The following is a 278,822-nucleotide window of genomic DNA, read 5'->3' on the forward strand; positions in this document are numbered from 1 at the left end:
GGATCGGTCCCTTACGGGCTGATCCAAACATACCTCCTATTCATCCGTAATAAATGTTTTCACCACCACCACCACCATATATCGTTGGACCTCTGAACCGCACCGTAAGGAAAGTGATAAAGGAGGGAGGAAAAGAAGAAAGGAAGAAAGAGGTGCCGTAGTGGAGGGCTCCGATATAATTTCGACTACCTGGGGAAGATTAACATGAGCTGACATTGCACAGCACATGGGCGCCTGAGCGTTTTGCCTCCATAGAAACGCAACCGCCGCGGTCGGGTTCGACCCTGGGAATTCCGATCAGTAGCCGAGAGCCCTAACCCCTGAGCGACCGCGGCGGGTTAATCTTCAACTGCGTAAAAGACCAGTTTGAGTGCTCAAGAGCTTCGGAATGAGACGCTGCGTAGACGACGTGCCGAGTAAACAAAGGTTTCGCAATTCAACTAGGGTTAACCAGAGCTAAACCAAAGCCAAAATTTTGAGCTTCACCTCCATCGAAACGCAACCGTCGCGGTCGGTTTAGAACCAGGGAACTACGGATCAATACTCCGGATCAGTACACGAGCGCATTACCTAATGAGCCACCCCGGCGGATTCCTTCCTTACCTTCGTTATTGAGTGTATCTTTATTTGTAAAATACTATTTAATGCCAAAAAGCATGCTGTCGCCCGAGAAAAAAATGCGCATTTTCGTTCCTCAAATTTCGTCAAAACGAATAATGTCTTCACGAGGTATAGAGCGTAGTTTATTCTAGGGTGCACTATAGCAGAGGCCGTAATAGTGGCCCGCTTGAACTACTTTTCTCGGCAATGCTCCAGCGGCTATGCAGGAACAGAAAGGGTACGGGCACAAAGCCCATTTCCTTCCCTTTCCTTCCAAGCTTAAACCACATTGCGGAAAGAAAAGTTGGGAGTGGCTTAGCTCGGCTATGTCAGGATATACGCAGCGAAAGCTAGGGCTCAGCATGGTTAGTCTTGGTTAATCTTGATTGCAAGTCCAGGTTAGTCTGGTTGTCTAGCTATGTTGTCGCATTAAAGACGACACAACTGTGGTTGTGGACCACGCGAGCTCGCGAGCTCTCCTTTTCAACCCTCCGACATGTTAACAGGCATGCGACGAAGCTGGTGAAGCGAGATTGATTGTAAAACATTTTATTCGCCGGGAAGAGCTTGGCAAGAGGTCGCGTTAAGTGGTCGAGAGTACATAGCCCTCGACGACTTTGTCAGCCCACTCCACCGCCAAAACTTGCGTTCTGGGGTCAGAGAGGAGGCGAGCGCAACGACGAGGAACGCGGTGTGACGTCATACCGAACGGCAGTGGCGGCGAGCCGCGCAGTGTTACATCATGCCAGAAGGCGCGGCGAGCACACAATGCATAGTAGCCGTCTCACATAGCTCAGTGGACACTCGAACCGCGCTGTAAATAAAGGAATAAAGAAGTGAGGGAACGAAGAAAACGCGGTTCGAGTGTCCACAGAAATATGTGAGGCGCGCGTTTTGACGTGTAGTGCTTCCTCGGAGGGCGGAAACAGCGAAATGCCCAAGTTCACAGCGAGTAAAGCTTTCGCTCTAAGAAAAAAAATTGTCTCCGGCAGTTTCGCTTCTTCCTTCGTACATCCACAGCAAATCGGCATTCTACAGCACCCCCCCCCCCCACACACACACAGAGAAAGCCCGAGCGTTGCACAGCCTTTGTAGACGCATGGGGGGGGGGCACATTCTTTACATACAAGCGATTAAGCGAATTGAGGGAAGAGCCACATCGTGCTGCGAAGCGTTTCGCAAGCTTTCATTTCAAATGCGTTTTGAACTGCCGACAAAAATAATAATAATAATAATTGTTTTTTTGGGGAAAGTAAATGGCGCAGTATCTGTCTCGTATATCGTTAGACACTTGAACCACGCCGTTAGGGAAGGGATAAGGGAGGGAGTGAAAGAAGAAAGGAAGAAGGAGGTGCCGTAGTGGAGGGCTCCGGAATAATTTCGACCACCTGGTGATCTTTAACGGGCACTGACATCGCACAGCACACGGGCGCCTTAGCGTTTTTCCTCCATAAAAACGCAACCGCCGCGGTCGGGTTCGAACCCCGTAACTCCGGATTAGTAGTCGAGAGCCTAAACACTGAGCCACCGCGGCGGGTCCGACGAAAAGGCTTGAAATCGCTTTTGGTTGTCGGCAAACATTAAAAAGTGTTATATATACGCTTTATCTTGTCACTTGTTCTCATATTTCAAACATTAAAAAGTGTAATAAATACACATTAGCTACCCACCCCGATGGCTCAGTGGATAGGGCGCGCGGCTACTAATTGGTGCTCCCGGGTTCGAACTCGACCCCTGTGGCTGCGTTTTTATCTAGGCAAAGCGTTAAGGCGCCCGTTTGCTGTGCGATGTCAGTGCACGTTAAAGAACCCCAGATGGTCAAAATTATTACCGAGCCCTCCACTACGGCGCATCTGCCTTTCTTCTTTCACCCTCTCCTTTAACACTTCTCTTACGACGTGGTTCAGGGGTCCGCCGATATATGAGACAGATACTGCGCCATTCCCTTTCCCCAAAGATTAATATTATTATTAATATTATTATTATTATTATTATTAATATTATTATTATTATTATTATTATTTATACACATTATACTGTCACCTATTCTCATATTACATCACAAAAAATATACGTCTTGCTTTTTAAGTATTTTATATTTCTTAAAGATATAAGAATAAAAATAATGCCTATATATACTCTTTTTAAAGATTGTAGAACCCAAGAAACCGGTTCAAGCACTTATATTTTGCCACCAACATTGCCAACGTAAAGGCGGCCGTGTGCCGGGAAATGTCAGTGCAAGTTAAAGATCCTCTGGTGGTCGAAATTATGTCAGAGACCTCCACTACAGCACCTCTCTCTTCGCTTCACCGTTTTCTTTATGCTTTACCTTATAACGGCGCGCTTCAGGTATCCACCGAGAATTTTGAGGCACTTAAAGCGGCATTTTCTTTCCTCAAAAACAATCAATTTTCATTTTTTTCAATTTAAGCTTTGAACACCAATTTATGAATAATTGGTCTTTTCTGGGGGGAAAGGAAATGGCGCAGTATCTGTCTCATATATCGTTGGACACCTGAACCGCGCCGTAAGGGAAGGGATAAGAGAGGGAGTGAAAGAAGAAAGGAAGAATTAGGTACCGTAGGGGAGGGCTCCGGAATAATTTCGACCACCTGGGGATCTTTAACGTGCACTGACATCGCACAGCACACGGGCGCCTTAGCGTTTTTCCTCCATAAAAACGCAGCCGCCGCGGTCGGGTTCGAACCCGGGAACTCCGGATCAGTAGTCGAGCGCCCTAACCACTGAGCCACCGCGGCGGGTTCTACAATTTATGATAATTTCATTTTTAAAACAAAATTTCTTACATGCGGCTTACAAACGCAGGTACTGTGGCAACGCGGGGCTAATTCGGAAGCGGTGCTGCCACGGCGAAGTATTTCCAATCTGGAGAGGCTGTATGATCTGTGGCGGCGGGAATAAATTGGCTGTTGGGGAAAGGAAAGCGGGCAGTATCTCACACCTCGGCTGAAACTTTAAGCGCGGCGAAAGGGAAGGGATAAAGGAGAGGCTGAGAGAAGAGAGGCAGAAATAGGGGCCGTAGGGGAGGGCTCCGGAATATATAATTTCTAACACCTGGTGACTTTAGCGGCATTTACATAGCAGACCGCACGGGCGCCTTTGCGTTTCCCCTCCATCAAAACGCGGCCGCCACGATATTGCGATATTTATTTTTTGACAACCAGGAGGAAGTGACGTCGACCAAACAGGCCGGAAGAAATCCTGAGCCATGAAATATAAAAACACCAGCACTGTGGTCTTTGGCGATATCAGAAGCGTTTGTTGAGGGGTTCTGAGAGGAGTGCGCAAAACTTGCTTCACTCGCCTTGCGCGTCTCAGGACGGTTGTGCATTCTCGGGGTCGCCTTTCACGTGTGTAACAGTCAGCCACTGTTGGACCGTCGGCGAGGTGTTCGGAAAGCCAGAGCCTGTCAACACCTCCTAGGTAATACGAACGCTGACCGTGCAGAGCGGGCAGCAGTTTTGCGTTTGTCGTCCGCTAGCGCCGTTACCCTCGCTGACTGCTCTGGGTATCCTGACAGTTGCAAAGGGACGCATTCTTTGAAGATTGATCCAGGCTGAGCACTAACGAGGTGTTGCGAAAGCCACAGCCCGTCGGCACCTACGAGGTAAGACGAACGCTGACTGTTCAAAGCGGGCAGCAGTTTTGGTTTTAGTCAGCCGCTAGCCTCGTGACGTTCCCTGACTGCTCTGTGTCTCCTGTCAGTTGCAGAAGCACGCTTCAACCTGTCGATCGGGACAGATAGTTTAAAGAGTTATCCAGTCTGTTTGAGCACTAACGAGGTGCTGCGAAAGCCACAGCCCGTCGGCACTTACGAGGTAAGACGAACGCTGATCGTTCAAAGCGAGCAGCAGTTTTGGTTTAAGTCAGCCGCTAGCACCGTGACGTTCCCTGACTGCCCTGTGTCTCCTGTCAGTTGCAGAGGGACGCTTAAACCTGTTGATCGGGACAGATAGTTTGAAGAGTTATCCCCTCTTTTCGACCATCAGCGAGGTGTTCGAAAAGCCACAGCGCGTCTTCTCCTCCGAGGTATGACGAACGCTGACCGTTCAATGCGAGCAGCAGTTTTGGTTTCAGTCAGCCGTTAGCCCCGTGACGTTCCCTGACTGCTCTGTGTCTCCTGTCAGTTGCAGAGGGACGCCTCAAACTGCCGTTCCTGCAGGACGCACTGTTTGAAGAGTGATCCAATCTGTTTGAGCACTAACGAGGTGTTGCGAAAGCCACAGCCCGTCGGCACTTAGAGGTAAGACGAACGCTTACCGTTCAAAGCGAGCAGCAGTTTTGGTTTAAGTCAGCCGCTAGCCCCGTGACATTCGCTGACTGCTCTGTGTTTCCTGTCAGTTGCAGAAGCACGCTTCAACCTGTCGATAGGGACAAATAGTTTGAAGAGTTATCCATTTTGTTTGACCATCAACGAGGTGTTCGAAAAGCCACAGCGCGTCTTCTCCTCCGAGGTAAGACGAACGCTGACTGTTCAAAGCGAGCAGCAGTTTTGGTTTAAGTAAACCGCTAGCCCCGTGACGTTCCCTGACTGCTCTGTGTCTCCTGTCAGTTGCAGAGGGGCGCCTCAAACTGCCGTTCAGGACGCATTGTTTGAAGAGTGATCCAATCTGTTTGAGCACAAACGAGGTGTCGCGAAAGCCACAGCCCGTCGGCACCTACGAGGTAAGACGAACGCTGACCGTTCAAAGCGAGTTGCAGTTTTGGTTTAGGTCAGCCGCTAGCCCCGTGACGTTCCATGACTGCCCTGTGTCTCCTGTCAGTTGCAGAGGGACGCTTCAACCTGTTGATCGGGACAGATAGTTTGAAGAGTTATCCACTCTGCATGACCATCAGCGAGGTGTTCGAAAAGCAACAGCGCGTCTTCTCCTCCGAGGTAAGACGAACGCTGACCGTTCAAAGCGAGCAGCAGTATTGGTTTAAGTCAGCCGCTAGCCCCGTGACGTTCGCTGACTGCTCTGTGCCTCCTGTCAGTTGCAGAAGCACGCTTCAACCTGTCGATCGGGACAGATATTTTGAAGAGTTATCCATTCTGTTTGACCATCAACGAGGTGTTCGAAAAGCCACAGCGCGTCTTCTCCTCCGAGGTAACACGAATGCTGACAGTTCAAAGCGAGCAGTAGTTTTGGTTTAAGTCAGCCGCTAGCCCCGTGACGTTCCCTGACTGCTCTGTCTCCTGTCAGTTGCACAGGGACGCCTCAAACTGCGTTCAGGACGCATTGTTTGAAGAGTGATCCAGTCTGTTTGAGCACTAACGAGGTGTGGCGAAAGCCACATCCCATCGGCAACTACGAGGTAAGACGAACGCTGACCGTTCAAAGCGAGCAGCAGTTTTGGTTTAAGTCAGCCGCTAGCTTCGTGACGTTCGCTGACTGCTCTTGGTCTCCTGACAGTTGCAGAAGGACGCTTCAAGCTGTCGATCAGGACAGATAGTTTGAAGAGTTATCCACTCTGTATGACCATCAGCGAGGTGTTCGAAAAGCCACAGCGCGTCTTCTCCTCCGAGGTAAGACGAACGCTGACCGTTCAAAGCGAGCAGCAGTTTTGGTTTATGTCAGCCGCTAGCCCCGTGATGTTCGCTGACTGCTCTGCGTCTCCCGGCAGTTGCAGAGGGATGCTTCATCCTGTCGACAAGAACAGACTGTTTGAAGAGTGATCCAGTCTCCTGAGCGCCCCTGTGCAAACCTGAAGTGAAAACATGGCGGTGATGACCAACGCAGCCGACCTCGAGGGAGACGTCAGCTATGGTAGCCGACTCACTTCTGCCATGCAGGAAGAAGTGTCTGAAGCGCTGAAGCCGGGCCCACCGGAACAGGTTCTGGTCGAGGCCTTCTCTATGGCTGTCACTCGACATGACATAGCCACGCTAGGAGAAGGCAAGGGACTTAATGACAATATTGTGAACTTTTACCTGGCCATGATTGCGCAACGCTCCAAAAGGCGAGGCGGTCCGGCTGTGTACGCGTTCAGTACTTTTTTCTTCACCAAGCTGCATAGCTGTGGACCTGACGGCGTGAAACGCTGGACGCAAGGCGAAGACCTCTTCGCTTACGACATTCTACTGGTGCCCGTGCACTCTGAGGACCCGTCCCACTGGTGTCTCGCCGTGGTAAATTTCTGCACGCTTGAGATGGTCATCTATGACAGCCTGGGTCCGCGCGATGAGCATGCCAACATCATCGATGATTTGGCGGACTACCTGGAAAAGGTGAGCCACTGGCGTGACTGCGACCTGGACTGGAGCGGCTGGTATTTTTACCCATCCAATGTGCCACTCCAGAAGGACACCTTCGACTGCGGCGTCTTCCTGTGTCAGTACGCTGAGTGTCTCACCCGGGATGCACCGATTTTGTTCAAGGAGAAGCACATGCCGTACTTCCGCGGCCGTATTGTGTACGAGATTTTACACCGCCGGCTCCTCTCATGTTGAAGCCTACTTAAAACATGCCTTGGTTCAAGCGTCCGTGCACCCAGAATATATTTTCAGTTTGATTGTACTTATGTAGCTTAAGTGCGGTTTTTATGTGATTTGGTGTAATTGCTGTTATTGAGGTTTGCGCCATTGTTGATTTTTTTTTCATATCTACTGTATTCTGTATATTGCAGTGCGTGAGTAGCTACTTCCAGGTTTACTAGCGTTCGTCCTTTTTGCTTTTTATGTCGATAGTGTCGATTGCTTTTGCTTTTTCATGCCGATTGCTGAGTGTGCATTGCGTCATGGTAGAAATGTTATTGGAAGAGACGGAACAGGTGAGGGCGAAAAGGATGCAGCGGAGTTCTCAGACATAATTTCGGCCACCTGGTGTTCAACTTCCTCTGATAGCGCACACTACGCGAAACATTTTCTATTGCTGTCGAAAATACCCGGTTCACAATCTTGTAAAGATTTTATCATCGTCTGTTCGAAGATTATGTTCAGATTTTTTTATGCCTCTTGCTAATTTGTAATAATTTCTTCATTGATTTGCGACCACGCTGATCAGAGTTCAGTTCTACGTTTTTCAACGTTTTGTGTGTTGACAGTGCTTATGCATATTTATTGTGATTGATTGTTAGATCTGTTTTTGTGTGAAAAATTGGCTATTGTATTCTTCGCGATACGTACCAAATGACACCCAAGTAAAGCTCCAGTTTGGTTATAGAATTCTTGGTCACCCCTCGGAGTTTGCCTTTATTCGAATGTGTACAAACCTCTTCGGTCGTTGAGGTTCGGTTGCTTGCTATTGTCTGATAATATTTGATTCCGCAGCTTATTTGTTTTCCAATAAGATTTAACTTTACAGTTTTCATAACTTTTTACAATTTTCCTGTCGCCTGTCAGTGCAAATCCGGCGGAGATTCCATCTTTTGCATATGCGAGGATGTGCAATCAAGATGAGCTGGCCAGCTTTTTTTCAAATATTTCTATACAGCCCGATTTAAACTGTTTAGCGCTCTTTTAAGAATTTTAAGCACTAGAAACATTTGTGGCATTGGTTCATTATATTTATTTCGCATAGGAATCAACCACAAAGTTTATATGTTTTCGACGTATTGATTTGGTGGGACCGTATTTCTATTTGCGAAGCGTTTTCCCTATTTCTATAATGTAAGGAGGAGGTGATGGAGAAAGACGAGGTGCGGTAACTGTCTCGCCATAAGTGTAGACTTGAGCTTTAAGGAACTCTCTTAAATTATGAAAAAAGGTAAGTGCGTGGCCCTGGTGATGATGACATGGATTCGCCAAGATTCATATTTTGAAAAGATTGTTGCCAGCGTCACATTTTCACACGCCTACCACTTGCTGTCGCGGCATGTGACGCCGCGACTTAAATCCGCTGCTAAAGAAAATATAAACTGTACAGAGAACCCAAGCAGCACAGGTCATCGGCCCAGTATTGCAAGAGGATGGTGCCATCCTGGTCCTTTGTAGGGCCAACTTTGCCTATACAGTTCCAATGTTGGGCCAATTGTGCTGCTTGGGAAACCTGAGGAGCAAGGTACCTGAATCACAGCAAAAAGCCATCCGCCTGGCGGAAGTAGCCGCGAGCAATCAACGCCTCTTTGCCTGCTTCAAACCGCGGAGGTCCCAGCCCCCGTCACCCAGGCCTGGGTGCCGGGTACGGGGAGTAGGCGGCCTCCTTATCTGGTTGATATAAACTTGGTATTATCAACCTCATCATCTCAATCGTCCTCCGCAGCTCAGTTTTCTCACTGCCGCATGGATGGAGGACCAACCGATGGAAAGGAAGCGAAATAATTGTAGAAAGAAGCGCATAAAATGCGGCCCTTTTTCGTTAAGAATGAAAGAAAAAAATAATTGGTTTCTTGGGGGAAAGGAAATGGCGCAGTATCTGCCTAAAGCAAATTTGGTTTTTGAGGGAATAAAATGGTGCCGTAATTGTCTCAAAAATGCCAGTGGACAACGGAACCGTTTCGTAAGGGGAGGGGGAAGGTGAGAGTTAAAGATAGAGAGAAAAAGGTGCCGTAGTGAAGGGCTCCGGGATGCTTTCGACCACCTGGGGTTCTTTAGCGTGCACTAACATCGCACAGCCCAAGGGCGCCGTCGCGTTCGCCTCAGCCTCCATACGAAACGCGGCCGCTGCGGTCTGGTTCGAACGCGGGCGAAGGGCGCCGTCGCGTTCGCCTCAGCCTCCATACGAAACGCGGCCGCTGCGGTCTGGTTCGAACCCGGGCACTCCGGCTCAGTAGACGAGCGCCTTAACCACTGAGCCACCGCGGCGGTAGGTTTTTGTCGGCATAGTGGAAAGCATACCCTCGAAGGCACTGAGATACAGCAATCAGCAACTAATCATAAAAGGCTCTCACAGGCGCAGGCGTCTTATGCTGCGTAAAGCAGCCACCATAAGCGCACGCTTTCTTCGCGCGCTTTGGTTGTGTACTCTTTCAGAAGCAAAACGCATAGCTTGTTGTATAGTGCCGCATTGAACATGAATGAGCAAGAACAGTGTGCGGCGAAGTATGCACTCCGTTGCGCTCAATATGACCATAGACCGTATGGCCACCTGGTACTGGGAGCACGAATCGCCTTTCTTTTGTTGACAGCGCTTAAACAACACGGGCAGAAGACATAGAAGACGACGTCACAGTCGTCTTCTGTGTCCACTGTGCGTGTTTTTTAAGCGCTGTCAACAAAAGAATGGATCACCACCAACTAGTCCGACAACTTGTCTAATCAATCAAGCGCCTGCAAGAGTGCACTGAGGGCGGCCGCAGAACGTCAGCATGTGCGCGTTTCTCGCTTGCTCAGTGGCATGCGTTAATCCTTTTGCTTCCTAAGGACAAGAAAAATTCTCGCATTAATAGCCGACCGATACTCAGCAGCACCAGCTGCGGTGGCTGAATGGTGAGGGCACTCGGGTACTGTACCGGAGTACCCCGGTTGGAATCCGACCGCGGCGGCCGCGTTTTGATGGAGGCGAAACTTAAAGGCGCGCTTTTGCCGTGCGATATCTGTGCGCGATAAATATCCCTATGCGGTCGAAATTATTTTGGGGTCCTCCACTACGACACCTCTTTCTTCATTTCTTCTCTTAGTCCCTACTTGTCCCTTCCCATTAGGCGTGGTCCAGGGGACAGCCGAAACGTGAGACAGATACTGCGCCATTTCCTTTCACAAAAAGTAATTTTCTATGAATCATTTGTCGACTTTTACAAACGTTTTGAAAGGCTTGCACCATGCGTTGGAGGTATTCACTTTCCCTCTATTTTTTCTGTCCTCTTCTCTAGTTCTCTTCAGGGAAGCTGATTGGGAAGGAAGGACCTTATAAATCATGCAATTAAATTTTGTTCTCTATTCAGTCTGTGCAATGCGCCAAAATGGCTGGTGAAATGCCACGTGGCTTCCAGAAGACCTGGGCGGATGGGGGAACGGGGGGGGGGGGGTGCTCGCCAAAAAGGAAGAACTGGCGGAAGTGACGCCATCCGCGGAAGTCGACCGGTCGTCCGGCTTTGTTCGCTTGCTAAGTTCCATCCCATGCTTTGGTGAACGAAGGATCAGCGCAATGTTATCCCGGTGCCGCTTGTTTCCTCCAGTTTGGTTGTTCTGTGAGAGAAACTTGCGGTATGCAGCATACCTTTAATCTGCCTACACAGATTACGTAATTCCATTATTATTTCTCTTTTGGTCATTTCATTTTCTGACCGCTTGTAAACTTTTTCCCTTTTACAGTTAGTTCACATCCACGCCGCGCAACAGCCATTTCCAGCACTGTTTTATATCTGTTTTATAATGGCAGTCTAACCACGGTCCGCCGTTGTCACACAGCTTGCCACAGTTCTCGGTTACGGAAACCAACGGCCCCTGCGTTCTACGAACGAAGTAACGTGGTGGTCAGCGGAGTAAAGCTTCATTTGAAAATATCTTAGTTATTTGCAATGCACTGCATGTACAATGCCGAGTGCCGTCCCACGGCGCCGTCCGGTGGTAGAATTGCCTCCACCGCCGCGCCGCCCGCAAACCGTCCGCATTATGTTGCTTCTAATGCGCGCAAAAGGCAATCGGTGTGAAACCTGTGATGATAGGCCGCTCCTCGCTTGCTGTGTGCTGGCTTTTTCTTGCTGCAAGGTAGATGCGCGGCGAGAAATATCGCTTATGCCGTTCATGACAGCCGAAATTGAAATTTGCGTTAGTTAGCGCCGTACAAGATCGATTTACTTCGCGCCCCCTGAAATGCGCACTCGCATTCTCAGGTTGATTACGTTTGTTATTTTAATCTTGGTGTTACAACCAGTCTGGACCAAGAATACTTTTCATTGAGAGTTGTGCATCGCTTGTTACGTGCAGATGCTCGCTCGGCTTTCGTCGTGCTGACTATGAGCTGGGATGAGGGATTTACACGGGATGCAACGAAAAAGAGAACGTCTTTAAAGACGGCCCAGAACTGCAGAAAACAATAAAGCTTTCCCCTCTTGCTCCTGAAACCCAAGTTTTTTTCTCAGTGGCTCTTTCTTTCTAAACACCCTTCTTCTCTTCAAGGTCTGATAGTTACGCCTGTACATACGCCCCTAAGCTACCCATATTTTTGTTCTCGAGGCGGGTGGCTCTTTTTACAACAGGCGCAGGTAGCACTCTTTCTTTCAGCATGGTTGTCGTTGCAGCGGCGACGAGAAGGGCTTTTTCGTGAAATGTAAAAACTGATATGAATTTTGCTTACGGTAGGCTTCAAACCTCTGAGCACAACAAGGAGCCGAAAACTATTACCTAAAAGTTACTTATCTGGTATTAGTTAACCAGACAGCTAGATAACTGCCTCAGCTGTGTTCCAATGCAGCTCAATGCTCAATGCTGGCGATGGCTTGCTTGGCCGGGTCCTCAGAGCCCAGTAGGGTCCCTAAAGCCTCCCCAGTGGTAAGGTGCTCTAGGCCCCGCGGGGGAGGATTCGCCGGGCAGAGGAAAGGGATATGATCGAGACTGGCTTTGGGGTGGTGGCAGAGGGTACAGGAGGGGTTTGTGCGAACTTGGTGACGGCGCAAGCATATATAATGGGAAGGTAAGGTGCGTGTTTGGAGCCGCCTCCAAACTGTTTTATGATAATTGTCGAGGGAGGGATGGGGTGGTGGCACAGTTGACGCTCGGCTTTGCAGGCCTGCGTCAGCTCACTGAACGAATGCATGCGCTACCGTGAGAACCCCAGATCGGAGGCCGCCGGTGCCCGGTTGAGAGAACCTCGGGCTAAAACGTTGGCAGCCTCGTTTCCGGGATTCCCGAAGTGAGCAGGCACCCATATGAGCTCCATGTGGCGGGGCGGATGTGCGGCGAGGGAGTTCAATATGCGAAATGCAGGGACGTGAAGAGGATCCATGCGCTGAGATGGCAGAATTAAATTAAATTTGTTCTGGAGGAAAGGAAATGGCGGAGTTTCTGTCTCGCATATGGACCGGCAACGCATCCGCGCCGAAACTGAAGGGATAAAGAAGAGAATTAGAGAAGAAAGGGAGAAAGAGGCGGCGAAATGGAGGGCTCCAAAATAACTTCGACCGCCTGGGGATCTTTAACCTGCACTGAGATCGCACGGCTCACGGGCGCCTATGCGTTTCGCCTCCATCGAAACGCGGCCGCCGTGACATTGTGATATTAAAGCGAACGCTTTACTGGCCGTGAACCTACCAATTCGCCGCGGTGGTACTACGAGGCGGCACATCACGTCACAACGCGCGCCTCGCCGTGGATATTTCGCTCTCGCTCTATAGTCGCTATTCACATGCGCCACTAGTAGCACCGACCCACAGGTGTTCCGCCGCTGCACCGCTTTGCGCCTTTCCTCAGAATCCAACTTTCAATTTTCAGTTTTCTCTTTCTTCTTTCTCTATGTCCTTAATCCCTTCCTTTATGACGTGGTTCGGGTGTCCACCGAGATATGTGGGACGGTTACTGTGTCATATTTCTTTTTCTAAAAACCAAACAAAACAGGAGCCGACGGCGCCCATACAGTTCTTAGGTGTTGAAAACTTTGCAAAGGCTGTTCATTTTGACGAAAGAAAAGGCGCACAACCGGCTCAGTGGGTCAATGAAAATAACAATAATAATTGTTTTTTTTTTCAGAAAGGAAATGGCGCAGTATCTGTTTCATTTATCGTTGGACACCTGAACCGCGCTCGGGTTCAAACCCGACCGCGGCTGCTGTATTTTTATGGAGGAAAAACGCTAAGGCGCCCGTGTGCTGTGCGATGTCAGCGCACGTTAAAGATCCCCAGGTGGTCGAAATTATTCCGGAGCCCTCCACTACGGCACCTCTCCCTTTCTTCTTTCACACCCTCCTTTATCCCTTACCTTACGGCGCGGTTCAGGTGTCCAACGATAAATGAGACAGATACTGAGACATTTCCTTTCCCCAAAAAGCAACTATTATTATTATTATTAAGCGCGCCGCAAGGGAAGGGAAAAAGGTGGGAGTGAAAGAAGAATGGAAGAAAGAGGTGCCGTAGTGGAGGGCTCCAGAATAAATTCGACCACCTGGGGACCATTAATTTCAACCTTCCTGGGCTCCTCCACCACGGCGGAGTTGATGGGGATCTGGCTCGGGCTGGACCTGCTGCTCACCCTCGGCCCTCCGCCGCCCAGGAGTGCTCTGCTGTGCGACTCCCGCGCCGCCCTCAGCCGCCTGCAATCTAACGGCCGCGGTACCCCACTAGTGCGGGAAATTCACTCGCGCATCGAGCGCCTCGCGCAGAGAGGTTGTGCCGTGCGTGCGCAGTGGGTGCCCGGTCACTGCGGCATCGCCGGCAACGAAGAAGCTGACGACCTCGCGACCGCTGCACACCAACTACCTGCCAGCGATCTGCCCCTTGCGCTGGAGGACGTGCGTGCGGCCATTCACGACCATCTCCGAAAGCAGCACCCCGACCCACGATTGCGGGAGGTGAGCGCATCGACAGTGTCACCGGCTGTCGTGCACTTACACGGTCGCAACGTGCAATGATCCTCCGCGCGCGCATTGGCTGCGTGTGGCCCGGGGAACGACGGGTGCAGCACGAAATCGCGATGAGTGATGTGTGTGACGGATGCGGTGCAGTGGAAACACTAGAACATCTGCTCCTTCGCTGCTCCGCGTTCGCCGATGCTCGTCGCGATATGCTCGCGGCCTATAGGGCGCAGGGCATACTACCAGACTCCATCAAGACGCTATTGTGGCCGCAGGGCAGTGCGCGCACTCGTGAGCAAACTTTGGTGAGCCTCTGTGCATTTCTCGAACACACGGGCTTGACGTCCCGTCTGTTCTCCGTCAGGTAGTTACACGCAGTGACCGAACGCTCCGCGAGTTCTACCTTGAACGATTAATAACTGGACGCCCCACTCCAGTTGTAACCTACACAGTGCTGTGCGCGTGTGTGATTTAATTCCTCTAAACAGAACTAATCACGCGCACAACCTGGACACATTACTTATTGTGTACATAGTTTGTACATATTACTTCTCCCCCTGTCCTCTATTCCTGTCCCCTCACCTCTTTCATTTCATTTCTCCATTCTGCCTGCTGTCCTTTATTTCCGCTGCCCCAGCTCAGGTGCTTCAGTATCGATGGCAGATGCCGGGGCTAGCAAAAATCTTTTCCTTCCTTTTTACTATTATTTTTAACAAAACCACTACCACCACCACCATTAATGTGCGCTGACATCGCAAAGAACGCAAGAGACTGAGCGTTTTGTCTTCATAAAAACGCAGCCGCCCAAGTCGCGTTCGAACCCAGCAACTCCGGACCAGTGGCCGAGCGCCCTAACCACTGAGCCACCAACTGCAAAAGCCTGCTTTGATTGCGTTCCACACACTGGATAGGCATCGCACCCTCCCTGCCCCCCTTGGAGGTGGTATGCAGTTAATGATTGATCGCAAGAGATTCATCATCAAATGACCACTGTGGCCCAGCTATTGCTGAAGTGCCGTATGTCAGCCTCAACGCTGTCATTGCTAATATATTCAGGTCACACATCTCTCTCACCACCGCCACATGTTATCAAAGCGCCAATGAGGCGTCCTCATGTCCAGGGAGCCAGTTGTGCACGGCTCCTTTCCTCAAAGCCATCGCCGTCTAGAATATTGTCAACGCCAACGACAATCAACACAATGAACGCCGACATCCTCCGCTTTGTATTACCTTGGATTACCTGAGCTCATCCTTATTAATATTTTTTTGACATGTGGGACGAAGTGATGTCGTATAGTAAAGCCGGAACACACCCGGAGCAGTGATCTGTAGAAACGCTGGCATTGTCGTATTTGGTGATATCAGAAGAGTTTGTTGAGGATTCATGAGATGTGCGCAAGACTAGCTTCACTCGCCTTGCGCGTCTAAGGACGGTTGTGCCTTCTTAGAGTCGTCTTGCACGCGTTCCTCCGTTGGCCACTGTTCGACCATAGGCGAGGTGTTCGGAAAGCCACAGCCCGTCTGCACCTCTGAGGTAAGACGAACGCTTACCGTGAAGAGCGAGCAGCAGACGCTAGCACGGTGACGTTCGTTTACTGCTCTGGGTCTCACGGCAGTTGCAGAGGGACGCTTCAAACTGGCATTCAAGACGGATTGTTTGAAGAGTGATCCAGTCTCTTCAGCGCCCCTGTGGAAACCTGCAGTGACAAAATGGAGGCGATAACCGCCGTAGTCGACATCGAGGGAGCCACCAAACGTTGTAGCCGACTCACTTCTGCCATGCAGGAAGAAGTGTCTGAAGTGTTGAAGCGGGACCCGCCGGAGCAGGTTCTGGTCGAGGCCTTCTCTATGGCTGTCACTCGATGTGACATAGCCATGCTAAGAGAAGGCAATGTGGCTTTATGACAATATCGTGAACTTTTACCTGGCCATGATCGCGGAACGCTCGGAGAGGCGAGACGGTCCGCGCGTATACGCGTTCAGCACATTTTTCTTCACCAAACTGTATCGCTGTGGACCTGGCGACAGAAAACGCTGGACGCAAGGCGCTGACCTCTTCTCTTACGGCAAGATATCTACTGGTGCCCATGCACTCTCAAGACACCTCTCACTGGGTGCTCGCCGTGGTGGATTTCCGGACGCCCGAGATGGTCATATACGACAGCCTGGGCCAGCGCGAGGAGCATGCTGAAAGCATCGACGCATTGGCGCAGTACCCGGAAGAGGTGAGCCACTTGCGTGACTGTGAACTGGACTGGAGGGGCTGGCATTTGTACACACGTATAGTGCCGCTCCAGAAGAACACCAGAGACTCGGCTGTCTTTATGAGTCGCTACGCCCAGTACCTGACCCGGGACGCACAGACTTTGTTCGAGCAGAAACACATACCACACTTCCGCAATCTTACTGTGTACGAGATTTTACATCACAGGCTCCTTCCATGTTGAAGCCTACTTGTAACAACATGCCTCGGTTCAAGCGTCTGCGTATCCAGTATATGTGATTTTGTGTAATTGTTCTTATTGGGGTTCGCACCATTGTTGATTTTTTTTCATATATACTGCCCCTGGGTATTCATTCTGTATATTTCAGGGCCTGTGCAACCGCTTGTCGGCACACTAGCGTTCGTGTTTGTAGTTTTTTCATCTCGCAATTAGTTTTTCATGTCGATTGTGTGCAAATTGTTTTTATTACTGCCGATTGTTTAATGTAGATTGGGTGATGGTAGAAACGTTATTGGAAGAGACGGAACTCGTGGGGGCGAAGACTGTGCAGCAGAGGGCTCGGACATAATTTCGACCGCCTGGTGTTCAACTTCCGCAGACAGCGCACACAACGCGAAAATTTTTCTATTGCCGTGGTGAATATCCGAGCCTCATTCAAACAAATATTTTATCATCGGCTGTTTCAAGATTACGTAAAGATTTTGTATGCTACTTGCTAATTTGTAATAATTTCTTCATTGATTTGCGACCGCGCTGTCAGAGTTCAGTTCCACGTTTTGCATACAATTTTATTGCATTGAAAGTGCATATCTAAATTTATTTGGATTGATTGTTGGATCTGTTTTGCTGCGAAAAATTGACTATTTTATTATTCGCAATACTATTATTTGACACCCAAATAAAGCTCCATTTGCGTTACATATTTTGCGGAAATTCTTGCTCACTCCAAGGAGTTTGCGTATATTCGAATGTGGACAAAACTCCTCTTTCGTTGAGGTTCAGTTGCTTGCTAATGGCTGATAATATTTGATTTTGTAGCTTATTTATTTTACAATTTATTTTACATTTTACAGTTTTCATAATTAAATATTTTTTACAATTGTTATGTAGCCTGACAGTACAGATCCGGTCGAGATTCCATCTTTTGCACACGCGAGGTTGTGAAATCAAGATGAGCTCTCCAGCTTTTTTGCAAGTCTTTTTCTGCAGCCGGATTTAAATTGGTTAGCGCTATTCTGACATTTTTAAGCATTACAAACATTTGTGGCATTGATTCATCGCATTTAATCTGCATATGAATCAAGCGGCATAGTTTATTGTCAGCCTATCGATTAGGCGGGACCGTTTATTTATTTGCCTAGCCTTCTTCCCTATTACTATAGTGTAATGAGGAGGTGATGGAGAAGGCCGAGGTGCGGAAACTGTCTCGCCATAAGTGCAGACCTGAGCTGTAAGAAACTCTCTAAAACTGTGAAGAAAGATAAGTGCGCAGCCCTGGTGGTCACCAAATGGATTCGCCAAGAGTAATACTTTGAAAAGCTTGTTTGCCATCGTCACACTTTTGCACCTCTACCATTAGTTTTCACGACTTGTGAAGTCACAACTTAAATCCGCAGCTAAAGAAAATATAAATTGTAGAGAAACTGGGAAGCTCTGCTCGTGATCAAGGTCCCGGAATCACGGCAAGAAGCCATCCGCCTGGCGGAAGTAGGCGCGAGGAGTCAAGACATCTTTGGCTGCTTCTAATCGCGGAGGACCCGGCACCCGTCAACCAAGCCTACGTGCCGGCGGGCGCAGTAGAGGACCTCCTTATCTGGTGAAAATAAACTTCATCATCATCATCGTCGTCATCCGCAGCTCAGTTTACTCACTGCCGCATGGAAGGAGGACCAACCGACGGTAAGGAAGCGAAATGATTTCGGAGAAAAGCACCTAAAAATGCAGCCCTTTATCGTCAAGAGTGAAAGAAAAGGTGGTGGTGGTATTTGTTTTTTTATTAAAATAATAGTAAAAAGGAAGAAAAAGATTTTCGCTAGACCCGGCATCTGCCATCGAAACTGTAGCATCTGAGCTGGGGCAGCGGAAATAAAGCCATCGCCTTTACCCTAGCCCATGTAAGGGCTCAAGAAGGCAGATGAGCGGCTCCTTCTCCGCCTCTTCACCAATACATTGCTGTGCCCTGCAGCCCTAAAACATTTCGACCCCTCCTTTAGCGGCAACTGCCCGCAATGTAGCGCGGTGTCTTCGGACACCTATCACATGGTGTGGGCCTGCCCCTCCAACCCGGTCATTCCCCCCATCCCCAACTCAACCCGGGAGGACTGGAAGGCGACCCTGCTCGGCTGCCACGACTTACAGGCCCAACAAGCCTTAGTCGGGCGCGCCCGGGCGGCGGCTACCGCCACTGGGTTCCCAAACTAGGGACCTCCACCTAGTGTTTGTAAGGATCGGTCCCTTACGGGCTGATCCAAACACCTTCTGTCCGTTCTGAATAAATGTTTTCACCACCACCACCATCGACACTGAGGCATCTGAGCTGGGGCAGCGGAAATAGAGCATAGCAGGCAGAACGGAGAAATTAAATGAAAGAGGTGAGGAAGCAGGAAGAGAGGATAGAGGGAGAAGTAATATGTTCAAACTTTTTACACAGTAAGAAAAGGCTGCAAAATTGGTTTTTGAGGGAAGCAAATGGAGCCGTAATTGTCTCACTTATATGCTTGTGGACACCGGAACCGCGTAGTAAGAGAAACGTAAAAGAGGGATTGAAAGCTAGAAAGAGGTACCGTAGTGAAGAGCTCGGGAATACTTTCGACCACCTGGCGATCATTACAGTGCACTAAAATCGCACAGCACACGGGCCCCATTGCGTTTCGCATTCGCCTCCATCGAAACGGGGCCGCTGCGGTCGGGTTCGAACCTAGGTACTCCGGCTCAGTAGGACAGCGCCCTAAGCACTGAGCCTCCGCAGCGGTACGTTTTTGTCAGCAAAGTGGAAAACATACCATGGAAGGCACTGGGGGTAGTGGTAGTGGTTTTATATTAAAATATTAGTAAAAAGGAAGGAAAAAATTTTTGCTAACCCCAGTATCTGCCATTGATTCTGAAGCTCCTGAGCAGGGGCAGCGAAAATAAAGGATAGCAGGCAGAATGGAGAAATGAAATGAAAGAGGTGAGGGGACAGGAAGAGAGGATAGTGGGAGAGGTAAAATATGCACAAACTATTTACACAATAAGAAATGCGTCTAGGTAGTGCGTGTGATTAGTTTATTTTAGAGGAATGAAATCACAATCGCGCACAGCAATATGTTGGCTACAACTGGGGTGGGGCGCCCAGCTTTTAATAGTTCAAGGTAGAACTCGCGGAGCGTTCAGTCACAGCGTGTAACTACCTGATGGAGAACAGACGGGACGTCAAGCCCGTGTGTTCGAAGAATGCACAGAGGCTCACCAAAATTCGCTCACGAGTGCGTGCACTGCCCTGCGGCCACAATAGCGTCTTGATGGAGTCCGGTAGTATGCCATGCGCCTTATAGGCCGCGAGCATATCGCGACGAGCATCGGCGAACGGGGCACAGTGAAGGAGCAAGTGTTTTAGTGTTTCTACTGCACCGCATCCGTCACACACATCACTCGTCACTATTCCGTGACGGACCCGTCGTTCCCTGAGCCACATGCAGCCAATGCGCGCGCGGAGGATCATTGCGCGTTGTGACCGTGTAAGTGCGTGACAGCCGGTGATACTGTCGATGCACTCACCTCCTGCGATGCGTGGGCCGGGGTGCTGCTTCCGGAGATGGTCGTGGATGACCGCACGCACGTCCTCCAGCGCAAGGGGCAGATCGCTGGCAGGTAGTTGGTGTGTAGCGATCGCGAGGTCGTCAGCGTCTTCGTTGCCGGCGATGCCGCAGTGACCGGGCACCCACTGTGCACGCACGGCACATCCTCTCTGCGCGAGGCGCTCGATGCACGAGCGAATTTCCCGCACTAGTGGGGTACCGCGGCCTCTAGATAGCAGGCGGCTGAGGGCGGCGCGGGAGTCGCACACCAGAGCACTCCTGGGCGGCGGAGGGCCGCGGGTGAGCAGCAGGTCTAGCCCGAGCCGGATCCCCATAACTCCGCCGTGGTGGAGGAGCCCAGGAAGGTTGCGTGTTGCTGGCTGTGCAGTCGCAGGGCGGGGATTGTAGCCGCCGCTGCACGGGAGCAACTCTCGCGGGCCACTGAGAAGTCGGTGTACACGAGATGTTCGTGGAGCTCCTCGTGTATGGCCTTTCATTCCCTTTCCTGTGCACAATAGTCGGATGCACCTAAATAACCGAGCAGCTTTCCCCTGGTGGAGGGACTACCTTCGGGCCCATGGTGTCGGCCGATTCTTATGACCCTGCTTGTTTGACACAGCAGGTAGTGGTAGTTGAAAGGAGGTAATCTTGGTCCTCTTTGGTAGAGGAATAGACACATTTCTCCTTTGTGATACCCATTCTCTGCACCGGCATGAGAACAGGCCGGTACCTCTGAATGAAGAGGGTGCGATGAAAAAAAAACTGAAAATTTGTTTTGAGGAAAGGAATTGACCAAGCAACTGTCTCCATATCTAGGTGGACACCCTATCCGCGCCAATGGGGGAGGGATAAAGGAGGGAGTGAAAGAAGCAAGGATCAAAGTGGTGCCGCACTGGAGGTGAGTGAGTAATAACTTGTGTGCAGCAATAATAATAATAATAATAGTGCCCAGCAGGGCTTAGCCCGACCGGGCATAGGCCTCCCACTAGGGGACATCGAGAGGGCCTGCTGGATGGACCAGAGTTGGTCATTGAGGCTGGTGCTACGAAGAGCGGCGGACCACCACGACGAGAGGGTTTCGGGATTAACTTTGGTTAGATGTGCCTTTCACTCCAAGAGTATGTGCTCAAGTATGGCTACGTCTGTCTTGCTGACCTTGCACGGCTAGAATTGAAGCGGATTCGGGTACGTTTTTGTAATTGCCTCCAGACGACTGCCTGAACTCTGCATATCTTGTTGCTGTCAGCCTGTCAGCCTCTATCTCACCCCGTCTTCGCCATGGCTCTCTCTGGAATGGATTTCGAGCCCTTGTGCGGCGGAGTGAGTGCCTCGCTGAAGTTGGTGAGGTACGCAAAGACGTGTCCCATGTGGGGGGAACCCAACTAGCTCGGCCTTGTTGTCCGGTGAGCGCTTAAGGTTCCTGTTTTTTCGGCAAGTTTCCACGGATATCTTCCGCTTGGCGCAATTCTTTATGGGTGTGCGCTATTCACTAACAGCGACCCCGCAATCGTGATCAGATATGGCAAGTGCAATTACTAATTCCTCCGCCACTTCGACGTGTCGGGAGCTTAAGCTGGCGGAGTGGATAAGCGTTCCGCCAGTGTCGACGACCGCAACGACGTATCGTCCATCCTCTTGATCTTCGGCGCCGTTCCCGAAACGCGCTTCCCTCGCTCTTCCGTAGACTCCTAGCGGGGCCGCCTCTCTGGCCGGTCTTCTGGCTTGATTATACGCCGGGTGTACGATTAGCGGGACTGGAGCGACTTAGATGCCATCCGTGACGTTACGCAGGATTATTTCCTTGTCGCCATGTTGACGGTGCTAGCCGATGACGAGCGGCTCCAGTATGCGTTGTCCGCAGTGGAGGTGTCCAGAATAGTTTCGTGCACCTAGGCGAACGTGCTCTGACACCGCAATGCACACGCGCGCCTTTTGCTGCGGAAGCAAACCTGGCGCCGCCGTCGACGTCGCTGCCGTTGCCGCTCGCTCCTCCAGATGTGCTGTGCTGCTGTTGAGGGAGAGAAGGGGTCGCTTGGCGGTTGTGTGTATATATATATATATATATATATATATATATATATATATATATATATATATATATATATATATATATATATATATATATATATAAAATCACCAAAAATTGATGAAACATAACAGGATTTAATTCACGACGTTTCGGCTGGAGGACCAGCCTTTTTCGAGTGTAGTACAGCGTTTGAAACACGCCGTTTTTATAGAGAATGCGCGAGGTACAAAGTTTAGAAGTTTACAGCATAGCACGAGTTCAGAACACATGGGGGGGAGGGAAGAGATCAGGAAGAACATTTTTTTCTTTTTTTTTAACAAAGGAAGAGAGAGAATTGGTGCAGGTGTTCCGGAGAGGCCGATTTTTTTTTTAATAACAAAACAACAATAAGATTAAGATAATAAAAAAATAAAAAGGGAGATTCTTTCCCACCACCTTACGGCTGCCTTAAAAACGCCCTCGAGGTGTCGCTCCTCTCAGGATTTTGGTGACAAGCGTGAAGGGCTCCACCCGTGTACAAGGAGGAAGCTACATTGCAAAGAAACTGGTAAGGGGGGGGAAGGAGGGGGAGTATAGAGGAATGCAAACGAGGCCTCTAATAAAGAAAAAAAGACGAAAAAAAGAAAAAGGAAAGTAGTGAAAAAAGGAAAGAAGAGCCATTGTTCAAAGCTTGGTAATATGCATTCAGAGAAGGGTGGTGGCAACACGAGAGAATACAAAATAGGACATTAAAAAATTAGAAAAAAGATAAAAAGAAAAAAAAGAAAAAAAGGAGATTCTTTTCCACCACTTCAGGGCTGCTTTGGAAAAGGGGTGAAGGGCGTATTTTGGTGACAAGCGTGAAGGGCTTGTCCCCTGTACATGCAGAAGACAACATTCCAGAGGTACTGGTAGGGGGAAGGGAGGGGGTAAAGAGGAATGCCAACGAGGCCGCTTAGAAAAGACGAGAAAAAAGGAACAAAAACACAAAGACAAAAAGAATAAGAAAAAGAAAGAAAATTTGGGGAAAAAACTAAAGAAGAGCCATTGTACAAGACTTGGAATTATCCATTCAGACAAAAGTTGTGGCAACACGAGAGAAATGAAATAATACAAGTTCCTAATCAATCCTTAGAAGGGCACTCCGTACACACGCATACAGATACAGACAAAAGACAAGGCTAACAATAAATCCAACACCAGAAGCGAAATGCAATGAGTCGGAAGTACAATCTACCGCAAGACAAATGACCATTCAGAGTAAACAATTCATCAATGTAAGAAGCGAAGACCGACATGACCGCAAAAAAATGAGGGGGATAACAGTAAATGGGTGACAATATAATAAAATGCGCGAGAATACAAGATTAGAATAATAATAAAAAGGGGAAACAAAATAGCAGTAATTGTGGGACAATGCAACCTCTGTTTCAGATATAAGAACCAGTTCACCCAATTCAGGCGCATGTCAATCAACTTTTAAAGTCACCAAATCTACACCAAACAATGTTGTTAATTTCTCGTCAGTAACTTTGTCACACGATGAGTGCATGGTGCTGTCCAAGGGCCTCAATGTTTGCCCCACTAGCGGTATAATAATGAACTTCAACTATACAAAGATCTGGATAATTTCTCCCGAAACCTTAGACTGAGAGAATACTACCACGGTCACCTCAAACATTAGATCCTGGTCCAAAACTTCGATCTATTACTCATTGGACACCACCTCCGCAGCGCGATAAGTGTCTAGATTGATACATAAAGGCAGTGCAAAAGGATATCCTTTCGGAATTTCAAAAACGACGCTCTTATCGCCCTAATCTCACAATGCTTGAACGCAATGCGTTGCAGAATCTAAACAGCCGATCTGACATCGTAATAAAACCAGCGGATAAAGGTGGCGCCATCGTAGTTATGAATGAAAAGGATTACCTTGATGAGGCCCAAAGACAGTTAAGTGATTCCTCATTTTACAAGGCTCTCCCTACTGATCCTACGCCAGAGTATAATAAGAAAGTTTTAGAATCTATTTTAGGTTCGGCAAAAAAGAAGAAAATTGAGGACAAGATCGCAAAAGCTCTAATTCCGTTACATTCAAGTCCAGGACGTTTTTATCTTCTTCCAAAGATACATAAAGAAAATAATCCGGGAAGACCAATTGTCTCTGGAATTGGAACCGTTACTGAAAACATCTCGAGTTATGTCGACAGCCTCATCAGGGATATCTCTTCCTTATATATTTCCTATGTTAAGGAGACCGCACATTTTTTGAGTGAAATTCTCGACTTAGTCATTCCAGATGATTCCTTACTAGTGACCCTGGATGTCGCTTCGCTGTACACCAATATACCGCATGCTGATGGCATCAACGCAGTCGTCTAGAAGACGGCGATTAGTGGGCCGGCTGTCTGACATCGGTCCGTAATTTTCGGCCTTATTTTCTCACTTCAGAGGTTTTCCAGTCTTTTTGGCGTGTGTCCTCGACGTGCGACGACCTGGGGGTCCCTGGCCGCCGGCAAAAGCACGTCAAGCGACCTCCTCGGCGCTGTGCGCCGTATCAACGCCGACACGGAACATCACCGCCAGCTGAGCTCCAAGCTGCACTGGTGGCAGCAGCGCCAGCGGCGGGTCCAGCGGCCCCTGTAGTTGCGGCTGCAGACCAGGCCCCGCCAAACAAGAGACTGCGCGACGACCAAGCCAGCAACGAGCCTCTGACCGACCATCCAGAGGACATGGACCAAGCATCATTTACAGTTGTATCCTACAAGAAAAAGAGAGCTACCGGTGTTCCTGTAGTTTTCAGGCCCTTTGAGGAAGGAGGAAGCCTATGGAAAGCCAACCCCAACATTGTGGCTTCGGCGGTTGTAGCATCGGCTCAAGAAAAATCCTCAGCCATCGCATTCACAAGGATGGGAGCCGGATGGTTACAGTATCGACGCTGCCCGCCGCCAACCGTCTGCTCACGGTAACTAAGCTGGCTGGAGTGGCTGTAGAGGCCCGAGTCCCATACTCTTACATGGCAAGCTATGGCAAAATACAAGATGTACCTGTCACCTACACAGACGAAGATCTGCAGGAATATCTACGCGACCAAGGTGTCCTCTCAGCAAGGAGGCTAACCGCCTACACTCCTGAGGATGGTGGAAAGATAAAAGAGGTACGCCGTCGCACAGTTATATTGGAATTCGCAAAAGATGCGCCGCTACCAAAACGAGTAACGCTGGGGTTCTGTAGTTACCCTGTAACTGAATACGTCGGCGCAGCAACTCAGTGCTATAAATGTCAGAGGCATGGCCACATATCAAGACACTGTAACGGCCCCGTGCGCTGCAAAGTGTGTGGTGGCCCCCACTCGCAAAAAGAATGCACTTCGAGAGCGCAACCTAAATGCGCTAACTGCGGTGGCCCACACCCTGCTTCCTATGGAGGGTGTTATAAAAAGAAAGCAGCCACAGTTGCTCGCACGGCAGAGCAAACACAAGGGAAACCCCCTAAGCGCCATGAACCACCACCTAACCACGACGTGGTTTTCACGACTACGGCAGCTCTTTCCGAGAATCAGTCAGCACAGCGTGACAGAGCAGCTGACAAGACCTACGCAGATGCGGTAAAAAAGAAGCGTGGGAAGTCCGTTGGTTCTTCTCCATCAAAGCTACTGCAACGCACTACACAAGACCCGACAAACAGCGTCGCTCGCTCTGACCCTAGGGCGCCACAACATGACAAGAAGATCAGCGGCAGGCAGCAAACCGGAAGCTCTGAACAAGATGTCACATGCCTACTGATTCCGATGCTGTTTGCAGCCATCAAGGTTATTATCCGTGCAAACCCCTCGTCAGGAGGACTCCCAGAAGTAGAAGCTGTCCTTGCAATGGAGCCGTTGGTGTCGGTCTCCTATGCTGCGCAGGGGCGTAATACCACACTTCAGTAATCATGGCTTCCACAGCGAGAACTTCACCGCAGCTGAAAATCCACAACATCTTTCGTACATGCACCATTTTCCAGTGGAACGCTCGCGGGCTACGTTCTAAACTCAGATTTCCAACAGCTCGTGCGAGCGTACCGCTCCCCCTTCATAGTCATCTGTGAATCACGCGTCGAGGAAACTTTCCGACTCAATGGATACTATTTCCATCATTCACAACGACCAGATAACGTCAGCAGATTGCTGATTGGCTTTCGCAAGGATATCCCGTCCTCACCGGTTGATGTCCCGCCTCACAGCGACAATGAATACGTATGCGCTGTCTCAGTTATTGCCGGACAACAGTACACTCTGATTGGAGTATATCTTGAGCCAGGCACGCCATTTGATGCTTTGAGACTTGAAGACTTGATAGCAAGGACGCCCTCTCCTCATATTATTTGGGGAGACTTAATGCTCATAATGAAATTTGGGGCAGCTCACATACATGTGCCCGAGGTGCCAAGCTTGCAAAACTTCTCTCTAAGCATTCAGTTCAGCCATTAAATGACGGCAGCATCACCTACCTCCGAGGCCCGACGACTACCAGCAGCATCGACGTGACATTTGTCACAAGTTCATTCGCCCACATCTTTCGCTGGTGCACTGATTTGGAGACACGTGGAAGCGACCATTACCCAACCCTGATATCGGCTTTCCATGTGCAGAGGAACCCAAAGAAATTCCTTATAAAATCTACAGACTGGGACGCATGCAAGGACGCTGTAAGCAGAGGAGTTACTGCGGCAGCTCGCATTGAGGAATTAGCATCGACAATTGCGTATTGTCTGAGGGCGAGTACAAAAATTACAGCTAAAAATGATAACCTACCTTCAAATGATGACACATTCCAAAGGCTTTGCGCTATACGCAGGCGAGCTGAAAGGAAAACTCTGCGCACAAAAAGCCTCGGTGACCTACGTGCATGCCGACGGGCACAGCGTCACATTCGACGCTACAAGGATAAACTCAGTCGGCAAAAGTGGCGTGACTTTTGTTCTACGCTGGATGTGCGCAAACCAGTAACCAATATTTGGCGGATAGTTAGAGGTATGCGCATGCCACTTCAACAACTCCCCCCCTTCGCTGCACTTTCCCTTCACGAACAAAAATCTATGTCTCAGAAGAATACTGCAAGCTGCGGTAGGCAGGGTCAGGGCATTCCACACTCTCCGCAGATGGTCAAACAGGCATCCCATAGGCGGCAGTGCCAGCGTTAGACCTGCCTTTCACTATGGAAGAACTATCCACAGCTATCGCGGAGAGAAACAGGCACACGTCTCCGGGTCATGATGAGGTGACCTATGACGCCATTGAAAAGCTACCCCACACCTCCCGTCTTCGACTCCTGGAGTATTACAATTCTTCCTGGATGGCTGGTGAGGTCCCCACGGAATGGAAGCTGGCAAAAATCGTGCCCGTTTTGAAACCCTGTAAGCAGCCAACAAGCTACGCATCATTCCGGCCCATTTCCCTACTGAGCTGCGTAGGTAAGCTCATGGAGCGCATGATCTGCAAGCGCATAACTTGGTTCCTAGAAAGCCGAAATGAGTTCCCCCAAGACATGAACGGGTTCCGTCAAAACAGGTCTGCGACTGACAATATCATCGCCCTCGTCTCATCAATTGAGGAGTACCTTCATGCTGGGTACATCCCAACAGCCGTTTTCCTAGACATCAAGGCCGCTTTTGACTCCGTCTTTCATCATTCAATTCTCGCAGCCTTTGGCAGTCTTGGCCTTGTTGGAAGGCTATACAAGTGGATTGGGCATTATTTAAAAGAACGACAAATTTTTATTACCACTCCAAACGGTCCAACACGCTTTCACGCAGTGGAGAGGGGCGTACCACAGGGAGCGGTGCTCAGCCCTCTCCTGTTCAATATTGTCCTTATTCACATAAGAAGACACCTTCCGCGAGGGGTCCGCATAACAATTTATGCTGATGATATCTGCATCTGGACCGCGTCACGTTCGCGCTATATTACCCAGCAACGTCTTCAGAGAGCACTATTGCACATTTCGATGTACCTGGCTTCAGAGGTCTTCGTCTCTCGCCAGAAAAGAGTGTTGCAATGGCGTTTACAAGAAAAACGATGACCCGATATCCGCTGCTCCTAGGCGGACGATCGCTGCCATATGTACGATCTCAGCGATTCCTGGGTGTTGTAATCGACTATAATCTGTCATGGTCACTTCAGATCAAAAACCTCCGTGCGAGGATTACTGCAGCATCGCAAGTATTCAGGTTCATGGCGGGAACAAGGTGGGGTAGCAACTGCCGATCAATGCTTCTGCTTGAAAAAGCCTACGTTGAAGGAACCTTGCGCTACTGTCTACCAGTGCTTCAAAGATTATCTACATCAAGCAATAAGACTCTTAATGCCGCTCGGAACAACTGCCTGCGAATATGTCTTGGCCTCCCAAAGGGTTCCTCTGCAACAGGAACAGTAGCGGAGGCAGGATGTCTCCCACTAGAGGTAATTGCCGCCCAGGAAACTGTGCGTGCCCATCTCCGCCATGTCCTACAAGGGAAGAAGCACTTCCTACACCGTGTCCACCTAACTCACAGCAACTCTAGCTTTGGCCAGGCAGTGCAGCTCCTGCCCCTTCCTACTATTAATCAGCCACAGAAACTACTCCCTCTGGCCTTTCCTCCATGGACACTCTCTCCTCTAAAGGTGAATAAGTCTGTTCCAGGTGTGAATGCAAAGAGCCGCATGCCACAGGCAGCACTTCTGCGAGCTACTCTCGCCTACTTAATCGAAGAATATACGCAGCACACTCATATCTTCACCGATGGTTCAACTACTAAAGAAACTTCTTGTGGCCTTTATGTGCCCTCAACAGGCCATGCCCTTTCTTACCGGCTGCAGCGGAGGACCACCTCTATTACAGCTGAGCTTCACGACATTAAGGAAGCTGTTTCTTACATCCTGCGCCGATCCGCCGGCCGTTGGGTTACCGTCACCGATTCAAAAGCATCTCTGCAGATCCTGGCCAACCTGCCGAAGAAAACGAATCACCAGCCAGTTTCCCTGGACATTAGGTATATCCATCATTTAGCTATTGCCGCAGGCCACTGCGTAACATTTCAGTGGGTACCTGCTCACTGTGGCAATATGGCTAATGAAAAAGCAGATGAAGCGGCCCGTAAGGACCATCAACATCAGAGATACACTCGAAGTTTTCTCACGAAATCTGAAGCGTCCCAAATGGCTTAAAGTTTTGCGTACGAAAAAACGCATCGGCTTTGGAGTTTGCCGACACATCAGCACCAATTTATTCACTCAATCGACCCACATCGTAGATCAAAACACTCAAACAGAATTCCTCGTCAACTCGAAACACTTTATCACCGACTTCGTCTGAATGCTGCATATACAAACGGCCTGCGATACCGTTTTGGACAAATGAACAGTCCGCATTGTGACAACTGTGCCTCGATAGAAACTGTGGAACATATCCTGCTTGAATGCCCTGCGTATGCTAACGAGCGTGCGTACTATGAACATTGCATGCAGAAGCTCTGCCCAGTGCCCCTAACAATGGGCAAAGTTTTAGGCCCCTTAGCCTGCTTCAGGCAACAGAGACTTGCAATGAGCTTTCCTTTAACATATTTAAAAGACATTGGACATCTCGATAAGCTCTAAATTCACTTGCAGGTTATCTTCATGCATTCTTCTTGCAGTGAACTTCGTCAGCCCATTTGTCGGACTATGCACTCCATCATTCCATAGGTTACATCAATACTCGCCACTGCATCCTTAGTACCCATTTCATGGCTGCATTTTATCTTCTTTTTTTCCCCTTCCACCTCTTCACGCTGCTCTCCTTCAGTCTTTATCTCCCAAATTCCCCTCCCTACGCAGAGTAGCATGCCAGCGATATTGAAACGCCGGCTAAATTTTCTGTTTTTTCAATAAAGAGTCTCTCTCTCTCTCTCAGTCGTCTATGCTTATGAGCGCTTAGAATCTAAACAACTGGTTGACGGCAGCACACTTGCAGAGATGTTAAAACTGATACTTGAGTTAAATAACTTCGAGTTTAATGGCCAGCACTACGTGCAAATAAGTGGAACGTCAATGGGAACCCAAATTGAACCAAATTACGCTAATATATTCATGGCTGTGCTTGAGACGAAATTCCTGGACAATTTTTCCTTTAAACCAATATTTTACAGAAGATTCATCGATGACATATTTATGGTCTGGACACATGGTGAAGAAAAACTCACTAAGTTTATTTCAGACTTCAACAGCACTCATCCTAACATCTCGTTTTCGTCGTCGCCTTCATACTCGACAATGAATTTTCTTGACGTCCAGGTGACCATCACGAATAACAAACTTGAGACAACAGTCTACAGAAAACCCACCGACCGTCACCAGTATCTGCACTACCAGAGCAGTCACACTCGCCATTGTAAAACATCCATCGCTTACAGTCAGTTCCTCCGTTTCCGTAGGATTTGCTTTAAAGAAGGCGACTTTGAATCAAACTGCGAGCAACTCCGTGTGGACCTAGCACGACAGAGGCACCCATTGTCAGTCATCGACGATTTAGTCAAGAAAGCTTCAAAGCATGGCCGGCGCGAACTCATAAATGGCAAAAAGCAGCCACGCCCGGACTATCAATTCAATCTGGTCCTTACCCATTCGGCTTCAATGCTCAATGTTAGCGCAATTCTTAGAAAACACCACAACATCCTTCAACAGAGTGAAAAGATGAAAGAAGTTATCCCTGATCCCCCACATGTTGTGTATAGGCGCGCAAGGAACATCCGGGATATGATAACATCGTCTACAATCGGCAACCGTAGCTTCAGAGGATCCGCGCCATGCCATAAAACTAGGTGCAAACTCTGTCCGATGATGACAACAACAACCAGTGCTAAAAGCACAGCGTCATCCTTCTCATTTAAGATAAAAGGTAACTTTTCATGCGACAGCGCTGTTGTCTACCTCCTGGAATGTGGCACCTGTAAAGCTCAGTACGTAGGGCAGACAGTTACACCATTTAGAATTCGCATCAACAACCACAGATCACATGGCGGACACAGCCAAATCTCCCACTTTCAAAACACATCAACAACCTTGGGCACCCATTCGATAACTTTACAGCTATTGTACTCCAATCGGGGTTCAAAACAAATTATGACCGCGAGAGCTGTGAATCGTACCTGATTCACAAATTTAACACAGACTCGCGCGGCATTAAGAAACAGTAGGCCGGCTATCATGCTTACACACTCAATAGATGTAACAAATAGTTATCCCAGACTCCTGGAATAATAATTATCCCAGACTATCAAAAATAATTATCCCAGACTCATAGAACGGGCGGCAGCATGCATAACAAGCATAGCTTCCGACGTGTTTTCCTTTTTTCACTTGCATTGTCCCATATTTACTGCTATTTTCTTTCCCCTTTTTATTATTATTCTAATCTTGTATTGTCGCGCATTGTATTATATTGTCACCCATTTACTGTTATCCCCCTCATTTTTTTGCTGTCATGTCGGTCTTCGCATCATACATTGATGAATTGTTTACTCTGAATGGTCATTTGTCTTGCGGCAGATTGTACTTCCGACTCATTGCAGTTCGCTTCTGGTGTTGGATTTATTGTTGGCCTTGTGTTTTGTCTGTATCTGTATGCGTGTGTATGGAGTGCCCTTCTAAGGATTGATTAGGAACTTGTATTATTTGATTTCTCCCGTTTTGCCACAACCCTTGTGTGAATGGATATTTCCATGTCTTGTACAATGGCTCTTCTTTCCTTTTTTCCCCTAATTTTCTTTCTTTTTCTTATTCTTTTTGTATTTCTGTTCTTGCTTCTTTTTTCTCTTCTTTTTTTAGAGGAATCTTTGGCATTCCTCTTTACCCCCTGCTTTCCCCCCTACCAGTTCCTCTGGAATGTTGCCTTCTGCATGTACAGGGGTCAAGCCCTTCATGCTTGTCACCAAAATGCGCCCTTCACCCCTTTCCAAAGCAGCCCTAAGGTGGTGCAAAAGAATCTCCCCCTTTTTTCTTTTTTTTCTTTTTTTCATTTTTAATGTCCTATTTTGTATTCTCTCGTGTTGCCACCACCCTTCTCTGAATGCATATTACCAAGCCTTGTACAATGGCTCTTCTTTCCTTTTTTCACTACTTTCCTTTTTTTCTTTTTTCTTTTTTTCGTCTTTTTTTCTTTATTAGAGGCCACGTTTGCATTCCTCTATACTCCCCCTCCTTCCCCCCTACCAGTTTCTCTGGAATGTAGCTTCCTCCTTGTACATGGGTGGAGCCCTTCACGCTTGTCACCAAAATCCTGAGAGGAGCGACACCTCGAGGGCCTTTTCAAGGCAGGCCTGAGGAGGTGGGAAAGAATCTCCCTTTTGATATTTTTATTATCTTAATCTTAATCTTATTGTTCTTTTGTTATTAAAAAAAATCGGCCTCTCCAGAACACCTGCACCAATTCTCTCTCTTCCTTTGTTAAAAAAAATGTTCTTCCTGGTGTCTTCCCTCCCCCCCAAGTGTTCTGAACTAGTGCTATGCTGTAAACTTCTAAACGTTGTACCTCGCGGATTCTCTATAAAAACTGCGTGTTTCAAACACTGTACTACACTCGAAAAAGGCTGGTCCTCCAGCCGAAACGTCGTCAAATAAATCCTGTTATGTTTCTTCAATTTTGGTGATTTTATATTATATTTACCAAATCAGCTGCCAGAAATCACCTTGGTATATATATATATATATATATATATATATATATATATATATATATATATATATATATATATATATATATATATATATATATATATATATATATATATATATATGCGTATCGCCTCATAACCTAATAATATCTGCTGGGGTCCTTGGACCCAATATATTAAACATATTTTTGGAACATGGCGCAGTGCTTCTCTTGAAGCACCCTGGCACGAACTGCCCGGTATTCGCTGCATCCGGGATCGGCCCGGGGCAAATTAGCGGGTGCCTTTTCTTTCTATCTTTGCTCTCCTATCCTTTAACTCTCCTACTTTCAGCACGGGGTAGCGAGCATGGCCAGTCTTCAGCCAGTAGGCCGGCCCGTGCACTTTCCTTTCCTTCCCAGCAGAACAGCAGCTTCAGTGTATTGCAGTCGTTATGGAGAGCACGAAAGACACGCAACAACGACAGAACGAAGCTAGGAACAGAGAACGTGCTCAAGAGACGTCAGAAGAGTAGCGTTGTAACGAAGATGCGGCTAGAAGACGTCATGCCACGTCCCGGAATGACTGTTCAACTGGTTGGTTGGATTTATGGAAAATAAAATTGCGCAGTATCTGTCCCATATATCGTTGGACCTCTGAACCGCACCGTAAGGAAAGTGATAAAGGAGGGAGTGAAAGAAGGATTGAAGAAAGAGGTGCCGTAGTGGAGGGCTCCGGTATTATTTCGACTACCTGGGGAAGAATAACATGAGCTGACATCGCACAGCACACGGGCGCCTTAGCGTTTTGCCTCCATAGAAACGCAACCGCCGCGGTCGGGTTCGACCCTGGGAATTCCGATCAGTAGCCGAGAGCCCTAACCACTGAGCGACCGCGGCGGGTTAATCTTCAAATGCGTAAAAGACCAGTTTGAGTGCTCAGGAGCTTCGGAATGAGACGCTGCGTAGACGACGTGCCGAGTAAACAAAGGTTTCGCAATTCAACTAGGGTTAACCAGAGCTAAACCAAAGCCAAAATTTTGAGCTTCACCTACATCGAAACGCATCCGTCGCGGTCGGTTTCGAACCCGGGAACTACGGATCAATACTCCGGATCAGGACACGAGCGCATTACCTAATGAGCCACCCCGGCGGATTCCTTCCTTACCTTCGTTATTGAGTGTATCTTTATTCGTAAAATACTATTTTATGCCAAAAAGCATGCTGTCGCCCGAGAAAAAAATGCGCATTTTCGTTCCTCAAATTTCGTCAAAACGAATAATGTCTTCACGAGGTATAGAGCGCAGTTTATTCTAGGGTGCACTATAGCAGAGGCCATAATAGTGGCCCGCTTGAACTACTTTTCTCGGCAATGCTCCAGCGGCTATGTAGGAACAGAAAGGGTACGGGCACAAAGCCCATTTCCTTCCCTTTCCTTCCAAGCTTAAACCACATTGCCGAAAGAAAAGCTGGGAGTGGCTTAGCTCGGCTACGACAGGATATACGCAGCGAAAGCTAGGGCTCAGCATGGTTAGTCTTGGTTAATCTTGATTGCAAGCCCAGGTTAGTCTGGTTGTCTAGCTATGTTGTTGCATTAAAGACGACACAACTGTGGTTGTGGACCACGCGAGCTCGCGAGCTCTCCTTTTCAACCCTCCGACATGTTAAGAGGCATGCGACGAAGCTGGTGAAGCGAGAGGAGGCGAGCGCAACGACGAGGAACGCGGTGTGACGTCATACCGAACGGCAGCGGCGGCGAGCCGCGCAGTGTTACATCATGCCAGAAGGCGCGGCGAGCACACAAAGCATAGTAGCCGTCTCACATAGCTCAGTGGACACTCGAACCGCGCTGTAAATAAAGGAATAAAGAAGTGAGGGAACGAAGAAAACGCGGTTCGAGTGTCCACAGAAATATGTGAGGCGCGCGTTTTGACGTGATGTGCTTTCTTGGAGGGCGGAAACGGCGAAATGCCCAAGTTCACAGCCAGTGAAGCTTTCGCTTTAGGAAAAAAAATTGTCTCCGGCAGTTTCGCTTCTTCCTTCGTACATCCACAGCAAATCGGCATTCTACAGCACCCCCCACACACACACACAGAGAAAGCCCGAGCGTTGCACAGCCTTTGTAGACGCATGGGGGGGCCACATTCTTTACATGCAAACGATTAAGCGAATTGAGGGAAGAGCCACATCGTGCTGCGAAGCGTTTCGCAAGCTTTCATTTCAAATGCGTTTTGAACTGCCGACAAAAATAATAAAAATAATTCGTTTTTTGGGGAAAGTAAATGGCGCAGTATCTGTCTCATATATCGTTAGACACTTGAACCGCGCCGTTAGGGAAGGGATAAGGGAGGGAGTGAAAGAAGAAAGGAAGAAGGAGGTGCCGTAGTGGAGGGCTCCGGAATAATTTCGACCACCTGGGGATCTTTAACGGGCACTGACATCGCACAGCACACGGGCGCCTTAGCGTATTTCCTCCATAAAAACGCAACCGTCGCGGTCGGGTTCGAACCCCGGAACTCCGGATTAGTAGTCGAGCGCCCTAAACACTGAGCCACCGCGGCGGGTCCGACAAAAAGGCTTGAAATCGCTTTTGGTTGTCGGCAAACATTAAAAAGTGTTATATATACGCTTTATCTTGTCACTTGTTCTCATATTTCAAACATTAAAAAGTGTAATAAATACACATTAGCTACCCACCCCGATGGCTCAGTGGATAGGGCGCGCGGCTACTGATTGGTGCTCACGGGTTCGAACTCGACCCCTGTGGCTGCGTTTTTATCTAGGCAAAGCTTTAAGCCGCCCGTTTGCATTGCGATGTCAGTGCACGTTAAAGAACCCCAGATGGTCAAAATTATTACCGAGCCCTCCACTACGGCGCATCTACCTTTCTTCTTTCACCCTCTCCTTTAACACTTCTCTTACGACGTGGTTCAGGGGTCCGCCGATATATGAGACAGATACTGCGCCATTTCCTTTCCCCAAAGAATATTATTATTATTATTATTATTATTATTATTATTATTATTATTATTATTATTATTATTATTATTATTATTATTATTATTATTATTATTATTTATACACATTATACTGTCACTTATTCTCATATTACATTACAAAAAATATACGTCTTGCTTTTTAAGTATTTTATATTTCTTAAAGATATAAGAATAAAAATAATGCCTATATATACTCTTTTTAAATATTGTAGAACACAAGAAACCGGTTCAAGCACTTATATTTTGCCACCAACATTGCCAACGTAAAGGCGGCCGTGTGCCGGGAAATGTCAGTGCAAGTTAAAGGTCCTCTGGTGGTCGAAATTATGTCAGAGACCTCCACTACAGCACCTCTCTCTTCGCTTCACCGTCTTCTTTATGCTTTACCTTATAACGGCGCGCTTCAGGTATCCACAGAGAATTTTGAGGCACTTACAGCGGCATTTTCTTTCCTCAAAAACAATCACTTTTCATTTTTTTCAATTTAAGCTTTGAACACCAATTTATGATAATTTCATTTTTAAAACAAAATTTCTTACATGCGGCTTACAAACGCAGGTACTGTGGCAACGCGGGGCTGTCTAATTCAGAAGCGGTGCTGCCACCGCGAAGTATTTCCAATCTGGAGACGCTGTATGATCTGTGGCGGCGGGAATAAATTGGCTGTTGGGGAAAGGAAAGCGGGCAGTATCTCACACCTCGGCTGAAACTTTAAGCGCGGCGAAAGGGAAGGGATAAAGGAGAGGCTGAGAGAAGAGAGACAGAAATAGGGGCCGTAGGGGAGGGCTCCGGAATATATAATTTCTAACACCTGGTGACTTTAGCGGCATTTACATAGCAGACCGCACGGGCGCCTTTGCGTTTCCCCTCCATCAAAACGCGGCCGCCACGATATTGCGATATTTATTTTTTGACAACCAGGAGGAAGTGACGTCGACCAAACAGGCCGGAAGAAATCCTGAGCCATGAAATATAAAAACACCAGCACTGTGGTCTTTGGCGATATCAGAAGCGTTTGTTGAGGGGTTCTGAGAGGAGTGCGCAAAACTTGCTTCACTCGCCTTGCGCGTCTCAGGACGGTTGTGCCTTCTCGGGGTCGCCTTTCACGTGTGTAACAGTCGGCCACTGTTGGACCATCGGCGAGGTGTTCGGAAAGCCAGAGCCTGTCAACACCTCCTAGGTAATACGAACGCTGACCGTGCAGAGCGGGCAGCAGTTTTGCGTTTGTCGTCCGCTAGCGCCGTTACCCTCGCTGACTGCTCTGGGTCTCCTGACAGTTGCAAAGGGACGCCTCAAACTGCCGTTCAGGACGCATTCTTTGAAGATTGATCCAGTCTGAGCACTAACGAGGTGTTGCGAAAGCCACAGCCCGTCGGCACCTACGAGGTAAGACGAACGCTGACTGTTCAAAGCGGGCAGCAGTTTTTGTTTTAGTCAGCCGCTAGCCTCGTGACGTTCCCTGACTGCTCTGTGTCTCCTGTCAGTTGCAGAATCACGCTTCAACCTGTCGATCGGGACAGATAGTTTAAAGAGTTATCCAGTCTGTTTGAGCACTAACGAGGTGCTGCGAAAGCCACAGCCCGTCGGCACCTACGAGGTAAGACGAACGCTGACCGTTCAAAGCGAGCAGCAGTTTTGGTTTAAGTCAGCCGCTAGCTCCGTGACGTTTCCTGACTGCCCTGTGTCTCCTCTCAGTTGCAGAGGGACGCTTAAACCTGTTGATCGGGACAGATAGTTTGAAGAGTTATCCCCTCTGTTCGACCATCAGCGAGGTGTTCGAAAAGCCACAGCGCGTCTTCTCCTCCGAGGTATGACGAACGCTGACCGTTCAAAGCGAGCAGCAGTTTTGGTTTGTCAGCCGCTAGCCCCGTGACGTTCCCTGACTGCTCTGTGTCTCCTGTCAGTTGCAGAGGGACGCCTCAAACTGCCGTTCCTGCAGGACGCACTGTTTGAAGAGTGATCCAATCTGTTTGAGCACTAACGAGGTGTTGCGAAAGCCACAGCCCGTCGGCACTTACGAGGTAAGACGAACGCTCACCGTTCAAAGCGAGCAGCAGTTTTGGTTTAAGTCAGCCGCTAGCCCCGTGACGTTCGCTGACTGCTCTGTGTCTCCTGTCAGTTGCAGAAGCACGCTTCAACCTGTTGATAGGGACAGATAGTTTGAAGAGTTATCCATTTTGTTTGACCATCAACGAGGTGTTCGAAAAGCCACAGCGCGTCTTCTCCTCCGAGGTAAGACGAAAGCTGACCGTTCAAAGCGAGCAGCAGTTTTGGTTTAAGTAAGCGGCTAGCCCCGTGACATTCCCTGACTGCTCTGTGTCTCCTGTCAGTTGCAGAGGGGCGCCTCAAACTGCCGTTCAGGACGCATTGTTTGAAGAGTGATCCAATCTGTTTGAGCACTAACGAGGTGTCGTGAAAGCCACAGCTCGTCGGCACCTACGAGCTAAGACGAACGCAGACCGTTCAAAGCGAGCAGCAGTTTTGGTTTAGGTCAGCCGCTAGCCGCGTGACGTTCCATGACTGCCCTGTGTCTCCTGTCAGTTGCAGAGGGACGCTTCCACCTGTTGATCGGGACAGATAGTTTGAAGAGTTATCTATTCTGTTTGACCATCAACGAGGTGTTCGAAAAGCAACAGCGCGTCTTCTCCTCCGAGGTAAGACGAACGCTGACCGTTCAAAGCGAGCAGCAGTTTTGGTCTAAGTCAGCCGCTAGCCCCGTGACGTTCGCTGACTGCTCTGTGCCTCCTGTCAGTTGCAGAGGGATGCTTCAACCTATCGACAAGAACAGATTGTTTGAAGAGTGATCCTGTCTCCTGAGCGCCCCTGTGCAAACCTGAAGTGAAAACATGGCGGCGATGACCGTCGCAGCCGACCTCGAGGGAGACGTCAGCTATAGTAGCCGACTCACTTCTGCCATGCAGGGAGAAGTGTCTGAAGCGCTGAAGCCGGGCCCACCGGAACAGGTTCTGGTCGAGGCCTTCTCTATGGCTATCACTCGACATGACATAGCCACGCTAGGAGAAGGCAAGGGTCTTAATGACAATATTGTGAACTTTTACCTGGCCATGATTGCGCAACGCTCCAAGAGGCAAGGCGGTCCGGCTGTGTACGCGTTCAGTACTTTTTTCTTCACCAAGCTGCATAGCTTTGGACCTGACGGCGTGAAACGCTGGACGCAAGGCGAAGACCTCTTCGCTTACGACATTCTAATGGTGCCCGTGCACTCTGAGGACCCGTCCCACTGGTGTCTCGCCGTGGTGGATTTCTGCACGCCCGAGATGGTCATCTATGACAGCCTGGGTCCGCGCGATGAGCATGCCAACATCATCGATGATTTGGCGGACTACCTGGAAAAGGTGAGCCACTGGCGTGACTGCGACCTGGACTGGAGCGGCTGGTATTTTTACCCATCCAATGTGCCACTCCAGAAGGACACCTTCGACTGCGGCGTCTTCCTGTGTCAGTACGCTGAGTGTCTCACCCGGGATGCACCGATTTTGTTCAAGGAGAAGCACATGCCGTACTTCCGCGGCCGTATTGTGTACGAGATTTTACACCGCCGGCTCCTCTCATGGTGAAGCCTACTTACAACATGCCTCGGTTCAAGCGTCCGTGCACCCAGAATATATTTTCAGTTTGATTGTACTTATGTAGCTTAAGTGCGGTTTTTATGTGATTTGGTGTAATTGCTGTTATTGAGGTTTGCGCCATTGTTGATTTTTTTTCATATCTACTGCCCCTAGTTATTCATTCTGTATATTGCAGTGCGTGAGTAGCTACTTCCCGGTTTACTAGCGTTCGTCTTTTTGCTTTTTTATGTCGATAGTGTCGATTGCTTTTGCTTTTTCATGTCGATTGCTGAGTGTGCATTGCGTGATGGTAGAAATGTTATTGGAAGAGACGGAACTGGTGAGGGCGAAGACGATGCAGTGGAGGTCTCAGACATAATTTCGGCCGCCTGGTGTTCAACTTCCTCTGATAGCGCACACTACGCGAAACTTTTTCTATTGCCGTCGAAAATACCCGGTTCACAATCTTGTAAATATTTTATCATCGTCTGATCGAAGATTATGCTCAGATTTTTTTATGCCTCTTGCTAATTTGTCATAATTTCTTCATTGATTTGCGACCACGCTGATCAGAGTTCAGTTCTACGTTTTTCAACGTTTTGTGTGTTGACAGTGCTTATGCATATTTATTGTGATTGATTGTTAGATCTGTTTTTGTGTGAAAAATTGGATATTGTATTCTTCGCGATACGTACCAATTGACACCCAAGTAAAGCTCCAGTTTGGTTATAGAATTCTTGGTCACCCCTCGGAGTTTGCCTTTATTCGAATGTGTACAAACCTCTTCGGTCGTTGAGGTTCGGTTGCTTGCTATTGTCTGATAATATTTGATTCCGTAGCTTATTTGTTTTCCAATAAGATTTAACTTTACAGTTTTCATAATTACCTTTTTACAATTTTCCTGTCGCCTGTTAGTGCAAATCCGGCGGAGATTCCATCTTTTGCATATGCGAGGATGTGCAATCAAGATGAGCTGGCCAGCTTTTTTTCAAATGTTTCTCTACAGCCCGATTTAAACTGTTTAGCGCTCTTTTAAGAAGTTTAAGCCCTAGAGACATTTGTGGCATTGGTTCATTACATTTATTTCGCATAGGAATTAACCACATAGTTTATATGTTCTCGACGTATTGATTTGGTGGGACCGTATTTCTATTTGCGAAGCGTTTTCCCTATTTCTATACTGTAAGGAGGAGGTGATGGAGAAAGACGAGGTGCGGTAACTGTCTCGCCATAAGTGTAGACTTGAGCTTTAAGGAACTCTCTTAAATTGTGAAAAAAGGTAAGTGCGCGGCCCTGGTGGTGATGACATGGATTCGCCAAGATTCATATTTTGAAAAGATTGTTGCCAGCGTCACATTTTCACACGCCTGCCACTTTCTGTCGCGACATGTGACGCCGCGACTTAAATCCGCTGCTAAAAAAAATATAAACTGTACAGAGAACCCAAGCAGCACAGGTCATCGGCCCAGTATTGCAAGAGGATGGTGCCATCCTGGTCCTTTGTAGGGCCAACTTTGCCTATACAGTTCCAATGTTGGGCCAATTGTGCTGCTTGGGAAACCTGAGGAGCAAGGTACCTGAATCACAGCAAAAAGCCATCCGCCTGGCGGAAGTAGCCACGAGCAATCAACGCCTCTTTGCCTGCTTCAAACCGCGGATGTCCCAGCCCCCGTCACCCAGGCCTGCGTGCCGGTGACGGGGAGTAGGCGGCCTCCTTATCTGGTTGATATAAACTTGGTATTATCAACCTCATCATCTCAATCGTCCTCCGCAGCTCAGTTCGCTCACTGCCGCATGGATGGAGGACCAACCGATGGAAAGGAAGCGAAATAATTGTAGAAACAAGCGCATAAAATGCGGCCCTTTTTCGTTTAGAATGAAAGAAAAAATAATAATTGGTTTCTTGGGGGAAAGGAAATGGCGCAGTATCTGCCTCAAACAAATTTGGTTTTTGAGGGAAGAAAATGGTGCCGTAATTGTCTCAAAAATGCCAGTGGACAACGGAACCGTTTCGTAAGGGGAGGGGGAAGGTGAGAGTTAAAGATAGAGAGAAAAAGGTGCCGTAGTGAAGGGCTCCGGGATGCTTTCGACCACCTGGGGCTCTTTAGCGTGCACTAACATCGCACAGCCCAAGGGCGCCGTCGCGTTCGCCTCAGCGTCCATACGAAACGCGGCCGCTGCGGTCTGGTTCGAACCCGGGCGAAGGGCGCCGTCGCGTTCGCCTCAGCCTCCTTACGAAACGCGGCCGCTGCGGTCTGGTTCGAACCCGGGCACTCCGGCTCAGTAGACGAGCGCCTTAACCACTGAGCCACCGCGGCGGTAGGTTTTTGTCGGCATAGTGGAAAGCATACCCTCGAAGGCACTGAGATACAGCAATCAGCAACTAATCATAAAAGGCTCTCACAGGCGCAGGCGTCTTATGCTGCGTAAAGCAGCCACCGTAAGCGCACGCTTTCTTCGCGCGCTTTGGTTGTGTACTCTTTCAGAAGCAAAACGCATAGCTTGTTGTATAGTGCCGCATTGAACATGAATGAGCAAGAACAGTGTGCGGCGAAGTATGCACTCCGTTGCGCTCAATATGACCATAGACCGTATGGCCACCTGGTACTGGGAGCACGAATCGCCTTTCTTTTGTTGACAGCGCTTAAACAACACGGGCAGAAGACATAGAAGACGACGTCACAGTCGTCTTCTGTGTCCACTGTGCGTGTTTTTTAAGCGCTGTCAACAAAAGAATGGATCACCACCAACTAGTCCGACAACTTGTCTAATCAATGAAGCGCCTGCAAGAGTGCACTGAGGGCGGCCGCAGAACGTCAGCATGTGCGCGTTTCTCGCTTGCTCAGTGGCATGCGGAAATCCTTTTGCTTCCTAAGGACAAGAAAAATTGTCGCATTAATAGCCGACCGATACTCAGCAGCACCAGCCGCGGTGGCTGAATGGTGAGGGCACTCGGGTACTGTACCGGAGTACCCCGGTTGGAATCCGACCGCGGCGGCCGCGTTTTGATGGAGGCGAAACTTAAAGGCGCGCTTTTGCTGTGTGATATCTGTGCACGATAAATATCCCTATACGGTCGAAATTATTCTGGGGTCCTCCACTACGACACCTCTTTCTTCATTTCTTCTCTTAGTCCCTACTTATCCCTTCCCATAAGGCGTGGTCCAGGTGACAGCCGAAACGTGAGACAGATACTGCGCCATTTCCATTCACAAAAAGTAATTTTCTATGAATCATTTGTCGACTTTTACAAACGTTTTGAAAGGCTTGCACCATGCGTTGGAGGTATTCACTTTCCCTCTATTTTTTTCTGTCCTCTTCTCTAGTTCTCTTCAGGGAAGCTGATTGGGAAGGAAGGACCTTATAAATCATGCAAATAAATTTTGTTCTCTATTCAGTCTGTGCAATGCGCCAAAATGGCTGGTGAAATGCCACGTGGCTTCCAGAAGACCTGGGCGGATGGGGGAACGGAGGGGGGGGGGTGCTCTCCAAAAAGGAAGAACTGGCGGAAGTGACGCCATCCGCGGAAGTCGACCGGTCGTCCGGCTTTGTTCGCTTGCTAAGTTCCATCCCATGCTTTGGTGAACGAAGGATCAGCGCAATGTTCTCCCGGTGCCGCTTGTTTCCTCCAGTTTGGTTGTTCTGTGAGACAAACTTGCGGTATGCAGCATACCTTTAATCTTCCTACACAGATTCCGTAATTCCATTAATATTTCTCTTTTGGTCATTTCGTTTTCTGATCGCTTGCAAACTTTTTCTCTTTTACAGTTAGTTCACATCCACGCCGCGCTACAGCCATTTACAGCACTGTTTTATATCTGTTTTATACTGGCAGTCTAACCACGGTCCGCCGTTGTCACACAGCTTCCCACAGTTCTCGGTTACGGAAACCAACGGCCCCTGCGTTCTACGAACGAAGTAACGTGGTGGTCAGCGGAGTAAAGCTTCATTTGAAAATATCTTAGTTATTTGCAATGCAGTGCATGTACAACGCCGAGTGCCGTCCCACGGCGCCGTCCAGTGGTAGAATTGCCTCCACCGCCGCGCCGCCCGCAAACCGTCCGCATTATGTTGCTTCTAATGCGCGCAAAAGGCAATCGGTGTGAAACCTGTGATGATAGGCCGCTCCTCGCTTGCTGTGTGCTGGCTTTTTCTCGCTGCAAGGTAGATGCGCGGCGAGAAATATCGCTTATGCCGTTCATGACAGCCGAAATGGAAATTTGCGTTAGTTAGCGCCGTACAAGATCGATTTACTTCGCGCCCCCTGAAATGCGCACTCGCATTCTCAGGTTGATTACGTTTGTTATTTTAATATTGGTGTTACAGCCAGTCTGGACCACGGAATACTTTTCATTGAGAGTTGTGCATCGCTTGTTACGTGCAGATGCTCGCTCGGCTTTCGTCGTGCTGACTATGAGCTGGGATGAGGGATTTACACGGGATGCAACGAAAAAGAGAACGTCTTTAAAGACGGCCCAGAACTGCAGAAAACAATAAAGCTTTCCCCTCCTGCTCCTGAAACCCAAATTTTTTTCTCAGTGGCTCTTTCTTTCTAAACACCCTTCTTCTCTTCAAGGTTGATAGTTACACCTGTACATACGCCCCTAAGCTACCCATATTTTTGTTCTCGAGGCGGGTGGCTCTTTTTACAACAGGCGCAGGTAGCACTCTTTCTTTCAGCATGGTTGTCGTTGCAGCGGCGACGAGAAGGGCTTTTTCGTGAAATGTAAAAACTGATATGAATTTTGCTTACGGTAGGCTTCAAACCTCTGAGCACAACAAGGAGCCGAAAACTATTACCTAAAAGTTACTTATTTGGTATTAGTTAACCAGACAGCTAGATAACTGCCTCAGCTGTGTTCCAATGCAGCTCAATGCTCACGAAACTGTTCCCAAGAAAGCGCTCATCTAGTTCAAAAAACCCATTTTACCTGGAAACATTGCCTATTGTGTAAAAAGTTTGAGTATATTACTTCTCCCCTATACTCTCTCCATGTCGTTTCACCGCCTTAATTCGATTTCTCCATTCTGCCTGCTACCCATAATTTTCGCTGTCCGAGATCAAGTGCTTTGGTATTGATGGCAGATGCTGGGACTAGCAAAAATCTTATCCTTCCTTTTTATTATTCATTGAAAAAGCACTACTACTACAAACTGTGCAACGATATCTATTGCTGGCTGCAAAACTGTCGAATAACCTTAAGCTTCTGACACACACATACTAATTTTGTTGCCTGTATTGCGTGGTTTCCAACCATAGTGTAGAGAATTAGCTGCAGCATAGCCTCAAAAGAGGTCAGCATGCTCTGCCCGCAGGCGTTGATCTCGCAGCAGAGATCTGTATCCTTAGTAAGGCTACTAAAGCGCCGAGAGTTTTCTGCCTGCCTCATGAGCTGGTCACAATCAACATGTGCGAGTCGCCCTTCCAATTAGTGCTATCAAAGTGACGCAAATGAAAGGCCTTGAAGCTTCAAGTTTTCCAGAATTTATTTGTCTTCTAAGAATGGAACCGGCATATAGTGGTGTATGTAATTTGTCGCAGTGCCTTGTAATTCTTTCACTTTCGTGCAATTCGCTCCGCAAGTGGTCCTGTTCAAGTATGCAGATTGGATTGACAGCAAATTTTCTTCTCATGTTGGTTTATGGTTTGATGATTTTTTAACGTCTCAAAGCGACTCAGGCTATGAGGGACGCCGTAGTGAAGGGCTCCGCAAATTTCGGCCACCTGGAGTACATTAACGTGCACTGGTATGCACAGTACACGCGGCTTTACAATTGCTCCTCCATCAGGATTCGACCGCCATGGCCGGGATCGAAACCGAGTCTTTCGGGACAGCAGCCGAGCGCCATCACCACTCAACCACTGCGTGCTGCTCAGTATAATAATAATAATAATAATTGGTTTTTGGAGAAAAGAAATGGCGCAGTATCTGTCTCATATCTTTGGACACCTGAACCACGCCGTAAGGGAAGGAATAAAGGAGGGAGTGAAAGAAGAAAGGAACAAATAGGTCCGTAGTGGAGGGCTCCGGAATAATTTCGACCACCTGGGGATCTTTAACGTGCACTGACATCGCACAGCATACGGGCACCTTAGCGTTTTTCCTCCATAAAAACTCTGCCGCCGCGGTCGGGTTCGAACCCGGGAACTCGGGATCAGTAGCCGAGCGCCCTAACCAGTGAGCCACCGCGGCGAGTCGCTGCTCAGTTTTCGACAACATATTCCCGTGGCGTTTCATTCCCTCTCCTGTCTGTGTGGTCTACACAATAGCCGGATACACCTAAAAAACGAAGCAGCTGTCCCTTGGTGAAGGGACTCCCTTTGGGCCCACGGTGTCGGCCGATTCTTGTGACCCTGCTAGTGTGACAAAGCAGGTAGTGGTTGTTGAAATGAGATAATCTCTTTCCTCTTTGGTAGAGGAACAAACACTTTTCTCTATTGTGATATACCCATTCTCTGCTAGCAAATGAGAACCGCCCGATACCACTGAATGGAAGAGGGTGCGTTAAATAAATTTAGAATTTATTTTGAGGAAAGGAAATGACAAAAACTGTCTCCATATCTATGTGGATGCCCTATCCGCGCCATTAGGGCAGGGATAAAGGAGGGAGCGAAAAAAAAGGAAGAAAGTGGTGACGCATTGGAGGTGAGTGAATAATAACTTGTGTCTAGCAATTATAATAAGTGTAAACCAGGCTTTTGTCCGACCGAGCCTAGGACTCCCACGTGGGGTCGTCGAGATCTTGTCGCTTCGCCGCCTCGAGGGAGTGCTGGACAGCCTAGAGTTGGTCATTTAGACTGGTGCTACGAAGAGCGGCGGACCACCTGGACGAGAGGGTTTGGGGATCAACATTGGTTAGCTGTGCCTTACACTCCCAGAGTATGTGTTCAATTACGGCTACATCTGTCTTGCAGACCTTGCACGTTGGGGTGTTATATATTTGGGGTAGATCCTCCTCTTTATTTCAGCGGATTCGGGTACGTGTTTTTAATTGCCTCCAGGCGACTGCCTGAGCTCTGAATAGTTTTTTGCTAAGCGGAGGAAGGGCCCGGCGGGCCAGGTAGAAACCTTTGGTTATTCATTGAAGCCTGTCAGCCTATATCTCACCACGTCTTCGCCATGGCTCTTTTCGGAACGGTTTCTGAGACCTCGTGCGGCGGAGTGAGCGGCCTCGATGAGGTTGGTGAGGTGCGGAGAAACATCCCCCATGTTTGGGTGGAACCAAACAAGTTCGACCTTGTTGTCCGGTGAGCGTTTCAGGTTCTTGATTATTCGCCAAGCTGCCGCGGATATTCTCCGCTTGGCGCATTTTTTTTATCGGTGTGTGCTAGCCACTAACAACGACCCCGCAACCGTGATCAGATATGGCAAGTGCGATGGCTAATTCATCGGCCTCTTCGGCGTGTCGGGAGCTTAAGCTGGCGGAGTAGATAAGCGTTCCGCCAGTGTCGACGACCGCAACGACGTATCGTCGATCCTCTTGATCTTCGGCACCGTTCCCGAAACGCGCTTCCCTCGCTCTTCCGTAGACTCCCTGCGGGGCCGTCTCTCTGGCCGGTCTTCTGGCTTGATTATACACCGGGTGTACGATTAGCGGGACTGGAGCGAGTTAGATGCCGTCCGTGACATTACGCGGGATTACTTCCTTGTCGCCATAATGGCGGTGGTAGCCGATGACAACCCGCTCGAGTACGCGTCGTCCGCAGCGAAGGTTTCCACAAAATTTTTACTACCTAGTCACATCGCACAGCACACGCGTGCCTTTTGCCGCAAGCTCCACCAGATGTGCTGCGCGGCGGTAGAGGAGGTGGCGCTTTGCGGCGATATATATATATATATGCGCTTCACCTCATACCTGATTTTTTGGAGATCGGCCCCGGTGATATTAGCGCGGCGCATTTTTTCTTTCACTCTTTACTCTGCTATCCTTTACCCCCTCCTACGTTCTGCGCGCGGCAGCGAACGTGGCTCGGCTTGAGCAAGTAGGCAGGCCCGGGCACGTTCCTTTTCCTTCTTCCTCTCAGCAACATCAGACATATTACCTCATTTAATATCTGCTGCGGGTCCTTGGACCCAATATATTAAACATATTTTTGGAATATGGCGAAGCACCCTGGCACTGGCCGGCCCGGTACTGCACTGCCTCCGGGATCGGCCCGTGGAATATTCAGCACGCGGCAGCGAGCGTGGCTCGTCTTGAGCCAGTAGACAGGCCCGGGCACGTTCCTTTTCCTTCTTCCTCTCAGCAACATCAGACATATTACCTCATTTAATATCTGCTGCGGGTCCTTGGACCCAAGATATTAAACATATTTTTGGAATATGGCGAAGCACCCTGGCACTGGCCGGCCCGGTACTGCACTGCCTCCGGGATCGGCCCGTGGAATATTCAGCACGCGGCAGCGAGCGTGGCTCGGCTTGAGCCAGTAGACAGGCCCGGGCACGTTCCTTTTCCTTCTTCCTCTCAGCAACATCAGACATATTACCTCATTTAATATCTGCTGCGGGTCCTTGGACCCAAGATATTAAACATATTTTTGGAATATGGCGAAGCACCCTGGCACTGGCCGGCCCGGTACTGCACTGCCTCCGGGATCGGCCCGTGGAATATTCAGCACGCGGCAGCGAGCGTGGCTCGTCTTGAGCCAGTAGACAGGCCCGGGCACGTTCCTTTTCCTTCTTCCTCTCAGCAACATCAGACATATTACCTCATTTAATATCTGCTGCGGGTCCTTGGACCCAAGATATTAAACATATTTTTGGAATATGGCGAAGCACCCTGGCACTGGCCGGTCCGGTACTGCACTGCCTCCGGGATCGGCCCGGGGAATATTCAGCACGCGGCAGCGAGCGTGGCGCGTCTTGAGCCAGTAGGCAGGCCCGTGCACTTTCCTTGTCTTCCTATCGGCAACAGCAACGTCACTGTATTATAGTCGTTATGGAAAGCGGAAAGGAGACTCAACAACGACAGAACCAAGCAAGGAAAAAAGAACGCACTCAAGAGACTCCAGAAGAAAGCACCACACAACTCGAGAAGCGTCGTAACGAAGATACGGTTAGAGGTCGTGCCACGTCCCAGAGTGACTCTTCAACTGGCTGGTTGGTTTTATTGGGAGAGGAAATGGCGCACTTCCCTTCCTATATATCGTTGGACACCTGAACCGCGCCGTAGGGGAAGGAATAAAGGAGGGAGTGAAAGAAGAAAGGAAGATAGAGGTGCCGTAGTGGAAGGCTCCGGAATAATTTCGCCCACCTGGGGATCATTAACGTGTCCTGACATCGCACAGCACATGGGCGCCTTAACATTTTGCCTCCATAGAAACGCCGCCGAAGCGGTCGGGTTCGAACCCGCGGACTGCGGATGAGTAGCCGAGTGCCCTATGCACTGAGCCAGCGCGGCGGGTTAATCTCGAACTGCGGAAGAGACCAGTTATAGTTCTCGAGAGCGTCGCATTGATACGCTGGGTAAACAACTAGGGTTAACCGGAGCTAAACCACAGCCATTTTTTTTGCGTTTTGCCCGCATCGAAACACAGCCGCCGCGGTCGGGTTAGAACCCAAGCACTCCAGATCAGTAGACGAGCGCCTTAACCACTGAGCCACCGCGGCGGATTCCTTCGTTATTGAGTGTATCTTTATTTGTAAATTACAATTTTATGCCATAAAGCATGCTGTCAGACGGGGAAAATAATGCGCCTTTTCGTTCCCCAAAATTCTGTCACAACGAATAATCTCTTCCCGAGGTATAGTGCGTAGTTCATTCTAGGGTGCACTATATCCGACGCCGTGATAGTGGCTTGCTTCAATTACTTTTCTCGGCAATGCTGCAGCGGCTATGCAGGAACAGGAAGGAGGCGGGGTCAAAAGCCCTTTTCCTTCCCTTTTCAGCCAAGCCTAAAGCCCAGTTCCAAAAGAAAACTGGCAGTGGCTTAGCTCGGCTATGCCAGGATAAACGTAGCGAAAGCTAAGGCATAGCATGGTTAGCCTTGGTTAACCTTGATTGCAAATTCAGGTTAGTCTGGTTGTCTAGCTATGTAGTCGCAGTAAAGACGACACAATTGTAGTTGCGGAGCACGCGGCCTCTCCTTTCAAATCCTCCGACATGTTATCAGACTTGCGGCACAGCTGGCGAAGCTAGAGGAGGCGATCGCAAACGACGCGAAACGTGATGTGACGTCATACCAAACGGCGGCGGCGGCAAGCCGCGCAGTGTAACTTCATGCCAGATGGCGCGGCGAGCACGCAAAGCATAGTAGGTGGTGTTAGTGGTTTTTATTAAAAGAATGGCAAAAAGGAAGAAAAAGATTTTTGCTAGCCCCGGCATCTGACATCGATATTGATGCACCTGAGCTGATAGGATAGCAAGCATAGTAACTGTCTCACACATCTCGGTAGAAAACCGAACCGCACCGTAAAGTAAGGAATAAAGGAGGGAGGGAAAGAGGAAAACGCGACTCGGGTGTCCACCGAGATATGTGAGGTGCGCGTTGTGAGATGATGATCTTCCTCAGAGTGCGGTCAAGGCGAAATGTGCAAGTTCGCGGCCAGTATAGTTTTCGCTTTAAAACAGAAAATGTTTTGGGCAGTTTCTCTTCTTTCTTCGTATATCTACAGGAAATCGGCATTCTACAGCCCCCCTTTTTTTTCTTCCGCTGGCGCTCGAAGCGAGCGGACGTGTTTTTAGCTCTCCGCTCCTTCGTACACTGGGCCTAAGGCTTCGCGGCGCTGCGGGGTCTCTCCATGGAGGCCACAGACACCATGAACGAGCGACGGCCTGCGTTCGGCGGTGACACTGAGCAACGCAGGGCAGGCCGCTCACGCTCACGATCATAGAGACGAACGCCATCCAGAGCAAGGTCGTCCTGCACCATACGGCGAATGCAGGCCGAGATCACTGATCAGCGGGACACGGTGAGGTGCCTGACGGCAGAGCTCATCACCACCTCGGAGAACCTCGAGTCCATCATCGGGACCTTAGACATGTCGCCGGCGGACCCACGCGTTCTAGCCCTGAGGGAGGCCATGGCGCTCATTCACCAGGCGCAGGACTCCATGGTGGCTCCCTCCCCACCCTTTCTGGCCACCCCTGCGCTTTCTTCCGCCATTGCTACTCCCGGGGAACCGGCTGTGATGCCCTTTCCGCCTGATGCTGCTGCTGCGGTCTCACCGCGGACATCTGCAGCCGAGGAGAGCATGTGCACCCTGATGGACGAGTCTGTTCTCAGGAAACGGCTACGCTCAACGGGGTCCGAGGAGGAGAGGGACGCGGAAACCAACAGGGACATCGCGGTGGCCAAACGGGCAGCGCTTAAGCCCCCCACCGTCACTGTTTCCTCTTCCTCCATACTCTAAGCAGCAGGGCATGCCCAGCACGAGCCCCATGGAGGTCACCTCCAGGCTGCTGCCGATCCTGCTGTTGTTGCTGCTGGGGGACGGCGTCCGGAGGGAAACCGGGTGCGACCTCACCAAATCCCGCCGCATGAGACCAGGCTGCGGCTGGGTCTTCGCCTGCTGGCAGCGACCGCGCCCAATTCCGCGGCGCTCTGCAGCAATGCGCCGCAGACAGCGGCGATGATGATGCAGGGACCAGCGTGGTCCCGTGGCGCACCATCACTACCAAGGCGCAGCGGCGTCGGAGAGCTGCCCTGGAGCGAGCCGCGGCTGTCATGGAGTTCTCGTCCAGCCTGGTGGCGAAGGTGCTGTTCGGCTGGCGAACCGGGGCACCGCCTTTTCCAGGGAACAGGGCTGGGAGTTGGCCGAGGAGATCGGTCCGGGCGTCCTCGCCGTCCCGTGAAACAAGTGGCGCACTGTAGTGGCAGTGGATGCGGGCAGCAGCGATGTTTTGCAGGCCCTACTAGCCACAACCGTCATCCGCGGCGTGCCGGTCTTCGCCAAGGAGCCTCCTCCTCGGAACCAAAGCTCCGGCCTAGTCTTCTGTGTGGACGGGCGCAGGACGGCGGAGCAGCAGCTAGCGGCGGCGGAGTCAATGGTGCCGATGGTATCGGCGTCTCTGACGGGCAGCACATTCGCTCTCCGTTTTTAGGCGCCGACACCACCAGCGTTCATCTTCATATTCAAGCGCAGGCTGGCGGTCTGCCCCTGCCATTCCCGGCCGCTACACTGTGCCAAGTGCGCCAGCCTGGGACATGCCACTGAGATGTGTCGTGCTCCTGCCCGATGCATGCGATGCGGCGATCCGCACGAGCCTGGCACCTGCGCGAGCAAGCCCCGCTGCATTAAATTCGGGGGGGGGGGGGGGGGCGGCACGCAGCCATTGACCCATCGTGCCCGCACTGGAAGCGATAGCTTCACGCGGTCTCTTTAGTGGCTACATCCATGGCACCGATGTCCAAGCGGGTTGTCCGAGCCGTCGTCCAGGCTGAAACAGTGGCCCCAGCCCAGCAACATCAGCAGGCGCCGCGCGCGTTTTCTTATGCGGACGCCGTCAGCGGAGCACCCCAGCAGCAGCAGCCACCGAAGTAACGGCAGCACTAACAGCGGCGGCGGCCATCCGGTTGCCCGGCGTCACGTACAGCGCGGCCCGAGCCTGCGGCCCCTTCTCATGGTCAGCCCCCTGACGCACGGCACACGGAGATCGCGTGCCTAAAGCTGGCATTGCGCGCCCTCAGCGCACTTTTCCCGGAGGGCACCGATGTACACCGGGCTTGCTTCGAAGCAGAGGGTGCTCCCGCACAGATAAGCCAGCATGACGGCTAGCCGCCGGACTCCCTCCTGCATACCATCCATCCTGCAGTGGAACGTGCGCTCACTTACAGCGCGGTACGCCGAAATGCCAGTTCGCATAGCACAGGATTCGCCGGAAGTTATCGCGCTGCAGGATACGTACATACGTTCACATGACGGGGAGCCCCAGATGCGGCTACCGGGTTACATTGGCTACCACTCAGCCACCACGTGCGAGGAACCCACCTGTACCGCAGTGCGCTCTTGTGGCACATCTCATCGATCCGGGAAATCAAGGTGCGCGATATATGTGCGGCAGGACGTCCAGCACACCCACGTCGGATCGGCGGCGGCCACATCTGACGCCCAGGAGTGCGTCGTGGTGACAGTGCGCGTCGGTGGTGTTGATACGTCGGTGGCAAGTGTTTATGTGCGTCCAGCTGTCGTGTGGAACGCGCTGTGTTTTCGTGCTGTGTCTTCGTGCTGTGCCCCGAGCCAAATCATCTGTGGTGATTTTAATGCCCACCATAGTGCGTGGGGCAGTGTGCGCCACTCCGCGCGTGGAGACGACCTGCACGACGCAGCAACGCAGCTGGGACTCACCCCCTTGAACACCGGTGAGCCCACCTTTCGACGACGCCGAACAACCGGCTCCTGCATCGACGCTGCCTTCGCATCAAGAGGCATTGAGGCGACATGGCGCCGAACACCATCCCTCTTTGGCTCGGATCATTACTCCATCCTAATCAAACCCACTGCGTTGGAGGCGCGCCGCAAACGTGCCTACTCCATTACCAACTGGAGTGCGTTCAGGCGGGCGGTCGACGAGGCGGCGGCCACTGGCGCAGATTTCTTTTCAAGTCTAGTCTGAAGCGCTGTCGCAGCCACCCAACGAGCAGAGGAATTGTCGGGGCAGCTCACACCTGATATGAAGCTGCTCAATATGCGCGAGAAGAGAGATCGCGCAGAGCGACGGGCGCGACGGACTGACACAGCCGCCGACTGAACTGTCTAGAACCACTTCGACGCCGAAGCGCCCGCCACGCCAACAAGCTATACCGCCGGCAGTGGGCTTCACTGTGCCAAAGGATGGAGGAAGATGTCAGCTCGAGGAGGTGGTTTGACACCCTGCGGCGCATCACCGAACCACAGGAAAACCGTCAACCGCTGGCCGCCCTCGCACTCTCCAGCGGGCTCAGCTTTGTAGAATTGGCGGAGCGTTTTTCCGATCGATTCGCGCCGCCCAGCCGCGCAAAGGCAGCTAACATAGCTGCTCCTGAGAGCCCCAGAAGCGACGCCAGTCCCTCGCCCGTCGCCTCGGAAGGTCCATGTGATGCGCCGTTCCCCGCGGCGGAACTGAACAATGCGCTGCAGCGCTGCCGCCGCAGCTCGGCGCCCGGACCGGACGGGGTGACATACCAGATGCTGCGAAACCTGGATGCGCAGTAACGACAGACCCTCCTGCAGCAGATCAACCTGGTGTGGGAATGCGGGGAGCTACCGGAGAATTGGCAAACTGCTGTCGTTTGTCCCATCCGAAAGGCAGGGCGCCCACCTACGGAGCTGAGCGGATACCGGGGAGTGGCATTAACATCGGCGGCAGGTAAGCTCATAGAGCATATGAAGTTGCAGCGCCTGAACGAGCGGGCTGCGGAGGCTGATATGTTTTACGAGCGGCAGACGGGTTTCCGTGGGATGCGGTGCACGGCTGATTCTATATCGGACGTTGTTACAGCGCTGGAGCATGCCTGGGCGGCAGGCCAGGTTGCGCTGCTGCTACTACTGGACGGAACGGGCGCTTTTGACAACGTTCACCGCGCACGAATTCTCGCGGGGCTTGAGGGGGCTGGCATGAGCGGGCGCCTTTTGCGATACGTTGATGGCTTCCTGAGCGGGTGAACCATGCGCGTGCGAGTAGGGGGTGAGCTATCCAAGCCTCGCCCGGTGAACATGGGCGTGCCGCAGGGCTCTGTCCTATCACCATTTCTGTTTAATGTGGCCATGTCGGTGGTGCCGGCCTACCTCCCCACGAGCGGCCGACACCATGTGTACATGTCCATATATGCAGACAACATAGCTCTGTGGTGCCGGGACCACCGGGCGAGGCGTTCCGCGTGCGGGGGTGCCTTCAGGGAGCCCTGACCGCAATCGACGCCAGCTTGCGCGGCCTTGGTCTCTCGCTGAGCGCACAAATCGGTGGCCATGGCCTGCGTTTAGCGCTCGCGTGCGCACCTTGCTCCACTGTCACTGGACGGGACTCCGATTCCTTGGCGTAAATCGGTGCGGCACCTTAGCCTGGACATCGACTGGCGCCTTTCCTTCCGCCCCACGGCGACCAAGGCCTGTCTGCAGATGAAGAGGATCACCGCCGCCGTGCACAAGCTCAGCGCTCGAGGCCAGGGCATCTCCCATCAAGCCGCGCTGCGGCTATAAAATGCTGCAGCTTTGGGGGCGATGCTCTATACGCTGTCGCTCGTCACGGTGCGCAAGCCGAGCTGGAAGAAACTCGAGCTTCAGCACCGCAAGTCCCTGCACGTGTGCCTAGGCCTGCCCAAAAACTCGCATTGCGCCGCAACGCTGGCCTAGGCAGGAGCGTGGCCGCTTGAGCTCCAAGCAGCGCGCAGGGCATTGAATCACATCGACCGGCTTCACCCCGCACCGGACGGCGGCTCGCTGCTGCAGCGTATGCGCTCGCACCCGCGCTCACGAATGGGTGCGGCGCTGCTCGAGTGTTAGCAATTGACACAAGGCCGACCCCCCTACGGCTCCTGCGCGCCCTAGCCTGCTGCCTCTGAGGTACAGCGAGAGATCGTCGGCATTGCGGGAAAGCGGAGCACACCCCTCTGTGCTGTGCAGCAACTGGCCAGAGCCATCATACACGAGGAGCTCCAGGACCATCTCCTCGTGTACACCGACGGCTCAGTGGCCCGCGACAGCTTCTCCCTTGCTGCGGCGGCCACCATCTCCGCCTTGCGACTGCACAGCCAGCAACACGCAACCTCCCTGGGCTCCTCCACCACTGCGGAGTTGATGGGGTTCATGCTCGGGCTGGACCTGCTGCTCACCCTCGGCCCTCCGCTGCCCAGGAGTGTTCTGCTGTGCGACTCCCGCGCCGCCCTCAACCGCCTGCAATCAAACGGCCGCGGTACCCCACTAGTGCAGGAAATTCGCTCGCGCATCGAGTGCCTCGCGCAGAGAGGTTGTGCCGTGCGTGCACAGTGGGTTCCCGGTCACTGCGGCATCGCAGGCAACGAAGAAGCTGACGACCTCGCGACCGCTGCACACCAACTACTGCCAGCGATCTGCCCCTTGCGCTGGAGGACGTGCGTGCGGCCATCCATGACCATCTTCGAGAGTAGCACCCCAACCCATGCTTTGCGGGAGGTGAGCGCATCGAGAGTGTCACCGGCTGTCGCGCACTTACACGGTCACTACGTGCAACGATCCTCTGCGCGCGCATTGTCTGCGTGTGGCCCGGGGAACGACGGGTGCCTTACGGAATCGCGACGAGTGATGAGTGACGGGTGTGGTGCAGTGGAAACACTAGAACACCTGCTCCTTCACTGTGCCGCGTTCGCCGATGCTCGTCGCGATATGCTCGCGGCCTATAGGGCGCAGGTTCATACTACCAGACTCGATCAAGACGCTATTGTAGCCGCAGGGCAGTGGGCGCACTCGTTAGCGAACTTTGGTGAGCCTCTCTGTATTCCTCGAACACACGGGCTTGACGTCCCGTCTGTTCTCCGTCAGGTAGTTATACTCAGTGACCGAACGCTCCGCGAGTTCTACCTTGAACGATTAATAACTGGACGCCCCACTCCAGTTGTAACCAACACAGTGCTGTGCGCGTGTGTGATTTAATTCCTCTAAAATGAACTAATCACGCGCACAACCTGGACACATTTCTTATTGTGTAAAGATTTTGTACATATTACTTCTCCCCCTATCTTCTCTTCCTGTCCACTCACCTCTTTCATTTAATTTCTCCATTCTGCCTTCTATCCTACGTTTCCGCTGCCCCAGCTCAGGTGCTTCAGTATCGATGGCAGATGCCGGGGCTAGCAAAAATCTTTTCCTTCATTCTTGCTATTATTTTTAATAAAACCACTACCACCACCACCACCGCCGCCGCCGCGCAGGCCTGTGAGACGGGGATTTGCGCGTCGTCGGTTAGAGGTTGGTTGGGAGTCGTTGACTGGTAGAGGCCTCTTCCACCAGATGGATGGTGTTGCGCTGGAGCTCAGGTTCCGGGCTTCTTAGCAGGGTCTACACTTCTTCTCTACTGTCAATATTTTTGCCCACCCTGGGAGAATTTGGGCACTCCCAAATTATGCGGTCGAGGGTCCCTCTCGCCCCATCGATGCCCTACAATGTGGGCGTCGATCATGCGACCTCAGCTCTGATGTCACGTGATAAGCCCATACGTGGTTAATAAATGCATTGGTTTGTAGCCGCCTCCGCGGGACAGCTTCTCTATTGTTTAGTTTTGGGTCTGGGGGGTACCAGCCTATGTCCTAATTTGTAATGGTTAACAACTTTCCTGCAGTAGGCAGCGCTCCGTCGTGACGTCACGTCAGTGTTGGTGGAAAGTGGTGGTGGGAGGCCTGGAGGTGCCCAGGGTCGAGGAAATGTGGATCCTAGGCATGTTTATCAAAAAGAAAGGAAACAACACCAATACCATAAAGAAATTAGCCACATATGCAGACCAAGTGGTAGGCATATTCAGGACGGTAGCGGTAAAAGGGCGAGGACTAAAAGAAAGGAATCTCCTGAGAATGTCGCAGGCGTACGTAATAAGTCGGATCTGCTACGCGACGCCGTACCTAAACATGAACAAGGCAGAAATAGAGAAGGTAGTCAGAATATTGATGAAATGCGCCAAGCGAGCTCTGGGACTCCCGACATCTACGTCGACGGAGCGGCTTGAAAAAATGGGGGTACACAACAGATGCGTTGAGCTGGCAGAGAGGGTGAGAATATCCCAATTAGAACGGCTCGGCCAGTCTGAAACGGGCAGGACAATACTCGAATGGGTAGGAATCCGGCCAGAAAGTAGCACGCACAAGATGGTAAACATCCCGGCAGGAATCAGGGCCAAGATATGCGTCCCACCTATGCCGCGGAACATGCACCCCGTGTATAACAAGGAAAGGCGAGAACATAGGGCTAAGGCCTACGAGAGGAAGCTGAAGGAGCGACCGGCAGACCAGGTGGCGTACGTAGACGCGGCGTGCGGACAGCACGGGGCGGCTGTATCCGCTGTGGTCGACGGGGCAGGAGTACCAACGGTAGCGGCTTCGAGCCGCACAAGAGATGCCAATGCGGCGGAAGAGTTGGCGATAGCGCTCTCTTGCGTCGGTACCAAGGCCACGACGATTTTAATTGACAGCAAAACTGCAGTAAGAAACTTCGCGAAAGGAAGAATCTCGGAAGAGGCCAAACACGTCCTCGAGGCGAGGCCGATAGAACGTAACATAGAGATAATATGGATCCCAGCGCATGAATCTATTGCAGTAAATGAGGCTGCACACGAGCTTGCCCGAGCTCACTATCACCAGGCGGCCGCAGAGCAGCCCTCTCGCATAGACATGAAAGATGGCCTAATTTCATACCACGAGATCACGGAACATTATAAGCTGAGCAGGAGGGTCTATCCGCCGCCCGACCGTTCCCTCGCAACAGAGGAGGCAATTGCGTGGAGAGGATTGCAAGGGGGGAATCATATAAGCCCCTTCTGGGTATACATCACAATCTCCAAAGAGGAGAAAGACCAATATTGTATAACGTGCGGGGAGAGGGGCACTCTCGACCATGTCTAATGGGAATGTGCTGGAAGCCTGGGCGCCGAGCAAAAGATAGAAGATAGAGAAGCCTGGGAGACCTTGCTGCGGAGCGAGGACCCCGCTAAGCAGCTACAAGCCATCCGCCTGGCGGCTGAGGCCGTGAAGCGACAATGTGTCTTCACCAGACCTTAGTTGCGAGGCTCCTAAGTAGGGCTCCCTTAGGCCTGCGTGCCGGGGGGTCCAAAAAGGAGATTCATTTCGATGGAAATAAACGTTTTGATGATGATGATGATGATGATGATGAAGGTGCAAAGCACACGGGCGCCTTTGCGTTCAGAATCCATCGAAACGCTGCCGCCGCGGTCGGGTTCGAACCCGAGTACTCCAGCTCAGTAGCCGAGCGCCCTAACCATTGAGCCACCGCGGCGTGGGAGTGGGTCAGTGGACAAAAATTTGTTTTGTGGAAAAGGAAGTGGCGCAGTATCTCACACATCGGTGGACACCTGAATCACGCCATAAGAGAAGGAATAAAGAGAGGCTGATAATAATAATAATAATAATAATATTAATAATAATAATAATAATAATAATAAGGGACGCCCTCAATCGCGCTTTGAGGTACGTGGCGGTGGTGTGAGAGAGAAGTTGGCTGCAGGCATTAGCGTTGGCTGTCGCGGCGACCGTAACTGTGGCCGTAGCTGCCTTGAGCACGTTGTCTTGGATTTGACCAGAACTGGACCCCAGTTTGTATATATTACTTCTCCCCTTTCCTCTCTTCCGGTCCCCTCGCCTCTTTCATTTCAGTTCACCATTCTGCCTGTTATCCTTTATTTCCGCTACCCCAGCTCAGGTGCTTCAGTATCGATGGCAGATGCTGGGGCTAGCAAAAATCTTTGCCTTCCTTTTTACTATTATTTTAATCAAAAAACACTATTACCATCACCAGTCGATAACTGCGCGAGGGCATTTTCGAGGGCGGTGAAACGCACGTCAGAGCAATGGGGTGTCGGGTCCGCCGGCACTTGCATCCGTTCCGGGGGTAACTAGGCAGTTGAGTTGAGTGGTTGTAAACTACCGGTGGGATAAGCCTTGCAGTTTCTGCCGGCAATTGCTCCACCGTAGCGACACTTAAATAGAAATCACAGAAACACTGTCCGCAAAAACCCAAATAGACACTCCTGAGGTCACCATGTGGAGGCCAAATCCGTGTCCTGCAGGTAAAGTAGAAGAAGGCGAGAAGCATCCCTTCTACTCGACTGGCTCCCGCGCGGGAAAACAATGTCCTGAAGAGAACTGTGAGGAACTCCTGCCTCTTTGAGGGATCCGAATAACACAGCCCGTTCCGCGTTGTACAAAGTAAAGCACAAGAGGTAATGTTCTATGTCACCACACACACCACACGTTGAACACAATGGTGACAACGCTAGGCCAGTCTTATACATCCACGCCGGCGTACGAGCAGAATTCGTGCGAACGCGGTGCAGCAAGGTGGCTTGGTACCTTTTGAGACCCTTGGTCACACATGGCTGATGAGGCGAGCCCCACAAAGAACTGAAGTGGCACAACCCCACATCTCTGAACATTTCCTTGACTTCATGAGGGACTCCATGTACTGGAATCCCGGAGAGAGCTGTATGGGCAAGTTGTCTGCTATCTCGTTGCCTAAGACACCTATGTGCAAGGGCACCCATTGAAAGCGTATAGAGAAGCCTTTGCTATGTAGATTCTGCACCAAACGTAGAGATCTAAGACTCAAGGCATCAGTGGGGAACCCGTACTCTAACCTTTGAAGGGCAGATTTTGAATCCGTAATTATGACAGTAGGTTGAGGCGTACAACACCGTAGCTTCTTTAGAGCTGCCTCAATGGCAACGCTTTCGGCCATTGTGGAGGACATTACTTTAGTAAAACGAACATACCAATCATAATTCAAAGAAGGAATATGGAAAGCAGCTCCACTAGATCATCTGACCTTGTCCACAGAGCCGTCTGTAAAAATTTGAAGATGACTGGCATATTCGCTCTCAAGATGTTCCAGTACGTGCAAACGCATTGCCGCTAAAGGAGAATTCCGCTTAGCGCGAACGTGGGGAATTGTCAAGGAACAATCGAGGCTCGGAAAGGACCAAGGTGGCTTCAACGTCTTAGGTCGATCTCGAAGGTCGAGACCCAGAGAACGAAGAGTATTTAAAGCCAAGTACGCCCGGGACTCAGATCTCTTTCGAAGGCGCTGTAAAAGCGCTCTCCCGGCAACGGTCTCTCTGAGGCGGCCAATTTGCAGCAAAAGTCTTTGTGAAGCGGCTGGCAGAAGAGGTTTCGATTGAGACTCATACAGTACTGCATTGTTTGGAGCAGCCTGCGGAACGCCGAGAGCCCTCCTTAGTCCCATTCTGTGCAAAACCTCAAGGCGTTCCAGCTGCGATACCGAGGGGGAGATTAAAGGGAGCTGGTACATTATGCGACTTGTCATCAGGGCATCGTGAAGCCTGATCATTGCAGCAGGATGGTTTCCCCATTGCTCACTAGCAACTCTACGAAGCACATTGAGACGCGAAGATAGTGAAGACACAATCGAGTCCACAGCTCGTCGCCACTGTAGACGTGAGTCAATAGTGACGCCCAAAAAACGTGTGTGGTTAACCTGACGAAGGCAAGACTGATCAAGGTCTATGCTCAGCCGCGCATACCGTCGTCCCCTACCTGGAAACAGGACGAAGCCAGATTTTTCCACCGAGAGAGTCAACTCAACACCTTGAAGGTAACTTTTAACTGAAAGCACGGCCTGTCGCGCTAATAGAGCTAAGCGTTTATGTTGATATCCGGTTAACCAAAGACAAATGTCGTCTGCATATATCGTCATACGGACATGCCTACAATGTTGTTGCACGTTTGCGGGAAGACCAGCCATGACAACATTAAAGAGCGTTGGGGACAGGACACTACCCTGAGGTACCCCTCGCGATACCGCCCTTTCGGAGCTCATTGTACTGCCTAACCGCACTCTAAATTTACGATCATTGAAAAATGAGTGAATGAATCGCAGAAGATAGCCCTGTACGCCTATGACCTGCAGACTATTCAGTATTGAGCTCTGGAGGACGCTATCATAAACCTTGGATACGTTTAGGAAAATGGCTAGTGTTGAAAGTCCAAAAGCACTCTGATGTTCAATGTGGCTTATCAAGTCCAGGACGCTATCTTGCGCGCTTAAACCTGTGCGGAATCCAGTCATGCATGTTGGTAGTGCCCTTCTATCCTCAAGCTACCAAGACAAACGCTTACGTGCCATCTTCTCCATGAGCTTAGCCACACACGACGTCAGCGATACAGGACGATACGAGGCCGCGTCTGTCAACTCTTTGCTGGCCTTCAGCAGTTGGACTACACAAGCCACCTTCCATGAAGGGGGAACGTCACCAGTCTCCCACACTCGGTTGAGATAGGTTAAGAGCATCTTCCGGTGTTCCAGAGGCAGGTTCTGTAACATTTGATTGGTAATGCCGTCAGGACCTGGTGCACAGCGACGCCGCAGGCTGCGGAGCGCTGTCTGTAGTTCTCGAAGTGTGAACGGGGCGTCCATAACAGACGGAGACGTAGCAGGCAGAGCGCAGGGATGAATGCCTGGTCTGGAATTTACAAATGCATTCGCAAATTCCTCTGCCAAGCACACGAGATGTTTCTGCGTGCGCAATGCAAGCGCCTCGAAAGGTTTACTCGGACGAGAGCCACCAGCAAGACTGCCAACGACACGCCAAATTCTCGTTATCGGTAAGAAAACAGTCAAACTAGCGCAAAAGGATGCCCACTGGGACCTACAGAGCTTGTTCGCATGACGTCTAATGGCAGAGTTGAGCCTGTTGAAAGTTGTCTTCAAGGCTCTATCGTCCTTCTTCCGCAACAGTTGTCGCTCCGCCCTTCTGCGCGCTGCGTGGAGGTTCCTGAGTTTTAAATCCGGAGTCGGAAAATGATCAGGTAGCTTGAGCGCCGTGGTAGCAGCCATCTTAGCATAAATCATTTTGTCTGTCACATCACCGGAAACACAGGCTAAGTGCTCCCTGTATTTGTCCCAATTAACAACATGGCAAATTTTAGGACCACGCAGATGGAAGTCGGCAGTAAACACAAATATCGGGTAGTGATCACTTCCCATTCGGCCAGCTCTAGTTGACCACTGCACACGGCCGTCAGGTGAATATAAGGTTAGGTCTATAGATTTGGGTGAGGTTGGAGGCCGAAAAAAAGTGGGACATCCGTCATTGGCGACGCACAGGGCCAAACTGTCGATGACTTCCACAAGTTGGCGTCCGCGAGGATCTGTGTTCCTGTCACCCCAGGCAGGGTTGTGGGCGTTGAAGTCACCGCAGATGACTCTGGGTGCTGGGCAGCGGTCACAAAGTTGCTGGAGGAACAAAGCCATATCGACCTTCTTCCGCGGGGACACGTATACTGATGCAATGGACAGAGTTCGGAAGGCGAGCCGAATCCTCACAGCCACTACCTCAATACTGTCGGTGCAAAGATCGGTGACGTTCAAAGCCACATGAGGAATCTCCCTTCGTATGTAAAGGGCGGCACTTCCTGCGGGAAAAAACTTTATGCTGCAATTTTTGTGGGCGACGTATCCAGGCAAAGACCTCCCGCTTGGCAAGCCAGCCTCCGAGAGGGCCAGTACTGGAACACAGGTCTCTCAAGAACAATTTTAGTTCATCTAATCGACTTATAATCCCAGCGCACTTCCATTGCATGATAAACGGCACTTTTCTAGGGTTTTTAGTTGCAACAGGTTGAAGAAAACTAGCCATCTAGGAGTTGAAGTTCTCTGCGAAGGCGGTGATCAAGGTCTCAATGGAAAGCACCAGCTGCATAAAGTTCTTCAAAGTGCCAGGCTGCATCGCTTGGCTATATGAACGCAGGACATCAAACAAAACGCATAGAAGGTCGGAGAGATTTCGGCTTTTGAGCTCCTTATTTTACTGCACGCACTGGCGCTCCACTTCGACAAAAGACGGGGACTGGGACCCACTCTTGGCCACGGTAGCTGGTGTCTGCATCTCTTTTAAGGCAAGGGGATGTCCTCCATGTTGACGAGTCTTGCTGTGATCTGGTCGCTGAGGAACATGGACACTTTTTGCAGAAGCAGATCGAACAGCCAGCTCACCCTCAGAGGCCGTTGCCGACTTGGTCGGATCAGGTCCGGCAGCGACGTCGCTTGCTACCACGTCCCGAGCTTCCGACTCGAGCGCAGGGAACTCTTCACTTCCATGTATCGGCTTCACAGTAGGTTGTGGTTTGGGGCCTCTAATGAAGGACTTGCGACGGTGTAAGGCGCTTACACGGAATGTGCAGCCACTGAAACTCGCTGGATTGTCACCTCCACAATTAGCGCAAGCAAAATCTGCCTTGCAATCTTTGTAATCATGGCCACCACCACACCGCTTGCAACGTTGATCTTTGTTGCAAACTCTCGCTACATGTCCAAAGCTTTGGCACCTGAAGCACCGGGGAGGAGTTTCAACAAACTCGTGGACTGCATGTTTGGTGAAACCAAGGTCAATTATTCCAGGGCGCTCAATGTTGGGAGCAAACGTTAGCACAATAGAGTTTGTAGGCTTCACTGCCCATTGTTGTTACCAGGCTCCACCCGGCGCATTAACCGTCGCACGTGCAGAACTCCTTGCAGTTTCAAGTAGTCAAGAAGGGCACTTTCCGAATACCACACTGGTACTCCCCTTATAACACATGTGTTAGTCATGTAGGAGTGTGGCAACCGGGCTTGAACTCGTATGCCACCGATCTGAGAGCACCGCAGAAGAATGTCTACTTGCTCTTCCGTTGAGATATCTAGATGAAGAGCCCCTTGCGTTGTGAAGCGACTGCGAATCGGAGCAGATCCCAGTAGTACTTTAATATCATCGAACAGCCTGATAGGGTTCCACTCTCTGAAGTCGACATCTTTCTCTTTTGGCTGAACTATCACTGGGATGCCGACTGTCCGGTGCTTCCGATGACTCACCACTTTGAAGCCATCGTTGTCTATTTCCGCCATGTCAGTCACTTCCTCGTAAGAGGCGACGATAGTTGAGTCGTCCCCACTGAGCGATGATGACGCACTGCACTGCTGGACGTCCCTGATGACTGGCAGATCCCCGCCATGTGATGCCATGGCCGCCTCCGCCCCACTGGGCTTATTCGGATGGCGCTGTCCCTTTAAGGATACCGGCGCCGGAGCTGCCGTACCCTTCCCGTAGAGACAGTACCGCCTTAAAGACGCGGCCGTCTTCCAAGGATGGAAATAACCTAGTTAATAACAAGAAAACAAGGCAAAATTACTGAGTTGTTGTTGTTGTTGACCTCACACAATGGCACATACCCACAAGGGGGATTGGTCATAACCAGGCGGTGACTATTTAAATGACCAGTTGCATGTGGCAAGCATGGGATGACCTACCAAAATTTGGATCGCACAGTTTCCGTAGCCGAGGTGGTTGCAGGAGGTTAGGGGGGTCATACAGACTAAAATTTAGGCAAAGAAGGGGTAGGGATTACAATAAGTGGTTGTAAAAACCGAAATACAGAAGCTGATAATTAGATGGGCAGGACGAAAGCTCATGATGGTAGTCGTTTTGATTCTAGGAGATAATTTTGAACGGCAGAGCAAACATTCCCATTGGTATGGCCAAGCATAGAAGCGCCAAGAGACAGAACAACCGCAGAAGACAGGCGCAAGCTGAGATTCTGTATTGGAACTTCGAATAGTCGCCTCCTAATCGATGAGTAGCGACGGCAAAAAAAGAAGAAAGTGCTCTATTGTTTCCGGCTCCGCACAATACGGACACAATGGGGAGATCGCCAGACCAGGCCTGTAGAGGTAAAAATTTAGTTGCGGCACCCGGCAACAAAGCCTCGTGAAGGAAACTTCTAGATTGCGCGATCGCCAGACTGAGCTTCTCCAAGGGAACAGTAGGTGCTGGAAGTCGTCCAAGGAAGTTAGCGCTGATGCGCCCAATTCGTTCATTACAGTGTACCGTCGAAAGCGTGCCGCCGTGATGAAAGCAGTTGCTGGAAGCGGGTCAACAATCGGTCCACTCAGGGCTGCCTTCGCCAAAGCATCAGCTGATTCATTTATTAGAAGACCCCTCTGCCCAGGAACCCAAAGAAATCGAATTGATGTGATGTGTGGAGGGATCAGAAATTTTAGTATCCGAAAGAGCTGCGATTCAGTGGACGCCGAGAGGGAAGTTCATAAAGATAACGAGTCCGTAATTATTATTACTGCTGATAAAGAAATTGGTACCTTGCGCAGAGCGAGAACCACTGCTAGAAACTCAGCCAGATAGATAGGAGTGACATCTTGGAGACGGAGAGAAAGAGACCAGTCAAGGGACTGGGAGTAAATACCTACACTTGCCTTTTCTGCACACACCGAGCCATCAGTCGCAATTGCAACATTTGAGCTGAAGGTCGACAAATAACCCTGCAACATACCATTTAACCATGAGAAAGGCAGTAATTTTGCATTACATGGATAAATGTCATCGTAGATGATAGACACAGTTGCGGGGATGGACAGCACCGGAACAATTTCAGGTATTCGCACGTTGAGTGGGCCCAGCAAAGATTCAACGAAACAGATTTGGGGAGTTTGAAGGCGAGACTATTCGACACCCAAAAACTCCGCTCGCTGCCCAAGGAAGATCAACTCGGATGCATGCTGCTCAGAGTCACAAAACTTTAAAAACCTTTGTACTGTCAAAAGGCGAAACCTTGCAGTAAGAGACGGCACCCGTGCTTCCAGATACAAAACATTGTTTGCCACGTATTTAGGGAGACCCAAAGACAGGCGCAGAGCTTCTCGCTCTAAGAGCAGAAGTGGGCGCAGTTTGTATGCAGCTGCTTCAGAAAACAAAACGCAACCGAATTCCAAGATTGGCCGGATATACATTTTGTAAATCAGCAGAAGAGCATGTCTGCGCATACCGCGGCGAGGGCTACTCATCCTTCGCAGGAGGCCTACCGCCCGAATCCCTTTCGCAGCAACCTGATCTATATGTGACCGCCAAGAGAGAGAGGAGTCATAAGTTACCCCGAGATACTTTAGGGAACATACCTGAGGAATGACACGATGACGATAAGACAATGAAATGTGTACCTGTTGTGTAACCGGAAAAGGTAACAAAGCGCACTTGTTTACATTAAGACTTAAGTGTAATTCAGATAACCATCGGTCAAGGGAATTTAGATATGACTGTAAAACCATATACACAGAATGTAAATCACTCGCAGCCGCAAAGAAAGCTATATCGTCTGCATACACGTACGTAGTCACGACAGGGGAAGTTGGAATCGAACTGAGTAAGAGGTTGAATAGAACAGTGGAGAGAACGGCACCTTGAGGCACACCCCTAGATTGATGAAATTTCCTTGTAGAAACTCCGCGTTGACAACAATAAAATTCTCTGTCAGCCAGGAAAGCTGACACCCATTCCACAAAATAACTTGGCGAGCCCAGAGCCCGTAGTCTGTACATCAGAGGCCCATGTTCGACACTGTCATATGATTTCGAGATGTCTAGAGTTACCAGCGCAGCATACTGTCGACGCTGAGGTGTTAACAGATCGAGCAGCGTCGTCTTCCTCTTCCTCCCAAACGGCAACTAGGCAGTGGGCGGGGAGCACCGAGCCGTTTATAGCGCCTGAATTTTGGCGTGCAGTTGAAGACTTTGTGCCCGGTGGGGAGCTGGCCGACACCTTTCACATGGTTTGGGCATGCAGGCAAAATCCTTCTCTCCCCTCATCACCCCTTCCCCTACCTGAGAGGTGTCTGGGAATCCACTCTGCTCGGCTGCCTGGAACTATCGGCCCAACAGGCCTGGTTCGGCGGACCTGCGCAGCAGTCAGGACCAACGGGGTCCCGGAATGAGGGACTCCGCCTTCTATTGTAAGGGGCGTGACCCATTAGGGGCCTCTCCCCGTCCACCTCTCTCTATATATAGATAAATTCTTTTCACCACCAGCACATAATAGATTGTTCCGCAAAACACAAGAACCTTATACACGACGCCTTTTTTGCTGCTGATTCATTTTTCTGCGTGTGGCACTGTGCACTGCCGAAAATCTTTTCTGGAAGAGTCTGCCTCCAGCTTCCTGTGAACTGCGGCGCATATCTTCCCAACTCTATGTTCGCCGGAGAACTCCACCTACACATTCTGCCGCGCAGCGATCTTCTTGAGACGATGTGAGACACCGTGTGGATACGGGATGCGCACGCCCTTCTTTCGTGCCTCTTCCTGCGGCCCAGGAGGGTGAGGTGCCGCCTTTACCTTCAGCTTGCACAAAATTCGTTCTGTTAACCATGCAAGGACCCGTCGCGGTGGCTCAGTGGTTAGGGCACTCGGCTACTGATCCGGAGTTCCCGGTTTTGAACCCGACCGCGGCGGCTGCATTTTTATGGAGGCGAAACGCTAAGGCGCCCGTGTGCTCTGCGATGTGAGTGCATGTTAAAGATCCCCAGCTGATCGAACTTATTCCGGAGCCCTCCACTACGGCACCTCTTTCTTCCTTTCTTCTTCCACTCCCTCCTTTATCCCTTCCTTTACGGCGCGTTTTAGGTATCCAACGAAAGTTGAGACATATACTGCGCCATTTCATTTCCCCAAAAACCAATTATTGTTAACTGTGCAAGGTTCTTTTCTTGATAGCCTATTTCACGAAGTCTGGCCACCTGCCCAAGGAAACCTTCCTTTGCATCGCTTCCAGAATTTTTCCCTGGAAAGCCTCTACCTTGATCTCTAGAATGCTATACGGCACTCCACAGTAGGTAGCTAGGCCAGCACGGTGCCGACCGGCCGCCGCGAAACGCTGGTCAGGCCGGAGGAGCCCAAAGCATAATCATCCTGCTCAGCTGGCTCAGATTCGGGCATGGGCTCTGAGTGGCCCGTCCTGTTTTGTCTCTAGTTGTTGAATTTTACTGGCTAGGATCTCATTTTAATGCCTAAGTTAGAATCGGAGCTGAAGGGAGAGTTCGGTTGGAGAAGAGGAAGGGGCGGCAGCTACATTAACCCAACTGCTCACACGCCGGGCATTGCACTAAGCTATGGGCGAGGGTGAAGGTACGGTAGTTGTAGAGGGTGGAGAAGGGGTTGGTGGTAGCAAGGCTTAATGTAAGTGGATGGTACAGTTTGTGCCTGGAGGCAACACCTTAGTGTTTGGTGGCAGTTGTCAAGGCATAAGAGGTAACTTTCGACACATTTCGCAGATACAGTTCACGGCTTTTACTCAACATCGTTTCTCCATCTAATCATAACCCTTACCTGTATATATAGCAGCGGTGGACCGCGAATAGAGCCGCTGTAATTAGCCTCCTCTGACAAACGTGTCTATATACAAGGGAAGAAAAAGCACAAGGTTAGAGAAGAAACTTAGACATGGCCATTGCGAAAATATTTCACCACCTCTTCGGCATTCAATTCCAAAGTTCCTCCCGACGCGTCCCATGAAATCTTTAGTCGAACAAAAGTGAATAGAATATGTGTGAGGCATAAAAAATAATTAGCTACGGTGGAAACACTTCTGAACCCAGTTAGAGATCGAAAGCTCTGGTGTGTGGGGGCAAGTAGTCACGGCTTGCCGTCTGTAACGAGCGCGTTTCACACACTGGAAAGGCAGCGCTCCCGGCCTGCGCCGTGGCAGGTGGCAGATATATTAATGGTTAATTGCGAGAGGTCGGTCACCCAACGAACGCTGCGGCCTTGTCTACCTTCCTCTACCGGCGAATATAAAGGTCAAAGGTCAACGTCAAAGGTCAAGAATCAAAGGTCAAGTGATGCGACAAAATAGTGGAGAACATATGGTAAGACCTATAGCCACACTTGACCTCTGGCTCACTTGAAGGTCAACCGGCAACGCGCGGCGAAATCAGCTTTACTTAACGTAGTGAAGCTTTCGCTTCAGAAATATAAACGTTGTTTTTGTGGATCCGAATGGTGGAGTACTTCCAAAGTACATGCACAAAAATTTGATTGATGCAGAGAAGATTAGCATGGCCCCTGCGAGAATGAGATCTAAAAAATTATTTTCTTTTCAGTGCCCTGAGTTCAGTCACACTGCACACGGGTGAAACACAAAAAGCACCTGTGTGCTGTGCGAAGTCAGTGCACGTTAAACATCCCAACGTGGTCTAAATTCTGAAGACATCCACCACAGAAACTGGTGGTGGTAGCGGATGTCTACTCAAATAATAGTAAAAGAAAGGACAAAATTTTTGCTAGCCCCGGCATCTGCCATCGATAATAATAATTGGCTTTTGGGGAAAGGAAATGGCGCAGTATCTGTCTCATATATCTTTGGACACCTGAATCGCGCCGTAAGAGAAGGGATAAAGGATGGAGTGAAAGAAGAAAGGAAGAATAGGTGCCGTAGTGGAGGGCTCCTGAATAATTTTGATCACCTGGGGATCTTTAACCTCCAGTGACATCGCACAGCAAACGGGCACCTTAGCGTTTTTTCTCCATAAAAACGCAGCCGCCCCGGTTGGGTTCGAACCCGGGAACTTCGGATCAGTAGTCGAGCGCCCTAACCACAGAGCCACCGCGGCGGGGCTGCCATCGATTGATACTGAAGCACCTGAGCTGGGGCAGCGGAAATAAAGGATAGCAGGCAGAATGGAGAAATGAAATGAAAGAGGTGTGGGGACAGGAAGAGAGGATAGGGGAGAAGTAATATGTACAAACTATTTACACAATTGGCAATGTGTCCAGGTTGTGCGCGTGATTAGTTCATTTTAGAGCAATTAAATCTCACACACGGACAGCACTGTGTTAGCTAAAACTGGAGTGGGGCGTGCAGTTATTAATCGTTCAAGGCAGAACTCGCGGAGCGTTCGGTCACTCCGTGTAGCTACCTGACGGAGAACAGACGGCACGTTAAGCCCGTGTGTTCGAGGAATGCACAGAGGCTCACCAAAGTTCGCTCACGAGTGCGCGCACTGCCCTGCGGCAACAATAACGTCTTGAAGGAGTCTTGTAGAGTGCCCTGCGCCCTATAGGCCGCTAGCATATTGCGACGAGCATCGGCGAACGGTGCACAATGAAGGAGCAGGTGTTCTAGTGCTTCCACTGCACCGCATCCGTAACACACATCACTCGTTGCGATTCCGTGACGCACCCGTCGTTCCCCGGGCCACACGCAGCCAATGCGCGCGCGGAGGATCATTGCACGTTGTGACCGTGTAAGTGCGCGACAGGCGGTGATACTGTGGATGCGCTCACCTCCTGCGATGCGTGGGTCGGGGTGCTGCTTTCGGAGATGGTCGTGGATGGCCGCACGCACGTCCTTCAGCGCAAGGGGCAGATCGCTGGCAGGTAGTTGGTGTGCAGCGGTTGCGAGGTCGTAAGCATCTTCGTTGCCGGCGATGCCGCAGTGACCGGGCACTCACTGTGCACGCACAGCCCATCCTCACTGCGGGATGCACTCGATGCGCGAGCGAATTTCCTGCAAAAGTTGGGTGCCGCGGCCGTTTGATTGCAGGCGGTTGAGGGCGGCGCGGGAGTCGCACAGCAGAGCACTCCTGGGCGGCGGAAGGCCGAGGGTGAGCAGCAGGTCCAGCCCGAGCATGATCCCCATAAACTCCGCAGTGGTGGAGGAGCCCAGGAAGGTTGCTTGTTTCTGGCTGTGCAGTTGCAGGGCGGGGATGGTAGCCGCCGCGGCAAGGGAGAAGCCGTCGCGGCCCACTGAGCCGTCGGTGTACACGAGGAGATGGTCCTGGAGCTCCTCGTGTATGATGGCTCTGGCCAGCTGCTGCACAGCACAGAAGGGTGGGCTCCGCTTTCCCGCAATGCCGACGATCTCTAGCTGTACCTCAGAGGCAGCAGGAAAGGGCGCGCAGGAGCTGTGGGGGGGGGGGGGGGGGGCTTGTGTCAATTGCTCATACTCGAGCAGCGCCACGCCCATTCGTGAGCGCGGGCGTGAGCGCATACGCTGCAGCAGCGAACCACCGTCCGGTGCGCGGTGAAGCCGGTCGATGTGGTTCAGTGCCCAGCGCGCTGCTTGGAGCTCAAGTGGCCACGCTCCTGCCTCGGCCAACGTTGCGGCGCACTGCGCGTTTTTGGGCAGGCCTAGGCACACGCGCAGGGACTTTCGGTGCTGGAGCTCGAGTTTCTACCAGCACGGCTTGCGCGCCGTGACGAGCCGCAGCGCAAAGAGCACCGCACCTAAAGCTGCGGCAATGTATAGCCGCAGCGCGGCTTGCTGGAAGATGCCCTGGCCTTAGGCGGTGAGCATGTGCACGGCGGCGGTGATCCTCTTTATCTGCAGACAGGCCTTGGTCGCCGCGGGGCGGAAGGAAAGGCGCCAGTCGATGTCCAGGCGAAGGTACCGCACCGATTTACCCCAAGGAATCGGGGTCCCGTCCAGTGACAGTGGCGCAAGGTGCGCGCGCGAGCGCGAAACGCAGGCCATGGCCACCGATTTGTCCGCGCTCAGCGACAGACCAAGGCTGCGCAAGCTGGCGTCGATTGCGGTCAGGGCTCCCTGAAGGCACCCCCGCACGCGGAACGCCTCGCCCGGTGGTCGCCGGCACCACAGAGCTATGTTGTCTGCATATATGGACATGTACACGTGGTGACGGCCGCTTGCGGGGAGAGAGGTCGGCACAACCGACATGGCCACATTAAACTGAAATGGTGATAAGACAGAGCCCTGCGGCACGCACACGTCCACCGGGCGAGACTTGGAGAGCTTACGCCCTACTCGTACGCGCATGGTGCGCCCGCTCAGGAAGCCATGAACGTATCGAAAAAGGCGCCCGCTCACACCAGCCCCCTCAAGCACCGTGAGAATTGGTGCGCGGTGACGTTGTCAAAAGCGCCCGAGACGTCCAGTAGTAGCAGCAACGCAACCTGGCCTGTCGCCCTGGCATGCTCCAGCGCTGTAACAACGTCCGACATAGAATCAGCCGTGCACCGCATCCCGCGGAAACCCATCTGTTGCTCGTCAAACAAATCAGCCTCCGCAGCCCGCTCGTTCAGACGCTTCAACGCCATATGCTCCATGAGCTTACCTGCCGCCAATGTTAATGCCACAGGCCGGTATCCGCTCAGCCCCATAGGTGGGCGCCCTGCCTTTCGGATGGGACAAACGACCGCGGTTCGCCAATCCTCCGGTAGCTCCCCACTTTCGCACACAAGGTTGATCTGCTGCAGGAGGATCTGTCGTTGCTGCGCATCCAGGTTTGGCAGCATCTGGTATGTCACCCCGTCCTGTCCGGGCGTCGAGCAACAGCGGCGGCAGCGCTGCAGCGCATTGTTCAGTTCCGCCGCAGTGAACGGCGCATCACATGGACTTTCCGAGGCGACGGGCGAGGGACTGGCGTCGATTCTGGGGCTCTCAAGAACAGCTATGTTAGATGCGTTTGCGGGGCTGGGCCGCACGAATCGATCGGCACACCGCTCTGCCAACTCTACAAAGCTGAGCCAGCTGGAGACTGCGAGGGCGGCCAGCTGTTGACGGTTTGCCTCTGGTTCGGTGATGTGCTGCAGGGTGTCAAACAGCCTCCGCGAGCTGACATCTTCCTCAATACTTTGGCATTGTGAAGTCCACTGCCGGCGGTATAGCTTGTTTGCGTGGCGGGCGCTTCGGCGTCGAAGCGGTTCTAGACAGTTCAGTCGGCGGCTCTGTCAGTCCGTCGCGCCCGTCGCTCTGCGCGATCTCTCTTCTCGCGCAGATTGAGCAGCTTCATATCAGGTGTGGGCTGCCCTGCCATTTCCTCTGCTCGTTTGGTGGCTGCGACAGCGATTCGGACTAGACATGTAAAGAAATCTGCGCCAGTGGCCGCCGCCTCGTCGACCGCCCGCTGGAACGCACTCCAGTTGGTAATGGAGTAGGCACGTTTGGGGCGCGCCTCCAACGCAGTGGGTTCGATTAGGATGGAGTAATGATCCGAGCCAAGGAGAGATGGTGATCGGCGCCATGTCGCCTCAATGCCTCTTGATGCGAAGGCAGCGTCGATGCAGGAGCCGGTTGTTCGGCGTCGTCGAAAGGTGGGCTGGCCGGTGTTCAATGGGGTGAGTCCCAGCTGTGTTCCTGCGTCGTGCAGGTCGTCTCCACGCGGGGAGTGGCACGCACTGCCCCACGCACTATGGTGGGCATTAAAATCACCACAGATGATTTGGCTCGGGGCTCAGCACGAAGACACAGCACGAAAACACAGCGCGTTCCACGCGACAGCTGTACGCACATAGACACTGGCCACCGACGTGTCAACACCACCGACGCGCACTGACACCACCACGCACTTCTGGGCGTCAAATGTCGCCACCGCCGAGCCGACAACGTTGTGCTGGACGTCCTGCTGCGCATATATCGCGCACCTTGATTTCCCGGGGCGATGAGATGTGACACAACAGGGCACTGCGGCACAGGTGGGTACCTCGCACGTGGTGGCGGAGTGGTAGTCAATGTAGCCAGGTAGCCGCATCTTGGGCTCCCCGTCATGTGAACGTAAGTATACGTCTCCTGCAGCGCGATAACTTTCGGCGAATCCTGTGCGATGCGAACTCGCATATCGGCGTACCGCGCCGCAAGTGAGCGCACGTTCCAGTGCAGAATGGATGGTATGCAGGAGGGAGTCCGGCGGCTAGCCGTCATGCTGGCTTATCTGTGCGGCTTATCTGCTTCGAAGCAAGCCCGGTGTCCATCGGTGCCCTGCGGGAAAAGTGCGCTGAGGGCGCGCAAAGCCAGCTTTAGGCATGCGATCTCCGTGTCTTGTGCGTCAGGGGGCTGACCATGAGAAGCGGCCGCAGGCTCGGGCCGCGCTCTACGGGACGCCTGGCAACCGGATCGCCGCTGCCGCTGGCGGCGCTTTCGTTGCTTCCGTGGCTGCTGCTGCTGAGGTGTTCCCCTGACAACCTGCGCATAAGAAAGCGCGCGCGGCGTCTGCTGATGTTTCTGGGCTGGAGCCGCTATTTCAGCCTGGACGACGGTCGGACAACCCGACTGGACATCGGTGCCAAAGATTTGGTCATTAAAGTGGCCACGTGAAGCTCTCGCTGCCAGTGCGGGCACGCTGGGGCAATGGCTGCGTGCCGTCCCCCGCAGTTAATGCAGCGGGGCTTGCTCGCGCACCCGCCGCGGTGGCTCAGTGGTTAGGGCGCTCGACTACTGATCCGGAGTTCCCGGGTTCGAACCCGACCGCGACGGCTGCGTTTTATGGAGGAAAACCGCTAAGGCGCCCGTGTGCTGTGCGATGTTAGTGCACGTTAAAGATCCCCAGGTGGTCGAAATTATTCCGGAGCCCTCCACTACGGCACCTCTTCTTCCTTTCTTCTTTCACTCCCTCCTTTATCCCTTCCTTGACGGCGCGGTTCTGGTGTCCAACGATATATGAGACAGATACTGCGCCATTTCCTTTCCCCCCAAAAACCAATTATTATTATTATTATTATTGCTCGCGCAGGTACCTGGCTCGTGCGGACCGCCGCAGCGCGTGTATCGGGCTGGAGCACGACACACCTCAGTGGCATGCCCCGGGCTGGCGCTCTTGGCACATTGAAGCGGCCGGGGATGGCAGGGGCGGACCGCGAGCCTACGCTTGAATGTGGTGATGAGCGCCGGGGGTGTCGGCGCCGCAAAACGGAGAGCGAGTGTGCTGCCTGACAGAGACGCCGACACCATCGGCACTGTTGACTCCGCCGCCGCTAGCAGCTCCTCCGCCGTCCTGTGCCCGTCCACACCGAAGACCAGGCCGGATTTTTGGTTCCGAGGAGGAGGCTCCTTGGCGTAGACAGGCACGCCGTGGATGATGGCTGTGGCTAGCAGAGCCTGGAGAGCACCGCTGCTGCCCGCGTCCACTGCTACAACATTCCGCCGCATATTTGCTCGGACGGCGAGGACGCCCGGGCGGGATCTGATCTCCTCGGCCAACTCCCAGCCCTGTTCCCTGGTGAAGGCGATGCCCCCGTTCGCCGGCGCATTGTTGCGCCGCGCCGCGGTGTTGGGTGCGCTCGCTGCCAGTAGACGAGGCCCGAGCCGCAGCGTGATCTCGTGCGGCGGGATTTGGTGAGGTCGCACTTGGTTTTCTTCCAGACGCCGTCGCCTGAGCAGCAACAGCAGCAGCATCAGCAGCAGGCCGGAGGTGGTCTCCATGGGGCTTGTGCTGGGCAGGCCCTGCTCATTCGAGTGTGGAGGGAAAGGGAACAGTGACGGTGAAGAGGGGAGGGGGGGCGTGGAGCTTCCCGCTTGGCCGTCGCAATGTCCCTTTTGGTTTCCGAGTCCCTCTCCTCCTCGGACCCCGTTGAGCGTCGCCGTTTCCTGAGAACAGGCACGTCCATCAGTGTGCACATGCTCCCTCGGCTGCAGGTGTCCGCGGTGAGCCCGCAGCAGCAGCATCAGGGGGAGAGGGCATCACAGCCGGTTTCCCAGGTGTAGCATAGGCGGCAGAAAGCGCAGGGGTGGCCAGAAATGGCGGGAAGGGAGCCGCCATGGAGTTCTGCGTCTGGTGAGCGAGCGCCATGGCGTCCCTCAAAGCTAGAACGCGTAGGTCCGCCGGCGGCACGTCCAAGGTCCCGATGACGGACTCGAGGTTCTCCGAGGTGGTGATGAGCGCCGCCGTCAGGCACCTCACCGTGTCCCGCAGGTCAGCAATCTCGGCCTGCATTCGCCGAATGGTGCTGGACGACCTTGCTCTGGATGGCGTTCCTCTCCGTGATCGTGAGCGTGAGCCGCCTGCCCTTCGTTGCTCATTGTCACCGCCGAACACAGGCCTTCGCTAGTTCACGGTGTCTGTGGACTCCATGGGGAGACCCCGCAGCGCCGCGAAGCCTTAGACCCAGCGTCCGAAGGAGCAGAGAGCTAAAAAAACCCACAGAAACTGAAACTTGGTTTTTGAGGAAGGAAATGGCGCAGTATCGGTCTCACATCTCGGTGTACAGACGAAAAGCGCCATAAGAATTGGATGAAGAAGGAAGTGATAGAATAAAGGAAGCAATGCATGCAGTAGTGGAGGCAACGGGATTAATTTCTGCCACCGGGGGATCTTTTTACAGCGAAGCTGTATACCTCTATCATCGAAGGAAATTTTCGTGTCGTCGGCGCCGTAAGCAAAAAACGCCAGGCTAAAAGTTGAATGCTACTCCGAGTGGAAAAGCACTCAACAGCGTAGAAATCGTATGTCATACTGATCATAAAGCAGTCGTAATATAAAACATAAAAAGATAGATACAAAAAATAAAAAGAATTATATATACCAGAAATAAAAATAATATATTTATAGTTAATATAAAAATTTAAAAAATAAAATATAAATAAAGGGTATGTCTCCTTTAAAATCAGGATTAGACATACCGCTCAGTACTCGTTTTCATTAGGAAAAAACACGAAACAAGCATCAAAGCCACATGATGGATTATAAAGCGCATGTGACAATAGGAACACCCTCCGACGCCTTCCGGTAAACAGGTTTGCAGCTGCTTCGAAAGGGGTTGACGTCATTCGAAGCCCTCGTTTGAAGTGCAAACCGCATAACGCATGATAACGGCGCCTGCATACAATGCGAAGCACGTTCTTTTTCCCCTGTCTGTTTCGCGATAAAGATAAAATAAATTGTTTTTTTTGGGGGGGAAGGAAATGGCGCAGTATTTTTCTCACATATCAGCGGACACCTGAACAGCGCCGTAAGAGAAGGGATGAATGAGGGAGTGAAAGAAGAAAGGAAGAGGTGCCAGAGTGGCGGGCTCCGAAATAATTCCAACCACCTGGGTATCTTTAACGTCCACTGATATCGCACAGAACACGGGCGCATTTGCGTTTCGCCTCCATCGATAGGCTGCCGCCGCGGTCGGATTCGATTACGGTTGAGTTTTCGTGTGGAGGTCGTAAGCAAAAATTGCTGATGGCCTAGATCTGTTGGGCCAGGATACATGTAGCGAAAGCGCGGAGACTTCAGCATCGGAAGAGTTTATTCACTAGATGCGCCTTTATTCAAGGTTAAAGCTTGAGTCGACGTGGCGGAGTGAAGAGGAAGAGGAAGCCTTTCTGACCGGCTGTGTGTGGAAATGCTGAGAAGTGAAGTGGGGTGAAGAAGAAGAAGTGATCGAGACAGCGAAGCGAATGAATGCTTTCTTAGCTTCGAAGACGAAGAGAACGACGCCAGTGTTGTAGGTGCTGACGTGTTCTTGCTCGCCGCTGCTGTTTTCTGCATCTTCTCGTGGTTCCGGCTTGTTCATCCTTGGTGAGCCCGTTTTACGTTGGGGGGTTTTGGCCAAGGCGTAGTTTAAGACGCAGTTCATGTGAACCTGAGAGCGCGTTTTGCTGAGAGATGTCGTCGACCTCCCCAGGTGGAGGATCGGCAGCTTGGTTTGCCAGCTTGCCAGCCCAAAGCCTGCCACTTGAGTCCTTCCACAAAAATGGCATTGATGCGGTTCCCGTGGCTATCGTCAAAATCGGTTAGGGTGCGATCAAAATGAAACCGCCAAAACTAGTTCAACAGCAGCTAAGATCATTGACTGCCCAATACCTGCAGATCTCTGAAGTGCGTCCCTTTGGCCTTCGAGGAACTGTGTGCAAGTCCTCGGATATCGCTTGTGTTGTAGTCTTGCTTAAGTGCACAATTTTCAGCTCGCTGCCGGTGAAAGCATTCATTCCCGAACAGCTTGCATGTGTCAAGGCTATCGTAAGAGGTGTCGACCCAGCATCGTCCCCGCAAGAAATTCTACAGGAATTTCAGGATGCAGGCGTTGGGGTCCTTTCAGTCTACCGCTGCAGTAGAGAGGTAAACGGCTCGCGCGTTGCTACTGAGTCTGTAATAACAACTTTTGCTGGCTCTTCCTGCCCTGCTGAACTAAAAATCTGGCCGATTGTATACCGTGTGGACCCTCTTGAACCTCGCCCTCTTCAATGCACCAACTGTTGGCGTTTCGGGCATAGCGGCAAAGCATGCAAGTCGGAGACCCGCTGCCGTTTATGTGGACAAGGTCATTCTGCTGATAACTGCACCTCAGAGCAGCCTCATTGTTGCCTCTGCAGCAACAACCACTAAGCTGATGGTGTCAACTGCGCAAAACGTAGGGAAGAGTGTAGCTTGTTGGACATTATCGAAGAGAAGCGGTGCTCAAGAGCCGATGCTTACGCTGTTCTTAACAGGAAAAAAATATTCATATGCTAGTCGTGTGCGCGCTTCTGTTTGGGGACATTGAGTTCAACTTGGCTGCCTCAATTGTGACCACAGTAGAAAAAGCTCTTAATAATCTGGTTTAGCGAATGCTAAACACTTTCTCTGAGGCGTTGGCTCAGTTTGTTGCAGTTCAGTCTGCGTCACCATCAACACCCGTCCTGGCAGCAACGTCTGCATCTGTTTCAGCTTCTGCAGCTAGCGCTAGCCGCTCTACATCACCTTCTGATGCTCCCCAGGTCACACATAACATCTCTGTTCCTAGCACTGAATGTCGCAGTGACATCTGCACAAGAGATGTCGAAATGTCGTGCCCTACGCAGAAGCGCCGTGCTTCCTCATCACCATCTAATTCTAGTTCTCCACAGATGAAAGCTAAAAAAGAACCACCCAAACTTCATCCCTTTGTTGATATCCTTAAAGAGGCGGTTTCGGCCTCTTCAACTGGTCAATAATCATGGCAGGTATCAAAGTGTTACAATGGAATTGCCGTTCCGTCTTGTCTTCTCTTCCAGATCTAGACATTGTTATTCACAAGCATAAGCCTGATATTGTACTTTTACAAGAAACGTGGTTATCAACGTATAAATCATTTTCAATGAGAAACTTTCGAGTTTTCAGATCAGATTGAAATGTTTGGCAGGGGAGGTGGACTGGTAACCATGCTATATAAAAATTTATGTCATCACGCATCTATCCCTAAGAAAATTCCCTCTGACAGTGAGCTTTTAGCGATCAAACTTTCATTTCCGCATTGTGCTGATATTACAAGTGCTAATGTCTATTTTCCTTTAGGTGTACAGAGGACAGACTGTTTAGACAGCTTGGCGACTTGCACAAACAGTGCAGTCATCGCAGGAGATTTTAATTCTCACCATAGTGACTGGGAAAGTCGCACTGATTCCTGCGGAAGGCTTCTCTGGTCGTGCCTGTCTGCAAATGCTGTACGCTGCGGCAATTCTAGAGAAATAACCTTTATGCGAGGGGTTGCTCGCTCAGCCATTGACTTAACATTATCAGCAGGTAGGCTAGATGTGACTGATTGGTCGACAGAGGATTCGGGTACGTCTAGTGATCACTTTCCTATAACTTTCACTATCCGGTTATTTCCTCTTAAAACTAGTTGTGTAACCCATAAATTTGTCAACTACAAAATTTATAAAAATCTGATGTCCGCCTCACTTGCCTCTATAGTTAATACAAGCCGGGATGACAGAGCTCAGCAGACGGTTTCATTTTTGCAAAATGCAATAGACCACTCAATATTCGCTGTGCCCGCAGCAGCCTCTAATAAACAGCCGTCTCCTTGGTGGACAGAAGAATGTGAGAAGGCCTATTGTCGCAGAAAAGCGGCCTGGAAGAGGCTGTCCTTTAACCAGAGTCCGGCTAATTGGTTCAATTACAAATTCTTCTCTGCATCTTTCAAAAGAACACTTGCAAAAGCCAAGGAGAAGCAAAACGAAAATTTAAACACATAGCTTTCTAATCCTCGTCATCGGAAAACCCTGTATAGATTCATGGAACGTAACAAGAATATTGCCGTCCCTCTTCTCACCAGTTCAAGAGTGTTATCACCACAAAAGGCTCAGGAGAGCCTGGAGTGTATTGCGAAGGGATTGGCGTTACGCTTCCAGACGCAGAGATACGTCCCTTTGTGCACAATTTCACCCTCTTCGGATTACACAGAGGTTGACACATCAGAGCTCCTCTCAGTCCTGCCAATGATGCATCCTGCAGCTCTTGTACCAGATGGTGTCACTGTTGGTATGATTAAAATTTTAGCCGAGGAGTTTACACGCGCCCTCTTAGATATGGTCAATGCTTCTCTGGAAAATGCATGGATTCCAAGCATTTTGAAGACGGCGGAAATTATTTTATTAATGAAATATGTCGGAAAAGGATACGTCTTAGATAATATTCGACCAATTGCGCTGACTTCAAATTTAGTCAAATTATTAGAAAGAATATTTCACAGTCGCCTCACCAAACATGTTCATGACATCAACGGTCTCAGCTCCGCTCAGATTGGCTTTCGTCGTGTATGGTCTATATGGTCCGCGCATGTGGATCTAGAGAGCAGAATCCGGCTCTCGCTACGCAGAAGAGAAGTTTCAGCTTTGGTCACTCTTGATGTAGCAAAGGCTTATGACAGTGTAGAGCATAATATTTTACTTAACAGACTTGCTCAATTACATCCTCCAACCTACATTTATGCGTGGATATCTGAATTTCTCAAGGATAGCTTCTTTTACTGCGCCGAGGGAACACTATGTTCAAATACATATTATCAATCAAGAGGTGTGCCGCAAGGATCGGTGCTATCCCCTCTGCTTTTTAATATTTTGGTCAGTGGCATCCCCATTCTTCCTGATATAACAGTTTTTATGTATGCAGATGACATAGCTTTTTCGCCTCGGCCAGGGATATCCACTCCCTTTACCGCATTCTGCAGGGATATTTGGATGCTATTGGAGTATGGTTGCAGGGTAATAATTTATCCCTGAATGTAGACAAATGCGGAGTTTTGGTATTTCCTCCAGACAGGCTTTTGCACATTTCATTAGTCCATCGATCTCTCCAGATTCCACAAGTGGAATCCATAAAATATCTGGGTGTTACATATCACCTAGTATTAGACTAGAGCCTTCATATAAAGAAAAATGCGTTTCAAGGAGAACGCGCTCTAGGCAAGCTGACAAGAATCGCAAATAAAAAGTTTGAGATGGCCCGCGAGACGTTATTGTTACTGTACAAAGCCTACGTAAGACCTATACTTGAGTTTGGTTGCATTCTGTTCTCTGGTAGCGCAAGCTAAAAGATTCAACCCTTAATCTTACAGGAAAGGTGCGCTCTCCACCTCTGCCTCTGAATTAGGTCATATCTAATGTCACGTGTTTGTGACGTCATGCTCTGGCCGTTGCATGGCTGGAGCTGGGTTTGCTCACCCTGCTAAAGAAGTAAAGCTTTCGGCTTAAAAATACCCTATGCTCTTCTGTTTCTTATATATAACAAGCCCATCATTGCCCTTCCCTTGTCTGCTTAATTTCTTAACGAGGGCATCGGTTTGGGAGCCTTGATTCCACAGAATCCGTATCTAAATGATATATGTGACAGAAGCCGAGGAGAATAGGGGATTTTGTTTAATTTGTGATGTCGATAAGTGATTAGTGAATATTTTATCTCTTACGGGTAACTGACGAGAAAATCAGAAGAAAAACAACCGCAAGCTGTCGGCGGGAACCGAACCCACGACCTCTGAATTACGCGCCCAGTATTCTACGAACTGAGCTATGGAAACGGCTGTCACGCCTATTGCCTTCCGGAGTATTGAAGTTTACGTGTGACCTACCCTTGAGAGTCTTCACCAGCGCCACCCTCGTTCAAAAGTGGCGAACCTAGTACGTCCTGTATTACCGCTGGTGCGACGTGGAACGTCTTTGAACGGCGAGAGTGGAAGCTATGCGAGGACCTTCTTATGCATCCTATGGCATCAAGGCTACCAGAACCGAGGCCGTAGTTAAGCAATTAAGCAGACAAGAGTAGTGTAAATGAGGTTCTCGTTATTCATATGACAGAAGCCAACAGCCAAAGAAACCAAAGAGCATATGATATTAAAGCGAATGCTTTCCTCGCCGCGAACATGCGATTTCGCCGGGTGGTGCTCCGAGGAGGCACATGACGTCAAAACGCGCAATTCGCCGCGGATATTTCTCTCGCTCGCTCAATAGTCACTACTGCGCATGCGCCACTAGCAGCACCGAGTCACAGGTGTTCCACCACTGCGCAGCGCCGTGGCTTTCCTGAAAATCCAACTTGCAATTTTCTGTTTTCTCTTTCTTCATTCTCTCCCTTCTTTATTCCTTCCTTTACGAAGCGTTTCGGGGGTCCACCGAGATATGTCTGACAGTCGCTGTGCCATTTTTTTCTCAAAAACCAAACAAAACAACTGAGTCGACGGCGTTCGTAGAGTTCATTGGCGTGGACAACTTTGCAAAGACCTTTCATTTTCACGAAAGGAAAGACGAACAACCAGCTCCGTGGGTCAGTGGAGACCTCAATATCGCTTTTATGTTCGTGGCGTTAGTGTCCAACTACAAAGCCTGCTATGATTGTGTTTCGCAAACAGGAGGGGCAGCGCATCCTTCCTGCCACCCTGGGAGGTGGCATAGTTAATGGTTGATTGCGAGAGATTGATAACCAAATGAACGCCTTGGCGTAGTTGTTGCTGCAATGCCACATGTCAGCCACAACGCTGTAATGCATTCAAGCTACATCTCTCTCTCACCACTGCCACACGTATCACAGCACGACTGAGGCATCCGCAGATCCAGTGAGCCACTTACGTGCCCTTTCTTTCCTCCAAGCCATCGCCATCTAGAACATTGTCAACGCCAATGCCAATGAACACAGTGAACGCCGACATCTTTCGCTTTGCATATCCTGGAGTAGCTGAGCTAATCCACATTAATTTTTTTAATTTGTGGTGTCGATCAGTGAAGATTATTAGTAATTATTTTTTAGCTTAAATGTAATTGATTAGAAACGCAAAAGAAAAAAAAACGCCACACTCTTGAAGACGTTGAACTAATGAGCGTTAGCTGTTTGGTTTACTAGAATTGATATGAATGAGATTAAAGAGAGGTTTCAGCGGCCCGGCGTACGCAGAAGTATCCGAGTATGTCTGATCACTTGAAGTTATTTCCCAGATCTTCTTCGGCCACGGCATAACATGTCGATGGTTTGGGATCATCCATGTCTTTCTTCAAACATACTGTGGTAGTGAACGTGTGGGTAAAAAGAGCGCATCTGAGAGGAGCAAATTAGGGAGACGCCTCATTTCGGATGAATGGAAGGAATATAAGAGCATCCCCTTTAAAACGGGGTGGACTGCCACCACGCTTGGCTACGCATACACGCACGCCGCCTAGCGGTCCGATTAGGGTGCCTCAATGCCAGCGCTGGCACCCTAGGTCCGATCGACTTCTAGTGCCATCTATCGGATAAATAACGATGCAAAGAGTTGGGAGGGCAAAACCAATTGTAATGGCCGCAGTCTAGAATTCTAGATTCTGAAACTATGCCGCTATTTTGTCCCCTGACGTCATACTCACGGTGTTTCACATCTGGCCACCATACTGGGCCGTTACAGCATCATTTTCACGTGGTAGGTGGTTGTTTCTACTATGCTATTGTAGATGGCGCTACAAGTCTCAATGCGACTTGTTTTTTTCTAGTTGCTGCAACAGATGGCACTGTGATCTCGTGGCGGTAGCAGACCTAACGAAATCTAGAAACAGGAGTAATTGCTGCCACAGATGGCGCTATGATCTAAGGGCAGTAGCAGACCCCACGAAATCTCGGAACGTGATGAGTCAGAGCTAAGGCTCTTAAAAAGAACCACATGCCCCTGGTGGGAACGGAACCCAAGACCTCCGAGTTACGCGTCCGGTGCTTTACCAACTGAGCTACCGACAGCAAACTGAGGACAAATGCAAATGAAGACAAACTGATTGTCATCTTGGTGCTTCTGTTCTTATTTTTTCTGCATACATGTATATACTTCATAGATCCTTTCTGTGTAATCTGTAAAATATCTGTATAATTTCTGTATAGCCTCTGTACAATTTTTTCATGTTTGCGCATGCTCACATAAAAGTAGCATAAGGCTGTAATCTTTTCTTCTTGATGTGTTTATGCTTTCCGCTGCCACTGTATTTGGGTTCCAGGGACCCCTCAAGCCATCGTAGAACGGCTTTTACCATGGCCTCCCGTACACTCCGGTGTATGAATAAAAATATGGATGAATGAATGATTATACCAACTCTATATATTGCTCTAAAAATATATTATTGTTACCGCTGTAATCTCACTACCGACGCGTATTGGCCGAAAATTTGACCACCAAGGCTTCAAGGAACCACGCTCGGCACTGTTCAGAGATTTGCTAATCCTCCGGCGCAGTCGTGAGTCACTGGCGGGAGAAGAACCAATCTGGTGCGTGAGCAAACAAAGCCCCGAAGCACGGACATCTTGGTTACATCAGACGATATTCATGTGAAACAGCAAAACCACAGGTTGCGAAGAACATTTGATGGCCCACAATTCTACCCTACCCTGGAGCATTGACGCCAGGCAATGCGAAGCCAAAATGAGTTTCTTGGTGCAGTTGAAAGAGAGAGGCGCCACCTTAGCGTCGAAGGTATTGGAAGCGCGGTTGGGGCATGAATCAATGACGTACATTACAAAAAGGGGGGGGGCACACTGCTATCCCCGGATGCGCAAAACACATCTCGAGCTCCTCTAAAAGTTCAGACGGAAGGAAACCGTCGGCGCAGAGTTCTCCAGAGCAACAGTCGACAGTTGCGCCAATCATTAACAAAAAGTTAGTACCTAGGATAACATCACGCATGCATCTCGGAAGCACTGCAAGCTCCGCAGTAAAAACTGTTTCGCCGATGTACAGCACAGTACTGCATATCCCCATTGGGCACAACTCACAGCACGCGCCACTGAGGTTCACATTGTTGTCCTAAAGAAACATAATTTTGCAGTCTTAGCAGGCTCTTCAGCGACAAACGTATAATAGAGACAGCTGCACTCGTATCCACTAAGGCCAATGGGGGCACACTATCCAAAGCACATGAACCGTGTTCAACAAAACTGGTGGAGGAATTCTTGCAGACAGCCCACAGTCTCAAAGGCCTCACCTCCAGCGGCTATGCTGACTAGTTTCCCGACGAAGGCCATGGGGAACGTCGCCATGGTGACGAAGAACGGCGCGCAGGAGAGGAAGGCGTGATGAGAAACTTCGGTCGAAAACGGGAGAGTGGCTGCGTTGTCCGTCGGGCAGAGAATAATCGCTCGAGGTCGAGTGCCACTGCCAAGGAGAGTCGTAAGAACGTTATATGGCGGAGCAGGATGGACGGGACGCTCGTACCGAGGCAAATGGACAGCGTTGGTAGTAGCGAGAGATGTGCCTTCTATGCCGCAGCGGTGGCACAGGGAATCAGGGCGAACAAGACCTTGTTCCCTTGAAGACTCCGACGAGTCAGAAAGCACTGAGTAACCACACGCGTCTTCAGGCCTTCTCGATGGGCGCCTGAAAGAGTGGGAATATGGACGTGAACGAAGTTCGTAATCCGTATCGTAGTGCAATTCCAAGCCAGCCGACCGTGAGTAGCATGAGAGGAACGACCAGGGCCACCGAACCTAGGGGTTAGGCCATCGAGGCAGGCACCAAGGTGTGCATTATTTACTCAAATTATACCGGGCGTCGAGGGGACAACGGAGGGAGGGAGACCCTTGAGAAACAGAAGCGCATAAGATGGCACGGATGGTGGACACCGTGCGTGGGGCTCGAATCGCAGAAGCTCCTTGCGATCGATCTGTCTGGTCGTCGATGAAAGATCAACGCTCTCCACATGACCCTTGCCAGCCGCCCATATTTTGGCGTAATACGATGAGTCTTCAATGCCTCGAATGTACGAAACTGCCGAATTACATCTGAAACGGCTTTCAAGTTATCTTTCGTGATCAGAAAATTGTAAAAGTCTTCTGCAAAGCCGTTCGTCATTGTCATTAAGATGAGGACATCCAATATATAGGTTGTGCAAGCTTCTCCCAGTAACTGAACCCTTTGTTCAAACGTTTGTTCGGCCCGCTTCCGACGCCAAAACGCTGTCGCAATCCGGTAATGAAGCGTTCTCAGGCGGTAAGGGAGTCGTTGAGTGGGCACAGCGCACTGTACTTAGGCATGTTGCCTTATGCCTTCCTCTTCTGCTTTGCACAGGTTTCTCTGCTCCGTCCGTCCAAACTGAATCTTCAGCAGAATACCGCTACATTCGACGCATGCCTTCCAGATTATCTGACACCGGATGCGGGAGATGTTTCCTGGTGGAATGATTATCTTCTTGAAACACCGCCACCGTTTATTGGAACCTGCCCGGATCTTCTTTCAAAAGACCGACAGCCAGGCTTCAGTTTCAATGGGCAGAGCGGAATATACTTAGGCATGTTGCCTTCCACCTCGCTCTTCTGCTTTGCACAGCTTGGTTGTTATTCTACAACAACTGGAAGCGACTGCCGCGGTCCTGCTGTACCCACAGCGCTGTGTTGTCATTGCCGAAAACGCGTTTTGTGTTTGCGCACTGTTTTTATGTGGTGACGTTGAATCTACCCTGGACTTAATAATTCCAATGAAGACAGTTCAGAACTATTAAAGCAGTTGGTTGCAGCTCATTCCATGTTAACAGCTGGGATTGTAGCCCTCAGAACACGAATGGGGAATCTGGAAACAACAGTATCTGAATTAAGCGCACGCTTTGTGGACTTCGAAATACAAGCAAAGTGTACTGATAACTTGAAACGCACAATTCGCGCTTTGCAATCAAAATTGGTCTCTATAGAACATTACAGTAGATGTTCCAACTTACTCGTTTTTGGTGTAAGCAAAGAACCAGATGAGATAGAATCTGATCTTAAACGGAAGACACTAAGTGAAATCTTCCCAGAAACACTGCCTATTGTACTTCTGTCGGCATAATTCATCGTTTAGGGAATAACACTGTCAGCAAACCTGTGGTAATATCCTTCAAAGGTTACAATGAAAAGCAAAAATGCCTTAAAACCGCACATAAGCCGAAAGGAAAAATATATATTCCGAGTGCCTACTCGAAGGAAACGCTCAGGCAAAGGAAACGATTATGCAATAGCGGTAAAACTGAAAAAGAAATGGAAGGTGACCATAATCAAAGATAAGTTGCTCGTTGCTGGCAAATTGTTTTCGTGAGATGTTATCACTAGCATAAGGCTGAAACTGCCTCCCCAGAGCACACGAAAGATTGAATGGCGTTGTGCACGGAGTATGAAGGAATTAAGATTTATAAACATAAATGCGCGGAGCATAATCAACACAAGCGAACAGCTTGTGGCCCTTATTGGCTGCAATCCACGTGTCGTCATCATCACTGAGCCGTGGCTCGACGACAAAAAATATTGCCGCGAATATTTGCAGTGTTTGTTCTTTTTTCAAATCTGCCGCCACACCACTTTATCGCTTTGTTTGCGACGCAAGACGCGACTAGATTTATCTCGATTGATTGCAGCCAGGCAGAGCTGATTCTACGTTGTTCCGGAATGTTCTAGTAATTGACTTTGCGCTCTTTATCTCGAATGTTCGCTATCAGCTTTAAATTGAGCACGGCCGACAGCGGCGGGCATTCTGTTCGACGACCGCCGAGCACGCTTGTCGCTTCGCCGCCGCCGAGTGATTCAGTCCATTTTGGGCGCAAGTCAGCCCAATAAACAGTTTTCTTTTAGAAGACCCTTTCGTCCGTCTTCATGGCTGCTTCGACTGCCGTCACCACTACGTGACATCTGGTGGAGGTGCTGGGCAGCCTTCCATGTTCCGGACACTCCATTCAAGTCGTGAATCCAGCCCTAAGCGCTTCACACCCGAGGACGAACCAGCAGCTCAGCGAGCCAGCCGACGTCTCCAGGGAGAGGAGCCTGAGATCGGGAAACTGCCGGACCGCACCAGACAGCGAAAAGACGCTGCTACGAGCGCCGCAACCTCGCCGAAGATGTCGACACCGATCATACTGCAGCAGCTGCGGTTGCCGCCAACTTTCAATGGATCCCTAGGCGAAGACCCTGAAGAATGGTTGGACCAATTTGAGCGCGTGGCGTCATTCAACAAGTGGGATGATGCGGCAAAGATTGGACACGTGTTTTTCTCATTGGATGGCTCCGCACGCACGTGGTACGAAAACTACGAGTCGTCCCTTACGACATGGGAGTTATTCAAGAGAGAACTATTGAAGGTATTTACCAGTGTCGTGAGGAAAGAAAGAGCCGAACGACTCCTCGAGTCCAGGATCCAGCTTCCTAATGAGCCGGTCCGCAGTTACGTCGAGGAGATGAAGCGCCTATTTCGCCGCGCCGATCCCGGGATGACAGAGGCAAAAACTAATCAAGGGAGCCGGGGGTAAAAGCCTAAACCTGCTTTTCTTCACACACCGCGGCATGAGTCGTAATCGAAACGTGAGCGGAAGTTCATCAACTAGTCTTGAAACATGTTTAACAATGAGAAGGGCAGTAATTTGGCATTTCGTGGATAAATATGCTCTAAGATGATGTCCACAAATGAGGGGATGGACCGCACCGGAACAATTTTAGGTATTCGCTTATTTAGTCGGCCAAAAAGATTTCAACCAAAGATTTGGAGCGTCTGAACCCGGGATCATCTGACACCAAGAACTCCGCTGGCTGACTAAGAAAGATCAACTTGCACACATGCTGCTCCGAAACGCAAAACTTTAGGAACGCTTGCAACGTCAGCAGGCGAAACTTTGCAGCAAGATGCGGCAAGATACAAAACATTGTTGCCCATTTAGGGTTACCCAAACAAAGGCGCAATGCTTCATGCTCAAAGAGCAGAAGAGGGCGCAGTTTATATGCAGCCGCTCCACAAAGCATAACGCAGCCAAACTCCAAGATAAGCATAGTCGATCAGTCCAAAAACACCTCTACTTCCTCCTCTTCCTTAAGCCCGTAGCAGTACATATATGCAAAGGCGGCAAACCCTTTATTTAGGTAGGGATGCCAACGCCTAAGAAGAGGAGCAAGATTTGTGACACTTCAGTCTTCAAAAAGGAGAGGCTCAAGCCTGGTCCGCATACTTCGTCTTTGGATACAGAGCAACCTCCGTGTTACCCACACCATCCAGACTCTCAAAACCACCGCAAACATGATACCTTGCATGATCAGCCGCATTACTAAGCATCGCCAAGAAATGCGAGAAGACACTCTTCGGCTGGTGCTAGCACTGGTGTTTAGCCGAATCACATACGGACTACCCTTTCACACGCTAACAAAAAGACAGGAGCAGCAAGTTGACACCATCATAAGGGTGTATACAAGACAGCCCTTAACCTTACTAAAAACACTCCAACGGACGGAGTGTCTGACCACACTAGGAAGCCTCAACACCTTTGCGGAACTACCAGAAGCCATCCGTGCATCTCAAACACGCATCTCAGACCTCCCAAGCTGGACGAGCTATCCTGCGCAGACTAGGCTCAGTTGCGGACATCCGCGCACTAGATGCTCAATCTTCGCTAGAGAAACAGTAAGGAAATGCATCAGCGTGTTCCCGATACCGAAGCATATAATTAAAGACGTTCACAACGGCAGACGACGAGGGCGAGTATCCTACCTACGCGGACGCCTAGCCAATTGCCCGAACGTGGTTAATGTTGACGCCGCAGTATACCCGGACCATGACAAATACGCAGTGGCGGCAGTGTATCACCGCTTCTCCATTCTATTTACTGCTTCTGTGAGAGCCGAACACCAGCGGCCGCGGAGACCACCGCCGAGGCCATTGCCATTAGACATTGCGAGTCCCAAGGCCAAATCGCTCATGTGATCAGAGACTCGCATCACGCGTGTCGAAACTTCCTGAGAGGCTCCGTTCCCAAGCACATCAGGCGGACCATGAGCACTACACCCCTCACCAAGCACCACCAAATCACATGGACCCCAGGCCACGAGGGGCTGGAGGAAAATGAGAGGGCACATGCTCTAGCTCGAGGCATCATCAACCGAGTGGGGCCACAAACCGTGCCCGCTTTTACCCCTATTCCTTCTAGGTATAGCGAACGCCTCCAGTTTCAGCGTCTTCAAAGGAGACACATCCCTCCACCTGATAAGAAATTAGACAATCCAGATGCGGTCTCTCGGCGGCAGATACAGACGAACTGATTTCCAAACCAACACAGACTACATCTCATATAGCCAACATCATACTCTGACACCTGTCTCTGGCACCAGGCCCGCCCTACACTCTTCCAGATTTCGTCAGGATATGGGGCCAAATCACTCTACAGACGGAAAACACGTCTTTTAAGCAGTGGGCGGCGCTGCTGACCAGCGAGAACGTGGTAGACCAACGGGCCCTCGTACAACAGGTCCCCAGGGCAGCTAAAGCCAGTGGACACTTGGAAAAAGGGCCCCACCCATAAGCTCGGCCAACTCCCCTTCACTTTATTAAAGTTTTTCCTCCTCTTCTTCTTCAAAATAAAGCATAGTGCTCTTGCAACGTGGCCTTTGACGTTCATCCGTTCGCGCTGTCGTGGCTTCCAAACCCAGTTGCGGCAATATTTTTTCTCCATACGCTGTTGGAATTCTATGTTTCGACAAGGTAATCTTCATGTCGAAGCTTCATACAAACTCGGTTAGCTCGCTTGACTTCGTGAAGGAGTGTTTTCGTAATAAATATTCTTGCTGGAGCATAATTAATAACCGGAGTTGTTTAACACTTTAGGCATACCGCAACGTTAACACATCAACCGCGTAAACAACATTTGGTTATTGTTAGTCATTGTGGATGGCTAAATCTGTTTTGAGTATCGCAGTATACATAAATAGCTACATGTGACGCAAATCAGTCCCCTTGGACCCGAAACAATCTTATAAGGTGCGTTTGACAGTACAAGCTGGGAAGACAGCGGGACTTTCAAACAGCAGCTGCACTAGCCGCCGACGTAGTAGAGTTAATAAGGGTAGAAATCAAGAGTAATCACGTTCAAATTAACTGACACAGGATAAATAGAACGGAGAAAGCGAACATATAAGCCTGGGTTCACGGAGGTGACATGAAAATCCACACGTGCGCTGTGCTATGTCAGTGGACGTTAAAGATTCCCAGGCGTCCGAAATTATTCCGGTGCTCTCCGCTAGGGCACCTTTTTCTCTTCTTCTTCTTCTTTCACTCCCGCCTTCGTCCCTTCTCTCGCGGCGCGGCTCACGTTCACACCGAGATGTGAGACAGTTACAGCGCCATTTCCTTACCTCAAAAATCCAATTTTCAATTTCAACATATAAACAATTTCAAGAGTGGTGCCCGTTCTCGCACTAATCGTGATTTATGTAGCAAGGATCCAACTCACACTGGACGACCCCGCTAACCCTCCAATCTCACTCACTCTAGAAAATCACCCTATTCTCTTGGTCTCCAAGATTGACATCTTGGGCCTCGTCCTTCAATCCCATGGTGCGCATGCCAATGCCATCCAAACTCTCCAGACCCAAGCTCAGCAAGCAACCCGTCTCGTTCAGCGCGTGGCGAACCAGCGCGCGGGTCTGCGAGAGCGGAACACTCTCCGCCTCAGCCATGCTTACATCACGAGCCGCACGGAGTACTCATTCCCGTACGTTCCCCTAAAGCAGAAGGAGCGGGACTGCATCAACGCGCTTTTCAGGAGTTGCATGAAGGTTGCGCTCCGCCTACCCCCCAGCACCTCTATTATTTATTTTATTTAACAAATACCGCAGGCCCTAAGAGGGCCCTGGCAGGAGGGGCGAAAAAATACAGCATTTTGAATATCAATTCATCGCACGAAACATAAGTAAGTAAAATACAATGAGACATATTTAACTCTTACAATAAAACATGCACAAACACGAAACACGACTACGAGGTAGACGACAATTTGTCAATGGAACCTATGAACATGTTTACATCAGAAGGCAACTTGTTCCATTCCTCGATAGCGCATGCATAAAAAGAATATTTAAAGGCATTAATTTTAGATTGATACGGCGTTAAAGAATGTGCATAATGTCTTGTGGGACGAGTTGCAAGGGGTGCAATGTTAACATCGGAACTCATGGCGAGTTTGTTGTTTTTCAGCGGAAATAACAATTTTAGTCTCTGAATTTTTTTACGTATTTGCAGTAGTGGGAGGGCATTTTGTTTTCATTAAAATGTAAAGAGAGTCAGATGTGCGATATTTAGAAAAGATGAAGCGCACGGCTTTCCGCTGTACAGCCTCCAATGCTCAATATTCTTTTTGGTATAAGGGTCCCAGACTGTGCAAGCATACTCTAGTTTAGATCTTATGAGGCAGTAGTATGGTAACTGCTTTATCCGGGAGGGAACGTTTTTAAGTTTGTGGCGAAGAAGTCTAAGTTTTCTGTAGGAGGATGAGCATGTTATGGCAATATGACTGTTCCAACTTAGATTACTAGTTATGGTAACACTGAGGTATTTATATTCCTTTAACTTCTATAAGAGGATTTGATAAGAGGGCGGAAGGAAATGACCGGCTCCTCAACCTCAGTACCCACAACACGTTTGAGGAGCTGGCAGAAGCCACCCTAACAGCACAGCTGACTCGCCTGTCGAGTACCGCGGCAGGCCGCACTCTACTCTGTCAGCTAGGCATCACCTCGATCACCCATACTACCGAGGGGGTTGCCATACCTCCAGACCTACGCTTCCAACTCATCATCCTTCCAATACTTAAGAACATGCACCCAGAGCACGACGGAGAACGCAGAACAGCCCGCGCCAAAGCACTGCACAAGCTCTATGGCAACAGTTTCGAGGTAGCTTAGGTTCACGCGGCAGCGTACTCGTCGGGCTCCCGCATGGTTCTCGCCGTCGCTACTTCTCAGGCCCGCCTAATCGCATCAGGATCCGTCACCACAGACTCATCGGAAATTGCAGAGGAAGCGGCCATTGCACTCGCCTTTACCTCCACCTCTGCCACCAAAACTATCTCCGACTCAAAATCCACCCTATCAAATTTCGCCAAAGGCCTGATATCCCGCACCGCGGCTCAGCTTCTACGCTTCTGGCACCCCACCCAACCCGTGACTGTTATCTGGACCCCGCACACGCATTCCTCCCAGGTAACTAGGAGGTCCACTTCTTCGCCCAACGTCTCACTTTCCGGGTCGGAGTTGGACCTCCTCCACCATCACGGCAGCAGCTGCTTGCGTTCAAAGATATCTTGCCTACTGTCTTCTGCGGTTGTTTTACCTCTTGGTGCTTCTATGCTTGGATATAACAATGGAAACGTTTGCTCTGCTGTTCAAAATTTTCTATAAAGAAAACGCCTGCCAGCATAAGCTTTCGTACTGCCCTTTAACCCTTATTTGGTTATTTCCTTTCTGCTATTCCTACATGTTTTTTCTCCTTCTTTCTTGTAGTCATTCACTTGCACAAATTTTATCTTGTTAGGCCCCCAAATCACCCTCATCCACCTCTGTCTCGAAAACATAGTTGCAAAGATTTCAGGTCATCATATGTTTTCCGCATGCAATTTGCAATACAAGCAGTCTGTGCTTGGTTATGGCCAACCCCCTTTGGGACGATGTGCCATTTTGTGAGGCAAAGAACAACGACGACCCGGCTTCCCGCTCGCCGATTGTCCCTAGAATTTTGAACCGGCTAGAACGTCTCGGCTGTGCGATTACACTTCGGACAACGTCCGCAGGAAATCGACGAGTACCTGCGTCGAGAAGAGTACACGCCGAACCGCTTTTCGCGCTGACCATTGCCGTCAACCTCGCGCTCTGCGTCGCCACGCCGCAGCTACGCAGCCGCGGTACGAGGAAGGTCTCCCAGCCCCCCGTAGGGGAAACAAAAGGCAGCAACCTCTGGAGGTGAGGTTGCTCACGAGCTAAACGCCGAAGATCCTCCACCGACCACGCCCCATGAAGACGCTGCACCCGCGATGCCGCATGAAGAACCGACACTCGCTGCACCGACGCCGCACACAATGAGAACCTCGACCACGACGCAAGCTACCTTCAAATCGACGCCGCCACCCAGAGGAGCTTCGACCACACGCCCAACCCGTGATTCGCATACGCGACGAAGCCGTGACCCGACGCCGAGAGCGACATGCAATGCAAGAGCCAGGACCGCCGACCTAGAAGTGACTATCGACGGCCGAAAAGTTACCGCTCTAGTCGACACAGGAGCCGATTACTCCGTGATGAATGGAACATTCGCTGCGCATCTGAAAAGTCACAACGGCTTGGGACGGCCCACAAATTCGCACCGCAGGGGGCCACCTCATTACGCCATCAGGACGATGTACAGCGCGAGTGACTGTCAAAGGACATACCTATCCTGCGACCTTTGTTGTGCTACCGCAATGCTCCCGCGAAGTGATCTTAGGTATGGATTTCCTTGATGAGAATCAAGCGATCATCGACCTGCGATCCAAGCTGATCACGCTTTCGACGGACGAAGCCATCGCTTCGGTGAAAACTCGAGAAAATCACGTTGCCCTGAGTGTCCTGGAGGAAGAAGTGAGCGTCCCACCCCGATCAAGCGTTATCGTGACCGTAGGCGCCACGAAAGCCATTAACGCTGAAGCCATCATCGAGGGCAACATGCAGTTGCTCCTAGACCGAGGAATCAGCATCGCAAGAGGCATCGCACATTTGCGCAATGGCCAGGCCGAAGTACTGCTGACTAACTTCAGCGAAGAATACCGGCATGTTAACAGAGGAACGACGATTGCTTTCTTCGACGAAATATCCAACGTACAAGACTCCTTCGCCCTCTCCGATCCCACCGCAGAAGATTCGCCTGATCAAGAAAACTCGCCCACTTTCGACATCAAGCCAGCCCTGCACTAGAACAGACGAGATGAGATCCGCAATCTGCTTCAAAGCTACAGTGAGTGGTTTTCGACATCGCCGAAGGTGCGACAGACGCCAATTGCCAAGCATCGCATTATAACGGATCAACACGTCCGACCTTTCCGTCAAAGCCCCAACCGTGTGTCTCCGCGAGAACGACAAGCCATCCGGGAACAAGTCGAAGAAATGCTTCGCGACGACGTCATCCAGCCTTCAAACAGCCCATGGGCGGCACCGGTTGTTCTAGTGAGAAAGAAAGACGGCGCACTTCGATTCTGCGTGGATTACCGCCGCTTCAACAACATAACAAAGAAGGATGTCTACCCCCTCCCCCGCATCGACGACACACTGGACCGCCTCTGCAACACGAAATATTTCTCATCGATGGACCTCAAGAGCGGCTACTGGCAAATTGAGGTCGACGAAAGAGATCGCGAGAAGACTGCATTCATAACTACGGATGGGCTGTTTGAGTTCAAGGTGATGCCAGTTGGTCTCTGTTCTGCACCGGCGACGTTTCAGCGAGTAATGGATACAGTGCTGGCAGGCCTGAAGTGCAAATTTGTCTGGTATATTTAGATGGCGTTGTTGTCTTTACCTCGAACTTTGAAGAGCACCTCAAAAGACTTCGAACAGTACTAGACGCCATCAAGTCGTCTGGCCTAACCTTGAAGGCAGAGAAGTGCCACTTTGCCTACGAAGAGCTACTGTTTCTAGGCCACATCGTTAGCAAGGTGGGAGTACGCCCGGACCCGCAGAAAACAGCTGCTATTGAACAGTTTCCACCGCCAGCCGATAAGAAAGCAGTGGGCAGATTTCTCCGACTGTGCGCATATTACCGACGATTTGTGAAAAACTTTTCGCGCATCACCGAGCCCCTGACCCAACTGACTAAAACAGACGTGCCATTTAAATGGGAAGCGCCGCAAGCAGAAGCCTAGGTGCGTGGGCCTAGGTGCCGTTCTCGTTGAAAAAAGTGACGGGCTGGAGAAAGTCATCGCATACGCTAGCCGTTCCTTTTCCAAGCCCGAGGCTAACTATTCGACAACTGAGAAGGAGAGCCTTGCCATCATCTGGGCTACGTCGAAATTCCGCCCCTACCTCTACGGACGGCCGTTCAAGGTGGTCAGCGACCACCACGCGCTCTGATGGCTTGCCAATTTGAAGGATCCCTCTGGCCGACTCGCTCGATGGAGTCAGCATCCCCAGGAGTTTGACGTCACCGTCATTTACAAGTCCGGACGCAATCACTCTGACGCCGATTGCCTCTCACGAGCCCCTGTAGATGCACCGCCGCCGGACGACGATGAGGACGCCTTCCTGGGACCCATCAGCGCAAGCTCTTGTGCTCAGCAGCAACGCTCGGACCCCAACCTAAATGGCCTCATCGAGTACCTGGAAGGCAAGGTTTCTTCACCCCCCGCTTCATTCAAGCGAGGACTGTCTTCCTTCTGTGTTCAGAATGAGGTCCTTGTGAAGAAGATTTTTACAGCGAACAAAACAGCCTACCTCCTTGTTGTACCTATTGTCTCCGAGAAGACGTTCTACAGGCTTCACACGACGAGCCGACAGCTGGACATCTCGGGTTTACTCGCACCCTCCACAGCATTCAAGACAAGTATTACTGGCCCCGACTGTCTGCCGATGTCGCGCACTATGTGAAAACCTGCCGAGATTGTCAGCGACAAAAGACTCCTCCCACACGACCAGCAGGATTTCTGATCCCCATTGAACCTCCCTCAAGGCGCTTTCAGCAGATTGTCATGGACTTGCTTGGCCCTTTTCCAACGTCAACATCTGGAAATAAGTGGATCATCATAGCGACCGACTACCTAACGCGCTACGCCGAGGCGAAAGCCCTACCGAACGGAACAGCATCAGAAGTCTCCAAATTTTTCGTGGAGTGCATTCTTCTTCGTAACGGCGCCCCCGATGTGCTCATCACGGACAGAGGAGCAGCATTTATGGCGGAACTAACGCAAGCCATCCTGCGCTACAACCAAACCAGCCACCGGAGGACAACTGCATACCATCCGCAGACCAACGAACTGACCGAGCGCCTGAACAAAACCATCGCCGATATGCTCGCTATGTAGGTCGATGCCGAACATAAAACCTGGGATGTCATCCTGCCTTACGTCGTCTTCGCCTACAACACCGGAGTGCAGGAGACCACCCAAATGACGCCTTTTAGGCTCGTCCATGGCAGGGATGCTACGACCACGCTAGGCGCCATGCTGCCCAACGTTACAGAAGAAGAGAGCGTCGACGTTGCCGCCTACCTTCAACGCGCAGAAGCTCGAAGGCTTGTCCGATTACGGATCAAAGATCGGCAGCGGTCCGACGAAAGACGCTACAACCTACGAAGACGCAACGCGGAATACAAGCCAGGTGACCAAGTCTAGGTGTGGACGCCCATTCGCCGCCGTGGATTGAGTGAAAAGCTTTTGCGCCGCTATTTCGGCCCGTACAAGGTTCTTCGTCGGCTTGGTGAACTGGATTATGAAGTCATCCCTGACGCAATGACTGCATCCCAGCGACGCCGCATACGACCAGAAGTTGTCCATGTAGTCCGTCTGAAGCCGTATTATGCGCGCTAAGGCCCCTGCATTTCCATGCTCTATTTTCGCAAGATCCGTTTTTTCCCTTACTAGTCGCAATATTTGTTTCAATGCATCGGGTCGATGCTTCTTTGAGAGGGGAGTAATGCCGCGAATATTTGCAGTGTTTGTTCGTTTTTCAAGTCTGCCGCCACACCACTTTATCGTTTTGTTTGCGACGCAAGACGCGACTAGATTTATCTCGATTGATCGCAGCCAGGCAAAGCTGATTCTACGTTGTTCCGGAATGTTCTAGTAACTTTGCGCTCTTTATCTCGAATGTTCGCTATCAGCTTTAAATAGAGCACGCCCGACAGCGGCGGGCATTCTGTTCGACGACCGCCGAGCACGCTTGTCGCTTCGCCGCCGCCGAGTGATTCAGTCCATTTTGGGCGCAAGTCGGCCCAATAAACAGTTTTCTTTTAGAAGACCCTTTCGTCCGTCTTCATCGCTGCTTCGACTGCCGTCACCACTACGTGACAATATAATGAACACGTTTTTCCTCCAACTTATCAAGTCTATCGACGTGACAGATTATCAAAAGGTGGTGAAGTGGCGGCAATGGTTAAAACAATATTCATGCGACTTTAACTTGTCAAATCGATGATCATGAAATCATCTTTTTTAAACTATATTTTAGGGTCCGTTCCATTTTTCTATTCCCTGTTTACCGAGCTCCAGATTTCCCTCTTATGTTTCCACGTGATTTGTCGGGACGCATGTTACTATTCAAACACAACAACGTGTTTCTTCTCGGTGATTTTAACTTACCTGGCTTAATTAGGATTTGGCCTCATCTAAATCACAACATTGCACAAATGCCAAACATTTATCTGATATTATGCTTATCATAGTTTTAAACAGGCAGTGGGACAAGCTACACGTATTCATGGCTCGTCTGCCTCCGTTCTTGGCTTGTTTTTTTGTGAGCCGTTCCCTTGAAATGTTTTCTGTTTCAATCCATGAGGTATTGGGTGATCATGATTTGGTGTATTTCGGTTCTGATTTCGTTGCTGATAAATGTGTCGTACAGTCCAAATCCGTGCTTAAAAATATTTCTCGCGGGTAAGGGATGAGTGTGCATTAGATTGTTTACATCTGTGTCTCAGCAGCTTTGACGGAACTTACACGTCTCAACTCTGGTTTAAGTTTAAAGTCATGTGCACACATTTTATCAGCCAGTTTATTCGAACAGGCAGAAGGAACTTCCAAATCTAATCCTTGGATTACGCTAGGAATCTTACATCTCAAAAGAAAACTTCCACGCTTAAGAAGCGGAGCACCATTCGAAATTAGCAGGCTTGTTTGACAAAAGCTGTTGCAGATGCTAAGCGATATTACTTTCAAAACGGTGCGCCAAATTTGATTCGTAACGCCCCCCAGACATTTTGGATTTTTTAAGGAAACAAAAAAAATCCCTGCCTGCGATGATGCATGAGGGCACGTTGCTCATCAACAAATATGATATTGTTGACAAGTACAATTCATATTTTCACAGTGTGTTTTCCCAACCTACAAATAATTTTAGAACTCGTAATTCTTGTTCCCAGTCTGTGCATGATCTTCATTCACAAACTGGTATTTTTGCTATGCTATTGAATATCAAAACAAAAGCAACTTCTGTGCCTGACGAAATACCTAATTCATTTTACATCATTATGCTGAATAGGTTTCGCTCTCTTGCCATCATTTTTCGTGTTTCTGTTTTGTCTTCAAGTCTACCACCCCATTGGAGGGTAGCCCGTGTCGTTCGCATACACAAAGCAGGTGGTGCCGCATTGTTTAATAATTGCCGTCTCATATCGCTCACCTCTTCATGCTTAAAACTTCTTCAACATCTCATGGCCAATTACATTAAAACATTTCTTGATGACAACAACAAATTACCAGCATATATTTTGCAAAGGCTTTTCTACGCTCACCCAACTCCTATTCTTAATTCCCAATTTCGCTCAGTTCTTGACAATTGCGACCAAATAGACGTCATATTTCAACATGTTAAGACAACTTATGATTTAGTTCCGCTCATTAAACTAACCCATAAACTGGAAGCTAGTGGTCTTCCTTCTTTTATTGTTAACTTGGTTTCTGCTTATTTATCTAACCAATTTCAATATGCTATACGATCGATGGTCACTGTTCTAAACAGACTTCCAGTCACTTCTGGTGTCAGACAGGAAGTCGAGGCCAAGCATGACGTCATGAGGGCACTGGTCCAGAACAGAGAATAGAACGGATGTATGGTGGCCGGATATGGTCACACGGGCTGTGCATAGTCCAACCACAGGAGGCGTTCCGCCGTCGGCAACTCGGAGAACGGCTGTGGGTGCAGGGGTCAGTACATTTCTGAGGCGGCGTCGTAGGTTGGAACTCATGACGGACACGTGCGCGCCAGTGTCGATCAGGGCTCTCACATGGACTCCATCGACATGAATAGCGAGCAAATGTTGGTGTGCGCGAAGGGCTAAGCGAGGATTTTGGGACTGGGGCTGTACTGCAGCGTCACCTCCAGACACTGCAGCGTCTAGTTTTCCGCTTGCGAGCGTCCGTAGGGGCCAGGAGAGGAGCGACGGCGTAGGGGCGAACGACACTGCCGACTCAGGGGGGACGGGGAGCGGCTGGAGCGGGAAATCTGGCCGTCAACGGTAGCACTCTGCTGGGCTGGAGGGGGCGTGAAGTGGCGGGGCTGGTCATCGTTGCGGTGAGAGCTTAGATGACTGTATGTGCTACGACGAGACCAATAATTGCGACAGTGACGGGAGATGCGGCCAATACGGTGGCAGAGGAAACAAATGGGTCTGTCGTCGGGTGTCCGCCAGTCGTTAGGATTACGGCGACGTGGAGCGAAGTAGGAAGGTCGTTCATGAGCAATCGCAGTGATGTCGAGTTGTGATGAAGGACGCACAGAGCTGACGGGCTGGAGACCAAGGTTTGCAAGCTCTTGACGGACGACAGCTTGTACCATCGAGATGGTGGGCAAGTGGTTGTCGCCATCACGAAGAGGCAGGGAGGCAGGGGACATAGCTTCGAGTTCGCGTCGAATGATGCGGGTCACATTTTCTGGAGGCGCAGGAGTTTGCCGGTGCAGCAGGTCATCACATGAGGAAGTCGCAGCCGTGTTCGGGAGGCGTGTGTACGGCTGACTAATACGTCTGCTTTTAGCTTCCTCGAAGCGGCGACATTCCTTAATAATGCCGTCGACTGTACTGCACTTCTTGCAGACGAGCAGGTTGAAGGCGTCGTCGGCGATCCCCTTCAACACGTCACCCACTTTGTCAGATTCGGGCATGTTATTGTAAACTTTATGGCAGAGGGCCAACACGTCCTGAATGTAGGAAGCAGGATTCCGTAGACGTTTGAGCTCTAGACGCAAGCTCCCTCTTAGCGGCGAGTGTTCGGCCGAGCGGCCGTCCAAACAGCTCGCGCAGTTTCTGCTTGCAGACGTCCCAGCTGGTCAAATCATCTTCGTGAGTCTCGTACCAGACGCGGGCGGTGTCTTTTAGATAGAAGATGACATTCGCGAGCATAAGAGTCGGATCCCAGCGGTTGTACGTACTCACGCGTTCATACATGTTGATACAGTCGTCCACGTCAACGTTGTCGGTGCCAGAAAATGTCCCAGGGTCACGAGGGGAAGAAAGAACGAGCAATGGCATCGCCAATTGTGATGTTTGCTTGGAGGCGTCTTGGGTCATGGTGAGCGAAGTCAGCTGGCGGCCGCTGCGGAGCTCCGTCTTCGGTAGGCGTAGAGGAAAACCGCACCTCCACCAAATATTTTGCGGGAAAGAATATATTTACAGTTATTTACAAAAACGAATGAACAGCTACGGGCGGCACTCAGAACACAGCCAGAGATGAGTTCTCGTCTTCTTCCTCGTCCGCTCGTTCACTCGCTCAATGTCGTCGTCGTCGTCGTCTACCCGCTGCAATAGCATTGTAGAAATACAGTCGTCCACGTCAACGTTGTCGGTGCCAGAAAATGTCCCAGGGTCACGAGGGGAAGAAAGAACGAGCAATGGCATCGCCAATTGTGATGTTTGCTTGGAGGCGTCTTGGGTCATGGTGAGCGAAGTCAGCTGGCGGCCGCTGCGGAGCTCCGTCTTCGGTAGGCGTAGAGGAAAACCGCACCTCCACCAAATATTTTGCGGGAAAGAATATATTTACAGTTATTTACAAAAACGAATGAACAGCTACGGGCGGCACTCAGAACACAGCCAGAGATGAGTTCTCGTCTTCTTCCTCGTCCGCTCGTTCACTCGCTCAATGTCGTCGTCGTCGTCGTCTACCCGCTGCAATAGCATTGTAGAAACAACCACCTACCCCGTGAAAATGATGTAACGGCCCAGTATGGTGGCCAGAAGTGAAACCCCGTGAGTATGACGTCAGGGGACAAAATAGCGGCATAATAATAATAATAATAATAATAAAAATTGGTTTTTGGGGAAAGGAAATGGCGCAGTATCTGTCTCATATATCTTTGGACACCTGAACCGCGCCGTAAGGGAAGGGATAAAGGAGGGAGTGAACGAAGAAAGGAAGAATAGGTGCCGTAGTGGAGGGCTTCGGAATAGTTTCGACCACCTGGGGATCTTTACCGTGTACTGACATCGCACAGCACACGGGCGCCTTAGCGTTTTTCCTCCATAAAAACGCAGCCGCCGCGGTCGGGTTCCAACCCGGGAACTCCGGATCAGTAGTCGAGCGCCCTAACCACTGAGCCACCGCGGCGGGGTGCGGCATAGTTTCAGAATCTAGAATTCAAGACGGCGGCCATTACAATTGGTTGTGCCCTCCCAACTTTTTGCATCGTTATTTATCCGATAGATGGCGCTAGAAGTCGTTCGGACCTAGGGTGCCGGCGCTGGCATTGGGGCACCCTAATCGGACCGCTAGGCGGCGTGCGTGTATGCGTAGCCAAGAGTGGTGGCAGTCCACCCCTTTTTAAAGGGGACGCTCTTATATTCCTTCTATTCATCCGAAATGAGGTGTCTGCCTCGGGAGCTCCTCTCAGATGCGCTCTTTTTACCCACACGTTCACTACCACAATATGTTTGAAGAAAGACATGGATGATCCCAAACCATCGACATGTTACGCCGTGGCCGAACAAGATCTGGGAAATAACTCCAAGAGATCAGACATACTCGGATACTACCGCGAACCCCGCGCCGCTGAAACCTCTCTTTAATCTCATTCATATCAATTCTAGTAAACCAAACAGCTAACGCTCATTACTTCAACGTCTTCAAGAGTGTGGCGTTTTTTTTCTTTTGCGTTTCTAATCAATTACCTTTAAGCTATAAAATAATTACTAATAATCTCTGTTGATCGACACCACAGATTAAAAAATAATGTGGATTAGCTCAGCTACACCAGGATATGCAAAGCGAAAGACGTCGGCGTTCACTGTGTTCATTGGCATTGGCGTTGACAATGGTCTAGATGGCGATGGCTTGGAGGAAAGAAAGGGCGCGTAAGTGGCTCCCTGGATCTGCGGATGCCTCATTCGTGCTTTGATACATGTGGCAGTGGTGAGAGAGAGATGTAGCTTGAATGCATTACAGCGTTGTGGCTGACATGTGGCGTGGCAGCAACAGCTACGCCACGGCGTTCATTTGGTTATCAATCTCTCTCAATCAACCATTAACTAAGCCACCTCCCAGGGTGGCAGGAAGGATGCGCTGCCTTTCCTGTTTGCGAAACACAATCATAGCAGGGTTTTGCAGTTGGACACTAACGCCACGAACATAAAAGCGATATTGAGGTCTCCACTGACCCACGGAGCCGGTTGTTCGTCTTTCCTTTAGTGAAAATGAACGGCCTTTGCATAGCTGTCAACGCCAATGAACTCTACGAACGCCGTCGACTCAGTTGTTTTGTTTGGTTTTTGAGCAAAAAAGGCACAGTGGCTGTCTCACATATCTCGGTGGACCCCCGAAACTCGCCGTAAAGGAAGGGATAAAGGAGGAAGAGAAAGAAGAAAGGGAAAACGAAAAATTGCAAGTTGGATTTTCAGTGAGGGAACACCTGTGATTCGGTGCTGCTACTGGCGCATGCGCAGTAGTGACTATTGAGCGAGAGAAATATCCGCGGCGAATTGCGCGTTGTGACGTCATGTGCCTGCTAAGAGCACCGCCCGGCAAAATTGCATGTTCGCGGCGAGTAAAGCATTCGCTTTATTATCATATGCTCTTTGGTTCCTTTGGCTGTTGGCTTCTGTCATATGAATAACAAGAACCTCATTTACACAACTCTTCTGTGCTTAATTGCTTAACGAGGGCCTCGGTTCTGGTAGCCTTGATGCCATAGGATGCATAAGAAGGTCCTCGCATAGCTTCCACTCTCGCCGTTCAAAGACGTTCCACGTCGCACCAGCGATAATACAGGACGTACTAGGTTCGCCACTTTTGAACGAGGGTGGCGCTGGTGAAGACTCTCATGGTTAGGTCACACGTAAACTTCAATACTCTGGAAAGCAATAGGCGTGACAGCCGTTGCCATAGCTCAGTTAGTAGAGCACTGGGCGCGTAATTCAGGGGTCGTGGGTTCGGTTCCCGCCGACAGCATGCGGTTGTTTTTCTTCTGATTTTCTCGTCAGTTACCCGTAAGAGATAAAATATTCACTAATCACTTATCGACATCACAAATTAAACAAAATCCCCTATTCTCCTCGGTTTCTGTCCAATATATGAGGTAGATACGTATTCTGTGGAATCAAGGCTCCCAAACCGATGCCCTCGTTAAGAAATTAAGCAGACAAGGGAAGGCCAATGATGGGCTTGTTATATATAAGAAACCGGAGAGCATAGGGTATTTTTAAGCCGAAAGTTTTACTTCCCTAGCAGGGCGAGCAAACCCAGCTCCAGCCATGCAACGGCGAGAGCGTGACGTCACAAACACGTGACATTAGATATGACCCAATTCAGCTACGCCGGAAGTCGGAGCGGCCGCACCACCGAGCCGCCAAACAGGCCAGCCACCCGGCAATGGCTCGTTCACCCCCTATGCTGGCGTTCCTCTATATATGTACCATATGAAAACGAGTGTATGCCGAGACTGGCGCCACATGGGGTCGCCATTGGTGAGAAAACTGTAGGCCATCAGTTTGACGCAGAGGGTTTGGTGGGATGTCAAACAAATTGGTGCAATTCGGCGCACAACGTTGTTAGTCGACTTCATGCCCGGCTCATGTGAGGAATTCGAACCGACGTCCTTTGGTTCTAAAAACCTTAATGAGGGGGACCTTCGGAGGGCCGTGACTGCCTAACAGGGGGTAGCAGAAGGATGCGGGTGGTACCAAATTAGTCATCGTTTCGTTATGTACCCGTTGGTATCCGAATTCTTCGAAAGCATAGGAGAAAACTTGGTTAACGTTGTTTGTGGGATTTCCCATTCGCGAAGAATCATTTTAGAACTTTATCGATGGGCACCCAGCCGCCGGTTTCGACTGTGTATTGGCGGCGCCAGGCCTAGTCTGACTTTCCCAATTATATTCCTGACCATTCAGGGTTTATGGCAAAGGAAAGCGAACGCCTCACCAAGTAAAATTACAGCCAAACATAGCTTTCTCTTTGGAGCTTTCGCTCGTGTACTGGAGCTAAACCACAATGAATTTTTGTATTTATAGAATTAATCAATGGAGATTATTCTTAATAAATTTATCGATTGAAGGTACCTGGACAGGATGCCCACCTCTTAGAGGGCAGGTAAGCAGCCTGCGACAAAACTGAATTAAAAAAACGGACGAACGGACGGACGGACGGACAGAGAGACAGACAGATAGAGAGACAGAGAGAGACAGGCAGACAGGCAGAAACCGGCTAAATGCGAGGAATGGCCGCTATGTATTACATGCATTGTTCGAGGATGGAAGTTTCGGAAAGCGATAATGGGCTGATGTTCATATAATCAAAATTGGTCATTCCCATCATTTATATATTAATCGGAGCGTGCCTACCACTCCAGGCACATAGATGCAGTGGTGCAGAGCTCGAGCAATGCGCTGCTCCCCTTCTAACGCAGGTGCTGCCATCGGTCAGACATGGGTTGCGAACCAGGTTGCTCTTCCCGGGCAGCCCCTCATAAAAAATTGAGCTGCCGCTTCACGCGGTGGGAGGTTACTGCTCCTTACCAGCCCAACGAAAATGCGGGGCAGGTTGCCCACCACCCGGCGGGCAGTTAAGCAGCCGGTCATCAAAGCTTTCTTCAGAGAGACAATCAGACAAACACACATCGGCTAAATGTGGGGAATGGCCAGTATAAGAGCTAGCAAAAAATTCATGAACTTCCGCTCAGCGTCAGTGTTAAGCAAAATGTTTCTCGCAAAGAGCAGGTCGGGGACTATAGTAACAAATTATGGTTGCGGCGTTCGGTGAGCCTGTCCCTGCACGATGAGGGTACGCGGTCCGGTTTTCTTGCGCTATAGCGACGCGTTCAACTTTCCTACATTACATTACCACCTTGCCGTGCGGCCGCATGACAATAATACTAAGTGGTTTTGGGGGAAAGGAAATGGCGCAGTATCTGTCTCATATACCGTTGGACACCTGAACCTGGCCGTAAGGGAAGGAATATGGGAGGGAGTGGAAGAAAGGGGTGCCATAGTGGAGGGCTCAGGAATAGTTTCGACCACCTCGGTATCTTTATTGTGCAATTAAATCGCACAGCACACGGGCGCCTTAGTGTTTTGCCCCCATAAAAACGCAGCCGCCCCGGTTGCGTTCGAACCCGGGAACTCCGGAGCAGTAGCCGAGCGCCATAACAACTGAGCCACCGCGGCGGGTCCCGCATGACACTGCCGTGAGAGGCGACAGCTTCTTGCCGCGTTGCTAACGGGTCCATGAATACCATCGCCCGTTTGGCGCGACGCCTGGCCCCTTGGACAGTTTGAGGAAATGTCGACGCCTGTCTCACATATCTCGGTGGACACCCGAACAGAGCCGCTACATGTCGGCAGGCGCCTGAAACGCGCTGTAATGGAAGGGATAAAGAAGGTAGTGAAAGAAGAAAGGGAGAAAGAGGTGCTGTAGTGGAGGGCTCTGGAATAATTTCGACCACCTTTAGATCTTTAACGTGCACTGTCATGGCACACCCCACGAGCATATTTCGCCACCATCGAAACGCTGCCGCCGTGGTCAGGTTCAAACCATCGCATTGCCACAGAAAGCTGTCCCCGAGTTCTAGTACCAGACATCCCCCCCCGCCCCAATCACAAAAACGATTTCCATCGCATAGCCATAGAAAGCTGTCTCCGAGTTCTAGTACCTCTACCCTCGGAGAATTGTATTGGTAGCGTCCAAGCTTTTCGCAAGCAAATCCCCACGTGCAAGCGCGTCCTTTTCAACTCTTCCTCGCGGGCGACGCGTTTCCGTGTTAAGCAGTTCGACGAGCGTTCGCCTAGAAGTCCGTCATCCTCCCCCCCCCCCCCCCAAAGAATCGTGTTGGTAGCGCCCAAGCTCCTCGCAAGCCAACGTCTCATTCTCGCGGGCGAGGCATTTCGGGATTAAGTTCGAGGAATCGGCGTTCGCCTGGAAATCCGACTTTCACCGCATGCGGTGCAATGCTTCACGACTAGCGTGACAAAGAAGCTGCTGCTGTCAGTGAACCGTGACGCTGAGAAGTCAGCGCGAGCGCTAATCGCGGGCCATAAGTATTATTTTTTGGAGGACGAGGTGGTGTAGTGTGTCGCGAAGTTTCGCTTCGTGTGTGGATTTCCTGCCATTCTTGTTCCTTGAGATGAACGCTGACTAAACATTAGAGCGCAAGCCTCCGGACATAACAGAACAAACCTGGCACGCACTCTCGGTGCACGTGCGCCTCTCGAACCTCGAGAAGCATTGCGCTCCAACGGCAACAATTGGTAAGTCTGCGCCTGTTCTACTAGTTCTTTCTGTGCGTTAGTTGTTCAATAGCACTGCTCACGGCTACAAGAAGGCGTGATTGTATAACTGCCTTGCAGGAAGCCATGCATATAATTGCGCGCTGGCTCGACCTTGTACGCCATTTTTTATTGGAACCTAGGTGAACAGATCCGCGTGAGTCATCCTCCAAGCAAAAGCTTATAGTTGGGTTGTTGCAGATTAGCGGCACCAAATTGCGACACATAAGAGTTCTGTGGATAGCAAAAAAAGAGCGTTTCTATTGTGCACTCTCCCTTTAGGCAGACTAGGCAGACTTCCTCGCTATCTTAAGCGGAGGGAAAATTTTGAAATTAATGTTTGGTTGAAATACAACCAGTGCTCATCTCTGAAGCAACAACTGTGAGCGCTAGCCATTTTTGCACACTGTTTTCTTTTTCTCGCGTTTGTGAAATGCTGAATAGGTTTTATTGCATCACCTTTGCGTGATACAACCTTGGGATATTCACGCACTTCCCAACTATGCTTCGTGTCAAGTGCCAACGGGCCTATAGAATTTCGCCTCCAACGGAATGAGACATGAAATGGTAGGGGCCGTAGTGTCCGATGTCAGAGCACGTTAAAGACCCCAGGGGGTCGAAATTTCCAGAGCCCTTCACTACAGCGTCCCTCATAGCCCGAGTTGCTTTGGGACATTAACCCCGCATAAACAAAAACGGAACCAACTCCGAAGTCTTGTCGTGCCTGTTTCCCAATGGCATCGAGCTGTGTTTTGCTCGCGTTTAACGCTGCAAGCCAAGAACGCTGTAAAGCACGTCCTGTTAACGAACCCTCTTCGCCGTCGCAGAGATGCCAACCTCTGCGCATTGCTTATGCGCATCATCTCTAGCTGACATACCCACACGGGGCCCTTGCTCCTGAACCACGGCAGTGCTCTCATCGCGAATGTCGAGGCACTCTGTGTCTGGATTAGATTGTGTGTCTCTAAGCGCTGCTGCGCTGTTCACTGCGCGTTGCTTCACGTCCGTAATTGCCCATTCACACATGTGACGCGCATTAATTCCCGCTAAAGTCAGTTGCAAGTCCGCTGTCTAAAAAATGGTTTTTGGAGAAAGGAAATGGCGCAGCATCTGTCTCACATCTCGGCGGACACCTGAATTGCGCTGCAAGGCAAGGAATAAACGAGGGAGTGAAAGCAGAAAAGAAGAATAAGGTGTCGTAGTGGAGGGCTCCGGAATAGTTTCCACCACCTGGGGATCTTTAACCTGCACTGACAAAAGAAAATGGGTTTTCTGGGGAAGGAAAAGACGCAGTATGTGTCTCATATCTTGGTGGACACTTGAAACTAACTGTAAGGGAAGGAATAAAGGAGGGAGTGAAGGAAGAAGGGAAGAAAGAGGCGCCGTAGTGAAGCTCACCTGTGGTCTCAGTGCAAGATCCCCAGGTGGTCAAAATTATTCCAGAGCCCTCCACTACTTGTCTCTCTCACCGCGGCATGTAAAAGTGGAGGAGGAGCGAGCCCCAGCGAACGAAAGCACAGGGGAGGGAAACATGAGGGAGGGTGAAGGGCAGAAAGCGGCTGTTTCCGAAAGGGCATGACGCCCGCTTGACCTTACAGATCACTGACAAGAGGGAACGCGTCGACGCTACTGGTAATTTTGCTCTTTAGTTTTGTGTGGTGTGGCTTCGTTTATTTGGTTTAACGTCCCAAAACGACTCAAGCTATGAGGGACGCTGTAGTGAAGGGCTCCAGAAATTTTGACCACCTGGGGTGTTTTAACGAGCGGTGACGTCGCACAGTACAGGGACCTGTAGAATATGGCCTCCATCGAAATTTCTTAGTTAATCCTGACATTGGACCCGGAAGGAACTCATATCGATGCCATATCCCGTGGCCCCGTCACTATCACTTTATTTTCGATACATTCTGGCGATTACCCAGTCTGTTTCATTTGCGGTATATATATAGGGCTCCAAGTCAAAACTCTGCAAGCTGTGTTTTTGATTGTATTTATTTATGGACAGTGTGTTGTGAAATACTATGCCTTGGGAAACCACGCCAGGCAGTAAACACTAGTAAAAAAACTTATTTGTGTTCACGGCGGGTGCGCGCGAACAGGAAATATGATGATTACAGATATGGTCATGCAGATAAGTGCTAGCTTGTCAGCTTTTTGCTTTTGAACTTGCTGCAGCTCATTTTATTGGTGCTGTCTGGCATGATTGCGTGGCGTTTGCTTTATCGCTGTGGTGGAGTTACGAGCGTTTTGTAGTGTGAAAAATGCAGCGTAATGAACTTGAAGCCATTATCGTGCGTTGCCTTTATCACGAGCGCCCTCGTCGAGAGAAGGAGAGACTTAGAAGAGCTCTATTGAGGCGCTGGTGAGGTGTCCGCTTGCTCTGATCTAGCCCACAACTAACAGTGCCATTAGGATGCGCTATATCGAATGCCCCTCAAATGATTCCTTGATGCTCCGGCAGGTTAGTGTTGCACAAAGCAGGCCGCTGCGGTGGCTAAGTGGTTAGTGTGCTCGGCTACTGATCCAGAGCTCCAGAGTTCGAACCCGACCGCTGCGGCTGCATATCGAGGGGGCGAAACGCTAAGGCGCCTGTGTGCTGTGCGATGTCAGTACATGTTAAAGATACCAAAGTGGTTGAAACTATTCCGGAAGCCGCCATTACGGCACCTCTTCCTTTTTCCTTTAACTTCCTCCTTTATTGCTTCCCTTGCGGTGCGGCTCAGGTGTGTGCCGGGATGCGAGACAGATACTGCGCCATTTTCTTTCCCCCAAAAAACAAGTTTCATTTGCCAGTGCATTTTAATGATACCCAGGTGGTCGAAACTCTCCCGGATCCATCCATTATTCGGTTCTTCTTTCACTCCCTGCTTTAAACTTTCCCTCACGGCGTGGTTCAGGCGTCAGCCGATATGTGAGACAGATACTGCACAATTTCCTTTCCTCGAAAACCAATTATCATTTTCCAATAGCTTTTGGCATTTGCACTACTCGCTGCGCGTTTGAAGGCCGAACCACAAGGCAGCGCTTCTGTAGGGAGAGCTGCACTAGGCTACCAGTCGAGCATATCTCGGTACATGGGAGAGGAAATTTGTGCGCATGCGCCGTTACAATGGCAAACAAGAGAAAAGTGCGGCGTGCGCTTCACCGTTGCCGCTGCCACGCGCCGGTTCCACTGCCAGTTCCAGTTCCAGTTCCAAAAACTTTTATTTCCATCAGAAACGGAGGCCCTCTACTCCCTACCCCTGGCGCGCAGGCCTAGGGGCAGAGGTCAGGGCCTCCGCGACTAGACGCAGGCAAAGAGTTGTTGGCTCTTCGCTGCCTCTGCCACCAGATGGATGGCTTTCTTCTGGGTCGCGGGGTCCGCGCTTTGCAGAAGGGTTTCCCAGGCTTCTCTACTATCTATTCCTTCCCTCGCCCCTTGGGAGTGTACACACTGCCAAATTATATGGTCGAGGGTCCCCCTCTCTCCACATTGTTAACATTTATCTTCTATGTCCTCGTCTTGTAGGACGTGTGACGCCCATACCGTGTTTATGAAATTTCCGGCCTATAGCCTTCTCCAGGTTATTGCCTCCCTGTTCCCGAGCTCCTTGTCCGGAGGAGGGACAGTTCTTTTCTGCAGTCTGTAATTCTCTATGATTTCTGTGCATGTTTGTAGTCTCTCGTCTAGTTCCTTGCAATCTGGCGGTTCCGCTTCTGCTCAGAAGTAGAGATCTCGAGCTAGAAGGTGCGCCGATTCATTGCCTGGTACTGACGTATGAGCTGGTGCCCATATTAGGCTAATTTTTCTATTCATCTTTTTCCCCGTTAGAATCCGCACCGCTTCTGATGCGACTCTACTTCTTCCATAATTGTAGATGGCTGTTTTACTGTCACTTATTATATAGTTTGCCTCTGTTCCCACGCAAGCAAGCGCTTTTGCTACCTCTTCTGCTACTTCCGAATTGCGGCTGCGTATCGTAGCTGCTATATATTGTTTTACCCTTGCCATCCCCCACTGAAGCTACAGCTGCTCCCAGTCTACCGCTCGCCGCATCCGTGTATGCTACCGTCTCCTTATTCATTTCGTTAAGCGTCTCATGAGGGCTTCGGCTCTCTTTTCTCTCCTCTCACTGTTGAAGGTGGGGCGCATGTTTCTCGGAAGTGGGTCTATTCTGAGATGTTTCCTGACCTCCTTCCGGATGTCTTGTTTTTGCTGCATGCCTCTGTCTGCCTGTAATCCTACCATGCCTAAAATGGCTCTGCCTGTATATGTCTGGCTAAGTCTTTCCTGCTGAGCTGTTCTGACCGCCTCGGCCGTTTCCTTCCACGTGTTGTGTACCCCATAGCTAGGAGTCTTTCCGTTGAGGTGCTTATGGGTATTCCTAACGCTCGTTTGTAGCACCTCCTATTTACTGAGTGCAACTTACCTCTTTCTGGGGCCCGGATGTTAAGGTATGGTGTAGCGTAGCTGAGTCGACTGATTATGTATGCTTGCACCAATTTTATTAGGCTCCTTTCTTTGAGTCCTCTCCCTTTGAGCGCTATTCTTCTGAATATTCCAGTTACTTGTGGTGCAGATCCTTCCAGTTTCTTTATTGTTTCATCATTGTATCCATTTTCCTGAATAAAAAGGCCTAAAATTCTTATCTTGTCACCCTAGGCACCGGTTTGCTTCCTACCATGATGCTAAGATTGCTATCCCTTTTTAATCTGAAAGATTTCGGGTTGTATATTAACAGTTCTGACTTCTCTGCCGAGCAGACTAGCCCCCTTACTGCCGCGTACTCCACTACTGTGTCTGCCGCAGTTTGAAGTGTGTTTTCTATCTTTGCATCGCTGCCTTTGTTTATCCAGACATTTATGTCGTCCGCATACATGCTAAAGTGTAAGTTCTCGATTCCTCCCAGTTTCGCTGGGAGGCCTCTTATGGCTAGGCTGAAGAGGAGCGGAGATAGGACCGATCCTTGTGGTGTACCTCTGTTGCCTAGCTCTATTTCTTCTGACTCCAGGTCCTGGTATCTAATTTTGGCTGTCCTATTTGACAGGAAGTCTTTAATGTAGTTGTATATCTTGCCGCCTACACTGATCTTCTGAAGTTCCGATAGGACTGCCTCATGTTTTACATTGTCGAAAGCTTTCTTAAGATCTAATCCCAAGATTGCCTTTGTGTCCTTAGTCCGAGAGTCTATGATGTCATTTTGTAATCTCAACATAACTTCTTGAGTACTTAGGCCTGGCTTAAATCCGACCATCTCGTTTGGCCATAATTTCTTGTCCTCCATGTACCTGGTTAGCCTCGTTTGGATTACATGCTCCATCAACTTCCATACGCATGAGGTGAGGGATATTGGTCTGAGGTTCTCCAATTTTAAGGGCTTTCCAGGTTTGGGAATAAGAGTGATGCTTGCCTCTTTCCATTGTTTTGGTAGCTTCCCCTTTTCCCACACCTGCTGCATGTATTTACTTATAGCAGTGATCGACTCATCATCCAGGTTTCTTAGCATTTTGTTGGTTATTGCGTCCGGGCCTGGAGCCGATTAAGTTTTGAGCTTGATTATCTCCGCTCTCACTTCTGCCTCCGTTATGGGCGTGTCCAGTTCTTCATTGCCCGGTCCCTCATAATCTGGCTGGATAGTGCGTGCTATGTTCCTTATGTATGCTTGTTTGATATCCTCCATGAAGCTATCATCTGTTCCCTCATATTTGTGCCGTGTTTTGGCCAATCTAATGTTCCTCTGTGACTTTGACTGGGTTGGGTCAAGCAGCTGTCTCAGGATGTTCCAGGTTTTCGCTAGGCTCATTCCCTTCTCCATGTCATCGCATTTACTGCACCAGTTTTGTTCGCACAACTGTATTTCGTACTTTTCGATCTCTCGGTTTAGCCTAGCTATTCGTCTCTTCAGCGTCCGATTCCATCTCTGTTTTTAAGTCGGTTCTCTAAGCCTCTTTTTGCCTACCACATATGCAGAAGTTTACTATCTGCCACTAACGGAGCTTCTTGGCCTTCTAGAGTTGCCATCGCTTCGGTGGCATGTCGTTTAAGTGTATTTGTCCACTCCTCTAGGTCCGTGATTGTAGTAGCGGCGGCCTCTTTCCTTCGCTTCCTGAATTTGTCCCATTCTGCAACTTTTGGTTGCTTCAGCCGTTTTTCCTTGATACCTTTGGTCGTTGTTGTAGCTATTATATACTGGTAACTACCTAGGTCTTGCCCCGTATTTTCCCAGGACACCGCCTTGGTGTTCTTCGAATGTGTTAGGTCAGGTGTGGTGTCTGCAGTGACACTGTTCCCTTTCATCGTCGCGGTTCCTGGATCAGTGTGTAGTGTCAGACTCAGTTCTTGTATATCCTCCTAAAGCTGTCTTCCCTTACTATCTTTTCTATTGTATCCCCACTCATGCATTGCGTTTATATCCCCTACTATGAAGAGGTGGTTTCTTCCTGCTGCTTTCAGGGCTTTCCTGAATATGGCCCTGAACCTTACCTTTTTTTGTTTGGGACTTGAGTAGATGTTAAGTAGGAAGAGGCTAGGCTCTTCTTTCCTACCCGTGAGCATTTCAACCAAGACTCCTTCTATGTCCCTGGATTGAATCTCATGTTCGATCATCGCTATGTTTTTCTTTACTAGAGTCGTTACTCTCGATTTCTCTCCCCTGTCGCTGTGGAATGCCTGATATTCTAGCAGGGATGCTGGTTTCCCGGTGTCTTGTATCGCTATCGCTAGCGGCTTCTCTTCTAACGTATCCACGTAATTTTGCAATAACGCTCGCTTGCGTTGGAACTCTCAGCAATTCCATTGCCAAATAATGGACTTATTTCGTGCGTTTCTGGCCATATTGAATTTGGGTAAAAGCGTCCTCCAAGTTTTTCTGTCGTTCCGCTAGGGCAACCAGCTCAGTTCTCTGCGTTTGCAATTCAGCTCTTTGCGCCTGTAATTCTGCCGTCATGCTCTCAAATCTCTGATTCATGTTCTCTTGCCAATTCGAAGCGTGACGTCACGCAGATGAGCAGTTGTGCGCATGCGCCGAAACCATGGTAACCCTAGAGACACCACCGCTGCGCCGCGCTCTTCATCGCCGCACGCCCCTCGATCACGCGATCTCCGCGTCGCATGCACAGGTTTGCGTATAAAAGGCGAAGATATAGTGGGCGTCCGTAGCTCAACGTTTGACATGCATGCATAGGATTTTTCTTGTCCTTTCCGGGTACGCGATGAATCACATCAATATCAGAGCTGGATATTGGAACACCGCGCGTTTTACCAAACTGCATTAAGGCGTCAGCAAGTTTTTCGTCAGTTCTGAGGGGTAGTCCTTTGATTTCGATCTTCTGTTGTCTTGAATGCTGCTTTAACTCTACTGCACTCTCTAGGGCTGCTCTAAGATCGTTGCTTTCTGTTTTCAGTGTCTGTTGTTCCCGCTTCATGTCTTCTACGGTGGACTTGAATTCTTCAAATTTTTCATTTATGAACGACAGCGACTGTTTGATGTCTTGCAGTTCTGACACAACGTTAGCTTTGTGGTCGTCAAACTTTGTGGAAAGTTATGAGAGCATCTTTGCTACTTCTTTAATAGTTGATGGCTGTTTATCACCCATCTCAAGGCAAAAAAAAAACACACCGCAGGGCAGCTCAGGAACGCGCTCGGGAAAAACTCAGGAAAAGAACGTACCTGCGCAAAGAAATCAATTCGGTCAACGAAGTAAGGTGCCGAGGCGAGTGTGCCTGAGCTGCCCGCAGTTGTGATGAGGTCCGGAAACGCAGCTTGCTTATGAAGGCTTGCCCCGGAAGTTCACGCCCGCTTGTTTTGACGTGGTTCCGTCCTGTTCCGGTGTTGTGATTGCAGCTTCCACCCCGCCAAGTTGATAATGGATCCAGCTCAAGGTGACGAAGTTATCGCACAGCCATGAAGATGGAATTTTCACCGATCGATGAGCAGCGATCTGCGCAAAGAAATCAATTCGGTCAACGACGTAAGGTGCCGAGGCGCGTGTGCCTGAGCTGCCCGCAGTTGTTGATTGCTTCACCGAGGAAGCTTTGGGATGGTGTGGTAAATTTCAAAACAAGGAATCACCCATAACGGTTTCGCAGCTCTTGCACCAAAACCGTGTTTCCTTCCTAATTTTCAGGCCCTTGTCGCAGCTCTTGCACCAAAACCGTGATTCCTTCCTAATTTTCAGGCCCTTGTCTCACCACATCACACCCATATCTCCTCCTCAATCACTGGCACCCATTTTTTGATGCGGGAGTGCTCACACGGATGGCAGCTATTCACATTCTCACGAGCATTGCGGTTTGTTTCTTCTACTACCATTGAAATGAGATCATCACCGAAGAAACGCTAAATATATTCAAGCAAATCATCAAACGAGCTTATAGTGAACGTCTTACCGGGAACTGCCAGAAAAGGAAACCGAACAGATTGCGTACGGATGTTATTGACGTCGATCTTCATCCACTGTCGTGCGCTCGCAAAGTTCGCTTCTGAGCTGTCCTCTTCATCATCGGAAGAACTGCTCAGCACAATGCCATCACTGTCGTCCTCGCTCCCTGAAACAACGTAGATTTGGGTGTCTGAATGAGCACCATCTGAAGATGACGACGATGAAAAGCGTCTTTTCCGAGAAGACGGACCAGCAATACACGCGTCGGCTCTGCCCGTTGCCATTTTTAAAACCGAATTTGCCACACGAAAAAAATGTTTGTGGGGAAGAGGAAAACGAAATTAAGAGGTCAGTGCTGCCATTTGAAGAGCAAAATGCCAACCAAGCCGCACACGAGCGCAGCTCGTCCGAAGCGCTTCAAGGAAGAACCTATTCAGTGAGGACGAGTTACAGTCGTCCAGAACGGTTTGGGGACGGCTTGGCAAGGACGAGGGCAGCTCGTCCAAAAGGGTTCAGAGGTTAAAGACGACACAGCTGTGGTTGCGTCGGACGCGAGCTCTCTTTTTTAATCCTATGATATGTTACCAGGCATGCGACGCCGCTGGCGAAGTGAGTGGAGGCGAGCTCAACTGCGAGGAGCGCGGTGAGACGTCATACCAAACGGCGGCGGCGGCGAGCCACACGTTGTGACGCCATTCCAGATGGCGCGGCGAGCGCGCGAAGCATAACAACCCTTGATGTTGAAAGTAGCGCATTTGTGTGAACTTTGCCGCCATACCGCGAACTCTTGCACATCCTCCTCGCCCGGCTCTCTGCTCAGCGCTTTTCTGAACGATGATTGGCCCTACGGTCCTTCGCCCAGGTAACGCGCGGGAAAGGGTTGTTTTCTTGTGTTTTCTTCCCTCGGCGCCATGTACAGGCCATCTGCCTTTGCTGCGGGTCCAGCGTCGTTGACTTACGCGCTGACAATTCTAGCTCTACTTTTAATGCCGCGTTATGTCCGATTGCGGTGCATTTCAGTGCACAAGGCGAACTGAAAATGGCATTGTGCTGTTCGCGATTGCTCGAGGAAAAATTTGCATCGGCCGAATAACAAAGGGGACCCGCAACAACGCCCTTAGGGACTTTGTTCTGTCAAAGCACACCGTCCTCGGCGAAGTCCTGTGGTACCTACCCTAATGAGCATACTTGAAACCTTTTGCAAGATAATCAGGAAGCTGACAATATTGCTTCATTCGCTGCTCATTGTGCGTCATTTCACATGCTCGTCTTTCCATTTGATGGCATTGCTCTGTGTGTTCTAATCGCATCTCTTGGCGTTAGGATGACGCCTCTTATAGTCACTTTAATTTCTGAATCTCAGTGTGGGTTTCCTTGAAAAAAGTTTGAATCATCGAGATTCATTTTTTTTCCTAGTAAATACGTGGGCTGCTGACCTTGTGCAGAATAGAAAACATGTTGATTTTCGTAACATGTATGGCAGTCTTCTTCCCTTGTGTCCCAGAGCTCTAGCTTGGTAGCTTTAGCAGCGTTATACCAACGTATGTCTGAGGGATGCAGCGATGGCGTAGAGGTAGAGCATCCGCCTCACGTGAAAGAGGACCGGGGTTCGAATCCTTGTGCCGCGCAATTCTGCACCGGGTTTCAAAAAAACCGCGTCATTGCAATTGCATAACCTGGCTTGAAGTGCAGCCTGATCTCGGTGGCCAGAACCGACAACGCACTCTCTCAGGAGGAAGACTTTGGCCACCCTAGTGTAGTACTTGGCCACAACCTTCTATGATCAAACCAATTAAGCCTCGGCCCTCAGTCCCCAGCGGCTGCGGAGCAACTGACCACGGCGGCGGTCAGACCTGTGACGCAGCGGAGGGTGCTAAGAATCTCTGTCTCCGTACAGGCCGCCTGTGGAATCTGCACCTGGCAACGTTTAACGCTAGAACTTTATCTTTTGTGGCTAGCCTAGCCGTGTTGTTCGAGGAACTAGCGGGAATTAAAAATAGGATGTGATAGGGCTTAGTGAAGTTAGGAGGACAGGTGAGGCGTATACAGTACTAAAGGACGCACACATACTTTGCTATCGTGGATTAGAGGATAGACGAGAACTAGGTGGGGATTTCTCAATAATAAGGATCTATAGCTGGCAACACACAGGAGCTCTATAGTATTAACGAGAGGCTAGCAGCTATAGTAATTAGGCTGAAGAGGAGGTGCAAGCTGAAAGTGGTGCAGGCCTACGCACCCACATCCAGCCATGATGACCAGACTGTTGAAAGTTTTTATGAGGACGTAGAATCCGCAATGAATAAAGTAAAATCGCAGTACACTGTACTGATGGGCGACTTCAATGCGACTGTGTGCAAGAAGCAGGCTGACGACCACGCGGTACGTGACTATAGGATAGGCTCTAGAAATAGCAGGGGAGAGTTATTTGTCGAATTCGCGGATAGAAATAATTTACGGATCATGAATACCTCCACCCGCAAACTAGAAAACAGGAAGTTGACCTGCAAGAGCCCCAATAGTGAAACTAGAAATGAAATCGACTTCATATATGCGCTACACCTAGCATCATTCAGGTTGTGGCCGTCCTCGGAAAGGTGCGTTGTAGCGACCACAGAATGATAAGGTCTAGAATTAACTTAAACTTGAAGAGGAAACGGAAGAAGCTTGTGAAGAGGAAGACCATTAACAAGTTAGCCGTAAGAAGGAAAGCACAGGAGTTTAGGATAGCGCTGAAAAACAGGTATTCGGCTTTAACTGAGGAAGACGATCTTGATGTTCATACTCCACAATAATCTGACATCAATAATTGCGGAGTGCCCATGCCCATTTATTTCTCTTGATTTCGACTAGGATGCCATTAACCCGTGTTTGTTCCGTCACCCATTCTGCCCGCTTCCGGTCTCTTAACATTACACCTATCATTTTTCTTTCCATGGCTCGGTGCGTTATCCTTAACTTAAGCTGAACTCTTTTCGTTAGCCTCCACGTTTCTGCCCCGTAGGTGAGTACCGGTAAGATAAAGCTGTTGTAAACTTTCTTCTTGATAGAAGTCGGTAAACTGCAACTCAAGTATTGCGAGAATTTGCCATATGCGCTCCACCCCATTCTTATCCTTCTAGTTATCTCCTTCTCATGATCCGGATCAGCTGTCACTACCTGCCCTAAGTAGATGTGTCCCGTCACAACTTCTAGGCTCTCGCTGCCAATTGTAAACTGTTGTTCCCTTGCTAGGGTGTTGAACATTACCTTGGTTCTCTGCATGTTAATTTTTGGACCCATCGATCTGCTCTGCCTGTCTAACTCATTGATCATGATTTGCAGTTAACCTCCTGAGTGACTCAGCAAGGCAATGTCATCAGCAAATCGCAGATTATTTAGGTATTCTCCATTATTCTTATTCCCAACTGTCCCGAATTCAGGCCTCAAAATACCTCCTGTAAACATGCGGTGAACAGCATTGGCGAGATCGTGTCTCCTTGCCTGACGCCCTTCCTTATTGGAATTTTATTGCTGACTTTATGGAGGACAATAGTAGCTGCGCAGTTGCTATATATATCTTCCAGTATTTGGACATAAGTCTGCCTGATCATTTGGTTGATTAAAGTCTAACGTTGCCCTGACTCTATTAGCGATTACCTTAGTAAATACTTTGTAGGCAACGGATAGTAAGCTGATCGGCCTGTAATTTTTCAAGTCCTTGGCGTCTCCCTTCTTATGAATTAAGATAATGTTTGCATTCTTCCAAGCTTCTGGTACAGTCGAGGTCATAAGGCATTGCGTATACAGGGTGGCTAGTTTTTCAAGCACGATGTCCCCTCCGTCCTTCAACAGATCTGCTGTTACCTGATATTCCCCAGCTGCTTTTCCCCTTTTCATTGCTTGTAAGGCTTTCTTTACTTCATCTTTCGTTACTGGCGGGATGACGCATTGCTGTGCACTGCTGTCTTTCTCATTAGTGCTCTGATACATTGGCTACTGTACAGGTATGTGTAGAACTCTTCGGCTACGTTAACTATCTTATCCATATTGTTAATGACATTGCCCTGCTTGTCTCTTAATGCATACATCTGGTTCTTACCTATGCCTAGTTTCCTCTTCACTTTTTTTAGGCTACCTCCGTTCTTTATAGCATGCTCGATTCTCTCCATATTAAACTTCCTTATGTCGGCTACCTTGCGCTTATTTATTAAATTTGATATCTCCATAAGTTCCATTCTATCGGTAGGGTTAGATGCCCTCATGTTTTGGCGCTTCTTAATCAGATCTTTCATCACCTGAGATAGCTTCCCGGTATCCTTTCGAACTGTCCTACCGCCTACTTCTACTGCGCACTCCGTAATTATTGATGTCAGATTATCGTGCATTGAATGAACATCAAAATCATCTTCCTCAGTTAAAGCCGAATATCGGTTTTGCAGCGCTATTCTAAACTCCTGCGCTTTCCCTCTTACGGCTAACTCGTTAATGGTCTTCCTCTTCACTAGCTTCTTCCGTTCCCTCTTCAAGTCTAAGCTAATTCTAGACCTTACCATTCTGTGGTCGCTACAACGCACCTTTCCGAGGACGGCCACATCCTGAATGTTGCCAGGTTTAGCGCATAGTATGAAGTCGATTTCATTTTTAATCTCACCATTGGGGCTCTTCCAGGTCCATTTCCTGTTTTCTCGTTTGTGGAAGAAGGTATTCATGATCCGTAAATTATTTGTATCCGCGAATTCGACTAAAAACTCTCCCCTGCTATTTCTAGAGCCTATCCCATTGTCACCTACCGCGTGGTCGTCAGCATGCTTCTTGCCCACCTTCGCATTGAAGTCGCCCATCAGTACAGTGTAATGCGATTTTACTTTATTCATTGCCGATTCTACGTCCTAATAGAAACTTTCATCGGTCTGGTCATCATGGCTGGATGTGGGTGCGTAGGCCTGCACCGCTTTTAGCTTGTACCCCCTATTCAGCCTAATTACTATAGCTGCTACCCTCTCGTTATACTGTAGAGCTCCTCTAAGTTGCCAGCTATATCCTTATTAAAGACGAATCCCACACCTAGTTCTCGTCTATCCTCTAACCCGCGATAGCACAGTATGTGTCCGTCCTTTAGTACTGTATTCGCCTCACCTGTCCTCCTAACTTCGATAAGCCCTATCACATCCCATTTAATTCCCGCTAGTTCCTCAAACAGCACTGCTAGGCTGGCCTCACTAGCTAAAGTTCTAGCGTTAAACGTTGCCAGGTTCAGATTCCAATGGCGGCCTGTCCGGAGCCAGAGATTCTTAGCACCCTCCGCTGCGTCACAGGTCTGACCGCCGCCGTGGTCAGTTGCTCTGCAGCCGCTGGGGACTGAGGGCCGAGGGTTAATTGGTTTGATCATAGAAGGTTGTGGCCAAGTACTACACCAGGGTGGCCAAGTCCTGCTCTGGTGAGAGAGTGCGTTGTCGGTTCTGGTCACCGAGATCAGGCCGCACTCCAGGCCTGGTTATGAAATTCCATCGACACGCGGATTTTTTTTTCAACCCGGTGGAGAATTGCGCGGCACCAGGATTTGAACCCCGGTCCTCTTGCACGCGAGGCGGATGTTCTACCTCTGCGCCATCGCTGCAATCTGCGCCAGTGGTAGGCCCGGATGAAGGTTATGGAGGGAGCCGGCGGTGCGTAAACGCGGCGGATGTCTCTGTAGTCGGCAAGAATATCTTTGAACGTAAGCAGACGCTCCCGGGATGGCGCAGGAGGTCCTACTCCGGCCCGGAAAGTGAGAACTCGGGCGAGGGAGTGGACCTCCTCGTTACCCGGGAGGCCTGCGTGTGCGCGTGTCCAGATAAGGGTTACGGGGTGGGTGGGGTGCCAGAAGCGTAGAAGCCGAGCCGCGGTGCGGGATATCAGGCCTTTGGACAAATTGGATAGGGCGGATTTGGAGTCGGAGATAATTTTGGTGGCAGAGGTGGAGGCAAGAGCGAGTGCAATGGCCGCTTCTTCTGCAATTTTCGATGAGTCTGTGGTGACGGATCATGATGCGATTAGCCGGGCCTGAGAATTAGTGACCCCGAGAGCCATGTGGGAGCCCGACGAGTACACTGCCGCGTCCACGTAGGCTACCTCGGAACTGTTGCCTTAGAGCTTGTGCAGGGCTTTGGCGCGGGCTGTCCTGCGTTCTCTGTCGTGCTCGGGGTGCATGTTCTTAGGGATTGGAAGAATGATGACATGGGAGCGTAGGTCTGGAGGTAGGGGAACCTCCTCGGTAGGATGGGTGATCGGGGTGACGCCTAGCTGAGAGAGTAGAGTGCGGCCTGCCGCGGTACTTGACAGGCGAGTCAGCTGTGCTGTTAGGGTGGCACCTGCCAGGTCCTCAAACGTGTTGTTGGTACCGAGGTTGAGGAGCCGGGTAGTACAAGTGCTGGAGGGTAGGCGGACTGCAACCATCGTGCAGCTCCTGAAGAGCGCGTTGATGCGGTCACGCTCCTTCTGCTTTAGGGGGAGGTAGGGGAATAAGTACGCCGTGCGGCTCGTGGTGTAAACATGGGTGAGGCGGAGAGTGTTCCGCTCTCGCAGATCCGTGCGCCGGTTCGCCACGCGCCAAATGAGACGGGTGGCTTGTTGGGCTTGGGTCTGGAGAGTTTGGATGGCGTTGCCATGCGTGCCGTGGGAGTGAAGGACGAGGCCCACGATGCGAATCTTGGAGACCAGGGGAATGGTGTGGTTTCCTAGAGTGAGTGAGTTGGGAGGGTTGGCGGGGTCGTGCGGCCTGGGGCGGTAGAAGAGTTCTGATTTAGAAGGGGAGCAGGCTAGGCCGCGCGCGCGAGCGTATGAGTCGATGTTGAGGGCCGACTGTAGGTTTTGTTCTATGTCGGCATCACTGGCTCGATTAGCCCAGATAGTGATGTCGTCAGCATAGAGACTGAAATGCATGTCGGGTATTAGGGCGAGTTGGTGGGGGAGTTGGAGAAGGCCTATATTAAAGAGGATAGGAGACAGTACAGCACCCTGTGGGGTTCCCGTTGCTTCAGGGAGACACCGGACAGCCGGTGGTCGCCCATGGTGAGAGTGGCTGTTCGTTGGGACAGGAAATCGTGGACGTAATTTTACATCCGCGGGCCTACGCCCAGGGCGTGGAAGCTCTCTTGGATGGCTGCGTGGGTAACGTTATCGAAAGATTTTGTTAGGGCGACGCCGAGGATAGCCTTGGTGTCGCCCGCGGGGGAGTCAAGGATATGGTGCTTGAGCTGTAGAAAGACGTCCTGAGTGAAAAAAACAGGGCGGAAACCAAACATGGACGAACGCATAAGGTTGTTCTCCAAATACCGGCGGAGCCGGGTCTGGAGAACGCGCTCCATGAGCTTGCGCACACACGACGTAAGAGAGATGGGACGGAGGTTAGCGGGTAGAAGTGGTTTGCCGGATTTGGGAATAAAAACTACTTTGGCGTCTTTCGACTGAGGTGAGAGGGCACTGCGCAGCCAGCATTCGTTGAAGCAGTCGGTTAGGGCTTTGAAGGAGGGGGAATCGAGGTTGCGGAGTGCCTTGTTTTGCACTCCGTCGGGGCCAGGTACTGAGGACGCGTTGAGGCGCTGAAGTTCTGCCCTCACTTCCGCCTCGGTGATCGGTTGGTCGAGAAGGTCGTTGGGGAGGGTGTGTAGTCAGGGTGGTCTGCAGAGAGATATGCCGGGAAGTAGAGATCACGAAGCTCCTCGAGAAGATCCTGCGGGGAGGCCTCGAATTTGTGTATGAGCTTTATGAGGTTTTGTCTCTGGTGTGTCTTGGACTGAGTCGAATCAATGAGATAGCAGAATAGGTTCCAGGTCTGGGGAGGCTCATGTTGCCGTCCAGCTTGTTACAGAGAGATTCCCAATTTTGGCGAAACAGAGTTGCATCATGCGTCTCAATCTCCTTGTTGAGCCGGGCCAGTCGGCGTCTGAGTGTTCTATTCCAGCGCAGACGCCGCCACCTCTGTTCGAGATTCGCCTTCGCGCCCCATAGGTGCAGGAGATGGAAATCCATCGCGTCTGCAGGGCAGTCCTCTGGGAGTTGGCGACTCAAGGCGCGGACGTCATGCTGGAGTTGGTCGCACCAAGTGGCTATGTCTGAGATGGGGTGTAGAGTGCGGGCTGCTCGGGAGGTGCGGAACGAGTCCCAGTTCGTGATGGTAGCATCACGAGAGGGTCCACGTGTTGGGCCTGCTTGTAGGAGGATCTCGATAATGTAGTGATCACTATCCAAATTCTCCTGGGTGTTACACCACGCAGAGTGAGGGAGACGGTGCGTAAAGGTGAGGTCAGGAGTAGTGTCTGCGCAGACGCTTTTCCCGGTGCGAGTATGGGTGGTGGGGTCTGTGAGAAGAGCCAAGCCGGCTTCCTGAGCTGCGAGCCATACCCTGCACCCCTTGGAGTGTCGGCTGTGTAGGCCCAGGCCGTGTGCGGTGCGTTGAAGTCCCCTACAATCAGAAGAGGGCATTTGTGTGCGGCTTGCTTAGCAAGCGTGAATAGTCGGTCGAAGTCGTGCCGCAGGCACTTCGGGTGGCTGTATACAATGAGGATGAAGAGAGTAGTATCCCGAGCGGACTGCGGCACGTGTTCGATGAGGAGATGACCTATTTTGGGGACGTCTAAGGGGTGGGAGATAGTAGTGAGCGCCCGGCTTACTAGAAATGCAATCCGAGGGATGTAGGAGAAAAGGGGACGGTGGGCACGTAGAGGGGTAGCGTGAGGGGATTTGAGGACTCTTGCAGAGCGAGCGTGTCGGAGCCGTCTGCCCGAGCTAAGAACTGGGGAAGCAGCCCCCGCTTGGAACCAAAGCCTCCACAGTTCCACTGCCAGATGGTTAGGCTGGTGCGTGGTCTCGCCTTCACTGAAGCTTTCGTTTGCAGTGTAGGAGTTGGAGACGGTGTGGAGCCGAGCTTTCTTTTTAGGCAGCACGGCAGCACAGGCTTTTGCGTGGCGAGTCTTTTGCTCCTTAAATCGCTCGTCAATCTGGCGAGAAAATTCGTCTAGACGGGTAGTGAGGTTCGCGAATTGATCTGTGAAGGCCTGGATGGCCGTCTGCACCGCGGCTTGAATTCTCGCCTCTATGAGTTCTTCGAAATTAGAAGGCAAGGCTGGCGCTCCCTAAGTCGAGGTTGGTGTGGTCAGGGAGGTAGTGGGTGTTGCGGCCCGCTTTTTGGCCGGCTGTTCGTGAGTAGAGAGAGGTAGTGGTGGAAGAGTGGGGAAGGAGCGGCCGGGACCGCTGGTGCCGGGGTAGGGGATTGGGTCTGCTGGCGGGCATGCAGCTGTGCCTGTAGGCGGTGGTTGGTGGTTTGGAGGGAGGCGAGCTGCGCGCGGACACGCAGCCGCTCTTCATAGAGGGGGTTGGTGGAGCCCTGGGAAACTACGCCTGGCCAGCTCACCTCTTTGGTGCTGCGGATGGGTGCCTGGTCAGGTGGTCTCGGTGGGACTGGAGGTGGTGGTGGCCTGGTTTCAGTCCAGGAGAGGGACCGGGCCTTGAGCTTGTGAGGGGTGGACGGCTGTTTTGGTGCGGCAGGCTGCAGTACCGGAAAGGACTTCGATGTGAGCTGCGGGGCCTAGGGCTTGCGGGTCGTGGAGGAGCTGGGGTGTTGGGGTGGAGCCTGACTGATGGGAGTCTGGCTGGCGTTTGCCCCGGCGGCTCGCTTCTCATCCCTGTACCTCTTTTTGACGAGGTAAGGCTTGCGGAAGCGCCCCTTGTACGTTTTGTATGTCGTCAAGTGTGATTTTCCGCACACCTTGCGTTGCGGCGTGCAGAAGTGGTCCTCCGGGGTTCGACTTGGTCGCAGCCGGAGCAGCTGCGTTGCTTGGGAGCCGGGCAAACATCCACACGGTGGCCGAGTGCACCGCAGTTACGGCAGTGCTCGATCTTCTTTTTGAAGAGGTAGCACCTATAGAGTACAGAGGAGTAGTAGATGTGCTTCGGCACCCAGACTTGCTCGAAGAGGATGATGATGGACTCTGTCGAGCTCATGCGTCTAAAGTCGAGGATGGGAGGGTTCCGCTCGTGACTGAAACGGTCCTTGATGTTTTCATATGAGTGGTCAAGAGAGACCCCGTGGACCACGCCGTGGGCGCAGTCCTCCGGTGCCGCTTGGTTGGAGTATATGTCGCAGGTGGTGTTTTGATCATTATGGACTTGATGTCGAGGTAGCGGAATCTGCGCTGCGGGTCGCGAGTGTTAATGAGGATAGATGGAGGGTGTTGACGATGACGGTGTCGGGCTTGGCCTGTTGAGGTTTGAGGCGGGCTGCTTGCAGAATGGCATAGCGAAGCACAACGCCGTTCACGGTCGGAAGGTTAAGGCCGCCACGGGGATGGAGGATGATCTTGTGGTCGTCGATGGGGAGCTTGGAGTGGCGTAGGGAAGACAGTTGGGGCGGCCGGGGCCGGCGCCCGGCCGGGGCTTGAGGCAGATTCGGAGTAACGGTGTGAGGGGATTTGCGATTAGAGCTTCGCTTGTCGTGCGCTGATTGCCAGCCGTTAGTAGAGGTAAGTTCCGAGGGTGATATGTCTTCTCCATCTACTACAATGGGCTCCATGCCGCCGTCGAGGCTCCGACGTGCCGGTGCTCCGAGCTGCGTCTCTAACGGCGTTCGGTATCGGCGGCTGCTGCGCCGCGAGGCTTAGCCTCAGCGCAGCGGGGTGATGAAAAGATATGGACTTGCCTCTTAATGTGGTGGTCCAAATCGAGAAAAGTTGGTATCGGCAGGTTCCTGACAAGAAGCGGAGGCTGATGACACTAGTTTCACACGGCTGGGATGAGTAAATCCCGTCGGTAAAACAACGTTTGCGGATCGCATGTGAAGCGCGTCCACTCGCCTGGCCTCCGAACGCCGTTCCGAAGAATACACCGAGCTGGTCCTGGAACGTCGTAATTTTCAACAATAACCTGGTTGGCGTCAGTCATCCTTCTACTAAATTGAATTTCCCAACCAGACAGACTTCAGTCAAATGCTTTCTTTTGAATTTTTTTGAATGAATTCATCATTTCCAGTCGCGCTTTACAGTGCTGAATATTTATTCACTATTGTTATCTTATGTAAATAGTGTATATATCATCACTCCCCCTATCCTTTCTTACTGTCCCCTCACCTATTTCATTTCACTTCTTTAAGTGCCTGCTATCCTTTATTTCCGCTTCCCCAGCTCAGGTGCCACCACCGCAGTAATAGCAGATGCCGGGGTTAGCAAAAATTTTTTATTTTATTTTCCCTTTTTTATTTTTGAATTAAACACTAAAAACTACTACTACACGGGCATCTGAAGCATTCGTTTAATGGATTTGAGGGATTAGCATATATGAGTCATCAACAGAATACCATACCTATCCGTGACTTAATAAAATCTTCTGTTGGCACCAGCAATCACCTCAAAATTTTAAGCCAAACCCTTGGCCAGGCGCGCTTCTGCAGTAGTTAATGAAGTTAACAGACAACTATGAAATAAAGTGCTCTTTGAAGCAGCCGTGAAATTTGTAATGAAGGCAATAAAGCCGCGGCGTGTGCAATACTCCGACGAGCCAAGCTTCCTAGCGCGCATTAAAGAAAATTTACCAGCATTTTCGCAGCCACTCACTCACTTGTCAAACGACTTCGTTACCTAAATTACCGAATCTTTACCTCGTTCGATTGCAGGCTAACAACGTCATAAACAGTATTTCTGCAAAAATGTAGACCTAGGTTCAATCTTCATTTAGCGTAGCGTCAGTGAGCTAAAATATTGAATAAAAATCTGAAGCCAATAAATACTGCCTTGTTGTAGAGCACGGAGTGCGGTTTGATTGCTCATGTCGCAAGCGCTCACGTTAAGGACTTTTCCTGCTCGAACCGGAAAGTGATAAAAGGGATTCGTTGCAAAGACGCATGTCGCATCAGTTTGTGCGGTTGTGTTAAATATTAGAGCGTCAAAAGAAGCGCAAACTTCGGCGCGCTCATGTGGGCCAGCGAACACATCGGGCAGGCGAGCGTGCGATGGCCTGTTGTTGTTGTTGTTGTTGTTGAAAACTTTTATTGTCCAACAGAGAAAGACCACACCGCCTGGGCCGCTCTGTATCACCCCCCTTTACAGGGGAGTGGACTAAGGAGCGGCCCAGCCGCACGGGATGGTCGCATTCGATGCTGGCCGGGTTGGTTTCGCCGGCGGCCTCTTCTGCCAGTTGGACGGCGGTGATTTGGAGCTGAGGGTCCGAGCTCCGCAACAAGGTTTCCCAGGCTTCCCTACTGCTAATGTTTTGCGCCCTGCCTGGGGAGTAAGCGCACTCCCAAATTATATGGTCGAGGGTTCCTCTCGCCACACACTTTTTACATTTATCGTCCTCGCAGTCCGATCGGATATGTTTTTTTAGTACTGAGTTTTGGTATACTCCAGTCTGCAGGCGTCTCCACGCCGTCGCCTGACTCCTATTTAACGCCGTGTTTGGTGGGGGAAAACACCTCCGGCATTGCTTGTAGTGTTCTGTAATCTCTTGATACGAGATTGATCGCCCTTTTCAATCATGTTCGGCCTGAGCCGACCCATCCTGTACAGCACGGAGGTAGAGATCTCGAGCTGCACTGTGGGCCGCCTCGTTACCGCTGACAGATTTGTGCGCCGGGGTCCAGATGATGTTGATCGTCCTATCAATCACGGTTTGTGTTAAAAATTTGGTGGTGAGGGGGTTTATCCTCCCTCTGCTGAAATTTTGGATTGCAGTCTTACTGTCGCTAATAATATATCTAGCTTTGGAGCCAGCGCAAGCGATCGCTATCGCGGCTTCCTCCGCTATCTCGGTTTCTTTCCCTAGTATGGTGGCCGCCGTGATGAGGGTGCCCTCCCCATCTACCGCCACTATGGTCATGTATCGACTGTGTCTGTCCCCTGCCGCATATACGTAGGCGACTTCATTTCGGGGTTTACCCCGATATATTCTTTCTATCGCTTCCGCCCTTTTCTGTCTCCTTTCCTTATTAAACTCAGGGTGCATATTCTTGGGTAGGGGAGGGATTCTTAGGTGCGCCCTGATTTCCCTGTCAATGTCGACCCTTTTCTTTTGCCCCCTGTCTGTGGCCATTCGAAGATTACTAAGCGTAGCTCTTCCCACTCGCGTCGTGCTGAGTCTTTCAAGTTGTGAGGTTTTAACCGCTTCCGCGATTTCTGCAATCGTATTATGCAGTCCTAGGGCCAGTAGCTTCTCCGTCGATGTACAGATTGGGAGCCCTAGGGTCTTTTTTACGCATTTCCTGATGAGCGCGTCTATCTTGCTCCTCTCATCTGCCTTTAGGTTCAGATATGGCGTGGCGTAGCCCACTCTACTAATGATGAAGGCCTGTACCAATCTTAGGAGGTTTTTTCCTTGAGGCCGCCTCCCTTACGTGAGACCCTCCTGATGAGGTTTAATGTCTGGGTCGCGTGGTTTTCTAATTTGTTAATTGTGATCGTGTTCCTCCCATGTGTTTGTAAGTGGAGGCCCAATATTTGTAATGTCTCTACCTTTGGTATTTCCCTTCCTTCAACGTACACCTGTGGGTCAGAGGGAGGTTTGTTCCTGAGTGCCTTGTCATTATACATGAAGATTTCTGATTTTTCAGGCGAACATTTAGGTCCTCTGTCCTCCGCGTACTTTCAGATGACGTCTGCTGCCGCCTGCAGCGTTTGATTGATCTCTGCGTCGCTCCCTCTGTTGATCCAGAGATTGATGTCATCCGCGTACAGGCTGTAGGTTAAGTTGTAGTTCTCAATTTTTCGCAATTCCTTCGGGAGCCCTCTCATGGCCATGTTGAAAAGAGTGGGTGACAGTACCGATCCCTGAGGTGTCCCCCTGTTACCCAGCCTGATCACGCCGGATTGTATTTCCTGGAAAGTTATAACCGCCGTGCGGTCCGTTAAAAAATTTCGGATATAATGATAAATTTTTAGCCCTATTCCTGCCTGCTGGAGCCCCTCCAGAATGGCTTCGTGCTTAACGTTGTCGAAGGCCTTTTTTAGGTCTAGCCCCATAATGACTTTGGCGTCTTTGGTTCTGGAATGAATTATGTCGTGCTGCAGCCGCAGCATGACGTCCTGTGTGCTCAGATGGGGCCTGAAGCCATACATCTCGTCTGGCCATTTCTCTGTTTCCTCCATATAATTTGAAATTCTGGTCTGAATGATGTGTTCCATTAACTTTCCGACACATGACGTGAGTGATATAGGCCGAAGGTTTTCCAGCTGCGGTTGCTTCCCGGGTTTTGGAATCAGGATCACAGTAGCCTCTTTCCACAGCGGTGGGATCTCCCCTTTTTTCCAGCAATCCTGCATGTAGCTGGTAAGGGCCTCTATCGAGTTGTCATCTAAGTTCATGAGCATCTTATTCGTGACTACATCTGGCCCTGGAGCCGACTTGGTTTTGAGTTTCGCTATCTCCGCCCTTACTTCAGCTGTCGTGATGGGCGCGTCTAACTTCTCATTTGGAATCCCGTGGTAGTCGGGTAGCACTTTAATTTCCGTGTCGCCTATGTATGTCTCGACGAGTTTTTTCATGAATATGTCATCGTCCTGTTCTTCGCATGCGTGTCTAACTTTAGCCATTTTGACTCGTGCTTGTGTTTTGGACGTGTCAGGGTCTAATAAATGTTTTAGGATATTCCACGTCTGTGGGAGATTCATATTCCTTTCCATGTCACTACAATTGTTAGTCCAATTTTGTTCACACAGCTTAAAGGCGTAATCTTCTATTTCTTTGTTATGACGCGCCAACCTTCTTCTGAGGTTTTGGTTGTTTCTGCCTTGGCTTTTAAGTCGACGTTCCATGCCCTGTTTGGCCTCCCACATGTGTAAGAGTCGGGCATCCGCTATTTCCGGAACTTTTTCTCCTTCTAGCGTCTTAGTTGTTTTCCTGGTGTCTTTACCGCTTCGCACCAGTCCTCTATATTTCCTTTCTTTGTTATGCCTCTGCTCCCCCTAATCTCTCTAAATCGTGCCCAGTCTGTGATTTTCGTCCGGAAACACTTTTTTCCTTTTACTTTACTCCTGATTTCAACCGTGGTTTCCACTATTGAGTGGTCGCTCCCCAGATTGAGTTCCGTAATTATCCATTGCGTCGTTTCTACATTTTTAATCAGGGTCAGGTCCGGTGAGGTATCGGCGGTAATGCTGTTCCCCGCCCGCGTGGGGTGTAACGGGTCAGTCAGCAATGTTGTCCTCAGGTTATGCGTGTCCTCCCACAACTGTCTCCCCTTTGCGTCTTCCTTAGTGTACCCCCACTCCGGGTGATGGGCGTTAAAATCCCCTACTATAATTAGCGGCTGGCTCCCGGCTATTTTAAGTGCCTTGTTCATTATCGCCCTGAAGCGGACCTTCCGTTGTCGCGGTGGGCTGTAAATATTGAGTAGGAAAGTGTTTGATTCCTCCTTTTTACCTGTTAGAATTTCTACAAAGACGTTTTTTATGACGTTGTCTTCTAATTCGTGTTCGATCGTTGATACGTTTCTCTGCACCAGTGTTGTAACTCTCGATTTGTCCCCTTTCCCACTGTGGAAGGCGCGATACACTTGTAATTTGGCCGGGCTACCGGTTTCCTGCAACGCTATAGCAAGCGGGGCTGATTCGCGGAGCGACCGCGTGGTCTGCAATACCGGTCGCTTGCGCCGATACCCGCGACAGTTCCATTGCCGAATTTGGATGTTATTGGGCGGTCTGTCCATTATTCAACTTTGTCATGTTCTCCTCAAGTAGAGTCAATCTCGCATTTAGGTTGGCGGTTTCCCCGTTTAATTGCTGGAGCGCCTCCGTCATGAGGTGAAAGTGATTTTGCATCTGTATCTGCATTTGTTGAAGCTGATTGGCTAAGTCCTCAAGTTTACTGTCTCTTTCCTTAGCAAAATTCTTCAGACTTCTCTCCAGTTTCGCATTTAATTTCTCTAGCTTTTCATCTACTGTCAGGTCTGAGTAGTTTTCCTCCCTGACTTTGCGTTTAAATGGGGGTGGAGAGGTACCCTCGACCATCATATTAATCTCCGCACCTTTGCTGTCGGCTTGAGCGCTAAGAGGGTCGCCTTCGATTTTGTTGGGCGCCGCTATTTTAGATCCGCCTGCTTTTGTTTGAGATTAAGTCTTCACTGTATTGCGCTCTGTTTTTAAATTTTATATGTCCTTTAAACTAAGGATTGTTGCATTCATGCTCTTAATAAAGTTTGTCAATTTTTCTATTTCCTCGCCTTTTTTCTCCTTAATATTTCCGCCCTGGGTAGCCGTGGTTGCGAAGCTCACGCCTTTGCTCTCACCATTATGGGTTGTTGATGCGCCTCGGGCTCGACTGGGGGTCCTGGCTCTCGAGCTCGACAGTCCCCTGCGATGGCCTGCGAAGCGTGCCTTGCGCAGCGCGCACAGCCAGCGGGCGAGGATAATCGAGGAAGGGAACGCGGGAGTGGAGGGGAGTGTCGCTATTGTCATTATCAAGAGGCTTTAGCAAAGTACAGTAACCGTCTCACATATCTCGGTGGACACTAGAACCGCGTCGTAAAAGAAAGAGAAAAAAGAAGGAAGGAAATAAGGGTGAGAAAACTGAAAATTGAAAGTTGCATTTTGAGGAAAGGCGCGGCGCTGCACAGCGGCGGAACACCTGTGGCTTGGTGCTATTAGTGGCACATGCGCAGTTTTGACTAGGGAGTGAGAGAAAGAGAGAGAGAGAAATATTCGCGGCGAGGCGCGCGCTGTGACATCATGTGCCTCCTCGGAGTGCGGTAACGACGAAATCCCAAGTTCGCGACCAGTAAAGCTTCCGATTTAAAAGAGGCGCCGCGGGCCCTTCAGAATAAATTCGTCCACCTGTGAGACAGGCCGCATTTCCTTTCCTCAAAACCAAGTTTATTTTTCCTTCACTTAAGGGCGAAAGTCTGTTCTCCACTATGATAAGTGAGACAGACATAATGTCCTTTCTTTTACACCTATTTTCATTTCATTTTCCTTCCCTTACGGGTGCGGTTCGGGTGTCCACCGAAATATGTGAGACAGACGTCATTTCTCATGGTTTAACCTCTACTTACATTCAAGGTGAAATTTGAGGAAAACTCTCTTCTAGCTGCATTCAAGGTGAAACTCGAAAAGCTGGAGTAGTGAAGCTTTTCACTTCAAAAGGCGATCGTGTACTGTGCGCTGTCAGTGCACGTTAAAAATCCCCATGTGGTCATATATATTGTGGAGACCTCCAAAAAGCGCCCCTGTTTTCCTTTCTTCTCTCAGTCCCTCCTTTAATCCTTCCCTTACGGCGTGGTTCAGGTGTCCGCCGAGATGTGAGGAAGATACTGCGCTGTTTCCTTTCCCCCAAAACCAATTTTCCTTTGCTGAAAGCCAATTTTCATTTCCCTTCCCTTACGGCGCGGTTCGGAGGAACGCGGCCGCCGCGCGTCTCGAGCGGACGCGCCTCATTTGGGCTCCAGCAATTATTGTCCGGATTAAAGAAAAGATCACTACGACCGCGAATATTTTGCCTCTGATAGACGGATAAGATCTCGAGGCAACCGAAGATACCGCCATCGACCAGGTGAGCCAATTTTTGGGCCTTTTAGGCCCATTTATGTCTTCACTCTGCGGGAGCTCTAGCTAGGCCTAAAGACAAGTAGCTGGTCTCCAGCTTTCATTGCGGATGCCATGGCGGCCTTCGCTCGCTAAGGGTACGATCCCGAAACGATGGCATAAACAGAAGTCGTGCAGGCGCCTTGTCCCCGCCTGACACTCCAACTGCGACGCAGGAGATAGTAGACGAAGGTCGTTTCCCGTCGGTGGCACTTCGTAAACGCCAGCAACGCCTGAACACCTCAGCGGTCAACGGACTCTCCGTGAGTGCCGCTGTACCTGTGCATCCAAATACTGCCAGCTCCAACCCTCAGCTCTCTCAAACAGTGTTATTGAAGAAATGGCGGCCCACTGCTATGCCTTGACTTCGCAAAGAAGATTTTACGATCATCATCAAGCCCAGAGTAACGATCTCCCTGTAGACGGTCCTGCAGATCGGTGAGCTTGGTGCTTTACTCTCTGCGTATATAAATGCATCATCTGTAGACATGCTTAGTATCTGGCCCATCTAGGACCAGAATATCACCATCGCCACCACTCAAGACATCAATCCTGCGAACGCTCTTGCTCGCGAATTTGCCCTTAAAGGTTTGGAGACACCAAAGTTTTGGTGGGCGTGTTCTTTATTCAAAACGTTGCTTGTTGTCAAAGGACTCGTGATACACGCTGCGTAATTCATATATTTGCGGTAAATAATTTATTATTGTATTCTTTATACTGAGCAATTTTTGTTTCGGTTCTGTGCGCCGTGGTGTGCTACGACGTCACTATCATGAAAGAGCAGCATGAAGAGCAGCAACCCTCGTCACCTAGGCCCCAAGAGCAGTGGCGCACAGATGGTTGCGTCGTCTGCTCTCGTACACATGTTGTGCATAGCAGCGCCTGTGGAAATCAGGGCCGGTATTACGCATCGCTCTCAAAAACTCTCTCAATTTTTTAGATCGTGACGTCAAAATGACGACACCGCGAGATGCCGACCGCGGAATCGGCCAATGAGGAACAAGGTTGCGGTGGTTGATAGCAGGGCTCCGCCCCGGAACCATTTATTCGCACGACAGGAGACCGCAGACTAATGTTTTGCCGTTTTTGCTGTAAAAACGCAGTGAATAAAACAAGTAATGTTTTATTTTGCTAGGAAACAGTATTTCAAACTCAACCACATCAAGCTAAAGAAGCAGCGTTTTCATTTTTTCAATTAAATTTGCTGCTCAGTCACTTTGTTGCCGCGAAGGTGTGCTGTCAGCACTAAAGCGTGAACAAGTTAGTCTAAAAATAAACATAAACGCAATGAAGAAAACAAGTATTGTTTTATTTTTGTAATAAACTGCGTTGTAAGTGTAATAACAAGAAGTAAAGTTAGAAGCGTTCTAAATTTTTTCAAATAAATTTGCTGTAGGGTAACTTCTTCCGCTGTGAGGACGCGCTGGCAGTGGTATCGCGTGAACATGGCAGCCTGCAAGAAAACAGCTGATTCTATGGCTAGTTCCCGCCCCGTCGCGGTGGCTCAGTGGTTAGGGCGCTCGACTACTGATCCGGAGTTCCCGGGTTCGAACCCGACAGCGGCGGCTGCGTTTTTATGGAGGAAAAACGCTAAGGCGCCCGTGTGCTGTGCGATGTCAGTGCACGTTAAAGATCCCCGGGTGGTCGAAATTATTCCGGAGCCCTCCACTACGGGACCTCATTCTTCCTTTCTTCTTTCACTCCCTCCTTTATCCATTCCCTTTTAGCGCGGTTCAAGTGTCCTACGATATATGAGACAGATACTGCGCCATTTCTTTTCCCCCAAAAACCAATTATTATTATTATTATTACGGCTAGTTCCTGTTTGTTTGCGTGCCGTCTAAAATCATGGTACTTTGCGGATGTCTTCAGGGCGCAGAAACATCTGATTGAAGGCAGTGAATGCTACTTGCCTGCCGACATCGACTTACAAGCAGCGCTGGGCTCGAAAATTGATGACGACAACTTCAGTCGGTGTTCTCGGTCGGCGCCTATCGATGACCGAGTGACGTGTCGTTCTGTTTACTTTCTTTACAAAATACCAGAAAACTATGAATCATCGCATAGAAGCGACAGCCGACAGACGGGAGCAGGAAGTTGCAACTGCTGGTAGCTTGCAATATCTGTGCGGGAAAAGAGAGCCGACACGGCCTGCCTCTGTGGCAGCACTCTTCTGCCGTGTAACCAAGTGATGCCGCCCACATCGGGCTAAGAAATTGAGGTTCCGTTGGTATTTTTGTAGCTCCGTTCGGTTTATGTTCAGTTGTTGCGGTAGTTTCTTTTTTTGTGTGCAAGATGCAGAAATTGTGATGTTAATTCTCCACTTTCGTTTAGAGAAAAAGGAAGCACTTGATTTGATAACTTTGCTATTGTCACCGAAGAGAGAAATAGCTTGTTCCATTAACGTTGTTTGCTGATCTTGTAGTAGATCCAGAGCCAACCAGGAAAGAAGTGGTTTGCTTATATGGCTTGTGTAGAGGCTAATTGCAACTGGGCAGAAAGTTGAGCAAGTTTGTTCATGTTCGCTGGTACACAGCGCTTGAATTACATATGATCTAGAGCAGTGAGGTAGGTAGGACAGGGAACTGATATGTAACCTGTTACTGTATTTTGCTCAGCAGGCGGACTGATGTTGGTATAGCTGGGTTTGATGAGGGCAGTGTTTGAAGGTCTTTAAATATTTTGCATAGTTTCTAACATGCACTTCCTTTCAGGTCGGAAGAGCACTTAGGTTTTCTTTTTTTAAATTATGGTCCATCTTATCTGAGGCACCCTATATACAGGCTGCTCCAGTTAGAAAGGAAACAACCAGTTGAAAATGACTAGGGTATTAGACACCCAGAGGAAAAGTAGCTTGAAAGCAGTTGCCCTTGTCACACATAATATGCAATAGCATAAGGAGCTTGTCCAGCAATTCGGCATTGCCACTGTCTCGTGTCATCATGGACTGGACTTCGTAGACTTGTGTTACGCAAACCAAGCTAGGTGTCAGTTATGGGGCAATAACCGAGTGCTCAAAATTTCCCACTATGAAGCTGCTATATATGTTCTTAGAGCTGTAGAGCATTTCCAGTAATGGTGTTGCGTAATTTGTGATTGTAAACTAACCACTACTCACACACCATCTCCTTGATGATGTGTCTGTGATGTTTACGCATCTTTGTCTATCAGTGCAGATGTTCTAGACATTCAACAGTTTCATCTAAGACATTTCTCTGCATGTAAACTCTGTTGAAACTCTGCATGAGTGTCAAACCGCTGCTTGCCACAGGGTGGCGTGACCTCGTCAGGCACTTTTCCGCCTTTTGTCACATCCCCCAAGACAATAGTCTTGTATTATTGTCTTGAATAAAAAATGATTGATTGATTGATTGATTGATTGTAGCCACTGCACCTTACAATATTATATATGCATTGTTGTACAGCTTTTACCACAGAGTGAAACCCCTATCCACATACCATTTAGCAAAAAGCTTAGCTTTGGTATTTACACAACTTATATGTGCCAAAATGTTTTCTAGTCCTGAAAAAGGATTATGTGCACTGTAACATGCAGTATTTATTGTACAGGTAGCCTCTATGAAAGAAAACAGGCATTTTGAATTAATGTTTCAAATTTTTTTCTGAACTGCACTCTAAAGTGTCATATGGTAATTGTACATCAAGGTAAATTATTCTTATATGTACAGTGCCTTTTCTGCAATAGAAACTCTTGTGTCAAATTCTACGCCAACAAAAATAAACGCGCTTACTGAATGTATGATGCACTAAAAATCAGCTTTGGTGTTGATTTTTGATTCCAACAAGGATCACAAATATTTCGTGCCTTATTCCAGCACTACACTTTTGGTTCATGCATGTTCGTCACACAGGTAATAACCACAGAAACACCACCAAGCTGCAAGGAGATAGCAGAGAAGGGGCAGGTGGGCTTGGCATTGACAAAAAGAGAGTTCAAGATGACGCTTTTCACAAATTGGGCGACCTGCTTCAACACTTTTTCCGCCTTCACGAAGAGACTGTGCAACACGCTGCTGAGGAACTGGGAGGTATACTGGCAAACACACTGAAAACGAAGTGGCAGCCGGTGAGGGCACTTGTTTGTCACTGCAGGCTTCTGGCCGCACTTAGCTTGGCCAAGGGCACAACCACATCACAGTTGCTCACACACTTGCAGATGTGTGTTGTGCACTGACATGGGGCAATAAGAGTGGAAACAGGAACAGTGGCTGATACAACTCTCCACGCCAGCATGTTGAGTCGTCTCTGGGCGCTAGATTTTCTACCGCAACTGCTGATTAGGTTATGTTATGCCACAAAACTGGCGCAAGCAGCCATAGAGGAAGTAGACATAGTCTTCTGCATAAAAAAGTGGCGGAGCTAAGCATGTCCTTTCTCAGTGATCTCAACAGCCTTACGGGACGCTCTGCTATACAGTAGAAGACTCATGTCAAGTAGCCCACATCTAGGTTTTGCTGAATATGACATTCAAGAGCATACAGACATGCAATATTCAGATGTATAAGTGAGCACTGCTGTAAGGTCAGTCTTTTTCCACCATATTGACATAAATTATGCGCTATGCTACCTACACAACACAAGCGCTGTCAGGTGCATCTTGCCTTAATTTCTTCGACAGGAAACGCTATGTATTTCAACAATGTAACATGTGTCCTGTGTTTCTGCTGCAATTATAATTAACAAAAGGGTAGAAATACACTGTATCATACTGTAACGTGTCTGCATTGGTGTAACTAGCGAGACTTATTCTTGTAGCTTTAGCAGATCCGGACAAATGCATAGTGCTGGAGCTCAATGTATGCTACTGAGTTCGCCCGACGGGTGACACGGCTCTTTTACTGCTTATCCAGAAAAAAAAATCACCGTCGTCTAGCAGGCTTTCCTCCGCCTTGGAGTCGCCAGACGAACGCGTCGCTGAAGGATGCGGGTCAGCGCCTGTCCACGGCCAGGATGCGCATGTTCGCGCCAGAGATCTGAGAAAAAACACGCACAGCTCGTATTCACTCTGCCCCGCCGCGGTGGCTCAGTGGTTAGGGCGCTCGACTACTGATCCGGAGTTCCCGGGTTCGAACCCGACCGCGGCGGCTGCGTTTTTATGGAGGAAAAACGCTAAGACGCCCGTGTGCTGTGCGATGTCAGTGCACGTTAAAGAACCCCACGTGGTCGAAATTATTCCGGAGCCCTCCACTACGGCACCTCTTCTTCCTTTCTTCTTTCACTCCCTCCTTTATCCCCTCCCTTACGGCGCGGTTCAGGTGTCCAACGATATATGAGACAGATACTGCTCCATTTCTTTTCCCAAGAAACAATTATTATTATTATTATTATTATTATTATTATTATTAATATTATTATTATTATTATTATTCACTCTCACTGCCGAGGCCCGCACTTGTAGCTGATCTCATGCGGTCAAAACAGCTGCCGAGGTATACTCACTCTCGCGTTCGCAGCGTAGAACCTCTTGCTGCTCGTTCGCAGCACTGCCCCCCGACTCCTTGATAGTGATGAGTGCCCAATCGACACACCCGAGGATGCCGGAGACGCTGCCGCGGCGAAACTTTAGGCAAAGAAAGCCCACCTCCGCCGCCTTCTCTTCGGGTTTCCTCTGAAAGCGAACACACCCCTTCTGCGATCCAACGTTGACATTGGTATCCGCTACCCGCCGCAAAGACTTCCATGTATTCCATGTATTCGCTAAATGAATGCTTCCAGACAATTGTACAGGAGTCAGCATTTACCGCACGGGTACGTAACTCCACCAGGAAGGTGTTTATGATGACTACTGCATCTCGGCGCTACTTTACATATCTGTATCTGTATACAGGCAGCAATTGCGCGTTAGTTCGGCATGAATTAGCAAGCTACGGTTTGTTTAGGTTAAACGATTTCTTCTCTTTTGCGACGGTTGTGCGTTTACTTGTTTGCGCAGAGCGATAACATTGGAAGAATCTTCGAAGAATGAGAGCGCCAGCCCGGGGATCAAACGCATCATAGCCAGACACCGCATATAGGTCCGACGTTTCTCACTAGTAACTGCTTTGTTGCTTTTTCCGCTGCATCCAGTACTTGAATTTAAATTGTTTTATCTAAATATATAGGTTCGACGCCCGTTTGAGATAAATAAAATGGCTAAATTAGCTGTCCTCAAGCGACGACGACGACTGTAGCTGCCGCAAAGGGCGTCTGCAGCATTAACCGACAGACAGGGTCACACCGCCTAGCAGCGGCGCTTACCGCTTGTATTTTCGCCCTAAGAACTCAGCAGTCCTTCATTTCAGGTCACTGTGGTCCAAACTACGCTCGATGACCATTTGTATTTGCTAAAACTTGTGAACTCGCTCTCCACAATCGCCGATATCGCACAGATGGACCCGGCGGACTTGCTAGGCCTATTCCTACCGCAGAGTCGGAAGGTAAGCATATGAAATGTAGTCGCTCGTTTCGCTTATTCGTATGACGGAGAAGGTGCAAACGAGAACAACTATGGTCATCGTCTCATCGACAGGAAGGTTTCGTTCGTCCGCCGATATAAGGTGCCGGCTCGTGCGTCAGCAACGGCATATTGCCGGTCAGCACACCGACCTCTGAGTCGCCGACGCAGCGCCTCGCTGATGTCGCGCGTCGCCGTTAATAGTACGTCACGTTACTGTGCCGTGATGTCAATACTATTCACTTATATGGTTCCAGAGTTCTGCGTCAGCAACTATAGAGCTAGCGATGGGTCTGCATCGTGAGAAAGGGATTTAGAGACTCTTTGGAGATGGAATAAAATATATTTTTATGCGCTTGTTGCTTGTTCTCTTTTGTTCATCGGTAACTGGAACTGTTACCAATGTTTTGGTACGCATAGTCTCTGCGCCGTTTGCGTTCCTGATGGCTGTCAAAGGCGCCCTGTGTATACCTGAGCTGTGTTGGGATGGTAATGTTGTATCCTCTGCTCTCGCTCCGTTCGGCGCCTTTCGAGCCCTGGCGTTCTACGTGGTTTGCTGCTGACGATTGTTCTTGCAGCGAGTGCCTTGTCAGAAAAGCTGGCGCCGCTTGGCTTATGCAGAGCTGATATTCTGTCTGCGTGTGTATCTTGTACAACTGCGACAGTATCCGAGCGTCGTCTTTTTGCGGTTTATTTACGTTTTGGTTGTTGTAGTCATTTCTGTAATGCATAGTCACGTTCCGTCAGTTTGCATAGAGATACGGAGGATGGATTCGATGCCTCAGTACGAAAATTTGAATAATTCTAAAGCCGAGTTTTGTGTTCAAACAAGCCTTTAACAAATTTATCGCGAATGTGTCTCGAGATCGATATTTCCCTACAGTGGCCACAGCTGTTTTGCAACTGTTTCACAACGTTTTGCAGCAACCTGTGCGTAAGGACGTGCAACTTGGCGTCACTTGTGTGGAGGGTTTGTGTTCTAGCTGTTTTCATGTGGATCTGTATTGTATAAACGCCGCAGCTTTCTTGCAATTCGTCAGATTGCCTCAAGAGGAACAGCAGTTCTATTTGTTTACCTCCTGTCAGGCTTGCATCAGTGTATCGCTGCACGGTTTTCGTGTGAGACATCGGAAAGTGTTAATACTTCTCTGAGGATCTGATGGGAAAAATTAGTTGGCCTCTAAAGCGAAAACTTTACTGGCCGCGAACTTGCCTTTGCGCCGTGGCGATGCTCCGAGGAGGCACATGACGTCGCATTGAGTGACTCGCCGCGAATATTAAAGCGACTGCGCTACGGGCCCAGTGTCGTAGAAAATGAGGTGTCGTCGGCGTCAGCAGCGCTTGCCGTGAGTGAAAAATGGCGCAGTATATGTCACATCTCGGTGGACAGGGAAAGGATTTTCCTTCCCCTACGGCGCGGTACAGGTGTCCAGCGAGAACTGATATTGAGGCGTCATTTCCTTTCTTTAAAACCAATTTTCATTTCACTTTCCTTCCCTTACGGCCCGGTTCGAGTGTCAACCGATATATGTGGGACAGGCGTCCTTTCCTTAAAATGTCCAATGGGCAGCGCGTCGCGCTGAACGGGCGATGGCATTCCGTGGATCCCTTGGCAATGCCGCAACACGCTGTCGCGTCTCACTCTTAAAAGACGAAGCTTAAGCGTCCTCCAAATTTTTTTTTCTCTCTCTCTCGTTCCCTAGTCACAGTTGTAAGACTGGCGTCATTTCCTTCCCTTAAAACCAATTTTCATTTAATTTCGAAGTTTTGAAGTTTATTTCATTTCAGTAAGAAATGAGGGACTCGAGACAAAAAGTGAACGTTAACTTGGCGGCGCTCGGGCTCCATTATCTGGCAAAACAGCAAGGTGTCTGTATTAACACTTGGTGCACTTTGGTGCACATTTGGTGCACTTAGCTATTACTACGCATACTTCAGTTTTTTTGTTGTTAAAGGTAATGACACAATATAAATGACACACATGATCAGCGAATAATAGCACTTGTACAAAGCAACAAACCCCCCAAAAATCCAAACGACACCGCAGAAATACACCTAACGAAAAGCAGAAAAATTACATTTGCGAGAGAAAGAACGAATGTGTTCTTTTTTATTTACATTTTCAATATAAACTTTATTTTGACGATAAGAGTTTAACAGAGTGGGCAGAGTATGTGCAGGCCTTTGCTGGCCAAACGTCGTTCTTACGAAAGGCACCGCCCAGTTATGACCAGAACGCGAAAGACATGTTCGTGTAAGTGTTGTGAGATTGGCGGTCGAAAGAATTGTACTCTTGGAGGTAGTTACGTGCTGTTTGTAGCGAACTGCTAAGTAATACGAGTAGAAATACTGACATCACTATAAAATTCTGAAAAAGCGGCGCAGTATTAGTGTCGTAGTCTGTTCCGGCTATATGGCGAATAGCCTTTTTTGTAGCGCATATATTCGATTTAAATTTGTTTGTGTAGTTGTATCCTATACAAGAAAAATATAGTTTAGTAAGACAATAATAATGAGCGGTAAGAAGAAATTGAGCTTTGCTAACATACCTACTGTTTTTGACAGGCGTGAAGTTATTTCATTTGTTTGTCTATCCAGGACATATTTTAGTTGAAATGAACACCAAGGGTTTTATTTTTTAAAGAACTTCAGTAGGAGCATGGTCAAAAATTAGATTATTATTTGAGGGCATGAAAGGCATCGGCGACTGCATTGTGAAAAAAAACGGCTTTTGTTTTGGTTACATTTATCTCCAATGAATTAAGTTTGCCAGTATCCCAATTTTCTTACGTCCCGCTTCGGGTGTCCACCGAGATATGTGACGCAGGCGTCATTTCCTTAAATTCTTCAAAGGGCCACACGCCGCACAGAACTGGCGATGGCGTTCAGTGGCCCCTTTAAAAACGGTGCAACATGCTGTCGCGTCTCTTAAAGACGAAGCTTGAGCGTCCTTCAAATTTTTTATCTCTATCTCGCTTCCTGGTCACTACTGCCCATGCGCCACTAGTAGCACCGAGCCACAGGTACCCCGCCACTGCGCAGCGCCGCGCCTTTCCTCAAAATGCAACCTTCAATTTTCAGTTTTATCTTTTTTCTTTTTCTCGAGTTTTCTCTTTCTTCTTTTTCTCGCCCCTTTATCCCTTCGTTTAAGGCGTGGTTCGGGTGTCCACCGAGAAATCTGAGACTATTACGGTGCCATTTCCTTTCCTCAGAAACCAAACAAAACAAGTGGGCTTTCGGGTTGCATACAGTTCATTGGCGTCGACAACGTTGCAAAGGCTGTTCATTTTCACGAAAGGAAAGGCGCACGAACTCCGTGGGCCAGTGGAGACCTCAATCTCGCTTTCATGTACCTGGCGTTGGTGTCCAACTGCAAAAGCCTGGTTTGATTGCGTTCCACACACTGGACAGGCAGGGCACCTCCCTGACACACTGGGAGGTGGCATGCATTTATTGGTTGATCGCGAGAGATTGATCACCAAATGAACTCTACGACCTAGCTATTGCTGCAGTGCCGCAAGTCAGTCACAATGCTATGAGCGCAAATGCATTCAGGCCACCATCTCTCGCCCGCCGCGGTGGCTCAGCGGTTAGGGCGCTCGACTACTGATCCGGAGTTCCCGGGTTCGAACCCGACCGCGGCGGCTGCGTTTTTATGGAGGAAAAACGCTAAGGCGCCCGTGTGCTGTGCGATGTCAGTGCACGTTAAAGATCCCCAGGTGGTCGAAATTATTCCGGATCCCTCCACAACGGCACCTCTCTCTTCCTTCCTTCTTTCACTCCCTCCTTTACCCTTCCCTTACGGCGCGGTTCAGGTGTCCAACGATATATGAGACAGATACTGCGCCATTTCCTTTCCCCCCAAAACCAATTATTATTATTATTGACCATCTCTCTCTCGCCAACCGCCACATGAATCAAATCACGAATGAGGCGTCCACAGATCGAGGGAGCTAATTATGCGCCCTTCTTTTCCTCGAAGCCATCGCCGTCTAGAAGGTTGTCAACGCCAACGCCAATGAACACAGTGAACGCCGGCACCTTGAGCTTTGTATATCGTGAGATTAGCTGAGCTAATCCGCAATAATGTTTTCATTGTAGCTATTACACTGTTGATGTAGTCTTATAAGCAGGTGCCAAGAAAGAGTATAAAAATATTTTGCAGGGAAGCAGACGACATGCATAATTTTTGCAATGGACATTGTATCCCAGGCAGGGTATCAAAACATGGTTGTACTTTTGATTAGTGTTGCCAACAACTTTCTCACATCTAATATGTGCTGATGTCCTTTTCCAGAGTAAGAAAAACTGATCAAGTATGGCACCAAAAAGACTGGACTTTTGGGGCAGGAAAGTGGATCATCAGCGTTTAGGACTACGCTCATACATTGGTGCCAATGATCACATGCTCCAGGAGCTGTACCGTGCGTTTCTGCCATCACAGAAACCTGATTTCTACCGTTCTAATCATGGAGGCATTTTCAACTTATCTTTCGGCCCAGAAGGGTATGTCACTTTTTTTCTTTTTTTACACCTGCAGCTTTTGAAAACATAGCTCGGAGAGGCTGCCTTTGTTTGTGTGCTTGTAGACACCTGTAATGATTAGAAATATTTAATTATTACATTTTTGAATCAATTGTTTAAAATTTAGGCTTATCCCGTTGCATGTTTTCGAGATTTGCAAATGGTGGCACTATAAATGTTTTCACCGTTTATTGGTGGTGCCCTCCAGCTCTCCATTATTCATTTTGTAAGCAAGCCTGACCAGTTATTGAGCTACCACAATTATACTTCCTGACCTAAAAATTTTGTAGGAAGAGCCCGTCCGAATTCTGAACTAAGAAGCCTGATAAATTTCACCCCTGTTGTCTGTAATGAGTATATTTGTGGTGGCTGAGTACATAGCATTATAACATTGGACATGTTAGAGATGCTTTGTGGCATTATTGGTGTCAGTGTTCAATTACATTGTAAAATTATATGACAGTAGAGGCCACCAATTACAAGCCTACGCCATGATAACATACATCCACTTGCATCCACCACATATGGCGGACACAGTGGAAAATTACTGTAGAACGTTCAGTTGGGCAAGTTGGTACAGATGCATTTTATTAAATTAGTGCGAAAGACGTCAGACAAGAACAAAGAAGACACGGGACAGCGCTCGTCCCGTGTCCTTTTTCTTTTCCGATGCTGTTCGCGTTGTTTTACAAAAGATGAAAATTATTGTAGAAGAAAAGGTTTAGATGTTTCTTAGTTGAAAAGTACGGGAGTTGTGGAAACTTACCATCGATGCTCTGAAAGGTGCACCAAAGAGGAATATGAACACGTATATTTACTGCGAAAACTCGGTCTATATGTCCCGAGCTTTCTTAAAAAATTCTAAGTATTGCCCTGTACAGCCGATTTCCGTACCCTAACTCGGATTAAACGTAACAGCTCCCGCTTTTTTGAACTCAACGCTGAAGGTCGGAGAAGCCATCGTATGCGTGCAGTGGTTTTCAGCTAGTCCCATGGCGGCTTCGCATTCACCTTTGTCTTGATTTTTTAGGTTTCTGTGAATAAATAAATCCAGTCGTTGACAAAGTAGCCGCAAATTATGCCCACGTAACTAAAAATACGCGTAGACTCTGCTTTATGTATCGCTCCGCCGATGGCAGAGCGGCAAGCCGCCACAGGACTGACTGAAAGGGACTCCAAGCGCTGGTTGGCTCTTCTTATCTTCAGCGTTGACATAAAAAAAGGCGGGAGCTGGGACTGGTGATCTGATTTAAATGAAGGAAATCGGCCACACAAGACCATAATTTGAAGTTTCTAAGAATGCGAGGAACGTGTAAATTGAGTTCCCGTGTTAAATGACGCGTTCAGATTCCTCTTGAGTGCACCCTTAAAGAAGTCCGTGGTCTCTTCGGTGTTTGGTAGTGAGCCATCTTTGCACCCACAAACGCCCTGCCGATCAATGTGGGAAGCGTGACCCCAGACAGCACATGAAAGATAATGACACAGCTACCATCTGTCTTTTTTGTGTCACTTTATGTTGCTTCATGTTAGGGTTTCTTTGGTACCTATCATTGTATTGCTACTATGTCTGTTAGGTTGCATAAAAAAGCAACATTCACTTTTCAAGAGTTATCAGCTCTGAGGGCATTACTATTCTGAACACTGGTCACTGTTTGGCGAACTATAGTTAATGTTGCGGCAGCTTTCGTTTACCAGGTGCTGCAGCATTGCCAGGAGACAAATATTTTTCACACCCGAGTGTCGTAGTCAAGTTACTGTTTGTTTGGATTTGTGACCATGCGAACACATACAACACCATCACCGCAATCTGATGAACTCCTCAAAGTATTTCGGAGTGATTGTAGTTGTTGTGGAAGTAGTTTAAGAAAGTCTGTTGATGGGCACATACTGTAAACAAATGTTTTATTCGCACTTTTGCTTTCAATCAAACTCTCAGCTTCATACTCATCCATGTGCTCTAAAATGTGTTTTCTTCAGTGCCAGTTGCGATCAGCCACATAAATTCCATCTTGGGACAAAGACCTCTGTCTGTACACATACATATTTTTGTAGCGGCTCGAGGTTAATAATAAATAAACGAAAATTGAACAAGTAATTATATGAGACATTAACTACAAGCGTGCTGTGCTGGTATTGGCCATTTTCTTCTGGGAAACTTAACCGCACCGCTTTAAATTTGACCCAGTGCTGTCCTTGACTACATTACTGTTGTCTTCATATTTGTTCTCTCACTCTAAGAGATCTTCAAGCAGTTATCTCTTTTGTAGATTACATGTCTGGCCCAAGTCCGTTGCCTTCTCATGGTTTCAGCTAAAAAGTTCTTAACTTGCGCCTTTTGGTCCCCTAAGCTGTTTTTCTGCCTTAGAGAGAGAAAAATAACACTTATCATTTCTTTTTCTATTGCTTGCTATGCTACCCTTAGTGTCATTTCAAGCTTTTGTTGTTAGCTTGCTAAGTTTTGGCAGCACAGGTGTATTTCCAGCCAGTATCTTGAAATTGACATGAAGAGCAGCAGCCGTGCACTTGTTCAAACTGTCGCCATTGCTGTCGCTTGTTTCTTCAGTTAACATATGGGTTTTGTTGGTCGGGGATGTTTCTTCCGTTCTTGCATTGCCCTCGGCACAACTGTACTGTCGAAGCTGACAGCGGACGATGAGCATTTGGAATTTGTTAGTGAGTACAACAAGTGTTGCACTTCGACCTCATTATTTAATTCATTCATTATTGATTATATTCATCACTCAAATAAGTCAACAGTCCGTACACAAACTGGTTTTATTAATCACTCAACTAAGTCAGCAATCTGTACACATGGTCATATTTGTAGCTGCTCTACTTTATTATTAAATAAACTAAAATTGAACAAGTAAATATATTAGATATTATTAAGTGTTCCTATCTCGCCTTTGTTTTCTGGCATGACACGAGGTACGGTACTCGGCCCGTGGCCTTTTCTTACTTTGATGGCTTGCCAGCTCAGATTTCCTTGTACATGCAATTATTTACGGGCCTTTGTAATGTACCACTTTCACTGCTAGCACTAAGATCATATTTGTAAAACAACTTGCATCATTGTTAAGCAGGCGGCTGATCTAGCTTAACAATATTAAAACGTCACCAATTGCATTTTCACTTCAGGCTATCATAACCTGGTCATCACCTAAGTAATTTTCTCTGTGTCTGAAATATATTTCTACGGTTGTGCTTGTGCTTGGAACGCTCGTGCTTGGTGCGCTCGCGCTTGGAACGCGAAGAGGACGAAGTGCGTTTCTGCGGCTGGGCTTCGCGTGCCCGGTTGTTCGGCTGCGTGGCTGTAAGCTGTTTCCCTGTAAATATATTTTTCCCTTTTGGTGTGCACATCTTCACGTTACATTATTGGTGTGAGGTGCGGGGTACAGCCACAGCAAGCACGGAACTCCGCAGCGGTCGTCAGCTCGCCGGCTCTTCAACCATGACCAGCGAAGGGGCCGCTCCGTCGGCGTCCGCCAACCCGGCGTTCATCATTGCCCATCCGAGAGATCCTGGGACCTTCAACGGAACGGACGGCGTCGACGTGGAGGACTGGCTCGCAATGTACGAGCGCGTGAGCACACACAACAGGTGGGACCCGACCCTAAAGTTGGCCAACGTCATCTTCTACCTGACGGGCACTGCCAGGGTATGGTTCGAGACCCACGAGGATGAACTCACCAGCTGGGATCTCTGCAAGCGCAAGCTTTGTGACCTATTTGGTAAGCCATTCGGGCGTCAGCTCGCTGCGAAGAAGGAGCTCGCATGCCGTGCACAAACGTCCACAGAGTCCTATGTATCATACATTCAGGACATATTAGCTCTCTGCATGAAAGTCGACGCCACTATGTCAGAGTGCGACAAAGTAGGTCACGTGCTCAAAGGCATCGCAGATGACGCCTTTAACCTTCTTGTATACAAGGACTGCGGAACGGTTGACGCAATCATCAAGGAATGCCGCCGGTTCGAACAAGCGAAGAGCCGCCGAATTTCTCCGCAGTTCACGCGGTTGCCGAATACGACTGCGACGTCGTCCTGTGTAGACTCACCGAGCTTTCTGCCGACATCTGAGAGCCTGACACGACTTGTGCGCCAAGAAGTAGAGGCAATGTCCCCCGTTGCGTTTCATCCACCCGCAACAGACAGTACTCCAGCAGTATCCCTTATACAGGCTGTCGTTCGCAAAGAATTTGCCAATCTTGGGATTCAACCTGTTTGCTCAGTTAGTGCCCCATATGCTCGCCGCATGTCCCCGGAGCTCGGTTCTGAACGTGCATACTACCCTCGACGCAGCCGCAATCCAGATGAATGGAGAACACCTGATGACAGGCCCATCTGCTTTAACTGCTCCCGAGTTGGCCACATATCTCGACACTGCCGAAGCCGTCCGTCCTCGACCTACAGCCGCTACCCGCCGGGTTCTGCATATTCCCGCCGCTCTCCCTCGCCCTCGGAAACGACCTCTTCTGGCCACCACGCTCAGACCCCGCTTACCAACCGTTCGTCGTCACCTCAGCGCCGTCGATCTCCATCGCCCCGACCTCGCCGCCCTTCGTCGCCGGCCCCATATGCCCGCTCCCGGTCGGAAAACTGATGGCTGCAGCGTCTGGGGGTGATGCTGCTCTGACGACCCGACCAGAAAACCCTCCTTTAACTCTTCATGCTCATCGGAACATCCTTAACGTCGACGTGGACGGGGTCCCTGTTACCGCTCTGATCGACACTGGAGCGCACGTCTCAGTCATGAATGCTCGTCTTCGCCGTCGCCTAAGGAAAGTGCTCACTCCTGCCCCCTCAACTGTGGTCCGTGTTGCAGATGGCGGTATGTCTATTGTCGTCGGAATGTGTACTGCTCGTGTTTCAATAGCCGGCCGCCATACTTCTGTGCTCTTCACTGTCCTCGAACACTGCCCTCATGACATCATTCTCGGCCTTGACTTTCTCACCGACCATTCCGCCCTTATAGATTGCGCCACAAGCATCGTTCAACTCGCTCTACCTGTTCCTTCAGAGCCACCGGATCCAATTGTTCACCGACTGTGCACCGCCGACTTTGTCCGCCTGGACCCCGATGCCGCCACTTATGTCCGTTTCTCCTCTGTCCGCCAGTTCCCGATGGTGACTACATCATTACTCCGGTTCCTGATGTGCCCTTTACACGCAGTGTTGCCCTTGCGCATACAGTTGTCACCATGTCGGCAAATCAAGCGTCCCTTCCGGTTCTCAACTTTGTCTCTTACGTTCAGCCGCTCCCACAAGGTATGTCGCTCGCCACGCTGTGCCCTGCTGCCGAATGCGTCGTATCGGCGGTGAGAAGCGTCCCACCCTCGTCGAACTGCCGCGACTCTGACGTCTCACCACCTGATGAATATGCAAAAATGATTGCTGCTGACCTCTTACCAGGGCAAGCTCACGACCTTCGGTATCTTCTGTCGTCTTTTCGCGACATCTTTGACTTCGATGACCGCCCTTTGGCTCGAACATCTGTGGTCACGCATCGCATCAACACCGGTGACGCAGCTCCTATTCACAGACGACCCTACAGAGTGTCCAGTACAGAACGCACCATCATACAGCAAGAGGTGGACAAGATGCTCAGTAAAGACATCATAGAGCCCTCGTCGAGCCCTTGGGCCTCACCAGTTGTGCTGGTTAAAAAGAAGGACGGCAGCTGGCGCTTTTGTGTTGATTACCGGCACCTAAACAACATAACAAAAAAAGACGTCTATCCACTCCCAAGAATAGACGATGCTTTGGACTGCCTTCACGGAGCCAAATTTTTCTCTTCAATTGACCTTCGGTCCGGGTATTGGCAAATCTCTGTTGATGACAATGACCGCGAAAAGACGGCATTCGTCACACCGGACGGCTTATATCAGTTTAAAGTTATGCCATTCGGTCTCTGTAATGCGCCAGCTACCTTCGAAAGAATGATGGACTCCTTGCTTCGCGGCTTTAAATGGTCCACATGTCTATGTTACCTCGACGATGTTGTGGTTTTTTCGCCCACGTTTACCACGCACCTCGAAAGACTGGCGAGCATTCTTTCTGTCTTCCGTAGACCCGGGCTACAGCTCAATTCGTCGAAGTGTCAATTCGGTCGCCGCCAACTCACCATTCTCGGACATCTAGTCGACGCTTCTGGTGTCCGCCCGGATCCTGTTAAAGTTAAAGCCGTCAAGGACTTCCCTATTCCCCAGTCGTCTACGGATGTGCGCAGCTTCGTCGGCCTCTGCTCGTACTTCCGCCGTTTCATCAAAAATTTTGCCGGCACCGCTCGCCCCCTGACCGACCTTCTAAAGAAAGACACCCCTTTTACCTGGGGCCCTGCCCAAGAGGAGGCCTTTTCTTCGCTAGTCGACTTACTCACCTCCCCACCTATTCTGGCCCATTTTGATCCGTCGGCTCCGACTGAAGTTCGCACAGACGCCTGCGGTTATGGGATTGGCGCCGTGCTAGCCCAACGTCACCAAGGGCAAGAACGCGTTATTGCAAATGCCAGCCGCCTCCTTTCTACAGCTGAGCGAAATTACTCAATTACAGAGCGCGAGTGTCTAGCTCTTGTTTGGGCTGTAGCTAAGTTCCGACCGTACCTGTTTGGCCGTCCATTCTCCGTAGTGACCGATCACCACGCCCTTTGTTGGCTGTCTTCACTGAAAGACCCCACAGGCCGGCTCGGACGTTGGACGTTGCGCCTCCAAGAGTATTCTTACACTGTTCATTACAAGTCAAGGCGTCTCCATCAAGACGCCGACTGCCTGTCTCGGCACCCTGTAGAGCCGCCTGATCCTGGAGACAACGACCTCGGCCCGTGCCTCTTCGCTATCTCCGATCTGGTTAACATCGCGGACGAGCAGCGACAAGACTCTTCCTTGCGTATTCTCATTGATCGCCTCAACTGTGCCAGCCGAGATCCTTCATTGCAACTGTTCGTCATTCAGGATGGCGTCCTATACCGCCGCAACCTTCGTCCTGACGGACCTCCGCTCCTGCTAGTCGTTCCCCACCGTCTCCGTTCATCTGTCCTAGCGGAACTACACGACCTACCGACCGCAGGCCACCTCGGCGTCTCCCGCACATACGATCGGGTCCGACGCCGCTTCTTTTGGCCTGGTCTGTACCGCTCTGTTCGGCGTTACGTTGCCTCCTGCGACCTCTGTCAACGCAGGAAGAGACCATCAACGTTGCCTGCTGGCCTTCTACAGCCTATTGACGTACCTCTCGAACCATTCTACCGTGTTGGACTCGACCTTCTCGGACCTTTTCCGACGTCCTGCTCCGGCAACCGTTGGATTGCTGTCGCGACCGACTATGCGACCCGGTACGCTATCACGCGTGCGTTACCAACAAGTTGCGCAACCGATGTCGCCGACTTCCTATTGCAGAACGTAATCCTTCACCACGGCGCTCCACACCAATTGCTGACGGACCGCGGCCGCTACTTTTTGTCCCGAGTAGTTGACGATATCCTCCGGTCCTGTGGCACGCAGCATAAGCTCACTACAGCTTACCATCCCCAGACGAACGGGCTTACCGAGCGCCTCAACAGGACTCTGACCGATATGCTATCCATGTATGTCTCGCCCGACCACCGCGATTGGGACGTTGCCTTGCCTTATGTAACATTTGCTTATAATTCGTCGCGGCATGATACCACCGGCTATTCTCCTTTCTACCTTCTGTTTGGTCGGCATCCTGCGCTGCCATTGGACACATTACTACCGAGTTCTACTGCCTCGACCTCAGAGTATGCACGTGACGCCATCTCCCGAGCAACTATGGCCCGTGAAATCGCCCGAGACCGGCTCACCGCATCTCAGACCTACCAGAAGTCAGTTTACGACCGCCGGCATCGCCCAGTACACTATCCGCCGGGCTCACTCGTCCTCCTTTGGTCTCCTTCTCGCCGTGTAGGTCTCATTGAGAAACTTCTACGTCAGTACAGTGGCCCTTATCGAGTTCTCCGTCAGGTGACCGACGTGACCTACGAGATTACACCTCTTCATGCTCCGACGTCCACTAGCCCTTTGACTGACGTCGTTCATGTAGTCCGTCTCAAACCGTACCACACGCCTGCTACATCATCCACTTAGCACCGGGACGGTGCTTTTGCCGCCGGGAGTTATGCTACGGTTGTGCTTGTGCTTGGAACGCTCGTGCTTGGTGCGCTCGCGCTTGGAACGCGAAGAGGACGAAGTGCGTTTCTGCAGCTGGGCTTCGCGTGCCCGGTTGTTCGGCTGCGTGGCTATAAGGTAGGTAGGTAGGTAAACTCTTTTATTGCGCCCAAAAACAGGGGACCAGTCAAAGGACCGGTTGCGCTGACTTAGAGGAGGTCGGCGGGGATCCTTTGGGATGCCGCGGCCTCCACCGCGCGCTGGATAAGCCAGCGTTGGTCTGCTGGCTTGGAAGTACACAGGAGAGACTCCCACGTCTCTGGGGTGTTTGCGTTGTCTCTGTTGTAATGTGGACATGTCCACACCATGTGTATGAGTGTGGCCGGAGTTGAGCAGTGTTTACACATGGGGGCTATCTGTTCCGGAAATATCTTGCTGTATAAGAGGGGGTGTGGGAAGCTGCCAGTTTGTAGTTTGCGCCATTGGACGGCCTCGCGCCTTGTTAGATCGCGGTGTGCGGGAGGATATGTGCACCTTTGGAGTCTGTAGTGCTGGAGTATGTCCGAGTAAGTGGTGAGTAGAGATAGTGAAGCGCGTGGGATATTAGTGTCAGCGGAAGCAGGGTGGCTGATCACACTCTCGGCTCGGCAGCTGAGATCTCGAGCGAGTGTGTGTGCCTGGGCGTTTCCGCTGAGCGATTCGTGGGCTGGAGCCCAAAGAAGTAAGCGAGATGTGGAAGAGGGTGCTGTAGAACGTAGAATGTGTAACGCCTGGCAAGAGATACGGCCAGCATCGTAATTGCGAATAGCCTGTTGAGAGTCACTGATGACGACTTTGGTATTAGGGTCGGCTAGCGCGAGCGCAATGGCAACCTCCTCAGCTGCGGTGACTGTTTCTGTATTGCGAATGCTGCAGGCTGTGTACCAGCTGCGGTGAGGGGCGAGAGCTACCGCCACCATCGCTGGCCTCGATGGATGGTAAGAGGCGTCCGTATACGTGACGTCCGGACGTCCGCTGAAGCGTTTCTCGAACTGACGAGCCCGGTCGGCCCGTCTCTCGGCGTGGTGTTCCGGGTGCATCCGTTTGGGAATGGGAGGAATGCGGAGATTTAGGCGATATTCCGATGGAAGTTCAGCGTAACTTGGGGCCGATCTCGGCGGGGAGATCCCAACTTGCTGCAGTACCGCTCGGCCAGCGTGTGTGAGTGAGAGCCGCTCATACTGGGCGGTGAGGGTTGCTTCGATCAGTTCGCTCACGGTATTGGAGATTCCGAGAGCCATGAGCTTATGGGTAGCTGTGGACATGGGAAGTCCTAGGGCCGTCTTGTATGCTTTTCGAAGTGACGCGTCTAGCCGTTCGCTTTCGGCACGAGTGAGACGTAAGTAGGGTCCAGAGTAAGTAATGCGGGAGCAGACGAAAGCTTGAACGAGGCGCAGGAGGTTGGACTCTTGCATGCCATGATGCTTGTTGGAGATTCGCTTAAGGAGGCGTCCGATCTGCACAACCGACTGGTCGATGCGTTGGATCGTGATGTTGTTGCTGCCGTTGGACTGTAGATGCAAGCCCAGGATCCTGATGTTGTCTGTTCGAGGAATCGGGTTTCCTTGCACCTGGAGGTTGATGTCCGGAAGTATCTTTGAAGGGCGTCGTCCCGGGGAAGGAATGATGATATACTCGGACTTTGTCGCCGAGCACGTGAGGCCAACTGTACTTAGATAATCTCCGATCCGTTCGATCGCGGTCTGTAAAGTCTCTTCAATCTGGCCGTCACTGCCGCGCGTGATCCAAAGTGTGAGGTCGTCAGCATAAATGCTGTGATGCAGGTGGGGGATGTCGGCCAGTAGCTTCGGCAGGCCTATCAGTGCGACGTTAAAAAGCATCGGCGAAAGTACGGCGCCTTGCGGCGTGCCACGGTTTCCCGGAGAGATGATGGAAGGATCTCCCGTGCCGGCTTTAAGTTGCACTGTGCGGTCGGTGAGAAAGTTTCGGATGTACGCATACATGCGATGTCCGACACCGAGAGCTTGAAGTTGTTGAAGAATCGCTTCATGGAGGACGTTGTCGAATGCCTTGGCAACATCGAGGCCGACGATGACTTTTGTGTCTAGTGTACGTCTCATGACTACCTGATGATGGAGAAGAAGCATAATGTCCGGGGCTGCTAAATGAGGGCGGAAGCCGAACATAGTGTCTGGTAGAAGATGGTTGTCTTCAAGGTATCGTGAGAGTCTGGTCTGGATAACGTGTTCCATCAGCTTCCCAACGCAGGACGTGAGAGAGATGGGACGGAGGTTGGCCAAGGTTGGTGGTTTGCCTGGCTTGGGGATGAGGACTAGATTGGCGCATTTCCACTCTTGAGGGATGGTACCGGTGGCCCAACATTCTTGAAAATAGTCGGTAAGAGCATGAATGGATGCGTCGTCTAGATTCCTAAGCATTTTATTTGAAATGCGGTCAGGACCGGCCGCCGAAGTCGTCTTGAGGCGATTGAGTTCTGCTCGGACCTCCGCTAAAGTGATCGGAGCGTCTAGACAGAGATTTTCCGCGCCCTGATAGAAAGGGAGGTTGGTTGTTGGTTCAGGGCGGATGTAAGTATTTATAAGCTCTTGTTTAAGCTCGTCAGACGTGCCAGGATACTGGTGGAAGATTCGCTCGAGCTGTTGGCGTGTTTGGAGCTTGCCTCCTTCTGGGTCGAGTAAATGTCGAAGGAGGTTCCACGTCTTACGAGCGTTTGGAGTGTTGTTCATCTGGTCACATATGTTGTGCCAGCTCTGTCGAGTGAGTTCTATTGCATATTTCTCGATATTCGTATGTGCGCGCGCCAGTCTACGTCGGATATTGCGGTCCCATTTCCGAGTGGCAAGTAGAGCTTCGAGCGACTTCTTGCGCTCCCACAGATGGGCGTAGTAGCGGTCGCAGTGTGGGATACTGTCCTCTAACTCGACGGTGTGAGTGGCGTCGGCCACTTGTTTGACAATTTCGGTTGTCCACGCCTTGATATCAGTTATAGCGGGAGGTATGTCCTGCTGGTTCCTGTGCTTCCGGAAGGAGTCCCAGTCAATCACCTGAGCTGGCCGCGTACATTGCCTGGTGGGCTCGTGTATTACGATTTCGAGTATGAAGTGATCACTCCCAAAGTTTTCGTGAGTGTGACACCAAGTCGCTTTAACTCCGGAGGTCGTAAAGGCCAGATCCGGCGTTGTATCACGATGTAGGCCTGTACCGTGTCTAGTGGGGTAGGACACGTCCGTGATAAGAGTCAGCTGGTTCATATGCCAGTCATTCCAAAGGCGTCGACCTTTAGCGGAGTCATAGTGGTAGCCCCAAGCGCGGTGATGCGCATTAAAGTCACCGAGAATGAGGAGGGGTTGCCCCTGCGCCAGCTGCTGGGCTTTGAGGAAAAGCGGACCGAAAATATCCTTATGAGCTCGGGGAGGGCTGTAGACATTAATTATAAACAGACTAGTGCAACGTTTACGCGAGGGTCGGGGTAATATTTCTAAGAAAACGTATTCGGGGAAAGTTGGATCTAAATTGTGTTGGAGGACAGTGAGGTTACGTTTGACGAGAGTAGCTATTCGAGGTTTTACTCGTTCCGATAGGTATGTACTGTAACCGGCAAGTTTCGTGTTCTTGTCGCATTCCTGGAGAGCTATTTGTTCGGGGCGATCACTCGCGGCGAGGAACTGCTGGAGGACCGGACGCTTACGCGCGAACCCACGACAGTTCCACTGCCAGATGGTGGTGTTACCCGAGCTGCTCGCCATGATTAGGCGGGGATAGTTGTGGGGTTTGAACGGGTGTCGGCGCAGGGGCCGCGGGTACCACGGCAGCGAGGAGTTTGCCCTGTGCTTCTATAGCTTTTTTCAGCAGGTCAAATTGTTGCGTGACTTGTGAGCCGATTGTGTGGAGTGAGCGTTCGATGTGTGCTTCTAAAGCTTTGATGCGAGTTTGACTGAGGTTGCAGCTTTCCTCAACTTTGGCAAAACGCGCCTGCCAACCCTCCGCGGGTGAGTCGGTGTCGGACGTTGCTTTGCGTTTTTGTGCGGATCGGTTGGGAGGAGCGATATCCATAGGTACTGATTCATATGATCCCTGCGGATGCGGGGGAGACGAAGGGAGTGTGGCCATTGGCTTTTCGAGAGCCTCTACTCTGAGTATAAGTTGGTGGATGACTGCTGTCAGTTCCATAATCGCTTTGTGTGTGTCTAGAGTAGTGGGAGTCCCTTCCTGCGTACTCACCGGTTCTTGACGTTCTCGTAGATCGGGTAGAGATGGTAGTGGCCCAGGTGGCTGCTGCAAAGGATGAGGAGAGTCCCCTGTCTGCTGGACGACTGCAGGTGGCCCGGGATTGGTCCAGGAGGGCCCCTGAGAACCCATCCGTGGAGCGGGAGACTTGAGCGGTGGAAAAGAGCTCGAGCGGTCTCGGAGCTGCCGCTGCTGGCTATCGGAGCGTTGCCGGTCCCATCGGCTGGTGCGCTGGAGTGTGATCCGCTTGGCGGTCTCTTGGGTCTTGAGTTTCTCTGCCTCAGCATTTCGAATTTTCTCCCACTTCCTGCGCTTGACTTCGTAAGGAATCCTGAAGATTTCCCTGCAGCGACTATCGCCCGTGAAATGTTCTTTACCGCACAGGCGGCAGATTGGTTTGCACGTGTGGTCGGTGGTAGGATTGGATAGTCCGCAACCTCTACACTTAGTAGTTGGGCTTGCACAAACATCGGCTCGATGACCGAGCTGTTTCCCTGTAAATATATTTTTCCCTTTTGGTGTGCACATCTTCACGTTACAATATATTAGTCACTCTTATGCTTTTTTTTAAATTTTGCTGTGGCCAATGTTAGCCTGTGTGTTTCTGTGTGTGTTTCTGGTTAATCAGTTCCAATCCTTGAGCTAACAGCTCAAAACGAACTGCTAGTTCTATCTCTTGTTTGGTTCTGCCTGTGTGGTGTCGTGTGGCATTTATAAGGTTCTTAGCTTTTTCGGGGGAGCTTACGAGAGTCCCGCCCAGCTATTATACTTTCTTCCTCAACTGCATATTTTACGATACATGACAATTTAGGTCAAATCAATCGCTGCCTCAACATTGTTCTCATTTTCCTTGGTCAAATTGGAGAGCCTGAACTCCAACATTATTTATTTTTCTGCTGTCAGTTTATTACTTTTTTGCTGCTTAGTCGCTTATTTTTTCAAATCTGCGCAAATCCTATACTTATTGATTCTCCGGTCATTACATTTCACGTTTTCCTTGGTATCTTGGTATGCAGTGGCACAGTTCGCGCACAATATGCAGTCCAAGTTTTGCATAGGAAGGTGTTCTTTATTCATACATTATTTTTCTCTAAATTTTGCCGGTAATCCCCTCCTGCTATTCCTGGAGGCTGTGTCTATGTTTTCTACTATGTGTTCGTGTTATTGCATGATGCTTCCCTGCTTTTGCATTGAAGCCACCTTACAGTATAGATACGTATTCTGTGTTTTTACTTTTCAATGCGAGAAATGCGAAAGTCAAAGACTCGATGGTGACGCCTCTGTGCGAGGCCGCCATTGCAGCAGTTTTAGCGCGGCTGAACTGAACTAGCACACATGCTGCCGTTCTGCTGGAGGAGTGTGAGGAGAAGGCGCAGAAGGTAGAACAAATCGGATTGGCTTATTGGATAACACCATAAATGTTGTACACCAGCTCAGCGCCTCGTGTGTCGCGCTGCGCACAGTTGTGTTCGAGCTTGTGTTTGTGATGGGCCCCGCTGGGGGGCGTCAGCAGCTTGCAGACGTTGGTAAGTGGCGACGCCAATGGTTCCCGAGCATCCGCAGAGAGATCCCTTCCAGGGGGTGATGGTGAACAGTGCATCACCACGGACACGAGTGCCCGCGCCTAGCCGTGCGTGGCATCGCCGTGTCTAGAGAAATGGGGATCCTGGTGGTTCTGCCGATGCGGAGTGCTTGGACCTTTACGAACCCTCGGCGGAGGCAACACCCCACTTCGGCTTTACCTTCCTGTAGACGGCACCTCCGGCCTGACCCGACCGGCGGAAATCAGCAGTCGTCTTTTCCTATCCTCCCCTCCATCTTTCACTTTCCTATCTCCATTTATACAACTGTCCTATATCCTACTTACTTCTTCGTTTTTCCTTTTTGCTGGCGACGAGGGTTAACCGTCTGTGACACACTACCCTGAGTTGCGTCATACGTGGTTATAGTTGGGGTGTGCAGTTGGCGTGGGCAGGAATTGGTTTCCAGTTCCTTTCGCGTCCCCTTGTTGGACTCCGTGGTAGGTGGCTGGCAACATGACCAAAAAACGAATTTTTTTTACGGCTCCCCTCTATTCCAAACCCGATCGCTCTCTTTAAAAAGGGCGGAACGAAGCAACAGTCTTTTTCTTCATAAAGAAAGAAACTTCCGAAAGATTTATGTCATACATAGTGCAGTAGAAAGAAAGCAGGCAAGAATCCCATCCCCTTTTCTGGAACCAAAGTGCCTAAAACATGCCTTGGACCCCAAATATAAGCTATCGAAAATGTGCAGTGCCGAGTTATTATTAGAAATTTGTGATCAGGGGCTAGATTACGCAACTGTGACAAATTCTGTCACATGTTATTGACAGTGACGTCAAAATGACGTCACGATGAGACGCCACCGCGTGACGCAACGTGGAATCAGCCAATTACAGCAGGGCAGCCCCCGAGAGCATTTGAGGGGCCGTCTGCTTATTTTTTGTAAAACAAGATAAGAAAGAAGCAACGATGAAAATAATTAATATTTTATTTAGTCAAAACATTCCGTTTCAATTTCAAAAATATTAAGCAAAATAAAATGCGTTCGAAGTTGTATTAATTTGACTGGTGGGTAGCTGTCGGTGCCGCGGAGGTGTGCTGACGGCAGTAAAAAGGCCGCTTTGCACAGAAGCAGCTGTTCCACGCCGTGTTAATGTTTTTTTTGCGCGGCGTCTGGAATCGAGCTACTGTGCGGTTAACCTATGTGCACAGAAAAATTTCAACGAATGCAGTGAAGGCTACCTGACTACCGAGAGAACTTGCAACAAGCGCTTGGTACGAAATCGACGAAGACAACTTGTTGAAATCTGTGCTGTTCGGCTCCTTCGATCGATGACAAAAATGCCAAAAGGTGAGGCGTTGCAGTATGTGGCGAGTGGTTGTTTGTTTCTTTCCCCTTGGGAAACAGAAGAAGACCACGAAGTGCCATTTGCTGGGAAATATAAAGTGCTTTGCCAGCTTATAAGCGTGTCTTACTTATATGTAGCTGTGTGACAAAGAGGTGACGACGGAACCCACCCCTTCAGCGCACTAACTTTACAAATTGCCGCCAATACCTGCCGCACGCATTTGCTCACCGTCGCTTGTGCGATGCTGACGTGCGCCTCGCTACCAACGGCAGCCTGAAAGCCGCCCGTGGCAAAGAACCGTAATGCACACAGCACCTGCCGCCGCACCGACAGCGCACTCTCACGCAAACCTCCCAGTTTATCGGCGAGTTCGTCGCACAAACACTCCACAGTCTGCTTCTCCAGTCGAAAAAGGCGCCAAAAAAGCTCGTCCGGCAAGTCAAACGCGTCTTCGCGCGCCCTCCTTCGTCGTTGATCGCGCCAGTGCATCCGCCTCAGTCGTATCGCTGCGTACATCGCCGCCATTTCCTGTCAGAAACTCAACGGTCAAATTGACAGCCTCAAAATTGTGACAAAAATTGTCAATAACCGCCTGCATAAATAGGCGTGCAACGTCATCACTTCTGTCATATCCGTGACGTCATCAGCAGCCACCCATGACGCAAAAAAGCAATATGGCCGCTGGCTACAACCGACCAATAGTAGCGAGGCTTATTGACACCTTTGTGACAAGTTTTGACAGTTTTCCTAATTGACAGTTACGTAATCTAGCCCCATATCCAAAACACTAAAATCTCAGACATTCTATCTTTTGGAGGCATTCCAGTCTCCATAACAGCACACAGATCCCTCAACACCGTCCGTGGTGTGATCTCGGAAAACGATTTCATACATATATCCTAAAATAAAATGCTAGAAAGTCTCAGTGACCAAAATGTCACAGATGTGTACCTAATTAAAACCCTCAAGAAAAACAAAGAAATATACACTAAACACCTGGTTCTCACATTCAGCACAAGCACAATACGCGAAACCATCGAAGTCGGTTACCTTAAGGTAAATGTCGGTCACTACATTCCGAACCCACGCGCTTGAATCGTCAGAGATTCTGGCGCGTCTCACCGAGTTGCCGCGGCCGCAAAAATTGTGCGAAATGCGCTTCCAAGGACCATCGTTCCGAAAAATGTGATACAAAACTAAGCTGCGCAGACTGCGAAGGAGAGCACGCTGCGTACTGCAGGGCGTGTCCTTCCTGGATACAAGCAAAAGAGGCAATCACCATAAAGACCAAGGAGAACAGTTCATTCAAAGAAGCGAGGAAGCGTTTCGCGCTTACCAACACATTCTCTTTCACAACAAAGCCTAATTTCGCTGATGTGGTGCGCAAGGGCGTAGCTCCACACAGCACTCCGGCACCTACCGAGGCCACTTCCACCGAGCCTATGGCAGGGCCTTCCATGCCAGAGGCAGGGTCAGCGAAAGCTGCCTTCCTATTTCCAAAGAAGGCAGTTTCGTTCCGTGGGTCGGCATTCCGCAGGACTTATCCCTTTCGGGGGAAGCCTGAATCTGAGACAACCGCGGCAACGCGGTCCTCCAGCACTTCTGGCGAGGTGATGGATATAACTTTCAGTCCGCCAGCTTGGCAGCGGCGGAACAGCCCTCTTGAACGAAAAAAGGGCGTTCTGACCCCCCAAAATTAAACATGGCTGTTTTAGCTGGGTGGAACTCTAGAGGACTGTTCAGGAATTACAGTGAGATAACATCTATATTAAGGTCAGTGTTGCCCGTAGCTTTGTCTTCCGGAAAACAATCTTGGTCCACAACATAAGAATATCCTGATACATAATAAAATTTTTAGACGCGATCGCGAGAAGACAGATAGGCTTTTGGGAGGTGTCACGATTTGCATTCAAAGCGGCGTCGCTACTCATGAAATCAACATCAAATCAAAATTTGAAGCTTTTGCGGTCAGCATCGTCAGCTATAAAACAATTACTATCTGTTCTGTATACATTCGACCACATTTTACATTAATAGTTCATGATCTGCAAGAGCTCATTGATGAACTTCCAGAACCGTATTTAGTACTTGAGGATTTTAACACTCATTTTTAGGGTAAGCGAGCGCTGTGACCCAAGGGGCCAAATAAACGAAAGTTTTATCCTCACAAATAATGTATGTGTGTTATATACGGAAAAAAATATACTACTTTCCTACATCTGGGAAAATTACCTGTTTAAATTTGTCATTTACTTCGCCTTCTGATTTTACCAATTTTTTATGTGATGCTATTGACAACCGATATGGTAGCGATCACCTCATTGTATTACTCATTTTAACATCTCCACCCGAAATAATCCCCACAAAACCGCGACGCTGGAAGCTGCATCTAGCAGACTAAGAACTTTGTAGAGCAAGAACCTCTTTACAAAATATGGACTTAGAATGCCTGAGCATCGTTCAAATAAATGAAAAGGTCGTAAATTGTGTCGTAACTGCTGCACAATTAGCTATTCCGCTGTTTTCTGGAGTAGCGCGACCAAATCACAAAGGGTGGTGGACAATAGAGTGAAATAAAAAGAAAAAACAAAATAGAGCTCGATGTAACTTTCTCAGCTATCCGACACACGAAAATCTCGTAAATTTTAAAAAGGTAAGAGCTAAAGCTCGGTACGTTCATCTCATTGCCGAGAAAGCGTAATGGCAGAGTTATGTTTCATCTATAAAGAGTGAAATCACATGTAAAAACGTGGGACCAGGTGCCAAAATTAAACGGCAACTTCTCACCTCTCACAATTCTTCTGCTGACATCACTTGGCACAGAAAAAAGCATAAGGAAGTAGGCAGACATCTTGGGTGAACATTTTTCTGCAGTTTCTATTTCATCGCAATGTACGCAGTCATTCATTAAACACAAAAATATAACCAAAAACAAAAACCACCAATAAGTGGGTGTAGAAAAGAACAGTACAACAACTTATTCACTCTCCAAGTACTGTCTATCAAAAATAAACTAAAGCGGCTGTTTGGGCTTGTTGGTCAGTGAACATGGTAAAAGAATGCAGCGCGAAAAAAACAAGGACGAACAGAAGTGGACAGGACAGGGCGCTGACTACCAACACATTTATTCAGAAAGATGAGCAGCTTATATAACGCAGTCCAACACCCACGTGACCAAGTAAATAGCAAACGCGCTCAACTATCTAATATAAAAAAACAAAACGAAGTACACAATATAAAAGTGATACATATCTGGGTAACGCAAAGTCAGCCAAGAACCGATAAAACCGAGAGGACCACGACGAACCACAAGGTGCACGCATGGAAAATGAACAGTCAGCGACCTTTGCCGCCAATGCAGCACGAGGCAAAACGAAGACGACAATAACAAAATAGTCACCGAACAATAAGTAAAAGTCGAAGCTAAAAGCAGGGTCGGGGCCAAACGCATAACAAAACAATACAAAACGCAACGCAAAAGCTGAGTCAACCGTTCACAGTCAAACTGAGTCAAAAAAGTTGAAAGTTCTCTAGAACAAGAATTAAAAGCAGACGTGAATAAAAAAGACGTGTTTATAGTGGGCCTAGAAAACTGGACTCCTTGTCTGTAAGTAAAATTGAAGGCGTGCTGACGCACTTGTCTCCAGCTTTGGCTATCATCCTTGCCTCAATGATGACCCTTTCATTTTCTGTCTGCGCCCGTGCTCTGACAACCGTGCGCGTGTAACATGGTTCGCAGCCTTTGCAAGACTTGCAATGGTCGTCCAGGTGCCCGCCGCTTTTGTTACGGACCCTACGGCGGTGTTCAAACAATCTCTCGTTGAGACACCTGCCGGTTTGCCCAATATACACGCGACCACACTTCAAGGGAATCTCGTAAATGACACAGGTTGCACAATGTGTGAGTGGTTCTACATGTCTAATAGGGCAAACCTTTTTCTTTTGCTTTGTCAGCAGTGTACACACTCGTGACAATTTGCACGGGGCTGAGAAGACAAGGTTTACGTTGTTTCTTTTTGCAACCTTCTTTAAATTGTGAGACAACTTGTGAAGATACGGGATGACGGCCAAAGGAGGTCGTTCGGCCTGTTCTAGTTTGCCTGCGTCTTTGCCTTGCACTTTCAATTTCTGGAGAAGAGTCTCTGAAACGCTACTCACTAGTGTTGGTGAGTAGCCAGCACTGTACAGACGTTGGACTTGGTTGTTAACACTGCTCTGCATCGTATGGGGACAGCTTTTTGTGAGCGCTGCCTGGATGGCAGAAGAAACAATGCCTCGCTTGATCAATTTCGAGTGAGCGCTGTCATGCGGAAGAAGACCTTTCTTAGAGCGAGGGTTGTACGTCCAACAGAGGTGGGTTTGTTCAAAACTAAAAAGTACGTCCAAAAACTGAACATCCTTGCCTCTCGGCGGTTCACAGGTAAAGTTCAGACCCCCAAAATGGGACTTGAAAAGGGCGACAATTTCAAGAATGACACGCTCCAACGAACCAGGTGGGCAACTTCTGAGGACGATCATAAAATCATCCACATACCGGAAGACCGAATGGACCACTTCACCCGGGAGAACCTGGCTAATGCGCTTATCGGCTGCCGCCAGGTAGATATCACACAGGACTGGCGCGATTGATGACCCGATGCATACGCCATTCTTTTGCACGAAGTACTGACCGCTGTACTGAACAACAGTAGATTCAACGTAGAACTGAAGAAGGCGAAGGAAATTGTCGCTGCTCACACCCGAGCTGTTCTGGAAACGCACTTCACCCGACTGTTGGATCACGTCCCGCACCGCTGCGTATAGACCACCGTGCGGAACGGAATAAAACAAGTCTTCAACGTCAATTGTAAAGCCAGTCGTAGCGTCTGAACTGCTTTTGAATCGCTGTAACACCTCTGACGAGTTCCTTACCAGAAAAGGGTCATCTAAAGGTAGGCCATTCAAGTGGCGTTGTAGGTAGGCACCAACTTCAGCCTGCCACGTACCTTTTTCCGAGATGATGGTCCTCAGAGGGCAGTCAGGCTTATGGGTTTTGCCTGTGAAGAAGACTTCCAAGAAGCAGTCTCGGGCCTTTTCCGCCAATGATCTTATTCTGTCGAGCTGGAAACTTGTCAGCAGCTTCAAAGCCAAAGTTTTCTGTCTGCTGGGGCGGAATTGAACCTTCTTGAAATTCTTTTCGAGCGCTACCTCAGCCTTCTCCTTGTACAAGTGGTCAGGGAGGATGACAAATCCGCCTTCTTTGTCGCTTTGCAGAGCCTTAAGGTTACCCTCCTTGAGGCATTTAGCGATGGACACGATGGGAGGCTTAGCATGCGTGAGCGAGGCCCCACAGCGACGTAGAACATCGACGCCATCCCCAATGACTCGTGCCTTGTCTTGCTCTGGTACTCGTTGTGCCAACTGCCGCACTATAGCCAGGAGCTGGTACTTGTTTGAAGGTGGTTGAAAGCTGAATTTGGGACCCTTCTGTAGGACCTTCAAGTCCTGAGACGAGATGCAAGCACCTCCGAGAACGGTGACGTTGGTCGTAGACGACTTCACTTCCTTCTTCCTTACTGGAAGGCGCAGACGGTACTGGTGCCATAGGAATTCAGCCGATTGTGCAGCGAGCTTTTTGTACTCATAATATCTGCAGCTCACCCCCGTCGAATGTGGCCTCTGGGGCGCGAACACACCTAGCCAGTCTTAAAAAAGACGCACTTGTCTCCAGAGTTCTGACTTCAGAATCTTGCACATACGCCGAACATGCCCCCAAGACGGCTCCACAGGGCCGAACAACACTCGCACTTCGAACGGCACAATTTTCTTTTTGATATGGAACGAGAGGATCCTGGCCTTGCAAGTGGAAATAGCGATGAGGTTCACGCAGGTTATGGCTGCATTTTGCTTGCTCATGGATGAAAGAAAAGAGCCTAATGTAGAAGAAATCTGATGAACCAAAGCGGCTGTTTGGGCTTGTTGGTCAGTGAACATGGTAAAAGAATGCAGCGCGAAAAAAACAAGGACGAACAGAAGTGGACAGGACAGGGCGCTGACTACCAACACATTTATTCAGAAAGATGAGCAGCTTATATAACGCAGTCCAACACCCACGTGACCAAGTATTCAACTTTTTTGACTTTCTTGTTCTAGAGAACTTTCAACTTTTTTGACTCAGTTTGACTGTGAACGGTTGACTCAGCTCTTGCGTTGCGTTTTGTATTGTTTTGTTATGCGTTTGGCCCCGACCCTGCTTTTAGCTTCGACTTTTACTTATTGTTTGGTGACTATTTTGTTATTGTCGTCTTCGTTTTGCCTCGTGCTGCATTGGCGGCAAAGGTCGCTGACTGTTCATTTTCCATGCGTGCACCTTATGGTTTGTCGTGGTCCTCTCGGTTTTATCGGTTCTTGGCTGACTTTGCGTTACCCAGATATGTATCACTTTGATATTGTGTACTTCGTTTTGTTTTTTTTTGTATTAGATAGTTGAACGCGTTTGCTATTTACTTGGTCACGTGGGTGTTGGACTGCGTTATATAAGCTGCTCATCTTTCTGAATAAATGTGTTGGTAGTCAGCGCCCTGTCCTGTCCACTTCTGTTCGTCCTTGTTTTTTTCGCGCTGCATTCTTTTAACATGTTCACTGACCAACAAGCCCAAACAGCCGCTTTAGTTCATCAGATTTCTTCTACATTGGGCTCTTTTGTTTCATCCATGAGCAAGCAAAATGCAGCCATAACCTGCGTGAACCTCATCGCTATTTCCACTTGCAAGGCCAGGATCCTCTCGTTACATATCAAAAAGAAAATTGTGCCGTTCGAAGTGCGAGTGTTGTTCGGCCCTGTGGAGCCGTCTTGGGGGCATGTTCGGCGTATATGCAAGATTCTGAAGTCAGAACTCTGGAGACAAGTGCGTCTTTTCCAAGACTGGCTAGGTGTGTTCGCGCCCGAGAGGCCACATTCGACGGGGGTGACCTGCAGATATTATGAGTACAAAAAGCTCGCTGCACAATCGGCTGAATTCCTATGGCACCAGTACCGTCTGCGCCTTCCAGTAAGGAAGAAGGAAGTGAAGTCGTCTACGACCAACGTCACCGTTATCGGAGGTGCTTGCATCTCGTCTCAGGACTTCAAGGTCCTACAGAAGGGTCCCAAATTCAGCTTTCAACCACCTTCAAACAAGTACCAGCTCCTGGCTATGGTGCGGCAGTTGGCACAACGAGTACCAGAGCAAGACAAGGCACGAGTCATTGGGGATGGCGTCGATGTTCTACGTCGCTGTGGGGCCTCGCTCACGCATGCTAAGCCTCCCATCGTGTCCATCGCTAAACGCCTCAAGGAGGGTAACCTTATGGCTCTGCAAAGCGACAAAGAAGACGGATTTGTCATCCTCCCTGACCACTTGTACAAGGAGAAGGCTGAGGTAGCGCTCGAAAAGAATTTCAAAAAGGTTCAATTCCGCCCCAGCAGACAGATAACTTTGGCTTTGAAGCTGCTGACAAGTTTCCAGCTCGACAGAATAAGATCATCGGCGGAAAAAGCCCGAGACTGCTTCTTGGAAGTCTTCTTCACAGGCAAAACCCATAAGCCTGACTGCCCTCTGAGGACCATCATCTCGGAAAAAGGTACGTGGCAGGCTGAAGTTGGTGCCTACCTACAACGCCACTTGAATGGCCTACCTTTAGATGACCCTTTTCTGGTAAGGAACTCGTCAGAGGTGTTACAGCGATTCAAAGGCAGTTCAGACGCTACGACTGGCTTTACAATAGACGTCGAAGACTTGTTTTATTCCGTTCCGCACGGTGGTCTATACGCAGCGGTGCGCGACGTGATCCAACAGTCGGGTGAAGTGCGTTTCCAGAACAGCTCGGGTGTGAGCAGCGACAATTTCCTTCGCCTTCTTCAGTTCTACGTTGAATCTACTGTTGTTCAGTACAGCGGTCAGTACTTCGTGCAAAAGAATGGCGTATGCATCGGGTCATCAATCGCGCCAGTCCTGTGTGATATATACCTGGCGGCAGCCGATAAGCGCATTAGCCAGGTTCTCCCGGGTGAAGTGGTCCATTCGGTCTTCCGGTATGTGGATGATTTTATGATCGTCCTCAGAAGTTGCCCACCTGGTTCGTTGGAGCGTGTCATTCTTGAAATTGTCGCCCTTTTCAAGTCCCATTTTGGGGGTCTGAACTTTACCTGTTAACCGCCGAGAGGCAAGGATGTTCAGTTTTTGGACGTACTTTTTAGTTTTGAACAAACCCACCTCTGTTGGACGTACAACCCTCGCTCTAAGAAAGGTCTTCTTCCGCATGACAGCGCTCACTCGAAATTGATCAAGCGAGGCATTGTTTCTTCTGCCATCCAGGCAGCGCTCACAAAAAGCTGTCCCCATACGATGCAGAGCAGTGTTAACAACCAAGTCCAACGTCTGTACAGTTCTGGCTACTCACCAACACTAGTGAGTAGCGTTTCAGAGACTCTTCTCCAGAAATTGAAAGTGCAAGGCAAAGACGCAGGCAAACTAGAACAGGCCAAACGACCTCCTTTGGCCGTCATCCCGTATCTTCACAAGTTGTCTCACAATTTAAAGAAGGTTGCAAAAAGAAACAACGTCAACCTTGTCTTCTCAGCCCCGTGCAAATTGTCACGAGTGTGTACACTGATGACAAAGCAAAAGAAAAAGGTTTGCCCTATTAGACATGTAGAACCACTCACACATTGTGCAACCTGTGTCATTTACGAGATTCCCTTGAAGTGTGGTCGCGTGTATATTGGGCAAACCGGCAGGTGTCTCAACGAGAGATTGTTTGAACACCGCCGTAGGGTCCGTAACAAAAGCGGCGGGCACCTGGACGACCATTGCAAGTCTTGCAAAGGCTGCGAACCATGTTACACGCGCACGGTTGTCAGAGCACGGGCGCAGACAGAAAATGAAAGGGTCATCATTGAGGCAAGGATGATAGCCAAAGCTGGAGACAAGTGCGTCAGCACGCCTTCAATTTTACTTACAGACAAGGAGTCCAGTTTTCTAGGCCCACTATAAACACGTCTTTTTTATTCACGTCTGCTTTTAATTCTTGTTCTAGAGAACTTTCAACTTTTTTGACTCAGTTTGACTGTGAACGGTTGACTCAGCTTTTGCGTTGCGTTTTGTATTGTTTTGTTATGCGTTTGGCCCCGACCCTGCTTTTAGCTTCGACTTTTACTTATTGTTCGGTGACTATTTTGTTATTGTCGTCTTCGTTTTGCCTCGTGCTGCATTGGCGGCAAAGGTCGCTGACTGTTCATTTTCCATGCGTGCACCTTATGGTTCGTCGTGGTCCTCTTGGTTTTATCGGTTCTTGGCTGACTTTGCGTTACCCAGATATGTATCACTTTGATATTGTGTACTTCGTTTTGTTTTTTTGTATTAGATAGTTGAACGCGTTTGCTATTTACTTGGTCACGTGGGTGTTGGACTGCGTTATATAAGCTGCTCATCTTTCTGAATAAATGTGTTGGTAGTCAGCGCCCTGTCCTGTCCACTTCTGTTCGTCCTTGTTTTTTTCGCGCTGCATTCTTTTACCATATCAAAAATAAACTGCTCCAGGACTCAAGCAATTACACTATGAAATGCTTGCCCATCTTTCTCAGCCTGCCGTAGAAGCACATTTAAGATTATTTAACATAGTTTGGATATCAAGGAAAATACCGGAAACCTAGAAAAAGTTATTATTGTACCATTTCTTTCCCCTAATAAACTCCCAACCTCTCCTTGCAGTCATAGACGCATAGCCGTTACGAGTTGCCTCGCCTGATCCTTTGCAAATGTACTGACTATAAGAATAACTTTTGTCCTTCAATGCTGGGAAGTTCTTGATATACATATATATGTTTTTAAAACGAATGCCCTTTAAGGGATCACCTAATCCGTCTAGAAAATACCGTCAGAGAAGCTGTTATCTACAAAAAAAAACATTGCCTTGAAGTCTTTTTTGATTATAAAAAGCATATGATACAACCTGGAGGTTCGGTATTATTCAGTACTTAACTGAGCTCGGCATCCGTGGCAGAATGCTTAATTTCATTAATGACTTTTTTGCCTAACGATTCATTTATTATCCGCCTAGGCTCAACCCGTTCGAAGATTTTTATTGAAGCAAATGAAGTACCTCAAGGGTATATTTTAAGCACTACTCTTTTTATAGTGAAAATAAATACTCTTAGCAAAGTAATGCTGAGATCTTTTATGTAATCACTTTATGTAGTCGGCCTCCAGATAGCTTGCACTTCCTCCAACATATCGAGATGCGAAAGGCAATCAAAATAACAATAAACAAAACAAACTGTCCTCATGGGCAGGGAGAAATGGCTTCCGGTTTTCTGAACAGAAAACAGTAGCCATTTTTGCTCACTCAAACGAGTGTTACACGCCGATCCGACCCTATATATGCAAGAAACCGAGTTGCCTGTAAAAAATAGAACACAAATTTTTAGGTATAACATTTGACAAAAAACTCACTTTCAGGCTTCATAATAATGAGTTAAAAAAGAAAACTTCCCGATCAAACAACATACTCAATGTCCTTTCGCATAAATCCTGGGGTTCTGACAGGGCAAGCCTTCTAAAAATTTACTGCTTTGTTGTGCGATCCTGCTTAGAATATGGTAGTATAATATATCGCTCAGCAAGGCCATCGTACTGGAAACGACTCTTCCCAGCGCATTATTTATGTTTACGTCTTTCAACTGGTGGTTACAGGACGTCACTTATAAACAGAGCTAATGTTGAAACCAACCAACCGTCACTTACAGACAGAAGCACCATGCTCACACGCTCATACACATTAAAAATTCGTTCGATGCCCAAACACTTATGTTACCCCATAGTCACAAAATGCCCATCCAAAATTCTGTTTAACAACAAACCGCTAGCGATTAGGCCAGTCCTCCTGCGCTTTGAAGCGATGTGCCAAAACCTCGGTGTACTGGATACATTACCTGGCATTGCTCGAAGTCGAGGTCTACTGCTTCCATGCTACAATTTTCCTGCAATCTGTGACCTCACTCTTAACTCCACTGCTACGTATAATACAAGAATTCCTTGGTTTCGAAGAAAAATACAGAAGTTTTACAGGGTTTTATACCGATTAATCAAAAACAGATAGTTACGCAGGAAGCGCAGTAGTGCGAGAGAATTCGGAGCAAATTGTACGACTACCACAGTGTTCCTCCATCTTCACCGCGGAGTGCTCCGCAGTGTATGCGGTCATATAAAAAATACTAAGCAACAACCACAACAAAATGCTCTTACTTACTCAAACTTTTAAATGTACTTACAGCTCTCCATTCTAATACTGCAAGCACCACTCTTTTTGGTTACATCACAGACCACATAGGAACTGCCACAGCTCAAACACAAAATATAAAACTGCGCTGGGACCCTAGTCATGTAGGAATAAAAGGCAATGAGAGAGCAGATTTGTGTGCTGCTAATGCTCATGACAAGAAAATAAAATAGAAATATGCCGTTTAATGATTGCATGAAATTAGTAGAATGTAATCTAAAGTATAAATGGCAGTCAGCTTGGAACAGTGAAGTAAATAATAGACTGACTTGGTAAAAGCAGATTTAGGTGAATTTAATTCGTGTGTGCATCAGGAACGTATCAAAGAAGTAATCTTATGCCGTCTCCGAATAGGCCACACGCACCTTAGGCACAACTTCCTTCTAACAAAACAAGACAAGCATCTTTGCCAAGAATGCCGAGATGAACTCATGGTTAGCTACATTTTAATATCTTGTGTGAAACTGGAAAAACTAAGAAAAAAGTACTTTAATCAATTTTAAAATTAATGCATTCCATTTCACCCAGCACTGCTCCTAGATAATCCCATTGTGAACATACCTTCTATTTTTAGCTTTTTAAAAAAAGCAGGAATATTTTAAAAATCTGTAAATTTTTAACGACTAGCTCGCATTGGTTCATGATACCTCTAAGCCAATTTCGCATTCCTAAAAAGAAGGCTGAGGATTTTAATTGATTGGCTGGGAGCCTCAGGAACTTTGCTCAGGCAAGGATAGCTGCTGAGGCTACCTCACCTTTTTTAAGGCTTTTACATTTAGGCATTTTCAAATTTCTTCTCTGTTATTACTAGACAGTACAATCTTTTAGGCCATCTACACCACTGATAATATTTCACATTTTTAAACATTCTACAGAAAACTTGTTCTATACCTTGGGTTTGCCGTATGATGGCCTTAGGTTCCTATGTGCCATAAAACCCAATACAGCACGTTTGTAACGAATGCTCCCGGGCACTTGATTAGCAAAGATGTTGATAGAGCCTAGCGTGCTCAGTGTGTCGAATTGCGGCAGCTAAGGCGTAAGTGGCAGCGGGATCGAAAAGCAAGATAACAGGACTCTGCAGTGCGAGTGGCCAAAGTGGAAGTGAAGTGGCTGAAACGCGAAAATCTCTCAACGTAAGCAGCCAAATGTAACCAATGCGTAGACAATGTGGAGCAGAGGCGAGCAGTTCACATCCCGCTGATGAAAATTTGATGCAGTACATTGTGTAATCAGCATCCCCATAGAACATTCAGACCCCATCATGACTGGTCGTTGGTGTATAGGCCTATATGACAATGTTTGACCCTTTTTTTGGTTTCATTGTAATGACTGCCATCCTCTCATCCATGCAGACAAGTTGACCAATGTTCCTTGCAGCAGTAGATTATGAGAGACATGGATCTCACGAGGTCGCAAAAATCTTCGTATTGTCCGAAATTTGTATAATCCAAAATGATAAAAATCCTTGTGCAGAAGCATGAGAGGTGCGTGCACGCAGGGTTGTTTATGGCTGACAAGATTTAGTCACCACCGTGTGCCCTTGCACAGGGCTCGTGGTGTGTACCGTGCGATAGATGATCGCGCGTTGGAGATGTGTGGGTGGCGCTTAGTGCTTGACGGCGCGGTTGCGGCTCTCACGTTCGTACCAACCATGAGTGTTTGAGAGGTTGTTTGGGGCACGCCAGATCCTACGCATTATACTGAGATGTGATCCGTTCATTGAAATATATCAGTTCATATCATCCTAAAATATATATCAACTGTGATCGTTCCATTGAGATTTTACTGTTTTTCTTCATGAATCAAGAATTATACTGCATATTTTGAGAGATCATGCCCAGGTACCAGAATGTGTGTTCAACCATTAACACTGTACGCCACCAGGCACCAAAAAGACTAGAGATAAACCACTCAAAGAAGCAATTTTCAACCGCAAAATTTATTTGACTTGTCACTAAGCAGTGGTAATTTTTTTGTATCTTTCATCTTGCTGATGGGCTCTTATTTTGATCATTACATCCACTAACTTGCATAGGAGTTTTTCATTTTAAACCTTTTGCTTTTAACAGATGCTCACACTCTTTGCTGCATGGGCATATGTCACTGTATATGATAATATCTCAAGACTCTAAAATCCTTAGGTGGTTGCAATTTCCAGAGCCCTTCCCTACGGCCTTGCTCACAGCATGAGTCGCTTTGGGATGTTAAACCCCCATAAACCACAAACCAATCACCAGTGGCACAGAGCTGTACTGCTAGGTTCCACACGTCACTCATATTCCATCATCATTAATATTAGTGCTCTTTAATAATAAAATAACAAACGAAGGAAAAGGCGTCGCTAGCGGCGGCATCTGCCATTGAAACCTGAAGCACCTGATCTGCGGCTAACGTGACAGAAAAGACAGGGAGAGGAACAAAAGTGGGGAGCGATAGTAGAGACGATCATACTTGCCTTCCTGAAAATCCGTTGCTTATTTCATAACAGGCCGCGGTTGTTAGTCTTTTTTCACTGCTTTGTGCTCTGACTTCACAGTATGTGTTCTTGTGGATGTGTTAGTGATTCTCTTTCTCATTATCTTGGTCACTCTTCCTTAACTGCTAGCCAAATCTGTCGCATCCTGTCCATGTATACTGGTACAAATGCTTTGCAACTCCTAATTCACTGGCATGCACCCTTATTAACCAAATTAGTGCAGTTGTGAGTGGCGCACTGCCCATATGTCATCGTATTGTCATACATCGGGATGGCATAGAGGATTTGTTTTCTTTTCTGCAATCTCTATCTTGATCATTTTTCGAAATCACCGCTCTGTAAGTCTATTGTTATTACGCTGCAATACCCACGAACCAAGGTGCGAGGGCACTACACCCGCTTTTCTATGTTGCCGAATGTTTCAATGCATATCTCTTGCAGCTAATCTTGTTTCGTTTGTTTCTTTCGTCATTCGACCTACTTCTTTGGCTTTTTGCACTCAGTTTTAATTGTCTCTATGAAGAGTAATCCCATTTTGTTTTCTTTTCCCTCTTGTCCATCGCTTACTCCTCGCCTTTCCGCTCACTGTCTATTTATTTCAGCTATTCTTGCTTTATATTCTTTTTTCGTTTCTTTTCCTACTTCCTTTGCTTTCTGCACTCAGTTTTTTTGTCTTTATGCAGAGTAGTTTCATTTTGTTTTCTTTCCACCTTGTCCTTCGTTTGGCCTTTACATTCCTGCTCACTGCGTATCTCTTTCAGCTATTCTTGCCTTCGTTTTTTCGTCTCTCTTCCTACTTCCTCTGCTTTCTGCATCCAGTTTTGTTTGCTTTTATGCAGAGTAATCTCATTTTGTTTTCTTTGCCCCTTTGTCCTGCCCTCACTCCTTGCCTTCCTGCTAACTGCCTATCTCTTTCAGCTATTCTTGCTTTCGTTTCTTTTTTCGACTTTCTTCCTGCTTCTTTTGCTTTCTGCACGCACTTTTTGTCTTTAGGCAGAGTAATCTCATTTTGTATTCTTTGCCCTCTTGTCGTTCGTTCACTCCTTGCCTTCCTGCTCACCTTCTATCTCTTTCAGGTCTTCTTGCTTTCGTTCCTTTTTTCGGCTTTCTTCCTATTTCCTTTGCTTTCTACAGCCAGTTTTGCTTGTCTTTAAGAAGAGTAGTCTCATTTTGTTTTCTTTGCCCACTTGTTCTTTGCTTTGTCTTTACCTTCGTGCTCACTGGTATCTCTTTCAGCTATGCTTGTTTTCGTTGCTTTTATCATCCTTCTTCCTACTTCATTTCCTTTCTTGCATCAAGTTTTGTGTCTCTTTATGCTGAGTAATCTCACTTTTTCCCCCTTGTCCTTCGTTTACGTTTCTTTCTGCGCACTGCCTATCTCTTTCAGCTATTCTTGCTTTCGTTTCTTTTTTCGTCTTTCTTCCTACTTCCTTTGCTTTCTGCACCCAGTCTTGTTCATCTTTATGCAGAGTAATCTAATTTTGTTTTCTTTGCCCCTTGCCTTTCGTCTAGTCCTGACCTTCCTGCTCACTGCCAATCTCTTTCAACTATTCCTGCTTTCTTTGCTTTTTTCGTACTTCTTTCTACTTCCTTTGCTTTCTGCAACCAGTTTTGTTTGTTTTTATGCAGAGTAATGTCATTTCGTTTTCTTTGCCACCTTGTCCTTCATTCACCCCTTGCCTTCCTGCTCACTGCCTATCTCTTTAAGCTATTCTTGCTTTTGTTTCTTTTTTTAAACTTTCTTCCTACTTCCTTTGCTTTCTGCACGCAGATTTTTTTTGTCTTTATGCAGAGTAATCTCATTTTGTGTTCTTGGCCCCCAGTTTTTCGTTTCATCCTTACCTTCCTGCTCACTGCCTATCTCCTTCAGCTGTTTTTGCTTTCGTTCCTTTTTTTCGTCTTTTTCCTATTTCCTTTGCTTTGTGCACTCATTTTTGTTTTGCCTTTATGCAGAGTAATCCTATCTTGTTTTCTTTTTCCCTTTTACTTCGTTTACTCGTTGCCTTCCTGCTGACCGCCTATCTCTTTCAGCTATTCTTGATTTCGTTTCTTTTTCGTCTTTCTTCATACTGCATTTGCTTTCTGCACTCAGATTTGATTGTCTTTAATCAGAGTAATCTCTTTTGGTTTTCTTTGCCCCCTTGTCCAATGTTTAATCCTTGACTTTCTGCTATTTTTGCTTTCGTTTCTTTTTTCGTCTTTCTTCCTGCTTCCTTTGCTACCTGAATTGGGTTCTGTTTGTCTTTATGCAGAGGAATCTCATTTTGTTTTATTTGCCCCTTGTCGTTCGTAGCTGCTTGTATTCCTGCTCACTCGCTATCTCTTTCAGCTATTTTTGCTTTCGTTTCTTTTTTCGTCTTTCTGTCGGCTGCATTTTTATGGACGAAAAACGCTAATGCGCCCGTGTGCTGTGCGATGTCAGTGCACGTTAAGGATCCCCAAGTGGTTGAAATTATTCCGGAGTCCTCTTTTATTGCACCTCTTCTTCCTTTCTGCTTTCAATCCCTCCTTAATCCCTTCCCTCACGTCGCAGTTCAGGTGTTCAACGATGTATGAGACAGATACTGCGCCATTTTCTCCCCCCCAAAAGAAACCAATTATTATTAATTCTACTTCCTTTGCTTGCTGGACGACACAGCTTGGTTTGTCTTTATTCAGATTAATCGCATTTTGTTTTCTTTGCCCTCTTTTTCTTCGTTTACTCTGTCTTCCTGCTCACTGCCCATCTCTTTAGGCTATTCTTGCATTCAATTCTTTTTCTCGACTTTCTTCCTACTTCCCTTGCTTTCCGCACCCAGATTTTGTCTTTATTCAGAGTAATGACATTCTTTCTCTTTTCTCTTTGTCCTTCGTTTGCTCCTTACCAACTTGTCCCTCGTTCACTCCTTGCCTTCCTCCTCACTGCCTATGTCTTTCAGCTGTTTTTGCCTTTGTTCTTTTTAGTCTTTCTTCCTACTTCCTTTGCTTTCTACGGCCAGTTTTGTTTATCTTTAAGCAAAGTAATCTTATTTTGTTTTCTTTTCTGTCTTGCACTTCGTTTACTCCTTGCCTTCTTACTTGCTTTGTTTGCTGCACTCAGATTTGTTTGTATTTTTGCACACTAATCTCATTTTGTGTTCTTGGCCCCCTTGTCTTTCGTTCGCTCTTTGCCTTCCAGCTCACTGTCTCTCTCTTCCTGCTATTCTTGCTATCGTTTCTTTTTTTTTCGACTTTCTTCCTACTTCCTTTGCTTTCTGCACGCTGTTTTTTGTATTAATGCAGAGTAATCTCATTTTGTGTTCTTTGCCCCCTTGTCGTTCGTTTACTCCTTGCCTTCCTGCTGACTGCCTATCACTTTCAGCTATTCTTGCTTCGTTTCTTTTTTTTCGTCTTCCTACTTCCTTTGCTTTCTGATCTCAGTTTTGTTTGTCTTTAAGCAGAGTAATCTCAGTTTGTTTTCTTTTCCCCCTGGTCCTTTGTTTACTCCTTGCCTTTCTGCCCACTGTCTATTTCTTTCCACTGTTCTTGCTATCGTTGTTTCGTCATTCTTCTTACTTCCTTGGCTTTCTGCACCCAGTTGTGTTTGTCGTTATAAAGAGTAGTCTCATTTTGTTTTCTTTGCCCCCTTTTCCTTTGTTTAGTCCTTACCTTCGTGCTCACTGCCTATCTCTTTCAGCTATGCTTGTTTTCGTTGCTTTTGTTCATCTTTCTTTCCATTTCTTTAGCTTTCTACAGCCCGTCTTGTTTTTTTTATGCAAAGTAATTTCATTTTGTATTATCTTCTCCTTCGTCCTTCGTTTACTCATTGCCTTCCTGCTGACTGCCTAACTCTTTCAGCTAATCCTGCTTTCGTTTCTTTTTTCGTCTTTCTTCCTACTTCCTTTGCTTTCTGCACTCAGTTTTGTTTGTCTTTATGCAGAGGAATCTCATTTTGTTTTCGTTGCCCCTTGTCTTTCGTTCACTCCTTGCCTTCCTGCTCACTGCCCAACTCTTTAGGATATTCTTGCTTTCGTTTATTTTTTTCGACTTCTGCCTACTTCTTTTGCTTTCTGCACCCAGTTTTTTTTCTTTACGCAGAATAGTGTTATTATCTGTTTTTTGCCCCTAGTTTTTCGTTTAATCTTGCCTCTTTGTCCTTCGAAAACTTCTTGCATTCCTGCTCACTGTCTATTTCTTTCAGCTGTTTTGCTTTCGTTCTTTTTCGTCTTTCTTCCTACTTCCTTTGCTTTATACAGCCAGTTGTGTTTATCATTATGCAAATTAATCTCATTTTGTTTTCTTTTCTCTCCTGTCCTTCGTTCGCTCCTTGCCTTCTTACCCACTGCCTATCTCTTTCAGCTATTCTTGCTATGTTTCTTTTTTCGTCTTCCTACTTCCTCGGCTTTTTGCACCCAGTTTTGTTTGTACTTATGCTGAGTAATATAATTTTATTTCCTCTGCCCCCTTGTCCTTCGTTTACTCCTTGCCTTCCTGCTCACTGCGTATCTCATTCAGCTATTCTTGCTTTCGTTTCTTTTTTCGTCTTTCTTCTTACTTCCTTTGCTTTCTTCACCCAGTTTTGTTTTTCCTTATGCAGAGTAATGTCTATTTGTTTTCTTTGCCCTCTTTTCCTTCGTTTACTCCTCGCCTTTCTGCTCACTGTCTATCTCTTTCAGCTTTTCTTGCTTTCGTTTTTTTCCGTCTTTCTTATTACTTCCTTTCCTTTCTGCACACAGTTTTGTTTGTCTTTATTCAGAGTAATCTCATTTTGATTTCCTTGCCCCCTTGTCCTTCGTTTACTCTTTGCCTTTCTGCACACTGCCTTTTTCTTTCACTTATTATTGCTTTCGTTTGTTTTTTTCGTCATTCGTCCTACTTCGTTGGCTTTTTGCACCCAGATATGTTTGTCTTTACGAACAGTAATCTCATTTTGTTTTCTTTTCCTTCTTGTCCATCACTTACTCTTTGCCTCTCTGCTCACTGCCAATCTCTTTCAGCTATTCTTGGTTTGGTTTCTTTTTTCGTCTCTCTTCTTTCTTCCTTTGCTTTATGCACTCAGTTTTGTTTGCCTTTATCTAGTGCAGTTTCATTTTCTTTTCTTTGCCCCATGTCCTTCGTTTAATTTTTGCCTTCCTGCTCACTGTCTATCTCTTTCAGTTTTTCTAGCTTTCGTTATTTTTTAAACTTTCTTCCTACTTCCTTTGCTTTGTGAACCCAGTTTTTTTGTCTTTATGCAGAGTAATCTTATTTTGTGTTCTTTTCCCCATTGTCCTTTTTTTCCTTGCGTTTTGCTCCCTGCCTATTTCTTTCGGCTTTTCTTGCTTTCGTTTCGTTTTTCGCCATTCCTGTGTCCTTGGCTTTCTGCACTCAGTTCTGTTTGTCTTTGTGGCGAGTAATCTCATCATGTTTTCTTTGTTCTTGTACTTCATATACCCCTTGCCTTCCTGCTCACTGCCTATCTCTCTAAGCTATTTTGCTTTCGTTTCTTTTTTCGTCTTCACAATTCCTTCGCTTGCTACACGCAGTTTTGTTTGTCTTTATGCCGAGTACTGTCATTTTGTTTTCTTCGCCCCCTTGTCCTTCATATACTCTTTTGTTCCTACTCACTGGCTATCTCTTTTAGCTATTCCTGCTTTCGTTCGTTTTTCGTCTTCCTAATTCCTTTGTTTTCTACAGCCAATTTTGTTTGTCTTTATGCAGAGTAGTCATTTTCTTTTTTTTTTGCCCCCTTGTCCTTTGTTTACTCCTTGCCTTCCTGTTCACTGCCTATCCCTTTCAGCTTTCTTGCTTTCGTTTCTATTTTTCGTCTTGCAACTTCCTTTGCTTTCTGAACTAGATTTTGTTTGTCTTTATGCAGAAAAATCTCCTTTTGTATTATTTGCCCCTTGTCCTTCGCTTGCTGCTTGCCTTCCTGCTCACTGCCTATCTCTTTCAGCTATTTTTGCTTTCGTTTCTTTTTTTGCCTTCTGGCGGCTGCATTTATGGACGAACAACACTAATGCGCCCGTGTGCTGTGCGATGTCAGTGCACGGTAAGGATCCCCAGGTGGTCGATATTATTCCGGAGCCCTCTAACACGGCACCTCTCCTTCCTTTCTTCTTTCAATCCCTCTTTTATTTCTTCTCTTACGTCGCGGCTCAGGTGTTCAACGATATATGGGACAGATACTGCGCCATTTCCTTCCCACCTCCCCAAAAAATGAATTATTATTATTCCTACTTCCTTTAGTTGCTGCACCCAGTTTTGGTTGTCTTTATTCAGAGTAACCTGACTTTTTCTTTGCCCCTTTGTCTTTCGTTCATTCCTTCCCTTCCTGCTGACCGCCCATCTCATTCAGCTATTCCTTTCGTTTCTTTTTCTCGACTTTCTTCCTACTTCCATTGCTTTCTGCACCCAGATTTTTGTCTATTCAGAGTAATGTCCTTCTTTCTTTTTGCCCCTTGTCCTTCGTTTACTCCTTGCCCCCTTGTCCTTCGTTAACTCTCTGCCTTCCTCCTCACTGCCTATTTCTTTCAGCGGTTTTTGCTTTCGTTTTTTTTCGTCTTCCTACTTCCTTTGCTTTCTACAGCCGGATTTGTTTATCTTTATGCAAAGTAATCTCTTTTTGTTTTCTTTTCTTCCTTGTCCTTCGTTTACTCCTTGCCTTCGTACTTGCTTTGCTTGCTGCACTCAGTTTTGTTTGTGTTTTTGCACAGTAATCTCAATTTATCTTCTTTACCCCCTTGTCCTTCATTGGCTCCTTGTCTTTCTGCTCACTGTCTATCTCTTTCAGATATTGCTTTCGTTTCTTTTTCTCGACTTTCTTCCTACTTCCCTTGCTTTCTGCACCAAGATTTTTGTCTTTATGCACAGTAATGTCATTCTCTCTTTTTGCCCCTAGTTCTTTGTTTACTCCTTGCCCCCTTGTCCTTCGTTCACTCTTTGCCTTCCTGCTCACTGTCTATTTCTTTCAGCTCTTTTTGCTTTCGTTCTTTTTCGTCTTTCTTCAAACTTCCTTTGATATCTACAACCAGATTTGTTTATCTTTATGCAAAGTAATCTCATTTTGTTTTCTTTTCCCCTTGTCCTTCGTTCGCTCCTTGCCTTGCTGCTCACTGCCTATCTTTTCCAGCTATTTTTGCTTTCGTTTCTTTTATCGTCTTCCTACTTCCTTTGCTTGCTGCACTCAGTTTTGTTTGTCTTTATAACGAGTAATGTCTTTTTCTTTTCTTTGCACCTTTTACTTTGTTTACTCCTTGCCTTCCGGCTCACTGCCTATCTGTTTCAGCTATTCTTGCTTTCGTTTCTTTTTTCGTCTTTTCTCGTAATTCCTTTGTTTGCTGCACTCAGTTTTGTTTGTGTTTATTCAGAGTAATCTCATTTTTTTCCTTTGCCCCCTTGTCCTTCGTTTACTCATGCCATTCTGGTCACTGCCTATTTCATTCAGCTAATCTCGTTTTCCTTTCTTTTTTCGTCTTTCTTCCTACTTCCTTTGCTTTCTGCACCCAGTTTTGTTTGTCTTTATTCAGAGCAATCTCAATTTGTTTTCTCTGCCCATATGTCCTCCGTTTCCTCCTTGCGTTCCTGCTCACTGCATATCTCTTTCAACTATTTTTGCTTTCGTTTCTTTTTTGATCTTTCTTCCAACTTTATTTGGTTTCTGCAGTCAGTTTTGTTTGTCTTTATGCAGAGTAATCTCATTTTGATTTCTTTGCCTCCTTGTCCTTCGTTTACTCTGTCTTCCTGCTCACTGTCTATCTCTTTCACTTATTCTTGCTTTCGTTTCTTTTTTTAAACTTTCTTCCTACGTCGTTTGCTTTCTGCACCCAGTTTTTTTGTCTTTATGCAAAAAAATCTTAATTTGTGTTCTTTTCCCTCTTGTCGTTCGTTTATCCTCGCGTATTGCTCACTGTCTATTTCTTTCAGCTATTCTTGGTTTCGTTTCCTTTTTCGTCTTAATGCCTATTTACCTGGCGCTCTGCATTCAGTGTTGTTTGTCTTTATGCAGATTAGTCTCATTTTGTTTTCTTTGCCCCTTTCACTTCGTTTACTCCTTGCCTTCCTGCTCACTGCCTCTATCAGCTATTTTTGTTTTCGATTCCTTGTTCGTCTTTCTTCATAAATCCTTTGCTTGATGCACCCAGTTTTGTTTGTACTTATGCTGAGTAATCTCATTTTATTTCCTCTGCCCCCTTGTCCTTCGTTTACTCCTTGCTTCCTGCTCACTGCCTATCTCATTCAGCAATTCTTGCTTTCGTTTCTTTTTTTGTCTTTCTTCTTACTTCATTTGCTTTCTTCATCCAGTTTTGTTTTTCCTTATGCAGAGTAATGTCATTTTGTTTTCTTTACCTTCTTTTCCTTCGTTTACTCCTCGCCTTTCTGCTCACTGTCTATTTCTTTCAGCTAGTCTTGCTTTGATTTGTTTTTCGTCATTCATCCTACTTCCTTGGCTTTTTGCACCCAGTTTTGTTTGCCTTTATGAAGAGTAATCTCATTTTATTTTCTCTGCCCCCTTTGTCCTTCGTTTACTTCTTGCCTTCCTGCTCACTGCCCATTTCATTCAGCTATTCTTGCTTTCGTTTCTTTTTTTCGTCATTCGTCCTACTTCCTTGGCTCTTTGCACCCAGTTTTGTTTGTCTTTATGAAGAATAATCTCATTTTGTTTTCTTAGTTCTTGTACTTTCACTCCTTTCTGTCCTGCTCACAGCCTATCTCAGCGATTTTTGCATGGGTTTCTTTTCTTTCATCTTTCTTCATAATTCCTTTGCTTGCTGCACTAAGAATTGTTTGTCTTCATGCAGAGTAATCTCATTTTGTTTTCTTCGCCCCCTTGTCCTTCATTTACTCCTTGTCTTCCTGCTCACTGCATATCCCTTTTTGCTATCCTTGCTTTCGTTTCTTTTTTTCGTCTTTCTTCCTACTTCCTTTGCTTTATGCACAAAGTATTGCTTGTCTTTGCGCAGAGTAATCTCATTTTTTGTTCTTTGCCTCCTTGTCGTTCTTTTACTCCTTGCGTTCCTGCTCACTTGCTATCTCTTTCAGCTAATCTTGCTTGCGTTCCTTTTTTCGTCATTTTCCTTATTTCTTTATTTTTTACGGCCAGTTTTGTTTGTCTTTATGCAGAGTACTGCCACATTGTTTTCTTAGCCTTTTTGTTCTTCGTTTACTCCTTGCCTTTATGCTCACTGTCTCTCTCTTTCACCTATTCTTGCTTTCGTTTCTTCCTACTTCCTTTGCTTTCTGCACTCAGTTTTTTTTGTCTTTATGCAGAGTAATCTCATTTTGTTTTCTTTGCCCTTGTCCTTCGTTTACTCTTTGCCTTCCAGCTCACTGACTATATATTTCAACTAATTTTATTTTCGTTTCTTTTTTTCGTCTTTTTTTCTACTTGCTTTGTGTGCTGCACTCAGTTTTGTTTGTCTTTATGCAGAGTAATCTCATTTTGTTTTCATTGCCCTCTTGTCATTCGTTTACTTCTTGCGTTTCTGCTTACTGCTATATGTTTCAGCTATTCTGGCTTTCGTTTCTTTTTTTCGTCTTTCTTTCTACTTCTTTTGATTTCTGCACCAAGTTTTGTTTCTCTTTATGCAGAGTAATCTGATTTTCTTTTCCCCCTTGACCTTCGTTTACTCCTTGCCTTCCTGCTCACTGTCTATCTCCTTCAGTTATTCATGCTTTCATTTCATTTTTTTCGTCTTTCTTGCTACATCTTTTGCTTTCTGCACCCATTTTTCTTTGTCTTTATGCAGAGTAATCTCATTTGTTTTCTTTTCACTCTTGTCGATCGTTTATTCTTTGCCTTCCTGCTCACTGCCCATTTCTGTCAGCTAGTATTGCTTTCGTTTCTTTTTTTCCGTCTTACTGCTTCGCTTGCTTTCTGCACCCAGTTGTGCTTGTCTTTATGCAGAGTAATCTTATTTTGTTTTCCTTGGCACCTGTCCTTCGTTTACTCCTTCCCTTCCTTCAGCAGGCCTATTTTGTTTTGTGTTTGTTTTTTAACATAGTTTCTTGGTGATGTAGCTTTTTGACAACATAATCATTGTTTTTCTTTTCTTTAAAGGTTTCTGGCACTTTATGGTATTATCTTTTATTGTTGTACCTGTGGCTTCGTTTTCATCTTTTCTGGCAACAGTCAACGTCTTTTGTGTGTCCTTCGGCCCTAGGCTTTTCATTTTACTAGAGGTGTACCGTGCCACTTTTTCTTTCCTAACTGAAGTTTGATTTTAAATTACCTTTCCTGTGTTTTTTCAGCACTGTTCTTTGATTTTTATTAGTTTAGGCCTGTGGTATCTCTGTTGTTGCAGGCATTTCTTCACTTTTTTTTCTTTGGCTTTATTGCTTTTCATACTCTAAAATGAAGCTTAGAGTGCAGATGTGTGACTGTTGCGTCCACACAGTCACATACTCTTTTAACAGACGTAGACGAGTGCTGGGAAATAATTCAGAATATTCAAGCAGTCTGAAAAGCGAACTCGTATGGTAACCCTATGGGGTTCACAGCCGGTTCTGTAAACCTGCCTGCATGGTTAGGTGTCTGAACTTTTGGAGCCTGAAAATTTATTTTGTGATTTTACCTGAATTAGAATATTGCAGCATTTTCAGAACATTTTGATCAAATAAAACAAATATACTTCTTTATTTGACTTATTTGATGATATTCTTGTTTCAGTAGTGCCATCCTTCTGGCCCTCTGTTTGGGCCCACTTAGATTTGCTATTCAACTAGGTGACTATTTAAAACCTCTCGTCGAGTCCTACTGCATTGGCAAGTTTAGCGAAGCGTGCCACAATAAAAGGAAAAAATGTCCTCGTGGCATCTCAACCCATTTGCTTGACCTTGTGCATTAGGTTTTTGCACATGCCTTCTTATTATATCTGTTTTGTCGCTGGTGGCCTGAACGTTGCAAGAATATCTGTTTGCATGTGTTCTTTTGTGCATTTTAATTCGGTATGAGCCTCTGTACTGGCTGGGCACCGAAAATTCCGCATTTGTCACAGAGCTTTATTTCTGTTTTCAGTTCAATATTGGTTGCAGCTACACAAGGCAAGAGCATCCTAATATTTGACCCGCTCAACCACAAGCTGATTAGGGAAGTCAGGCATGCACACAGTGACTGTGTCAACTATGCCAGGTATGTGTCACTCAGGGACGTGGGGTCTGAGGACCCCCCCAACCCAGCAGTGTTCTTGTTAGACATGGGCCCTAACACCTCCCCCCCCCCCGGGCGAATGCCTCGGGCCCTTCCCGGAAAAATATTTCTGGCTATGTGCCTGGTGTCACTTATACATTTGAACCCAGTTATATAACAAAATCTCATAGGAATGAAGTTTTCAGTATGTTAAGATTTTATTCGCTCGGCGGATGTTTATAAAAGCTATTTCATTTTGCGTCTACGCAGTAAAGCATCTTCACTGCTCCATGCAACAATAATGCGGCCCTCCGAAATAGTAGTTTGCAAGTTGTCTTGAGACGTGGGCCTGATGAAGAACTTAAAGGACTCGAAAAATGATTATTTTTTTATAAGTTGCAAATCGATGGGTTGCATGCGATTTCATGGGTGCTATGGCCGTGTCTGTAGCATATCTTTAACTGTGCAGGCTGAAGTAGGTGGCGGTTAGTTGATTAGAAAAATTCGCAGGCTTTCGCCGCGCTTCGGATCTAAAACGTTGCAGCCAATTTGACATCGATGCAACATACGTACACACTTGAACCCAGTTATGACACAGTCATATGATGGCCGCGAGAGTCGAATTTCGATGGAAGCAAAATTCTAGAGGCCGCTATATTGTATGATGTCAGTGCACGTTAATAAACCCCAGGTGGTCGAAATTTCTGGAGCCTTTCACTACGGCATCTCTCATAGTCTGAGTCGCTTTGGGATGTTAAACTCCCATAAACCAAATCAAACGAAGGAATCCCATGAGGATTACATTCTCAGGATGAAATGGTTTTATTAACGCAGGTTGCCTTTTAGGGTTCATTTAATTTCTTCTCTGAATAGTAGAGAGGCTTTACCATGCCATACAGCTGTAATGATTAAATTAACAGAAAGTTGTGCTTGTTGGTATCTCATATACTAAGTCATCACCATTAGCAATAGCGGCATCAGCAGAAGGCTCACTACCCCCGCAGCAGGAAAAAGGCATTCCCAATATCTCACCAATAAACTCTGTACTGTGCCAGCTGCGGCCACCCTGTAATCGGAAACTCCTTAATCTCATCCGCCCACCTTACTTTCTTGCACCTCCTGCTACGCTTCTCTTCTCTTGGAATCCAGTCTTACCCTTAAGGATGATCATTTATCTTACCTTTGCATTAGATTCTATGCCCAAGCCTATATCTTCCTCTTAATATTGACTAGCATGGCATTAACCTGTATTTGATCCCTGGCCCACTCTGCCCTCTTCTTGTCGCTTAACGTTACACTTGTTATTTTTCTTTTTTTAGCTCATTGCGCTCACCATAACTTAAGTTCCACCCTTTTCTTTAGCCTCCACGTTTCTGCCGATTAGTTGAGTACCGGCAAGATACAGCGGCTCTTTACTTTTCTCTTGAGGAATATTGGTAAACTGCCTTTGATGATCTGGGAGAACCTGCCGTCATCCTTGTCTTGCTTTACTTGTATAGGCAATAATGCCGCTTTGTGATATAGTAGTCCACAAGTTCTCTATGCCTGAACATGTTAAAAACCCCAAATGCCTTGAAATGGGCCTAACTTTGATAGATGCATACATAATCCGAGAATTATGGCAGCACCTTAGTGCATTATGTATTGTAAAGAGATGCTAGTAGCGGTAATGACTGAGCTGCTATCTGCGGCTGAAAATATAATTTTGACAACAGAAGGCATTCAAAGAGGATATAATTTGATAGACTAGTTAGGGGATTGCCGGCATGGTTCTGCAAGTACCGACTGCTGCAAAAGTAGTGTTCTACTTGCAACATGTCGAAACAGCTACGTTAATTGTTTGCTGCACATTGAAATTGATCACTATGGTCTCTCCTACCTGCGATCAATGTCTTGCCATACGGCCTCAAACTGCCTGTACTCACAGGAGTTTTGGCCAGCATGCTTTTGCAACAGGTGGTGTTCCTGTCAGTGGCATGTAGTGTTGCATTTTAGGAATAATAAAAAGTCGTGCTGCCTGTGTGGCTTTCTTTTTGCGAGTTTCAAATGTAGTGGAGAGGCAAATATCTCAAAGTGGAAAATTTCTCAGGTTTATTGACTCCAGGACATTTGCCACATGCTCGGATGACACGACAGTGGCATTGTGGGATTTGCGAAACTTGAAGCGGAAGATACGTTCTCTCGTTGGCCACTCTGACTGGGTCAGAAACATTGAATATGCATCGGCAGAGAGATTACTAGTAACCTCTGGATTTGGTGGAAGCATATATACCTGGGACATCAATAAGTGAGTCTGTTATGCTCTCTTCTTGCAATTTACGATGAAACTTCATTGTGATTATATATATTCATGTAAGCTAAGGCCAGCTTAATGTTAAGCTTTCTCATTGTCTCGTGCAGGCGCGGTGGCGGATTTTTTATTCACCACTTTTGTATGACAAATAGCATAGATACCACCAATAATTATGAAAAGAAGGCCAGGATTGCAGCTTTTTCAGACAGGCAGCCTTTATAACGGTACAGTAGTCTTCGTGTTAATACAGCTTCATAGGATGACGGTGGTTATACTTGGTAGGCACCGGGCTAAGTTGTGGAATCTCTGAGGAAGTAGTCTAGTGGTTTCATTCCTGTGTCGATTAAGGTAGATATCATTACTTGGGAAACAACCACAAAGGCTGGCTTTGTGACTGACACTATGTGACTGGCCGTGCAAATTGGTACTTCAAGTGTGGCTATTCATGTACGGTTTTTTGAGGACAGGGTAGGTTACAACGAAAAAAATCAACTTTCGGCTTACCAAAATATTCAGTCACTGACTTTTTTGTCTGCCCTTTAGTAGAGCCAGAACAGCTGGTGCATTGAAGCCAAGTGATGAGCAGGCAAGCCGAAATCTCCTTGGAGTGTGCACTTGCTCACAATTTTGGCTAAAAAAATTGTAAAAAAAGTGGGAATTTTCCTAAGCCCAGCTGTATCTTTAAAAGCTGTCTGGTAAAGCACGAAAGGTGCATTGTTCGTTTCATTGAACTCTGGAACGTTTTTCTCCGCTCATTTGTTACCTCATAAAAGACGCCCAGTTTATTCACTACTGTATGGTTCGAAACTTTTCTTTTGATTTTAGCTAGGTTGTTTTCGACCGTGTATTGCCACATGCTATCAGTAGAGACAGCTGTCATATGCTCTATTTGAAAGACTGACAATGAGTGTGCAGGCAAAAGCCAAATCAGGAACGAGCCTTTTTGCTTGATACTAGCCCGAATCAACCCTTGAAACCATAATGTCCGTTTTGCAGCAGCCAGCACAGAGAGGGCTTCTCAGAAAGTGTCTCCTTATGCAAACTCAAAATTACAACAAGCCGCTTAACCATTAACCCTAGTGTGGGGGAGCACCAAAGAATGCTTTCCTTGAAATGCAGATCTTGAAATTGCCATTCTAGATGCTGTGCTCACATTCGGTGATGGCAGTGCGGCTGTAGTTAACGTTTTGTGATATTCTAGGTGACATCACAAGATATTTAGGATATCACTACGGTGCTACATTGTGGCATGGTTGTGTGAGGGGGACCGTTATCAAAAGTGCTTCACTCAGAGAGCTGCCAAACAGATAACAAAGTAGGCTAGAGAAGCAAGCTAACTAGCTAAGATGCATAAGATTGTCAATGGTAAAGAGTACATGGCGAGTAGCTATTAAGGCGAAAACCTTTAATGGATGATACTTGGCGTCAGGTGTAACGCTGTCTTCCACGTATAAGGCGGCAACTAATCAGGATAGCATAAATCGAATGGTAGAATCAGAGGGGAGAAAATTTAACCCCCACGCCAAGTTCGATGACAGTAGATTGATTAGTAAATAATTAGAGCCACCTATAGCGAACAAAACAAAGAAAACAGCCAAATGCGTCCATATAGCGCGGACGTTGATATAGCGACGGGAGAGGGTCACGTTGCACCCGAGGTCGTCCTAGAACAATATACACCACGTAGTTGGGTTCCGCTTTATTTCAGTAGGTTTGCATCTCTCTGTATGTAGATAAATGTGGAAAAACGTTAATCCTGCTATCTTTTCTCATTACTTTAGCAATGAGTCAAATGTAGGGGGACCGTTATCAAAAGTGCTTCACTCGGAGAGGTGCCATACAGATCACAAAGAAGGTTACAGAAGCAAGCTGACTAGCAAAGAAGAGTAAGATTGCCAATGGCACCGTGTACATGGCGAGTAGCTATTAAGGCGAAAGCCTTTAGTGGCTCGCACTCGCGTCCGGTGTAACGCTGTCTTTCATGAATAACGCGGCAGCTGATCAGGATAGCAGAACTCGAATGATGGCATCAGATAGAATGGTCAAAATGTAACACGCACGCTAAGTTTGATGACTGTAGAGTGATTAGTTGATTACATATAGCCAATTATGGCGAAACAAAAACAATGAAATCAACCAAATGCGTTGATATAGCATGTGGATTCCTAGATGTGCATTCCAAGTAAGGCATTCCTTGGTGCGCACCCCCATCTGGGGCTGAATGGTTAAATGGCTTGTTGGAACTTTGAGATTGCATATGGAGACACTCTGAAAAACTATCTCTGCTGGCTGCTGTAGAACAGACAATATGATGGTCAAGGGAGGATTCCGGCTAGTATCATGCACCATTAACAGAGAAGCCAGAGAAGAAGAGGAGAAGAAGAATAAAGAGAAGGCCATGGCACCAACAACATCGTCTAGATCGAAATTGTGCCAAGGTAAAAGCAATTGGGAGTGCCACTGGTATGGGAACCTGCGAAGCTAGAATCGCAGTCGGCAAGTCCAAAGGCTTTCAGTCTGCCGCACTTTAGATTGGCATAGTGCTTCCAAAATTTTTGTATAGATGTTCGAGTTCACATTGTTTCAGCCAAAAAAATTGAAGTAAATATATTTTTGTTTTTGACCTTGAATATATCAAAGTATTATTTTTGCAACATTTGACTCATTGCTAGAACAATGAGAAAAAATAGCAGGTTTAACTTTTTCCAGCTTTATCCACATATAGAGAGAAGCAAACCTACTGAACTAAAGCGGTACGCATCTACGTGGTGTATCTTTTTCTAGGACAGTTTTAGAAAAAAACCTATGCTTTGAGAACAATTCTGAGGAAAATATTGCTTACAGAACAACAGCTTTAGTTCGGTTAAATCAAAAGGGAGTAGAGAATAGGCTAAAAAAACAGAGTTGCTGATGAAACAAGTCTTAAATATGCTTCAAGATACACAAGAAGCATAGGTCTTACCCTGCTTCCTTAAAGAGGCACTGAGGACAACTCTATCCATTTATCGGTCTTATCAAAAATTTAATGCCTGGCTTGTTCTAGCTGTCTTGACATTCTGGGCAACGCTACTCCTTTTTTTTTCTCTGCCCACAGTGATATATACCTTGACGTTTCTTCGACTGCAAAAGTCATATTTATTGTTCACAAAATTGGAGTTAAATATCCTTCCATCTGTGGATTCAAACTTGTATCCTCCGTAATGAGCACGAAAGGTTGCCACCATTTTAATGTGATTAGTGATGTAGTGTAGTCTCTGGTATCTGCGCCAAAAAATCGGTGTCAATTCATGCATTTTACTTGCAAAATAGGCCTATGATGATGGCACCTAGATTTTGTTTTCATGTCATTATTTAGCTTTTAAAACTTTTCTAGATACGTTCCCTTTGTAATTAGAACCCTATCAATACAGGCCAGCTCCTTTTTATCCTCAGTGTGCCTTTAACCACCGCATTCCATATTTCTCATCACATATTGAGTGTCCCGGCATAACCACATAATTTTTTGTTATGAGTTTTGGAGTAAGTAATAAGGAGAAAGTAGGTAGTGCATATATGGTAGGAAAGGAGCTAGAGATTAATATTTTGGGCAGTTGTCCAGTAACCTCACAGCACACTTCAAGGCCATGGCCCTAGCACAGTCGTTCAAGTTTTGTCGCTTAGCTTTCTTCGATTGCATGATACGAACTTGAGAACTTCCGTGTTTAGCAGAAACACCAAGTAAATGGAACTCTGTCCCTCTGGCACTCTGAAAAATTATTGCTGTGGAGTGGGCTAATAGATTGAACTTTGGGGGCTACCAAGCAGCTCACTCTGTGATACTCCTGATCTCTATCAAGTTTGTTAATCGCTTTGCAGTCTTGTTACCTTGCCTGTTCTGGCGTTTAATTGATTTCTGGGTACTTATGTCGGGCAGTAATACCGCAGTGTGCATTTTTTAATTATTTTCATTGTTCAGATTTTCAGAGAATGGGGCTGAGTTCCAAAGAATCTTATGCACAAAGGAACTGATCAGGATGCGACTATCTCCAGACAACAAGAAAATGGTGATCTGCACTAAAGGGGGCTACATGGTCGTAATTCATGACCTGGACTTGCATGCACTGGCATATGATCTACGTGGATTTAAGGTATGTGCCATTGAGTGAACTCTCTTTTGCTAGCACTGAATATGAGGCTCTGATTTGGTGTTTTCTTGCTATTCCTGAAAGAAACCAGCTAATGTTTTCGATTGTTTCGAATCTTGTCCTGAAGAAGCTCAACCATGATTGAAATTTTAGATTAGCATAGCTGATATACAACACAGCCAATAGTTACCTCTTATTTCTTTGCATGGGAAGTTTTTTCTCCCACTAGCACGTTTATTACTGTAACAAATTTTTTTGAGGTGCCCAAACTTTTTGTCAATGAATACCTTGACATATATGGTTGGGAGTGCACTTTCTGGTCACAAAGCACCTAGCCTCGTTTTTTAGTGCAGAAAAATAATTTATTACTTCCACTTTGTGCAGTGCATGTTCATTGCTGCTCCATTCATGCAGAATGCTTGTGGGTAGATGGCCAGAGGAGTCATACTCAGCCTGAGCCAGGTACAGGAGACAAGTGCACCTAGGCAGTAGAATAAACGAAAGGCTAGGAAAACTGAAGAGATAGATTGAACAAATAAGGACCCTAACTAAAGAAAAGATGTCAAATCAGACAGTTTTGGTAGCTGGCGGAATCGGGATGTATTGTGTCTTGGGGGGGGGGAGAATTGTGAAGAGTGATGGATAATCAAGTGTACATCACTTCGGGCATCTGTATTGCATGCAACTTTTATTTTCACCTGACTTCAGTTTCGGTTGCGCCAGTGGCGGTATGATTGCTATAATATTGTAAGTGCAGTTGTATTTCAGCTGCTTTCTTTGAAGTTATTGGTGTTGTGTGTGCTTTTGGGAAGGGGGTATTTTGGTTTCAAAGGGGTTGGCAGGAACATTGTTTCGTTTACTGAAATGTAGTAGAACCACAGTGTATTGGGGAAGTTGCGAGCACTGCAAGCAAATTTCATTATATCAGTAAACTCACCATATCTGTTGGCAGCTTCTTTTGCCTTTATGTTCATGGAATTATTTTGAATTGTGTATGTTTTGTTTTGAATAGAACCCACACAAGTGGTATTCACCTTCCCTGACAGTCCTGTACTATGTGTGAATGTAAAGACATCGAGAGCCAAGGCAAGCTCTGCGTTTTTGGGACTTCAGTCACTTTGTCAGCGTTTATTTGGTCCTTCAGCACCGGTGCCTTTTCGATCCAAAATATCCTTTCATACTTTAATATCCCTGAGCATGCCTAACCATCGCGACCTAGTCACCACATTCTACTCATTTTTGAAAAGTGCATATGTACTCCAGCTTTCACAAATCACCCCCGGCTCCTGTACCTCGATAAAATTGATGATGCCAGTGTTGCTGGCAGGTGGGCTCTCGCTGGTTGGTCATTCTACGCATAATGAGGCGCACCAATTTCTTCATATTTTAGATATGAGTGAAAATTTTCATATAGGTAAAACATGTCCAATAAGAAGTATAGAGGCCTTCTTTTGAGGAAGAAAAAATATTTTCTCCAAATATTATTCTCCAAAGTGCCAGAAACTGCCTTATTGTTGGCCATTTTAGGCAATTATTGTTCAGGAACTGTCCCTTGCTGCAAAAATTTGTCTCGGCATGTAGACAGCTATTGAAATGCCCTATCATGACCCAAAAGGTATACTGTGCTTGCCGCCATTTTGCTTCAAAATAAAAGCGCTGAACACGAGAAACATTTTAATGTTTCCGCATTTTTTTATGTAAATTTTGAGTCTAATGTTTGGCAAAGTACGTTTTGTGTAGTGTTTTCTAAAACATTATCAATAGTTTTGTTTGCTTTAGAGTTAAGAACTGCCCTTGCGTTGTTCTTTTTTATTGCAGGGATCTCTATTTTTGCGAAAATAGCCGTATCGATGGTCAAGAAATGTCATGTGGGCAACGGTTCTGACAAAACAAAAAAGCTAATTGCTCAAACGAGTTTATTATTTTCACATATCAGAATTTTGAAATAATAGTTTTGTTGATAGTGAGAAACGTTTTAAAAATGAGTTGCATTGGTGTGGAGACTGGGTAACTACCCTGCTGGGAAAGCGGGGCGGCGTCTGCTGTGACCGATTGCATCAGACTTTTGATGGCATTTGGTTAGCAGACGATGCCTACTAGTATACTGGTATTCGAAGAGGACATCGTCTTCCACATGAGTTTGAAAAGGCAGGTGCTGCTTTAGCAGCCTGGGATGTCTAATCATTCCGGTAGGAAGAAGAATAACTCTCCTAAGCAGTTGGAATTTAAATGTTTCATTAATTTTCATCGCTTTTCTGGTCATAAATTAAACAATGTATGGTGGAACGTTGTATTATGTCTTTTGGATTATATATTCAACTAAAAGAAAATGACCTTACCGTACAGGCATTTTTTCCTCTCTTTATTATGTCCGATATGTCTGCAGAACGACATGCTGTCGCTATACAGGGCGTTTCATTTAATTAAATACAAATTATTTATTAACCGTTGTGTTCACTATGCATCACAGCTTTGGAAGTTGATTCATTTGGTCAAGCCGATTTTTTTGTGAAGCTTAATGTAAATCATAAATTCTTATTTATCTAACAGGTTTGGACTGCCTTTTTAAATCCTTCTTTTGGTCAAAACTATAGTGAATTACATAAGGTTCCCAGTAGACCGCAAGCATTCCACCCTAACCTATTCGTTAAGATTTATTGAAATCGTGAAACCGCTTTATAAGTTGTCTTTTCACAAAATGTTCAAAGATGATGACAGCTACTAATGCAATGACTAAGACCAGAAATAGAAGCGGTGTTTTACCTGACTGTAGCAGATGCTGGCACCACATTGATGTGAATCCGTTTAGAAATGATTTATTGGCAGCAGCAAAAGTACTTTTTCAATTTTTTTTCTATGTGAAACTAAATACGGCATTTGCGCGATTGTATGTTGACTCGAGTGTAAGTCGACCACACCTCCCCCATTTCATTTCTGAAAAAAAGCTTGAAAAATAATACATTGCGACAGCACTATACTGCGGCCTTCACGTATCGCCAGCCGCTATCGGCTGTATCGCGAGAGAGCACCCGTGGGCACAATCCAAACGAAAATTTATTACTCACTGGACCCACCGCGGTAGCTCAGGGGTTAGTGCGCTCGGCTACTGATCCAGAGTTCTCTGGCTCGAATCCGATTGTGGCGGCTGCGTTTTTATGGAGGAAAAACGCTAAGGCGCCCGTGTGCTGTGCGATGTCAGTGCACGTTAAAGATCCCCATGTGGTCAAAATTATTTCCGAACCTTCTACTACGGGCACCTCTTTCTTCCTTTGTTCTTTCACTCCCTCCATTAACCCCTCCCTTAAAGCGCGGTACAGGTGTCCAACGATATATGAGACAGATACGGCGCCAGTTCTTTACCCCAAAATCATATTACTAATATGATTATTAGGCACTGGTCTACTCGTCCTCACTAGCGCTGCCGCCCTGATCGCTGCAGCGGTTTAACCGCTGGAAGTTCTAACATCGTTGTGCAGTGAAATACCGTACTTCGCAAAAAAGCCACATCACAACATCGCGTGGAAAGGCTGAAAATTTTGCCTCGCTGCAGCTGCCACACTAGTATCAACCATTGCAAAACATAGAACTTGCGGCCCGGCACGCAGATGTTCGTTTCTTCGGCGCAAATAATGACCGCCATCCTAAAAGTAGCCGTGAACGAGCGCTGGTCACTTATCGGACCAAGAGCACAAATGACAAATGACTAAGTTCTACATTAAAACCTTGTGAAACGTGGCTGGCAGTAGTCGAATGCGCCAGAGCTAAAGAGAAACCGCATGAGCGACGTCGACCTTTCTGTTCGCTGCGGAGACTCCCCGGCTCCGGTTCCGGAAGGGCGAGGGGTGCCGCCGTAATTAGAACAGCGGCCCTTCCATCAACTATCGATGCTTCGTTGAGCGCTGAGTGCGCGGTTGAAATTGAACAAAAAAAACTTGTGCGACACCTAATAAGAGTAGAAAGCGAATGCGCTATCGGGCCGCCGTAGCTTTAAGCAGACGCAATCTGCGGCCACGTGTGGGGAGGAGGAGAGACCTTAATGAAACAGCAGAGGTCTGTCTGGTTTTCGGCCAGGCATGCTACTCCAGGAAGGGGTGAAAGAAGAGATTAGAGAGGATGCTGCTGAAAAAAAGAGAATAGAAAAAAAGGGTGAATGGTGATATGAAGCACACACACACACGCGCACACACAGGCACGCACACACACATCAAATAATATCCACCAAACTCGTGTCTCTTGATAACGCTAAAAAAAATGCTCTTGTCCCACGCACACCTGAAGCCGCGTCCCTCCAGGGTCCAAGGATATTCTCCAGGTGCACGGGGCTAATGTGTGGGGAGTGGGCTGGTGCCGGTTTTCTGCTTATTGACAGGCACCATCGGCCGCCTCGCGCTGTGTGGGCATGCCAGTTCTGCCCGTTGACATAGTAGCTGCTCAAGGCCAGCACCGAGAGCAATGCGACGGTGCCGCGCCGCAAAAAATGCAACCACGCTTTATGTAGCATGCTTCATATCTCGTTTGTCTCGCCTTTATTTATGGAGGGATGCTTTGGTTTCAATTTTACATCCACCCCCACTTCGGATTTCAAATCTTGAAGAATAGTTCAACTTAAAATCATTTAGATAGGGCAGATGAGTAGTCCCTTTTGTTATTCTTGTTTTGCTGAGCCATAGTGCACGTGCCGTTTCTTAGCCCTCAATGTCGCTAACAGAATTCGAGATATTTGCACTTACTTATCTACACGATTGTGAGTCGACATAAGTTTTTAAATTTGAAAGTCCGAAATGGGGGTGACTTACATTCGAAATCAAAGCATGGCACCATAAATAAAGGACAGCAAAACGAGATATCGGCAATGCTACAGCGTGGTTGCATTTTTGCTGCGCGGCTCCGTCGCATCTCTCTTGCTGCTGGCCTTGAACAGCTGCTATGCCAATGTGCGGAAACGGCACTCGTTCCCACACTCCGCAGATGATGGTGGCTGCTGATAAGCAGGAAACTGGCACCTCCCCCACCTCACTTCCCCACATGTCGCTGCAGATTGCGGCTGCTAATATGCCGGAGGGGAGAGGGCTGATAACACTATCGCTTTTTACTCCTAAAGGAGAAGCTTAAGTGTCCTACAGTTTTTTTCTTTCAACTGTGCACTGGCCGCACAAGGAAGTGTCAATAGTTGATGGATGCGCCACTGTTCCAATTGCGGCGGCACCGCCACTCGGAACGGCGGCGGTGCCGGTGAGTGTCGGTAGCTAACGGAAGTGCTGACGCCACTCATACATAGTTTATCTTTTGCTCTGACGCATTTGACAGCCGGCCGCGTTGTACAAGTTTTTAATGTAGTGCTTCGCCAGTCTTCATTTGTGCTCAGAGTCCGGTAAGCATCCGGCGCTTGTTCACGGCTACTTTCTAGATGGCTGTCGTTCTTTATGATGAAGAAACGAACTGCGCGCGAGGGCTCAAGTTCGACGTTCGCAACGGGTGTTGCAGCCTCAGGGAGGCAAAAGTTTCAACTGTTCCACGTGATATCATAGTGTAGCTGTTTGAGACGTGCGGGATTTCGCTGCACGACGATGACAGAACCACGTGCTGTGGGAGTACAGCAGCGATCACAACGGCAGCGCTAGTGAGGATGATGACCCATGTGTAGATGAGTAATACAGTGACTAGTACATTTTCTATTTTGTAACGCGCTCACGGGCGCCTCCACATGTGGCAGCTGATAACAGCTGACAATAGGCGGCGGAGGCCGGATGAGGTAGTCGCGCTCTACGGTTAAACACCAAAGTTAAGCGACCTCCAAGTTTTTTTTTCTGACTTGCGATATGTGGGCGTCGACTTACAATCGTGTAAATACTTTAATTTAAACAACAATGCGAGGGCAATTTTTAGATTTAAAGCAAACAATGCTGTTACAAAGTTTAGGAAAACACCGCAAGGAATTTCTGTCCCAAAATTTAGACTCCACCTTTTTTGCAAAAATGCAAAATTCTAAATTTTTTTAAATGGCATCATCCCCGGTAGGGCGGTGACGGCGTTCATGAAGTTCGCATGGCGTCGCGGAAATGGCTACATAGAGCCATGTACAGGTAGTATTGTAAGCTGTGTGTATAGGTTTACATCACGTCGCAGTGTGTATAGTAGAACGTGTACAGCAGAGCTGCAGCAGCTACTTCGTACAGCCATGTAGAGGTAGAGCGTTGCCGCCTACGTGGCAATGCGATACCCTCTGCCCATCACGCCACAGCGCGCGGTGACTGTGCTCACGAAGTGAGTGAGCGGGCTTTTACCTTCTCACAAGTAAGCAGCCTTAAGTGTCTCTGCCGACTTTTGCGGCAAGGAACGGTTCCTGAACAATATTGTTCTGAAGATACCCATATTAAGGCATTTTATGACACTTTGGAACATGACATTTCGACGAAACAATTACTTTTTCTTCAAAAGAAGGCTTCTACGCTCCTATTTGGACTTTTCAACCAAATCTAACATGTCATGAAATTGGCGCCTCTGCTTCCACATGGAATGACTATAGTCAAAAATCTGCTTTTGAACAGTACATAGGCATTAGTTAGATGAAAAACAGCTTCCAGAATGTGGCTGTATCATGTATGGCTTTCTAAAGGTTGACTAGGATCTATGTGCCTTGTAATCTGAGAGTAGTGAATTGTATATTTTTTCGAAGCTATATTTAATTTCGAGAATGGTTAGAAACTATAGAAATGGACGAGGACCGACAGCAGGTAAAGAAAACAAATGCGAAACTACGGGTTCAGTGGGGCCGCATTTTTTTACTTCCTGTCCTCGTCCTTTTGCGCCCTTTCTAGCCCTCCTCGAAAATGAACCAACTAGCCCAGAAGAACGTTCTACTAAAGTATATTTGTTTCTTTACTATATACATCTTCACTTTAATAGGGAAAATACATGCATGTCTGTGGGAATTTCATTAGGACCGAGGTATTTCTTCACTTACTTCGTAACATCACTTCTTGGCGGTTTACTATATCATGTATCTATAATATATGCCCTGTATGTTTATTTAAGTTTATCTTATTTCTACGGATGGGAGAGAGAAATTGCCCAAAGAAGGAATTGTAGCGTGTTGGTTCTATCTGAAAGTTTTCATTTAGTTGGCAGGTTGATTTGGTTGAATGCTAGTTTTACGTAGTCTCCCAAATATAGAAAACCTTGAGCAATTGTTGAGAGCAGTAACATTGTTGCGAAGATGAACTTGTTTGCTTAACGTGACTGTTTCATGGCACGTCGTTTATCGTGGTCTTATTCATTTTCTTTTGATGTGAAGCTCCCACAGATGTACCGTTGGCGGGCCTCTGAGAAAGCAGCCTACCACATAGGGGACTGCAGTGCACATAACTTCACTTCACAGCGCAACAGGGTGGAGCTCATCTTTGACTTCCCGAATGATAATGATGTGATCATCTCATCCCTTGAGGTGCATCCACATGGCTGGTGTGTACTGTCTCGTAACACAAGCAAGAACGAAAACTCAGAGGTGGGTGCATTTGGGCAACAATGTGTTCGTTGCGGAGACTTGCAAGGAAAAAATGCCTGCCTCCATTTGCAGCCAGTTTACTTTAGGTGCAAAGTGTCATGTAGAGGTGATAGCTCCGACGAGTGGCTGTATTTGCAACTAGATTCTAGCTAACAGGAAGATCTTTGTGCAGGAAAAGTAGCATGTGGTATGTGGTGTTTAACGTCCCAAAGTACTACGTGGGTTATGAAAGGTGCCGTAGCTGGGAGTTCAAGATGAATTTTGCTCACCTGAAGTTCTTTAAAATGCTCTAAAATTGCAAACTACAGGGCGAGCTACCTTCTGCATTGCCCTTGCATCGAAATGTTGCCACTGCCGCCAGGATTCAATCCCACACTCTTGCACTCAGCAGCCAAACACCACACCCACTAAGCCACTGTGGTGGGTGTGCAGGGCAGTACTCTTGAGTTTACAGCATGCACGGCCTCTGCAAGTAGCTTACCGTATTTACACAACTGTAAGTCGACCTATTTTTCAAAATTTGAAAATCCGAAGTGGGGGAGGGGCTGACTTAGAATCGAAACCAAAGCATCGCACCATAAATAAAGGCGAAACGAATAAGCTATCAGGCATGATACATACAACGTGGTTGTATTTTTGCTGCGCGGCTCTGTCGCATCACTCTTTGTGCTCGCCTTGACAGCGGTTATGTCAATGGGCAGAACTGGCATCCCTACTTCACCCAAGGTGGTCAGTGGTGGCTGTCGATGAGCAGCAAAACGGCACCAGCCCACTCCCCACACGAGGCCGCAGATTGTGTCTGCTGATAAGTGGCGGCGGCCCGATAACGCATTCGCGTTCTACTCTTAATAGGCGTCATCCAAGTTTTTTGGTTTTTTTTTCAATCGCGCACTTGGTGCTCAAAGAAGCGTCGATATTTGATGGAAGGGCCGCTATTTCAATTGCGGCGGCACCCCCTCCCTCCCCCCCCCCCCCCCCCCCGGAACCGCAGCGGAGCCGGTAAGTGTCCGTAGCCGATGGAACAGCCAACGCCGCTCACGCGGTTTCTCTGTGGCTCTGACGCATTCGACTACTGCCAGCCACGTTTCACAAGTTTTAATTGTAGGCCTTCGTTATTTGTGCTCCGGGTCCGGTAAGTGACCAGCGCTCGTTCACGGCTACATTCAAGGTGGCTGTCATTCTTCAGGCCGAAGAAACTAACTGGGCGATACAGGTGTGGCAGCTGCAGCGAGGCAAAATTTCCACCTTTTCCACGCGATGTCGTGATGTGGCTATTAGTGAAGTGCGGGATTTCGCGTAACGGCCATGTTAGAACGACGAGATGTGAGACCGTAGCAGCGATCATAAAGGCAGCACTAGTGAGTACGATGGCGCACGTGTGGATGAGTAGTCCAGTGGCCAATACATTTCCTTTTGGAATGTGCCCATGGGTGCTGTCGCGCGCGGCAGCCGAAAGCGGCTGGCGATAAGTGGAGGCCGCTGGATATTGGTGTCGCGTTCTATCATTAAAGGTTAAGTGTAAACAATGCAAGGGAACTGATGTGGAAAAATTATTTGATGTGAACTTTATTTTGTAAGAGACACCTTTCGTTCGAAGAATGGAACCTTTCACGACAGTGTGAACTGAAATTGACAGGTGAGTTTAAACTTGAAATAAAGCATGCACCCTTTCAAGGCGGTGACCAGAGAGATTGGCTGGTGCGCCTATGCTGGAATGGTCTCAGAGTGATTCTGGAGCTTGCCTGGTTGACAAGCTGAAAGTTTGTGCCATAAGGTGCAGCTGCACTGACTTGGCATTACGGGAAACAGACTTTTGCTTGCGAAATTTTCTTAGTGTAAAGCCAGGTAACAGACAGACCTATAATTTTTTGTATGCAAGTTTCATAAAAGTCCACAACTGCTGCATAAATTTTGAGCGAGCAGCCCACTTTTTGGTACGAGTGCTCTCTACTTTCCAACATTAGAAAGGGCTAGAACTTCACTTCCTTGTGGCCTGTATTCTTTGTCAGTGTGCAGGGGGAATGTTGTACACGCATTAAATATCACTTTTGAACTCTAGGTTACGTCCATGTGCGATGTATAATGCATGTGCACACTAAGGAAATCCAGGCAGTCAAAATTAATCCCAAGCTATCTTTTATGGCGCCCCTTTCGCGTTTCATTCTTTCCTTAATCCCTTTGCTCAAGACATGGTTGAGTTTTCTAGTGAGAGTGAGGCAGTTAGTTCTCCTTTTCTTTCTTCATAACCAATTTCATATTCTCTTCTAGTTGCTGTATTTGCTAGAACATTCCAGGTATAATTGGATTTGCACGTTCACAAAATTTTTAAATAAGAAAACAAAGGCAATCTTGTCTTTCGGAGATACTTTCAAAGTTTAGCAATTAGGCTCTTCGGAAGTCAATTTTATTTTTTTCTCAACTGAGTCGATTTGATTCCAACAATGCTTTTCCCATGGGCATGATTTAAGGTGACAGATAAGGTTAGAAGTTTTATTTTGGCAATGGGGATCGGCCAGTGCCGCATGGCGGTTTTTATTGATTCGATACACATCGACTCTATGAAGGTTCGCGGTGGCCAAAGGAATATCAATGATCATTAAAAAAATATCTTCCTGATTTATTTGCAAAATTTAGGCAGTACCCAGTTCAGAAACTAATGTTTATTCGGTTGCCAAACGACAGCTCCACAGAACAGCCAGTGGTTAGATGTGAACAAACCGACTCCGATCTTGCGCGGCGTAGCGGTGTTTCACTTGTTTTCAGTTTTTTTTCACCTGTTGGAGCATTTTTTGATAACAAAGACCAAGGGGTGCCCCGCCAATGCTGTAACGACCGAAGCTATGAACACGACAAAGATGATCGTTGATCTGCGGTAGCTTCGCCGGCGAAACGTGAATGCTTTTAACACAAAGCGCGCACCGCTGTCCATCGTCGCCCTGCCATCGCTTTCTCCAGATTGAGCGGAACTGTGAAGTATTTGAATAGTTTTTCCGAAAAAAGTCTGAATGTAAACACCTATTACCCTAGCATTCAGCTTGTTTGACCTCAAGCTTCGATTTTTTTACATGTTGGTACGCCTAGCGCCATCTGTTGGATCGCATGTTCACTACTCACTCAGCGGTCATTGAAATTTTCCATGTGGCAGCGATGCATCTGCATGCCTCTAAAAAATGTTGAAGGTCATTGACTCAATAGGCATTGAGATTGCTCTTGTTACAGGATCATTATTGAGCTTTCTATCAGGAAAAAAAATAAATCATCTATTGTTGAGCAATGTTGCAGTACACATGTCGGTTGCACCTGATACCCCTCCTACTCTCCTATCCCTAGACTAGTCGACAGATATTTTTCGCGAAATACAAGCGTGATTTGACACGCTGCTTTTCAAAATAGATGTGAATGTGCACAGTAGGCTGCATGCACCTTCTGAATGCATCGTTAGCCGTCCACGCTGCTGCCCTTGTAGTCCAATATTTCAGCATTGTGCAGAGATTTCTGAACAGTATTTCACCGTAGCGTGAAACATGTTGAGTAATTTCTGCCTTCTTGGCTGTTAAATGGACCAACAACTCAAATGAAGATCACAGTTTTTTTTCACTGCAGGAAAACACTAAGTGCCCAATGTGCTAGATATCGTAATCTTTCTGCATAGGAGCATTAAAAGATTTTTACCGAGAATTTCTCGGTCAGTGTGTGTGTCCATGCTGGAAACCATGATCAATGAGCGCGACAGTGATTGCACGGTGGGATAAGATGTTGAACTGTAACCTAATATTGTCCCAGGCGCAAAAAAATTGAACAGTTTTACCCTAGTCTAGTGCCTAATTGAGTTTTCGCATCCAAAGTTGATATTTACCGGAGTTTTACTGGACTGTAGTTACCAGTTAAACTAAAATTCAAAACACCCTGGCACAACATATCATCAACAGTTCAAATCACGTCATTGGCGTTTTGATGAGAGCGCTGTTTTTTTCTTGAAGGGTGCACTGGAGGTAGTGTAAAATAAAATGAAATATAAAGAAGACTGCTTAAACACAAAACAGTCCTCATGCACTCAGAGGTAGTATTTTACCGAAAAGGGGTCACGTGGTGAAATACACCGATAATAAAAAAGTTTAACCGTAAGATGGCACTTCAGTTTGCTTTATGTGATTTTCAATGCCAAATTGAAGTCATAAAACCTTGTTTCTTTGATATTAGTGCTAGATTCTTAAACTATTGGTAAGATTAATTTCCACCAAAACCTCATGCCACGCTTCGGTCACTTCTTAGCCCCTAAAATTTTTATGAAATGATGAAAGTGAAGGCTCTTGATTTCAAATTAGTTTGCAAAACACTCTTTTCGAAGAGCACATAACTTCTTGACGCAATTCTCACCAGTAGCAATGTACTTCCATTATCTAGGCATTAGTCTCTGCATGTTACTTGGAAATATGTTATGTGTTATGTACGAGGCTGTTTTGTCTCATCGATTTTATAATCATGCCTCATTCCATCAGAATTTAAGCTTTTTTGTAAGATGAAGGAATATTTTAAGACTGCATGTTTTGCATGGGACCAAGCGATCAGCAGAGGAATGCCCCATTGGTGTAATCCGCAGCTCTTCCTGTTTTTTGTGCAATGGCGTGCAAATAGTGCACACCTGGTGCATATACATCATTACTGATGGGGAGTATGTCAAAAAGTGATGTACGCTTCGGAAAGCAGACGTTATAAAGTTTCATTGAAGGCAGCATCTTTGAACTTGATTGCTTGACAGAAGGGTTATAGCGTAGAACGCATAACTTATTTCTATAGTATAAGGAGGGAAAACAGTCCTTGCAGGTATGTTATTTTACATGATTCTTTGAAGTTGCATTTGATGTCTTATAGAAAAGTGTACTTATTGTCACATACCAGCAATATTGAGTTTGGTCATAATTTTGCAGGATCCAGAAAACATTAGTAATACATGCTTGCCTTGGGAAAATTCTTTGCCACTTGTGTGCACACGTAAAAAAAAGCCATTTGGGTGCACCAAGACAAGAACTTTGGCAATACGGGCCTTCATTCACTTTTGTGATGTTAGAAAGTGTGCCGTGTCTTTTTAGTCTTTTTTGATCTGCCTCCAACCATCATCATTATGCCCCATCGTGGCCCTCTTTTTTCTCCTCTTCTCCTTTCCCAGTGCAGAGTAGCAGGCCAGATATTCATTTTTCCAACCAAACTCACTGCCTTTCCCGTCAATAAACTCTCTCTCTCTCTTAGCACTTGTTCCACCAACAAAATCAAAGCCAGAGTACTCTTTATGCTTAACAATGCAGAACTAATTCACATGAACGTTAATTCTAAAGCCGTCTCTTTTTAGTAAACTCACATGAGTTGATACAATGCTGTTGAGCGTATTAGTGTCCAAACATATTAATTAGCTTTCCAGCAGTGCTGAATTGAAAAACTTCCGTTTACTTCAATCTGTGAACCTTGTGCCATATTGCTCTGGAATGCTATTTCCAGTGATAAAACGAATATTAGTGAATTTAAGCAGGCGGTAAGAAACAGAAGTCAGTTGTTCAGCATTTTTCTTTATTTTCAGAAATTCTGCTCCTGATTTCCATTGCTCTTTATTCTTTTACTTATGTGCATTATCAGCTATTTATGTATTTGTTCAATGGGTACGCTGGCCATAAAGAGGCCACAGCTGCAGATTAGTCTGTCTGTGCATTGGACTGTGTAAAGAGATGCAGTGCGGTGGACATGGCAGCAGAATAAGAAATAAAGCAGAGAGCATAACTGATCTAGCTTTTTTGTGCAGATACTAATTTGGCCTTCATGTAACATGCAGTTAGGCACACTGTGTTCCTTAAACTTGGTGACCACTTGTTTGGAGGCATCAAACAATGTACACATGTCCTCCTAGTTGACTTATCATATTTGTCTAGAACAACAGCCCTAAAATCTTTAATTCAATGATTGGCTGTAGGCCCCATATGAAATTACCGAAAAATGAACTGGTAAAAATATGTCGTATGAATATGATGGGAGTGAGGAGATCTTGCCTGACGTTTAAAGCTTCAAGCAAAACATTACGAGTTAAATGCGGAATTCCTCAAACTGGCACACATACCTGCATTAAACTAAAATGACCTTCTGCGGTGAAAATTTCGTGGCGGTGTGTCTTCACCACGCAACTGCACATGGGTGTACAAATATCAGCTGTTGTTGAACGCATTACGATTACCTTTTAATGCGCAATTACTCTACTTAGTGTTTGCACTGTTTTCAATCCAACTTTTTAAGCAGAAAAAATATGTTGCGATGGCTATTGGGCGAGGGGAACAATAGCAACCTTAACTTATTCGTTACCACGTCAGTATGCATAAATATCCGATGATATAGGTATTCGAAGTGCAATTTCAGTGCTGCCGTGTTTGCTGAAGACTTTTTGGGCTATCTACTGGGTAGTTTAGATGCTCTACTTTTGTTTATTGCGCAATTTGTATTTTTCCTTCAAGGCGGCAATTTTTATAACCCTTGAAGTTGAAGTTCCAGCGCAGTTCACCGCGGGGAGGCGCCAGCCGCAGGGACGGTGCATCCTCGGATTCAGCTGCATCTGCAGCAGATGTTTTCGATGCATCAAGCAGCACTGATTCTGACGATGATAATGCAGATTATTAAACTGCAACGTAGGCATGAAACGTGGGGGCCTCTCTACCCGCAGGTTCCGTTTTCCGCTTGTCTGTCTGTTCATTCCTGAACGCGATCTCAGTATCGCACTGATGAAAAGACTGAGATTTCCTGTTTTTTAGTATCTCAACATCATATGGGCAAGAATTACTTTCATTGGCCCAAAAAGAATTGACTTCAGGCTCACTAGAAATGAAGGCACCGACCTCGGATTAATGCTGTACAATAACCAAAAGCTGCTCACGAAAGCTGTGGATGTTTCCAAACTGGTACTAAATTGCCTGAAACGTGTTCCAAAGTGGTTTTTTATAAAACCAGACAATTGTAGAGTATTTTCAGAAAATTTACCATCAAACCTGTCGGCATGAGAAAAGCACCAGGATGCGGCTAAATAATCCACACTGCTTCTTCGTCCAGGTTACGGCATGGTTTCTCTTCAGCACCACGCCACTATTGTCACTACTCTTGATATCAGCAGGCTGCCCTGCCACTTCAACGACCCGTTTGATTCGGCATTGGTGCAAGACAGGTACCTTTTCTTCGCCGCCCCTCCATCACATGAAAAATCCGGGTAAAAAACGACATGATATGCAGCCTATATGAACAGCTGGCTAGATCTCGGCGCCATTAGTGGGCGTGACAACAGCACCAGTATCGGCTAGCTAATCCTCTCGGCTTGTTCGTCCAGGTTACGGCAAGGGCTTTCAGCGCCGCGCCACTATCGTCATCTACCTGTGCTATCAGTGGACTGCCCTGCCACTTCAACGACCCGTCTGATTCCGCATGGCTGCAAGACAGGCACCTTCTCTTCGTCGTCCCTCCATCACATGAAAGGTCCGGGTCAACGGCGACCTTATATGCTGCCTATAATGAAGAGCTGGCGGGACTCCGGTGCTTTTAGTGGGCGTGAGAACAGCACCAGGATGCCTGAGCTTAAAGACAGGCAGTGATGCGATAACCCTCTATTCTGTAGCATACGTCACATGCAATCAGAGTTCTGGGCTCAGAAGAAAAACTATTCAGTTTTTTTTTCCATCCAGCTTGTCGGTTCCGTCCTCTGAAATTTTGATCGACAGAGCATACAGGCTCGGTGGGTTCGCATCGGAAAAGGCAGACCAGTTATTGCCAACGTTTCATCTTTCAAAGAAAAGCAGAATATACTGCTTAACAGTTCTAAGCTCAGAGAGGAAAAAAATACGTTTATTGAGGATTATATTTCATCACCCGTCACGCTCGAAAAAAACTGACCGAATTTGGCAAATCCCAGCTTTTGACATTCAAGCATCGCTTCTACAAGCTTTTCATAAAAGATAAGTGCTGCACCTACAATCACTCTGGTCATTCCGTTCATGAAATCCCAAGCGCCTTCCCGTTACCGACCAAAAGTTCTGAGGATTCTATGATTGAACCCACAGTGCCTCCGCGCCACCGACCGAATCTGTTATCAAACAGCACTGCAGAAAGGGCAGCGTAACTAAGTCCCCGGCCAATTGTCCACTGTTTTTCTTGTTCACAAATATTCGTAGCATAGTAGCTTAATACGATATTTTTTTGTTAATGTTTGCGATGCTCACATTGTATGCCTGACTGAAGCCTGGCTATCGGCGAAGCTAAATAGTAGTGCTTACCTGTAAAAAGCGCTATAAAATTTATTGGTGTTAAAAAGGGACCAGATTTGGCAGAGACGTGCTTGTAGCTGTTACTGATACCGTTATGTCTTTTCCGATCCACTTTGTGAACGCATTAACTTGTCCTGCTCGAAATTCGCACATGCTCTAGGAAATTAATACTGTGCGTTTGCTATCGTCTGCCGTCTACCTCCCCCACCTTTAACGAACTTCTTGATGTCATCCATACGATTTCCGTCCGTTATCAGAGCAGTCCTTTATTTTACTGGCCGATTTTAATTTCCCCATCATAAAGCAATCTAACGCGAGTTCTTATTGTGATCCTTCTTTAAGTGAATACGACATGTTCTTGAATTCGTGCAGTAATTTTTAATAATAATATTAATTGGTTTTGGGGGAAAGGAAATGACGCAGTATCTGCCTCATATATTGTTGGACACCTGAATCTGTGTGTTGTAACCCCTGATATCCCGGTGCTGAATTTCTACCGATGGATTCTATAATATTTAACAAAAACTTTTTCATCAAATGGTGTTGATAATATTAGTTCAAAGTTCTTGACTAAAACCAAATTATATAGCGCAATAATAATGTCTCACCTATTGAAGCAATCTCTAGAAACACCTGCATACCAGATGGCTAGAAGGTCGGTAAGGTGATTCCCTTGCACATTTTTTGGTGATCAACATTACCCATCTCACTTATGGAGCACGTTATTTACTCTCACCTTGCATCATTCCTTGATTCTAATGACTTTTTTACTGGCATTCAAAAGGAATTTTGGAAGTATTCTTGTAAAACATAGCTTTTGACCTTCACGCATGATTTAAATTCACTCCTTGGGAGGGGTTCTGTTGTCGCATTCTTATTCCTCGATTTTTCAAAGGCGTTTCCAAAGTCTCTCATCAACTACTTTTTCTTAAACTAAGTAAACTTAACCTTGTCCCTAACGTTCTTAGGAGGCTGCATTCATTTCTCACTAATCGTTCACAGTTTGTTGCCGCAAATAACGCTTCTTCCTTCACTTCTCCCTGCGAATATGGAGCGACAGAAGGGTCTGTACAAGGGCCTCTGCTTTTTCTTATATACATCAATGACTTACCTAACAACCTATGTTGAACAATAAATTTTGTTTCAGATGACTGCGTCGTATACTGCATTATTAATAGTGATTCTGATGTAGTTCTTGTTAAATCGAATGTTAATCATGCTCTTGAATGGATAACGGGTGGAACATGGAAAAACTTAAAATGCAAGTATATGCGTGTTTCTCGTCGTAACACCACCTTACCTTCATTTCGTCTTAATTATAGTAGCCTTGAGTCTGTGCCTTTTTATAAATATTTAGGTGTATCTACTTCCCATAATCTTTCTTGGAAAATACATATAGATCATGCAAGCGGCAGCGATAGCCTCATGGTGGGCCACATATGCCGTGACTTTATTCTTTCTTCTAGCTCCGTAAAATTGCTAGCCCAAAGTCGTTGGTTCGGACTAAACTGGAATATGCTGCATCCATCTGGCACACCTATCAAGATACACTAATATACCATCTTGAATCTATACATAACCGTGTGGACCCCTTTTCATTCTCTCGAATTATCACCGTAACTCTAGTGCTGCTGTCATGAAATCAAGCTGATCACTGCCACTGCTGTCTCAATGTAGAAATATATTCCGCCTTTGTCTATTTCACAAGATTTAGTAGATAACCTCATCCTTAAGAGAAAATTTAAAACACCACCTTGCTATCTTTCAGCTCAGATCAATCATCGTAATAAAGTTGGTATTCTTAAATGCCAAACAAATCACTTTTATAACTCATTCATCCCTAGCACATTGGCACAGTAAAGATACCTTCCCCAATTGGTCGTCGAAATATGTGACCTTTCTGTGTTTAAATCTACTTTTATTGACCTGATGGTAACATACTACATGAAATTTTTGCACACTGCCATTTGTTTATTCTTTTTCATACCATCTGGGGTTTTAAACAAACCTTGTTTCTTTTTTTCATTTTCACAAATTCTGTTGTTTACTTGCATCACAGTACATTTGAGCAATAGTTATTTCCTGTCTGGTCGAAAAAATTTCTCTTTATGGTTTTTTGCGTGACATACTTGTCTGCTTTTATTCTTTGCTCCTAATTTTGTGCTAATAGCTGTTAATTTGTTTCATTGCATTGCTGTAACCTATTCAATTGGGCGAGCCATAATTTTGTTCACATTTTATATAATAGTGACTGCTGTTCATTTTTTATTATTTTGTCCATTGTACCCGACTGCCCTCTGTAATGCCCCCTGGCCCTGGGGGTACTGAAATGAATGAATGTATAAATGAATAAATAATAAATAAATAGATAAATTAAACATAGATAGAACAATCACAGATATGAAAACTTATTGGCTATATTGAACTGTTATAAATGCTTTCAACAAGCACATTCATTTCTTACTTTACATACCAAACGCGGTTTGAAATAAAGCGCATATATTAAACTGCAGAGTGCCAAGTTGTGCACGCTCGGACGGCAAGGAGCAGGCTTTGCCCCATTACATCGGTGACTAGTGGCCGTTAGCAGCATGGTTTACGCATTAGATCACATTAGCCAACAGCGCCACAGAAGAAAAAGTGACGAGAACAGCTGGTAGCCAGGCGGTCGGTATCCGTTTTCATCTCTCAAACCTGTAGATAGTGCCCCACAATTAGTGACATGGTGTGTTGATGTATCTTTCCAGCAGCCGTTTCTGCTCACGTCTTCTGTGCTCACAGAGAGGAAGTGGTGAAAATGGCGGTAGCTTTCGCTCTAACCTCCCATATTTTATTCGATGCCGCTGTAATACAAGGAAGCACTCATTTGGCGTTTGACCTGTCGTCGCCGCTGCTTGCCGTGGTGCTTTGCGAAGAAGCCAGCGTAACTGGTGTTTTCTGCTAGGTTTTTTGCGGCCTCCGCAATCCTGCAAGCGACTTCAAAACGGTTCTAATGCTTCAGAAAAGGTCTCTTTCATAATCCGCTGTTTTGCCGGTTTAAGTTTTGTTGCTCCAGCAAGGCTTCTTGTCAAAATTGCTATGACACATTTCGTCTATATTGAAATTTATTGATTTTTGCCTATTTGCCATAATTAGTTGTTCTTCAGCAGAGCAAGGGACAAAGCACAAGACAAGTGCACAGACACGCCGCTCTGTGTCTGTGCTCTTGTTTTGTCCTTTTCCCCCTTGCGTTGCTGAAAATAAATGTCACGCCAATTTGCCCAAGCTTCTACAGTTTCTGCTCTAATGAGATTTCACGGTGTTAACTTTATTTTTATGTTGGTACATCCTCTCAAACCATGTGCCAGATATATTTTGTTTGTTTGTGCCATTTTTTGCTTCTTTAGAGAGGTTTTTAGCTCAGACTGATAATGTCGTAAAATACATTTATGAAGCCGTTATTTGATACATTTCGTTTTACTTTGGAATTTTTTGCTCGGAGTGAAAAATTTATATCAAGGGCACTGAAAGTGCCTTTTTTCACTGTCAGGAAAAATTTCTACTTTAGAAAGTTTGTGAGCTATAATTTAAAAACTTTAGTGCCTAGTTCAAAATAAATTTGAAACAATTTGTGCGTTTGTGATTGTGTTATTATTTTTATTCAAAAAAATAATACCTTGTTAATGGTTTTTTTATTTTTAACTTATTGTGTGTTTGCTGATTCTTCTTGCAATATTGACAAGTATTCGTTTTGAAATAAATTTCTTCAGAAAGCACATTCTATTGCCGCCATTTTCATGAATATTGCATTTTTTACCCATTGTTTGCAGGAAAAATTTCTGTCTGAGACTTATCAAAAACAATCATTTTTTTCATGGTGACTACTGTTAGTGGCACGGCATTTGTGCTTTCTGTATGCATGCAGGCACTGTATGCATGCAGGCAGCTACTGGGGCCACCTCGGGTTTAAGTCTCTCACTCTTGCCAGCATGCATTTACCATTGTGCCAGCTTATTTTTCGAGTACTATGAAATGGTTATGTCCACATTTGAGGAAGGCCCTTTAAAGGACCTTGGGCACCTAATTGTAGTTGCATGTCTTCGTTCAAATGATGCATTAGACATTTGAATCACTGCGTGTTATTCATCTAGTACCGCTAAATAATTAGAATTAAATTGCTTCTTCCGTGCTGTTTCGGTTTCATGAACAGAACGATGATTGTGACTGTGTAGGTTGCCTTTAGGTGACATGAGACACAAAAAAATTTGCACTATACACACTGATGTGTAGTTGTTATTCGCTACAGCACTTATAAACCAGCCTGATTCAAGAGCTGAAATTACAAAAAACGAAGCATCAGCAGTTGTATTACAGATTTCATGCCTGACGTGGCCTAAAGATCAACTACACGTAAGAGCCACAGTCTGGTTGATGAAACCGAAACAGCGTCAAGAAGAAATTGAATCATATATTATTTACCAGTGATCGGTAATTATCACAGGCAAATCATCTATTTACCGTCTATTGCGTCATTTGAAAGATGGCATGCAAGAAAAAAACTTGGTGTCTAGTCCTTTAAATGTTGTCAATGCACTTTTTCTGGAACTATTGGACAATTAAATAGGTCAGATGCGAAGCTTTCTGCCCCCAAATAAAAGTCGATGGCTTTACTCATAGTTTCCCTGCGCACCTGCTAAATGTGCTTTGTCCCCAACCTGCTTTACTAACAGTGCCTGCGTACTTCAGCATAAAAAAAAGTTCGGGACTCTTGTTGAGCTAAACAGGTTTGCACTGTCTTGTTATGTTCAACCTCATGTGAGCTTATTTCATTTCTGTTGCGCACAGTGGACCTATGTACATGACATTCAAGAACCACCAATGACCGAGGGCAACAGCAGTACCAGCCACAGTAATGCTCAGAGTAGCTCGTACGAGGGACAGGTCTGGCCCAGCACGGACTCTGAGCTTGACGATGAGCTGCACATCGAGGGACCGCCTCAGCGGGAACCCCAGCAACCAGCGTCTGCGTCCCATTGGACTAACCCCTTGGAGCGCCTGTGGACACCATCGGTCTTCATTCATGAGGAACCCACAGATCTTTCCGATTCCCGCATTTTCCACCTGGCGCAGGGTGGCCCCCATGGACCAGTACTGACTGAAGGTGCTGTAGAGGATGCTGTGAGGCTGCGTCCTATTGAACCACCTTTTATGGGCCTGCAGCCATTAGGCTGGCCGGGCAAATCTAAAGGTGTCCGGTGCAAGGCCGCACAGCCACGGCTGCTTTATTACAGCCAGGAGCCCAATTGTGGGATGGTCTGGACCGAGCAGCTGTGCTTCAGCACCGACGGAAGACTCGTGTGCTCGCCACTACAGCGGGGGGTGCGCCTATTAGCTTTTGACGCAGACTTACGGGAACTCAGTGACTGTGCGCCCACGTTGCCTCCTCGGCCACTGGTCCCCGTGCTGACCAATGTGAGCCACTCCAACTACGTTGTGAGCACCAATTTCTCACCAACCCATTTTCTGCTGGCCTCTGGCTGCCTGAGTGGACAGGTGTGCTTCCACCAGCCTGTGTTGTGAGTTTAATGGACCATGAATGCAAAGATGCACATTTTGCCTTACTGCCCATGGAGTCCCAACAATTCATGGACTTTTAGGCCCAGTGTTGGAGGTGGTACATCATGAAAAAGCAACCCCAACAACTTGACAATGCGGGCCAAGATGTGTCGTCAGGCTGAAATTTTTTTTTGGCCATATGTGAATGTTAATAGGTTGAGCATTTTGGTTAGCAGAAGGCGAGGGCAAAAGCAAGAAATGGTTTTGTACTGGTGCTGGGGGAGTGAACTTCAAGTACCTTCTATAGTCCATGACATAACTGCCTGCAGTGCCAGCTGTTTTTCCTAGTGCTTGATGGCTTGTAATAAAGATGGCGGCGAGTTTAAAAGTGTGCGGTGCCATCCTTGTGTTTTATGTGCTACACTGGCAAAGCAGCAAATTTAAATTGCGTTTTGGAAGTTCATGCTTTCGCATTTTATTCGGAGGTATCACTGCAGACGCAGACAAAGGTATTTAGTGTAGTGAAACTGAGTAGGGGTCCTAGGAGACAAACATGATGTAAATTGGTTTAGGCTATTTGCATCATTATTGCCACAATTGCGGGCGCCAATTTTGCATAGCTGAACCATGCGCAAAAGTGGCATCAGCATAGTGTGCACTTTACAGCTGCTGATTGCATGTAACTATTCTTTTTAAAACACTTCAACTGGCCATGAAGCTCTTGGATAACAAAGTTGGCTGGTGGGCTTGGTATGCCACCAACAATAACCACGCCAGTTTTGTGTTCATTTGGCGAATGGTGCAATTTACAAGTTTGGCCTACGTGGGCAAAAAGTGTATGCCACTGTTGACTTGAATTTTCGTAAATATTTTTAGAAATCAAACTTCTATCAGAGTGGTCCCTAACATGCAAAGGTCCTACCAATGGGGCAGCTGGCGGGATGGCTGCCTCGAAAATAATACCGGTGCCTCTCATATCTGCTAACCCGCCTTTTTCATATGGCAGCTCTGTGCATGTGTGGCTCTTCTCCTCCAGTTCCACTTGTTGAAAATGAAACCGCGTGCTCCTTCTGTGGATGCGTAGTTCATGTTAGTGGCAGGTGCATGCGACAGACGGCAGCAGCTGTCGAGCATACTCACGTGCCACTTTGCGGGTGCAGCTGGCTCCTAGTGGAGCCAGATCGCGCCTGTGTCGCCCAGGTCCATTTATTTTCATTAAGTAGCATTCAAATCCTCGCCACTCCCCAGAGGGCGCCGTATGTAGTGAAAATTGCTTTTGAGGGACGGGAATTAACTGTAACTGTCACACTTGATTTTATCTGGCCTGCTTGCACTGACCTGCCTCAAATTTAGCAGCAGTGCACCAGAGATTTTCGAGATCTACTTTGCGCATTCGCACTGCCTCTTTTTTAAAGCTTGGCACTGTTGCACTTTTATTAGGCTAGACCTGCTAGCACTGAGTCGGGATGGACTTGCTTAGCCCGACACTTAACCCGCTTCTGTCAGGTTTACATGTAAAGAAGAATTTTTGGGCTGTACAGAAGCGCATGTACAATAAACACGCATCTATTGTCTGTACAGATTCTGCAATGCACTGGCTATCCCATTTTTAGTGCTTATTTGTCCACTTAGCTACAACAACTATCTTGTAATGGCCTCTCAACACAAGGCCAAGTTGCACAATGAGTAGTGCCTGGTGTCCAGCAGGAGGCACAACAGCCTTGACAAAACTTGTATATATCTACACATACAAATCTACGAGCTTGAGCTTGCCTTCAGAGAATGATGCAGCGCTGATTGGTCTTGCAGGTCTGAAAAATGTACCAGGCACGTGAGCCACTTATGCTATTTAGCATGCACCTGCGCAACAATCAACACACGGTGAATGCCTACAACCTGCTACTGTTTGCACCTCTTGCTCTCCTTCTGGTGTTTGTCAGGAATATTCTTATGGCATCACCAACCTTGTTTGAGCATCATATCATTTTCAGAGAGTGCTCTCCAGACCTTGACAGACATTGGAGACTAGTGCTTGTGCCTTTTCTTACCCAGTCTGAAGTTCTGACGTCTCCACTGTTTTACATGCAAGTGAATGCAATTTCCCATGTATGGCAACAGCCTGCTGCTTTGAGAAGCAGCAAAGTGTCGTGCTTCTGAAGACTGCTCCCTACAAATGTGTCTGGATACCGTGTGAGTTTGGCTTTCTGTGATATGTATTGATTCGTGGTCACACCCCATAGTGTTCCTATGAGGTTCCTCACATTGAATCAAATGAACTTTGTGTGACCCTGTAGAAGCAAGGTCCTGCCTTGCTCCACTTAACATTTACAATTCTATCTATTCACAGTGTTAGCTGAGGCTTAAAGCAAGAGCGGGTGCTTGAAAGCAGTTAGAGAAGCCAAAGATAGCACAGAGCTGGTCGAAGCCATTAGCAGAGGCAGGTACAGCGTTTCAACAACCATAACAGGCAGCGTACTAGAAGTGAGGCGTGGTGTAGTGTAGATGAATGCCCCCTACAAAAAGGTTATTACACAAAGTACCCAAAATCACTTTTATTTAGAAAGTCATCCGTTTAATGCCAACTTCTCAAGTTGAGCACAAATCGTGTCTTGCACTAAAAATAAATGTTCTTGAATCCTTTTAAAAGGCAAATTTACACTACACAGAACAACCGTTTATTGTTCTTCTGTTTAACACTAGTCACTTAGTGCCACCTGTATGCAATGGCACCACATTTACTGTAGACCGCGGCTAATCTGCAATGTGTTGGTCCTGAAGCATTTCAAGGTATTGGGCTACAGTAGGTTTGGGCTGGATGACAGTAGTGTGTAGCAATACCTTCTTAAGGATAGCACTGCCACAATTAACACGAAATGCATCTTTCTCATTGCTTTGTCCAACTGTTCCACTCTCCACTTCCAATAGACCACACTGTAGCTACTGCTCGCCAAGTATTTTTTGCATAGTAAGGACATGGCACTGAAGAGGGCAACAATTGGTACTTTTGTGTCTGGCTTTTTTTCTTCAAATACCTAGGCAGCCCAAAAAAAGGCGTAATTGAAGTACAGTACATTTTAGTGGGCACTCTAAAACTCCGAGGCCGGATGTGATGAGGTCTGGGACATGTTCCCACGAGGCCTCGCTTTGCTAGCAGGGAGCAGGGCGTCGCGCCAAAATGTCTGCACGCGACGTGTTCCTGATTCTGAAAAGAGCTGCCACTCCTATTACAATCACGCCTTTATACTTATGCTGCGGGCCGGGACACATTTTTCTTATTTCTCACCTCTAGTCCCAATGTAATCTACGTCATCATCACACATATTGTTGGTGCTTAATGGCGATGCGGACATGACAATGTCTGTTGGTGCTAGTATCGCAGCAACGCTGGTGCCCTCTCTTGTTCAGTAAGGTACCGAGACAGGAGGACACTGCAGGGAAAGGAATCTTAAGGAGTCTGAGCAGGGTGAGTCACCGCAGCACGACTAGCTGAACAGTCAGGCTATGAGCCGTGCTGGTAAAATATCACTAGGGAACATCTGTATATATTGCTGTCCAAACAGTTGCCCAAATGCCGATGTGCAAACAGTTTGTGCCAAGCATAAACAATGCTGTTATTGTCAGTTACAACTTCAGAATGTGGGAGAAGCAATAACTTTGCAGATTAAAAATTGTCATTTGGGCTTGCCATTTATTAAACGGCTCGGAACTGCAGCCACTCATATAAAGAATGCAAACCTGGAGCAACGTTATAATGTGAACGTTGAAGTTGCACAAAACCAAGCTTCCTTATGAATGCAAGTCGTTTGTAATGGAAAGGTAAATATGGCCTTTATAGAATTTCGACACAGAAAAAGCAAAGCAACTCTTTACTTGCAACAGCCACACACACACTTTAATTCCTGTACCTTAATGACATAAATCATTTTCAATGCAACAAAATGCTCTTTGCATTAGTATCAAATATTCCTACTGCCAAGAGTGCAGCATGCATTCACAGCTCCGCTTTTCACACTTCCGTGTTGCTGCGTGCACACCTTGAATGTGCTTCAACTTTGACTGCGGATTTTGGCATCCACAGGTGCCTTGGCCTCCGTTCCAAGACACCTCGCCAAAACGCACACGTGCGTTCTGGCAAGATGGGAGACCGGAGCCTATTGTGGAAGAAATGTACATATTTGCTGGCAAAGCACGGCTGAGCCAAGAGCGTCCAGAAGAAAGTTTTTGACACCAAACCAAAAACTATGAAGTGTTGCCTGATATGATAACTTTGTACTCTGTGTACTGAGACCATCTTACCAGAACCAGTAGTTCCAATGCAATTAAAATCTATGCTAACCACGTAGAATACTAGGAACCAGTTTTCACATTCTTTAATATCAGTTCATTACAAAACATGGATTATGCACCACCTGCTGCAAGAAACCAGTCCAAGGAAGAAAAAAGAAAGCGAGACTATGAAGTGTGTGTCAAATTGAGTGTATCAGTAAGATAGATGTTGAATGAGTAGGATATATATCAATACTTACTTTCAGCAGGCAAGCCTGGCACTGAGCGTCCTGATGCAGTGGAATACACACCACACTGAGAAGTGCACTGGAAGCTACACAAGTCTGCATTCGAGACCTTATGAAGAGAAAACGCCTTTATCAATACTGGAAAAAGGAGCTCTGTTGGGCATTTGTTGGCCAGGCTCTTATTGCTTGACCTCAGCACTTAAGGGCTTTCTACAGGATTGCAAAAAAAGCTATGATAGCTTTTACATCAAAAATATTTATGGTAAACCTTGCATTACAGCATACACTGTGTACATTTCACTTGACAGCTATTGATAGACTGAAAATTGTACAGCGGGTAGCCAAGCTAGAACAAGTCGCATCCAAGAAATCTCGTGCATCTTAAATCACACATTACTGGCATCTTGGGCCACAGGGTTTCAGCAAGGCAATGTATGCAGACTTTCAAACAGTTATCTGGGCTCTTATGAGGATGAACAGCCACTAACTTTATAAGATGGCGGATAACACTGCAGATCAGAACTAATGCAAATATGTAGCTTTCAGATTGTATCAAGCTAATTTATATAGGTAGCAAGGTTCTTTTCATTTTCAGAAAAATGGGCTACAACATTTGCCTAGAATGTGCACACTAATTCCCTTTGAGAGGTGCAGTAGCCAAACAATTTTCCGGACTGCGATAGCTCAGACTGGTGATATATCAGACTTTATTGATGAACTGTCATGCATCTCATAGTTAATGTACAGCTGAAAGCTCGATTTTAGCTTTTACCAAACATAGATGCGAGCAAACGATGCAGTCTTAAACAGTTGAGTCTTAGCCGTCGTGGCTGCCATTACAGTAAACTCGCACGGCTGGGATTACACATTGGGGCGCTTGACCCCACCAATGGCGAAGGAAGCGATGGCACCGAAGTAGCCCGCTTTTGAACTTGCTTATATAGGTTTCCTGTTTGTATGCAAGCAGAGTTGGTAACTTGCGTTGCACTGCATGCCAGCTGCATAAACCGAAGAAATCCTTTCGTTTATATTTTTTTTCAGATACCTTCATATCCCACAAGGCATTGTTGAGGGGAGTGGTACACACAAATAAATAACTGTTACAGGAGACAACGCATACAGTGTAAAAAGTTTTTAAAAATACCGGAAAATATACATAATTCGAAAACTTGAAACATGAAGTGAGTTAAACATGACACAATTAACAAGAAACGCTCAATCACTCAAAAGGAAGCGATACAAATTGGAAAACGCCACCATTAGTACAAATATATTTGCAGGAACACCGGGGGAAAATATACAAGAATTCGCATGATTACGAGGCAAAAGAAATGAAACCACAGCTACAGTAAGCAATATTGTGTTGATAACTTCTTCTTAAATTCATTAAACTCATTGGAAAGTGCAATATCCCCTGGTAATTGGTTCCAGTTCAACGATGTTTTTGGAATGAATGCATTCATGCAGGATTTTTTACGGCAGTGTGTAACGCCAATTTTGCATGGGTGATATAAGCGGGATGAAACATATGTTGGTGGCGTGAGTAATGTATCTTTAAGAGCAGAATTCATGTGGTAAATTTAAAAAAAAACAAACACAGGCGTGATATTTTTCTGCGCGGGGAAAGGGGGTTAGTGACAATGTGTTTTTCATTTCTGTGACGCTGGACGAACTATCGCAGTTACGGAAGATGAAACGTGCTGCTCTGTTCTGTACGGCTTCTATGGCCTCGATAAGAGAGGTAGTGAAAGGGTCCCATACTCAGTTAGCATATTCTAATTTGGAGCGAACAAGCGATTGGTACAGAAGATGTTTAGCAGGTGTCGGGGAAAAGGAAAAATTTCGTTTTAGACATTCAAGCATTGTATTAGCAGACGCGATGATAGAAGTGATATGTGCTTTCATTTCTTTTCATTCATTTCACTTTATTTCCTTAAAGGCGCCTTGACTGGGGTATTACATAAGGGGTGGGAACTGAATAAAAAAAGCATTCTTACAATTGTACATAATTTTTTACCTTTTCAATGAAGTTGAATGAACAGGTCCTGGTAGCAATGTCGCCTGGAAGGCCGTTCCAGTCAGCAGCTGTGCGGAAAAAGAAGGAATTGGCGGAGGTGGGAGTGCGCGAGAGTCGACGAGACGAATGAAAATGATGACTGGTGCGTACTGAAATGCGTGCTGGGGGAGGGAGAATATAAGGAGTTGTGCGCATAGGGCTAATGAAGATTTTATGAAATAAACAGAGGCTGTAAGTGCGACGACGGAATGATGAGGGCGGTAAACCGGATACCATTTTCAAGGCGGAAACGCTTATGTCTTAAGCCTAGGATACGTGAATAAACCTGGCTGCGCGATTTTTCTCGGACTCAAGAGAATTATTGAGATAAGCTTGATGGGGATTCCAGACTGGTGATGCGAATTCCAAGTTTGACCTAACGAACGATTTATATGCTAGTAACTTTACATGTTGACGAGCGGGATGAAGATGTCGCTTTAAGAATCCTCACGTTCTGGTAGCAAATGATATTTTGTTAGTGGACATGCAAACTCCAGGAAGGATCACTAGAAAGTGATACGCCTAAATATTCGTAGGACTTCACTGGTTTATGGACACATCAAAGATTACGCAGGAACGAATAAGAGGATTATGACGGCGGTGGACAGATAAAGCTTGCACTTATGAGGGTTGAGTTCTATTAGCCATTGATTACAAAAGTTCCGGACAGCATTAAGATTACTTTGAAGAAATGCTTGGTTAGCGGGTTTAGTAACTGCACGATAAATTACACAGTCGTCAACAAACATGCGTATATTAGAGGTGAATTGTGATGGAAAATCATTAGCGTATATTAGGAAAAGTAGCGGGCGGAGTACAGATCCCTGAGGAACACCTGACATTACCGGAAGAGAATGAGAGTTTTTATTGTTAACAGAAACAAATTGGGAGCGATTAGATAGGATGGCTTCAAGCCACTTCATTATGTAGGGGTGCAAATTTCACCTGGAAAGTTTTGTCAGTAAGCGTTACTGGGGTACTTTATCGAATATCATTTGTAAAATTTATTAGCGGTATTTCACAAAAAAGCGCTTTCTAAAACCATGCTGGGCACGAGTGAAAAAGGATTGTGACTCAAGAAAGTTCGCTAGGCATGACAAGATGACATGTTCCCTTATCTTGCTAAGAATGCAGGTAAGTGATACTGGCCGATAGGTGAGGAATAGGTGCTTGTTGCCTAATTTATGAAGTGGAACCACCTTAAACAATTCCCAGTCGTCTGAAAGGTCACAACTTTGAAGGAATAGCTCCAATATTTTCGATACTATGATGGAAGAATATGTGTTAGGGTTTTTTTTTAAATTTTAGTGCTGATATTATTGAGACCAGATGAAGAGGATAACTTTAAACGATCTATGATGCTTATTATTCTTTCAAAGTCAAAACTAACGGGATCCATTGGAAGTATGATATTTTAAGTATAGTCTGGTAGTGATGCGCTAAAAGAGACAGAAAATGCATTAGGAAATGGGTAAATAATTACATTAGCACTGTCACTGCTAAGGATGGGATTTGACTGAGAATCCAGCAGAGAGATTGACGGCTGATCTGACCCATTAACAACGTTCCAGAATTTTTTATTATTAGTTAAAAGAAAAGATGGCAGTGCGGAAGTAAATAAATGTTATTTGGCATCTTTTAAAAATATTTATAAGCACTAACCTCGGCTCTTAGCGCTGACCAATGTTCTGATTTTCCCGACGACCTCGCCTTACGTATAACTGCTGTTTTCTCTTCCCAAGGCGTTTTAAGGAACGAGTGAAACGTGAGACGTACCACTAGTCGTGGTGATTTTGCTTGGGGTTTGCAATTCAATTAATTCATGCAGTTTTTTTTAAACATGCACCAGTTCATGTGAACAGACCGTTCGGCACATCCCGGGACGAAATCGTCGAGAAAAAGGTGGAGGCCAAGAATAATTGAAGAAAAACTTGCTTTAGCATATTGGCAAGTGGTTTTCGTTTTATTTGGCGTTTTATTCGACGGTAAATTCAACGTGATGTGCAGTAAACAAAGATCACTCAGCCTGGAAAGTATTTTTTCTCGGAAACAAAATCTGGGGCGCTCCTTAGCAAAACGTCTAATACGTTAGAAATGGTAGCTGTTGTCCTTTTCGGCTGGGTGACCATTTGAGTTAGCGAGAAAGGAGCAGAGGGATTTTTTTGTTTTGGTTACACAACAGGTGGGCTGACAGTGAGTGAGGTGAAAAAACGCGAGATCTCGCAAACACTTGAATGTCTTGGTGATATGATCTGTATCTGGCTGTGCTGCAATCGAGAACTCCTGAAAGAAGGCCACTACTGTCGACGCCGCTGGGGTCACATGGAGACCCACGCACTTTGCACTGTCTATTCACCGTACCACTGCAGTGCTGCCGTTACATTGCCTAGACTATAATGACTAATGTGCTGAGTGCGGGCACCGGATTGGCAACGAATGCAATGCCTGCCTAAGGAGGCCCCTGCAGGTTGCGTGCTCAGCGCTGAATAGTCTGTTGACTGTGTAAATATTTAAGAACTGCTTAGGTATAAAATACAGGCAAGTCTCACAAAAACATAAGATTTTTCAATGCTACACGCACCCGGCTAGAGCAGACAAGCAGTGGGATCTGCGTCACATGCTGCATTCACGGCGGTGAGCACATGCACAATCTAGGATGTGTGATGCAGGGCAGTTTGATGTATTCGTTCATTGAGTGATTGATTGATTGGGGTTTTGTGCGCAAAACCAATGTCATGCTTTTTCTTTAGCCAGACCGCAGTGATTAGCTCTGGGTCAACTTCTACCGCTGGCTATTTTAATGTAAGGAATGCGGGTCTTTTCATCAACACTCGGGACACTCAATCTGCGAGGATTACGCATAGATTATCAGGTACTGTCTGTTCCAATTTATCATGCTTATGTTTGCTCTTGGTTCTGACGCTTGCATTCTACTTCCTTGTTTTTTCACTTTTCTTCCTGAGATTACAACAAATTTATATTATTTGTGATAACAATGCTAACCCCTCCCCCCATAATACCCTCATAACGATTGCCTGGGGAAGGGTAAGAGGGCGTAATCTGAATGAACATGTCTAAGAGAGAGACTACATGTAGTGATGTAGCTTTGGCAGTATGCCTCGCTCTCACTTCTCTTTCCTCTGTATTTTATGTACTTTGGAAAAGGAAATCTTAACAAATAAATCTTAAAACTAAAATAAATTTCTGTTTTTATACTCAAAGCATGCACTGAAGCTTCGCAAGTGCAGTGTTCAAAACATTTGTGAACGAAACTAAGCTTTCCCCAAATATCTCATTCCTGCTAAAACATGAACAAAATCCATAAAGAACTACGTTCCACGCTTATTAAAAGGGCGTCATTACTGTTAGGTGGCTCGAACTGGCACCACTCATTCATAACTGGGTTCACGTTCACTGCCATAATCGGTAGCCAATTAAACACTGCAATTCGCACATGGTTTTCTTTACAAGGTGCCTAAAAGTTCTGCCAGGGCAAGCGGGTTTTCTCTTTTTTTTGCTACATAGCACGTAACATAGTATAGCAGGACCGTCCCTAGTTTTGTCTACCTATCATGTGAACTTTTAGAAAAAGCTGTTCAAGTACTGCACCATACTCGCATCCGTCATCGATGTAAATCGTCTACTGAATCTAGAAAGATTTTTGTCCTGCTTGAGTAGCTTGCTCTGAACAAGGCTTGCAATACACATTGTGAACCGTTGTCTCCATTCGGTGAATTTTGTATAATTTAGACCCGTTATGGAATGGTGACACACGGCAGAAGCATGTCTTGATGCAAACGAAATTATTTTAGTATCTTTAACTCGGAACTAATCATGTTAATGAAAACACCGCTGCACCTAATTTTGACTGCTATGCTTGCATTTTTGGAGCTGATGATGCTTGAGTAGTGAAGTGGGGTGGTTGGCTCACGCCAAAGATCAATGTAAAACAGCACAGAGCAATAATGTGGAGTGATGAGACAAAGCGCAGCCTGTTTGTCTCTTCACGCTGTGTCATCCCTGCGCTCCTTTACATTTATCATGTGTGGAACCTTCAGCAACATGGCACCGAGTAGGTGCATAAGATACAAAATGGCAGGCAGGTTGTGGGAAACAGCCACCATGAATGACATGCCTGAAGTTGAGAGGCGAGCGATAGCGGTCAACCCTGTGACTGACAATGGATGGACGGCGCCTGCTTAGTCGACATCCGCTAGGGGCTTTGCCGTTGTTTATCCTTTTGCTCCACTCTCCTGACATGCAGCACCCTCTGTCGACGGCGCCAGCCTCTCGCACAACAGAGGGCAGGCACTCAGCACACTAATCAGTATACTCCATGCAATATAGTGCTGTGGAATGTGCCATAGAAGAAGAAATTCAAATATAAATTACTTAGTGGTCTTGAATACCATGAGGTTCCTCCACGTATAAAAATGTCTAACGCATCAAAACAATAAAACATGCAAGCAAAAATTTTGTGTTTATAGTCCTTGAAGCACCGCTACTTAAGTGTTGATGCTGCAATGTCACCACCAATTTTATTCAATAGATGAACCCTGCATTCTGAAAGTATTATATACAGTAGGGGGAGGGATAAAACTAAAGTTCATAAACAAGACGAAAAACACAGATTGTGCACAATGTGTAAAAGTTCAAAGAATACTTGTACATCAATTTACAGAAATAGTCTAGAGCCGTCAATACACCAAACGCTAGTGAGAATGGATCTTTAACCATGGTTAGTAGCAAATATGCAGCATATGGCAAGCGGGCCTGTGGCACTGCAGTGAGCGGTAGATTTATGAATTTCATTCATAAATAATAATATGCATGTAAGATGGTGAGGCTCTTGTAATGTAAAACTAGCACTCGCTATCTTGTAAAACGTCTTTGTCTGCATGCTCAGATCCTCAGATTTTACCACAAGGTCATCCTGACCCGCCGCGGTGGCTCAGTGGTTAGGGCGCTCGGCTACTGATCTGGAGATCCCGGGTTCAATCCCGACCGCGGCGGCTGCGTTTTTATGGAGGCTAAACGCTAATACGCCCGTGTGCTGTGCGATGTAAGTGCACGTGGTGGTAAAAACGTTTATTTCCTCTGAAAAGAGGGAGTTACATGGAGGGTGCTCTGGAGTCAGGCTTAGTGCCCTTCCCCTCACAATCACTAGGTGGAGTCCCTAGTACGGGACCCCAGTGGCTTCCGCTGCCGCCATAGCTCGTTCGACCATCGCCTTTTGGGCTTTCAGGTCGCAACAGGCGAGTAGGGTCGCCTCCCAGTCCTCCCGGGTGGGGTTTGGGTTTGGAGTAAAAGCAGGGTTGGAGGGGCACGCCCACACCATGTGGTAGAGGTCCGAGGACCTCTCCCCACAGTGCGGGCACTCCCCGGAGAAGGCAGTGTCAAAGTGCTTTAGCGAGGCCGGGCACATCATGGTGTTCGTGACAAGGCGGAGGAAAAGGCGTTCCTCCGCTCTCGTTAATCCTTTACACGGGTGGGGGTACAGTTTATGTCTATCTTTGTACAATTGCGTTATTTCCTTGTAAGTGTAGGTCGGCGTGGCTTCCGCTACTTCTTCAGAGGAGGCGCGGGACGAGGTTGCCCGGTTAGAGAGCGCGCGGGCGGCTGCATCTGCTGCCTCGTTTTCTCCTAGCCCCGAGTGGGCCGGAGCCCAGACCATGAAGCGGTGGGATGGACCTCCTACGTACGAGCTGTTTTGCAGTAGCCGGTAGGCCAGGTACGGGACCCAGCCCTGTTGGACGTTCCGACACGCCCCTCGCGAGTCGGTTATGATTGTCTTGGAATCGGAGTGTGTTGCCGCTAATGCGATGGCGACTTCCTCTGCTTGAGTGACGCTTCGGGCTTTGAAGGTGAGCCCGTTCACCGTTTTGGACTCGTGGATCACTGCCGCCGTGTACCACCCGCCTTGGTGCGGGCCGGATGCGTCCACGTAGTATACCCCGGGTTTCCTTCCGTAGTGGTGAGCTAAGGCCTCTGCCCTGGCCTTGCGTCTACCCTCGTGGTCGTCCCTGGAAATCTTAATTGGGAGTGGTCTTACGTGCAGGGCGTAACGCCACTCCTGAGAGAGTCTTACTCTCTCCTCGGTTAGAGTCGTGTGTTCTATGTGCAGACGGGCTAAAAGGCGGCGTCCTGACGGCGTTTGCGATAATCGCGTGTATTGACCTGTGAGGTGGGCTTCTCTAAGTTCATCGAAGGAGTTCGTCATACCCAGACCTTGGAGTCTCAGGTTAGATGTGGTTATCGGGAGGTCGAGGGCCTTCTTCGCCATTTTGCGTATTATCACCTCGATGATGTTCTGGTCGTGTTTGTTGAGGTGGAGATAGGGGGTCGAGTGCAGGAGCCTGCTTGTTACAAAGGCATTCGCCAGCCGCAAGGCGTCTTTGCTTCGCAATCCCCCTTTCTTGTTCGAGACTCTGCGGACCATTCGGCCCACCTGATCTCCCACCTTCTTTAGTTTGTCGAGCGTGGTCGTCGCCAGCCGACGCTGGTGGATGAAAAGGCCTAGGACTCTAATTTCTTTTCTTTCGGGTATCGGTTCCGATCCAAGTTTCAATTCTATCTTGTTTGTGCATTTTTTGTTGGGGCGAATGCGCACGAATTCGGATTTTTGAGGGGAGCAATGAAGGCCACTTCTTTTCGCGTACTCCTTCACCACGGTGGCCGCCTCCTGCAGGCTGGCCTCCATTTCACCGAGAGAGCCCTGCGTGGCCCAAATGGAGATGTCGTCCGCGGACAGCGCGTGCTGCACACCCGGGACTTTCTCCAGGTGGACCGGCAGGTTCTTCATTGCCAAGTTGAATAGCAAGGGGGATAGCACCGCTCCCTGTGGCGTCCCTCTCGTGCCTAATAGAAAGGGGCCGTGTTCCGCGTTCTGGATCCTCACGTAGGCCTGTCTGTCCGTGAGGAAGCGTTTTATGTACTCGAAAGCGTTCCTGCCGCATCCAGTCTCTGATAGGTGTGTGAGGATCGCCTCGTGTGTCACATTATCGAAGGCTCCCTTCAGATCTAGGGCCAGCACTATCTTATCCCCGTTCGGATGTTCGATCGGGTTTAGTACCTCCCTGCTGAGCTGCAGCAGGATGTCCTGAGCCGATTTATTTGGCCTGAAGCCGTACATCGAGTCGGCGAAGAATCGCTTGTTTTCTAGGTACTCAGATAGTCTATCTCTGACCATAGCTTCCGTCAGTTTGCCCACGCACGAGGTGAGAGAAATAGGTCTTAGGTTATCCGTATCTATGGCCTTGCCCGCCGTGGGGATGAAAGTTATCAGCGCCGTCTTCCACTCCGTGGGAATTGGACCTTCGCCCATCCAAACCGAATTAAAGTGTTTTAGGAGGGATTCGTATGCGCGGTCCGGAAGATTGGCTAGGAGTTTTACCGAGATCCCGTCCCTTCCTGGCGCGGTCCCGCGTTTCATCCTCGCTAGAGCGGCCTTGAGTTCGTATATTTTGAAAGGTTCGTCCAGCTCAGCATTTTGGGCTCCACTGTATCTGTAAGCTTCTCCCCTTGGACCTTGGGTCGTGCTCAGGTACTGGTCCCGAAGCTTCAGCGCGAGCTGGGCCGTATTTCCTTGAAATGCATGTACCGCTCTCTGCAGGTGCTTCTGCGTCTCGGTGCGCGTCTGGTTGGGATCTATGAGCGCCCGGAAGAGGCGCCACGTGTTTTTGCTAGACATCTGCCTAGCGGCCGCGTTGCACCTACCTACCCAGTTCGCGTCCGCGAGTTGCGCCGCGTACTCCGCCGCTTTTTTAGTGATTGCCGCGATCCGAGCTCTTAGCTTTCGGTTATGCTTCTGTCTACGCCATCTTTTGACCATGCTGCGTCTGGCTGCCCAGAGGTGGAGGAGGTGGGTGTCCACGTCCGTCACCGCCTCTGAGAGGTTTACCTGCGTCTCCGTCGAACGCAGGTTGATCAGCAGCTGTTTTGTCCAGGCTTGATAACCCTGCTCCTGGATGGAGCTTACCTCGTATTCCTTTCTAAATTTCGTCCAGTCCGGCAGCATAGTGTGCCCCGTAGGCCTGGTAAGGGGTTTCGTACGGATCGTTATGGTGATCAGGCAGTGGTCACTACCGAGAGTTTCCTCCGTATTCGTCCACTCCACTCGCCTCGCGTTTTTCGTGAAGGTTAAGTCGGGACACGTGCCCTCTGCACCGAGTTCCCTATCCGCGTGGGGCACGCCGGGTCAGTGTGTAGGGTTAGACCTAACGCGGACGCCGCCGCCGCTAGCTTCCGTCCTCGTACGTTTTCTCGATGATAGCCCCATGAGGGACTCTGTGCGTTGAAATCTCCCATTACTAGTAGCGGGTCTCGTCCTGCTTCACTGATAGCTCTGCTCAGTAGTGCGGAGAAGGTTACGTTTTTTGCTTTAGGTGGGCAGTACACGTTCAGGATGTGTAGCGGCGAATCCTCTTTTTTCAGTGGCAGAAGAGTCACCATCACGTGCGAAAAGCTGGTTTGTAATTCCAGATCTACTAAATTTGCAGTGAAATTTTTGTGCAGAAAGATGCACGTTAGGGGGTCGAGTTGGAACGTTTTGTAGTTTGTGAGGCTCACGTTCCCGCCAGGTTCCTGTACGGCCACTACTGCCGGAGTATGCTCGTACGTAGACAGGTGCATCCTAAGATCCGCTCTCTTAGTCCTCGATTTCAAGCCTCGACTATTCCACTGCGTTAATGTTATGGGACTCTCTTTAGTTTGTCTCGCCATGTTGTATCTGGAGATTGTTGTTATTCTGGAGGGGATATTGCTCCTGGTGGTCTTCCTCCTCGTCCTCGCTCAGCACCCTACGCATCCTGTAGGCTCGGGGATTCTGGAGTCTCCTCGTGTTAGCGTATTTGCGAACCGTCATCGCTTTCGCTATCTGTTGTGAGACTATGGTGGGATGGATTCCTGGACCCTTCTCATCATAGCTTCTAGTTTATTTTCAAGACTAGGTTCTGTGTCGCTTTCCATCGCCTCCTCTTGCTGAGGTGGCTGGGGTTTAGCTAGCGCACTTTCTAGTTTGCTCGTTAGCACCGCGATCTGCGCTTTTAGGGCTGCTATCTGGTTTCGTAGCTCGGTTTCTACTGGGTTGGATGTGGGTGGAGAGGAAGGTTTGGGAGGAGGAAGAGGAGAGGCGGTCCCACTCACCTGCCGCTTCCCGTTCTGGACTATGCTGGCCCAGGTCCTCTTTTGCTTGGGTTGATCAGAAGTCGACTCCCTGCTAGGTGGAGGGGGCGGGGGATTCCCGCTTCCTCCCTTCTTGTTTTTTTTCTTCTGTTTCCTCCTCTTTTTCTCCTGATTGCTGGGTTGTTGCTGCGCGTTCGTGCGAAATTTCGCCGTGCAGTCTCTGGAGTTCGTGGCGTGGTCGCCGCCACACACCGCACATTTTGGTTTGCACACGTGAGGGGACCACACCCCCTGCACAAACGGGGCTAGCGTTCCGCAGAGTCCGCAGTTTTCCTGTATCGGTGTCGGGCAGGTATCTGGCCTATGTCCCACCGTGCCGCACAAATTACACGCTGGTATGGTGCGGCGGTACGTTGCTGCCGGTATGACTTGCGCGGTGTACAATACAGTTCTGGGCTTGTACTTGCCTTCGAAGGTGATTCTGGCTTTGTTCGAAGTTCCGAACTTTCGGATCTCCAGGATGGTGCTTTCTCCGTGAAAGTTTTTCACCTTCCCTCGCAGGGACTCGGTGGTTTCCAGATTGGCCACTGTGATGACTCCGTGAAACACGTTGTCTTCGCTCTGTTTTACGTGCCCGTGCAAACGGAGGTCTGCTCCTTCTTGGATTTTTATCGCAAAGTCCCCGACCAGTTTGTCTGCCGCGTGGATGCTCGACGTGCCCACGATGATCAGGTTTTAGTCCGGGGATATTGTGAAGTGAAAGTTGTCCGCTTCGGCCTCCCCGACTCGTTGTCGGAGGGCTAGGCCGAGCTCACCGTGTTGTAAGTTCTTCAAGCTTGTCGCCGTCAATGGTTTGATGATTAGCACCACATCGTCTGGTCTAAATCTGCAGAGAAACTTGGGTTTCCATGCAGCTTTGACTTGCCTTGGGCCTCCGGCTGCGCGCTCATCGGATGCCTTGTCGGGTTGCGCATGGTGGCCTCCGTGGGCTGACGTGGCCTTCCCTTGCGCGCAGGCTTGGAGTTTCTGGGCTCTTTTTTCAAAAGCCCGGATCACATTAGCGTTGCAGGCTTGGTCCCGACTGGTCTGCGGCACAGATGACCATGCCAAGCCTTCCGGGTCGTAGCCGCGTTGCTGGTTTGCGCTTGCCATGTTGGCCTGGAGCGGCCTCCCCGCCGCCGAACGTCGGCGTTCAGCCTTGAAGCTGCGTCGCGGCGCTATGGTGGATGGGAGGAAAAACGTTAAAAAAGGTCAACAAATCGGCCCACCGGGTTGGGAGTGGTCTCCATGCGTGCCGGCTGACTTGCTGGTCCTGTCAAGTCCAAATTGTCGGGATCCAACGCGCTGGTCAGCCGCCACGGTCGAAAATCGCCGGAGCCGATGTCCCATGCGTTCGCTCGCTACGCGCGCTGGTAGCGCCCCCCCAAGTGCACGTTAATAATTCCCACATGGTCGAAATTAATTCGGAGCCCTCCACTACGCGCACCTTTCTTCCTTAGTTCTTTCACACCCTCATTTATTCCTCCTTTTACGGCGCGGTTCAGGTGTCCAGCGTTATATGAGACAGATACTGCGCTAGTTCTTTTCCGCAAGAAACGAAATTTTATATCACAAGGCCGTCCAATTTATCGCCGCGCTCCAGAACAGCTTCCATGGTATTGGGCTGCATAAATAAATTGTGACGTGCTCACTGTCACTCTACAATAACATGGTGCAGGCGCGTACGTACGAAGATTATTTTAGTTTCATTGAAGTCGGCTTGGACTGTGTTCATTTCATCTGCTTCTTAGGGCTCCATCAAAAAATAAGAAGGAGGGGGGCGCAAAAAAACAGGTATCTGAGGCACAGTGCTTGCAAGCATAACGAAAAGATGGAGTTCTAAATCTGTAGCACGCCTTACCTGGTACTTAGCCAGATATGCCTCCCGTCCTTGATACTGGCATGCAGTAAAGCAGAAGCGCAACACATTAGACAGGGGAACGAAAACTTGTCAAATGGCTTTACCTCTCAACTAGTGAAGACCATGCATGCGAAGGAACTTTGGAGTCAAAGTCCTCCAGCACTTAGAATCGGAACACACAAACCGAAAGCGTGATTTGCGCTGGGCCACTAGAAAAACTGGCAATTACCTTGTTTTTCAAAGTGTGCGCGACACGGCCTGGGTACTTATCGTCTGAGACGACAACACCGGCTAACCAGTCGCTGCGAACGTAGACGTGGCACATGCATTCTGCACAAGAGACGGATTACCGATTAAACCATCATATAGCCATGGACTGCCAGGCCTACCGTTTTCCCGCACCGAAGTCCGAGTCGCTGCCGAGCTTCACGACACCAAGATCTGACTAGAAAAATTGAAGAATTCCGCAACACTGCAACAGATGAAGGTAAATTGTTAGCTCTAGCCAGCGAATGGAAATGTAAAACATTACTTCAGACCCGAAACACCGAGAAACATCTGCGCCCAATTCTGACGCATTGGGTTTTATCAGCCCGGCGCATACGCAACTCGATCACTGGAAGTAACTAAACAAGGACACTTCATGCGCGCTTTTTAATACGACGCTTTTTGTTCGATGCTTGCGGAGGACGGCTATGTCGAATAACTTAACCTTTCTGGCTTATCTCTTGAGTTCTTTTCTTTGGAAAAAGAAGAACCACCAATTGGAGCTTGCGGGAAGAAAACTCGGGAAGCTTCCACTTCACATTTTACTGCTGTTACTGAGATCTGCCATTAATAACGTTTCTTACCTAGTTAGAAAGAAGGCTAAGCAATAGGCGACCTAGCCTGGTTGTTCAAGAACACAACATACATTGTACACGCAAGGCTTTTCACCGATTGCCGCAGCAGCCTACTCACAGCAAGGAAGTTCCGAGATCGATCGACGTGGTACGCCACAAAGCCGAAGTGGACTTATGCGCCAGAACCAATATTCATCGCTAATAAAGGCATAAACCAAAATCATGTTTCTTTGGAAATAATATTATTATTGTTTTGCTGCTTTTAAAACTTCATTTAAACAACAATATTGGAATGAACAGCTTTTTTTATGCGACAATCATATTATGTTCTCACCCCTTCGAACGAGAGAACGTTATTGCCTATCTTTCCGGTTGATGAAAGGCATAAGTGAGCACTGCTGCGCTGTCACTCCTTAAAATCTTTATGAATCCTTAAAATGTCTTGAGAGTTTTCTGGTTTTTAACTTTGTCTGCGTGTTTTAAAGTGCTTTCTTGACATCTGCTCGGTGATTTATTCAAGTTACTGCTCAAAATCAATTTTCGTTGCTTATTAGAGGCCGGCCCTGTTTGGCGGTGTGTACCATCGCCAGGTTCTGATGTTCTTGTCTGATCTCTCAGCGTTTTTTTTTCTAACAGTGCCTTTTGGGTGTGCAGTACAATTTTATAAACTGCGCTGTGCATAGGTTTGTTGCATGTTTTCTGCTCGTTATCATTTTCGGTAATAAGTCGTTGCTTGTCACTATAAGGTCACCATGGCCTCCGGCACGAAATTCCCCTGAGTTGTAGAATATTTTAAGGTTTTTTTACGAAAGGGTATTGCATTTTTTACTAATTTTTACAGGTCCTAAAATATCACTTGTCTAAGCTTCATCATTTGGTGTCCTCTTCTGGGAGAAGGAACAGGGAAAGGCACTTCAGTGCTCCATCGCACATTTCACGGAAGATCATGAGCTCACCGTTGTCGAAGGAGCTTCAGCAGAAGTATAATGTCCGCAGCATGCTCATCAGAAAAGACGACGAAGTTCAGGTAACTTAGCGTGCCTGACTGGTTTCTGTTACCACGTGCAATCGAATTGACGTGCGTGACTGCGCCTGTGAGAGCATTAACCTTGGCACGAGAGTACCCTTGTTGGGAACAGGTGTATTTCGTGGGCTGTTTGAGGCCACCTTATTTGCATGATTGTATATTTTGCTATATAAGGGTGTAGCTGGATTATTAGGGCTCAGACCTTTTGAACACGAAATGTGCAGTAGTGTCCTGAACAGAGGGGTAGTCTTGCATGCCAGTTCTATGGGATCCGTTGTTCGTTGTGCATAGTCTGGCTCCATTCTCTGACATTAATCCCCCTTCGCTTTATTGTTTAGGGCCAGTAAATATTTCTGAGGGTACCGTCTTGACTGACCTTTGGCTGAAGCCTATACTCATTCATTGCATCGGCAAGTCTATGAGAGAGTGGACGTATCGTAGAAGTGATGTGGACTAAGTAGTCTGTTTGCAGACTGGCCGCAGACAATTGGCGGCTTGGTTCATCAGTCGGTGTTGACCTAAGTTATGGTACAGGTATTGCTGAAGTCGGCTAGTTCAGGGTGGTGGTGCACGTGGTATTTGTCTGCTTTAACCGCAATCAAGATCTAAGTTTGGTCAAATGTCCAGCTTGACTTCATGCTGCGAAAGTTTTGACCTCCTATTTTATGTTTGAGTTTATACACGGTTTAACAAAGCAATATAATTGGTATTATTCTATCAAGTTCATAGATGCTTTTGTGCAGGTTGAATGAATGGTTTCGCTTGTAAGGAATGCTTTGAATAAATGAAGGAGAGAAAAGCTGATGTGTCTAGATGAGGCATGTGCGGTTGATCTCTTTTGCTATCAGTTGTGCTCTAATCAGTATGTTAGCAAGCACCATAGTTGCAGTTGCCTAGTAATATGGTACATGCCGTTGTGGTTTTGACTGGAATGGAAATTTACTGACCACAAGATTAGTGGACGCTGTCTGCATGAGTTTGCGAAGTGCAGTACTCAAGGCATTGACATCGTCTGCTTTTGGTTGTGTGGCTGCCTTGATGCCCTGCCTAAAGGATATCTTTCAGAATAATTGCATGCCCTCTACAATATAGAGCATACGAAGAGGATCGGAGGATATTGCTCTTTATCTGTATGAGAAAGAATTTGTGCAATGGACGCTAGAGAGTAGCCTAGAAAGCTTTCCAGTGAATTCAAAATTTCTACTAGGTCAGAGTTATCCACATCCAGACTTATACATTTATCCTCGAGCAGGTGTACAAATGGGACAAGAACATTATTCCAAGGGAATGCATCGTTGCACCCTTTCCACAGCACCTTTACACTTGATAAAGCTGGTGGTGAATAATGGGCCTCAAGTTCACCAGATTAAAAGGAACCCCCTCCCCTTTTCTAAAAAGTACAATTGAGGGTGACTGACTCATGTTCCCTCATGTTTACACCTTCTGTTGGCTGAGCTGAAAAAACTGAGCAAGAGTTCTTGGTTGCAAAAATTTTCCTGTAAGTCAGCTTTCCTGCCATTAAGAACGCTTGGCGCATGCTCAGGTACCAGAAAAAGGCCCATTGCATTCATGCTGCGTTGAACTGCATTTTTTGTGCATTCTTTATGCGACTATGCCCAGCTAAAGACATGCTTCACGCTGAGAGATAGGCATGGTATTGCGCTGATGGTGCTTCAAAAATTTTATTGAATGACATTTCGGTAAAAAATGCTTTTGAAGCATATGAAGTAGCGTTTGAAAAACTGAGCACTTTTTTATCTTGCTTTAGTGAAATTGTAAGTTTTGTAGCTTCCTGCAGCTGTATGCTGTGGTGAAGAGCATCAAGCGAGAAGAGCGATAAAAAGAAAGTGTGGCTATTAATAAAAGTCACATGAGCTGCCTAATGATACCTGGCTACAGTTCCCCTTGCCTGAAAGGCTAGCTGCTTGTAGAGGGGTTGCAGCATGAGATGATTCCATCAAGGGCAATGCAACGAGCTATGGAAAGCGAATTGACAGCGGTAATGTTAAGAAATAGAGACCAGTTTAAAATAATGGTAATCAGGTAATGATATTTTTGCGGAAATAAAGGACATGGATAGAACAAGTAATGTGGAGAACAGATAGCCAGTGGTTCGTTATGTTAGCGGAGTGTATTCCAAGAACTGGCAAGAGATGGCAGAGACATGGGAAGATGAGGTCAGTAAATATGCGGGTATTGGGCAGTGAAGGCGGTGTAGGATGACTTATTTGAGACCATTTGGAGGTGTTATATTGTCTGGCAGCTCTGGTGAAGAATCTGTCTGTAATCCATGCAGAACCTCTTGTAATCCTATAAATGCAACATTGGGGAACCTGAGGTTGGGACCAGGAAATTATGGCTTTTATGAGCAAATTTGTCTTTAAGAACATTGATTCATGTTACTCCAGTGCTTTTGTTATGTCATTGGCCTGCCAATTTTAACAACAGTGCTCTACTTGCATGTGAATAGTGTACAGGTGAATCCGGTTATATTAAGTTTTATGCTGCATTTAAAGGTCAAAACATTTGCCTGAAAATGGCATGCAAAAATATAGCTTTTAGTTCGTGTTTTTTGGACTCTCATTTCGTGTAACATCATATAAAATGTCATGCCATGGCCCTACAAGTGGCACTTTTAAGGTTTGCTCTCGCGTTCACTTTCCTTGCGAAGATGCTGCAAACGCTTCTAGATGGGAAGTGGTGTGGGTAGCCATCTGTCTGCTGTACCTGTTTTCAGCACGATAACACTCTTATACTCTGAATCAAGTATTTGATGCACTGCTCTTCATGGGGTGAAGCGAACCTAGCTCACAAAATGCTTGCGGGCGCTCTCGCCTGGCATGCTTTGGTGCCAAAGTCGCTGCAGCAACAAACTTCACTTAAGGGGGCTTACTGATCTTTGGTACCGAAAGATGGCCCAGAAATGGGTTTTTAGGAACTTCATTTTTTTTAAATTACAGATATTAATCTCTCAAGTTTAACAACTTTTTTTTCTTCTGAAATCAGTATTTTGACCATTTTACCAGATTTGTATCATATTGTTGGTTGAATTATGCGCGAACAGGCAGTACTAGGCATTCAAATTTTGGGGCCCTGGCTACTTTGTAAAATTAATATCTCCGCATCTAAGACAGATAGTAATTTTTGCCAAGGAAAGCTGAAGGTGCAATATTTGCAATGTTCGAAGCAGAATTTTGGAATCTTGCCTCAGTTCTTTTATTTTGCAAAGAATTGATGCATGATAGGCACACCGTGAATATTGCTTCTCTTGTGGAACACATCTCGCCCGTCTCTGTGTTTTTCTGGACTTCTTACTGCACCTGTGGGGTCTACCGCCCCCTCCATCGCGGTGATGGATGTACAACAGCCCGAGGATCCTCCCGGTTGCCGTTCACCCGCGGACATCAGTTCGCGGAAGCGAGGAAATACGTCGAATGGTAGCGAGGACACAGAGCTGTACTGCGCATCGGGTGACGAGTCCTCGGAAGACAGCTTTCGACTTGTCCAGTACCGCAAGGCCAAACGAAGAATTATCATCTCATCTTCGGCGTCCAGCTCGGACACTGTGAAAACAGCTCCTCAGCGATGGCCTCACTCCATCCTGTTTGTGCCACAGAACGCTACCGACAACCTGCACGTCCTCAACAGGCAAGCACTCTCCGTGTATCTAGAAAACACCGTGCCAAATGAGATCAAGGATGTTAGGATAAACACTAGGCGAAACATCCTGGCAATCGATGTGATGAACCCGAGCGCACTGACCATACTACAACATGTAACGCAGCTGGGAAACATCAAGGTCCGATCCATCGTGCCAACGAATGGTGCCACAATAACAGGAGTCATCTATGACATTGACAATGAAATATCTAACGCACACCTACCAATTCTCATAAAACCAGCAAGCGAACACAACGTGATTGTGCATGTTGGTCGCCTCGGCAACTCACGTTGTGTGAGGATAACCTTCAAAGGCGACTGCCTTCCACCCAACGTGAAGGTCGGCCACTTTCGCCACCAGGTTCAACCATTTATTCCAAGACCTATGCAATGCTTCAATTGTCAGAAGATTGGACATGTGAAGGGTGTTTGCAGAAATTCCGCCGTGTGCCCTCGATGTGCCGAACCCCTCTCAGAAGACAACTGCAGCGCAACCACGCTGAAGTGTCCTGACTGTCAAGGTGATCACTGCGCGTCTTCCAAAGACTGTCCCCAGATCATGAAAGAGATCACCATTCTTAAACAAATGGTGAGAGACAACTCTACCCACAAAGAGGCCGCTGTGAAAGTACGGCGAGGACGACGTCACCGATGAAGGTCTTCACGGCGGAAAACATCAAGCTTTCAGGAAAAGTCACCTCGTCAAGCATCATCATCAGCGGACGTTTCCAGCACTCCGAACACCGATGTTGGAAGGGAGAAAACTGCCAGATCTCTTGCCACAAAGAATGGCCGCCACTTCCGCGTACACGACCACCAGAAGAGCCGCAGAAGAAGCCGCCCCCAGTACAGCAAGGTGCTGTATCCGAGGAGTCGCGGAATACAGATGAGCAAGTGATAGCACTTATTAGGCCTTTAATGAATGCCATTCGCGTGCTGCTAAGCAACATGCACACACCGTCTGCCAGAAGTGCGCTTCAAGTACTGGAAGCTCTGAGTCCGGTGCTTGCAACGCTTGAGTAGATCATGGCTCCACAGCCTTGGTATTTTAGGGAAGAGGTCCGACAAGCAGCCATTTTTCAGTGGAATGCCCGCGGACTCAAAGCGCGCCTTTCGGATTTCCGTAGCTTCGTGTACGCCAATATGTTTCCCATTATCGTCATTTGCGAGCCGAACTTATCGAACAAAATCAGGCTTTCTGGATATGAATCATTTATGTCGTCAGCTGTTTATGAAAACAGTAAGGTTTTAGTGTTTATTCGCCGTGAGCTAACCTACACTCATCAGCCTGTACCACCTAATGACAGTAATCAATATATATGCCTAAACGTAAGGAAAAAGAATCTGGCCTTTACTTTTGTAGGCGCCTACCTATCTCCGTCAAGTCGATTTGATTACAAAAGACTACGAGACATCCTTTCCTCAACTTCCAATCCCTGGGTCATCATTGGAGATTTCAACGCCCATCATACACTCTGGGGAAGTCGCATCATCAACGCAAGAGGCAGAGCTCTGGTATCTTTCGCCTCCAGTAATGAACTTTGGCTGCTGAATGATGGAAGCCCTACGTTCTTAGGCGGCTCCACGTACAGCAGCTGTCTTGACTTGGTTTTCGTCTCACGAAGCCTAGTCAGACGTGCAGGGTGGTTTGCGGACATAGAGACGCACGGAAGCGACCATATCCCCACGTACATCAAGATCAGAGGGTTGACCGCTTCCAAAACACAGGTTACGATCCAAAGAGTGGGCTGGCCTAAATTTCAGTCTATTATGGAAGAACACTGCGACGCCAATTCATCTTTCGACTTGGAAGAGGCAATCAAGAGCGTGGTGCAAGACACTATGTGTACTCTAACATGCTCTTCGAAACATAATGGTTTTGATGTGGAACTAGAACGACTACGAGCAATCCGATGACCTGCTGAACGAAGGTACCGACGTACGAAAACAATGGCGCACGCAAAAGAATTAGGCGCACGCAAAAGAAGATACAGCGCCGGTTAGACAAGCTCGAATCGCAACGTTGGGCTGCATTCTGTGAGTCGCTAGATCCACGCAAGCCTTTATCGCTACTATGGAGAACGGTGCGCGGGCTGCGGACACTTCCAGTACAGCGATTTTCATTCAAGGCGCTTGTCCTCTCTCAAAAGAGATCGGAGATTGACGTGGCAGAGGATTTCTGCGCCAGATTATCCGGCCAACTCACAGCTACCAACATTCCATCGCCTTCGATCAGATACCCGCCACCACGTGATTTCCGGTTGGATCTACCATTCTCGATCCACGAACTTAAGGCAGCATTAGCTTTGTGTAGCCGCACATCAGCGCCAGGACCTGACGGAATTTCCTACCGAGCTCTGTGTCCCCTGGGGGAGCGAGCGAGAGGAATTCTTGAGGTGTACAATGAAGCTTGGAGAAATGGCACGCTACCAACAACCTGGAAGACAAGTCGCCTTGTTCCACTGCTGAAGCCTGGCAAGTCACCGTTGGAGCTCTCATCATATCGCCCGATCGCTTTGGCGAGCTGTGTGGACAAAGTAATGGAGAGGATGGTCCTAGGACGCCTGGAGTGGTACTTGTAGTACCACAACACCTACCCAGATGTCATGGCGGGCTTCCGACGCGGTCGATCATCGATCGATAACGTCGTCTACCTGGTGACCTACATTCAACATGAGAAATGCCGTAAGCGTCTCTGCGCATCCTTATTCCTCGACGTTAAAGGGGCGTATGACAACGTTACGCAAGAAGCCATGCTCTCTGCTCTCGCAGAGGTAGGAGTGGGTGTTCGGATGTTTCAATGAATACGGAGCTATCTATCCATGCGATCCTTCTTTGTAAGCACCTAGGAAGGCCATACTTCACTATAGCTACCGCGGCGTCCCCCAGGGCGGTGTACTTAGCCCCGTGTTATTTAATCTAACACTAATTGCTCTCCTTGAGCACGTGCCAACCACAGCCAGGCTATCAATGTACGCGGATGACATCTGGATATGGACATCTGCAGTAACACGCCTACAGTTGCGAGCGAGAATTCAGAGCCGCCACACAAACTATTCTCTACCTCAGTAATCGAGGCCTGGAAATTTGCTCCGAGAAATGCGCACTAGTGCCATTTACGCGCAAACCCATGGCAAACTACAGTGTAATGATAAATGGCCAAATAATACGACGGGTCCGATCGTACAAGTTTCTAGGTGTCATAATCGACAGGGACTTGTCATGGAGCCCACACATATATTACGTGAAAAAACGGTTGACAGGCATCTGCCACCTGTTCAAGTTTTTCGCTGGCAAGACCTGGGGAACGTCGCCTAGTGCCATGTTACAACTGTACAGGGTGCTTTTTCTAGGATTTCTGCGATACAACTTGCCAGCAATAAACAACACAGGCAAAACGAATCTACGCACAATACAAAATCTTCAGGGTCAAGTGCTCCGGATTTGTCTAGGCCTGCCTCAGAGTGCTTCAATAGTGGCTACGATAGCAATCACTAGAAACCACCTTGTCAAGACCCACATTGAAATTGAAGTACTCAGGACCCATATAAGGCATCTAGCCAGGAATCCTCGTCACCATTTAGCCTCTCTACCAGCGGACAGGCCACACACATCTTTGAGCCAAACGATAACTGCATATGATGAATCATTGCCAGCTTGTTTCACTCCGGCTGCGAGACCTTCGATCCCTCCATGGTGCCTCGCTCAGCCAAAAATCAACCTCGCAATACCTGGTATCTCTAAAAAAGCTGATCTGTCATCACCAGCCCTTAGACATCTGACGCTACTACATTTGTACGAGAACTACCGTGACTCAACGCATATTTACAGTGATGGATCTGTCCTTCCAAGCAGCTCCGCAGCGGCAATCGTCATTCCAGCGAAAGCTACAACAATCAAATTTAAGACGACCCACGCGACAACATCGACGGCAGCAGAGCTCGCAGCGCTCTTAACTGCCCTTCATCACATTGGTGATGAACCGCCACACAAATGGACAATATACTGCGATTCGAAGGCGGCACTGCAGTCTCTACTGTCACCTCTACGACGCGGACCGCACGAACAACTAATCTTCCATATTACAGAGACGTTACACGATATAAGTGATGCCGGCCATGAAATAACGTTCCAGTGGCTTCCAAGTCACTGCGGGATTATCGGCAATGAACGGGCGGATCACGCTGCCCGCTCAGCCCAAACTGAGGAGCGCCACGTCCCAATTCCTCTTTCTAGAACTGACGCGGCACGGAAGCTCCGCCTACTTGCTCGGCAGTGCACCGAGTCGCAATGGAATGAGCCACATTTAAGAAATACGCGACTGTACTCACTTGATCCAACATTAAGTCTTCGAGCGCCATCACAGCTTCGCCGTAGAGATGCCACGCTTTTATATCGACTTTGGTTGGGTGTTGCCTTTACTAAAGCCTATGCCTTCCGCATAGGGATGACCGACACCCCAACCTGTGACCACTGCGGCCATGAAGAATCAATTGGCCATATATTGCGCTCCTGCCCGCAGTACAGTCCACAGAGGGCATGCCTTAACCACGAACTTGACCAACTGGACGACCAACCGCTATCCGAAAAAAGAATTCTACAACATCGAAAGGACCTACCGTCGCAGAAGAAGGCCATGCAAGCGCTTTTGCGCTTCTTACAATCTACCGGCCTGTGTGAAAGACTTTAACCGGAACGCCTTGTGTGTGTGTGTCTCCGTGTGTGCACGTTCCTTTTTTTGCGTTTTCCTCTCTGTCATCTTTCTAACCCCTATCCCCCATCCTCAGTGTAAGGTAGCAAACCGGAGACTCACTGGTTAACCTCCCTGCGTTTCCTTTTTCATTCTCTCTCTCTTGATATTTCAAGTGCTGTAAATCAACCAATAAGAACAAAATGAAAAAAACTGCTTTTATAATAGCACTTATGCAGCCATGCGCACAATAAATAAAATAAATGATGAATAAATGATGACGCAAGCTGCGTCTAGATGGGAAGTGGTTTTGGGTAGCCCTCTGTCTTGTGTACCTGTTTTCAGCACGAAAGCACTCTTATACTCTGAATCAAGTATCTGATGCACTGCTCTTCATGGGGTGAAGCGAATCTAGCTCACAAAAGGCACCTGCAAAAATGTAACAGCATTCACAACATGCACAGGACACTATGCGACACAATTGCTATGTTCAAGAATATTAGTAAAGCTGTTTAAAAGAATGGATGATTCCATATTGCTGATGTTGCTGGATGGCAATGTGTACTTCTTATTTATTGCCATTACCAGCGGTGACTAATATTTGTGTGCGACTTTAAATTGGTTGGACTTTATGCGATGATCCAAGTGAGTTGAGATCCGTGACTAATAAAAAATGATTATCTTGCGAGCTATTGTATAGAAAAAGCAAATTCGGATTTGAAATTCTCATAAAAACTGAACAAGGTTGGTGCATTTTCGTTAGCGTTGGGCAAAAAAATGATAAGAGGTCTATGACCAGGGACCTCTTCAAATTTTAAATTGATTGTTGTGTTTGTATTGGGATTAAGCCTTATGATAGGCAGTGGCTAGTTCCCAAGACAGTCCGCTGCGGTTTTGATATGCAGCAGGCTATACTTTGTTTCATACCATAGCAGGCTGCATTTGGAGGCAGTGCATCTGCGAAACCATGTTACTCCGTCACACCTCATTCGTTCTTTTCGAAACTTGTGTGAGTGTTGGTGCGAAAGCAAAGAATGGTATAAAACGAAGTGGCAGCATTGAAAATCACGGTCGAAGATATGAAGTGCTCAGTTTTCGAGCCCTCTAACTATATTCTTCATTTAGTGTGAACTAGTTTTTAAGAGTGCATTGGGCAAGAGTGATTTGCCGTTTCTGCCGCGTATCATACTGTCTTATGTATTTCTGGAAATCTATATGAGTTGCAGGACTAAAATGTGGCAATTAGTAAAACGTCCAGGAGGTTGCCAATCATGCTACTTGAAATTTGTCGCAACGAAATATGCCTGTGTTCACTTTGGCTGAATCGCAAACTACTTTTGGCGGCCGACTTCACTTGCGTGAAAAGGTGCGCTAGCTCTGGCAGCGTTGCCTGTTGTGTATGCAATGGAGTATAGGTATTCCACCATCCAGTAATTGGGCTGCACGTCGCGGCATGTAGTGCACTGCAAGCATGGGGGCACTGTATTCATGATTTCAGCTTGCATATAATGTACTGGCATGTTTTATGTATCCACAAATCTCGCTATTTAATCCGCGTTGAGTATAAAATCTCTGGCCGGGAGGGTATTGAATTTGGTCACTCACTTAGTGATGTCTTGTTGCACGGTTTGAATGACTCGGAAGAGTGGGTGCCCCATGGTTACTGCAGGGCATCGGAGCGGATCATGCCTGAATTCACAAATATGACTCTATTTTACACGCCACATCCACTCCGTTGGGGGGCGAAAATGGCCACTCCTCCACTCGTGGAGGCGTGTCAGTTGAGATTAAAAAATGCCACTCAACGTTTCCTGTGATGCCCTCTTTGTCAAACATCTCCATTGGGACCTCCTCGAGTAAGTGTGAATGGAGTCTGGGGATGAGATTAAGGTGATAGGTTGGCCTGACAACTGCATGCCCCGAATGTAACACACGCATTTGTCACGTCAAGTCTACAGAACATCCTTCACACCCGAACATTGCATTCAAAGCCTAGTGACACGTTTTGCGGGCTGCATAAATGAAGCAGCAGTGAAAAAAGACGAAAAATGCTTTCGTGCCAAAAGTATTTTAAATATTTTCTTCGAATCAAAAAGCCGTTACTCGCACATGGCTAAAAGCAGAGGATGATGAGAGACAGAATCTGCATTCTTTCTCCTCCGGTTGGCTTTGCGAAAGGAGGGGGTGGTTTACCCGAGGTGGTTGAAATTATTCGGGGTCCTTCGGATACGATCTGTCTCATAGCGCACAGTGGTTTCCTACATCAAAATTGTTGCAAAAATTTCTCAACTAATTATTCTATTTGGTTACATTATTCCTGTGTTTTTCTTATAGCTTGGTGTATTGGAATATTGGGCTCACTTTCATATTGCTTCTACGATACGGTCCACTGTTAAAGCAAGATGTTAAAACTAGTTCCACTGTTAAAGGCAACATGTGACCACAAAGCACTTTTGCGAAAATCAGCGGCATAGGGTGCAGTACGCATGACCAGCCCTCTTTTCACGCATGCGCCTGGTCCCACGCATTCTCGGCGGCACCGTTTTGTGAAGCACGCAGGCCACGTGATTGCATGTTTCCGTTAACAATTGATGGTGTTTTATGGTTTTGATGGGGTTTAACGTCCCAAAGTGACTTAGGCTATGAGGGACGCCGTAATGAAGGGCACTGGAAATTTCAACCACCTGGGGTTCTTTAACGTGCACTGACATCGCACAGTACACGGGCCACTAGAATTTCGCCTCCATCGAAATTCGACTGCTGCGGCCCAGATTCAACCCGCGCCTTTCCTGCCAGCAGCCGAGCGCCGTAACCACACAGCCACCGCTGCGGCTAACAGTTGATGGCACTGTACGTGTACAGCCATTGGCAACCTTACTTATAGGAAGTATTCACAGACATCACAGCAGCCGCCATTTTGTTGTTTGTGAAGTGCTGCGAAAGGCCTCGAGTGTCTGAGATTATCCCTTCTTGCTTCTGCCGGCACTATCCAAGCTGTAACCTGGACAACAAAATGACGCCAGTTACGTCACAAGAATACCTCCTATATTCCGTCTCATACATCACGTGCAACGCTAGTAAAGGTAGTGGTCTTGTTTGTGTTGCCTACATCTACGATCAAAAAGTACTGTGTTTCTTGTGGTGGGCGTAAAATATTACTTTGCCTGCAGGACTATTAATGACAATTTGTCATGAGCTTGATTAATTTCGATGATCTTGCTGATGATACACTGCCACTTTTTGTTCTTTGTACCAATTGGTCCCAAAATAAGCACAGTGTAACGCACCTTCCTTTATTTTTTTTATGTGGGCTACTTCCTTGCTTTTCACAGTGTTTCACCGGAGGTATGAAACAGAGTATAATGTTTCGTTGGTGTTTTGAGTAGAAAGCGAAATGTAGTTCAAGTAAAATACTCAGTGCATGCGCTTGAGTGCATCTACTTTAGACATAAAACAGAAATGGACACGAGCACTGCGCTCCTGACAGCAGCTGCCCTGAAGTTTGGCTTTTTGCTCTGCCTTTTCCAAGAGAGGTGTAGACCAGTAGGCTTGTGTCTTATAGCTGTGCTACGTTTCAGAAGGGCATGAAATGTGTAAATTGCAGCAGTTTTAGCTGATAGAAGGGGAATGCATGTTGTTGGTGCTTTATAATTGAGCACATGAGCATTGCAATAATTTCGAATGGCATCCCATGCAGGTGGTGTGTGGCCATAATAACAGCCAGCAGGAGGGCAAGGTCGTGCAGGTGTACCCTAAGAAGTATGTCATCTACATTGAGCGGATCCAGCGTGAGAAGGCCAACGGTGCATCGGTCTACGTGGGCATCCATCCCTGCAAAGTGGTGATCGTCAAGCTCAAGATGGACAAGGATCGCAATACAATCCTCGAGCGACGTGCACGTAGCCGCCAGGTCAGGGAAAAGGGCAAGGGAAAGCACATCGAGGAGAGTGTCGCCATGGAGACGAAAAGTGTTAATTGACCTGACTTTAATAAATGGCTTGGCCAGTCGTCAGTGGTCTTATGTCAAGGCTTGCTTAAAACTAAATGGCCTTTAGAGCAGTCTTGCGATGTTTGCAAAAGTCTGATTCAAGGCACCTTAAGTACTGTATATACTCGTGTAACGACCGCATCCCCCGAATTGGCAGCTGTTAAAATAAAAATTAAAGCTAGATCAATGGGATTATTGCGGCGGCAGAGTATGCGCAAGTATCATACGTTCCCCTGGATGGAGCTGCCGTTGACGGGTTCAGCCTGTGCGAACAGGTGGTGTGATTCAGTCCATCAATCAGCGCATGAGTAGCCATATCGCTCTACACTCACACCCTCTGTTCTCCATTTTGCCAACTGTTGCCTCTCTGTCTTCCCACCCAGGGTTGTTTTGCACAACTTTTCCACCTTCCAACTGATTTTTCGGTAAGACGAGCAGATTGCTTGCAACATCAACGTTATAATGCTAACGCATTAAAAAAATCAGCCAGAATTGAGTTAATTGTGTTATCTTTTTCCCGTGCAGCTTGTTTCTCTGGGCGCTAACAGATGACGGCGAAACGCAAAAGGCGTTCATATTCTGTTAAATGTTTGCGCACGTCGTGTGGCGCAGGTTAATCTAGGGCATCAAACACGGCAAGGGCATCAAACACGGCAAGAATTATACCATATAGTTAACCGGACGCGGAACATTCCGGTTAACGCAATGGTCGTGCATTCGCAGATGTTGCCTGCCTTATCCGATCAACGGTAACTATGCGTTATAATTAGGGCTCTTCATTTTCGGGTTTTACCTTTTGCTGAATTGGGGCCGGGGGCGAGTAAAAATCTTTCAATATTTTTTAGTTCAAATTTCGGTACAAATCACTTGTTCAGCAAAAATGTTCCAGAATTTTGCAGCAAAAGACAATTTTGCATCAAGCGCTCGTTCTTCTCCCGGACTCAAAATGCCCTATTTCTGATTCAATATTTCACAAACGTTGAAATGGCTGGTTATCCAGAGACTTTGCTAAATAAATTTTTTTTCATCTTTTGGAATTATTTCGATGCATCGACTGTCGATTTCTTACGCAGCGCTTTGTGCACATGCGAGACCTGCCTGCCCTGTACACTGCAAAAACTGTCAAACATCAAAAAGGTTATTTTAAACAGGCAAGAGCCCTGGAGCAGGATGTCGTTACCGTGGATAGCACTTGATACATGATGCCAAAAAAATGCGTGGTCAGTACTAGTGTTTTGTCTTTTCTCTTTTAAAAGTTACTTTTGGGATATATCCTCAAATTAAGCTACGCCAGGAATAAAATGTGTGTAATATCTCCGGTTGAACAAACACTTCGCTGAAATAATTGCGCAGGATATAAAATAATTTTCATGTGGTGTCTCCAGCTATCTCAAGGAAAACAGGTTCTTCATGTACTTTTATACAGGGTGTTCAACCTAAGGCTTTACGCATGTGTTAAGAATAGGCTGTTTAATTAGAAGAGCACTTTTTCAGCATAGTGTTGATAGCGCTGTAGTACATCAAAAAATACGCAAGACATGCTACCTATAAGGCTGAGTAATTAATATTGAATGGTTAATTACAACATCTTAATGGTAGGGCACTAAATTATTTGGGCTTCACGCGTCTGTATAATTAAGGATTCTAATTAAGGATTCTAATATCTTTAATATTAGTTAACCAGCCTGCTAGCACGTCTTAGCTGCATTCTGATGTATTGCACTGCTGACAATGCTGCGCTGGAAAAAGCGCTCTTTATTAAAAAGCCCATTTTTAAAAATAGTGTTGTCTTGGGTGAAACACCCTGTATATACAGCCAAGCCTGCTTAGTGCGGCTGTACATATAATGAACGCTCGTTTATTAAGAACGGGTGCGGTGCTACCGTCAAAATATGCGTTAGGCAACTAATATCAACAAGGGACATCGTCTCGGATACAACGAACTAGTTTGGTCGTACCACTCGGTAACAGCGAACAAGGAGGCACCGTACTTCCTCCCGAGGTCGAAGAGGTCCCGCTTCCAGCAAGCGCGGAAATCGAAGAGCGCCTCTCAACCCTTGCAACACCGCTCCGGAAAGAACATGCCGACCCAAAAGTGCAATAAAAGTCCGGCATTGAAGCAGCATGTAACCGCCGGCCAAGCTCGTGCCGATGGACTACGAAGCCAACCATTGCCTGCGTGTTCGCCGGCTGGGCAAATCATCCCTAGTGGAAGAGGCGCGATGGGCGCGATGCAGAGGCATGGTCGAAAGAGAAGCTGCAGCCAGTGGTTGTGGATCAACTAACAGCAGTGATGTGAAAAGTTTGAATGCCTTGCTGGCCAGGCTGGTCACGTGGTATGCGTAGCCTGTCCAGTCGGCTGCATCTTTTGCGCTGCTGCCACGATCACTACTGTACTTTCGTCGCTGCATGAGCCTAGGTACGATCGATAGAGCTCGAATATGCACGTGACCAAACGCGCCCTGATTTGTGGCAAGACTTCGTTGATGCATATATCTGATCAGCTGTCCCCTCGGATATCGATGACTCTGTTCCTGTGAACCGCAAACTTGTAGAGCCGCGTGCTCTGACGAAGCCGTTGAAAGCCAAGTACGAGCACATCCCTACCACCAGGAGTTTAATTTTTGTCTTCGGTTGGCAACCAGCTTCCGTGTAAGCTTCAACCACGATTAGTTATATATCGTCCCTAAAGCTGATAGCCGCAAGAGTGTCGGTGAGGAGAAATTAGCACCCTGGAGAGCCTGGAAAAAGCAGCGGTAGGCTCTGTTTTGCAGAAGTACACGCAAATGACGCAGTTTTGTACGAAATGAACGTCACTTTTGGCGGAATCAGTATTTTTGGCCGTTATACAGAGAGTCGGGTTACCACGAACATAGGATTTAACGAACGGATTCCCCGTTACCGTCAAGTTCGTTGTAAGTGGGCTCGAACCCGTATATTAACAAGCAACTCATTCTCTTGCCCTTGTGTGTCTCTAGCAAATATATTTTCGGGGAGAAACCGGGCTTAGCCCGATTTTTAAGAAATATGATCGGGATCTAAGAATGGGGTAAAATCGGGTTTAACCCAAAATCAAAATGCTGTATACATATTTAGACGTGTCTAGCTTACCGGAGACGTATCTGCGGCTGCGCAGGAGGCGTCCTTTCTTGTGTGCTAGATGCTTGCACCAGTAAGGACAGAAATTTGTGGGAACGCTTCCCTGCTTCACAATAACCAGGATGGAGTGCACCCACACTCGCGGCGTGCTTCCCTGCAACAATGCGCCGCCCTTGCCAATGTGCTCCGCTGGCATGGTGTGGCTAGGGCATAGCGTGCTTCGTAGCAAATCTGCTTTGAATCCAGTCACTCTTTAGTATAAATGGTTTAACCTTGTTGACAGTTTTCCATCACACAACCATACATTGAAATAAAGGCACGGTTTATTTGCGCAGTGCGAACCGAGTGGAAACACATTCCAGGCGTGGGCCAGCTCGCACCGATGACTCCACCTTATTTTTTGTTATGAATAAGTTTAAATGTCATGAAATCTACCAATACAGGCATCTGCCAGCCTGACGTGCTCGTGTTTAATGCATTATCTCTCAAGAAGTATTCGCCGTGGTCGCGCTAATTTGTCACTAAAAATCTTGTAGACGTATAAACGGAGTACGCGTAATCAAGGCTCTGCTGTGGGGAAAAATTGACGGGAAAATGCTGGTCCCGTTTAAGGGCTGCTCCCTGCAAAAATTAAAAGAAAAGTTTGGCCCTTACACGAGTGCATGCAGTAAATTTTGTTAGGTTCTCAAGATATGACCGTGCGCTTGGCCGAATTTTATTTGCGGTTTGAATGCACAGCGAGTCATATATCGAAACCTTCTTTAGATATGTTCTTCGCAATACTGACCAGAATTTTATACAATGTAGTTATGAGGATTCAGCTGCACTCACACTTGTATCGTTGCAAAAAAGGATTCCAGTGAGTGAACTGCCTTGGAAGAGTAGTTTGGTTGCGTTTAGCATGTTTATTTACTTGTGCAAATTTTGAAAAAAAAAGAGCTTCTTATTGTATCTCTCGGTGAGATGAATGCAGGGTTCCTGTTTTAGAGCGAAAGGTCTGCCTCACAACCAAAGCTGCAAAAGCCGGTCCATCGCTGAAGCCTTGCTCTTCGCCTTGAATAAATAAAATAATGCCGCGACAGGGATTCGAACCCTTGACGGCCAGTGCACAAGAGTACTGTGATATCGTCGTAGCAGAGCTTGCCTCGTGTTAAACTGTTAAACTGTAAACCACTCCTGTGCAGTGCATTGCACATCGCCGTCAGCGTCAACTTTACTCTGCGGAGCGAACAGATCAGGTCCGCGTAAGCTAGATCAGAGCTAAACCACAGTCTAATATCATCGCCAGACGTGTCGACGACCGAGCAAAGCAAACCCATTAGCAAGTCGGGCTAACCACATGCTTTCGCATGTCTACTTAGTTTAACTGCGTTGAAACCCTACCATGTTTTTTGCATGAAGAGAACGTAATCTTGCGTTGACTGCAGATGTGTTAGCAGTGCTTGCAGTCACGTTTCGTTTCCAAGGCCTGGTAATGCTTTTTAAAGTTCTAGAATTTTTTGCATTATTATTGCAAATTGATGTGGCTAAGCACTAACAATAAGGGTGTAAATTAGAGATTACCGCCATGCTAAGTGCGGTATGGCTGCAAGTGGTCAAAGAACAAATCTTGATAGGACGCTCGAGCTTCGAACGTCAATCCCGGCTGAAGCGACGTACTGTTATGACTTGGTGATTCGAGCCGTCCCAGTACATGTGTTCAGCGGTGCTCCCTGCCCTTGAGTTGTAAAAAAACAGTCGAGCCAAGTTAATCGGACTCGGATATTTCGCGTCATCGCCTATGTCGAACACATAGATTATCCTCTTGAATATTCTGTGTAAAAGTATAGGAAAGTCGCGCAGTATATCGCAGTGTACAGGGTGTTTCACCTGAGATTTTGCACAATTTTTAAAAATAGGCTTTTAGAGATTGAAGAGCCCTTTTTTCGCCATAACACTGTCAGCGGTGTAGTACACGGGAATACAGATAAGATGTGCTAACTAGCTTGCTGGTTAACTAATATTGAATAGGAACTATTACCGTTAGGCTCATTAATTGTTGAGAGGGGTGTTGCCCACCGTAAGTAATGCCGATATCAGTTTTTAGAATTTCTAAAACGCGGTTACTCTCGGCGCTGTCGCCAAACAAATTTTGGCCAAAATACATGCGCTTTCGAGAAGCTTGAAGGCAAAGCAACCTCTCCAGTGCACGTAACTCGTCGAAGTGGCCAAAAATCGTTGTGCACAGCGCCAGCGGTAACGGCATTTTCGAAATTTTAAAACTGATAGGGGCATTGCTTACTGTGGGCTACACGAAATCAGTATTTAGGGCGCCCAAGAAAAATAGTTTAAAAGTTAACTATGCAATATTTGTTACACAGCCTTCTAGTTAGCACATCTTAGCTGTATTCTTATGCATACTAAATCGCTGACATTGCTATGCCGGAAAAAGCGCCCTTCGAACTGAAAAAAACCCTATTTTTAAAAATTTGTGAAATTTTACGTGAAACACATTGTATAGCGTAGCAGCGGGCGGCGAAAGTTAGGCGGGCGGATGAGATTAAGGAGTTTGCGAGGATTCGGAGGCCGCAGTTGGCGAAGGACAGGGTTAATTGGAGGGACATGGGAGATGCCTTTGCCCTGCAGTGGGCGTAGTCAGGCTGATGACAATGACGACAAAGATGATATCGAACTGTAATTTCCTTCCGATCGTTCGGGATATCGAGCGCCGTGCCGCGCCCCTGCAATGTGGCTCTGGACACCTGCTGGCACCTCTAGCGCTGTGAAACTCCGCACCTAAGTGAATGTGGGGAGTTCTTGAGTGTGGCCTTTGCTACAGCAGGCACTATCGTACGGTGAAGGCAACACAACTAAAGCCTAGCGCTGGCACTCGCCTGGCGTGCTTCGCTGCCGAAGGTGTTGCGGGAACCACCCGTACCTTAATTTTAATGAGCAATTATTCTATTTTTATTGTTCTGTAGCAGGACATCCTATGATAGGCAGGGGCTAGTTGCAAAGCAGCGTCCGCTGGCTGTTCGAGGCGAACCAGGTTAGGCCTAGCAACGCTTAGCGAGCAGTCCGCTGCCAGCACACTGCAAGAGGTATCTAGCGTTAATGCAATCAATTCTTGCTTCTCTGTCACAGACAAGCTTACTTACTGCAAATTTAACTCGAAAGATTTAAGGCTTCTATTCTGCAGAAAATCTAGTGTAATCGTCGGCGTTGTCAGCGAAAAATCCCCGAGAAGCGACCTATATAGGTGGGCTACCAAGGTGACGTGACCTTCTGGCGTCATCATAACCTGCCCACCGGATTGTGAGCACATTTACTACTATGGCAGGTCGTGGTTGAATTACTTATTGGTGGCGAGATGTTGCCCAGGAGGAGCAACCTGGGTCTCATAAGGCCCTCCGGTGGCAGAACCTGCCATCGCAGGGCATGCAGTGACGCATCGCTTAACCGCTGTACCACTGCGCCAGCATATGTGCTATGATGACTCCCAAGGATCTATGGATGTAAAGTAGAGAATGATCGATTCCACATACATGGGCATTACCCCATGAGCGCTATTGCGTCATACCCTTAAGGCGGAGCTTAAGTGTGCCCTCCAGTTTACAGTGCGCAGATTGCGCCAACGTTTGTCGGTTCAAAGCGTCCCTCCGTGATTTTGAGGTTGCCCGGGAATAGCAACCTCGGTATCACAACCCCCACCGGTGGCAGCACCTGCCATCACAGGGCAGTGGCGCATTCCTTAAACACCGACCACTGTGCCAGGAGTGTTATGAGGATTCCAGGGATCTATGAATGTAGAGAATATTTCTGCCATAACCCGCCCACTAAGATTTATGGCTGCTGTAAACGCCTCCCACCCTTTATAAAGACCCGGTACACAAGAAGTATTTAGATGAAAAAAAGGGATGTGGTGAAAGTGATATCCAATTCCGCAAAAATGGTCAATAACTCATTAATGCTGCCGCGTGATACTCTTAAGGTTGAGCTTTAAGCCCCATTTCAGAGACGCAGCAACATGAAATTCACTCACTCCATGTGACCATAGCTTGTGCTTCTGTTGACGACCTGTCAAAGCTTTTTGCGATTACCGTTGAACAACCATTTCCGAGGAGCACATTCTATAAAATGGTAAACGCTCAGATACCAAAATCTCTGCAGAGGGATTATATCTTGTTTTTTGGCCATTACTTTCAGCTTATGCTGAACTGCTTAGATACAATGCAAATTGATTATTGTAGAAACCGTGAAGAGACGCTGAGGACGCATTGACGTTGGCCTGAATTAATCGATTGGACGTACACCACGTTCTAAACAGTAAGGAGCCACTCTGAACGAAAACGAAGCTTTTGTGGGGTAGAAAAAACAAAAAAAAAAACGGAATATACGCGTCAACATGAGCGGTCAATTCAACACGTCAACGGCGTGCGTCTACACCAATTTTTGTGGGTGCATCCCAGAGGTTAGACTACATCAAGACGGTGGAAACCCGTCCGAGAAGATACGGCGTCATTTACTTTCTCCAGAAACCAAATTTAACCTGATAGCGTTAAGGAGCTCGTGTCGCAGAAAAGCCGTTGTCGTCGGCGTCAGCGGCGTTGGTTGTTGGCGAGAAAAAAGGGTCTGCACTGTCTCGAAGACGTTGAAGTAATAAGGGTTAGCTTTATTGGCCATGCATCAAACGAGTCTTTCCGCATCCAGTGGGGCCAGTGAAGAAAACCCTGAGCTGTTCGGAAAAGTAACAACTTTTTCACTTAGGAGTGCGATCGACGCCTAGAGCCACCTATAGGAGAAATTACGATGCACGTCTACCCATTGTAGAGTTACATCCCCTCAGGATGCGTCTGGAATGGAGTTTACTTCGTTTGAGGGGTCAAGTTGGGCCTAGAATTCGGCTTGCGATTCGATATGGTAACACTTCAATCAGTAATTGTATGCATACATTTTTTACCTATTATCTATTTGTGGTTGTATTTATATATCAACACCCATAGGGTTTTTTTGACAACCAAATTAGGTACGCATCTCTCCCCGGATGGGTGCCCCTTGTCGGAGTATATATAGCTGAACGAATATGTAAATTGTAGTTGGCGCTACATGTTTCACTGCAAGATATGCTGTTTTCTAGTTGCTATCACATATGGCGCTGTGATTTCAGGTGACAGCGTACCCTACGAAATCTCGAAACCTGAAGAGTAGTTGCTGCCCCAATTGGCGGCGTGATCTCAGGGTGGTAGCAGACTCCACGAAATGGCGAACATGATGAGTAAGAACAAAGGGTCTTAAAAGGCGCATCTCGGTGGACACCTGAACCGCGCCATAAGGTAAAGGAATTTTCCTTCTTTTACGGCGTGGTACGGGTGTCCGGCGAGATATGTGAGACAGGCGTCTTTTCCTTAAATTGTCCAACAGGCCACGCGCCGCGCCGAACGGGCGATGGCGTTCCGTGTTCTCCTTGGCAACGCTGCAAAACGCTGTCACGTCTCACTCCTAAAGACGAAGCTTAAGCATCTTTCAAACTTTTTTTACACAGCGGAGATTCAAACGCTTGCAACAGACGTCAGCGGGTATTAATGCATGTCACAGGTGTGGTAGGCCAATTAGAGACGTGAGGCGCCCGCGCAGCGGCGCTTTGAGGCGCCTAACCTGCCATGGTTGAGCACTGTCGTGGTTGAGGCGCAACGGTCTCGTGCAGGAACCTCACTTATGGACGCTGTGCATAAGCAACATCCACCAGTTGGCGTCTCTGCGACGGCGAAGAGGGTTCATATTTAGGACGTCCTTTACCGCGTTTTTGCCTTGCAGCGTTCAAAGCGAGCAAAGAACAGCTCGGCGCCATTGGGAAACAGGCATGCCAGGACTTCGAAGTTGGTTTGGTTTTGGTTTATGCGGCGTTGACATCCCAAAGCGACTCGGCCTATGAGGAACGCCGTAGTGAAGGGCTCTGAAAATTTCGACACCCTGGTGTTTTTTACCGTGCTCTGACATCGCACACTACGGGCGTCTACAATTTCATGTCGCATTTCGATGGAGGCGAAATTCTATAGGCCTGCTCGCGCTGGACATATAAAGCTTAGATGGGAGGTGCGTGAATATCCCAAGGTTCTATCACGCAAAGGTGCTGCAATAAAATCCATTCAGCATTCACAAACACAAAAAACAAGCAATGTAACAAAACAGCTAGCGCTCACATTGTTCGCTTCAGGGCAGAGCACTCGTTTTAATTTGTAATAAAATAATAATTTAAAAAATTTCCTTCCGCGTAATCTAGCGAGGAAATCTGCCTAGTTGCCTTAAACGCAGACTGCACAACAGAAACGCGCCTTTTTCGCTCTCCGCAGAAAGCTTAGGAATCGCATTTTGGTGCGGCTGATCTGCAACAACCCACGATAAGCTTTTGTTCAGAGCACGACTCAGGTGGAGCTGTTCACCTACGCTCCAAGAAAAAATGAGATGTGCGGTGGAGTAATAATGATAATATTAATTGATTTTTGGGGCAGGAAATTGCGCGCTATCTGTCTCATATATCGGCGGACACCTGAACCGCGCCATAGGGAAGAGATAAAGGAGGGAGTGAAAGAAGGAAGCAAGAAAGGGATGCCGTACTGGAGGGCTCCGGAATAATTTCGACTACCTGGGGATCTTTAACTTGTCCTGACACCGCACAGCACACAGGTGCCTTAGCGTTTTGCCTCTATAAAAACGCAGCGGCCGCGGTCGCGTTTGAACAAGGAAACTTCAGATCAGTAGCCGAGCGTGCGCGGTGGAGCCAGCGCGCAATTATATGCATGGTGTCCTGCAAAGCAGTTATACAGTTGCGGCTTCTTGTAGCCGTGAGCAGTACTAATGAACTAACGCATAGAAAGAAGTAGTAGAATAGGTGCAGACTTACTATTTGTTGTCGTTTGAGGGCAATGTTCGTCGAGGTTTAAGAAGCGCTTCTTCAAGTGCACCGAGAAAGCGCGCCATTATTCTTCTGTTGAGTACGTAGGCTTGCGCTGTAATGTTTTCAGTGTTCATGTCAAACAGGAAAAATGGCAAGCAATCCATAGACGAAGCGAAACATCACGATACACTGCACCACCTCGTCGTTCAAAAAATATTACTTATAGCCCACGATCAGCCCTCGCGCTGACTTATTGGCGTCACTGTTGACTGACAGCAGCAGCTCCTTTGTCACGCTAGTCGTGAAGCGTTGCAGCACACGCCGTGGTGGTGGTAGTGGTTTTTATTAAAATAATAGTAAAAAGGTAAAAAAGAAGGAAAACAATTTTCCTAGCCCCGGCGTCTGCAATCGATACTGAAGCACCTGAGCTGGGGCAGCGCAAATAAAGGATAACAAGCAGAATGGAGAAATGAAATGAAAGAGCTGAGGGCACACGAAGGGAGGATGGGGGAGAAGTAATATACGGCTCACCTCAGCCGTCGTGGCGAAGTGGTAGCGTCTCCACCTCAAACGCTGCGCAAGCGGTGAATGTCGGAATTCCAGGCGAACGGTGATTCCTCGTCGAGCTGCTTAGCCCCGAAACGCTTCGCCCGCGAGAAAGAGGCATTGGCTTGCGAGAGGATTGAACGCTACTTAGACGATTCTCTAAGTGTTGGGGGGAAGGGGAAGGAACTAGAACCCGGGGACAGCTTTCTGTTGCTAAGCGATAGAATTTGGTTCGAACGCAGCCGCTGCAGTCGGGTTCGAACCCAATCGCGAAGGTCCCATGTGGTCGAAATTATTCCGGAGCCCTCCATTACGGACATGAAGCTCAGGTGCTTCATGTCGATGGCAGATGCCGGAAAGGACAAATCTTTTCTTTCCTTTTTACCGTTATTTTAATAAAAAAACCACTACCACCACCTGGTGCTGGAAATTATTTCCGGGGCCCTCCACTACGGCACCTCTTTGTTCCTTTTTTTCTTTCACTCCCTCCTTTATCCCTTCCCTTACGGCGCGGCGCAGGTGTCCAACGATGTATGAGACAGATACTGCGCCATTTGCTTTCTCCAACAAAGTGGTGGTGGTAGTGGTTTTATTAAAAGTAATAGTAAAAAGGAAGGAAAAGATTTTTGCTAGCCCCGGCATCTTCCATCAATACTGAAGCACCTGAGCTGGGGCAGCGGAAATAAAGGATAGCAGGCAGAAGGAGAAATGAAATGAAAGAGGTGAGGGGACAGGAATAGAGGATAGGGGAAGAAGTAATATGTACAAACTATTTACTCAATAAGAAATGTGTCCAGGTTGTGCGCGGGAATAATTCATTTTAGAAGAATTAAATCACACACGCGCACAGCACTGTGTTGGTTACAACTGGAGTGGGGCGTCCACTTATTAATCGTTCAAGGTAGAACTCGCGGAGCGTTGGGTCACTGCGTGTAACTACCTGACGGATAACAGACGGGACGTCAAGCCCGTGTGTTCTAGGAATGCACAGAGGCTCACCAAAGTTCGCTCACGAGTGCGCGCACTGCCCTGCGGCCACAATAGCGTCTTGATGGAGTCTGGTAGTATGCCCTGCGCCCTATAGGCCGGTGGTGGTGAAAACATTTATTACGGATGAATAGGAGGTATGTTTGGATCAGCCCGTAAGGCACCGATCCGTACAAGCACTAGGTGGAGGTCCCTAGTATGGGACCCCAGTGGCGGTTGCCGCCGCCCGGGCGCGCCCGACTAAGGCTTGTTGGGCCTGTAAGTCGTGGCAGCCGAGCAGGGTCGCCTCCCAGTCCTCCCGGGTTGGGTTGGGGATGGGGGAATAGCGGGGTTGGAGGGTGGGGCCCAAACCATGTGATAGGTGTCAGAGGACACTGCACTACAGTGTGGGCAGCTGCCACTAAAGGAGAGGTCAAAATGTTTTAGCGCTGCCGGGCACAGCAATGTATTGGTGAGAAGGCGGAGAAGGAGCCGATCATCCGCCTTCTTCAGGCCTTTACATGGACTAGGGTAAAGGCGATTACAATTTTGATAATATGTTGTAATATCTTTGAATGTATAGACCGGATTAAAATCGGGTTCCTGATCGGATGGGGAGCAGAAAACAGCCCGGTGAGAGAGCGCGCGGGCGGCTGCGTCTGCTGCCTCGTTTCCTGCCAACCCCTGATGAGCAGGGGCCCATATGAGGTAACGGTGTGCGGGGTCCGTATCACATATGCAATTTTGGTATATTCGATAGGCTAGGAAGGGAGTGCAGCCTTGTTCGACGTTCCGACAGGCCCCTCGCGAGTCGGTGATTATGTATTTTGAATTGGAATGTGAGGCCGCGAGAGCAATCGCGACCTCTTCTGCTTGTGTTACACTGCGGGCTCTGAAAGTTAGGCCGTTAACTGTGTTGCGGTTGTGAACTACCGCGGCCGTGTACCATCCCCCGTGGTGAGGGCCGGAGGCCTCCACGTAGTAGACACCTGTTTGGTTGCCATGATATCGGGCTAGCGCTTCCGCTCGTGCCAGGCGCCGACCATTATGGTCTTCGTGTGACATGTTTGCTGGAAGAGGCCGCACGTGGAGGGCACGTCTCCACAGTTCCGGGATGCGAAACCTGTCTTCCATTGGAGGGGTGTGTTGGATATGGAGTCGAGCAAGAAGGCGGCGACCCGACTCTGTTAGCGACAGGCGCGTGTACTGGTTTGTAAGGTGCGCCTCCCGGAGCTCCCGGAAAGTGTTCGCCACCCCAAGAGCCATAAGCCGGATGTTTGAAGTAGTGATGGGGAGGTCAAGGGCACGTTTAACAATTTTGCGAAGGATGACCTCAAGGGCGTCCTCCTCTTGTTTCCGTAGGTGGAGATAAGGAGTCGAATAGAGAATTCGACTAGTTACGAAGGCGTTTGCCAGCCGCAAGGCATCCTTACTTCGTAACCCTCCGCGTTTGTTGGAAACCCGGCGGACCATGCGGCCCACCTGGTCCCCCACCTTACGGAGTTTGGCCAATGTAATGTCTGGCCGCCTGTGTTTGTGGATGTAGAGTCCGAGTACCCGTATCTCATCACTTTCGCGTATGGGACCGCTCTCAAGAGAGAGAGATATTTTAGTTGTGCACTTCTGTGAGGGGCGGAGGTGTACAAATTCCGATTTTTGAGGGGAACATTGAAGACCGCAGCGGCGGGCGTAGCGGTCTACTATCGTCGCCGCTGTTTGCAGGCTGGTTTCAATGTCTCCTGTGCTGCCCTGTGTGGCCCACAGAGTGATGTCATCGGCGTACAGGGCGTGCTGCACGCCGGCGACACCACTCAGCTGGGCCGGCAGGTGCATCATGGCCAGATTAAAGAGCAGCGGGGAACGTACCGCGCCTTGAGGGGTTCCCCGCGTGCCGAGTAGGTAAGGACCATGGTCTCTATCTTGAATTCGAATGTAGGATTGACGATCCATTAAAAATTGGCTTATGTATTGGAATGTGTTGAGGCAACAGTCGATGTGACTTAGGTTAGTGAGTATGATCTCATGTGTTACATTGTCAAATGCCCCTTTAAGATCCAGGGCGAGTACTACCCGGTCATTATGGGGGCATTCGAGGGGGTCAAGGACTTCCCAATTGAGTTGCAGGAGGACATCCTGTGCGGATCTGTGTGGGCGGAATCCGAACATGGTGCTCGCAAAGACTTGTTTGTGTTCAAGATATGTAGATAACCGATCCCGCACCATCGTCTCCATTAGTTTGCCCACACATGAGGTGAGAGAGATGGGGCGGAGGTTATCTGTGTCAATTGGTTTGCCAGCTTTAGGAATAAAAGTCACCAAAGCCGTTTTCCATTCGATTGGCAGAGGGGTGTCCCCGCGCCAAATCGCATTGACGTATTCCAGGAGGGACTGGTATGCCAAGTCGGGCAGGTTCGTCAAAAGCTGACGGTGACCTTATCCTGTCCTGGCGCAGTGCCCCGTTTCATTTTGGCGAGAGCCGCCCGCAGATCATGGAGCTGGAAAGGTTGATCCACCTCCGTGTTCTCTCTGCCTGCATAAGAGTACGCAGATCCACGGGGGTCTTGGGCTGTACACAGATACTGGTCCCGAAGTTTCTGTGCCAGTTGAGTCGTGTTGCCAGGAAAATGGTGCATGGCTCGCTGCAAATGTTTTGGTGTTTCGGTTCGTGTTCGGGTTGGGTCGAGTAGGGCTCGAAAGAGACGCCAAGTGTTTCGGCTGGACATTTGTCGCGCGGCCGTGTTGCATCTATCTACCCAGTTGGAGTCGGCGAGTTGGGCCGCGTACTCTGCCGCTTTCTGGGTAAGCTCGGCAATTCGAGCTTTAAGCTTTCTGTTGTGTTTCTGGCGTCGCCAACGGCGGACGAGGCTGCGACGGGCTTCCCAGAGGTGTAGAAGGTGGTTATCCACGTCCGAGACCGCCTCTGAGATCTGGATGTGTGTTTCATGCGAGGAAAGGTGTGCCAGCAGCTGTTGGGACCATGCTGTGTAGCCTTGCGCGCAAATGGGTGTATTATCAAGTGAGTTAAAATTTTGCCTGAATTTCGTCCAATCTGGGATATGGGCTTGTGTTCTGGGACGCTTGAGGGGGCGTGTGCGTAGTGTAGTGTTAATGATGCAGTGGTCGCTACCGAGGGTCTCCTCGGTGTTGAGCCAGTCTGCGTGTTGTATGTTGCGAGTGAAGGTTAAGTCCGGACACGTATCCCGTTGTGATGACCCCCATAATGCGCAGGTCCACACGGGACGGAGAGGCAAAGAGACACCGTATGGCTCAGTTTAAACAAACAGGTATATTAAATAATTACACATGGTTAAGGTTATACATCAGAGGCTGGGGCGTCCGAGCTTACGTGCCGACGACTTCATGGGGGCGATGGAGTGGCTCCGGAGTTGGGCTCGAGCGGTTGCTGGCAGAAGCTGCACGCCGTCGGGCTTCGGCACTGAAGGCTCTCTTGGCGAACGATGTCGTCCTCAGCGTGTATGCAGTAGAATTTCAATAGTCGTCCGTTTCTTCGAGGATGGTTCACAAACCCTTCCTCTAGTGTCGTTCGGCTTGGAAGATGAACAGGAGGCGAGCTTGTAGATGATGACAGCAGAGCATAATTTTACAACATACATATACAGAGAGTTAAACTGGAAAAAGCAGAACTGAATTTACAAAAGAACAAACTTTGCACTACTTTACTCATCGACCGGGCAGGTTAGTGCCTAAGTAGCATCACATTACATGCTAAGCATGGAGCCCCAGCTCAGACTGGACTGCATCCGTTTACATGCGCTTTTAAGCACTTGATTAACAAAGGACTAAGGGCGGTCATTTCCAGTGGCCCGCCGAAAGCATCAATTCTCCAATCCAAAATAACATGCGAGATGGGGACCATCCCTTTGGGTTGGGCTTAGCCTCGAACCCAGAGTCTGTTAACAATACAAACTAAATAAACAACAAAAACGCCACTACTCTCTCTCAAGTGAGAGTATACACAGGCTCTCTCTTCGGAGCTAATTCACTAGCGCCTGTCTTTCCACATTCTTGGCGAGTACTGCCTGTCCGCCATGACAGGTGTCCGTCGCGGCCCTTCTGGGAAGCTGTGGGTGCCTTCCCGGCGATAGCCCACGACAAAGGGGGGGGGGGGAGGGAAAGAATGTCGTCTTCGCGGTATCGCATAGCGTCGGCTGTGGTACGGCGCGCTCTGGCCCGCTGACAGCTCCCTTGTCCTGGAATGTAACCGGAAATTGGGGAGGATAAAGCCTGTTTCCCCGGGGCGGCGGCGGGTCCGGTTTTTCTGGTCGTCACTCAAAGAGCATGGCTGGGTAATTGATGATGCCGCTGTCACGGGTCTCCGTCTACGCCGCGCCGTCGAACGTGGATCCTCGTAGCACACACGGAATGTCACACTCGCTCACCCTCCAGAAGAATGTTCTCCGAACATTTGAGTCCACGCAGCTCCCCTTGTCTTTCTGAATCGCCTCGCACAGTGCGTCCGACAAAACACTTTTCGCTGCACTCAACACCACTGCACAACACCATATGCCTCCGCTGTCAATACTGGCGTCTCCAGGGGCAGCACTGATCTTCTTTTACAGATAAACATGAAACTCAGCACCCAAGCCTCTCCTTTCTAGTCCAAACTGGACGAAATAAATTTACCACAGTTACAAAGGAGCTCCCACTTCTAGCACGATCACGGCACAGACAAAAATATAGATAACGAAAGGAAGTAGGGCAGGTTCCGCATGCGCTCCGCATGCTCTCCTGTGAAGGTGTTACTTAATGACAGAAAGGTTTAACTATTAACTCCGATAACTTAACACATACGCATATAGCAATGTTATGAGCTGCGGCATTACACAATTCTAACCAGTTCAAAACTCCGCTCTGTTTACGCCATTAGTCCGACTTAGCTTTCCGATTTCGCAGCGGATATCGGCCTTTATGGGTCATACTAAGTAAGTCTGTGACCCTTTGTCTGCTTTGGGACTCGCGAGGGCTCGTGGCAGGAGCCTCTCCTGGCGTTATCTGCGCGGCAACCTCGCGCGCTTCTTCTTCTAGCAATGCATGAAGTAAATCCGGTGGCATTCCGGCCGTCACCTCTGGCGCCTGCCGAACAAATGCAGGAGAGGGCGTTTCTTGCGAACTATCTGCGCGCTCCGCTTCACTTCTGTCCCCATCAAAATCCGAGCTTTCCCTTTCCTCATTTCGTGAATACTGAACCGGTGCCGACTTGAGGCGATTTGCGTGTATCCTTATCAAGCGCCGGTTCACGTCTCGGACTCTGAAGTTTACCGGAGAAAGATTCTCGACAACCTCGCACGGTCCTCTCCACTTCGTCTGGAACTTACGAGCTAGCCCAATCTGCCTTTGGCAGTTTTCAATGTACACGCTGTCCCCCACATTAAACGGCGCGTCTCTAGCACTGCGATCGTGCACCTCCTTCCTGCGCTTCGCCGCTTTCTTTAAGGACTCCTTTGCGATGTCCCTCGCCACTTGCAAGCGCGATTCTAGCTCAACCTTATAGTCGTCCAGTGAAGCGTATGGGACACGACGGGGGCCCTCTGGCACTTCACTAGGCTGGTCCGGGTCTCGGCCGTAGAGAAGAAAGAATGGCGATTCGCCCGTGCTCTCGTGTACTGCGGAATTGTAGGCAAACATTGCATACGGGAGCCACAAATCCCAGTCCCGCTGGTCGCGCGAAACAAAATGCGACAGGAACCCGGCCACGGTTTGGTTCAGTCGCTCCACCGCGCCGTTGCAAGCCGGATGGTACGGTGTTGTCTGCTTCTTAGCGATCTTAAGCAGCTCGCAAACTCTCCTCATTAGCTGCGACACGAAGTTTGTTCCCCGATCTGTCAAGAGTTGCCTCGGGGGTCCATGTCGGAGCACGATCTGTTCGACAAATGCTCTTGCAACCGTGTCTGCCTTCTGATCTGGGAGTGCTACCGCTTCCGCGTATTTTGAAAGGTGGTCGACAAATACTAAAATGTACTTGTTTCCGGAAGTGGTCGTGGGCAATGGGCCCATTATGTCCATACCTGTCCGCTCGAAGGGAGCCGAAACCTCAGGGAACGGCTGAATTGGAGCTGGTCTTCGTCCCTTGGGTGTTTTTCTTTCGAGACAGGAATGACACTTCGCACAGTAGTCTCTAACATCCTGTCGCATGCCACTCCAAAAGTACAAACGCTCCACACGCCTGCGTGTCTTCGCTACGCCAAAATGACCGGCGCATGGCGCATCGTGAAACTCGCGAAGAACCCTTTCTGTCCACGACCGAGGTATGACGACTCTACCCAAGCGGTTTTCTCTGGTCTCCCTTTCCTGGTTGGCCTCGTGCGCCGACACAGGGTGCCGTCTTTGTCAATGAAATAACCTAGCTGTTCGGGGTGAGACGGTGCGCCCTCTAAGCTTTCGATTATTCGCTTCAGGTCAGGATCTTTGCACTGCTCTGTGCGTAATTCGGCGGGGTCGACTACGGGGACAAACTCATCTATAGCTGCCACGGCAGCTGTGCGGCTGAGTGCATCAGCATTCAGATGTGTCTTTCCTGACTTGTGCTCAACTTCAAAGCAGTATTCCTGCAGGTGTAGATTCCATCTAGCGAGTCGCGAGCTAGGGTCCCTGACACTCATCACCCATTTCAGAGGATGGCAGTCTGTGACTAGCTTGAATTTGCGGCCGTAAAGGTAGCATCTGAAGTGCTTTACTGCCCAGACAACGGCGAGGCACTCCCTTTCCGTAGCTCCGTACTTTTGCTCTGTGGGGCTCAGCTGTCGGCTAGCAAAAGCAACGGGATGTTCTTTGCCCTCGATAACCTGAGATAGCACGGCACCAACTGCGAACTTTGACGCATCTGTGGCCATAACGAAGGGCAAATTAAAATTCGGGTGGCGCAACAGCGGTGCACTCATTAGCTTCCTTTTCAGGGCCCCAAAAGAATTCTCCGCGTTTTCGTCCCAGCGAAAGGCGACATTTTTGGCTGTTAAGGCGGTGAGCGGCTTAGCGAGCTTGGCGAACTCCTCTATGTGCCTTCGGTAGTAACCGATCAGGCCGAGAAACTGCCGGACCTGGCGGACGCTAGTCGGGGATGGAAAATCCGAGACACACCTTAGTTTCTCAGGGTCCGGTCGCACGCCGTCAGCTGAAACAACGTGCCCGAGGTACTTCACCTCGTTTTTGAGGAATTGGCACTTAGAGGGCTTCAGCTTGAGACCCGCTCCTCTTAGTCGCACCAAAACCTGCTCAATATCGCGCAAATGGTTCTCAAAACTGTCACTGTATATGATAATGTCATCCATATACACGAAGCACAGCCTCCCCAGAAGACCTGCCAGGATAACATCAGCGGTTCTCTGCCAGACAGCAGGGCTGTTGGCCAGACCCATCGGCATTCTTTTCCATTCATAGTGCCCTGAGGGCGTGTTGAATGCCGTTTTCTCGGCATCTGCCGGATCCATTGCTATCTGCCAGAATCCCGCCGCCATGTCCACTACCGTGAAGTACCTGGCAGAGCCCAGCTGAGAAAGCGTCTCCTGTATATTGGGGATGGGGTATGGATCGATGCGAGTTACGGCATTTAGTTTGCGGTAGTCCACTACCAATCGATACGAGGCATCTGGCTTTTCCACCAATAGTGCTGGTGCTCCCCAGGGTGACTTTGAGTGTTCGACAATGCCGCGATCAATCAGGTCCTGCACCTGCCGCTCCATCTCCTCACGTTGGGAGTAAGGAATCCTGTACGCACGCTGGTAAACGGGCGATGAAGTGCCGGTTTCTGTCCTGTGCTTTATAACGCCACAGCAGCCCAAATCCAGGTTGGACGCGGCGAATACCTCCGAGTAGTCGTTCAGCAAACCAGCCAGAGCCTCCCTCTCCCTGGATTTTACGTGAGAAAGATCGAACGACACCTTTGGAGCAGCCGAAGGACTAGCATGCTCTACAGTTGCGAGTACCGTATCGGTGGGCTCACGTTGCTCTATCGCAGAGGTGAAGAAAGCCAATGTTTTGTTCTTGGGAAGGCTCAGTGGCTGCTGGCTACAGTTAACCACCCGTAGGGGCACTCTGTGGGCGTCATTAACTGTCACGAGGCACGCGGCTGCCTTCAGGCCATTGCTGAGAGAGTCGACCGGCTCAAGCACTCCCACGGCGCCGCTCTCTACATCTGAAGGCACAAACGCGTACAAAATGTGCTCCGACCAAGGAAGGACGACCGCCTCCTCGACCAGCCGGACGGCAACCCGCGAATATACCTTCTCCAATGATCCCACTGTTTGACGGGTGTCAATATCGGTAATGCGAATCTCAGCCCCTCTCCTGTTCAAAAACGGAACTTTTGAGCCGCCCGCATTAACCTCTTCCTCAGAGAATGAGACTACTACCTTCCCTTTTCTCAAAAAATCCTGCACTAATATACCTGACACTCCGTTTGGCAGAGACACCGTGTCCGGGCATACGTAGCAGGGGTGCTCCAATGCAATTCCGCCGAGAGAGAAGTGTAACCGGTAGAGTCCACTTATGCCAAGAGGATCCTCCGTTATGCCTACAAATTTGGTTGCCATACCACCAGACGCTTCCAACACCTCGCGGTCCCCCTTCCTTCGAAGCGTGTTAAAACTGCTCTCCTTAAGCAATGTCACCTTTGACCCCGTATCTATCAACAATTCCATACAACAACCATTTAACTTGCAACGCACAACAGGGCATGCCTCGTCGGCCACACAAACTACCACCACCTCATCATCTACTGCTCCCTCCCCACGCTCCTCAGGCTGGGGAGGACTAACTAGTTTTTTGACTCGGTATCTGGAGCCCCGCTGTAGGCTTGCTTAGGGCGTGTCTCGCCTGCTTCTCTTTGTGGCTCCCCACGGCGCACGTTTTGGCAGAACCTGGCGATGTGTCCGCGACCCTGGCAAGCGAAGCATACAATTTCTTCAAAATCTCGCATACCGCGCCTGTAGCTTTGTGGCGGTCTCCGGTTTCCAGCGAATGGGCGCTGTTGAGCGCGCGCTTCAACCTGGCATTCTACCTGCTGAGATAGCAGCTGTTCTAAGCGATCTAACCGCTCTGTCAAGAGAGCAACCTCAGGGTTGAGCACCGCTCTCTCTATGACGCGTACTCTCGCTGCGGCTGTCGTTAACGCCTCATTTTGTTCCTCATCCAATGCGGCCTCCACGGCTTGGTCGAAATTGCTCGGCTTGCGCGAGAGCACGAACCGGCGCACGGGGTCTTGCAGACCAGCCACGAACAAAGCGGTCATTTCCTCTTTAAGTATATCCTCCGCGTATTTCTTCTTAAGCTGGTCTCCTTCCTCCTCCCTGCTTAACGTATCGCGCGCTAAGCGCTGAAGCCGCGACGCAAACGTTCGCACGTCCTCCCCTACCATCTGTCCGGCGTCACTGAACCTCTGTACTCGCACGTGACGTGGTTCAGTGTCAAAATGCTCTAACGCGAGCTTCTTAAATTCCGTAAATGATTTTGTGGATTTTACTTTTTCGTCTCGCCATGCAAAATCATGAGCAGCTCCTGCCATCTTACACCTCGCCATTCCCAGCATTTGAGCATCGGACCATCCCCCCATTTTCCCAATCTCTTCTAGCATGGAAAAGAAATCGCAGATTGGAACCCCTGTCTTATCTCCCGTAAACGTCGGAATGACGCTTCCTAATGCCAGCATGCTTGCTCCGAGCGACGGCTGTGGAGTGGGAGCTCCCTCAGATACAGTCATTTTTTTTTTCAAGCCCTCCAGTGCCTCAAGCCTCTCAAATGGGGGTAAAAGTCCCACAATCAGTCCCGTGATTCCCTTTTGATTACAATTTTGAAGTCATGAATGTCACAGCATTCAGAGGACATTTGCTTTTGAGACCCCACTTCTGACACCAGTGTGATGACCCCCATAATGCGCAGGTCCACACGGGACGGAGAGGCAAAGAGACGCCGTATGGCTCAGTTTAAACAAACAGGTATATTCAATAATTACACATGGTTAAGGTTATACATCAGAGGCTGGGGCGTCCGAGCTTACGTGCCGACGACTTCATGGGGGCGATGGAGTGGCTCCGGAGTTGGGCTCGAGCGGTTGCTGGCAGAAGCTGCACGCCGTCGGGCTTCGGCACTGAAGGCTCTCTTGGCGAACGATGTCGTCCTCAGCGTGTATGCAGTAGAATTTCAATAGTCGTCCGTTTCTTCGAGGATGGTTCACAAACCCTTCCTCTAGTGTCGTTCGGCTTGGAAGATGAACAGGAGGCGAGCTTGTAGATGATGACAGCAGAGCATAATTTTACAACATACATATACAGAGAGTTAAACTGGAAAAAGCAGAACTGAATTTACAAAAGAACAAACTTTGCACTACTTTGCTCATCGACCGGGCAGGTTAGTGCCTAAGTAGCATCACATTACATGCTAAGCATGGAGCCCCAGCTCAGACTGGACTGCATCCGTTTACATGCGCTTTTAAGCACTTGATTAACAAAGGACTAAGGGCGGTCATTTCCAGTGGCCCGCCCAAAGCATCAATTCTCCAATCCAAAATAACATGCGAGATGGGGACCACCCCTTTGGGTTGGGCTTAGCCTCGAACCCAGAGTCTGTTAACAATACAAACTAAATAAACAACAAAAACGCCACCACTCTCTCTCAAGTGAGAGTATACACAGGCTCTCTCTTCGGAGCTAATTCACTAGCGCCTGTCTTTCCACATTCTTGGCGAGTACTGCCTGTCCGCCATGACAGGTGTCCGTCGCGGCCCTTCTGGGAAGCTGTGGGTGCCTTCCCGGCGATAGCCCACGACAAAGGGGGGGGGGGGGGGGGAGGGAAAGAATGTCGTCTTCGCGGTATCGCATAGCGTCGGCTGTGGTACGGCGCGCTCTGGCCCGCTGACAGCTCCCTTGTCCTGGAATGAAACCGGAAATTGGGGAGGATAAAGCCTGTTTCACCGGGGCGGCGGCGAGTCCGGTTTTTCTGGTCGTCACTCAAAGAGCATGGCTGGGTAATTGATGATGCCGCTGTCACGGGTCTCCGTCTACGCCGCGCCGTCGAACGTGGATCCTCGTAGCACACACGGAATGTCACACCGTGTCACGGAATTTCCTAGCCGGGTTGGGTGGACAGGGTCCGTGTGGAGGGTGAGGCCCAACGTGGACGCAAGCTCCTGGATGCTGCAGATGGCTCTGGCCATCTGCAGCACAGCACAGAAGGGTGGGCTCCGCTTTCCCGCAATGCCGACGATCTCTCGCTGTACCTCAGAGGCAGCAGGAAAGGGCGCGGAGGAGCCGTAGGGGAGGGTGGGCCTTGTGTCAATTGCTCATACTCGAGCAGCGCCGCGCCCATTCGTGAGCGCGGGTGTGAGCGCATACGCTGCGGCAGCAAACCGCCGTCCGGTGCGCGGTGAAGCCGGTCGATGTGGTTCAGTGCCCTGCGCGCTGCTTGGAGCTCAAGTGGCCACGCTCCTGCCTCGGCCAACGTTGCGGCGCACTGCGCGTTTTTGGGCAGGCCTAGGCACACGCGCAGGGACTTGCGGTGCTAGAGTTCGAGTTTCTGCCAGCACGGCTTGCGCGCCGTGACGAGCCACAACGCAAAGAGCACCGCCCCCAAAGCTGCGGCATTGTAAAGCCGCAGCGCGGCTTGCTGGAAGATGCCCTGGCCTTGAGCGGTGAGCATGTGCACGGCGGCGGTGATCCTCTTCATCTGCTGACAGGCCTTGGTCGCCGCGGGGCGGAAGGAAAGGCGCCAGTCGATGTCCAGGCCAAGGTACCGCACCGATTTACCCCAAGGATTCGGGGTCCCGTCCAGTGACAGTAGCGCAAGGTGCGCGCGCGAGCGCGAAACGCAGGCCACGGCCACCGATTTGTCCGCGCTCAGCGACAGACCAAGGCCGCGCAGGCTGGCGTCGATTGCGGTCAGGGCTCCCTGAAGGCACCCCCGCACGCGGAAAGCCTCGCCCGGTGGTCTCCGGCACCACAGAGCTATGTCGTCTGCATATTTGGCAATGTACACGTGGTGTCGGCCGCTCGTGGGGAGGGAGGCCGGCACCATTGACATGGCCACATTAAACAGAAATGGTGATAAGACAGAGCCCTGCGGCACGCCCATCTCCACTGGGCGAGGCTTGGAGAGCTTACCCCCTACTCGTACGCGCATGGTGCGCCCGCTCAGGAAGCCATGAACGTATCGCAAAAGGCGCCCGCTCACACCAGCCCCCTCAAGCACCAATTATGACTATTTGGTAATACCTGCCTCACTCTGCGACCGCCGGTTGGGCCGGCACGGCCCTCCGAAGGTCGCCTTTCATTACAGTTTCGACGAATAAAGAACGTCGGTACGAATCCCTCACACATATCAGGCTTGAAGACGACTAACAAATTTGTGTGCAGCATTGCGCCAATTTCCTTGACATCCTTCTAAACCTTATGCGCGAAACGGGTGGGTCACAATTTTGGCACTAACGGCGACCCTAAGGGGCACCAGAGAGAGAGAGAGAGAGAGGAGCACTAGCATCGGGGGTGAACCGGTGACTGCTGGGAGGCTCGGCGGTGCGGCTGCTCAGACTTCCTGCGTAGCTGTGTCAGTTTGTCTAATGTCACGTGTATGTGACGTCACGGTCCGGCAGTTGCAAGGCTGGAGCCGAGTTTGCTAGCTCGGGCTAGGAAAGTAAAGCTTTCTTCTTAAAAATACCATATGCTCATTGGTTTCTTATATATAACAAGCCTCTCATTTTACTTCCTTTGTCTGCTTAATTGCTTATCGAGGGCGTCAGTTTTGGCAGCCTTGATGCTATAGGATGTGTGTATACCTGATAAATCTGACAGAAGCCAAAGAGAATAGAGGATTTTTCTTTAATTTGGGGTCTCGATCAATGTCTAGTGAATATTGTATCGCTTACAGGTAAGAGGCTAAAAAAGCAGAAGACAAACAACCACATGCTGCCGGCGAAAACAGAACCCACGACCTCCAAATTACGCGTCCGGTGCTCTACCAACTGAGCTATGGCAATGGCTGTCACACCGTTTTCTTTCGGGGGTATTTAAGTTTACGTGTGACCTATCTTCGAGAGTGTTCATCAGCGCTTCCTTCGTACGAAATTAGCAGCCGTAGTACGTTATGTATTACCGTTGATGTGACGTGGGAAGTCATAGAACGGTGGGAGCGGAAGCTATGCGAGGACCCTCTTATGCATCCTACGGCATCAAGGCTGCCAGATCCGAGGCGCTCGTTAAGAAATTAAGCAGACAAGGGAAGTGGTGACTGCTGCTGCAGGTGATGAAGGTGCGAGCCACTTTGGCCGTGACGCCACCTTTAGCAGGTACCGAGGTTGTCCGACACTGGGGCTTCGCCCGCGATGGGCGCAGCGGGGTTTACGGAGCCTTTACCAAGCGAACCCCCTAATGAAAGCCGGGCGCCAGGCCGGGGGGCGCTTGTACCCATTTTTACCGGTGGGTGTCCGGCGGTGGGTTTCGAACCGACCACCTCCCGCAGCCGAGCCGGGCGCCCAACCCACTAGGCCACGGCTGCGGTAAAAAATGGCCACAAATGGGCTTCTATCCCACGAGGCGGATTTAGCGTTGTTGACGGCGGAACTTATCGCTGATCCATCAGAGCAACTGTGGTCAAAGCCCTTTTCCCAAGCATCTCACCCAGAAGAGCCGAGCACCAGGCCGGGGGAAATTTTGTACCCATTAAAAATCAGTGTGTACCCGCCGGCACTGGGGATATAAGTAGCGAAGGTACTTTTCAATGCCTGAGCTTGCTGGGGATAGTGTATGTTTAGCATTGAGAGACATCGGGTATACACATATTTTAGTCATTTCTTGACAGAGAAGAAGACGGCCCGATAATCTTTGGAGCAGCATGCAGCGGTCTCAAATTTGTCGATATAGTATTTCGATTTGGCAGAGCCTCATTAGTATAAAAGCTCTATAGTAGTTCCCCATTGTGTAGTCTAAACACGCCGAAGCTAAATTAAATTTAAACTTTTCTTTCCAACGCTGACTAAGAGAGTCCTGTTTTGTATTCCAATCATCCCAAAGTCATACACAACGGTGAAGCCGTGCCGTAGGCTAGTATACACACGGCAGCCGCATCAATCGTCTGCTTGACAGATGTTTCCGGTGCCACGACGATTCCGTAGATAATAATGCCGCTTTCCAGAAGCCGAACACAGCAGGCTTCACCATTGATTCACCGCAATCGAAGAGAGATATCTGACAGCGATGACACATTGTTTCACATACACACAGACTGGAGTCCAGCGTTCTTCTTTGGTTAAACCCAACTGCCAGGTGATAACCTCAGGATCAGAAGAGTTAATCTTCTCTTGTCTGTACCCTCGTTTAGCAACGGCTGGACTCCCCTTCTCTGCATGCATGTCAAACGTTGTGATAGAGACGCCCACTACATCTCTGCCTTTTATACCCAACCGTGCACATCCGACGCGAGGTTCGAGTGATAGAGCGGCATGCGGCGATGCGGCAACGAATGCGGCGCACCTGTGGGGTCTTTCTGGTTACCATGGTATCGGTGCATGTGCACAACTGCTCATTCGCGTGACGTAACGCTCGGCTATGAAGGTGGAGCGGGCGCGCGGCCGTGGCGACGGCGAAGCGCACGCCGCACTTTGCTCTTCTTCGGTTGCCATGATAAGGGCGCATGCGCAAAACTTGCCTCTCCCATGCACAGTGAAATGCTCGATTGTTAGCCTTGTGTAGCTCTCGCTACAAAACATAAATAACCGCGAAAGCAGCAGATTAGACAGCCGTCATCGTAGCTCAATTGGTAGAGCACCGGACACCATAATCGGAGGTGGTTTGTTCGGATCTCATTGGCAGGTTGGTTACAACAGAAGATTACAGAGGTTAGTACAAAATAACCTCTGTCATCTGCCTTCTAAAGAGGCAGCGTGGAATAGCGAGGAGCGTCATCAAGAAATCTCGCCAAACCTCCCTTGCCAAAATGTTCGATTGGTGCAAACGGAAAAACGCCGATGATGGCTTGTTTGCCTGTAAAGTACAGCTAGCGGGAAGAAGTTGTTTGCTGCTCTCGAAAAAAAAAGTATAAAACATGCTCGTGGACAAAGAAGTGCAGAACAGCAGCTCCACCTCTTTAGAAGTCGAAAAATGCGTTGAAACACAGATCGAAACGAATTGTCTCCCCTTTTAGGCTCCCTTTGATACCTGCGCATTAGGCTCTCAAAAATTATATTCAGCCCTGTCAGTTCTTTATTGTAAAAAGCAGCCGTTGCAATAATTATATAACCCTAGCAACAAAAAGCATGTTGTGAACTTGTAATAAGGTAATAATTACTCATTGGCATCCACCCAAGCAGAGCCATATGGCCCTTAAATATTTAACCAACATGTAAGCTTCTGCCAGAGCAAAAATGGAGAACTTGTGACTCTTTCATGCTTGCGCTCGTTGCTTCACGATTATGAGATGTGAATCCCAGTAGAGCCTACTATTGCGTAACGAGTTTAGGGATAAGCTCCAACTTATCTGACTAGTATGAATTCGGTTCGTACCCCAGTGACCTAAACAATACCTGTTTAATATATCAAAGTTAAGAACCACGCCCGTGCCTAGCAGATTTTTTCAGTTAAATTAAAAGCTGCAAGAACATTCTTTTTATCGAAACAGAAGCTTCATACAAACACGATGAGCTCGCTTGAGTCCGGGAAGAAGTGCTTTCGTAATAATTATTCGTGCTCCGAACAGATATCTGAAGCAGAGTCCTTTAACCTTCTAGGCATGCCACAACATTAAAACAACATCCGCACACACGACATAGTCGATGGGCAGTCAAATTCTTCAGGTAGTATTACAATAAAAACTCCGACACGCGATGGAGGAAAAGGAGCCCCAGGACAGACTGCGCAGGCAACAAGAGGCAAGATGATTTACTTATTTTGACCTCAGGTAACGTAGTACATTACAAAGGGGAGGGTCAGAAAAAACAAATAATACAACACAGAAGGCCAATCGTTAGAATGTTGAACTAATATTACAAAACACAGAACGTAAATAACGAAAACGCTTGAAGGGAAGATGAACATGTAAACACAAAAATAATGCATACAAATAATAATGGGATAATAAGGATGTTATCAGGAATACCAAGAAATTCCGCGTAACCTAGATGGCGAAGTGGAGAAGAAAAAATGGGAAGAAAAGAATCAGTGCAGAGTTCGAAACAGCAAAACTTGAAAGAAGGCTCTATTATATTTAAAGAGGGAGAACCCTTCTATACAAGGATAAATCAGGTTGCCTTATAACCATACATTAGAGAAATCAGTATGAACACGGAGGTAAAGCTATACCTTTAGATCCAGATATCAAAAAGGACATGATGATCCTCCGTGATAAAGTTTCCAAAGTTAAAACAGAAGAAAAATGGGAGATCACACTTAGGCTCCGCCTTACGCTCATGACGCGATATTGTTGATGGGTTAATGCCCATATACGCAGAATTGGTCACTGTTTACATAACGGTCATAAGTGTCTGGGAGTCATAATACTGCTCCTCGCGCAGTCGTACAGAGGATAAGCGATGCTCCACTGCCCTGCGATGGCAGCTGCAGCCATAGGTGGAGCTTGAGCGACAAAGGTAGCTCTAAGCGGGCAACCTCTCGCGCCCAGTCATTTATTTACATGCCACCTGCCACGGGGCGCAGTGAGCTCACAGTGCGGTGAGGAGGTTGTGATGACGCCACAAGGTTACGTGACCTTGGTGGCCCACCGACTCGTAGTGTTGATTCTCTGCAGGTGTTCGCGGATTTTTCGCTCACAGTCAAGGACGCCAACAACAACCCCGTATTTTATGCGTCAGGAGCTCCTCACGCTGTCGCGTTAAAATACAACGCAGATATCGCTACCGATAATTTTCTTAGCTAAGGTGTCCAGTCGCCACCGCCCCAAAAAGAAGGGGATGCCAATAGCTATCTTCCTAGCTGCCTATGTATCTAAGTTCGTTATGCCTAGTGGCATACGCCGGGTCATCTTGCTTTTCCACCTTTTCGGGTATCCAAAGATACTTTTTGCGTATTAATCTTTCTGTCAATCTTTCCGTCCGTCTGTCCCTCTGCCTATTTAAGTATGTATGTAATCATGTATGTATGTATGTATGTATGTATGTATGTATGTATGTATGTATGCGTAAGTACGTACGTATGTATGTATGTACATACCTACGTATGTGTGTATTGTTGCATTTGGGTTGCAAGCCCCAAGGGTAGCGTTGGCCTGGCGGCCTGGGGCAAAGCTGGAAACATTCGAAGGTCCCGGCAAAGGATGAGTCGACTGGCAACAGAACAACTTGTTTATTCTGGCATCGCAAAAAGAGCAGCCGGTCAGGGCGACCACGTTACTCGAAGGAAGGAATCGAAGTCTCCCTCGGCGTCCGGGGCAGCGGCGTTTTATACCCACGGAGTCGAGGGCAAGAAGGAACGGCTTGGGAAGAGGCGTCCGATACGGCGACGCTTGAACATGTCCAGACGTGACGGGCGCGTCCGCCAGGCCGGCGCCGGTCAGACCTCCTCGCCTCCCAGTTGGGGAGCTCCTCTCCCCGGCTGCCGCGCTTTGACAAGCGTGGGCACCAACATGCACACACACACACACACACACACGCACGCACGACGACACGTGGCACTGAATCCTGCCTGGACGCGCTTGGCGGGAGGCGTTGCGGCCGCGATGAACGAAGCCGCGGCGTCCGTTGCATCCGCGCCGGCTATACCGCGCGTCGTAGGCGAGACGTAACAGACCGCCCCGCCGGGAGAAGGAGATCCCGATGGTCAGGGGACTGCATCCGCTGTCCAGAGGGATGTCGCTCGATGATGCTCGTAATCGAAACCGATCGTCCCTCGACGTTGCTTGAGCGCAGCGCACAGAGAAGGCCTCGTTCTCGGGTTCAGGATCACATAGGACACTGCAAAGTCACTTCGGGAGAGTTGCCATTTTTGTGCTCGTTCCCAGCAAGCGTTAGAACTACGCCGAAACGCAACCGCTCAGTCAGCAAGCACGAGACAACCCTCACTAAGCTCTGCCAGGCTCTTTCCCCTTTTATACTACTGCCTAGTTCCTTACAGTAGTCAAGCAGCACTCAGAACGCGTCCACAAATTGGAAAATTGCACTAGAAAGCACATAATCACTTTGAAACACTAAACAAAAGCAATATGTTAAAAATCCTGCCTCAGGAAGAAAACATCAGTAACCAACAACTTTGAGGCGGATTCCTACGTTAGGGGCTTCGACTTAAGCCATCGGCGTTACCGTTGAGACTCCCCTTTTTGTAACGCACCTCAAATGAATATTGTTGCAAAGCGAGGCTCCAGCGCAGGAGGCGGCCATTTTTGGGAGATATGGTCTGCAGCCATTGGAGAGGGCAGTGATCCGTCTCAATGATAATCCTCGAGCCGGCTAGGTAGCATGACAATTTCTGAACGGCCCACACGAGACACGCACACTCTTTCTCAGTGGCGCTGTACGCCTGCTCACGACAGGTCAGCTTACGACTAGCATACAGGACGGGGTGTTCCACTTCTCCATTGTCCCTTTGGCACAGTACAACGCCCATGCCTCGCTCACTAGCATCGCACTGAACAACGAACCCTTTTGTGTAGTCTGGCGATCGTAGCACAGGCTGGCTTGTTAGGGCGCTCTTTAAGGCGCTAAAAGCTCTTTCCTTTGTCTCGCTCCAGACGACTGTTTGGGGCTCTGTTTTTCTTAGAGCATCCGTCAGGGGAGCCGCGATATCGGAGTACCTGGGGATGTACCTCTGATAGTAGCCGGCGACACCTAAGAACGACCGAATATCGGTCTTCGTGCGCGGTTGCGGGAAGTCTCGCACAGCGGCCACCTTTATTTCAGAGGGGCGGCGACGACCCTGTCCAATCACGTGACCGAGGTAGACAACCTCGGCCTGTGCTTATTGGCACTTGGGAGCCTTGACTGTCAAGCCCGCTTCGCGCAGGCGGGTTAGCACTGCCCGCAAGTGTGCCATATGCTCAGACCAGGAGGCGGAGAATATCGCTACGTCGTCTAAATACGGTAAAGCGAATTCTTCCTGTCCCCGCAACACTTTGTACATGAGGCTTGAAAAGCAGTATGGCGCGTTCTTCAAACCAAAACTCAAAACTTTAGGACGGAATGTTCCCATTGGTGAAATGAACGCCGCATACCTACTAGCCTCTTCTGTAAGTGGAACCTGCCAATAACCCCTGACAAGATCTAGGGTGGAAATAAACTGAGCGCTACTAACTTTCTCAAGGCGCTCCTCGATGTTAGGGATCGGATAAATTTGATCCTTAGTAATGGAATTAAGCCTGCGGTAGTCGACGCAAGGACGAGGTTCCTTGCCCGGTACCTCAACTAAAATCAAAGGGGAGGTATAATCACTCTCACCCGCCTCAATAACACCGAGCTGTAGCATTTTCTTTACCTCAGCCTCCATAATATCGCGCTGGCGGGGTGACACCCGGTACGCCTTGGATCGTACTGGCTCTGGGGAGGTAAGTTCTATATCATGAGTAAGGACAGAAGTCCTACCAGGCCTCTCAGAGAACTGACCTTGAAACTCTTGTAAGAGTTGGTGTAGTTCGGTTTTCTGCTCAGGCGACAGCGGTGCTTTAATGATTAAGTCACTAATGACCTGATCAGTGTCTTCCCTGTTCGTCACTGAGCTTAGTCCCGGAAGCTCGACCGGAACCTCTTCTAACTTTCCCGTGTCGGGCATTTCCTCTCCAGTACCTGGTGCCTTCAACGCTACAGGCTCAATTTTATTCAGTTCGGACGTGCTCTGAATATCCGCTTTCTGCGCCTCCGACCCTTTCTCATTGTTCGACAACGTCGGCCCCGCAACTACCGCCTTTGCAGCGAGCTCCCGAACTCTCGATCTGGTTAAGGCCTGAACGCTAGCCTCACCAAACAAAAGCCCCTTCTCGCGCAGGAAGTGATCGGACCTGTTCGAAAATATGTACGGGTACTGGGGGGGGGCAGCATAGATGACACTACGGCCTCCGTCTCAAGTGCTCCGAAAGGTCCTTCAATAAGCACTTTTGCTACGGGCAGACACACGCTATGAGCTTCCACGGCTTGCGTGATCCATGCGCACTCGCCCGTGAACACATCGGGTTCTACGTAAGAGGGGTGAACTACATCCATTGTAGCTGCGGAATCACGAAGCACTCGGCACTCTTACCCGTTCACGAGGAAGTCTCGCATGTAAGGCTCGAGAAGCTTCATGTTCTCGTCAGTGCTACATAATGACAAACACACGACTTCTCTTTTTGTTTCTGGACACTGCGCCGAAAAGTGACCCGGCTTCTGGCACGTATAACACACGCGCGCTTGCCTCCTCTCGAACCGCTTTCTGCGTTCGGCTTCGGCTGCCGCCGTCTCCTTACGTTCGGTAGGACTGCTTTCACTCGCATCCGCACTACGTGTGTCCCCCCTTGCTCTCATGGGTGTGAACTTCGGCCTCTCAGACTTGGAGCCAAATTCACCCTTTTGACCGTCCCTAGCTCCGCGAGCCCGACGCGTCACAAACTCCTCGGCTAGCTCGGCGGCTTTAGCCACTGTACTAACGTCTGGCCTATCCAAGACCCAGTACCGCACGTTCTCAGGTAACCGACTATAAAACTGTTCCAGCCCGAAACACTGCAGAATTTTCTCGTGGTCACCAAACGCTTTCTCTTCTTTGAGCCACTCCTGCATGTTTGACATAAGCCTGTAGGCAAACTCTGTATATGACTCATTTCTGCCTTTTTCATTTTCCCGAAACTTCCGACGGAACGCCTCCGCTGACAGCCTGTACTTTTTTAGCAGACTCGATTTCACTTGGTCGAAATCCTCTGCCTCCTCTCTCTTCAAGCGAGCGACTACGTCGGCCGCCTCGCCGGGTAACAAAGTGAGCAAGCGCTGTGGCCACGTTTCCCGAGAGAACCCCTGCTTCTCGCACGTTCGCTCAAAGTTAACCAGGAACAAACCAATGTCCTCTCCAAGCTTAAACGGCCGCATCAGGTCAGTCATTTTGAACGATACTTGTTCTCCTGCACCGTGTGCCTGACTTCCATTACGAGCGCGTTCCATCTCTACCTCGAGACGCTTCATTTCCAAAGCGTGTTGACGGTCGCGCTCTTCTTTATGTTCGCGCTCGTCTTTCTCTTTTTGCTCTTTACGTTCGCGCTCGTCTTTTTCTTTTTGTTCCCTCTCCTCAATGGTCTCAAGGCATTCCGACAGCTCGTCATCCTCAGCCTCCAACTCAAGAATAGCCCTTAGCAGTTCTGGTTTTCTGAGTTTGTCTGAGACATCCAGACCCAACTCTCTTGCAAGCTCCAACAATTTCGGTTTGCGCAACGACTTCAAATCCATGGCTGCTCCGAATGCTGCTTTCTCTACTGCCTACTATTGTCTTGCCGCAAACTAACCCGGCAGCAACGACAACACAATTACCAGCTCTGTTTCTGACACTAACAAAAGCCTGGCAAAACTCAGAAGAAGAAAGTCCCGCACTCACCAAACCTCGCAGCCAAGAATTCAGCGCAGTCGTTCCGCTGCAGGCAACCAGTCATCACACAGGGCTCGTTGCACTGCTCCCGGATGGTCGTTGTGCTGCTCAGCATACAGTTGACCGCATATCTTCGCTGCTGGCCTCCGTTTTCGGGATCCCACCGCTGGCAACCAGTTGTTGCATTTGGGTTGCAAGCCCCAAGGGTAGCGTTGGCCTGGCGGCCTGGGGCAAAGCTGGAAACATTCGAAGGTCCCGGCAAAGGATGAGTCGACTGGCAACAGAACAACTTGTTTATTCTGGCATCGCAAAAAGAGCAGCCGGTCAGGGCGACCACGTTACTCGAAGGAAGGAATCGAAGTCTCCCTCGGCGTCCGGGGCAGCGGCGTTTTATACCCACGGAGTCGAGGGCAAGAAGGAACGGCTTGGGAAGAGGCGTCCGATACGGCGACGCTTGAACATGTCCAGACGTGACGGGCGCGTCCGCCAGGCCGGCGCCGGTCAGACCTCCTCGCCTCCCAGTTGGGGAGCTCCTCTCCCCGGCTGCCGCGCTTTGACAAGCGTGGGCACCAACATGCACACACACACACACGCACGCACGACGACACGTGGCACTGAATCCTGCCTGGACGCGCTTGGCGGAAGGCGTTGCGGCCGCGATGAACGAAGCCGCGGCGTCCGTTGCATCCGCGCCGGCTATACCGCGCATCGTAGGCGAGACGTAACAGTATGTATGTATGCATGTATGTATATAGAGCTTAGGATTTGGTGGTTACCGTCCGCTAGCTATGAGGAACTCCATAGTAGAGGGCTGCGAATGATTTCGACCATGCCTGCCTGCCTGCCTGTCTGCCTGTCTGCCTGTCTGTCTGTCAGTCTCTCACTCTCTCTATGTATCTATATATATATTACTCTGTCTCTCTGTCTGCCCTCTGTGTCTGTTTATTTCGGTTCATCAAGTACTTTTCTCCTCTCCGCATGCTGCTCCGAACCTGATCAAGCAGACATGCCCACAAGGCGCACTTAGCAGTTCTCACTGCTTTTCAACTCAGAACGACCACAGTAAATTATAACGAAATTTTGTTATTCACGTCATTTATTGCAGTGTGCTGATAACTCTGCTACTTAAATTAAGTGTGAAAAAATACGTTGTTGACAACTTAATTTCTAACTCAAATGCGATTAACTTCGTCGCCACTTCTCAAAAAGCTCCATCTTTGCGGAAAAATTATGATTTGCGTTTCAATGGCACCTGAGCCCCATCGTAATCGCGGCGCACCTCGTCACTGTTCCAGACAATCGTTGCTGTTGCTGCCTTTGTGACATAGCACATATACACCATGGTGGATAGGCCAGAGTTTAGTGAGGAGGGCCAAAAGAAGAGGATAATCCGGTGGCAAGCTAATGGTAGTGCTTTGGGTAGTATATCAGAATAATCAAAGAGCAAAGAAAAAAATGGACCGAAGAAGGAAGGAAGGCCTCAGACGTTTCTGGCACATACCCACTACGGAAGAGTGGTAAAGACACATCAGAGACAGTACTGAACGTATCGGCTTCTCCTTCTTTGTTAAAGAGCTTTCTCTGTCTTTGGAAATGGCATATCACGAGCTGTTTCGGAAAAAGAAGAAGCGAACAAGGCCTCCAAGATGGCTAGCCAAAGCAGGCCAACGCTCCAAGTCAAGATCACGTCAGGTCGCTTGGAGGCATCTAAGTTTGGGAAGCACCGCGCCAGGCGGAGCTCTTCAGTTCCAGCAGTTTCCTCGACGCCGGTTAAGCAGCTGAAGCCGCGTTCCCCCAACGCCGACGATGTCCGTGCAACAACAGACAGGCAGCAGCGGCTTGTTTCTATCCGGAACAATGACGTGCACGAAGCGCCTTTGCGGCGCGCCTTGCCGCCGTTCCAGACAACCAGTGAGCGCAGGCTCCTCCGCGTACCCATCTCCCTGCCCGTGCGCATACTGGAGAATGACGCAAGGTCCGCTGGCGGCGGGTTGCCGGCTGAACCGGTAGAACTAACACGGCGCTCAAAAGCACTAACGACGGCATTCAGCGAAGCGGCGGCTTTAATACAACCCAGGAGATCCACTGAGGGGAAGACCATAAACCTGAGAGAAATCATCCTCCTGCCGCCACAACCCACCTCCGCCATTGTCGCCTTCGCTAGTCCTAAACAAGGTGGCGGGATATCTCAACAACGCTCCCCTGGTGAAAATCCCGCAGCCGCGCCGATGGTTGTGTTTGGTTCGCGCCGACCCCAAGCCGCTGGTGCACAGTCACCGCAACTTCCTCTCCGCAGCGGAAATTCTGGTGCAACGTCACCATCCATGGCCACCTACCAATAGCCTCAAAAAAGTGGGGCGCAGTCACCGCGCAGCCCTTTCTGCGGCTCTCCACCACGAAGTTTGGCTGCGGCGAAGACAACTATAGGCATCTCTCCTCAGCCCCTAAAGAACAGCGCGCCTTCACCGCGTAGCCCTTTCTGCGGCTCTCCGCCAAGAAGTTTGGCTGCGATGAAGACAACTATGGGCACCTCTCCTCAGCCCCTAAAGAACAGCGCGCCTTCACCGCGTAGCCCTTTCCGCGGGTCTCCACCACGAAGTTTGGCTGCGCCGC

The 278,822-nt window shown here is 48.3% G+C and overlaps 3 protein-coding genes and 4 pseudogenes across 3 annotated transcripts; 6 read left to right on the forward strand and 1 right to left on the reverse strand.

Moving 5' to 3' along the window:
• The first annotated feature begins 6,322 nt into the window (after positions 1-6,322).
• Positions 6,323-7,054, forward strand: LOC144108469 (sentrin-specific protease 1 pseudogene; annotated as a pseudogene).
• Positions 7,055-16,075: 9,021 nt separating this feature from the next.
• On the forward strand, positions 16,076-16,435 carry LOC144108470 (sentrin-specific protease 1-like). Its single transcript, XM_077641694.1, has one exon. It carries the CDS (start codon positions 16,076-16,078, stop codon positions 16,433-16,435), a length of 360 nt encoding a protein of 119 aa, XP_077497820.1.
• Positions 16,436-38,497: 22,062 nt separating this feature from the next.
• LOC144108471 (sentrin-specific protease 1 pseudogene) lies at positions 38,498-39,220 on the forward strand (annotated as a pseudogene).
• A 29,446-nt stretch (positions 39,221-68,666) lies between these two features.
• On the forward strand, positions 68,667-68,759 carry LOC144108924 (U6 spliceosomal RNA; annotated as a pseudogene).
• Positions 68,760-76,817: 8,058 nt separating this feature from the next.
• LOC144106476 (DDB1- and CUL4-associated factor 10-like) lies at positions 76,818-212,107 on the forward strand. Its single transcript, XM_077639292.1, has 7 exons — positions 76,818-76,901; positions 143,393-143,601; positions 183,594-183,707; positions 185,794-185,991; positions 189,953-190,124; positions 197,416-197,625; positions 210,732-212,107. The coding sequence occupies exons 2-7, from the start codon at positions 143,414-143,416 to the stop codon at positions 211,464-211,466; spliced, it is 1,617 nt and encodes a 538-aa protein (XP_077495418.1). The 5' UTR covers positions 76,818-76,901; positions 143,393-143,413; the 3' UTR covers positions 211,467-212,107.
• Positions 212,108-222,016: 9,909 nt separating this feature from the next.
• On the reverse strand, positions 222,017-229,950 carry LOC144108472 (synaptobrevin homolog YKT6-like; annotated as a pseudogene).
• A 101-nt stretch (positions 229,951-230,051) lies between these two features.
• RpL26 (ribosomal protein L26) lies at positions 230,052-243,233 on the forward strand. Its single transcript, XM_077641696.1, has 3 exons — positions 230,052-230,084; positions 230,719-230,904; positions 242,952-243,233. Exons 1-3 carry the CDS (start codon positions 230,052-230,054, stop codon positions 243,231-243,233), a joined length of 501 nt encoding a protein of 166 aa, XP_077497822.1.
• Positions 243,234-278,822: the final 35,589 nt, after the last annotated feature.

Source organism: Amblyomma americanum, chromosome 10 (assembly GCF_052857255.1).
Source record: "Amblyomma americanum isolate KBUSLIRL-KWMA chromosome 10, ASM5285725v1, whole genome shotgun sequence".
NCBI lineage: Eukaryota > Metazoa > Arthropoda > Arachnida > Ixodida > Ixodidae > Amblyomma > Amblyomma americanum.

Excerpts from the sequence above, each read along its gene's own strand:
- LOC144108470 (XM_077641694.1), top strand. The coding sequence starts at position 16,076 with ATGCACTCTCAAGACACCTCTCACTGGGTGCTCGCCGTGGTGGATTTC.
- LOC144106476 (XM_077639292.1), top strand. The coding sequence starts at position 143,414 with ATGGCACCAAAAAGACTGGACTTTTGGGGCAGGAAAGTGGATCATCAG. Across the intron at positions 143,602-183,593 it reads TTATCTTTCGGCCCAGAAGG|TTCAATATTGGTTGCAGCTA; the intron begins GTATGTCACTTT and ends TTCTGTTTTCAG. Across the intron at positions 190,125-197,415 it reads ATGATCTACGTGGATTTAAG|CTCCCACAGATGTACCGTTG; the intron begins GTATGTGCCATT and ends TTTGATGTGAAG.
- RpL26 (XM_077641696.1), top strand. The coding sequence starts at position 230,052 with ATGCGCCAGAACCAATATTCATCGCTAATAAAG. Across the intron at positions 230,085-230,718 it reads AATATTCATCGCTAATAAAG|GTCCTAAAATATCACTTGTC; the intron begins GCATAAACCAAA and ends TAATTTTTACAG. Across the intron at positions 230,905-242,951 it reads GAAAAGACGACGAAGTTCAG|GTGGTGTGTGGCCATAATAA; the intron begins GTAACTTAGCGT and ends CATCCCATGCAG.